This window comes from Columba livia, chromosome Z (assembly GCF_036013475.1).
Source record: "Columba livia isolate bColLiv1 breed racing homer chromosome Z, bColLiv1.pat.W.v2, whole genome shotgun sequence".
Taxonomy (NCBI): domain Eukaryota; kingdom Metazoa; phylum Chordata; class Aves; order Columbiformes; family Columbidae; genus Columba; species Columba livia.
This window is the reverse complement of record NC_088642.1, coordinates 47,276,270-47,540,596: the sequence shown is the minus strand read 5'-3', so window position 1 is coordinate 47,540,596 and position 264,327 is coordinate 47,276,270. Positions and strand designations below refer to the sequence as shown.

Sequence of the window (264,327 nt, the reverse complement as noted above, 5' to 3'; positions counted from 1 at the left end):
AGTAGGGTATCCAACAAGACTAACCTTAACAAACACAACAAGAATTGCCACAGATGAACCCACTTACAGCTACAAGAGTTTCAATTTACTGCAGCAGCTGCAGCAAATTGATTTCTGAGCTGGAAGTGGCCTTTTGGAGAATTTCCAAGACGAGCACAATCCACACAGAGGAAATCTCAGAGGGAAACAAACCCTCTTTGGTAAGGCTGGTTCATATGCTGGTTTGTCTGTGAAGTTAAATATGTGGGTGGAAAAAGTAAAGCACACCAACTCAGGATTTGCATGTCCTCCTGAAAATACAGCATGTCATACTGCCATGAATTAACTATTCCCCTCTCTCAATGTAACATAAAAACTGTCTGCCAGCCTTTTTCAGTAATGCTTTGAAAATATAAATGTATACAGGAATTTTGTTGCTGGCTTGCCTCCGTACAACATAATATATCAGAGGAGAGAGAGTCCAGAATTTATTTTTCACCACCAGATGATTTATATTAGGTTTGGTGAGGAAAAAGAATCCTTAACAATATGTTGTTCATCACTCAGTATTCTGACTCTCGAATTCAGTATGTTGTGTTCAGCATTAGAGCAGTATCAGGATCATTGCAAAGTGCCTCCAGCTGCAGGGATTCACAAAGCCAGCCTCCACAACTAAGAAATCCTGACAAGTGGCTCTGTCAGGAAGAGGCTTGCCTGTCAGGCTGCAACACCACCACTTGACCAGACTGTCTGCTCCCCGGGACAAGTCCACTGAGACACAGTTGCAAAAAGGAGAAGTCAGTGTCATGCCATCTGTGGGTTCTGGTCAAAAGCTCTTTACATAAACCCCATGTGCACTCACACTCCACCTCAGTTTGAATCTGAACTGCGCCTGTATTTCAGCAGAAATCTGCCTGGATTGTGTTTGTGACTGGAAATCATCCATCTAGGGGCAGTCCTGTGATGATTGTATGTGGACAGCTGAAACCCATTGCTCTTTGCACTTGGACATGACCAGAGAAGCTGCGCACCTGCAAACCTAGGCAAATGGCCATTTTCAAGGTGTAGCTTAGTAAGTTTATGGTTTGAGCCTAGCTCAATGGTGTAGGTCAGGTACCTGTCAGAAACAGAAATTCCAGTCCTAAGGAACTTAAATGAAAGATTGCAAACAAAATTCATTGGTGGGGAGGGGAGGGGAGGGGAGGGGAGGGGAGGGGAGGGGAGGGGAGGGGAGGGGAGGGGAGGGGAGGGGAGGGGAGGGGAGGGGAGGGGAGGGGAGGGGAGGAGAAGGGAGGGGAGGGGAGGGGGAAAAGGGAAAAGGGAAAAGGGAGGGGAGAGGGAGAGGGGAGGGGAGAGGAGAGGAGGGGAGAGGAAGAGGGGAGGGGAGAGGAAGAGGGGAGGGGAGAGGAGGGGAGAAAGGGGAGGGAAGGGGAGGGGAGGAGAAAAAGATGAAAAGGGTAAGAGAAAGCGAAAGGGATGCTCCCTAAACCCTGAATCTTAGAAGTTAAATCTTTTGCAGACAAGTATTTTCTTGAAGGTATTTATTTTTCTCTAAGCCACTTTTGTGTTGTTCCTCTTCCAGCCAACGGACTGGAAATGGGCACAGGCTGTCAAACTTCACTCACAATTCTGCATTTACAGTGTCAGCAGACTGCTGACTAACAAGTTGAACCATGGCACATCATGTTCCTACCCATGAATCCAGGTACCATGAGTCTGCATGTAGCAGTGTCTTGAGTCTGAACTGATCTTGTCCAAGATGGAGTTGGAACTGAGAAAGCCTTTCAATATAAACAGGAGCTCACAGACACAAGAGTCTCTCTTGCATTTATTAATGCATTCCTATGCAATTCTAATCATCAGGTTACAGGCTGTACAGCAGAACTGTAAATCCACAGAAGAGCTCTGGCTTTGTATCCGTCTTTATTCATGAGGTAAATATTTCTGGGAAATCCTAAAAATAAATAAATAAATATCTATATAATGTGGTGCAAAAAGTACTTTTTCTAAAGCAAAGCATATACAAGGGAAATGCAGTTGTTAAACCAAGAAGTGTAATGCATCTAAAACACTGGGCACTAAAAACTTGAAAAATTTATCTTGTGCAATTAAAAGAGATGGTACTTCTTATGACACACCTGTCACTTGTTAGAGCAGGTAACTGCTGCTCTAGCTTTTTAAATCTAGAAGCATCTTCTAACCAATAAAATCATGTAAGAATACTGTTGACAGGAACATCACATTTGTTGTGCTGGAAGGCTCTCTGATGCTCAGTTCATCGAACTAGTATCCCTGTAAATCTGTATTTCAGTTAATTATTCCATTTACAAGAGCATAACCATACAGATGAAGGTCCTTTAAGTGGATTCTGTAGTATGATATGTTTCAAAACATCTCTGATCTAACCAGTGGGACACTCTCCTTGGATAGGTGAACTTGTGGAGACCTTCCTGATTTTTCAGTGATAGATAGCAGAGTTGTTTAGCATCCACACAGGTTTTGCTGCTATGGTTCTTTATTGTTCAAATAAATATTAATTCAGCACTCACACACCAGAACATCATACCTGAAGAAGTAACTTCTTCCCTGGCCAGAGAAATTTATAACATATGACACCTCACAACTCAAATTGCATCTTCCTTTTTCAAATCCTGATGTGACCAAAGTAACTTCACCCATGACAAACTCAAAAATGTCTCTTTCCCTCTACTTTTCCTCCTTTAGCCCTTGTCTCGTTTAATGCATGCATTGCCAGAAGAAAAAAAAAAAAAAAGAAGCTGAAAACTGCAAATACATGCACCCTGACAAAGGAACAAGCCCTGTGAGACCCTTCCCACCAGACAGCTCTGTACTTCACTGGAGTGTCAGCTGTGATTTCCCCAGATAGTGCCTGTTGGAGCCCCAGAGCTAAACAGGAGCCCATGTTCAGCAACTTCACATGCCAAAAGCAAATGACATGACAACTCAGCTATGAATTTATGGATGCTTTTAGGAAGAACAGAATGTAGCAAAGGAAGAGGAGAAGGAGGGTTGGGAGTATCCTCATCAGAATTTTCCAAGGTGCTCTAGCAATTTGGGAGAGCAATTGTACTCAAAACCAATAAAAAACAAAGTTCAATCGCTTAAGGAGTTTTGAAAGCTAATCCTTATTTGCTGGAGAAAAGGAAGTCAGTTTTTCTAAAATCACTTGTGAAATACAGCAACTGCCAACACAATTATAGGTTGGCAGAATCTGCATGAACAAGTGCTCTTATTTGCTTCCAGGTTGCAGCTGTACAGTTTGTAAGAGCTAATTCCTGCTACATCTCACTGCAAATGCTGGTGTTCCCAGTCTAAGGTAGTATTCTATTGCAGTTATATTCTTGTTCTACATGTTGTCAGTAAATGATGGCAAGATATTGATGTGTCAACCTGGTGTTGTATGTTAGAGTTTTTACTGTTAAGTAGAAGACACTGCTGACATTTGAGCTGATTACAAATGGAATAAAAAATTTAAACCCATGCCAAGATTTGTCTCTGTTCAGATCGAAATTTGTCTACTTTCTTAGCTTTAAACACCTGCTTAAATCCTGTTGAAGTCAAACAAAGTGTATGCATGAGTGTTCTCTCAGGCCAGGATGAGACCAACGAATGTAAATCTCAGAGATTACTTACCATGGAAAAAATGCCGTATGTCCTGTTTTAATGTCATTACCTAGTGGAGTTGTTTTATTCATCCAGTTTTAAAAGCACTTTTGGAAGACACAAAATATTCTGTTCTCCAAACTCCAATGCTGATCCTACTTTATAAATGTTATCTGATGCTTCTTTTCTGCAGTCCCTGTAATTAATGAATTACAAAACCAAGCAACCAAAAAATTACACAGGAAAAGGGGCAACACAACGCAATATTGCCAACCAAAAATTAAAACTGTTCTTCTACAACAGGCATAACCTAATATTGCATCAAGTGGTTAGAGAAGGGGCATTTCCTTAATTATTTTTAGCTTAAGCACATCTTAGAAAGGATCCCAAGGTCCCACCACGCCCTCTTGAAGAGAGGTCTTTTGTCTCTCAATCTGTGGGGATTTTTCTTCCCGCTAAAAGTATTCAAATGTTGTTTTATTTTCTCAGACCCTAGAAAGCAGCTCACGTTTAGGCAGATAACGGGGTTACCCCCCGTGAACGGGCCTTTCCCTCCCTTCCCCGCCCCAGCGGTGCCCCGCAGCCACGGCCGGGTACACATGTGGCCAGCAGGGGGCGGGCTGCTGCCGCGGGGTTGGGAAGGGGGACAGCGGGCGGGGCGACGGAGCCTCAGGAGACGCTGGGTCTCTGCGCCCGCCCGCCCGCCGCGCTCCGCCACGAGATGTCAGCAAAGGAATCCGCATCGCAGCGCCGCGAGCGGAAAATAATTAAGAAAAAAAATCAGTCCGACCCTCCACCCATCCTCCCCCAAAAAAGAAAAAAGAAGTGGAAAAAAGTTACTCCACCTCCGCCCCTGAAACATCTTTTCTGAGAGCCTTTTCTGATTCTCCATTAGGTGACAGCAGCGAAACCAGACTGAAGCAGCCGGTAATGGCCTTGTGGAGAAAACTATTTATCCCTACCGCTAAACTCTCAAAGAGAAACGCAGTTAAGAAACTCTCGTTATTGGCTGTTTTCCTGGAAATTACAGAGCCCTTTGCTTTCAGGCTTCCCGCCTGCAGGCCTCAATAATTTACAAAAATACATTTCTGCATTGTATGCAATGCACTTAAAGCAAATGTACTTGGACTGGAAAAAAAACCAGTAAAGTATTGTTAGCTTGTTGTGAATAATTGCTTCATAATGTCAGCTATTAGTCTTGTAAAATGCTCACCAATTCTTACTTTTGTAAGCTGAATGGGCCTGATCTTTCAGACAAGAACACAGGTGGACACTGAAACTGCAGCAAGGCAGGAGACTGAGTTCACCTGTATATTTAAAGCAATGTTTGAACTCGTAATAGGGATGCTAATTTTATGCCAATGCATTGAAATATGTTACACATATGCTGCTGGCTGGTTACCAGGTTAAAGCGGTAAACTGTTTTAGCTCAGGTCTTTGAACCAGTTACACTACAAGCTAGACTAGGGTCCAAGTAGTTACAGCAAAAAGAAAATTCAAACATGGACCAGGTGAGGAAGGAGGGAAGGAATTAAACACACTAATCTTACTGTCACACTGTACTTGAAGATTAATTAATCCTGACCTGACCTGAAGGATTGCAAAGCTGCTGTAAGTAGGGCACATGCTAGAATTCAGAGGGAGTGATACACACCATCTACCTTGGTCCTATTCCTGACCTATTCCAAAGCGGGTTTTGTGTCGAAAGAGGTCGATCTGGTATAATGCCAGCTTTCCAGCTTTAGTGCATCTGTGAGATTCTCTTGTGTGAGTGAGGAAGATGCCCTCAATAGATTTCATAGCCTCTTGCCCTAGTGTAGAGTTATAAAGGGTCTGCAGCACTCAGTATTTTCCTTCTATCACTATTCATTCACTTTTTATTTTGTAATTTTGTCTCATATGTTCATTCTTCTGAATTATTCTGAGGTATATGAACTTCACTGTGTGTACAATCCTTTCATTTACAAAGATCGTTTTTCCCAGCATGAACATGTATCTTTAATCTATTTAAGGTATATTCTAATTCCAGTTTGTACTGTAGTACTTCACCAATTTTGCTCTAGTTTTGATGCACCAGATTAAAAAAATATTGGGACTCCATCTTTCGGGTTGTCAGAGGTGCTACATATTCAAAGAACGTGCCACAGGGATGAAGAAACCCTGTTTCAAGTCTCAGGGAATTATTCTGAGAGAAGCCCAGTGGTCTAATTTTTGTTTTTCTTCTCTGAAAAAGTATAAGAAAACATTTATGCACTTAGGCTAGTTTTTTACTAGCTGCAGAAATGCATTCAGTCACTAAGTAATTCTTACATTTTTTGGTTTAGAATTATTTTGGATATCTTGAATGCCACTTTATCACACTTTCCTATATTCCAGTAATAGTAATCATAAAAAGGTGAACAGGATGGTAGGTGTTTATTAGAATGAATAGTCAGTTGGTTGGTTGTGCACACTATGTGTACCACACCACACATGCTGACACAAATCACTAGTCCAAAGAAGAAGGCTCCAAGAAAAGTAGCATATTCATAGTTGTCTTATATTAATTGTACCTTTAAGGAGACATTTTGCCATGCTCGGAGTATTTGTCTCTTTTCAGGATCAATTCCTTATGCTGCACAGGAACATTGTAAAATAGTGATGTCAAACAAATTGTATTTGTGACAAGAAATTGGAATTCAAATAAAACAAGCCAGGCGAATAGCTTAATAAAAATATTTATTGAAAGAACTCCCATCAACATTATTTGGCTGTACTAAGTAAATAAAATGCTGAGCGTGACTATGGTAATCAGAAGGCAAACAGCTAATACCATGAGCAGCATTATTCGGCAACATTTGGAATGCTTTTTTTCTCTCTCTTTCTTTTTTAACAAGGTATCATACCCAGGAGTATAAATATCCCCCATCCAGAAATGCAGATCGTTAGGATTTTCCTAAAAGAAAAATCAGAAAATGAACTCAGTTCCTCTCTCTTGCACATAAAGTCATTAGAACATACCCAGAAGTATTTTGGCTATCATCAGATAATGATTAATGAATTTAAGGCATCACAACACAAATGCAAGAAACTTTCACTTGAATATAGGTTGTTCTACTTGCCAGATGTTGCAAATGTTCCACTGGGGAAAGTTAAAACCACTCTTTTCAGCCAGGAACCAAATGTAGGACAACAGCCACTGAAATGTGATTAAAAAACCCAGAAGAAACCATGTTGTCTTCTCAAAAAGAGACGTCAATTTATAAACACAGATCTGAGTCCCTTCCCAAATAAAGGGAACAGCAGAAAAAAGCTCACAAAAGTAACCCTAAAAGCAGTTTGTGTCAACTCACAGGCAGGCAGGATCCTGTATAGTGTGAATGAGGCTGAGAAAATGTATGTTATTTGACAACAGAATGATGTTATGAACAGTTATTAAAGTGGGCATATAGCATTTAAGTGCCTTGTTTATGGTTCTTCTCTATATAAACAGGGATGGTAAGCTGTGGGATGTTGCAGTTTAAGGCTTTCTCTAGTCACAGAGGTTGTGTTCTGCAGAACTGAAATTCCTGGGGTCTATCCAGATACATAGACTTCTTTTCCTGATAAGACTCCTGTCAGTGTCACTTCTGTACCAGAAAATACATCCATATTTACTTCTAGAATCCCACCAAGACAACCAAGTGAGTTATGCAGTGGTTCATGCACACACCACACAGCTCATAGCAATTTACTTTGCTCAAACATGGAGCAACAGTGAGTTACCTTTATGTGGCTGGCCAAGTTAGAGTGCAGAGAGTGTCTATCATAGTCTTGCACAGTCCATGAAGGAGTCTTTTTCTTCTCCTCCCAGTCTTCATCCAGCTGAATATCACTATACAAGGGGTTACTTTTGATTGTAGATTTCAGGGTGATGGGTGTAATGTGTTTCCCGAGGGCTTTGTCTATAATTTCTTGACTGGCTTTGTTTGAGTCTAAGCCCGGCAGCTCAGCAACATTTCTCTTCTCTCTCTGTAAGGCACAATTTGGATCAGAAGCTGGCTTTCATCTTCATTTGCTTAGGATACAGGTCCCCTTCCAGAGTCATCATTTGTAATACAATAGAATAATTTTTAAAATTATATGTGCAACAATTTTTCTCATTCTGGCAAACTTCTACAGTGCAGTAAGGGAGCATGGCTGTTCACTCTGGGCAGATTTCTTCTTTCTGGGGGAAGCACGTGAGTACAATCTGAATATTAAACTATTTTGCAAATGTGAACTGACATTATAATGCCTACTGAAAGAAAGCCTCTGCTTTAGTGAAACAGTGCTATGGAGCACTGCAGCAGCAGATGTAGTTCTCATGAAAGCCACAGGCGTATGATGCAGAAGCAAAGCTGTAAGGACAAAGCAGAATGAAGCACGGAGGTAGTGGCGTGTAAGTGACCGCCTTGACTGGCGCTGCACCTTTGAGAGCCGGGGCGTGATTCACAGTTCTGTTCATGCTGTTGAATGCTAGACCCGTGTCAGGATATCAAAGAGGCTCTTCATTCAACTGAGTGAGAGTTCTTAATTGAGGCACTGTCAGAACTCAAAGGTAATTACATATCAGAGGAGTGTCCTGGCAACAACAGTCATTAAATTGGACCTTTTAGAACAGGGACATGACAAAGGAGGAGGATGAACAACCATAGTGGGATCACATGTTTTAAGAACTCACAAGTTGCCACGTAGTGCAGCAATAAGAGCCTCTTTGGGAGCTGGTAAAATGGTAGTTACTGTATTTTTCAATCTATAATTGCATGGAGGAATGCAATCAGACTCTCCAGTTCAAGCTGTTCAACACTTTGGTTCACCACAAGCTTTTCTCTCTGAGATTCTGAATTAATTTGTCACTGATCTCTGGTTCTGGCTGTGCATCAGCTTCCTGAGAGACCTGCTTCTGGCAGAGCCCTTGCCTTATGCTTACACCTCTCCTGTGTATCAGGGCTGCTGCTATGGAACCATTAGAGTGCAAATTCAGCTTTCCTTGTTAGCAAGCACTGCTTCTTCATAAGCACCTTTGTCCTTAGTGTTGAGATAAGGGGAGCCTTGGCCTGACCCGGTAGCCCTGTGACAGGCATGCTGGGAGGAGAGCACACCCCAGAGCTCTCGCACCCTCAGAAATCACAAATGTGTGGGCAGCCTCCACTGCCAGACTACCATAAAGTAAATGCACATCATAAACAGCCAATGAAGAGGCTGGGACCCGAGAAACCACCTTGCATGAAAGTACACCTTTTCCAGGATGTTTCACTTATATTGAGATATTCAGCCATTAAGATATTGTGGGCTGGATGGACTTCAGCAGCTGGAGGACATGTCCTGCTTCACCTTCCACCATTCCCACAGAAATGCAGGGGATCCCACCTCCTCTCACACGCTGTCTCTGGGAGCTGCTTGGATCCCACATCAACCAGTGCAGGTCCCTAAGCTCATAGCAAACTGTTGGTTTCTTCTGATTGGATAATTTTCTGCCCCCTTTGTGGGCCAGTGAATCTACTTTCAGTAGAAGCCAGCTGCTAGATGTCATCACCTACTTTATGCCTCAGTGCCCGTGCACACGCACGTGTGAGAGTTAGTCTAGGGCAGATGGGTATAGAAGGAAGTGGGAGGACTGGTCTCCTTGAGAAAGGAAAGGTGGAGAAAACAATAGTTTTTGTCTAAGAAACCCTAGGAGGAAACATCATGCTGGCATTCTTATCACTAAATCGCTCACAAGTGACTAAGCGTATTTCCCATCAATAATCACCATTAGTAGGTGGGTGGATCCTTAGTGCTCTCCCATTCCCTCTCTTAGTTCATAATTTCCATATGTCATTGCTTAGTCTTGACATATCCCCTGATGACATTACTCTTTGCATTGCAGTTACAGCTGGCACTGAACCCCTCTGGGTTGTACTGGCCAGATTTCAGCTGAGCTGGTGTTTTTAACTGTCGTTTCTTTCTGACTGCATTTTATGTTATTTCATTTTATTTATTTATTTTATTTCTTATTTAAAATTTGTCACTGACATTAATGATGCTTCCCTCAGGCTTGTTAGATAATTGAACTTGGAGAACATTTTGTTGAAGAACGCGAACTGTCTCACCAGGAGATGCTTGGTCTCCTTAGGCTAAAATGTTGTGAAAGAATGTGACTTGACAGTGATTTCTAAAGCTGTTTTAAATAAAATGCTCCAAAATTTGGAACAGATGGCATGATGCAAAATTTGTGCATAAAGAAGTGCTCTGTGGCAAAACTTTTTGCCCCGTCCGTCTGGAGTACCTCCTTTTACACAGGCGTGAGAACAGGAGAATGTAGTAGACTAGAGCACAGGTAGAGAGGAAATAGGACGGGAAGGGCAGTGGTGTTTTACCATGAGAACTGGATGGGAATTTGGGTATGAAATGGTTTGCAGAAGTTTTAGAGAACAGACATGGAAGTGCAAAGCTAATCAGGAGAATACACTTGAGTGCAGTAAATGCTTGCTTGTGAAACTTCTGCAGAAGGTATGTCCTAGAGACTAGTTCGGGAAAAATGACAGAAAACTGAAGCACATACTAAAAAAAATTAAAGGTTTAGGTCCAAGAAATGATACAGGAAAATAAGAAAAGATTGCATGAAACATATGCATTTACAAAAGCAGAGCAGCAGGAGATTAGATAACAAAAATATTTGCTAATATCAATTCTAGCAAAAATTACACATTTTTTGTTTTAAGATTCAGAAGGTTTCCGAACAGTTTTTACAGACTTCTGTGTTTTGATTCTGATTCATGAAGCAAATGTTCAGAGAAAGATGAAAGTATTGTAAACTTACGTATCCATATGCATTATAGAATTTATATGATATACACTGTGTCTCAGAAGACAGTGTGAATGAGGGTGGAACAGATCAAATCAGAGTTAACAGGAGGCAATTTATGTTACTGTTCACTGAAGTGGAGGAGGGAACAGCAAATGCTCAAAGCAGAAGTAGTTACGAAGAACTCTGAGAAACTATAGTTGAAATGTGTTGATGAAATACTCATTTAACAAGTTGAAAAATGCTCAACTATGCAAACACATAACTGTGTTTGATCTACATACAACTCATGAGCAGGAAAGACGTTATGGTTTATAGCTCATGTTTCACTGAGAACAGTTTGTCCCTTTTTGACAACCCAGAGAGCTGACATGTACAAAAAGAGGATTCTGTAAAAAGCCCAGACATCTACAGAGAGCCAATGCTACTTGCATCCCTGGGTCAAAATGTGCTTACTCCACAGGTTTTTCTTGGTGATTATTTCATAACACAAGTTATACATATAGGTACTTTACAATATATAGAATTGAAATTATAAATTAATCTATATTGCTAGGAAACATTCTGATCTCATTTTTATCTTCCCTTCATCCTTTTGTTCCCACCATTGTTTTTAGCACTGAAACAACCTGAGTCTAACTGGTCTTTCCTCAGTCTGTGGTATGAAACAACAAGCTAATCACCCACCAAAAGCAGAACATCAACAGTTACAGCTAGACCTTGGTCTTAAGCTCATCTACCTGCAATAAGAGATCAGAGACACCTTAACTTTTGTTAAGGAAATTTACTTCCTGCAAGTCAAATTTTTCTTTATGCCCCCACAAAGACAGGTAGTTCCTGTTGTCCCATGGCAACTCATGCTCTCCAGCTGCTGCTGGAGAAGAAATAAGTAATGAAAGTGACAAACACTGTCAGTGGGTGGCTGTGCCTAAAAGGGAATCTTCAAGAAACTTAGAGCCACCAGATACTGCAAGATTTGTTTTGTAACAACTTCCTCAATCCTAATGAAAGTGGATAGTGGGACAATTATTGTATTTGCATGTAATGTGTTTAAAACTATAACCCTCTCTTGTGCAAAAGCCCTGTAATGTACCCTGAAGGACCCTCCCAGGACTTGGAAGGGCAAACAAACAAACAAACAAAACCGGCTAGTTTTTCTGTATAGATAATTATTATCTCTTTAGAATTTCTTGAACAAATTTGATCTCATAGGGGATGCTGTGGAAAACCAAACAGGAAGGCAAGGAGTAACCAAGGGTAGGTAAGTGGATCTTAAAAACAGTATGGCAAACAGTTCACATTAAGGATTCCTGAGAATGCAAGTTTTCTTATCAGAGGAACTGCAGAGGATCAGAATTGTTTGTCAGAGACATAAGACAGCACCAGGTACTACAAAGCTATCTGGGAAGCCACCTGACATGGATAGGAAGGAAGTGACAGGAATACTTAGAGAAAAGTAGGCTTTCTTACGGACTATTTTAATTGTGCAGCATTGAGAGTACTTCTATCTTCCTAATGAATAGTTTACTTTAAGAAAGCTGTTTTATCTGTTGTGGCAACAGAGTTCTCAAAGGTTGTGAGTGCATAATAAAAAAACTTTTGTACATTGTCCTGTCAGTCTGGCAGTTGGCTCTGATTGTGGCCTGTTACACAGGTATAGGGAAGAATACGGGCAAGAGTGGAAGTATGTAGCACATGTCTGAGCCAGGGGACAAACAAGTGACTGTAAGACAGCACCTAACTCATAGGTAAAAAAAAACTCTTGTCCTGGTCCACTGAAAAACAAGAAAAGGCAGGACACATGCGTTAAGACACCCAAGGAAGGGTGAGGAGTACCCTAAGTATGATAACTGTAATACCTGCCAGTCAACTTTTGTTCAGAGTTGTGAATTCCAAAGCAAAAGCAACATGACAAGAAGTAGCATGGTGATCGAAGAGCAAATGCTCTCTGCTCTCTTCCCAAAACAAGGTAAAAAGGGAAAAACCAGCAGGAAAGAGAAGTTCAAGGATTGCAGAAAATAACCAGATGGACTACAGGGGAGAATGCATCCCAGCTATCAGAAGCAGCTATAGGGCATTTAGCATCTGGTGTATGTTGATCACTAAAACATGTTGTTAAGGCAGAGTGTCCAGTGGGACTGGAAATTTTCAGGGCAATCAGAAAGCGGTCAGTAGCTAGCCATTTGCAGGAGAAACAGTCTGTGCTTTTTATGCCGCTTTTCACAAGGAAGGGCCAAGATTCCTGGACTGATTTATAGTTTGTTTTATTCAAAGTAGATGATGAAAATATATGCTAAGGAGGGAATCTGTTCAGGTTGCCTGGTAGAGAAGAAGAAAGTAAGGAGAAAGAGCAGCAGCTTTTTGGTCAGCAATAGGAATTGTCATTATGTCAAGCTGCTTTTTTATAATAGAAATAAATTTAAAAACTTAGAGGTGAAGAAAACACATAGTGCTTAAGTGCACTTGAATTTAAGTCATCTCGTAATAAAGGTCTGGAAGAGGCCTCAAATGTACCACTGAGGAGGCACTTTACATGGAGAGCCCTGAGTAGCAATAGTTTCTTAAAAAAATATTAATTTCTGAGAGGGAATTTAGGATACTCTCAAAGTTTAATGACTTTGGGAGTCTGTAGGTCATGCACATATGTTCTGAAATGAATTCTTCTGTCGTCTCCCCCCTCTCCATTTCCGTTTCTGAATTAACTAACCCTTAACCCCATTAGATCTCTTCATCTTAAAGCAAAACATGTTATTCCTGCGCCATAAGTTCTTCACCGTGCCATCGTGTTTATTCTAACGTCTGGAACTCATCAGTTCTTTTCCCCTAATTTGATTGTCAGCAAAAGGGAAAAAAAGGCAAGCTCATAAGGGAGAGAGAATAAGCCACAATGAATTTTATCTGGACAGCTTGAATTCACTAATGAATACACTTAAAAGTATAGGTTGTGTCCCAGGTTTAACATTTATAAAACACACTACATTGTAAACTGCATTTCTGGAGATGTGAGCACACACATTTCCTTTGAAATGGCTATCCCAGGGATGGGAATAGAGTTCCAGGAAAACCCTCTTGCTGGTGGTGAAGAGCAGAGCACAAGTCGAAAAAGCACAGGGCTCCCCACACATTTTTAATCCTCCGGCAGCTCTGCAGCCCTGGCTCGGTGACAGCGTGTCCTGTTAAACGACAATAGGGAGAAGGATGCCTGCTGCGGAGGAGGCTCTGTGTGTGGCTGCCTCCCTCCTGCACAAAAGAGGGGCTTAGGTGGGGTGGGGAGTGAGGCCAGCATTGCACCATACCCCATTGTTTGGGATCCCGCAGGCTCCTTCCCTTGGTTTAGGGCTCTTTGCATGGGAGATGACGGGCGACCATGCGTCCCCCTCCTCCCAGCTCTCCTTGGGGAATTGCCAGTAAAGATTATACAATATGAGCAGAAGCAGCTGGAGGCATTTGGGGTAGGCAGAGAGAGGGAAGGGTGCTGGGGTGGGGAAGAGGCTAAGGAAGGTAAGGGGGGAGTCATGGAAGAGGGTGTCAGGAGGGGAAGGACATTTGCATGTGGATGAGGACTGGAAGGGGCTCTGGGAAGAAGTGAAGGGGTTGGTTTGGGGAGCTAATGGGGAGAAAAGTCCAAGAGGGGAGAAGTGCAACTCCAGTTACCTGTGGGAGACTTTAAGGATCTTTCTCTTTGCCTCCTCTCCCCTCCTCTTCCCTGTCCTCAGCTGACATTTTTTTTTAGCTCTCACTCCTCATTCCCGTAGGGAACTGGACCCCCAAAATAAGTATCCTCAGAACATAGATCTTTCTCCACCCGTCCCTTCCCCTCCCCCCTTCCCAACTGCTTGTGTGCGTCTCCATCCCTTGACAAGAACCAGACCTTGGAGCTTTTGCTCATGCTAGGGGTGGGGAAGGCAAGGGGCTCCCCGGGCAGCAGGAAAGGAGTTCTGTGGAGCAGCAAGTGGGGCCCAGAGGGGTGTGAGCTGATGCAGCTGTACTGCTGCTGATCCAGACATGAACTTCTCCTCCGCTGGCCCCAGGGCCTCTACTAGGCAGCACACATTTACATTTTTACTGAGAAACTGCTGCTACCTCTGTATAATAACTTGGATTAATACAGTTACTGTGTTTAACACTTTTGACAGCTGTCTGTCAGGACAACAAAAGGTCAAAGTAGAATAAAGAAAACAAGGCAAAATAAAGAGGAAGCCACAGTGAACTGTGTAAATATATGTAAGCTTACAAGACACTAGCAAGAATCTCTGATGTTCTCTCTAATGTGCCTTTTCTTTGAGTTTGGGGGATATGGCCTGGCTTCCAGATTTTTTTTTTCCTATCTTTTTCTTATTTTGCCTCTTTAGTGCAATTAATGTGTGTTTTACATCAATAGACTTTTTGGGAAATGCTATGAAAATTTTACAATGAGCCATAGAAAGCCTGAAGTACATAAATAAAGTCAGTGGACCGCCCTGAAGAGTGACTGTTCTCTTGGAGCCTGATCCTCACTGAAGTCAATGGGAAAATTTACGGGGATATTAGTGATTCAGATTCAGAGATGCAGGAAGCTGAATCCACAGCTGAAGTCTCCACCTCATGTCATTTATCTCAAGGTCCCCAAAACAAGGTAGAAAAAATCAGGAAAAACATCAGCCTATTTTAGACCTTACCTGTAAATAGACCCTGTTGTGCCACCGCTGCACTCCAGGTAAAGCTGCTTCTGGGAATTTTGCCAGGCTGGTTTGTAGGAAGGTAGAGTTTTTCACTAAAGACTTCACCTCCAGTTGCAGGAATTTATCAGGATGGTTGTTGTTTGGCAAAACAGAGAAGTCCATCTTTCTGTCCGGTAGAATAATAATGAAAACAGCCCCTGCTTCTGCTTCCTGGCTATGCATGCTCCTTCTATTATTAATGATGTGAAGAAGGATACGACAGTTTCCTGAAACTGTATCTGACCTCTGTTTGGTGTCAGGCTCACTTATATCATCTACCAATGATAAAAGATTGTTTAGAAGCGGCAGAGCAGACAGGACATGTTTCTGTAAGTGCCTAGCTTAAGTTTTCAAGTTCAAGTTCTATTTTGATAGATACATACGTGCTCATTAAAGCTAACAGAGTACCAGTGAGTAGATGCATGAGACACTTAAATGAATACCAGCACTTCCTCAAGTGACCTGCCAAAAATGTCAAGCTTACAATACTTCAAAGCAAGTTTTTTTTCCCCCCACAAAATTAGAAGCAGCTCCCAGTGCAAAGCAAGTCGTCCTTTTCTGTGGCAGTACTAAGAGGCTTCATTGTGCTGTGTGGCTCGGTACCGTTTACCATGACAGCTATGACATGCACTTCTTTAGGTTCAGGGATTTCTTTCACAGTAAATTCTTCTTGACTCTGGGAGATATTAGATTATTTAAAGTAATTGATAACAGAAGTTTTCAGGGAATTGAATCTGCTCCTGTTCAACTGAAGGGAAAAAAACTTTTACTAACCTAAATAGTCCCTCAGCTTTCATTATTCAATTTAGAGATTTGATATTTTCATCATCCTTCTGTGAGTCTGTAATTCTTTTGACTTCCAGCTAGTTAAATTCCCCTTCTTACAACCAGCAAAAGTAGCTTCCTCACTTTTATTTTAAACCTTTTTTTCCAAACCTTTCAATTTTTCTAAGCTATGTTTCATTTTTGATGACACTTTGAAATCCATAAAAATCTATTTTGGATCAAATCAGTGCTGATAAATAGAGCATCACAAAAATTTTAGCCTTATACTTAGACCAGACAGTCATACCCATCTGTCTTCCTTACAGTAGATTGCCGAAATTTAAAAAGAAAATAAAACCAGTAAAACATTTTAAAAATATTACTGATGTGAGATCCTAAGTTAACAAATGAACACTGTGATATACATACGAGTTAAAACCCTTATCTACTTAGAAAGGTCATGATTTTTCCTTGCATGTATTTACTGACAACTATTTTACAGCATATCTATGAAAAATAATTAATCTGTTGCCTTACAAGTCAATACTCAGAGTATTTTTGGCCAGCCACAAAAGCGACAGTAGTGGCTGTGTTTCTGAGTGGATGCGCATGCTTCTGAGGCAAACTGCAGCTACATTGTGAACTGTATCTCCTCACTGTAGTGAAGCCCTCAAACACTAACACACCATTAGCATGAAGCTGCTGTTTGAGACTTGCTATGACATGTAGTGGCTCTTTTTTCCTGGGCAGAACTAAGATGGTAACAATTAGTGTTCCAAAATAGCTGAGTATATACAGCCATGCCTTCTTTCTTAAACATATATACCTTTTCCAGCATCTCTCTGAACACAGGATCCTTTTGTGCTTTTGTAGCATACAATGTGATGTGTGTCTGTGTGAATTCACTTATTGACATTGTCTTGTTTCATTAGACACGATTTAAAAACATTTAAAAAAATCCCACTAAGTCAGACCTCCCAACCCCAGCATCTGTCACTGTGTTTGAAAAAGGCAAGAAGAGATGCTGTTTAGGGAGGCTATGTACACCTGGCTACTTTCTGCAATTTGTTCTCCTTTTACTCCTTAATAAGATACACATTTTTTTGTCCTGGAATGTCTCTTCCCAGGCCTTTTATTGTCTATTTATGGACTTGTTATCCATTAATTTTTCTAATTGCTTTCCAGTTCTTCTGATACTACCGCTCTAGAAGCAAGCTTCAGAACATCATCACCATCTTACTTTTATGTGCTTTAAACTGATTTCCACACTAGGTTTATCAAGGATGCCCTTTTTGTTCTACTGCAGTATTTTTAGAGCAAGAGCTCTGCATGCAGCTTATCCATCACCTTTGAGATAGTTTAAACATTAAGCATGCTCATCTCAGCCTCTTCCTCTCCAATCTGAAGCATCTTTTTTCTTCAGTCTCACCATGTCTATCTCCTTGCTCCTTTATTTGACTTTTAAAGTATGTTACAGTGTAATTCCACTACATTACTCATGAGAACACGGCAACCATAAATTAATGCAATGCTCAAGATGTGGGTACACCACAGTTACAAAAATGGTGAAAATTATGTCCTCTCTTCTGACACATCCATCCATTTTTGGCTTTTATTTCTGTGCTATTGTCACAGAAATAATAACTTCAGACTACAGTAGCCAATGACACTATTATTTTTCTCCACCTCTATGACCGCCAGTTCAAAGTTTATTATCTTGTAGGAATAGCTTAGGTTATTTTCTATAGCTATATGATCTTACATTTGCCCACATCAAAGTTTGTTGCCTCATCAACTCAGTTTTGTGAGTTGCTTACCAAGTGAGGCAACAGTTGTTTGACTAGAAGAGCCTGATGTCACCTACAGAGCTGGAGAATTCAATTTTTGCTCTCTTCCTCATGCCATTGATGAAAGTATTGTAAAAAGTAAACCCAGTATCATTCCTTGGGGAACTCTGCTGACTCCTCTCTATCCTGAAAGATGACCGTTTGGCTTACAATCCTTCAATCAGCTTTCGAGCCATAAAGATTGCTCCTGTAGTCCTGTGTGAATAACCTGTACTGTGGAACCCTGTTGGAGACTTCTGTGTCCACCAGATCCTCTCTGCTCAGGACACAGCTGAAGCCATGCTGACTTTCTCCCAGCAGCTTGTGTTTATCCAGGTGCTCAGGGATCTTGTTATTTTTTTATGGACTATGGACCAGAAAGGAACTCCAGACTCCCTAGTTTGCAGTTCAAAGGATCCTCTGAAGATCCCCCTTTCCACAGGCAGGAATTACGCTGCGATCTGCCAGTCCTTTGGCAGAGTGGCTGTTTGAAACAACAGCTTATGCACATGGCAAGAAGTTCTGTAATTTCTCAATTGTGTTCTTCCAGGAATCTCACATGACTGCCACCCTAGATATCTGTTAGCATTTAACATACCTATTTGGTCTCACATTCTTGTATATTTCCTTTAACTTAATCCAAATTCTCTGACATCCCTGCTGTAAGGAACATGGAAGGTACAAGAAGCCCTGCAACGCTTCAGCTGGAAAGGCCAGCACAAATAATTTACTGACCTCCCTTTCATAGCTCTATCGTCCCAAGTGTCCCTTTTACACTTGTGTTATGAGATGGTCCCACTGACTCCCTAGCTCATTTCCTGTTTTTGATGTATTGCAAGTCCCTTTTACTATTTGTTTATGCATCTTTTCTACAGAGCTCTTCAAGTTCTTTCTGAGAGCTCTTCACTTCACAATTGATGTGCTAGATTTTAGGGCCTCATGCAGGCAGGCTTTCAATTTTCAATATGTTTTAAGAAGAAGCAAATGGCTGCTTCTCTGTCACTGAAGACGACAACGAAAACTGAATGAAAAAACCCTCAAACAACCCGGAACCTGAACCACATCCTCCAGAACAAAGCAGCAAATTCCCTCCAGAATAAATGACAACATGATTAAAATGCAGGCATTCCTTTTCTTTAGGGAAGGTATGAGAAGTTGTAAATTTTGGTCACTGCTATAGCTAGTCAGCATGTATGTGGGAAGAAGTCCGCCCCGCACTAGCCTAGCACAAGCCCTGTGCACCACTTAAATCCCACTTAATCCAACAAAATAGACTCCAAGTGGGATTTAATTAGCAGAGAGGCCTACTCTACCCCTTGTGAGCTGAAGTGGGTTTCACCCTTTACTTGTCAGCTGAACTTGACTGATTTGACATTCGTTAGCTGAAATTTTACATATTCAGCAGGGTGGAAGGAAAGTGTATTAATGCAGAGGGGTTGCTGCTGAAAAAGAAAGACCAAATCCAAAAAACAAGTAAACTTGTGTGGGAATGTCTATGAGTGCAGAAGGCTATTACTTCCCTGAACACATCTGGAAAGGTCTACCAGCTGACACCGTGGGATGTGGCTCTGCAGGGCAGGCAGATGTATGCACATCCCCCAGTTGTGCTGGGACTCAGGCCAAAGGCTGGGCGCACTCTCCAAACATTCTTATTATTTTCTGACAAAACAGGTATTTTGGTCTGTGCTACTATGAATGATGAAAGAAGGTATAGAAGCAGTAAAATTAACTTGCCTTCAAATCCATGCAGAGGAGGAAGAAGCATTTTTGTGATGTAGACATAAAACTGCTTTGTAATGATTCAGACACATCCAACTAATATTTTTGTATTACCAATGCTGAAGGAATCAGAGCCAGAGCTATCAGTATTATAACATCCTGATTTCACTTATTTACACTTGAGAAGAAGATAATTTTACTGTGCAGCTTTCCACCACTGGTTTCCATCCAAAAGAATTTACTTTTACGATGTTGTACAAAGGTGATGGGAGGATGATTTCAGCACAAGTCACTCATGTATTTTCAATGGATACAGGCAGAGTTAAAATGTACTTTTCCATTTTGAGATAAAACCTACATTCTTGTTAGTGGAATATTCAGAAACAGCAGAGCATAAACTTTCAAAATTGTGCAGATTATATCACTGGCTGATAAAAGACTATCCTCTGGCCCCTAGTCTGCAGACAGCTTTCCTTTCAATTGATTTTAGGTGTGAATCAAGAGAGTGCAGGTGTATAAGCAGGACCAGGTACTAAGTAAGTATGAAGATATTTAAAAAAAAATGATTGTTTTTTTTTGCCATCCAACAACAGTTCTATTAGACTTTCAAATATGTCTGGGACATTGAGGAGTATTGTCCAAGAACATCTGAACTTTCTGTGCATTTAAACTTTTTAGTTATATTAAATATAATTTCACCTTCCAGGGTGTCAGAGTTATTTTCCTGCTTTACTTTTTAAAACAAGAAGATACTTAATTTACAGTCATACAGTAGCACATAATTAAAGTTGCAGTTTTTCAATGCACAACAGTAAGATGCCAAACCAAAGATTTTGACAGTACAGCTGTTTGAAAACATGTATATTGATTTCAATTGCAGCTAAGGCTGTGACTAAGTATCCTTCCTGGACAGAATCACAGTACTGACTGAGGGCCTCAGTATATTAAATTCTGTGTGGATTACCTCATCACCTCTATATAGTAGACTGTGCAGAGAATTAAAAGGAACAAACACTCAAATAAGACACATTCCTTTTTTGCTTTGAGTAGAAAATATGGTGCTTTTCAGACTAATTTCTCCACCTCTTTTGCCTTCAGGGTTTGCTCTCCTACATATTTTCAGAGCATGCCTAATGGCTTGCATCACACAATGGAGGCAGAGGACCTACTCATCTCCTCTTGCAAAATTCAGTGCTTACAGAAATCACCTGAGATAAATAAGTCATCCTCCACTGAATATTACTCTTTCATACCCAACTTCCCATATATCAAAGCTCACAGAGTGGCATGCCTGGAGCTGCAGAAAAGTGTCTAAGTCAAGACGCAGGAGGCATTTGTTGTAGGAACTACTGTAGCTGCACTTGCTGAGATGCTTAGTGTGATGGATTTGGCTACCAGATATGGATGCCCAAAACAGAAAAAAATGCAAATAACAAAAGAAGCTTTACTTTTTATTGAAAATGTAAAAATCATGTGAATCATGTACAATATTTTCTCATAAGGAAAATTTTAGCTGTTTCATAACGTTTCACAAAACTGTAAAACAATTTATTTTTATAAAGACTTTTTCATAAAACAAAGATCAAACTAAAGTAGTATTACAAAGCTATGTTCTAAATTGTCAACAGAGAACCGAAATTGTTTAACAGATTAATTCATAAAAGTGGCAGGAGGAAAGCCTCTTCAATTTGTAAATCTGCAAGAGGACACACAAAGGTATAGAGGGGCATGGGGTTTTTGTTTCAAAATGTTAAAAATCAAGTGACAGTAAAATAGTACAGACGTGGATTCATAGGATGGTACAAGTTCTAGGACTGCATTTCTCTACACTAGCTCAAACAGTGCAACAGTGATTCAGTGTAAATCTCTACAGTGTTTCATTGATTCAATACTTGTGTTCAAGTATGAGTCCATAAGAATGATCTAAATCACTACTTAGCTATTTTAATTTTCCTGTTTACAATATAAGTTACAGCAGAATATCCCCTTTAGTGTTTCTAAATCGAACTGAATTCACAATACATTCTGTAATAAACTGTTCAATAATGTTATCTTACCTCAACATCTGTTGCAAAATACACAAGATCATTCTGACTCTGAATGCCAAAAATATAATAAAATTAAGAAGGGCTTTATTTCCATATACAACAAAACTATTTAGCTAAATTAAAATAAATTCAAGCTAACATGTTTTTTTTTTTTGGCAATAGAGAGATGACCCTATTGAAAATAAACATTTAAAATACTAGTTACTATTTTTTTTAAAATTCTGATAAATGTATCCAAAGCCATACATATAAAAATTAATTATGAAAACGTCTGAAGATAAAACAAATTGGCTGTCTAACCAAAACAATTAAGGATGTCTGGCAGGCAAAAATAAATTAATCTGATTAAATTATATGTAATCTGATAATATTTGGTCTGAAGAAGCATGTGTGTGTGTGTGTGTGTGTGTGTGTGTGTGTACACGTGTATGTGTTTATAAATAATAAGATTGCAAAGAGCTGAGAGCCAGCCAGCCTGACAGAGGTCAACTCTTTTGTTGCATTTTTTGCGCATAAAAGTCCCTGCATGTCTCACAGCACCGCTGATACCACCTCATGTCTTGACAGAGGTTCTTCTCTCTTATCACTCTGCAGTACACAGGCCACTGGTCTCCCAGGCACTTGAATGTTAAAGCAGCTGTGAAACAACAACAACATATAAAATTCAAATATACATTACTGTTACGTTTGTTAGTGAAGAATCAGGTAGTGAAGGTGACAATGACAGCAGAAGTGTATGTGGGGAAGGGACAGGAAATTCAGGCTGAACATGAGGAAGAAATTTTTTACACTGAGGGTGGTGAAACACAGGAACAGGTTGCCCAGACAGATGGTAGATGCCCCATCCCTGGAGACATTCAAGGTCAGGCTGGACAGGGCTCTGAGCAACCTGATCTAGTTGAAGATTTTCCTGCTCATTGCAGGGGGTTTGGACTAGATGATCTTTGAAGGACCCTTCCAACCCAAAGCATCCTGTGATTCAGATTCTGTGATATTCAGCTAAAGAAAGAAAAAAAACATCCTCCTCTTAAAGCCAGCTTAATTTGTAAATTGGATTAAGTTGTATTGAAATTAATTTGTTTAATGTCATGCAGCTGTCTCCTCATGAGAGACTGAAGTCCATCTTTCTGCCCTATACAGAGGCAGGCTAAGGCTGGGGCGAGGATGAGATGTGGGCTGCAGAGCCAGGTTCAGCAGAGCCAGGTCTGGCAGACTCTCATGAAACAGCAGCTCCAGCTGAAATTGCCTTCAGTCTGAGACAGTAGCTGCCACTGGAAAAACAGGAAGCTTCAGCTTGAATAATACTAGAATGGAGTTCTCAATGACACCTGTAAGTAGATTTTTTAAATTCAGAAGCAGGTAGGGAAATGTAGGGATTAAAGCATGGAGACTGCTGGTGGTTTTCCATTTCAGCTTTCGATTAAGAAATCATGACTTTGTGCCATGTAGTCAATGAATGGAAGTTGAACAAAACTACATGATATCTTACATCATCTTTCTTTGTAGGTGAAATGATCTACTAGTCCTTTGATTTTGTGAGGCTTCTTTGTTCAAAGGAACAGAAATACATGGTCTTGCTAGCTTGAAAGCTACAGATGCCATGCTATGAGGCACTATTATAAGATCTGAAGACAGCAAGTCTCATGGTACATTTCACAGTGCAGATCCATCCTATCTAGAAAAATTAAACTTGTGGTCAATGACTGTTGAAATATTGGCAAATATACTTGTCCAGGCCCAATTATCGTATTTTGTGCTTCTCAAATGCACAAATACTGTGCATTTCTTACCTTTTTGACCTTTTTATCCTCTCTAAGTACACTCAAAATGTGCGGCTTTATGTATATGTATATTTTATTTTTTTAATTGTCTTCCAATACACTGGTTTGACTGCATTACCTTATTTTTCATCACCCCAATAGGTCTTCTCTGCTCCATGTCAAAGTCAGGCTATTAATCCCTATCTTCCTGTCTTTCAGTTCTTATCTTCACCCATTTATTCATGTTGGTCTATTAGTAGTCTGTTGCTACTTTCTAACTGTGAGAATCCCTAACTACTACAAAATGTATTTTGGAGATACTAGTTTTTCTATCAGACTGGATTCTGACTCCTGCTGGATGGGGTCAACCCCTAGATTACTAACATCAGTGCTACATAATTCCTTCTATGAGGACAACATAGCCCAATCTTTTTTTGTGCACTTCAAATTAAGTGAAATTTTAATGAATCTGAGGCCGTATTTTTTTTTTGTGAAGCTTTGTGATTCATTTTACTCTGTGACACAAAGCTGTTTTTACCTCACCAGACAGAGAGTGTCAGTGATGGTGCGATGGCCTCTAGCTTCCGAGAGATCAGTTGAACAAAGAAAGATAAAGTACGAAGGGCAACCTTACAACAGTGAAATAGCAGAGAAGAAGGCCATAAGCAACAGCTGCCATGTTATCCAGCAAAAGTGAAACAATTACTACTACACAAATGTTTAAGGGTTATAAACTTCAAAAAGAAATATCCTTCACTGACTCAAAGGAGGGATTACATACAGCCTGAAATGTTAGACTTGCTTTCCATGCAGGAGTAATCTATTTGACAGTGGAGTTTATCTTAACAAGGGCTCTGGAAAATCATCTAGAAAGGGTATGCTGTCTTAATGCAAGCGTTCGAATATTCCCTAGTCATACTCATGAAGCAGATGCAAGTCTTAGGGAGCTAATGGTAAGGCCAGCATCAACAATTCACTAGGAAATAATAATTAACAGAACTAGCAGTTCTGTAGCTGTGCAGTAATATAATTTGTTGAAGAGCAACAGAGGCCCGAGTTCCTCCAGGAACAGCAAATCTCTTTATGTTAGTATTTTTCCTTCACACATCCTATTCCATCAGGCATAGACTGTAGACATCTGAACTAAAGACAAGTGGAAAGAGCTATTTGTATCTGAGGAACAAATAAGGAACTCCTTGATCTCAACAAATATAATGAGAATGTAGTTTGCAGACCTTTCAAAGAGAAAACAAGATACTTTGTCACTTTAGAAATGCTTGATAAAATTGAGTGAACAAATTACATAGAAACTAAGTTCTTAGCTCTAATATAAACTTATTTTCACCTAGGACATTTTGTGTCCATAATACCACCCAGTACCATAATATAGTCCTTCCTTGGATAGCAAAACCCTTCACCATTTCTGAGGTACAGTCTCTGATGTACATACTGGAAAACTGAGGCAGAGAGATGAGTCTCTTCATAGAATCTACATCTCCTGAGCCCTTGCCCTCTATTTTTAAACTGGGATTGTCATTAGTCTATGGAGAAAAAGAACTAAGAATATATTTCCAGCAGAAATGTGTTATTTTGACTGCTTACCTAACCTGGGTGATGTTATTGTGTTAACATTAATTTTCTCATTGCAGGCATGGAGATGACAGGGTCTGTAGGCTGCAGGCTTTTCTGAGGAAAAGCATTCATTGCCATGCCTTCCTGTGATCTTGTGCATGCACTGGATGACTCGGGACTGCATCCCTTTGCCACAGGTGACGGAGCACTGGAACACATAGAAGACAGATATTCATTGGAAAGTTATTTTTACCGGTAAACATGAAGACAAGATGCCAGTTCAGGTGAAGTTGGTGGCTGTTTCTTCAGTTGTCAGCATTCCAAGATTTCTGCCTTCCATTCTGTTAGCTAAATGAAAATCAATTTAAAAAGCACAAATACATTGGCAATATTTATTGAAGGACTGATTCCAGCATTCTGTTGCTCTGAAGCTCCATTTTGCAGAGCCTGAGATTAAACTGAAATGCACCAATGTGCCTGAAGGACACAAGGGCTCTTCTCCTGTATCTGTATCCTAATTTACTCTTGTTAGAAGTGAGAGTGATGGAACATAAGAAAATGCTCACAGTCACTGACAGAGAAGCATTTTTAATTAAGCCATTACTTCTGCCAGTGCAATAGTGCTCTTTCTACTGCGCAGAGTATATGCCTCTTGTCTTTGTATCACAGCTTCACATTTTCACATGTGTCCCACAAATTAAATGCACATAACTGAGGCATGTTGCCTGGCCTTTAATCAACCTTCTCATCTTGTTGCCACAGAGAATGAAGTGAGAAAATAAACAGCTGAACACTGTGATGATGGTAATGTTTTATCACAATAATGTAACACATTCAGGCATTGCTGTACAGACGCATACAAAACTTATTCTAAACCAACAAAATACATTGTTTCCCCTTCACTGATTTTCTGAACAAAATTTCACAGGGCAGTAATTATTTTTGTGTCCACTGTCATATGTTCTATTGCTTTAAATACAAATTCATTAAAAAATAATATAGCAATGTGCTCCTAGCTGCTAATGATTTTGACTCAAGTTCCCATACATTTCCTGAAGTTTTGGAGAAATTTACTATAGAGGACTGTACTATAGAGGATCAGTTTCTCTTTTAGTGAATTTTCCTTTCAGCTAAATTCTTCTAAGTGCTTTCTTAGTAACTGCACTTTTCTAAATTTTTGCCTGCATGTTTTGGGAACACTGTGCTCTAAAGACTGATGAGATGACCAACGGAATGCTGAAGAAGCTCATGTTTAGATTTATTGCTATGACAGCCAAGAAGATTTATAAGATTCCACACATCCCATAACTGAGAGGGGGATGTTTACAGGAGGGGCGGACAGGACAGGTGACTAAAACTGACCAACTGAGTATTTCATCTCTTCCATGTCACACATCATATAAAGGTGGGAGATCACGAGGGTCTCGCTCTCTTCGACCATGGTCGGCATCTAGAGAGGACCCTGCTTGTTTGCCTGTGATCTCAGGCCTGAGGGCCCTGCATCCCTGAATGCAGCTTCTGGTTTGCTGTGAAGTCCTGCCAATGACTTCTGGGTGCCTACCCTGCAGCAGCTGGAACCACACTTGCTCTGCTCACCCAGCTCCATCACTGCTGGAGCCACACCAGTTCTGCCCACCACAGGAGGGGCTGAACGCTGCTCTACCCCGGAACATTCAAGACTGGGTTTTGTTTATTTTGTATATATATTCTCTATTTGTTAGTAGCATTAGTAAAGCCTTTCCAACCTGAAGTCTCTCTTCCTTTTTCCTTCTTACCACTTTTTCTTATCTAAGAAAAAAGGTGGGGAGATGCTACGGTTTATTGTTGCCTTGCTTTAAATGCTGACAGATTTAATTGGTGGCCTGTACAGGGAAAGAGAATTGGTATGGGGAAAGATAAGAGAAACTGTGACATTTTCAAATACAAATCGATTTATTGCAATTAATGATATCAGTACTGGCTGAAAATTTATGCCACTACTACCCACATAATCCTGCAAATATTTTTGTTCTAAAAAATTGGAATTACATAGTCAGAACACATTTCCTTGGGAGGCTTCAATAAGGAGCAGAAAAACATTGAAATGCAAAAGACAAGGGAGAGGGTGTTATAACAAAAAAGGTTTCCCAAACATCTTGTCTCAGGACAGAGATGAAAAAGTATAGTTTTCTGCAAAAAAAAAGAATAGATTTTGAGTGTAGGATACAGTAAAGGGGTTTTTACCCTTTAGTTTTGTTATCTATGTGCTTTTGAGTGACATTTTAAACACTGTTACTTGGAGAAAAGATTTACACATGCTAAATGGTAAACAGATGGCTTGCACATAAATATGTATATCAAGAGAGGTAAGACGGCTTGCACATAAATATGTATATCAAGAGAGGTAAGACTCAAGTCTTTTAGACTCATGAGACTTCAAGAGAGGTACAAGACACTAGGATACACACATAAAGGGTATTTTCACAAGGGACTGAACAAGGTCCGAAGCACACTTCAGCTTGTAACCACATTAAATAAAATGCTGGCCTTCTATAGAGGCAGCAAGTGGACTTGATTTTGCTTTTGTAGATCAGGAGTAACTCTATAAAGTCAATAAAGAACTACAATTTCTTGCAAAGTTAATCAGGTACAGCCTGCATGAGCCAAGGCATACAAAGACATTAAATTATGAATACATAATTTTCTACTGAATAGCAACTACAGCTTTACATATGAAAAAAAATATGCTGTGTTTCCAAAGTAAAGGAGGAATGCAGCTACCACTGAAGTATTTTCAAAGTAGAAGTCTGTAATCAACTTAGAATTTGGTAAACTGCTTTCAAATTGCATGAGAAAAAGCCTCTCAATAGAATTCCTTTTCCCGAATTCTCTGCCTTTTCCCTGTGCAGTTAAAAATAATCTCATTTTCTATAATGGCCAACATGATGCACATGGTAAACATGTGTAATCACACATACCCAAATTTAATCACCAACAGCAGCCAAAATATTGATCTTAATTTTGCCAAAATTCCAGCCACTTCTTGGATTCCTCTCTTCATAATTTCAGAGAGGTTTACCTTTGGAATATTCTAATGGAACAACAAGTGAGACAATGGAATAGCAAAATTCATTTAAAAAATCTAGACCACTCAAAAAAGCCTTAAACCTGAGGATGAAGGAATGATGAAGGTAGTATGACGATGACAACTTGATGAAGATAGTGAGATGAAGATAATATTTAAAAATTATCACAATTATATTAATGTAGAGTAATTATGCATACACTATTGTATTTTCCCCCCTTCAGTAAAACATTTCCATGTTTATTAATGAAAGCAAGAGAATATGTGAGCTTGCAGTATGTACATATCTTCTTTTATCAGCTACAGAGGAGGAGGAAAAGACAGTCAGGTGGATCTGGTACATAAGAGCTAAAAATAATTTATCTGCCCTTAACCTTTGTTTATCTTGAAATGAGTAGGTGCAACCTAGCTATCTGGAGTACTGGAGGGAGAATGGGATTTGAAGACACTAGACTTCTGCTGACAAAATGGGCTCTAATGTTTTATCTGCTAATTGATAATGCATAACAATTAATGTATGCAGCTGCCTTTGTCAGAGCACTCAGGTGGCAGCCACATCTCTATATCAAATGAGCTGTGGCCCAAAAGCTTCTTGTGAATGCAACTGAGAACTACATGCAACAAGCAGACAGATCTCTCTCTTGGCTAATCAGTGTTTAGGCCTTGAGTTTCTATGCAGAATTTGGCAAGACTTTGGCATTAAAATCTTAATAGTTGAATTAACATCCCTTTAATGATGGAGAAGCTACTAGCCTTTGTGAGATATTTTAAAGAGTGTTATGAAGCATTACAAATGTAGTTTTCTATCCAATGATGTATACATCTTACACATGAGCCATTTTGTCTTGCATGAGCTACTTATTAGCATCCCAGAGGAAGAAACTGACACTAAATGATGATAAAATTAAATGTCTCAGTTCATATAGGAAATATGTGGCAAAGCAGGAAATAAAATAATGCCTTCTGATTTATCTTCTTTTCACAGAAATGTAATGATTTTTAACTTTGTATTTATTCTTATTTTATAAAACCCATTACAAAGTCTTGAGACATGATTGATAGAAAATATGAAGAGGCAAGGCTTACTGCACTGATTCACAATCCAAAACTTTCAAAGACAGCCTGACCAGTTTACAAGTATGGAGAGGTTTTTCCAAACCACCAGCGTTTTAAAATCAACCAGACATCTGAAAGTCAAGCTGTGCTCTTCCCTGTTCACACACCAGCAGCACCAGTTTTGTCTGACTTCAAAATTAAGAATTCTACTGATTGGAAGCCAAAGTAATAATAAAAAATCTTTTTACTGCATCTATGTTATCTCCCATTCAAAGTAATATAGAACAGTATGAAACAGGGAAAGCACACTTCAGATATAGCATTTAGCAGTGCATTTGCAAGCTACACAGACAAACACTAAGACTCCTCTTTGTCTTTATGAAGTGGTTTTAAACCTAAATTTGTGTTGCATACACACCAGCCAACTGCTGGTATAACTAAGAACAGACCCTGAATATTAGAGGATAAAAGGTACCCACAATATTTTTCTTTTTCACCCTGTAAAGGTATGGACTTAATCAAATTTCACTAGGAGACACCTCAGCTGCTGCAAAACAGCTAGATACAACCCAGAGCAACAGCTCTGATCATCATTTTTATAGTCATTTTACTGCGTATGCATGTATACATTCTAGCTGTAGCAGACTCTTCAAAAACTGTCTCCTAAGCTTGTCTCACTTTTTGATTTCTCTCACTGAAAATAGTCAGCCTGAGGCAAATACCTCTCAGTGGATGTGCAGTTGCCACATTTTAGGTAGCACTTGTGGTATGTAGCTAAAGTGGCATAGCTTCTATTTACTTCTGGACTTTCCATGTTTGAAACTAACAAAACTTCCACTTTACAAGAAACAAAAAATACTTTCACTTTTACATATCAAGCAGTGAATTTAGTCCGACAATTATCTGTCAAAACTGCTTGTTTTCCATGATTTTATATACGTATGGCTTAATATAAAACTTATGTATATAAAATTTACAGAAAACACCCACTCCAAACCAATCCATAGTAACTTGCATCAATTCAGCAGATCCCAGATTAATTTCAATCCACAGTTTTTATTACTAGTCAATGCAGAATACTTTTCTATAGCTCTTCTTCCCATGCCCTCCACCTCCCAAATATCACTCTTACACATGCTATACTGTCTTTTTGTGGTGGTTAATTACATTTTACTTCTGAGTGTTCAGATGATCTACAATTTAAGGCCATGTAGCTGATTATTGAAAAATCCTGTAGGACAACTGTGTTTGTAGGTTTAGACTAAATGTTCTAATACTCAGCCAGAGGTTTTTTTATGTGGCTGTTAATCTGTGCATTTTGGACACAGTCCTAAAGGTACTGTAGAACCGTTCAAGCAGCACGACATGTAAAACATTCCTGTTAAAAATTACAAAAAATTCCTGGATAAATATAGTTAACAGCTTCCTTTTTTCTTTCTTTCTTTCTTTCTTTCTTTCTTTTTTTTTATTTTTCTTTTCAAATAAAATCTAGCCATCCTGTTTGAATTTTGTCCTACTTTTGAACTTCTTTTAGACATAATTTCAAGGACAGAAACTTAGGTGTTAAATATAACAATCCTTACGCTTGGCATGCACACCCGTTACCCAAGATTCCTTCTTTCTGTTCCCTGCCAAATATATATATTCTGGAGAGAATACATATTCCCAAGGCCAACAGCTGAGGAAGGTGCTGTAATGCCTTAGCTGCTTCCAGCTGGCCTTCATAAGAAGTAGGAATTCCTAAATTAAGGGAAAAATTGTCACTGGCAGACAGTAACGGTCAAAATGCATCTTTCTGCCAAGACAACAGGCAATCACTGCAAAGTTTGATACAATCCATAATGAAAAACCCAATATGAGACAATATTAACAAAACTCACTTGTACAATTTATTTTCAAGAATAAATGGATTGTTCAATAAAAGGTTTTTACAAGTCTAAGTAGCATTCAAAGTGGAGAGGCATGTGCTCATAAAGAAACTCAGTGATGAGTTCTACTGGAAATTATTAGCAGAGCATTCCTAATCATTTATGTATAGGTTCATCAGTTCCAGCATTTAAGCTGTTTCAACCTTTTCATAAAGTGAGTGTGAAACAAGGATAGCAAGCAAACTTTAGCAACAGGATTCATATTCACTGACATGCTTGCCATCTTTTCATGTACCTTGTGTTTTTATGAAGTTTGCTTTTGAAGGCAGGTAGTAGATGAAGTGGTGAATTTGTTTCAACAAAGACTTTATATTGAGTTTAGCAATATTCTTAAAGGTTACTAAATAAAGCAAATAATCTGCAGTTTCAGCTTTTTTTTTTTTACTTCTTTTTGTGGTTTTTGTTTGTTTGTTTGTTTGTTTGTTATGTTGCTTTTTATTATTATTAAAGGCATTTGTGTATGAAGAAACTAATACGAAAAGAGCAACTAATGTATCCAAACATAAAATGGAGTCTGAGTTCTCCCATGCTTCATTTCCAGGAAGGTCTTTCTGTCTCTCATTTCTGACACACCCAACACCTCAGTATATGAATGCCAAATTTAAAATTCAGAACTTGTGCTAAGTTCAGCTGAGAAAATTCTGTTGTTGTCTCTCCTAAGTTTAGCAAGTTTAGTTGTTCTTTTCTTTCTTTTCTTTTCTTTTCTTTTCTTTTCTTTTCTTTTCTTTTCTTTTCTTTTCTTTTCTTTTCTTTTCTTTTCTTTTCTTTTCTTTTCTTTTCTTTTCTTTTCTTTCCTTTCCTTTCCTTTCCTTTCCTTTCCTTTCCTTTCCTTTCCTTTCCTTTCCTTTCCTTTCCTTTCCTTTCCTTTCCTTTCCTTTCCTTTCCTTTCCTTTCCTTTCCTTTCCTTTCCTTTCCTTTCCTTTCCTTTCCTTTCCTTTCCTTTCCTTTCCTTTCCTTTCCTTTCCTTTCCTTTCCTCTTTTATTTTCTTTCTCCTCTCCTCTCCTCTCCTCTCCTCTCCTCTCCTCTCCTCTCCTCTCCTCTCCTCTCCTCTCCTCTCCTCTCCTCTCCTCTCCTCTCCTCTCCTCTCCTCTCCTCTCCTCTCCTCTCCTCTCCTCTCCTCTCCTCTCCTCTCCTCTCCTCTCCTCTCCCTCTCTTCCCTTTCCTTTTCCCTTTCCCTTTCCCTTTCCCTTTCCCTTTCCCTTTCCCTTTCCCTTTCCCTTTCCCTTTCCCTTTCCCTTTCCCTTTCCCTTTCCCTTTCCCTTTCCCTTCCCCTTCCCCTTCCCCTTCCCCTTTCCCTTTCCCTTTCCCTTCCCCTTCCCCTTCCCCTTCCCCTTTCCCTTCCCCTTTCCCTTCCCCTTCCCCTTCCCCTTCCCCTTCCCCTTCCCCTTCCCCTTTCCCTTTCCCTTTTTTCCTTTTCCTTTTCCTTTCCCTTTTCTTCTTCTTTTTCTTTTTCTTTTTCTTTTTCTTTTTCTTTTTCTTTTTCTTTTTCTTTTTCTTTTTCTTTTGCTTTTGCTTTTGCTTTTGCTTTTGCTTTTGCTTTTGCTTTTGCTTTTGCTTTCTCTTTCTCTTTCTCTTTCTCTTTTTTCTTTTCAAATTTGTTTTCCCTCACCTTTTTTTTTTCTAGCTTTTCTTTCTGGAGTAAGGATTAGTAATGGATAAGATGGGGACAGACTTTTTAGCAGAGTCTGTTACAATACAATAGGAGGCAATGGTTTTAAACTGAAGGAGGGGAGATTCAGGCTAGACATGAGGAAGAAATCTTTTACAATGAGGGTGGTGAAACATTGGAACCAGTTACCCAGAGAGGTGGTGAACAGTTCAGTTGTTTGGTGCATGACATAAAATTGCCTTTGGTAACAGGACAAGACACAACTGAAAGTTTACCAGTAAAATTTGGTTGAGGAAAACCATGTGCAATTTGGTGTAATATGATTATTAATGGAACAACACAAAAGAAATAATTTTTCTAGGACAGTATATAAAAATCTATACTCAAGAATATAATTACTCATTTACTCTGAATGAATAGTGGGGTTTGATAGGTTTCAGTCTTAACAGACTGGCTGGACTAAGCCTGGAAGTCATAAATTAATATTTGAAACTCAGGTTCAGTTCCCCAATACCTTTCTTGGATGAACTAGTGTAGCAGAGTCACCACTTTAAGATTTAAAAAGCTTGATTTTCCCAATGAAACTAGTTTATTTTTTTAGGACACTTGAACTTATTAGTTCGTTTAGGAAGCCTGCTTAGAGAAGTACTGGTGGAACATGAATTTCCTCAGGCTCAAGGAAGGCTTATGCCACAATATACTTCTCACTGAACTTTGCGAGGAACAGGTAGAAGACCCTCAAATTCCGAAGTGAAAATTTCTGGCAAGACTAAGAGTTTTCTGATGTGGCACATACGATAGAGTTGGATCCCTCAGGAACCAGAAGAAGAGCAAAAGGGAAGGGAATTTTTTTCTGGTGGATTATTCCACCAGCTTTAAACAGACATAAAAGCCTTTATCATGAAGTTTTTCATTTCCTCCACATGAAGAAAACTGATTTTGATTGTATTACTAAAAAACCAAACCAAACCAAAACAAACAACCTAAGATGAAAGTTCCTGAAAACTTCAAGGTGAAGACTAACCTTCAGTATTAAGCTGCAAAAATTCTATGTATGACAATCTGGAGTCCTGATCCATAAAAACAATAGATTATATTACAGCTTCTCATTCTTAACCCCACCACCCCACATCAAGCAAGGTATCAGCATTTTTCTCTCATCATTAATGACCTGTGTTCAAGCATGGACAAAAATTGCAACACCATAATAGATACAGGAAGCCATGTTTCTCTATATGCTCCAGATGTACTTTACTTTCACAGCCTTTTCCATTTTGTATTTATACTTTCTAATAGATCCATATTTAATATTATGTTTCCATGCTTCCCGGTGATGTGAAGCCTTAGCTTTTATTTTGCTGGTTCTGTAAATTGTATTTCTCCTTCATGGTTTTTAAAGGCAATACAGACACAAAGCTGAAACCAAATATTCAATTTGATTTTTTCGATAAAACAGATCTGTGATGGTTGTGATATTCTGAGATGAGGGAAGTGAAAGGAAACTGTCTAAGAACCATTTCTTTAGGATCTGTACCTGCCAGACTAGGAAACAAACAATTCCAGTCAATAGCACTTTTACAGAACTATGGCTTGTTTTCAATGTCTTTATGGATATTTTATCCATTCTAAAGATGCAAAAGGTTTGCCTAAGGCTGTATTTTTAAAGTATGTCAGCAAAGAAACCAGAAGGAGATCACTATTTGTTAGAATCAAGTCATAAAACTGGTTGTATAGATGCAACGCATAACTCTTTAAGAGGATTCACACTTAGTGGATTGGACTTCGTATTATACTGCCAACACTTCACAAAAGGTCCTTTATATGGCATACTCTTACTGCCATTGGTTCTTAGTGATGAAAAAGACAATATTACATCTCACACTTTCATATCTGAGATATCACTGCATTGTAACTATCAAACATGCAAACAAGAATCTGGAAGCTATTAGATTTGATGACCTCGTAATTACCTGTATCTTTCTGATGAAATAGTTGGAGTATGTAATTCTGGACTGATGAAAATAAACTCTTAGAAAGAATTTGAAATATTAGCCTTTGAGTATATAGTTTAATGTCAGCATATCTCACAATGCTGACCTGCTGTTCTGTAGAAATAGCTCATCAGCACCAAAATTAAGGAATTATGGCATTTCTAATGAAAAGAAGATATAAAGAATGCATTAAGGACATAAAGAAAATGTCATAGGAGGAAAAAAGACCTCCAACAAACCCTTTTCTCTTCAAAATTTCTAATATTTTATCTATTTACTTTTCAGAAATTAAAAAAAATGTCAAAAAGCTGTTTTGTATCTCATAAAATTAAGCATTTGCCTTTAAGTAGCACTCTCAACTTTTTCCAGTAGTATTATAAGTAAAAGAGCAAGCTCATCCCTAACAAGGACTGTACGTCCATTCACTATATCTACCAAATTTTAAAACATGAAGATCTGAAGTGATAGCCTGTAACTCAGCTAAATGGATACGAAATATATATAAAAACCCCGACAACAAATTTAGAGTTTATGAGGAAACTGAACCTAAGGATTTTTTTAAGCTGAAATACCATGATCCCACATATGAGTCATTACTTTTGAAATAAAAACCTTAAAAAAGAAACAGAGAAAATGAAGTAAAAAATAACTTAAAACTATCAAAAACACTTCCACTGGTTAATTTTCTCTTCAGAATATCTAAACACATTTTCAATTGTCAGAAAATGGATTTGAAAATTATTCTAAATTCTTTAATAGTAGGAAAACCATACTAAAGTGTAACGTTTCTATTATGTATGATGTGGTCACCCAAAAGCATAAGTGTCCTGAGGGAGCTGCCAGAGAGCCAGCAGACAGACAATGTTGACTTGAGTTGTTGTCCTGTGATAAACTTACCAAAGAATGAGCATTACTTTTGAGTGAACTCTGTTTTATATTAGCTTTATTGGAAGTATTTGTGGCAAGATTAGATGAGGGAACTCTGGAGATTAAACATAAAGCTATGAGCAACAGCCTAAAACAGCATACATAAAGCAGAAAAGTATGTATTTCTTAAAGTATTTTAAAATATGTAGTATTACCTGTAATTCTTTAAAACTGGTAAATGAATAATGTTAAGTAGCTATTCTGATTCTGTTTTGCCAGTCAGAAATCACAGGGTTTAATTTGGTACAATTATTTCAAAAGAAATTTTCAAGAATTAGTTATAAATTGTATTTTAAAAGTATTTTCAGCTAGCAACTAGCTACAAGCTATTAGAAAACAGTAAAAAATAATAATCACACAGATTAAAACAAAATAACAAAAAACCAAGAATAAGTACTTTTGTGACAAAATGAGGACTTCATAGAAGATCAAGTTTATCACAAGAAAAAGCAGTATTAGCTACATCAACTCTATGAAAGATAGTATAAAAAATGCATGAAAGAAAAAGATTTCCAACACACAAAAATCAATTAGATCCCACAAGAGCAGAAGGATTACATAAATTCTACAGAACCCAAGTGAACTGGCTAAACATATTATGCGTTGGCAGATGATACGGTCAGAGATGTTGAGGAAAACATCCGTAAAGACAGAGCAACGATCTTAGAGATGGAGATACACCAGGCAAGAGAACACCTACTAGACTGAGTCTCAGCACTGCACAGAATAATGGAATTCTACTGCACACATTGACAACTTTGGAACAACTTGTCAGCTATCAGAGAAAATATCATGAACAGACCAATGGAATGATTTTCCCAATGTGTATCACTAAGGAAAAACAAGAAAGAACATTAAGGCAGAAATTACAGTAATGAACATGCAGCAAAAGCCTACACTGAAAAGATTAAAAAAGTGTGCAGTTCAAAAAGTCAGGGGACGGGAGTTCTCCTCCAAACTGTGGGACCAGATATGAAAAGTCAGATAAACTGCAGTGTCTTCCAGTTTATATACTGATATAGTGTTACAATGTAGACTCAGGTACATAATCAGTTATTGCAAAGAGACTCAAGATCCTTTTGTAAAATGGGCTGTACATACATACTCATACAATAGTCATTTCAGTTAAGTGAAATTCTGAGAAGATAAAACAGAAGTTGCTGCTCCTGTTTGTCTTGTCCTCCCTTTGGCATCAAATGTTACTTCTAATTCCCCTAGCTCCATTCTTACTTATTCACTTGTCATGTTATGTGATGGTAATTTTTGCATGTAAATTCAGCATAGCTCCTTGGGACACAGAAATTCTGATGGTTAGTGTTGGGCCTATCTAATATAATTTTGCTGAGAATCATCTTTTCAGATTAAAGTTCTGCATTGTAACGGCTGTATAGCAGTGCATTAAGAGTAAAGATTTCACTGGTAAAGCACCACTTATCTACCTGCTGAATTATACATCAGCCTTCCACAACATTCATTGTTCGAAGAACCCAACAGCCCTCAAAAAAAAATTAGTAAGCATTTCTGAGAAAGCACATAGCGAAGTCTTGGATATAGGACATTGCTTCTATTCAGCAATTCCCAAGAATGTTTTTCTTTATTTAAATATATGTTTATATGTATATCTGCACATATGTAACTCCTTTGCAGCAGTAATGTCTGGCCTGGCACTATATGGCTCACAACCAGAAAAGTTTGGAAATCGGTATTTTGCCTCATCTAGGCTGTACTAGAATGGCTTGGAAGACAGTGGCAGTGGAAAAGAAGGTAATGGGAAGATGCTGCTGCTGTGCTCTGTGACTTCTGCCTTTGTAGCTGCATGGCACATCTCCTGCTAGGTGTGAACTTGTCTCCTTTGACTGGCCTTGTTTGTTCCAAGAGATCACAATGTCCAAATTTTGAAAGACAGCGCCGAGCAAGCTTCAATATCCTACTTGTGCTTTTAGCTCTAATAATTATTGTTAACGTGGGTTCGTTTGTTTTCTTAATTGTAGCTTTCTAGTTTGTCTTATCTTTTATTTTTTTTTTAATCTTGAAGGTAATCCCCATCTCCATTTAAATTAAGATCCAGTATCAAAGTTTAATGCTGTAATACAAATGTACATTAATGATTTTCTCTTTCTGAAGATGTTAAGTAAATGCCATGATGCAGAACAGTTTCACCAAATTTTCTCCCCGAAACCATACCTTTGTATTACTCTGCAAAATTCCAAGGAACTTTCCACCTAGTTGGTCCAAAAAAACCTATGACAAGAACTTACCCAGTTGACAGTATCTTGTTTGACCAATCCACTTCTCACAAAAACATTTCAGCCTAATTTGGGGAAGCTAAAGCAATTAATTTTTAATTTTAAAGAATGTTTGAAAAATATTCTCATCATTCTAGACATTCATTTTTTTTTACCTCATTGTGTAGAGTCAAAGATGATTTTTAAAATGTCAAAAAAAATATTATAAATTAGCATTTTGGAAATCTTATGTATGCAGGTTTTAGACTCCTGATTACTGACTCTGTTTACCACATTTGAAGAGGGCCATTAATGTTAACAGACAGTATCAGTACTTTTCAGACTGCCCACACTGTCACTTCTCAGTAAGGCTGTAGGTAGAATAATTTGTTCAAACACAGTCATTTGTATGGAAAGAAATGTGTCAGATCACAAAGTTCAGTCTACACCCTGGATCTCTGAATCCAGTTGTCTGGTTTCAGCTGGAATAGAGTTAATCTCCTCCCTAGAAGCTGGTATAGTGCTGTGTTTTGGATTTAGAATGAAAATAACTTTGATAATACACTGATATTTTAGTTATTGCTAAGTAGTAGTCTATTATTTTTCAGCTTCTCGTGCTATGCCAGGTTCACAAGAAGCTGAGAGGAGGCACAGCTGGGATAGCTGATCCAGGCAGGCCAAAGGGATAGTCCACGCCATATAACATCATGCTCAGAATATAAAACTGGGGGAAGAAGAAGGAAGGGGGGATTTCAGAGTGACGGCTATTGTCTTCCCCAGTAACTGTTATGCATGATGGAGCCCAGCTTCCCTGGAGATGGCTGAACACCTGCCTGCTCATGGGAAGTATTGAATGAATTCCTTGTTTTCCTTTGCTTGCATATGAAGCTTTTGCTTTACTTATTAAACTATCCTCATCTCAACCCACATGTGTTCTCACTTTTATTCTTCTGATTCTTTCTCTCCCTGACCCCACCAGGGGCAGGGAGAGAGCAAGCAGCTGTGTGGCGCTTAGTTGCTGGCTAGGGTTAAACCCCATCACCAGTATACCACTAAAATATCTATCACAGCTACCTATCCTTTTGGGCAATCTGGCAATTCAATAAAAAGCTAGACAAACTACCTACCAGCAAAGAAGGTAATTACAGAAACTAAAGGGACAGATAGCTGTCAACAACAGAAAACAGCAAAATGGAGGTTATGTATGAATGAATACCTACAGTCTATTCAACTTAAGATAAAATGGGCTACATTGTACAGTGAAGAGTCTTTTAAAATACATACCAACTGACTCAGCAACTTCTCTTCACTAGAAATAAAAGTCTGCTTTGATAATACAGATACAGATACGTGTCTCTCACACTAGTAAGACAGAATCCAATCAATCATACCTGTCCACTTTTAGTACTGCCAAACAGTGGTAAGGCAAATAGCAGCCACACTGCTTCACTTGTAGCTATGGTTTCAAGCTAGAGGTAGAACCATAGAGATATGGAGTGCCAAGGAAATGCGACAACCTTTCCCCAAGGCTTAAAAGTCTATGACTGCATACTAATACTAACAATAGTTAGTTCTGAAATATTGCTAATCATATGTGTAAGAAAATGTCATTTATTTATGAAGTTCTTATTTACATATTTTAGCAGCATTTTTATCATTTTACTTCCTCTACCAGGGAGTAAGAAAAACCCAGTTTGTTCAGGTATATTTTGGATCTCCTATTTTTTTGTGATTTCCTAGACTTCCTCTAATTGGTAACATTTATGAAAGTGACTCAGAAGCCAACCTTTTCACTATTACTTTGTGTTGCTAGCATGCATCTCAGCATGTCTCCCTGTAAACCAATCTTTAACATCAGTGGAGTCCAAAGCAATCTCATACAATTGCTGAACTCATCTATGTTATACTTTTCTTCCTCAGGCAACAACAGTAGCTATGTAGGTGAATCACCTCTTTCCACATGGCACTCTTTCAGATGGCATCCTGCAGCATACTGAAGATTGTGCAGTGAGACTGTGGCTGTACAGACTTACTTAAGCATGTTGTTGTATTTGCCTCTGCTATATGCTGCCATCTTCCAGGCATCTTCTTCTAGCTTGCTTCTTTTTCATCTGTTCCCTTTCTTTTTTTGCATTATACCATCTCTTGTACTCCATGAAAAGGTCATTATGGGCACCCATTTGTTTAGTTCTTGAAGGGAATGTTCAAAGCAAATATAAAAAGGCTGTACCTTCTGCGTGAGACCCTCTCCTAAGACACACAGGTGTAAAAAGAGTAGCTGTTATCAGATGGATTTAAAATGTTTTTTCTTTCTTGTTCTTTTCATTATCTATTTGATTGTATATTTCTCCCCCTACCATGTCACTTGTCAGGTAAGACTACAAGCATCTTCCAGCAGGAACTGTAAGCTTCTTCTGTTGTGATTTGTTCTTGCTTTGTTTTCCTATGGGCCCCAGCAAGGCTCAGTCCTGATGCATACCATTGATATACCACAACTTAATTTTTTTCTAATACAACCCCACTTCAAGATAATGCCATTCAAGACAGAACATAACATCCACCATAATTACCTTTTGAGTCCAGTTTGGCTTTCTGAAAAACTTTGCTTACCTAAAGACACTTGTAGCAGAAAATCAGAAAAGATGTCCCAGTATATCTAAAAGTGCTACAGATACCAGAATTTCCCATTTATGTGTGATCTAATGTGTGTGCAAAATGGGTAATGTCTACTTCTAAAATCCTTTCCAGTCTTATCAGTGATTTTGCCTATTATGAAGGCTTGTTTTGTTCTGTTTTTCTGGAAACTCACATGACATAACATTTCTTCCAGGCAAAACACTACAGTACATTGATCTATTAAAAAAAACCCCTTTATCTGAAACAAAAAATTCAAGGCCAGGCTGGACAGGGCTCTGAGCAACCTGGTCAAGTTGAAGATGTCCCTGCTCATTGCAGGGGTGTTAGGCTAGATGACCTTTGAAGATCTTTTCCAACCCAAACTAATCTATTATTCTGTGTTGACATTACATGGTTGGTTAGAAATGTACAAAAAACTCCCCATTCTCATTTCATATTATTGACTTCTTCCATATGATTTGGTCATACTTCATTTCTGAAACAAAGACATAGCTCATTTGCTGGAAACTAATTGTATAGTTAAGTCAATATAAAAGTTATTAATGTGATGTCAGTATTATTTTGACTTCTATTATTTCACAAAAGTCACATCATTTCTTTATCCATAAATCTATTAATAGTGTCATATTTTTGGCCAGCAGCGTTCCATTCCTGGAATCTAAAAGAGCTAACAATTTTGGATGTGGATCCAAAGAATAAAACCAAGGCTAATCACCTTGTCACTAAAACTGTAACATTAATATTATCCTAATTCTACTTTTTAACTGAAGGAGATTAAATCAGTTGAGTCTATTTGCTATGGAAATTTAGGGGTTGTTTAAATATTTAAGCCCACAGTTTAAAGGTTGAATGCCCCATGGTGTTGAATAGTGACAAAAAAAAAATTTGTTTTTGTTTTGTTTTGGTTTTTTGTTTGTTTGGATTTTTTGTTTGTTTGGTTTGGTTTGGTTTGGTTTTTTGTTTCTCCATTTTCACATGTTCTTTGCTTGGGAAAGAAGTAATCATCACTGACAGCTGCTTTCTTGTATCACTCATCACTCCCTGTGACCTGTTGCATTCACCTTGTCTTCCCCCAACACACTCACACACTTTCTATAGGGCATTGCATGTACTGTCTTAAAACAATAATTTGGAATAGCGCGTGAATTCTGGGACTTATTTGTGTAAAAAACAAGCAGTTGCTTCAGGTGTCCTTTCAGGCTCACTTAACCTTTGTTCCCCATTTTTGCTTCTTCAGGCTCTAGACAAAGAAAACCCCATCCCAGTCATTAAGACCATCATCTCAGATGTCACATTTGACTCCTCTACATCTCTGTTCTAACACATAGATACTATTTAGAAATTCTGCTGCTGCTGTTTCTTTAGTTTCTAATGAATGCGTCCTCTTTGCGGCTCCCATAGCAAAATGTCTTTTTAGAACCCATACCATGTTATCTTCTCTGGTCTCGTATAGACACATACTTTATATTTCTTCAAATCTTACAAATGGCTGTTCCTAAATTCTACTTAATTTCCCACTATTTTGATCCTAATATCCCCTGCTGAATCTCTCCAAATGTGTCCGGTATAATATCATATCAAACTTAAGCTTTTAATTATTATTTTCAAAACCCACTCTACAAATTATTCTCCCTTCCAAAATTCACCCTGCCTCTCGTGCTTCATTTATTCCACCAATGTTCTGAACATTCTGGATAACAGCCAAAAAAAAAAACCCCAAAACTACACAGCTTCCTACATAAAGTGAAGTGCCCAACACTTGCCCTTCAAGTACCCTGTGCTGTTGACGTTTAAGACATTTTTGGAGAATGACTTCTACAGTGATGTGAACATCTCTAGTAAGCCAGGCAGATGTGTCAGCATGTAGTTCATATGAATTTCATTTCATGTCTCCCCTACCTACTTGTTTATCCTTGGATGACGAATCTCTCTGAACATGACTCTGTCCTTGCATAGCCTCGAAATGGGTTGCAACAGACAGTTTGGTAAAGCACACTGCTGCTAACAAGACTGAGCTACATCTCACCCTAGCTGGCACTACAGTAGCTATGAACTATGAGCTTTCCTCATCCAAATGTAACTTTGATGTTATTAAGTATGATATTCCAAGGACAGCATTCACTGGGAAACGACAATGTAACTGGAGATGTTGCTAGGTTCTGGCTCCAAAGCCTCAGTTTGAGCCTTTATTCTTTACTTTCTCATCACAATCCTTTTCCTCACGAGGGCAGGCACAAAGCCCAACTGATGGTAAGAATAGCAATGTTTAGCATATTGAGCCACCTTGGTGACTTAAGAGTTATTATGGAGTTTAATACTGCATACAGTCCAGCCTATACAGCATAGTTGTAAATTAAGTCATAGTTTTAGAAGGATGGGTGTGTTTATTGACCTATTGGAGCTTGAAATCCTGGTCAAATTGTCTTTGATCTTGGTATTATTGTTAAAACATCAAGCAGAAGAATTATTTCATCTCTATTTGACTGTACCTCTAAAACAAGTTATCTCCATTACAGCACTACTATGATTATTAATAATGTTATCTTTTCCGTAATAGTGCAATTTAAACTTCATTTAAAATTATGTCTTTGGAATTCAAGGGGATCAGCAAAGCCAATAAGGATCACATTAAGCCTCCTGTTTCAATGTGTGAGAAGTGTCACTTAAATTTTTCATGCCAAGTCTTGGCATTAGCTTGGGGGACCTTGGCTCTGCTCAAAGAAACAGCCTTCTGTCAATGTCAAGAGCAATCCTAAACAGTGAAAATAGTGAGCACAGAAAGCTGCACTGAACCTCTCAGTTAGAAACAAACAGTGAGCAAAGATTAACATTTCTCTGAGCTTTCCACTTGTTTCCCCCATTGCAGACATATTAACATGTATGCCATGACTTCACGTTGCTATGTACTCTAGCAATGGAACAGAATAGTAACAAGTTTAAAAAAAAAAATAAATCCAAGTTTATTCTAAATTGAACTCATGTCCCTGTAAAGAAATTTAAGTATCTATTTTTTGGTATAAATCTTGGAAAATCTCATCTGCACAAGTGCCAGTCAGGCTGTATGTTAACTGTTCAAAAGGTTTTCTCAGTTCCATATAAAATAATTCCTCATCTTGTAATTTTGAAGTTTAAAGTACAATATACTTGACAGTGTTACACCCTTGACTGTAGGAGGAAAGCATACAAGATCTCAGTAAATTTTAACCAGGAAGAAGTAAATTCTTGTACATTCATCTCTGACATGGATGTTTGTGAATAGTACTAAATTAGTTAATACAGCTCTTATTTTCTCCAGAGGGCACTGGGAACACCGTGCAACTGTTTTAACATCTCCGTATAGCCTCAGAAATCCTGATTTGAGTGACTGCTTCAACTAAGAAAGCAGATGATCACTTCTCTATAGTCTACCCCCTTCTAGTGCTAATGGTAAATGACAGAGATTTTTACTGCAGTTCTGTGGTATGAAAATGCAAATACTAAACTTTAATGCCAAACACATCTTCTTGTAAAAGTCACCCTGCTGCTGAAGTGTTGTTGCTTCAGTTGTTTGAAAAATTAATGGTTACACTACTTCGTGCTTTTGAAGTAAATAGGGTAGGGGGGCTATCTTCCAGTTTTTATGAGACTGCTCCAAAATATTTCCAAACATTTTAAATGATTTCCACTATACAAAAAGATAAATGTTTGACATATCCTATATCCTTTAAATGTGAAAAAAGAAAACAGAATAAATAGTAATGTGATAGTAACAATTTGTACACCATTGTCATAAAAAGGGAGCTCCCAAGCAGAATTCTATGAAACACTAGTTGCCCACAGAGTACTTGCAGCTAATTCTCGGAAGGCTGGCTAGTCATACACTGCTGGCTTTAGTTCTTGTTTCCAGCTGTTACATCACAAGAAAGACAACTAAAAATACATTAAATACTTCTCCATACAAGCAAGTTAATAGCTGCTTCAATAATGTTAGGCACTAAAAGTAGAAGTGTTCTGTGCAAAGTTATAAAGAGAAGAAAGGAAAAAAAAAATTACGATCTCTGCTAAAGTGTGGTCCGTGATATGGCATGAGAAAACTGTGATTTTGAGGTTCAATCGAAGTATTTCTGCATGTTTTGGATATGCGAAACTGTACCAGATATTCAAGGTCCCAGTCCAATAACACATACAATCATAGATCTAACCAATAATTTCTGTTAAAGCCTATGCTTATGTACCTCACCAAAATCAAAACCCATATGCCAAGGAAATAATGTACTGACAGCTACGTCAAATGTTCAGGATAGACAGTAATAGATGCTTCCTAAATATTAAATGGTCTATGTGGAAATTTAATAGGCTAAAAATGATTCCTTATAAGGCTGGAGTGTGTAACTTATTGGAAACACAAATAAATTGTGCAAATGCAAATTAATGAAATGTTCAAACCGTGAAGTTGGAGTGAGCTGCAATTTCTGGAGATATCTGCCTATGTATTGACAACAGTAAATTTATACCAGATTTGCATGATATTAAAGACTGATCTCTAGCTTTCTTTATATTTCTGATATTTCTGATTGTGATTTATACTGTGGTCTCAGTGTGACTACATGTTTTGGTATGCATGCGGTGGGTTTTTTTTTGTTTGTTTGTTTGTTTGTTTGTTTGTTTTGTTTTGTTTTGTTTTGTTTTGTTTTGTTTTGTTTTTTAATCTTATCGTTCCCTCAACCAGGAGACTCCTACACTTCTGATAAAAGCAATTCTTACAAAGAACTCAGCTTGCAAAATGTATTATGCTGTGGGGCACTAGTATCAAGGATGCCTCACCTTAGACCAGTCTCCCATTCTCCAGATGTAGCATTTGGAATAGTCCTCACAGTCCTCCGCTTCTTTAGGTCTTGTGGACAAAACACATTTCTTGCGTGGATTGGTGCATCTCACAGTCCGATGCCGTACTCCCTTACCACACTTTACAGAGCACTGTTGGAAAAAGGTGTTTTTCAGGTTTCTGCAAAAGTCATAGTTCCCTCATTTTATCCCCCTCTAATGACCCCTACCAGGATAACATAAATATTTCAAGACTTCAATGACTTCCTGACTTAGAGTCTTCGATTGCATAGACATTTTATTTCTTAAAAACTAACAAGGGAACAAAGGTTATTCATGGGGCAGATGACAGTTGTTGCATTTTCAGCTAAACATATATAAGATTACATCAACAATTATTTGCTTAAGCAAAATATGGGATTTTGGAAGAAAACACCTGAAAAACTATGATGAAGCAAATGCAAAACATTACACTGAAAATATTAGGCAATCTTTGTCCTATGAATGAAATAAAATATAATGAAAGAAAATGTAATTAATGTTCATAAGAACAAGATATGAAGCAACTTCAAAAAAACTGTACTAATGTCTAATAGACCTTTTTTTGGGAGGAAAAAAATGTTAAAATGGAAAAGTAAATATTCTAAAACTAAGCAGGAATCTATAATGAATATGAAAATTCAAAGTCACAGCATATACAGCATGTGAAAACTCTTCAAGTTGCACAGAAGGTCTTAATCTATGAGGTTTTTTCTACCATTCCCACTTACACTGCCAAAAATTATGCCATTTCCTTCTCAAAACATTATAACTGCTTTTGATCATCTCACTGCTTGCAGATCAAAACTCTCCTTTGCCAAGCTGATTATAACGGCAGGAAGCAGTAATGGCTAGCTTCCAATACAACGGTGATAGTAGGAATGGCTATGGGAAACACCTCACTCTTCAAAACATACTTATTGCTTCCAACAAAAACACGCTTACTTACTTCTCATCTCTCAAGTAAAATAAACCGGCTAAACAATCTGTGTTTCTTTCTCACACCTCTGTAAGTGAATACCATTCTTCTCACAGCCAGCCCTTGCATTATGAACCTCTGTGTTCAGGAACCAGGAACTGCTGCTGTTTTCTTGTCTTATCTCTATCTCAGCATCTGGTTTTCATATTTGAAACCATTGGCTCTCTCTTAGCTCTTTCTTCCTTGGGGAGCAAGGGGTGCTGCTGAGCAGAGGAGACCAAAGAAGGAACTGCACCCACATTCAGAAGCTGCTATTTTTATTTTGAATCCAGAAGGACTCATAGCACAGCTTCAAGTATGGGAGGCAATCAGAATTGCCTTTACTCTTCCAATGGAGGGAGAAGCTCTAACTAACCCCTTCAGCTTGTTCAGATGGCAGTGATAACAACACCCTGTTTCCTCCACAAGGAAACTACTTTTAGAAGTAGTATAGCTTTTTAGAAGAAGAAAGCCAAATGGACCTGCAGATTAAAGGATTGGAAATTAATAAAGCTTTTTGAATAATAACTGCATTCTATAGCGAAGTTTCAGGAAACAATGTATGTGAAATTGTGTTATTTACAAGTCCTTTTGCCCACTGCTTGTGCTGTTCTTGGAAAAGGAGAAGAGAGAGGAAGGGAAGGAAATCACCTCTTGGCATGCAGCTCCCTTTACAGCCTCTCTGAAGCAGAATGGCAGCTACCATTTGCTGATCAACACCCAATGGTAGAAATGTATGTCAGAGGTGTTACCACTCTGAACTCAAGGTCTGGTAGCTGATAAGTGATGGCCTTAATTCCATTTACTCCTAGATACCCATTGCTACAGTGAGGACAAACTTGATTATACGTGCTTGAAAACTGGCCAAAAGAAACTGTTCCAGGACATTAACTAGGTAAAATGTAGTAGTTCTACACGGCTGGTTTTCTTAGTCCCTGATCCCTTTGCCAAATCATTGCATGAGGACCGCAAAAATCATTAGACTGAGCTGTGCAACTTGCCGCTGAAAAAAAATCATATTCCCAGAAAACAGTAAGGCTTAAATAATCACTGTGGACTATTTGTATGAATAAATGCAGCACCTCGGACCAGACTCCTGCCTCCCACACAGTCATGCAGTCCTGGCCTTCACAGCGTTGTGCAGAAGCAGGCTTTGGCCCAAGGCAATCCCTCTCCCTAGCTCTGATCAGGGTCCCATTTCTCAGCTGCCATGTGCAGGCTACTTGTCTGTTCTGCGTCCCTTTTCCACATGTCCTTGAACACGGAGTCCATTCTGTCATCATCCATCTACAAAGAAAGAGAGGCAGCGCAGTAACAAGAAATCAGGAGAGGAAAAGAACCACCACATCATTTTCCTCCCTTGCTTACCAGTACACACACACCCAAGACATACTTGCATATTTTCTGCTTCCTTTTAACTTCACTTTGCAAACAGACAACTCATTAATATAACATATTTTACATTACATAAGGTGTTAATATCCATATCATTTAATTCCCCAACCCATTGTCCCTGTGTTTTCAGAGTAATCTCCTCTCATAATTCCAACTGGAAAAGCTCCAAAGTACACATACATTTTAAAGATGACAGATCACTGATCAGCCTATTTGCTATTCTCTATCTATATGACTACCTATATGTCAAGTGCATGCCATGCATGTAAAATCCAGCATTCTTTGAAAATACTCAGTTGCAGGACAGAATCACTCCTGTGTGAAAGGGTTGCTGCTTTGGAGGAAGTATAGAAGCTCAGACTTCTTCAGGGTCAAGCCTAACTCAGGTTGCATGGTTTAAATCCCAGCAGCAAGGAAGGCTGATGTAGCTTGGCTACACATACCTGGGGAGCAATCATTCTAGAACATAATTTTCCCCAAATGATCTGCAGCTCCAGACTATGGCCATATGCCCTTAAAAATAAAACAGCTCTGCCACTGATGCAGTGCACAAGTGTATCCCAGGAGATTTAGACTGCAAGGGAGACTTTTTAGGAAACTGAGATTTAACAAATCTATTCCAACTTTCTGTCATGCATTTGTTATAAGAAAATATAACATTTAACTAACTATTTTTTCGATTATCAATCCAGAGACTTGGTTTACAAATCACAGCCTGCCAAAGTAATGCAATTGTTTAAGCTACTTCTTCAAGTTCCAATAACAAGCAACTAGTTATGCAAGCATATGCTTTAGTTACATTTCTGTTGAAAGCTAACAATATTTTTTTTCTAATAATCATTAACACTGTATATATAACCTGGATATATAAGTTAAGGATCGTGGTATCTTTCTATACTTCTCAGCACAATATCTGCAAGTAGCAATGCGTAACATTTAAAATGTTTCATTTAATAAGTTGGAAAAAGTACACTGCAAATTTACAGTTAACAATGCCTCAGAAAAAGATCAGATTATTCAATTTCTATTCAGTGATGTAAATAAAATAAAATTAAATAAAAAGATCTGCTCAAGTATGTATATAATGAGACAGAAATAATCCCTATAAAGTGTAGTGCTCTAGTCTGGGGAGGTCCAAATCTCGGTGGTTTGGTCTTACTTAAAATGAATAATAACTTTCTTTTTATTAATTTCAGTATTACATCCTTTCCAAGAAGGCTACGTCTTCTGGTTCATTTTACATACTTTCTTCAACAATATTTGCGTTTTATTTGCTTCTCATTGTTTTCTTTAAAAATAACATCCACCTCTCCCCCAGATAACTGTGGTAGACCTATCCCAGTTCTTACTCCTGGGGATGCTGGTTGACTACTCCTAGCAGCTCTCCCCTCCCTTTAACCAAGTCAACACAATACTTGGGGACATCCTTGGTCAGAATTCTTAGCTGCCTTATGGAAACAGGATGGCGAACTCTGAAATTGGTCATTGTGCCAGCCTCGACAGCCTGTACAGGGAGCAGGCTGTATGGGCTTTGTAGGACACAGACTGCATGCTGCAGCTGCCTCCTGGGGTGAATTTCAGAGTGAAGCCCTGATTGAACAAAACACTGAAACATACCATTAATGAAAAGCCTGGGATTAAATCCACCTTTACATAAACCACATTTAAATTTTGATTTCATAGTACAATTCAGTCTGTGAGAACGCTCTCTGCGGAAAGTAATGAGCTGCTTTATTGAATAAGAATTGATTTAGGCATGTGCTTAAGGGCTCTCTTTCATTAAAACTTGGGAGAAATAAGAGCAAGTGTTTCTGTTTTCCCTACACTTTGCATTATAACCTTTTGGATGTATGTAGTTACTGCACATTCATTGCCAGAGGCAGTAATTTCTCTTAGCTCCTAATATTTTTACATCTAGGTATTACATTTTAATGTAACCAACGTACTATTACCTGGTCTGGCATGGCTGCTCATTGCACTTGCGGATCTGTGGTTCAGGTTTTGTTAAATATTTGCACTTCTTGCTGTCCACAAGACTGATATTCTTGTTCATAATCTTTGTGCAAGAGACTGTTGTCTTTCTTTCACCTAGTTAAAATATAAAGCAGGTATGTGCGAAAAACGGGAATACACAACTTTCTTAAAAAAGGAACGACAAGCGTATCTTTATCCGATACAGCTATTTCATGTATAGTTTGGCTAAAAGAACTGTGAAACCCGTAAAAATGTAAAAACTCAAAAGAAAATCAAAGCTAGGAGGGAGCCCAAGACAGATATTAAAGTTTGTAAAGAGCTATGTGGTTTTCTAATCCAATGTTTGAACACCACTGTCAAGAGAGTTTTGCTGGATTATTCCTGTAACTAGTCACAGGCTAAAACCTTAGTCTTTTGGGAATAATTGTTTCTTTCTCAACCACTGAGACCCCAGCGCTGAGCAAATTTTGAAGAAATATTACATAGAAAAGTGTGGTTGTTCACTAGTATATGAAATAACTAAAGGAACGACAGGTCCTGCTTCTTTGACTTGCTCAAGCTTAGTAGTTCTGCCTGGTATAGAAGTACAATGGCAGGTCTGGCCAGCACACAGCCAAAGGGAATCAGTACATGCAACCTTTAGTACGGAGCCTGCACTATTCCCCATGAACTAAAGAGGCCACACAACTGACCTGATTTGTAGGATAATAATTTTAGAAGTTGGTTACTGCCTGCAGCAACCTAGTGCATGTTCTGTACAGAAACCTTGCCCTGATGGGTGGGTTGGAGCCTGGTGTCTCCTGAAGTTGGAAGCATTAGAAATCAGAATTCAGCAGAATACCTACAGCAAGCAGTAACTTGTAATTAGACTGGAGTCTAGTTTTTAGAAACTAGCAATCCTTAAATTAAAGACTTCAATTGGTAGAAAATAGGTTGATAACCATTTGTTCCTATGGTTATGTTTTAACACTCCGTTTCTTTCTGGAAGTTTACTGACAAACAGGGTGCATGCCAGTGCGGGGCAGACTTAAGCATCCAGTGTTCACCAGCAGTCAAAAGTGTGCCTGTGGGCCGAGCAGGTAAATTATAAACAAGCATAAACATCTTTGTGACCACAGCTGACATTTTACACAGTGCTTGTGTACGTGAGAGCACATGCAACTCATCTGTCATATACAGCATTTGAAATGTTTGACAATTCTTTCTGTATTTACATATACATATATGTGTTCATATTCTCTCCCACACAAAGAAAGCATTCTTGCAACACAGGAGGTCGCAGACCAGTTACTTATATAAACATGCACAAAACCACATGGCTTCATCAATAGTTTCAACCTGACATACACTTTAAACATTTAAGCAAAACTACTGATAATTGTTACATTCTTTAATCGGATTCATAAAAATATTGATGTTAAAAATTGAAACACAAATATCTACATGGGGTACAAGCTATAGCAGTGCAATTTCATTATTGCTTCATATTTAAGCCAAGAACTAAAAGACCAGTTTAAATGGTTTTGTCTACAGTAAGAAAAATCTTTCACTTGTATTTCACAAAATACAACTTTGTATTAACTCAGCTATTTTAGACAATAAGTTAAAGTGAAGGCCAGTTGCAACTGAAAATATGATAAATAAACATTACTGTATAACACTTAAATATTTATTTAGGTGTTGATGTAGAATAAATTAGCAACATAATGCATTTGGAGAGTTTTCCATATGATAGGTAATTTTAGAAATATTTGGGACGATAATAAGATGTGGTAGCATTAAAGTTATTCTAAAAATACTTCAGGAAGCTGTAAAAAGTATGAAGACTCCAAGTGAATGCACTGCTAAGAAATAGAAGATGCTACTAGCACCATGTACAAAATACCTTCAGGGAAGAAGCTCTCTTACCAAACCACAAAAAGCATGTTTAAGGAAACTACAGTAATCTGTCATGACATCAGGATTGTTCACAGAGTCAAAAAAGCTAGAACACTGTGTTCCTTATTCTGCTGTTATGAGAAGGTAAAGCGTTTCCAGGCCTTCTTATTCAACCACAAGGTGTACAGCAGTTTTCAGAACTGCTCATCAGAGCAACCATGACTGTCAAGGTCATAAGCAGAAAAGACAGGTATCAAAAATCAATATAGTATTCACAGTGTAAGTCTAGCTAATTGCACAAGTTATGAGCAGATCTCTACAGGATGTATTCATTAGAAAAACTCTGAAGTGTTTTTTCAGTGTAATTACCTATTTGAACAACTATCTTTTAAACAGCAGTTATAAAGGATTTTGTTACAGTAATACTGTTGGTGTTCCAATATTTGTTTTCATAATCGTGTTTTGTTCTTCCAAATTCCCATTTTTTACGATTTATAAACACAAACATAAGAAAAATATCACATCAGCATACTAATATCTGCTGTTGCAATATTTGTTCCATACGTTTCTGGATCATCCTCAACTCATGTTACTAAGTGTACATATTTGATCTGAGGTGGGAGTTCAGCTTTTCTGTAGTTTGAAATGTCCTTTACAGATCATTTATCTTCAATAGTTCCAAAACTAGAGGGGAATGCATACGAAATTTCTATTCTTGTCCTAGTTCTTGCACTTGTATTTCTTCTTGGAAACTGTGTCTAGAATTTGCTTTGCTAATGTAGGTTTTGTTCCTTCACTACCATCTTTTTCTACATACTTTATCTGGTTTGAATCTTTCCCTAGAGTTATCACTACTCTTTTAATATAATCAGAATGCATGAGACTGATGTATGTCCATCATTGCATGGAATCTTACAAGCCACAATAAGATATTACTATTAAATATACAACACTGACTATCCGAATCTTAAATATGAATGTACTTTGTGTTTAAATTGACAGAGAGAGAGATATACACACAGTGTATATACATAAATATGCATGCATATTGTATACACGCATATGTGTATTGTGTATATACATGCATATTGTATATGCGTATATATTTTTAAGATGTGTGTGTGTTTCTTTTATTTTACCTCCTCCACATACAGCATCACAGTCCTCCCAGCCAGAATGAGTCCACATGAAAAGAGGCTCTGGTACTTTAGAGCTCTGATTCTCAGGGAGAGGATCCAGTGGGATTGTGTACTCATAGTGCAGACCATAGCTCTGGTCATGGAAGAGCAGCACCTGCAAGATATAGAGAAGGAAAACCAACCTATGTACACAGACACTGTGTAAGACAAACTTCGAACTGTGAGGAGATAATGTTAAAAACCACAACAGAACGACTTAATGCCCTAACTACTCCTACATTTATATAGTCCTAAAATTATATTCACCCCTTTGAAGGCAACCATGAGGCTGATGTTGCCCCAGGTGAAAATTAGTTTGACACCCCCGCTCTATAGCCTTTCAACACTCCTAATGGATTCTGTAGAAAAAATCCATGAGATTATTTAAATCAAGACAATGGGAAAAATTATTTTACTTAACATAGAGGTCAAAAAGCTCTCCATAGTAAGCAAAGTTCACCAGAAATCTGGAGGACAATTATGCCTGGTGATTTCAGTGTTCTTTATCAGAGGAGATCTTTCCTAGATGCATCAGATTTAAAACTATTTTAGATATACAAGAAAATTTCTTGCTTTTGAAGGATTTTTGAATTGTGAGTACTTCCTCGTCATCTCTTCCTTTCCTTCTGGTGGCTATCAGCTTTTCCTCCCCAACACTCGAATGCATCAAAACTCTCCTTTTTCATGGAGAACTTGGTGATTGCAATCCTGAAATAGCGATGCTGTGCTCTAGTCAGCCAGGATAAAAACCATCTGACATTAATTTGAATCTCCTTCAGTGTCACATCAGCTTTTCATGACATTTGCAGGAACACTGCAACCTTCCATCCTGCCTCAACAAAAGATTATTCTCTGATTTAAATGCATTTTTTCAGAAGTGGGCTGACAGAGATATATATGTAAGCAATATGTGTATAGATATATAAAAGCAGGTATATGTATCTAGGACCCTGGAAAAAAATATTAGTTACCATGCTACATGATAAAAATTAGATAAAAAAACCCCAATCCATATTATCATACCAGTAAATGCAAAGGTGATGTTGTGGGACCTTTGGCTGATATTTTCTCCCAGAGACCCCTCCGAACATAATGGACAGTGGTCCCAGCAATATTGAATGTTCCTGAATGCTCTATCTTCCAGTCACTATTGATTGACTGTTTTCCAGCATCTCGAAGAGCTGCAAGATATGTGAAAAAAAGACCAATATAAATTGTGTCTGTTGAGTAGTGATCTGGGCCTCCTTTCACTTTCTGTTTATATAATTTAACAAGCAGGGAAAATCACTGAACTCTGCATACTATTACATATAAGCTACAATAGGAACATGCTTCAGAAACATTTTCTGGAAGAAACGTGTGGCAAAACCACATGTGTTTAATGTTATCTGAAGTTAACACCAGTGTTTACTTTTTAAAGAGACTGACAGGCTCCAGCATAATTCATAATTTGATGACTAAATTAGTTTAAGGCAAAGGCAACCACTCTGTATTTCCGGGGTGGTTGTTTCTATAATCCATAAAGGCATGGGAGACAAAATTTTCACAAGACGCTCTTCAAGATATGTAGAATTAGGCTAGAACTTCAAAAAACTTCTAGTTCAGAATTCTTTCCCCTTTCATAACTACATTTGTCTTTTATTCCACCTTAGAATGTGACAATACTACTCTCATCCTACATAAACTCTTATTTTATCCATATTCACCACATAATAAGATGATTCTTCTACAAATAAGAAAAGCTTGTTCTTTTTGGCTGAATCATTCCTCTTGTTGGCCTGCTTTATATTCAAAAGCATCTTCAAGTCAGGTAAGATATATTTTATATACTGAGAACACACGATTTTATATTAATTTTCAATAGTAAACTGAGTAGATTCTTCTGTGAGTGATTTGCAATTTATTTTATTTTATTTTATTTTATTTTATTTTATTTTATTTTATTTTATTTTATTTTATTTTATCAGGTCTGAATAATCAAGTGAAGTGGGATATACTTGAAGTCACCTTCTGGACAAGAAGTTTCACACATTCTTCTTCATTGAAATTGCATGTTTGGCAGCAGACTGTTGCAAGAGAGCCTCAACAGTTTAAGCCTTGTCCAAAATTTAGTTTTCTAAGTTGAAAGTTAATGTGAGTCACTCCTGTAATCATCTTCTCTCCTATCCATATTTATACTGTTATGTTTTGTTTCCATGGAAAACAATGGCAACAGGTCTATGGACTGGCAGAAATACAGTTGGGTAAGACACCACTGATTCGTACTACTGAAGCACTATGCAACAAATGTTAAGACTATAAAACCCTTTAGCACTGTAGAACAGCCTGGTAGTAAAAATAACCAATGATTTTACGAGATTTAAAAATTTGTGTTTTACTTTTAAACATACTACTATCAATGGCAATTAAGTTCTATTTAGTGTGTATACTGTAGGGGCCACTCCTCTTTCCAGAGAAGAAACAAAACAAATGTACTTGAAAGCGCCAAGGTCCAGTTGGGTCATGCTGCTCAGATGGAGCAGTATCCTCTCCCCGGAGAGCAGCAGACCTTGCATCGTTTTGTCTTGTCTTTAAAATGAACGTGTGTGCCACAGCATGCAGACATGTGCAGGGGACTGGAATCCCAGCCCCAGAAGAAAGAAATACGCCAGATCTTTAATTTTCTGCCATCAGATTCCTCACTTGAGCCACTGAGGTTGGATGAAGTAGGAGATGTTATCTGCAAGCCTAAACTTCAGGATTGGACTCAGGCAGCCCAGCTTCTGATCTTGACTCTGTCACACCCGATACTGTAAGCAAGTTCACTGAGTTTTATTCCACACCACACACATACTCCCACTCCACTTAGCTCTCGAGAGAAGAGGATTTCCTGTATAAGTAATGCAATACAGGAAGAAAATTCAGCACACAAGTGTATCCTCTCTCAGGCTATAAAATAAACATCTACAAAGAAAGCTCAGACTGGGAAAACCTACTGGAACTGTAACCAAGATCGAAACATCAGTGCTAAAACAAAGAGAATTACAAGTGTATCTCTGCAGAGTAAAAAATAGCAATTATTATGATGACAGTTAAGTTATGGTGATGAGTGCAATGTATTCTTTAATTATTGTAACTGGGATATACACTCTTCCAATTTCAATGAGGTACAAGAAGCTACACAGCCACAGAGATGCAACATTTCACAGTTCAGCTATTGCATCTCCCAGTGCCCAGTGGGGACAACAGAGCCCTGGTCCTGCTCCTCCACTTGGTAAATGTGTTGCCTACTATCATTTTATTGTTTTCTATGGGAAACTGTAAAATACTATACCACTGTATTAACTTTGAAATTTTTGCTTAAGTTGAAATTGCCACACTTTACAGAGACATTAAGCAAATAGGGATTTGTAGGAAATAAGAGGGAAGTTGACATCTTTGTGAATTGTGAAGTTCTCCTCTTGCTCTGTGCAAAATTTAGTCACAGTCTCCAGAGAAGTGCCAAAACAATGTCATTTTGAATGGCCCTTAGTTTTCTCATGAAAACTGACAAATACAAAAAAATCTGAAATTCAATTCTAAATGTGAATACTTTCACTGGTATCTTTTGTCAAGGAAGTCATTGTTGCACTTCCACTCAAGTTATCATGATCACTGCAGCCTTGGCTGCCACCAGTCTTGACCTCACTAAATAGTTCATCTGTGTTGGTATGCAACCAACAAGGTCTAGTGATACTGTTTCTCTGGTTGGACTATCAAATGGATTAACAAATTATCCTTGATACACTCTAAGAGTCTCCTGGACTGCCTACAGCTTGTGCTGATTTTCCAGAAGATGTGGGGTTATTGAAGTCCCAGGATCAGAGCCTGCAAGATGCTTTCTGCAGTTGAAATAAGAACACTTCATCAACAGGCTCCTCTTGGTCAGGCAGCCTGTAGTATACACCAATCAGAAAATTTCCTTTCTTAGCTCAGCTGCCAATTTTTACCCATAAGCTCTCTAGTCATTGCTGTTTTTCAAAGACAGCTCTGTGAAGTCAACACTTTTATTTTTTTTAATAGACGTTATTTGTTCCATCTTGATATAAAACGGTTTCAAAAGTTGTTACTTATTAACCGTCTTCTGTGGCCCTCTGTATATGAAAGGAAAACAAATCTAGTCTCAGTGGACTCTGCTCTCTACTATGGGTCCTTCAACTGCCTTCCCTTGAAATTAGAAATTACATAGTCTAAGAATTTGATCCAAGGCCTTTTAAAACCGCTAGTATTATCAGACATGAGGGATTCAAAATTTTGCATTATTTGTCATACCCCAACTGCTTTCCCACACCCTCCACCTCAAAAATGTGTTTCAACATGTTTTTATTTTACTAGGAAACATATTTCATAAAGGAAGTCAGACAAGAACAGAGCACACCTATGGACTTGATATCTATAAGAGAATTGGCAATTACAATGTCAGGCAGTGTTAAATCGCAGGTCCAAATGATCTATATACTTGAAGCAGCTTGATCATATATTTGAGAATAATGATACAGCTAATCTACATCTTTAGTTACTTTGAAAAGAAATAATTTCTTTCACTTCCAATTAGCACAAAAAAAAAATTTCAGGTGTTAGACTGTAAGTGACTTGTAAAGTTGTATACCATTAACCAATCTCACTAATTCATTAAGGGGCCCGGACCTGTCTATACCATTGTACAAACATGAATGCAATATAAATAAAATGCCAAATATAAAAGAAAATTTAGCAACAAAAAATGCATTATCTTAGTTCACAGTAATCTAGATAACACTTGAAACAACTTTTCGTAGCTGTTCTTACAATATTTTTTAAAAGTAACTGACAATGAACCAAGTCTCATGTCAACAGGGTTCAAAGGAGACAGAATTATCACTGCTAGTTTATTCTTTAAAAATAAATCTCAAAATTCTTTCTTAAAACAATGAATTCTAATTAAAAAAATTAACCAGTATATGCTTTAGGAAATAGTCTCAAATTAAATAAACACTCCCCCCTCCCCACCCACTACAAATAATTCCTATTCCTGAATACTTTACTGAGGAAAGAAGAATCACAATGTCTCATGCATTTTCTGACATGTAGAGAGCAATACCTATTGTTTGGCAATATCACTGCTCCTACCTTCCCACAGGGGAGAAGAGACAGGACAGACCTTGACAGATCAATTGATTCAGTAAATACAGTTGCAAGTTATACCTCCTCTTTCTCCTAGGGTGCCAGAGCTCCTGTTACTGTGCTGTATGTTGGTATACCTCAGATAAATAGGATACGTGAGGTGTTCAGGAAGAACTCCTTTGAGGATTTGCTTCAATAGCTAAATCACTCAATGATTCTCCTGATGTGGACTGTAGCTTTACCAATCACTTTAGCAATATCATCGCAGATTCCAGATCGTATTGACTCTGCCTCCTAACCAAAATGTAAATCCAGAGAAGGGCATTTTTACTCCCTCTGTATTTGATCTGTGTTGATCAAATCTTCCCGCAGTTTAAATTAGCTTCTACTTTGTTAGCCACAGTTCTTAGCGTACACTGGATTAAATTGCATTTACAACTATATCTCTAATTATATGATTATTAACTATATAATGAGCTATATTATATAAAAAAACCTTAATCCTAAAATGTGTTTATGACAATTCGCAAAATAGAAATAGTTTTGGCCTATATTAACTAATTTCAAGCAAAGAAATACAAAGTACTATATAACATAAAATTAGCATACAGAACTGTAAGATAGAAAACAAATCAGAAACACGAGACAATTTGAACTGTATTATACTTCAAATTTTTAATCAAATATTTTGAATAATATTGTTTCTAAGATGAAAGGTTTATGCCTTCTCCTCAAAACTTTCATTATGTTACTTGTATTCAAAAATGTTCCTGTCCAAAAGTTTACTCCTTCTCAATTCAGACTTTTATGCTTTCAGAATAAATCTTCTATAAGTGTAGAAAGTTTAAGTGATTTCCACTAGTAGAAAAGAAAAAAAGTGCAACAACATAGATTTTAATTCAGAATGCTGTAACAGACCTGTTCCTGTTTCTCTATAAAGGCTTAACAAAAAATATTACAGTGAAATACTGTCTGATTTTCATTCAGATTGACATTAGTGAAATCAAAAGTAAAATTAAAGTGACAAGACATTACAAACTGATTATGTGCTAATTAGCACCTTTCAAAAGTAAGCAGCATGACTGACATTATTTTATGAGCGTAAAAAGCATTATATTCTTTTTGCCTTTTCCAAGGTAAGGGATGAATCAGTTGGCTACTCATGAAAAACGAATTACTTTCCCTAAATATATTTATTTATTATTTCATCATTTAAAAAATAAATTTCTCTTGCCCAACTGTGTTAACACAATAGGCACAGAGTGAAAAAAAAAAATTTGGAAAATTCAGAAAGTATGTCAAGGAAAATTCAGTTACCAATTTGATATTCTTAAATATCCATAACTATGGTCCATTGGGAAACAATGAAATAATGCAGATTTCTAAATCTCCTGTGATATCTTAATAGGGCAGGTGCAGACCTCATGATAAACCAAGAGGCACTTAAGCTGTCATAAATAAGATTCACAATCTTCAACTTTCTCTTAACTGAGGTACTGAGAACACTCAGGTAAAAAGTTTCTTAAAATGCAGATATGACTTATGAGCAGAACTAAGAGCAGTGATCAAAGTGGGGAATTCTAAATTTCATTGCCCTATTTCTCATACTAAGTCTTTCTCAATTTATACTTTATCAAGGCACAGAATTATGATATTTCATATATTCACTTAAACTCCATAACAATAACAGCAACAAGTTATACTCTCTGACACAACAGCTTTAGAACTCATTAAAAGAGAATTCATTTTTTAATGAAAGATGATTTTATATAAATGAAAAAAATAATAATACAAAAAATAATTGTGATTAAACTTTCCATTGGAACATTCAGACAATTTAAAATAATGCCAAGAAATACTTTTCTCTTTTTTTAGTCTAATTTTAGAACTTTTGTTTGACTTTGTTGGTGATTTTTTATACGTTGGTCAGTGTGGCTTTTTTGTTGTCTGAGCAGAAACTATTTCATGCTTCAGCATAAAACTCTTTTCACTAGTTTTAATGTGAAGTATTTTCTTTAGCACTTTCCATATGAAAAATTGAAAATGTTGAAGATAAAGTATGCATAATTTTTCTTAAATCACCTAAATACATTCTTGAAACCTTTCGTAAGCAAAATGAGATGAGAAAAAAGTTCAAAATAAAACCTATATAAAGAATGGTGCTATAGCCATTCTTTTATTTTCTTATTTCTACAAAATTTCTTTAGATGTATATTTCACAGATTTTTTTCCCCTCAGAGTTTTGTTTAATCACAAGAGCATGTTTAGCCAGCATTCTTTAGTGCTGAACAAAACAGGACATGAGCATTAAAACTTAGGACATTTACCTAAATAACTGTGAGCTGGCTTTTCTTCCACTACTTTGATTCTCCTTGCTCCTGCGGGTATCACCAAAGCTTCCACATAACCTAGAAATAACACCAGATGTCCCGAGTTATACAAAATACAAAAGTATAGAAAAGTACATCTTACATGTTTTTTAATTTCTCCTCCCCATTTCACTTTCTAAATGTAACAGGTTAGAATTTATATAGCAATGGCTTAAGGGTTCTTGCAATGTGCTGAAACAAGCTATGAAACTGTGCATTATGTGGAATAGATATACCATGTTACACAATTAAAGGAATATAACAAGTAAATAGTAACAAGAACTAGTGAGGCTGGGCAAGTTGGGGCTGGAGCAGATGAAGTTGTGTCTGACCAAACAGCTTAGTGTCATCGTTGCTACCAGATGAACACAAAAGAATTCGAACTTCACTCAGCATGTGAAGACAAATGATATAGCACTAAAACTCAAACTTCCTTCCACTGTTGTTTTTTTTTGTTTTGTTTTGTTTGTTTGTTTGTTTTGTTTGTTTGTTTGGTTTGGGTTGGGTTTTTTTTTTGTTTTTTTAATATTTTGTGGTCAATCTCCCTCTTTTTTCTTTAACACATTAAAACCCTATTAAAAACACCTCTAGTTTTGAAGTCTACTTATTAGTTATTTGCTTTACATTACAATTGCTTCCTTGGAGTATGGGACTAAGACATGTTGATCAATTTGTTTTAAGTAAAAAGGGGTGAAAAGGCAATGAAGGTATAAAACACTGTGCAAGCAGGAATGTTATAAACAAATAGGAAAATGTTTTAGATTTTTGTGTGAACTTCAAAAAATGGACAATAAACCAAGATTTTACACTACGTAGCTATTTAATGTTCTATAACAAACTACTGAGCATTTACAACACCTTTTCAATAATCCTGAAACATGAAAGCTAAATTGCTGCATTATTTATCTTCATTTTGCTTAAGAGCTAATAACACTAGAAAGTGTGTTGCTGACAGTCCAGTTTCTTGAGAAGGAAAATAGCTTACAGAGTAGTTTAGAGGGCAATAGCACAATATTGTGGGTTGACAGAGAACACTGAATAAAATGGAAAGTGTATGGATATCCACATTACTTATAAAAGAGAGCTAACACACTGTTCTTTCTATTAGCAGCTACCTTCTCTGTAGTTTTTAAGTCTTCCACACTCATCTGTGGTTTGGAATGCCTGCTCTACATGACCTTCAGCTTAAGAGATAGGCCAGCTTAAGAGATAAGGCCAGACATAAACATCTGAAGACTATGCCTAACTTTTTTTTTTTTTCTAAAGTACTATACTGCAGTCTATAATGCATTGAAGCCCTCGATTTTTCAAAGTTATACTGTTCACTTCTAATTACAATATTTTCTGATGTGTTTTACTCACTGTCTTGAAATTCTGCACATATTCTACTCAAGAAACCAAGAGTGTAATGGAAAACAAATGGTGAAAGCAGCTGGCCAAACTGTTGCAAAGAGAAGACTTTTCTTGGAGAGAAGGTACACAGGGTGCATGGCTCACATTAGGATTTCAACTCTCTGTCAACACTATTTTGCTGAGCAGGTCAATTATTCTCATTCAAAGAGCAGATCACAGCAGTGTTTGAAAACCTCATGTTCATTTTGCATCAGAAAATCTGTTCACTTTTAATTATGTTATTAATATAAAACAATGATTAATGAAAAAATATAAGAGTTCTTCACATAGTCTTCTTTAGGTTCTCCTCTGCCTGGCTTGGTTTAATGACATTACTCTAGGTAACATATCATAATTTGGATATTTATTTTGATGAACACTGAATGAATCTCAAGACTATAAGTATTTACAGATTATTAATTTACTAAAAATATACATTTTATTTCACAGATTTTTTTTTAATCAGGCTTTTCTGTGAAATACTGTGTGTCTTAATGGAAGATAGTTTAGATAATTCCTTAATTTTGTATTGATACAACTTGCAATAATTTTGCAACAATTAAATTTAAAAATACTCACGCATTCTTTTCTTAAATGCCTTCTTACCTTAAAAAAAAGACAAGTAGTTCTGAAGTTCTTGGAGGGAACTGCATAATTTTAAGCAGTATAGCTTTTCAAAGCTCCCAGTGCCCAAAATAATTAAACAGCTACTGGTTTCCTGAGTATTTGATATAAACAGACTTACCAGCTCCTCTGGTATGGTTAAAATCACCTTTAATAACTTTGCATGACTTTCCATTACCATTGCATACACCACAATGATCTTCACGAGCCAGAGATCCTAATATGCCATCACAGCCAAATTTCTGTGGGAGAAGAAAGTAAAGCTGTTGAGCGACAGGTGACGTTTTTTATAAAGCTGCGTTTAGGAGTGGGCATCTCACACTTTTGCAAGACACCCTAAGCAATGTGATCTAGTCCTGCTCAGAATAAGGCTTGCACTAGGTCATGTGCAGAGATCCCTTCCATAGTCATTGTTTTTACATTTTTATGTAGATTGTTGCATTCAGTCTTCCCATGTGGTTGGCTAACTCTACCAGCTACTCACCGAGGGGAACACAACCATGTTCCCACCTCCCTCCAGCAGCTCTGTACTTCTGAGCCACTGTGCAACACATCCCCGCAGCCTCTGCTGTTCAGCAAGTGCAATGTGTATAACTCCTTGCAGAGGAGAAAAAGGTTATAAGGACTAGTCAGCATGGGTTCACCAAGGAAAAATCACGTTTGACCAACATGATAGCCTTCTATGATGGTATGACTGGCTGGGTAGACAAAGGAAGAGCAGTGGACATTGTCTACCTTGACTTCATCAAGGCTTTTGACATCATCTTTCACAACACCCTCATAGGCAAGCTCAGGAAGTGTGGGCTGGATGAATGTATGGTGAGATGGATCACGAACTGGCTGGATGGCAGAGATCAGAGTGTTGTGCTCAATGGTGCAGAGTCTGGTTGGGGGTCTGTAGTTAGTGGGGTTCCCCAGAGGTCAGTACTATGTCCAGTCCTGTTCAACCTGTTCATCAATGACCTGGATGAAGAGACTGAGCGCACTCTCACCAAGTTTGCTGATGATACCGAACTGGGAGGAAGGGCTGACACACTAGAAGGCTGTGCTGCCCTTCAGCAAGACATGGACAGGCTGGAGGACTGGGCAGAGAAGAATCTGATGAAGTTCAACAAGGGTAAGTGTAGGTCCTGCACCTGGGGAGGAACAACCCCAGGTACCAGTACAGGTTAGGGGTGGACCTGCTGGACAGAAGGACTGCAGAGAAGGACCTGGGAGTTCTCGTCGACAAGTTGACCATGAGTCAGCAATGTGCCCTTGTGGCCAAGAAGACCAAGAGCATACTGGGGTGCATTAAGAAGAGTGGGACCAGAGGTTATCCTCCCCCTCTACTCTGCTCTGGTGAAGCTGCACCTGGAGTACTGTTTCCAGTGCTGGGCTCCCCAGTCCTTAGACAAGGACAAGGACTTAGACAAGGACAAGGAATTACTGGAGGGAGCCCAGTGGTGGGCTACAAAGATGATTAGGGGCCCAGAGCACCTTTCTTATGAGGAGAGACCGAGAGAGCTTTGTCTGTTCAGCCTGGAGAAGAGAAGGCTCAGAGAGGATCTCATCAGTGTTTATAAATATCACAAGGGTAGATGTCGAGAGGGTGGGACCAGACTCCCTTCAGTGGTGCCCAACAATAGCATGAGGAGCTACAGGCACAGACTGAGGCATAGAATGTTCCATCTGAATATGAGGAGAAACTTCTTTACTTTGAATGTGCCAGTGTACAGGAACAGGCTGCCCAGAGAGGTTGTGGAGTCTCCTTCTCTGGAGACATTCAACACCTGCCGGAACACATTCCTGTGCGATCTGCTCTGGGTGAACCTGCTTTAGCAGGTGAGTTGGACTAGATGATCTCCAGAGGTCCCTTCCAACCCTAACCATTCTCTGATTCTGTGATTCTATTGCTTTCTACTCAAAATATGGGAAGTTCTTTGTCACACTCACTATGGTAAAGCGATGTCTAATGTCAACCTCAGGTCTTATTCTGAAGAGGATGTGAACATGTCTGGAATATGCAAATAAAAATCGTATTTCTCTTTTGCTAAAAAGCATTAAGTTTACTCAAGCACCTCCACTTTACTATGTAGGACACATTTCTATCAATAAATATCAGTGGTAGCTTGACAATAGGAATACAGTTAATATCATACGCTGGCCTGATATGAAATAAAAGCCTTTCAAAGTCTAGAGAAGTCATCCCAGGGTAATCTTATGCACTATATAAATGCATCTGATAAAACCAATTAAACTTCAAGACTGATAAATAATGAAGACAAAAGTTAGGTTAAAGAAAAAATGAAGGATTCCTTTAAGAATAGAAACCATGGTCAACCAAGGTGTCATTCATTTCCAAACACATTAAGATTGTTACTTCACTTTATGCACCTAATTTTTATTATGTTTTTTCTACCTAAAAAAGTAATACAGCAATACAAATTTTGACTTAGTCCTTATAGCATAAGCCTTCAAAGATCTGTGTATCTAAAATGGCACAACTATAAGATACAAATACCTAACTCCACACCCATAGTCCCAAGCATTCTTCCTAATGGGTTATCTAAGAAGACAGGGTAAAATGGGGAAGACTACAAACTAGACTTTCAAACCTGACCCTTGATATGCCAATAAGACAACTCAGTCTTAGTCAGGTGGGTTTGGTTTAAAGGTTTTTTTCATCTTTATTAGTCAGTTGTGAAAAGTGAATGATAAAACAAATGATATTTGTTCAGGAAAAGCTGTATATATATATGTATATATATATATATATATATATATATATAAAATCTTTGTGATTAAACCTGTAATAGCTACATACTGAGAAAGAGCTCCATTTTAGCAAAGTATTTCAGAGTATACTTGTTGCAAGCACTCATTCCTCCAAGAAAGGCTTACTCTGCATACATATCTGCATATGTACGCCTATATGCATGCATGCCTCTGTGAGTTAACTTGTTGAAGTTATACTACCTAGCAATGTTGTTTCTGTATTAAAGTTTGTTTTTTCCACTGAGTTCATTGTGTATAATGAGAAGTGAACAAAGAAAAAGACCAGCCCTGTGGGGTTTTTACATAGAAGAGTTTCCATGTGAGACACTACAAAAGCAACAAAAGAACTTCTATGAACCAAATAAATTCTGAGGATCACAAATACCACTCAGCTTTAATTATCTGTTATTCTGCTTCTTCAGGCTCGGTTTATTTAGATGTGAAATTTTGTACTGTTGAAAAAGGCAGAACTAGACCTACATACATACACACATCCCATGGCAAAATTTCCTAACCTGTTGGAGGCTGAGGCTTCCCTTAGAAGGTGAAATCTGCTATCCTAATTTTCTGCTCTGCATCAGTTTGCTGTAAGCATGCTTTTAAGTCTTATGATGAGGGAACTGGGGCTGTTTAGCCTGGAGAAAAGGAGGCTGAGGGGAAACCTTATTGCTGTCTACAACTACCTGACAGGAGGTTGTAGCATGGAGGGTGTTGGTCTCTTCTGCCAAGTAGCAAGTGATAGGAAGAAACAAAGCAGCCTCAAATTGTCCCAGGAGAGGTTTAGATTGGACATGAGGAAAAATGTCTTCATGGAAAGAGTTGTCAGGTATTGGAACAGGCTGCCCAGGGAATTGGTTGAGTCACTATCCCTGGGGGTGTGTTGAAAAGACATGTGTATGAGGCTCTAAGGGACATGCTTTAGTGTCAGTGTTAATGGTTGGAGGACTCGATGATCTTCAGGGTCTCTTCCAACCAAAATGATTCTATGCTCATCATCAAAGGTACACATTCCCCAAGAAAACCCATCAGCTGCTTCATATACTAAGTGAAAGCAGCTTAAAATAATCTAATATGAAACAAAAAGAGCCATTCAGTCTTGGACATGCACATTGCAACATGCTTTCAGAGAAATAACCCATGTGTAGCAAATGTGTGCCTGCAGGTTCAAAACAAGTAAATCATACCTGGCATCTACCAGCTGCACAGACATCTGATCCATGCTGGCCACAAGAAGTCCCATCCATTACCTTTTCTGTTAGGAGAATTGGTTGATCCTTTCCAGCTGGTGAACAGAATAAGGCACATGGCTTTTCTGTAGTAGCAGTTGATGGAAAAAAAACCCATCAAATTGGTAAAAAGTCACTTAACAAATACAGAATTATTATCACTATTATTTTTAAAATTGATACTTGCTTATCTGTGTGGCATGAATCTACATTAGCATGACAAGTTATCTTAGATATAGTGAAAATGAGAAGATTTTGATCCTGTCTGAAAAGATTTTCTTTTCCATGCTAGAGCACAGTGGTGCTATAAACTTGGCCTATGTAGTACTTGTGTCATGTTCATTGTTGTAAGTACGAAGATGCAAATTACAGCTGTTGGAATATTTTGGTTGTAATCTGTAACTTCATTCTACTATATTTTGGGCAGATTACAAATACTGATGAAAAAAGAAACATAAAATTTTCCAGATTTTCCAGCTATGCAGGTCAAAAAGAAAAAGCCTAAGTAGTTGAGACACCCTGGTAAGAAAAACATATGGATTTACAAAGTTCACATTTAAAAAAAAAAAGTCAAAAAACTGAGCACATTCTTTCTCACATCTTTACCAAGGTCAGGCAATTTTTTACTACATTTCTAAAACATTCTGCAAATCATTTCCAGTTTGAAGGAGAATAAAATGTAGTAATATCGTATGTATCTATGTATTCCTAGTGGTCACAATTTATAAATGATAAAGTTTGCTTCACCACTGCCAAAGTGATACTAAACAAAATAAAATATGTCTCCTCTCAGTGGTCAACTGAGTACAAAATGACTTTTTTTTTTCATATCTTTATTTACAAGTGTACTGACTCAGAACTTCTTCCTAAATCTGTTGCAGATTTTTGAAAGGATACTGTCAAACCTGAACTTGAAACCAATTTCACTTGGACACAGTCTATGCCACTCTGACTTCACACTGACTTCTAGATTCCTGGAGTGTGTTTTTATTAGTAAATTAAACAGTTCCAGGAAACGTTCATGGGCACTGGAATTCTACTGCCTATACAGCTGAGCTGTAAAACAGTCTATGTCACATTTTTTGAGTGTGCTAACTAGCGCTAGCTTGGTCTAGACTGGAAATTGCCACCGGCAAAGGACCACTTCCAAAAACCAGTTTGGATGTCAGCAACCTTTTTAGAGTGCAAAAGGGTTGAAAAGTACAGACACAGGACTTCTGTGCCAGCCGACACTTCGGAGAGTGGTCTGGGCACATTTACTTTGCTAAAATTGACACAGCTTCTGGGTATCTCTAGGGAACTGGTGCAAACACGTGATATCTTTTGCAAATATGGGAAGCCAGTCAGACACAAGCCATCTCCAGCTAAGAAGCGAGAGTCTCTGCCTGAATTTCTGTTTTCAGCATTCCTGTTATACTCCTTCAGTAGTAATCCCAAAGTTCCCTGCGAGCTTTAAGCATGTATCAGCATTTTTCAAACAAGTACAAGATTAACAACCTAAACGTTATTTTAAGGACATGGAATGCAAACAGGCAGTAATCCAACAGTACTGGAAACAAAATATAGGAGACCTCATTCAAATACAGCAATAATTTGGATATGGTGCACAATTAATGTTTACTAAAGGCTAAGAGTGCAAATAATTAAGGATTTGAGAACAATGTTATTTCTGGAATATTGGAAAGGTTTAGATATTGGTGTCTACTTTCATGTCTCCCGAGGGACATCTCGAGACAACAGGATGCCTCAGAAAACAGTTAGATGAAAGCAACCTCCATACTCAGCCTGGGAGAGAAGAGTGTCCAGATTTTTCATCAGATGACTGAATTATCCAAAGACAAGCTGAAAATTTTTGGTCCCTCAGCATACAAATCATGTGTTCCTCTGTTAAAGTGAAATTTAGTAAAGCAAACCAAAACTAATTCACCAGATCAGCACCTACAAAATAGCTGGAGAGTGTTCTTCCTATGAAATGAGCTAACATGTGAGCCTAATGAAAATAGTCTCATGCGTTTTTATTAGTAAATTGGCACCTTGAGAAAAAGCTTAGAAGAAAAAAAAATAACAAACCCTTTTTAGCTAGGCATATAGTTATTGAAAATAAATTCACTTTTTGGGGATTCAAAAATACGTTTCTCTTAAAATCTATGCTTTGTAATTGTTTCAAGAGCTATAAATAAATGGGAATAATTAACTACTTAAAATGTGGTAACACATTCTTACAGTACTCCTACGACATTCTAGGCTCTTCTTTATCACCAGTTGCTATGCTTTTATTAATTTCTCAAGTTAACTGTTTTCATTAATGAAATATTTCCATTGTTTTACCAGATTTCTAGAAAGAACCTGTGTGGAATATTTTGTCTTATAGTTGCTAGTATTTTACATCAATACTATCTTTGCAGTTATTGAAAGTTTGACATTACTGTACTTCTACTTGAACACGCTCCTCATGATATGGTATCTAAGCATGTTTGTTACACTGAAACATACATGCAGTATGCAGTATATATGCAGTAGCTGCTAGGATTTATAGAAATAAAGTTTGCAATTTGCATTAGACATGGATTTTTGCCAAAATCAAACATTGGTATTTGAAATACTCAACTGTTAAGCCAAAAGTGCTCTCTCCTTCCTCAAAAATAGAAGCTCGCAATATCTGTATTGTCTTCTTGGCTTTGTAGGTAGAAGTATAACAGCTATACACAGTTTTAATGTTCATCTAGAAAGCTGTATTTCTGAGTAATTTCATACTACATTTGTGAGTAAATAGGACCAAACTAATATTGAATTTCAGTTCAGATGTAGCCATCACATATCAAGAAGAACAAATTAAACAGGAATATTAGACAAGAGGTTCCAGAGCATATGAAAATACTACCAGCTCTCGTCTATTAAGTAAAAATGACCAAAAATCTTGGGCTTGGGGTTTGTTCATTTGTTTTCTTTATTTTTTCCTGTATCTTTCTTAATCAACAATAGCAACAAGCTATAAGCCATATGAGCAGCTGATAAGAACGTAGGAGGTGGTTTATACTACCGTCATCGATAACAGCTTGCCACTGGTGCACATGCTTCTGATTTGAAGATCTGACACTGAAAGCCTGGCACTGCCAGTCCCTGAATGCAGGCACACCAGCAGGACAAGAAGGGTTTTCACATACTCTGTATTGCATCGTGGGACCATGACACTCTCCTTCAAGGCCTGAACTAGAAAAGACAGCATAAATGTCATGCTTTATTGTTGGTAATATTTTGTCAAACTTACAGCACAGTTCATTTATGCTACAGACAAATTCAATTGAAATAAGATTTTTTTTAATTGACACATAACATTAAGAAATCACCCAAAAAAAATCAAAGTCACAGACCAAAACATATTTGCCTTCTGTGTGTAATGGTTATATTACAAGTCAAGAGTAATAGGTGCTAAATTATAATTTACACTTGGCCTCAAAGCAGCATTAAGACTAGTGGAAGCATCAGTAAGGAGAACCTCAACTGCAGTTTTGGTATAGTTTAGGTGACTTTTCTGTAGCTGGGCTGAGCCAAAGGTGCCACTGACAGTAACACCTGCAGATTTACCATCTCTCCTTTTTTACAAGTGCGGTGTTGTGAAGTTCAGGCAATATGCTTTGTTTCTTTTCAGTAGCTCCAACTGTATCTTAATGGCTTTCTGTACTCAGATTAAAATTCCATTCAGAAATTCTGATCAACAGCAATGGAAACATGAAATTATTTTTACCCAGGGCATTTGCGTTGTCGACTGCTGATTCCAGTGTCACAAGTACGGCTACAAGTGCTCCATGCACTCCACTCCCCCTCCATATGCTCCACAAAAGAAGTCCGATTGATACACTCTCCAGCCTTACACCACTAGGTAAAAATTCAGCTCTTAGGTAAATAAACCAAGGCATATGCAAAACAATTCACTGTTCCACAAGCACACAGGAAGCACAACATAAAACATTTTGTTCAATAAACAGTTTTCATATGAGTCAGATATATTCTTTCCTGTTGTTCCCCATATTTCTTTTTCTATCCCAGTAAATAAAACATCCAGAGTCCTTTCTCTGGCCCAGAGGCCAGGGAGCAGATACAATTCTTGTCCACAAACTCAAGCCTAAGTTCATTCTCAACAAAGGATGTCTCCTGGAATAGGCTGCTGGTAAGGGTCCCCAGATCATCCTGTTCCCTTCATTTGAGCCTAGACACTGCCTAGGAAAGCACCTTTGGGTCCAGCCAAAACCCACTGCAGGAATCATTCTCCAGCTGAACTGTACGGATGATCACAGCACAATGTTCAGGGCTGTTCTCAGGACCTTTCTGGTTCACTACTACAGTTCCCACATAGCTAGCAGGAAATGCATTGTCAGTGATTATCCAGTGACAATTTCAATAGAAGGATATATTACAAGTAATACAGAAAATAAGATTTTATTCACTTGTATTCAAAAAGAGAACAGAAGCCTCACTAAGCTAGTGTTGAGGAAGAGAGATTTTCTGGCATTCATTTGAATAATAATAATAACCTCCATAATCTTGTATGCATACATTGTTTCCCAGGACAACTGCAATTTCATACTCAAAAACTACACAGTCATTATAGTTACGTTCCTATGTCCATATCTGGTATAAGCCATCACAACTCTGTAGTAACTAGTACTGTATAAACTTATACCAGATAAATATCTGTCCTATGTATTATGAAATTTCAGCAATTGCAAAGCAATAAGGTGTCTAGTGATCTTAAACTTCACCTGCAGTTTCAAGCTGGTCTTCACTGATCAGTCAATCTTAATTTCTCTCTTAAATCATAGGATTACAATGGCAAGGTAATTATGCCACCTTTAAAATGTCTTCCTATAGGATGGCTCCATCATTATACTGGATTTGCAATCAGAAACTATTCATTTTTTAATGCTCTTGGATGCTTCTGACCAAAAATTCTCATATTTATTTAAAGATATTCCTTCAGATATGACAGGCAAAATGTATTTTTCTCTAGAGATAGCATCTGCCTTATGTAGTGTCTCAGAGATGCTTACAAATCCTTGACTTTAAAAAAAACTAAGTTGGACAGGCTATGCAAATGACATTTCCATTACTTTCTAAGATCCTAAGAGGAGCACAAGACAACAATACTCCATCTCTGCAATATAACTAAAACAAAACATAGCAATTTGTGTGATCTGAAGCTAATCTTGGACAGATAATGAAGTAATAAGACAAATAATCCCTTCTAATCCTCTGAGACATTTGAGTGATGTCTGCTTAGGTTTTTACTGCTAGATATAAATAAGTTATGTCTGTAGCCTGGCACAAGGCTCAATGAACTGTTCAAACTAGAATCAGTACTTTGTCCTACGCTTGCTGATTATTTATTCCCTACTAGCTCAGGTCTGCAATAGAGAGGCGAGTGTTGCCTTCCTCCTTGGACTTTCCCAGGAAAGGGACCCATGTCACTACCATATCATAATGCTCCCACAAGTATAAAGTTAGAATGAGTCCTCTGCAGTGAGTTGCTGTTATTGTTACCTTTTGCAAGTTATACATTAATATGCAATATGAATACTAATTTTGAGTGTCCAGTTTACAATGGCGATGGTTTCACAATGAGACATTCTGGGTAGTCTTAACAAGAGGTGGTGCTTTCTTGTTCCATACCACAGGCACGCCAGTCTCAACGTACAGAATGTGATATTGAACAAAAGTCATGTTCCTGACTTTCCAGGTGTTGACTTAAAACAGAATATGAACTACATACATTCATCAGAAACAAAATATTTCAGTAATCTAATTGTTTTAAAGATACAAAAATGAATAAAGCCTGTTTATCTCAATTGATTGATTTGTTTACTTTTTTAGGCTGATGATGTAATATGATCCAAGAGCAAATCACTCCTGTGGGAGACTGCTGTAAGCACAATATGACGAAAACTGCAAGATACATGCATATGCATGCTCTTTCTCCGATATCTGTTTGAGGTTATTTATTTTCATTTACAGTTATATATACAGACAACAGAGGTCATTCAAACAGGAAAGCTCCTGAATGACATTTAAGGTAAGTCTAAATTCAGGTGACCATTTAATTTGTCTTCAGTGGCATACTTTTAATGACATTTATCACTCATTTACATACACTGACACTATCAATATACAAAGCTTATCCTGAAGTTTTATCACAAATCTGTACCAATTCCCTCAATAAGCCTATTTCTAAATCTTATATCATAGCTGGAAAATTTGTATCTTTGAAAGCTTATATTTCTATTTACAGTAAGCAGTGCAACAATGGAATTCCATTCATTAAAAGGACACAAAAAGAGAACAAATTTGAAATAAAACAGTGTAAGCATTAAAACATCTGTGGCTTTGGTTAACTATTTTTTTTTTAAATTCATTGTTTGTAGGGAAACATATTTTTTCTCATATCTATATTATATAATAAATAACCTATAATACAATCAACTACATATTAATATGTATGATTTTTATGATAATTGAGGTAAGCAGGAACATTAAACAAGTGCAAAGACCTATTCAGCTTGTTAGGTGTTCAATATAATTTATATTGCTTTTCCACCAGAAATATACCTTTCCAGTACCACAGTCTGTTCCATCCATTGGTGGATCCAGTTTGGTTTTGCATTCCTTCTCACTTTCCACCTTACACCACAACGCAGTGCAAATGACATGCTGAAAACCAAATACACGGGTAAGCACAAAATCTATCTTATGCAAAATTACTTTCTGCATACAATTCACTAATATTGTCATAAAGTTACCAATTTGATGCTACTGCAGTATGTTTAAAGACAAGTTAAAAATGTAGAAAACATGAAGGGCACAGATTCTGCTTACTCTTTTACTAATCACAACCACATGAAATAATTCAAGCTAGTGTGTCCATAGAGCGGGGGGAAGAACCCTCTAAGTCCAACCCTAGAGGTCACTGTCTTTTCACGTGGCAGACCTGACAAAGCATATAGGGACAACTTTGCCGCATGATGTGAAGTGGCCACTGCACAGATGCACTACCCCAGAGACTGGAAGAGGTGTGAGCCTTCTGGAGATTATTTTAAAAATTAAATCATATTTTTACTGCTTTTATTTCATGCTCATTCTTATATGTGAAAAGGAGAAAAACAGCACTGTCACTAGCAACAAAAACCAAGGTTTTAAAATCAGCTCTTTTCTATATACAAAGATTAATGAGTCTTTGTGAAGCTATACAGAACTACGTTCACAGGAGTTTTGTAAAAATATGTTTGTAAGAAACTTTGAGGCTTCCCTAGGACTTCCAAATCCCCTTGTTCATATCATCCCAATGATTACTGCTATCTTATGCTCTTCCAATTATCCATAATTTCTCATTAATTCCTCTAGAAATATCTTGAAAAGCAATCAAACCTGACATCCAGAAATAAGACACAAAGTAAACTGACAGATCAGGATGAAATATTTTTGCTGGGAAGCATAAGAGAAGTGAGATGACAGAGACGCTAGTCAGTAGTGAGTTTTAGAGATGGAAATAAAAGCTGCTAAGCTGCTTATTCTGTCCCTCTTAAGCATAAGAACAAGACAGTATTACCTTCTTCAAAATAAAGTATACCATTGAAGTATGCTAGCTCACTTTTCCCCAAATCTCCTTGGCAGATTTCCTTATTTTACTCTAAAAAGTCTTCTTCCTCCCATGTTTATCAGATGTGACTTCATTCTCCTTGCTGTCTTGTTCCTCCCTTACCGGTAAACTGGCTGGAAGTGAACAGAGGGCATGTGGATCTCAGCTGTGGCCTAAATGTTATTGCATCTAAGACTGGCTTCCCTCAAATATGTATGGTATCCCCAAAGAGGGGAAAGAAGGATGAGGAGAGGGGAACGGACTGCAGGGAGGATAAAAGATAAGGATCAGCTGCTTTTTTTGAAACCAGGGCTGCCAGAAGACATGCTTTTCTGACTGAAAAGACTTGTTATATTGGTACACAAGTCTGTGGCTTTTACACTATGCATGAAAAATGTATGATAAACCTTATGCTACCTTGAAAAAAGTCTTACAGCACAGGAAACATAATTGAACAAAAGATTGTGTCAGAAACAAGGAATGGGAGAGTTCCAGTGGGAGTCTTGGGTGTAAAAATGTCTGTAACGTCAGCTTTCAAAAAAAGTCAAGGATTGTAGAGGTCTGAAGCATTGCACAGAAACGAGATAGGATGGCATCAATCAGACTCACCCCTGCTTCATCGTGCAACAGTTTTTTTGCTGAAGATGAACAAACAAGACAACTTACCAACTACAAAATGTCAGACTACACTGCTGGAACAACTCCACAAAAATATATCCTCATTTAATGTTCCTAATTGAAATATTTTTTCCCTATCCCTAAGTCTTAATTTGTCAATTACCACATTTGAGGAAAAGCCACCCAGGTGTGCAAAAAATAAAGTCGAATTTTCCTTTATGTCACCACATTTTGAAGTATGTTATCCTTTTATTTTCTCTGAACACTTTAATCTTGTGCTCAATTTCACTTAAATATGACTGTGAAATGGCTCACAACAAACCTACAGTTCTTTACCAATGCAGAAACAATGCTAAACTTAAGAACACATGAAGTCAGATTGACAAGGATTTGGGTGCCTGCACACACAGATGCACTAAAGCCATGTAAAGTACATCAGGTAACCAAATTAAGATGCTTGACTTGCTAATGTGCTTTGTATACATCTGCATGTTTCTGTAAATAGTTGCATACCACCTCCTTATGAACCATGGGCGTGACTCGACCAGCTAGAAACATCTTTGAGCCTTAAGTGAACTGTATTCTAAGAACACTCACTACTTTTCAGCAATTTTTTAAAATAAACTTTCAATTTTACTATAACACTTCATCCTAAATTTTGAGATTCCCAACACTCAAAAAATGGAGATACGGAATTACTAAAATTGAAGGATGACTTGTAAGTTTTTTCTGGGCTTTCCATTTTAGTCAAATCACAAATAGAGTCTTTAGTTACTCTTCAGATTGCACTTCTGCTGCAGAAGCAAGAGAAATGGAGATTACTGTTACCATGCAACTTTTGACATTTGGGGATTTCTGCATGTGGTTGGGAAAAAGCCATGATGTGCAACTGTTTTTTTCCCTGGCAACCTGAAATGCTGCAGACCAGGACTGCTTTGAAAACTAACAGAAATCTGGAGGTCAATGTCACTATTACTGTCTCTACAAAATCAGAGCACAAGCTTCTGAACCAAAAGTTTACTCCTCTGGGGAGAAAGTTTCATTCAGTCAAAATCAGGACAGCTGTTAACATTCACAGAGGTTTACTAGTTATCTACCATAAACACAATACAAAGGCCATTACAGTTTCTGAGACCAGCTAAGGGAACTAAATGCCATTGGAGATTATAAACTAATACTTGTGATAGTAGACTATTCACCATCTGCAAAATAGTTTGTTGTGTGTATGCAGGACAACAAAACATTGCCAAGAACGCACAAAGGATTTTTCTTTTTTTTCTGAAAGAATGTGTTAATCATGAGTTTTTAACAGCAAAAGCTAGTAAAATACAACATGAAAGTCACAATGTATGACAGAAATGGCAGAGGTCATTCCAGCTTTTTGGGTATTTTTTGAATGAAAAGAGTGAGGCAGGTCTGTGTACTTCATAGGGATGCTTTTGTAATCATATAAACATCTGAAAGGAATGTCCAGTTGAGAGGAAAGAACAGGGACAAAAAAGCGCACTTCAGAACTGTATTCAGGCAACATCAAGATTGTTGAAAGTGTGGTTGGAGAGATGAGGACAGATATTTCACCAAGGCTATAATATTTCCATGGCTTTTTATTGTGATCTTTCCCTGAAGTGCCTTAAAAATCACCATGAAATATAACCAGTCTCCTACTTCTCTGCAGAGATCACAGCTGTGTTATGACAAGAATTGTTTTAGTGGAGCTGACTAGATAGCATTCGCATCCTGGACTTTAATCTTAAAAGCCAACATTTAATAGTTCAACAATTATATGGTATTTTCAAGTTCTACAATTGCATTTTATCATCAAGAACTACTTCTGGGCCATGATCTCACTATATGTTATGCAAAACAATGTTAGGATCCAACTGATTCTTGTGTGAGACATCATGGGCATAAAAGCGAACTTGGCTCTCTTACAGGATTAGCATGGTGACATGATATAAATCTTGTACTCGGAGATCCACTCACACTTTTCTCAGGCTTTATAAATTTTGCTTAGGGTATGAAAAAAGGGCTTTGAAATAAAGATGAAAAGGAAAAAATAAAGTCTGGACACCATTCGTGAAAGACGAGTGGGAGGGGCTCACTTAGCAAAATACGGGAGTAGGCCCTCAATGGTCCCTTCAGTCCTTTGTTTTAGCCATTAAATCATAAAGAGGAATTCCTGGTAGCAAAGGAAAATCATTGGCATTTGCAGTGTTTCTCTGAGGTTGCCATGTAATGTGCCTGTAAGTTATCCTAAAGTGCTGCTCACTAATAGCATTTGTAGAAAATTACATCTCAGCAGAAATCCATTATTGATTGTACCACTGATATTTGTAGATTATTTTTAGATCATTAAGAAAATGACTTTCCATCTTTACTCAATTGTGTTCTTAGTTGAAAAGCTTTTATATATGAAACATACTTGCTTAATGTAGAAGACTGCATGGAAGTCTGGTCATCAAATTATCTTCCAGTCACAAAAAAATGTAAGATTCTGACATAGTTCATAATTAATTTTTTACATAGTTACAGTTAGGATCTGTTCAGCAAGTAGAATGTATCCAAGAAATCCTGGGCTATAAATTGTTTGGTTTACTGAAGTTCAAATGAACCTTCAAGGAGTGTGTTTCTTTCTCATTTCCTGGCTTGCGAACAACAACTGTAACAAAAGTAAACTGACAGGTATTGGCAGAGTAGAAGAGAGCATACAGAGATAAGAGAAAGTAGTTTGGATTTCATGGAAAATTCAGTGGTTGCAATGTATAATAAAATTATTATTTTAATAAATTAATTCTACAACTTATGAAATACTATATTCAATTTTGAAAAGTCTTCTAAATGTTGACTTCTCCAATGGCAGCCACAATAACCTGCACAATCAATACAGTGAACTTTGAGTCACTTTCATAATATGTAAAATGCAACTATTTGGTAGGTTAAAGTAAAAATATTTGTCATTTCTGTCTAACATCCTGATATTTCAGAGGGAGATAATAAAATTACCTATGGACTAACACCACTTTGCAGTAAGACAACATCAATGTTGAACAGTCCATATAATAGAACTCATGAAGGATTTTCAGATAGTTTATATAGCTTGGCTCTAGCTCAACTTAAAATGCAACTTCTTTTTTTTTTTTTGTCTTCACACATAGGACAAACATATGTAAGTGTAGGACGGCTTTCTTATCCATTGGACTGTACTCTATCTATTGCTCTGAGTTTCCTCTCCATTGTATAAATCTTATCTAACTGGAGTAGAATGCTTTAAACTTCCCTAACAAAAAAGCTATATTTAAGATCCACAGCAGGGAACAAAAGGAGATCTAAATAGTGCCTAAGCTTGCTGTAAGTAACTCTTCAGGCCTACAGTCTAAAGATCAAATTTCTTGGATTTTCTTTGTTGTGGGGAAGGTGGAAGAGTCAATATTGCTTCCAGACAAAAGAATGCAGAGGAAAACCAACAAAGTGACTTTACAGAGGTTGGTAGGGGAGTTTTGGAGACCTTCTGCTCCAGCGCCCTCACCAGATTTTCTCAATTCTGTCCTTAGTATCTTTTATTCTATTTAATGTAACTTCCAATATGTCCAAAGCTCTTAAAAATGAATTACAGTATTTTTATGATTCAGTATTTGCTTATATGATTTCCAGTTCAGGGTTACCGGTTTTGCAGAGGATTTTGGTGAAACTGCAGAAGGTTCTTCCCCTTGCTCTTTTCTCAGAAAATGTTATCAAGTTCTCTTTTTCTTACTATTGAGACCATAAGGTTATCAAGCAACAGACTTGATTTATAAAGAAAACTGAAAATTAAATTGCAATTTGTCAGAAAAAAAAAAAAAGTTGTAAAGACCACTAGCCTTTTGTATTGTCTTACGTTATTATCAGGTTCTTTCTTCAAAGCAAGCCTGCATGTCTTTGGATTTAAGTTACAATGCTATCTTAATACTAATATTTAATAGAAATTTTCCTAAATTAACCATTTAAAGATAAAGTAATGATCCAGTAAGTGGGGAAAAAAAGGGGTGATGATAGATGATTTAACTGAAATGTGTCCTCTCACCTAGAAAATGCCAGAAGAGAAGAAATTTATTGAAGATGATTAGAAATAGACAATCAGGTACCAGCACCCAGAGCCTAAGTACTCTCTGTGCAAACAACTGAATACTACCAGAGTAGCCTTAATCAAATTTAAGTTCCTAACATTTCTAAAATAATGATGAAAACCAAAGAAACCTTGGAGTTGGGACCCCAACAGAAAAATATTCATTGCATCTGTGAATGAAACAAAACAGCCATGGGACCACTCAGCTACTTGCATTTAAATGCCTGAATGAGAACTAAACACAAGGGTATTAAAGAAAGGCAAGTGCCCAGAGAAGTGAAAAGCATATAAAGGTATTACGCAACAGCAAGTCTCCAGGTTTGATCATCTCTTCAATTACCTTTGAAATGATTTGACCTCATAAAGAAGACCTAGAAGTAATAATGGGCTAACGCTGTAGCATTTTCATGTTTGAAATAGGTTTCTGGAGAATGAGAAACCAGAATCACGTATTTTAATTGAAAACGAAGTACTAAAAATGAAGAAACTGATTGCAATTCACGAAAAAAACACTTGGAATAACAAAGAACATTTATAGAACCATTCAATTGAGTTCTGCTGCTCATCTCTCAGAGTGAAAATGTTTTCAATATAACAGTTAAAATAATAACAGTAATCTACAGTTCCTTTTTCTTTTTTTTTCCAGCTCAGCCACTCTCAGCATGTGGTAGTCATACATGCATTGCAATGTTTCCTTCAAGAATCTTTAGGAGAAAAATTAGTCTCACTGAAACTCGCTGAAGAAAGAGTACTACTCCAAGCCGAAAAGATTAAGAGAACCAAAGAATTAAAGGAGTAGGGAATTATGCTTTCATATAAAATACTCCTGACCTTTCCAGGATATCTGTCCACTCTAACTCTGATGAAATTTTATTTGGCAGTTCCTTCTAGTTCCCCCTGTATAAACCCATATTCCACACCCTTTACATATTTGCAATATCATCTACCCATCTTGTCTTGGTTACCTTCTCAAGGGCATTAGACATGTTTAGTATATATATGTCCTGTTGATGTTAAAGAAGGGCTATTTTTCTCTTTTAGAATCATTCTTCAAATGCTTCTTCAATCAGATGTCTACTAGTATTAGGCCATAAAATTATGAAGAGTTCTTCAGTTTTGCTAATTTGCCTTTTCGAGGTTAATATACAGTGGTACTGTTTCATGCAATGGAGTGGCATATCAGTAAACTCACTTAAGCACGGAACTCCTGTTTCCAAGGCATTGCATAGCTTTGCAAGGGCTCACAGGAGCCCTGCTGGGAGGCAGGGTATATTCAGTGATACAGAGAGCTCAGCCAACACCACTTTTCTGCCTTGGGGCTAGCACAGGCAATGCATATGCTACTGAAATTCGGATACCGAGGTTCAATGCCCACAACATAATGAAATGGAACCTACACATGAAATCTGGTCCCAGTGGAATAAACTGCAAATATTCCATTTGCTGCAATGAGGTGACTTCACACTATGACATTTTCTGTTTCTAAGGTATAAGGAATGTATCGGTGGCCTGCTATGATGCAACATGATTCAGAATGTTTGGAGGTCCAAAGTAAGCCTTAGAAGACAAACAAATGAAAATGTTCATATCAACTTCAGAAAGCAAATTATAAACTTCTCGCTTCAGTGGTGCGGTGTTCTTTTTCTCTCAAACATACAAAAAAAATCTCTTACTGAAAAATTATGTGGTAAGTGCATTCTCTGAAACATATACTCCTTCCTACCTGCATGTCTTGGCAAAAGGAAGCAGTTGGTCCAAAAAGAATCTGACACTGTTCATCTGCAGTGTATGACATTCCTGGGAGCTTGGAGGGAATAATCACAGAATTGAGGCTCTGAGGATTCGTTTGTAGCAGACAGTTACTGGCCTTTGACCTGGCAATATGCAGAGATTCATATGCTGATCAATCCTAAAGAGTCTGATTGTCATGCTGACTTAAACATGCATTTGACATTAGAAAAATAGGGACTCTCTAAAGTTTTTTATTCATCAACATTGGGCTGTCATTCAGGGAAATGACTCCATATAAATTAATAGGGCTTACTCGATACGAGTTAATGGTGTGTTCTAATGATCCACATTTTCAGAAAAACAATATAATTTATCAGGTATAGTAGGAATTTAAGGAAGTGCTGGAGGACAACATTTTAGTATAAAATTTTCTTAACTGAGGTTTGGGTAGAGACTTAAATAATCATAAAAGGTATATAATCTATAATTTAATAAGCTAAGGTAGTCTACTGTCTAAAATTAGACATGGACAGTTGTGTAGCTTAATTTTCACATCTAGCAGGACCTCAAAATAATAACTTCTGACTAAATATATATACACACATTCCAAAATACATACATTTCTGAGCTGGTAGCCAGAAATTTAAATTTTCTCAAAAACTGCAGAAAAATTATTTAAAAATACTTACACCTGTTAAAGCACCAAGTGATGGTTTTAATTTCTGTCTAGATTCAGTAGAAATCTGTTAGACTGACAAATCTAACTTATACTAACCTTTCCAGTGTCATAAAGCAGACCTTTTGAGGACTGCTTAACAGTTGCAAGTAAGTTCTCGACAGATATATTTATAAACTTAATAAAGGAACAAAGCTTTAGGGTACAGATCACATTTAAGAGATACAGGTGAAAAAAAAAAAATCCGTTTATGTTAAGTATTACTCTATTAAGTCATCATAGTAAATTTCTATTTAAAAATTCACATAAGATAATTATACTGCATGGTTAGATATTGAATGGCACAATACAGATCAGAGAATCTACATAATGATCATAGGTCATTCACTGTCCAACATTCTTCAATACATAGCATTTATTATATTTTAAACATATTTACATATATTAAAAATGTACTTATTTGTATAATTTACAGCAAAACATGAAAATATGAAAGCACAAATAATTGCTGAAAACACCTATATTTTGATCAATCTGTCAAACTTTAAATAGTTCACAATAATTTTAGTTATTCTGATGGATTATGCAAATAAAAATCTCCCATAGAAGCAGTATTGTTATTTCAGGATATTTATTGCAACTATTTGTAAATTACATACAGTAAGAATTCTTTTTCTGCATGACATACCTGAGAAATCTCTCTAGATCTTCCCTGCTGCACCGAGACCATGAAACATCCCCAAGATTCTGTCCTTTAATCCACTCTCCAGACATGATATGGAGACCATCTGCACAGGATGGGTGGTCATTGTCGTGGTTTATCCCCATGCTGAATTTTGAAGTTATTAAAAATAAACCAAAGCACAACAAAAGAACAAGTTGATTTCAAAATGTTTATAAGTTAAAACTCTTGCAAGGGACTATGAAAAACCCAAGTATATTACATGTAGGAAATCTCTTCTGATTTTTTTTCCATGATATCTTTTGCAGAAGTACATGGTACCATGTGTGAAAGACAACGCTATATGGAAAGGTGAGAGTGAAGCCTCATACATTTTATGAGAAATATTACATTCTAATCAGCTGTTCAATGTATACTTTGGCCAGCTCTTTAAATGTTCAGAACTGTACAACTGCTGCAAGTTTAACAAACTTTACTTCCCTCACTAATGGGCAAAAAAAATACTGTGAATCTACTTTCTGAGATCAGTGAATTGTTCTATGTCTTGGCAGTAATTCTACCTTAATTCCATATGGAAATGATTTGTTGAAATTTTATAGAACGCTAAAATGCTTTCTAGTTAAATACATAGTTATTGTATCTAAAGAAAAATCACCTAAATATGTTTTCAGCGTCTACTGTTAGAAATAACACTGAGGAAGCAATTAAATGGATTTTGGTCCACATGCATCCCAGTGAGTCCTCACATACTGCACTGCAGTTAAGAATTCTACTAAAAATCTGATTGAAGCTGTTACTTTAACTGAAGACTCACTGTCATCTCATTCACATCGGTAAGCAGAGAGGAAGAAGATAGACTTAAATAAGAAATAAAGTTTTCAACGTTAGCTAAGTGGACACATGCTTGACTGGCATTAAGAGAAATAAATGAAATACTCTCAGCTGTTTTTGAAGATTTGTAAAGGAGCATGAGACTACTCTGCAGAGCATTGGATTCAAAGCAGTGCTGGAATTTTGCAGTCCTAGTCTGCCCTGCAGAAAAGCAAATATTTATAGTGAATAACGCTTTATACCTAGTATTGATTCCTTCAGGCAAATAGCAGTCAAAGCACTTAGAGACTGGAAAGATGCAAAAAGTTTGCTGCATCTGTAGAAAAACTACAGTACATCATGCTTCAGCATATTTCATCATACTGCAGTACCAAAGGAGAAAAAAGGCCTGTTACCCACCACTGAGAACATCAGCTCACTTGTTTTCTCTGTGCCAAAACACCTTCACGACTAGATCAAATTTTACATTGTTTTGCAAGCTGCAGTACCTTGTGTTTACTAATTAAATGAATTTAAATGCCGTACATGGCTTTATCTTGCCTGTCAGAGTGCTCAGTGTCTTCTAGTGATAAGTAAACCTCACAATCTGAAGCATTGGAAGAACTGGATAATTTTGTTAGTTGTAAACAGTGTAACTGAGGTGAACAAATCTGTTTGACTCTCAGCTTCTCTCTTTTCCTGAACTGCCCGAATGGGACTAAACAACTACAGAAAAGTGCCTTCATACATTCCTTACATTCTTCCTGCAAGCTTCACATGCAGAATTTGAGATGTCCTGTCTCCAGAGTTACATCCGTAAGAAAAAGACACAGAAAATCTAATTGCACTTTGCTTTGCTGACTGCACAAAAAATCAATTTCAGCTACAGCTCTTCAAGTTATAGTCTTCCTCATCACAAACATACTCATTTATCAGTATTATACACATACTAGGTTTTGAAACAAAATGTTTACAACATACAAGTACACAAAATCTTGTTGATATAACTTACCATAGAATTGATGGCTCCCACTTATGTAGTGGAAATTAACACAGTTATGTTATTTAAAACATTTTTTAAAATTAAAAATAGTTTTTAAAAAAATCTGATTGCTATTATTTCCCATCCACTCTGAAGAGTAATTCTTGAAGTCAGTCTATGTCCCAAACTAGTCTGTAAAACCACCCACAACAAGGTATGCTGACCTTAACCAAGGTTTCACTGTTTCAAAAAACAATTCCACTAGCCACTGCTACATCCAAACATCAGTGTGATCCTTTTTTTCTAAATTACTACCGCAGAAACACTCTGTACGTGAAATCTGAGGACAACATTGTCTTTTAAGGTAAGAAGTGGTAAAAACTGTTGTGCCTATAAGAACTGTGTATATCAGCAACATTAAGCACTAATAAAAAAATCTACTTCCAACCCTCTTCAATACTTCAGCTGCTACATGTTTGTAGCACTTTTCCTGTTCTGCTTTGACATTCAAAAGTAGTTCAAAGTATCTGTACTAGTCCAGTAAGATTCATTCTTCCACACACTTCCACCTTCAAATTAAGCACATGTAACAAAATACCCAGCTAGTAGTAAAGACCAGTGTCAAAGCTTTTGACTACCAGAACGAATAGCTACTTCAAAAGGGAAGTACAGGTCATTATGTTAACATCGACTAATTAAATCACAAGACAATATGTGAGGATTATGGTAAAGTAGCAACAGAACCTGCTCTCAAACATTCTCAGAAACCTTTTCCTCAACACATACTGTTGATCTCTTTTATAGCACAGTAATGACTGCATACTTTTATCTGACTCAATATCAGTTACAAGATCACATAAAAGTTGATATGCAGTAGTATTGACTTCAGATTTCTTTCACCATACCACATCATGTGCGTGGTGAAAGAAGCTGAAGAGACATTGCCACCTTCTTATCCAACAAGAGAGTAAGTAATTCAATCATGCTTATCTACTTCTCCATTAACAATCAAGGATATAAAAATACTCAATGTGCACACTGGTGGTCGTGGTATTTTCTAGCCTTCCTTGTTGTACTGTCTACACGAAAGAGACTACTACATCCTTTCACTAAAACAAAGGCACTGCAGAAGCTGTGTGTGCTGTTCTGTGCTATTCCTATAGAATTGATTATGCCAGCATTGGGCGCATTTCCCTCTCTTCCCACAAGCTCCTCTCTCCCACTCTGTCCATAAGCTTCTCTCTCCCACAGCTGTGATCGTTCAACCTCATGCAAGAGTAAAGCAGCACCATGCGTATGTGGGAGGAAGACAAGGGAGTTTGGAGTAAGAGGATAACTTTATAACAGTCTAAAAAAACACCATTAATAAAGAAGACAGTGCCATACTTTAACAAGTAGTAGATAATATCTGTATGGAAATAAATAATATTCTATCTTAAAAAGAAGCATTATCTTTTTCACTGATGTATAAAAATGCTACACTGATTCTGGTTAAAGACTATATATGTCAGACATAACATTAAAGTAGGAAGCATTTGACAGAATGCATTCCCTAACTGAAATATTAGCAATATTTCAACTCACACTATGCAACTAAACTATATTTTAATAATCTCAGTTTAAAGGTATTTTGACAAAGAGCCTTGGTCAAATAAACTCCACTAACATTATACATGGTTGTCAAGTCAACTGAAAAAATATTTTTATCTCATAAAACCTCTAAAACTTGTTTAAAAAACACTGCCAGAGTTTTCTGTGATATCATGCAGAAAGTTGGAACAGTCTCTGCTTTATTTTGAAGATGATCACTGTTGATGTTTAACGTGCAGTAGGAATAGTACGAAGAAAAAATCCTTAATTTCTCTGTACTTGAAACTGAGAATTAACAACTCAGGCCACTAAAAGTAAGAGACAAGTACTAGTTCTATTTTTCAGTTAAAAAGTAATTTTTATACAATTCACTAGTGCTGCAATTATATGCACACAGTTGGATCCAAGATAGACAACAGCATCTTTCCTACCATTAGGGGATTAGGTCATTTTCTTGCAGGCACAAAATGCATTCCAGTGTCAACCCACATACTGAAAAAGTACAAACCACACTTTGATTTGATTTGATTATTGTTGTACATTAAGAAATAAAAGCTCTTTTAAGTCTCAATAAAGGGTACTCAGTCATTATGATATATTTAAATAAATTAAATAAGGCTATGTATACATGTTCTGGAAAGAATTAGGTTTCTTCTCACTACAAGAGTCCAAAATTCTCCTGCGTGTGCTACATTCATGGCATCATGAATTTGCTCAGTGACTGCACGCTCTTCTAGGTGGAAAGCTTTTTATTATTTATTCATTATTTTCATTGTGTTTTGTAAATAGCGGGTGATGACCTGGTTACCACCACCACATTGCACTTAAATGCATGCTAGTGCAGCTGAACAAGAATGATGCTATTAAACTAGAAACAGACAATGCAGGCATAAAGACTGAGTAGCATCAAATACTTAATATAAGAGCAATTAATTGGGAGAGTTCAGATAGATGTGGAGAAATACTTTAGGTCTATCTGTAAATAAATAAGTAAATAAGATTAAAGAGAACTACTACTGTTCAGAGTTTTACAGTCACTAACAATGACACAGGTTAGGAAATAAGAGATGGATTAGGAAAACCACAAGAGCCAGTACCCAATGAACCAAGGATAGGTTGTTGAACGGTCAGTACAATAAATATATTCCCAAATCGTAAAAGAGAACAGTTCAGCCCAAGACATATAAGCAGCAGAGGAACAATATATGTAAACTGAAGACCCAGGATCATAGTACTAAAACTCATGACACAATAAAAATTATCGAAAAACCTTCCCTTGTGAAAGAGAGAGTAAACCTATGAATGCTGCTACCAGTTTATACCTGTGATGTGTGATGGGATCAGGGTACCATCTGTTTTCTTTCACAATTCATATTTTTATAAATGATATAAATGTTTAAGTTAGACATTAGGAAAAGGTTCTTCTCCCAGAGGGTGGTGGAGCACTGGAACAGGGAGGTGTCACGGCCCCAAGCCTGACAGTGTTCAAGAAGAGACTGGACAACACCCTCAGACACATGGTGTGAACTGTGGGGTTGTCCTGTGCAGGGACAGGAGTTGGACTCCATGATCCTTGTGTGTTACTTCCAAGTCAGAACATTCTTGATTCTGTGTTTCTATGATTCTATTATAACATTTGTAAGTCATAGCATTTGTAAATTTACTGAAGTTATTTTCCTATAAATCACAAACATATAATGGATTGTGTTACTTTTAAAAATAAAAATAAGAATTAATTACTTACAAGGTGTTATCCTGCCATTATTGTTTCCATAGTTTTTGTTGTTGTTGTTGTCACCATCATTACATATAATATTGTGTTAGAATGATTAAAATTTCTTCAACAACAAGGTTTAGAAGCTTATATGGCATTTAATAGCACAATGATTGTCCCAACAGCTTGCCTAATCTGAAATTTTGTATATCACAGTAACATACGGATGCATTTGATAAGTGAAAATAATGCCACTTATTTGACTGTCAAAGACAGGGAAACAGAATCTGCAGTACTTTGACAGTAGCTGTATCACAACTTTTCAACAAAAAATTTTATCACACTTCTATTTTTATGGATAAAATTATATAAACAAGCAGACTAATAGCAGGTTTCTATAAGCTATTTTATAGAATTTATGCAAAAAATACGTATTACTAGATATTTTTTTTTAATCCCAGATAGTGAATTAGTAATTCTTGTATTATTTTCGTAAGTGTTTTAAAACATAAGACTGTTTCACAGATCATTGCACAAATGGGATAAGACACATAGTTCTACTAGTAAATGAATTATTTAGTCTGAAGTGAATTGAAAGGCAAGTAACCCAGCTACAGAAAAATAACAATGCTAAAAGGTAGAAGATCATTTCTTTTGGAAAAATTTTATCTTCAAAGAAAGAATCTACTGAACAAGGAATCTCAATCTTGTTAATAATTCAATGATAAAAAGAAAAAAATCAAAATATGTTTAGGCAATTAATATTTATCTTTTGTGAATCATTGCTTGTTCTTCAGGATGTTCACAACTTAGATTACATTTTCAATCTTAAAAAAATTGGGTAAAAAAATGCAGCATGTACATCCATATACAGATATGAACATATGCAGCATGCTACTGTCCAGAAGACTTGGTAACTTTTGCTAAACAGCTGCTTTCTTCTGTAGCAACCTAACACTTCTACCACCATGTATCAAGAAGCTTCATCTAGGCACAGCAGAGTGTTATGGTCCTTTGACTTACATACATAAATAACTTCAAGCTTTGATGTGACACGTGTTTAGCATTATAACATGAGGATACATGAGGTCCCTTGCTGAAGTTTTTTACAGAGAGTATATAATATAGGAAAAGTATTCACCTCTGTCAAGCATGATACTCAAGCTACACCCTGCAAAACACAGTATTTCAAGATAAATAACTATGTCTACTGTTTATGAATTTAATCTTATGCCAAGTAAAAACATTGACATGTAACATTTCTTCAAAGAAAATTTGTAATCAGGAAAAAGATGGAGCTATCAGGTATTCAGCGAATAGACAAAAAAAAAGTCTTGTTATTAACAAAAATAGAAAATTATTTTTCTCCTTGTAAAACACAAATTCAATGGTAAAATTCTACTTTAACCTTAAAAATGTCAAGATAGCTCTTTTTTTAGTTACTTTGATAAGATTCCCTACTCCACATGAGTTACTCGTTCACAAAGATTGGTATACAGTCTCTTTCATATCCCTTGTTGTTTTTATTGTGTTCTGTCATCATATTTTGGACTGTGATAACAAAAACACATGGAATAACTGATGCTCCATCAGCATTACCTTATCTACCATTTAAAACTCTCTTCAATTTCCACTGGATTTCTTAGAGTTGTTTAGTATAATCAGAAAAAAATATATATGTTATTTGCTTGTGAATTATTAAGTAGGTGATTGAAAAATTGCATAGACTTCCTGTTTAGAACTACAAAATACCTCATAGAATATCTCACATTTAAAAAAAAATAAAAGTACATTTCATATCTCACAAAAAACTTACCAGAAAAAAAAAAATGCTGATGTGTATGAAACTGATTCAAAGAAATTCCAGCAGTATTTCTTTCAACTATTTAAAACAGTATTTGAAGTACACTTAGAGCACAGAAATGTTACTTAATGTATTCTGAGATACTGCAGTTTACAGTTGGTCTTTATTTCTCTGTACTTAAGAAGGAGTCATATCCTACAGGCAGCAATCATGTAAATAAAATGAAGACATATGTGTTACTTGAGAACTGAAATAATAGTATTCTCTCTCTTCTTCTCTCAGTTCTCCAAATGGAGACAATGTCCTTTAATTTATTGTTGTTAGTTTTATTCTGTAAAACTAAATTCTACATCATACAATTACCTTGTTGCTTTAAATTCAGTTTAATAAAAAGGATTTGTTTATTAAAACCAAATCCGCCAATGTGTTATGGTTTTTAATGTCTGATTACACAGACTGGCTCCCAACATTTCAAGACAGAGCTTACAAAATTGATAGTTAACTTGCAGTGTTATTTCTCCATGTTATTAGAAGATCATCTGCTTTCAAATATACATGTCTAGAACAAAGACACTTCATATTGGAAAGTAAGGTTTAGTTAGCCACTGTATTTAATTGAGAATATTTGTTTTAATTGAAAAAACTAAAAAAACCCTACACATTACTTAATAAACATCCACGTATCAGAAGTATTCAATATAATTAACCATAATTCTTCAACTGTGTTCCTATGCAAACAAACTAAGATTTCAGAAAAGGGCTATAGCCCATCCCCTGCAAAGACTCCTAAATCCATAATTATTCAATTCATGACAGTGACCTTAGAGGTCTGCCAAATTGTTCTGATTGTGCAAGTGATCATGAGATTTTACTAGAGACAAATGAATTTCAAACATACAGATAACAGCATGGAGGCTGGTGCATAAAAAACAAGCTCCCTGAAAGCAAAATATTATCTTTTTAAAAGCTACCTTTATACTCATTAAAACAATGGCAGTTCTCAATGTATTTGTTCATTTCTGTTCTCAGGCTGATCAATAAAAATGAACAGTCTATACTGCATCCGTTTTGAGCCTATTTGCATTATAATTTATGGGTAAGCATATCACCTGTTGTACAGAAGACAAAATTCAGGGTTGTTTCTTTGTACGTTGGGAGGCAAAGTATTTGAGAAAGTCTTTGCTTCTCCTGTACACCTGAACAGGACTCTCTACACAACAACAAGAACAACTAGAATGGTTAAAGATATTAGGCAAAAAAGAATGTAATAGTTAAGTAACTTCAAGATTCAGAAAGATTTTGTGAAAATTTTCTAGAAAACACGATGAGGAAAAAATTTATGACTGATCTAGATGGTGATCATTTAATCTCTGTTTCTGAGACAGTTAAGAATGAGCAAGACAAATCTCTAATATCTGTGAGAAATATTCCAGTTACATTTGAATTTCTTTAAGTCCTTTTAGGTGGGACCCTCATTCAAATGTTTTTCTTCCAATATTTTTATATTGTCTCTCCACAAAGTGTCAGCTACTTCTAGAGTGGTCTTTGCAATCAGACAGAGACAGTCATGAAGAGTAAAGAAATGTCGCTGGAATATAACCTTACTCTCTTTGGTGCAAGAATATTTCAGACTGTAGCGGTTAAGGAATCTGGGTCCACAATGAAGCAGGGATCAGGCTTTATTCCTACATATGTTTTGCACTTGAAACTGCCCCTTGTTTTTTAGTATTTGTGGCAGCTGCTCATCTCTGGCTACCTATTCTTTCACTTATGTGGTAAGGTTGAACTTCTTGAAGAAATGTGTGGTTCAAATAATGTCCTCTCCTTTACTAGGAAACCAGATTTGGTTTGTACTTTATTTCCATTGTTTGCAAATGTCTATTATAGTACCTGCAGAAAAATGTGAGAATGTCTCAAAGGACATCCAAATGACCTTACTACTGCGAGAATACGATGGCTTGGATATCACCATGATTTGTTTTTCCGAATTTATTTGAATTAATTTGGAGGGATTTGAAAGTTCTGAAATTTCATAGTGCAGCTTTTAACATTTTTTCCCAGGATTCATATATGAACAAGTATGGTTTTATGTTCCTGTAGGAAGATTATGCTAAATACCTCCTTAGTCCCAGAGCAATGCAAAGCCATGAAAATATTTCAAGCTGAGGATGAAGTGCAACAAGCGTTATAGATCCTAGCCTATGCAGCAGTCTTGGAAGAACTACTAGTCAGCACCAATGAGCTTCCCTGTCTAACTTGTTCTGGATACTGTTTGGCATCCACCAGCCCTTAGAATGTCAAAGATAGGTCTGATATGTCTGTTGCAAGACAAAGCCTTCTTCACATGATCAGTGTCAGACATTCTCCAACTTGCTAGTGCAGAACCAACACATCTCCCAGAACTGCAAAAATGTTATACCTACCTCCCATTTTCCTAATCTAGGAATTGGTAAATCACCATTTCTCAGGATGCTTAAGGTGTCACATTTCTTGTTGATCAAGATGCCTCTTTTTTCAAATTCAGTAATTTTGCTGCCAAGCTTCTTATTCTCTAAACACATTTTTATCGTGCAAGGCATAAAGCAGGACTGATACTTCTCTAAATTGTCCAGTATTTTCATAACTGCCTTAAGTAATTTTCTAGTTTACTCCATGAGTGAACTTCTCTTCAGATCTTATTTAGTTGTTTCTTTCCCCTTATCGTTGGTTTACTATAGTAAGAGCAAGTATATGAAAAAGGAGTCTTCCTCTATCCATCCCCCTTCTAATGTTAGCAAACAATACAGTGAAAAAAGAAAAACGACAGCATGTGGCTACAAAATACAAACAATTTTTTCTTTGGAAGTCTTTCCTTTATCATAACTACCACTCAAACAATCTGGCTTATATTAACCTGGAGCTGCTTCCTACAGTTATGAAAACTCAAAAAAGACAAAATAGAAAATATTAATTTCATGCAGCATCTCATATTCACATCACTATTTTCCTTGAAGTCATGTAATTGCTCTGAATTTGCTTATTTTGCACCCAGGAAAAATCTTCAATAGAAATATTTTAAGTTCCAATTCTTTCTTGTAATCAACTGCATGTTTCAACATCAGATGCTATGGCCTCCATTCCCAGACAGCTTTGACCAAACTTAAACCAAATGACTTTTAATTCAAAGTGTTTGTTCTAAGATATCTAACCTCACCAAAACATATCTCTCTCTTGTCACCCTGAAGCTGCTGTTCTAAAAGTATATACACAGATACCTGGAGCAGACCAGGCATTGCAGGTAAAATGACAGGTCAATACACAGGTCCATTTAACTTATTTTTTTTTTTAAAGGACTCTCCTTTTTATTTTTCTGTAACAAATAATGAAGCTAAGAATCCAACACAACTTTCACTAACAAATATGATTACTGCAACACAAGAATATGTCACTTTTGCTTCAAAGTATCCTTCATGGAATGAGTAAAAACATCCAATCCAAATGTGAAGGGTAGTTACTTTCACCTTCACTTTGTCATGTTTTTCTGTTAGGGAGAGGAAAAAGTATTCATGTTGGGATGACCAATGACCCTTATACACTTTAATGGTATCTATCCTGAGAAAGCCAAATTAAATAAGGGCTCTTCCAAGTCATGATCTCATTAAAATGTTTGCTGGCAACAACAGTCAGAGCTGGAACTGATACACAATATCACAGTCCCAAAAGAAAAAACATCTTGGGGCACCTGCTTTTCCTCCTTCCAGCTAACCTAAATTCTTGTATTGTCCAGGTTGTAAATATTTTCTTAATTTACATACTACATATCAATATACATCACTACTGTTATTATTAAAATTATTTTCCATATTTTTAATCAAATTTTAAAACCTTCCTAAACAAAACAGGAAATTTGACGTACACAATCAAATTAATCAAATCATATTAATATTAGATGTCAAGAAATACTAGAGTATACTTACTTGTCACCTTTACTAGTGTATACTTACTTGTGACCCATTTCATGGGCAATGGTAAAGGCAAGATTCAGACCGTTGTCCTCTGCAATTATACATTTTCGTTTTTCACTGCACATTCCACTCAGATATGCTATTCCTAGGAAACACAACCACCACATTTAATTATTTTTATTATACTGACTACATGTATTATGGCATTCTTGACCCCAAACAGATATGAAACCTTACTGCAGTCAGAACCATCCAAATATATAAATAGACGTCTGACAGAAATTCACTTATAAGCCAGAACAACTGAGTTTAGCAGAAAATGGGATAAAAGATTGCAAAGAAATCACAAGCAGTGGTAATATTACCTGACAGTGATGTTACCTGATTACATAGACTGCAACGTGCAGAAAATGTGTTATTTAAAAGCATTGGTATGCACCTTAATAAGATGTCATAAAACATATATATGAATATTGATACTATTGTAAATGAAAATAGATGTCTACAATAGGACAAAAATCTGAACGGGTATTTCCTCTGATGGACTCAGAAGAACAGAATGCAAAGCACAGAGCTGTGCCCCTACATTATCACTGTTCAATATTGATAATTAGCATTCTATATTAACAAGATAAAAGTCATTCTTCTTACAATCCAAGTATGCATCAATCTGTGAGCACATCATCTCATCCACAACATGAAATTCATGTTCTAACTCCCTCACTAATCTGGCAGTGCTGCTCTCAACAGAGTTGGCTGAATGTTTTTGGACATAGAATTCATGTGACAAAAAATGTTGTTCAGGACCCCACAAAACTATCACAAGTTAGATCTGAGTAAGGCAAAATATTTCAACTTTCACTATTTTTTTCCAGAGACAGGAGAAAAAAAATGGAGCAGGGGTACAAGTAATTTGGGAAACAAAAAAAAGGCAAAACATGTTCAAAGCAAAAAATGGAAATCCTTCAAATGACACCTCAAGCTAAATGTTAAATATAATTTATTCTAACTTTATGAAAATAAGAGAAGTAAGAAGCATGCCAAAATGCAAGGTTTTATTTGAAATGTTATGCTCCAGTGGCTGAAATAATAAGAAAAATAATTCTAAAACTATTTTGTGACTTTAGTTCCACAATTACATGCATCATCTTTCAAGTTTTGATGGGCAAACTGAAAAATACAGAGCTGCTTTTAACACTGTAGCCCTAAATAGTAGAGCTGATAACACCAGAAGCAGCAGGCACCAGGGTTCTGACTTCAGCTAACACAAATGAATTTACAAAGTGTGAAAACTAAATGGAAAAATTACTCTTGCCACAGACAAAATCCAGTGCTGCATTTTGAAGTGTTGTGGGCATTCCTATTACTATAATGCAAAATATTCAGAAATATCTTCCTTACTATGCTGGTTTTGGATCAGATAGAGTTAATTTTCTTCATAGTAGCTAGTATGGAGGCTATGTTTTGTATTTATGCTGTAAGAAATAACACTGGGATGTTTTATTTATTGCCGAGCAGTGCTTACACGGAGTCAAGACCTTTTCTGCTTCTCACCCCACCCCACCAGTAGGCAGGCACAAGAAGCTGGGAGGGGACACAGCTGGGACAGCAGACCCCAGATGACCAGAGGGGTATTTCAGACCATATGATGTCATGCTCAGCAATAAACCTAGGGGAAGGGTTGGCAGGGGTCTACTGCTTCAGGACTGGCTGGGTCGGCTGGTGGTGAGCAATTGCTTTCATTTGCATCACTTGTCTTTCTTATTTCTCTCTGTTATTTTTTATTTTCATTACATTATTAATTATTATTATTATTATCAATTAGTATACAGTTCTCATCTCAGCTTATGAGTTTTCTCACTTTTACCATTCTGATTCTCTCCTCTAATTCCACTGAGCTGAAAGAATGAGCGACTGTGATGTGCTTAATTTCCAGCTGGGGTTAAACCATGACACTTACTGATGATGGCTATCCTCAGTTGGATAAAACTTATTTACTGGGATCTACTGGAAGAGAATTCCCAAACTTCCATCTGCCTGTTGATGCTGAATAATAACTGAAAACTGTCCAATGCTCTATAGTTTTTATAGGGAAAAGAAGTCCTCTAACCGTCTTTTGGCCTCTAAAATAGCAGTTTCAAGCACATTAGCAATACCTTTCCACACAACAACATGAGTCCTATCAGTTGCTGTCTACTGTCCTGCCTGCCCAGCAATTTATTCCCAAAGAACTATGCACATCGCAAGCTTCATACCTTGTCTGCAGAAGAAGCAGTCAGCAGTAGCAGGCATTTTTAACAATACTCAATATATACCACCAATAATGTTTTTATACATGGCACTCCTTGAAGGGAACCATTTATGTTTCCCCTTTTCAAGTGTGACAGATGAAACAGAAGACTTGCATTTCATTTAGATTAAATTAGACTCCTGATTCTAGAAATGTCCAAAAGCATCAAATGGCATTAACGTTTTCCGACTTTCCCCCTTTTAAATGAAGTCAACCTCATATGTGAAAGCCACATCCAACAACAGCTACTGGAGGTAAATCAGCTAACTACTAGCCGTGAACTAGTTTCATGTCTTATCCTTGGTTATTAATTTCACATGTAGAGAAAAATAAACTGTCTTCAGTAAGCTGTTGCAATTGCTTAGTTGTCTCTGCATTAGGTAAGAGAAGGAATTTCTTCTTTCAATACATCTATGTTCACTGCAGATTCCTGGGGCTTATTAACACAGCTGGAACTGCTCCAAGGTTAAATCCACAAGAAAGAAAATAAAAGGTTGAACAATTTTTCCCTTGTTATGATTAAGGTATTCCTAGTGAATTCCATTGTCTCAACACACAGCTTCAAATTAAAACCCTTAGTATCTGAAAAGTGTTGGCTAGAAAACAGTAACATCATCTCACTGACAAATTTAAGGAAGGATCCTGTTCTTTATCTATAAGGAAAGCTGAGTTTTGAAACAAACAAACAAAACCACTGAATGAATACATGCCAAATATAAAATATTCAAATTACCTCACTCTGTAGATCACTGTTTCTCAAGTTAATTCACAAGAAAGTACATGCAATATCAATCAAGGGAGTAAAGCTTTACCTTGTGCCCTAGGAGAACTGCTTAAGGGACTACATTTTCTTATAAAAAATGTAAATATCCAAATGAAATATGTGCTGCTTCAGAAAAGTAGAATTTTTGCTTAAATCATAGCAGTATTTTTGTTACTACTACCACCATTACTGCTACCCACAGAGATGGGTATTTCCTTCCACATAATATGATAAATTTTCTTTAACATTTTCTGGTTTCTTGATGAACATCTTCATCACATTATCACACTATTGGTTCTTCCGAAGAGGGCAGACATTAACAACTTCTCTGTTGAAAAGCCATGGTTCAGCCCACAAGGATATTACTCCCACCCCCCAAATTATAACGCACTAATTACAACAACAACAAAAAAGAGAACAAAGTTCCTGTAACATAACATGTTTGGAGAACAGGAGAGGTGCTTGAGGACTGGAAGAAAGCCAATGTCACTCCAAGGAAGAACAACCCAGAAAACTACAGGCCAGTCAGCCACACCTCCATCCCTAGAAAGGTGATAGAACAGCTCATTCTGGATGTCACCTGCAAGCATTGGGAGGAAAAGAAAGTCATCAAGAATAGTCAGCAGGGATTCACCAAGGGTAAATCATGCTTGACCAGCCTGACAGCCTTCTATGACTGGCTGGGTAGATGAGGGAAGAGCAGTGGACATTGTCTACCTTGACTTCAGCAAGGCTTTTAATGTGGTTCTCCCACAATATCATCATAGGCAAGCTCAGGAAGTGTGGGCTGGATGAGTGCATAGTGAGATGGATTGAGAACCGGCTGGATGGCAGAGCTCAGAGGGTTGTGATCAACAGTCCAGAGTCCAGTTAGCCTGTAGTTAGTGGTATTCCCCAGGGGTCAATACTGGGTCCAGCCTTGTTTAACCTATTCACCAATGACCTGGATGAAGAGACTGAGCACACCCTCACCAAGTTTGTTGATGATACCAAACTAGGAAGAAGGGCTGACATACCAGAAGACTGTGCTGCCATTCAGTGACACCTGGACAGGCTGGAGGACTGGGCAGGTAAGAACCTAAGGAAGTTCAACAAGGGCAAGTGTAGAATCACTAGACCTAGGGAGCAACAACCCCAGGCACCAGTACAGATTAGGGGCAGACCTGCTGGAAAGAAGCACTGCAGAGAAGGACTTGGGAGTTCTGGTCGACAACAGGTTGGCCATGAGTCAGCAATGTGCCCTTGTGACCAAGAAGACCAACAGTATCCTTGGGTGCATTACAAAGAGTGTAAACAGCAGGTTGAGGGAAGTTATCTTCCCCCTCTACTCTGCCCTGGTAAGGCCACATCTGGAGTACAGTGTCCACTTCTGGGCTCCCCAGTTTAAGAAGGTCAAGGAATTACTGGAGGGAGTCCAGCGGTGGGCTATGAAGATGATTACGGGCTTAGAGTACCTTCCTTACGAGGAAAGAGTGAGAGCACTGTTTATAAATATCTCCATGTTTATAAATATCTCTATAAATATCTCAAGGGTGGATGTCAAGAGGATGGGACCAACAGTGGTGCCCAACAATAGGATGAGGGGCAGTGGGCACAAACTGAAGCACAGGAGGTTCCATCTCAATATGAGGAGAAACTTCTTTACTTTGAGGGTGACAGAGCACTGGAACAGGCTGCCAAGAGAGGTTGTGGAGTCTCCTTCTCTGGAGACATTCAAGACCCGCCTGGACACATTCCTGTGTGGTGTACTTCAGGTGAACCTGCTTTAGCAGGTGGGTTGGACCAGGTGATCTCCAGAGGTCCCTTCCAACCCCAACCATGCTGTGATCCTGTGATCCTTTAATGAAAAGGGATAGGAGATCACCCAGATATCCCCTCTACTACTGATCAAGAGCAGCGTATACCTGAATTTTCAGTCCATCTGAAATCAAAGTGTTTCCAACACTTAAAAACACAAGATGAAAGAACTGAAAAGAGCACATGTCCATATAGCACAGTTAAAGAAAAACACCTAGTGTTTCAATTTTAAAGCATTTTTAATGGAGTATATTATATTCTCAGGAATCTAGGAATAGTATGTTTCAAGAGCACTGAAACTCTTAATGAACTTCATAAACAATGAATTTCTATATTGCTTAAACACATACTATGAATAAAAGTAATATTTATGTATGGAATTTTCTTCTGAAGTTTCTACACCAACCTTGATAAGTAATAGTATAAAAAACTGAATAAATATAGGTAAGATTGAAATGGATAGCAAACATGCAAAAAATGTCATGGTGATTTGAATCACAAGCTTTCCCAATAAAATCTTTAGCCTTCAGAAAGTGCCCGCCAAGCAATACAGTCCTGATAGCATCACCTTAGTTTGAATTATTAATGGTGTAGAAAACTAGTAAGACACTGCAATGCAAACATAATGTGATGCCCAAGTACATCTGGCTTTTGATTCAAACATAGGTATTTTAAATTTCAACTGGCAATCCAATGGACCTGTGAGCATTAATGATAGTACTTAAATGGACTTGGTTATTAATCTAACAAAGATTTTTTCTAGCAGCCCAGATGCTTTTCTTAAGAAGGCAGCAAAAAAAGCTTTCCACAGAGCTGACACTTAAAAGTCTAATTAGCACAAGCTGCTCTGAAGAGAGTTCCAGACACTGATGATTTCCATGAAAAAAAGAAGTCTTGTCAGTCACCAGTGAATCAGCAGCCCTTAAACATGGTGGCAATCCAAACAGTGCAGTTAACAAACAGCAATCTCAAATGCAAACAGAAAAGCCTAGACACTTTTTTTTTCTTTTTAAAGTGAAAGATATTGACAGTGATAACTATATCTTTATGTGTGTGTATAGATATACAAATGTACATAAATACTGATGTAAGACATCAGAAAAACAAACAAACAAACAAGGATAAAAACCAAATCAGCCTCAGCTGCACTTTATGCAAAGCAGAAACCTAACTCAAATTTTATTAACCTGTTGTGTTAATTTATGATATATGTACTTCTTAGAAAAACTAAGAGTTTCAGAAAAATACTTTATCAATATATGATAAATATGATTTTATCTTTCAGAATAGACTATTAAGCTTACTCTTCTCCCTTTAAACAATCTGCATCTTATACTGCTCTGTATATATTATCTTCTCTTAGAATCATAGAAGAGTTTGGGTTGGAAGGGATCTTCTCTTGTTCTAGTACAGTCTTTCTGACAAAAGTGGTTATAGTCAAAAGGTCAGTTTGATCCATTACTATAACTTCCTCATGGCAGGACTTGCATAAACTATTTTTCCAGATGTTTGTTTTACATGGCACAGAAAATTGTTTATAATCTTGATCTACATTTACAAGTCTAACTTTTGGACAGAAGTAGAAAAGTAAATTTTTAGGACTTACACAATAAAGACTTTGAGTCCTTAAATTACATGGGTAAATTATAAGAGTGCCTTATGAAAGCTTCAAGGAACTCTGCTATATACAATCAAATAAGATGTGACTTTGAAAAGGAGACACCTCATTTCTTTGGCAACAAAACCGAATGGGGCTTTCCAAAGTAAAGCAGAAGCTTGTTACTTAAAATGCCAGAAACAGGTTTCAAGCGGAGCACTAGCCATTTCAAAACAGCGCTCATCAAACACACATATAAACAAATTCATCTTGAGGATGTACTTTTCACCGATGCATTGGACAGACATGACAGATACACAGTTTACTTTGAATGAGTATCACATGCCTCAGGTTAAGAGTAAGTGCCCATTTCCTACCATAAAACTCTGTTTCTGTAGGTTGACAAAGAGAAAAATTATTCTTCAGATGCGCTTAAAAATAAATGTTTCATTGTAAAAGCATTTTTTGAGAAATAAAACACTTGATATATCAGAAAAAAAATCTTAGATGATTAAGCAATCTGTCTGGTTTTTGTCCATTTGAAAATCTGTAAGGACTAGAAGCATAGATTTACTGTGACAAGTATTTAAAAATAATTATCTTTCACAGAAAGAGAGGAATAGTAATATCAGAGTAGTACAAGAAATTACAATTTGAATACTTGCTAGCATAAAGAAAAACAAACTGACCTCATTTTATGAAGATATTTTCTAATAATTTGTTACAGCTTTGCTATTGTATGTCCTCTTGCCATTTCCAGCTGCTTAAATTACTTTTTTTTTTTTTTTTGGTAAGTGTAAGCACTATTTTAAACATACTTTTCTACAAACAACATACAGAAAGACTCAGTTGATTTAAAAATACTTTAAATGTCTGGAACACATTAAAAAATCCCAAATTTTTATTTTAAAGTATATTAAAAAAAAGCCTCAACATTTAAGGTCCAAGGAAACAGGAAGCACCATGCAGAGAACAGCTGATATAAAGGTAGGCTTTAGACTTCCAGGGAAGCTACATTCAGTATAGGTACTTTAAAAGTTCCCCTAGTTTTCAAGATCGGTTTTGAGGTAATCTCTATTTTCTAAATGGAAATTTCAAATAACTTCTATAACTTTTAAAAAAATTGTGCTGACCTTAAAACTTGAGATCATTTGTAATTTCAAGATGAATGTTTTTTTCTAATGTTAAAAAAAAGCAGAAAATACTTATTACACTCCGACTTTAATGCAAATGCTGTATTTTTTAAACTGCCTCTTGTCTCATATTATGCTTCTGAGAAAATCTGACTCTCCCCATAAAAAATGGGATGAATAGATGTTATCCTGCAACATAAAATGGTCCAACTAGTTGTCAAAACTACTTACACTGCTTTGAAGTACTTCACTTTAAGATGTTTTAAAATACTATAATCCCACAAGTCTGAACACTTCAGTCAAAATATGTTAGCATCACAGAGTAAAACATATACTTGAGGTAATTCTGAATTATGTCACTACATCCAAATAGTGAAAATATTCACCCAGGTGCTTGTCTCTTTTCTTGGTATCTGGGTTTCAACTCTCACATTCATAAAATGTGCAGCTGCTGAAGTGGCCCCCATTTTCTGTACATCTATGGATATTGTTATCCCTTTGAATTCACTTCTTGTCTCAACTGATTTGATCTACTCATAATATATCACTGATGCTTTTCCTGGTCTTACAAGGCTCCCAGCCTTGATACCTTATTAAGCTGATTTTCCTGTAACAGAATTTCTTTCTAGTGCCTTCTTCCTCTTGCCATGGTACCATACTCTGTGCAACAAACTGATGCAAAATCACTCATGAGACCACATCATTGCCACCCTACCCACCTTCTTTAGGCCTATTATTTATTTCCACAACAAAATATGAGGAAAACAAGACTGTCCTTCTTTCTTTTGTAATTTATTTTGTTATAACCATGCTATGGAAATGACGTTGTGTGGTAGAAACATAAAATTGTTCCTTGACAAACAGTGCTTAAGCACAGTAATACATTTCCTCACTTTCTGCAATCTGGGTGATTTCTGTAAAATATTTCTCATATTATCATGAGATAGTCCAGCAAAAAGTGATATAAAAGTGATTATTTTACTGTTGTTGAGACCTTACTTAAAGATAATCTTTAGGAATTTTTTCTCTTTTTTTAAAACATGGCGGGATCTGCATTCTCTTTTGTGTGAGACAAGGGGCAGCTAAGGAGATTGATAGAGGTATTAGTCTGCTCTTTCTTTGTTTTTTAGAATAATCTGTTACTCTATGGCCAAAATTTTGAAGTTTGTGACCTTTAAGTTTTTCATGTGAATAAATTATACTTTGTCTCAATGCGACAGAGAGGAAAATGACTGATCTTGGGACCTCTCATAACAGACACTAGTAGCACACCTTCTAGGAAAAGTGAATTAAATAGCTATCTGTTCTTTCACATAGGAAACACTTTCTAGGTGTGGATGGCTAGCTTAACTACTATCTTTCTGATAAACAAGAACAAAGGCAGAGCTATTTTGAGAAGAGTCTTCTATCACACCTCTTTTCAGATAAAATATTTTGATTTAAAATTACTACTGTTATCTCCACATATCCATCCTGTATTCCATCTTTATTAGTGTAACTAAGCATATACTGATTCATACTCTATTAGCACATGTGATAAAAGTAATTATGGGACCTAAGTAAGAGTCAGCACTAACAGATCAGTGGCCCAGCCTCTATCTGCACATTATAGTTTCTTCAAGACCGTATCTCAATGGTCTTACAAACTGTTTCCAACTCCAAAATTCTTTTCGTTTGCTGGGATCATCCTCAAGAAGTTTGAACTCTATGAAAGCAGGCTGAAAAAGCTGAGAGTATCTTCCAGAGAATCCATTCTCCGAACTACCATTGCAAAGTCTACAAGGTTCAAGGTAACCAAGAAGTAGAGGAGCTTCCTGTATCTCACATGTGCAGTGCTCTATTCTGACTAGGCCCTGCTTGAGCAAGTTGAGTAAAGGATGACCTACTTGATGAGAAACTCATGTTTTAGTCAGGGTAGGGAAACATCATCCTGAGAACAACAAACCTTCAGTATAGACACAAAAGAGAAATACAAAAGAACTTTTTGCCATTTAAGTGTCTCAAAAGGGAGCTGTGAGATATATTCAAACAGAAAAATCTGCCCAAACACATTTAAATGAAGAGAGAGCCTTGGCCCTGTCCCTCTGTTCCTTTCTGCTTGTAATTGTGCAGCACTGTTACTTGTATTTTGACAACAGTTAGGTGAAATTGTATGGATCATCCACATTTCTTTCTACAAAGGTGGAGCTCCTTTTGTTCCCTCTTCAATCAAAGGACCCATGTATCTGCCTACCCATCCCATTCTTCAAAATCCAGAGAAAAACATGCATTCATTACATGGTCTATTTAATTCCATTATGTTGATGATTTTTTTTCCGTTATTTAGCTACAGGACACAGAAACTGATGCATTAGTCACAAGGAACTACCTGGTCTCTCTGATTTTTGAAAACTTCCCAATAAAAAACAGTGACATTTTTAGTGCAAAATACTATACAAGGTTGACTAATCTATTCAAATACAATTTTGCATATGTTTCGTTTGAATAGATCAAAATACTATACACAGAATAATTTATAAATAAATGCAAGACTAATATTAGCTAAATGTCTGGCTAGGTAGAGAACAAGTATAACTTACTCTACAGCCACATATTTTGCATGTCTTTAATTTGTCATATTTGACAGCAAATTTTATTTTTCATTGTTAAAATTTAATTGTATGCATAATACATGAAACAAGCAATTCTTTATACAAAGTTATACAGAGTATATATCAGTATCATAGCATAGATAGTAATTGATTATCAATGCATGACTATTTACAGTTGCCAACACACACAATTTTATTATGAATGTACACAAGATTTTATCTATATGTTTTTCATGTAAATATATGCTATAAAAGAGAAAAACTGAAGTTGTAAAATCAAGGATACAATGAAAGATATTTTAAGAGCTCACGGATGCTTGGGCCTGCCTGATTCAGTTTTTCAACACTTCAGATGAATATAATGACACAGGACATAGTTCACTGTTCAGTGCAGTGAAAGGGTCACTACATCACTTATTCATTTATCTCTTGCAGTCTGATTAGTTAAAACTGTTAATTTTCTCTTGGTGAAAGAATTTTTGCCAGCAGAGAACCGAGTTTAGTTAAGCCATGTCCGCTCTGTCCACTGGTTTGTGTCTCACCACCCTTTCACAGCCTTGACATAAGCATCTCTTGCATAGCATGGCAGTACTGCTCCGATGTTTCACTGCTTTTTCACTTTTGAATCTGGTATGCATAGCTGAAGGACTCATACATGAGGTTAGAACATACCCACTATTCACAAGACAAGCACAAATTATTGTGATAATTAGCTTGCAATTTCCTGTTGTTTCTTTGACACAAAATATGCATTATATAATATTACTGATTCTTTTCTCCTTACTTAGGTATCCCTTTTTTACTGATGGACACAGAAGTTTTGGTTGTGAAAGAAATTAAAGTTCTGGCTCCAAGCACCAATATTCTAAATGTTACTCAGTGCAATGTTAAAATGATTTACATATAGCTAGTCTCCCTATATGTTAAACCTCTTTAAGACACGATTTTAAATAGTGCGGGTAAATTGAGCCTAAATACTAAATAAATAAATAAATAGATAAATACATACATACATACCTAGATATGAAGTAGTGCAATCTGTTGAAAATGACAAAATTATATTACATTTTCACAGAAAGGGTATGGTTGCACGTGAAATTACAAAGAACTACAGTATTGTGGCATATTACAGGACCACTTACTGAGGTCAAGAACCAAATTCAGTAATTGAGCATGTAGATGACTCTTCTGGGATTTAATCATATGTTAAGAATAATCACAGCTTGTTGCCTGAAGGAGAAAGAGCATAACTGAATGTATCTGAACTGGAATGTGCAACAAGAAATAGACATGGGTCTGAATTGATGTAATATTTACTACTGTAATGTAAGAAAAAATAATTGCTAACCTCAGAGACAAACATAATATCCAAAAAAGTTTATTTCTTTAGTAACTGAGGGAAGATTGCAACTTCAAGATTATCTTAATTATCCTGTGTTTATTTTAAATTTACAACTATTATACAAATACTGTTGAACAGGACGACCATAAATACAAACACTATCAACAAACATACAAGATCATCCTGCACATCAAATTAGTAACATGTTAGAGTGTTTCATTCTCAAAAATTATTATCTCTTGAAACAGAACATCCACAGGCTAATGGAAGTTCAACACAAATGTCATAGACTTCCTCAGCATTATCTCAAATATATTTACAGATTTCATTGTAAACTTCTGAAATTGGATGTAAACATGAAAATTAACCTTACAGTCTTCCTAAGGACATTCAAAGGATCAACTGTTTCCTAAGACAGACTATTAGCACATACTTAGTAAGAAAGCAGTGACTTCTGTACCATAATCTAAAAAACAAAACAGAAAAGGTTGTTGTGTTTTGTTTTGTTTCCCTCCACCTTCAGCTCTCTAAAACAATTGGCTAACTACTTCAAAGTAAAATAAAAGAAAATAAAGAAACCGAAGGAATTGCCTGAAGCACTAAGTTCTTGATCAATTGCTTAAAGAAGAAGAGATTTCAGTTTTACATATGGTAAGTAGTTAGTAATTAAAAGTAAGCTCAGCGATTATGAAATTGCCATCAGGAGTCCATTCAGAGAGATGCATTCGGCGTATACTCTACTACCGTTGAGATTAATTAAGCTTTAAATACTTCAAATAAAACACTGGAAAATAAAACAATACAGTGTGTTATAACCTAGTTATTTTGTGTCTGACTCACAACACAACTCGAAAACAAAAGTTCAGCTGTCTTAGCATGAAAACCTAGCTCTTTGGTCTCACTGGAGTGTTGCCATTTAGTCCAACTCAGTAAAACGAGAGGCAAGGTGAGACTGCATCTTAACAGTTTTGCTAGAATCAAGAATCTTAATAATTTTAAAAACTGAATTAATATATCTATAAGAGGAATGAAGTTGAGGCTTGCAATACCAGATGTCTGGATTTGATGACCAAGCACTTATATTGTAGTCCTACATTCTTATGCTTTTCCTGAGAAACTTCATTGAGGATGCATAATTCATTTGACATTTTGGACACATGAGGTAGACTAAAACATATTTATTTATTTTTGTGGGGTTTTTAGTTTGTTTGGTTGGTTGTTTTTTTTTGTTTGTTTGGGTTCTTTTTTTTTACATTTATTGGAATTCACATCTACTTAGGTGCTGCTTTGCTGTACTTTGCAACTCAAGAAAAAGAAACAAGTTTTGTTCTGTATAGTGTAGAAGTCAAAATTTCCCTGAAGCTTAAAAAAAAATCTTGTGTATTAAAGGTATTTGCATGCCAGACATACTGTGCTATCATATGGATACCACTTCCCAGGGCACTTTTGCATTTCTACGCTTCTACATAGTTCAAATTACACTAAATAAAACATCCTAGCAGTGCCACAGGAGAAATCAACGTTCAAAAGCCACATGTAGACACTCGTTACTCAGGCAGTTGCAGCTTCTGGATACACATTTGAGCTACAGTACTTTTAACAAAAGGAAAAATTCATGAAGTAAAATTAAGTGAGATCTTAAGTGAGATCTCTATGGCTAGCTGTTCCACAAATGCACTTAAAAGATGCTCTTGCTCTCACTGTATGATATGAGAAGTTGACGAGGCCTTCTACAGTCAGCTGAGAGCAGTCTCACAGTCACAGGCCCTGGTTGTGGTGGGGGATTTTAACTTCCCTGATGTTTGCTGGGAGGACTACTCGACCAGCCACAGTCCAGGAGGTTCCTCCAGTGCCTTGACGATAACTTTCTGATGCAAAGGGTGGAGGAGCCGACTACGAGAGGTGCATTGCTGGACCTCATCCTCACTAACAAGGAGGGTCTGGTTGAAGTGGTAAAGGTTGAGGGCTGCCTTGGTTGCAGTGACCATGAAATGGTGGAGTTCAGGATCTCCTGTGGCAGGGAAAGAATTGCTAGCAGAATCGCAACCCTGGACTTCAGCAGGGCAAACTTTGTCCTTCTCAAGCAATTGCTTGGGGAAATCCCATGGGCAAGGCTGCTTGAAGGTAAAGGGGCCCAAGATGGTTGGTTAGTGTTCAGGGACTGCTTCTACCAGGCACAAGACCAGAGCATCCCGACACATAGGAAGTCAAGGAAGGGAGGCAGAAGACCTGTGTGGTTAAACAGGGAACTGCTGGCTAAGCTTAAGTGGAAGAGGAGAGTTTACAGATTATGGAAGGAGGGGCTGGCCACTTGGAAAGAATATAAGGCTGTTGTCAGTGGGAAGGCAACTAGGAAAGCTATAAGGCCTCCTTAGAATTAAACCTGGCAAGAGGGGTCAAGGACAACAGAAAGAGCTTTTTCAAATACATGGCAGATACAACTAACACCAGAGGCAATGTAGGCCCACTGATGAACAAGATGGGTGACCTGGTGACAGAAGATACAGAGAAGGCAGAATTACTGAATGCCTTCTTTGTCTCTGTATACTCTGCCAGAAGCTGTCCTGAGGAGCCCTGTACCCCTGAGGCCCCAGAGGAAGTCAGGAAAATGGAGGAGTTTGCCTCAGTTGATGAGGACTGGGTTAGGGAGCAATTAGGCAATCTAGACATCCATAAATCTATGGGTCCAGATGGGATGTACCCACAGGTGCTGAGGGAGCTGGCTGAAATCATTGCTGGACCACTATTCATCATCTTTGCCAAGTCTTGGGAAATCGGAGAGGTGCCTGAGGATTGGAGGAAAGCAAATGTCACTCCAGTCTTCAAAAAGGACAAGGAGGACCCAGGTAACTACAGAGCGGTCAGCCTCACCTCCATCCCTGGGAAACTGATGGAACAACTTATCCTTGGTGCCATCTCAAGGCATATCAAAGATAAGGGGGTCATTAGGGTCAGTCAACATGGCTTCACCAACGGGAAGTCATGCTTGACCAATCTCACTGACTTTTATGAGGACATAATCAGGTGGATAGATGATGGCAGGGCGGCCTTGACTTGAGTAAGGCATTTCACACAGTCTCCCACAGCATCCTCACAGCTCAATTGAGGGAGTGTGGTCTGGATGATTGGGTAGTGAGGTGGAACGTGGCTAAAGGGAAGAAGCCAGAGAGTTGTGGTCAATGGGGTGGAGTCTAGTTGGAGGCCTGTATCTAGTGGAGTGCCTCAAGGCTCAGTACTGGGGCCGGTCTTATTCAATATATTCATAAATGATTTGGACAAGGGAATAGAGTGCACTATCAGCAAGTTTGCTGATGACACCAAGCTGGGAGGAGTGGCTGACATGCCAGAAGGCTGTGCTGCCATCCAAAGAGACCTGGACAGGCTGGAGAGTTGGGCGGGGAAAAAATGTAATGAAATATAACAAGGACAAGTGTAGAGTATTGCATCTGGGTAGGAAAAACCCCAGCTTCCATTATAAATTGGGGAATGACGTATTAGAGTGGGGAGTAGGGGAAAGGGACCTGGGGGTCCTGGTGGACAACACGATGACCATGAGCCAGCACTGTGCCTTTGTGGCCAGGAAGGTCAATGGCATCCTGGGGTGTATTAGAAGGGGGTGGTTAGTAGGTCCAGAGAGGTTCTCCTTCCCCTCTGCTCTGCCCTGGTGAGACCACACCTGGAATATCGTGTCCAGTTCTGGGACCCTCAGTCCAAGAAGGACAGGGAACTGCTGGAGAGAGTCCAGCACAGAGCCACAAAGATGATGAAGGGAGCGGAGCAGCTCCCTTATGAGGAAAGGCTGAGGGAGCTGGGTCTCTTTAGCTTGGAGAAGAGGAGACTGAGGGGTGACCTTATTAATATTTACAAATATATAAAGAGTGAGTGTTATGAGGATGGAGCCACGCTCTTCTCAGTGACAACCAACGGTAGGACAAGGGGTAATGGGTTCAAATTGGAACACAAGAGGTTCCACTTAAATTTGAGAAGAAACTTCTTCACATTGAGGGTATCAGAACACTAGAACAGGCTGCCCAGAGGGATTTGTGTTGTCTCCTACTCTGGAGACATTCAAGACCCGCCTGGACACATTTCTGTGTAGCCTCATCTAAGTGTTCCTGCTCCGGCAGGGGGATTGGACTAGATGATCTCTTGAGGTCCCTTCCAATCCCTAACATTCTGTGATTCTGTGTTCCCTTACATACATGTCAGTGGACATATTATCATGAATCACAGTAAAAGAGAACATTGTACGAATGCAAAATTGCGTGTATTGTAAAAGCTATATGAATGGCTTAGATTATGTTACATATTGGAAATTTCCATAGGAAGTATTTTGCAGAGTAAATGGTCAACACAGTAATCTGAGTGTTAGCAATCTTACTGACAAAAATTATCTTTCCTTCACACAGAATATGTTTAGAGCATGTTCTGTTAAAGTCAGGTTTTGTATTTTGGTATGAACAAACTCACTGGGCAAAAACTCAAAGCTTAAAATGCTCTTGCCATTTTTGCAAGTTTTATGTAGCAACAAGCTCAGAGATATGTCAGAGAACATGGTCTACAAAGTTTAACAGACTGCAGCCATGCCTTCAGTGGGAGAAACTTGCTGCGGTTCCTTCTCCTTATCCAGTATGTCTGTCCAACTGATCATGATACACTCAGAATCCCCCATAGCACCCTGGACAGTAACATTCAGAACAAAGAAGCAAATTTAACTGCAATAGTGATGAATATCAGAAAAAAATTCTGGTCACAGTGGTCAGCTGGAGGGCTAGATGTACATCTCCAGCTATAGGTGACTTCAGTCAACAGGATTTTAAAACGGCCAACTCAGACAGTATTTCTTTACTTATAACACTTTTTTACTAATATAAAATGTGTGTGCAATGCTAAACTGCTCCAAAAAACAGATGTATGCACACCCATTACGAAACTCATCTTTATAACCACCATTGATTTCATTTTCTAAGCAGGTTTCGTACATCTTCCTCTCCAAGACTGACAGGACTACCAGCTCCCCATCCCCAACCCTTCTGCTAAATAAAGGGGAGGACCTATATATAGGTTCTATACACCATCCTTTGTAGAAGTAGTTCTGGCCCACTGTCTACTTTCAGCCTTATCTGTCTTGTGGAGAAACCTGTTCCCAAAATGCATGTTATTGTTAAGAAATACCGTAGATCACAGACCCCAGGGTTTATGGATTCCTGTTTGCATTGACTGATCAGAAATCTCCCTTGATACCTGCAAGTGTCAGCAACTGAACAACCTACAGTATTGATTTGTAACTGCTTTAAGTGTTTTTCTTCCACAATTGTGCCTCAACAAAAGAGAAGAAACCAACATAGAAAACCTTTCTAGTGAATATAGACAACATAAGGCCTTTGTTCATACCTTCTAGAAAAACAGACATATGCTGCAGGATCCAGTTCTGACAGTGGGGAGCGCCTGGAAGAGGGGGGACAGACTCCCCTTGCTTCTTTATCCCAGTTAAACCAAATATGCCCATTGCAAACACATGGCAGCAGCTCTTGCCTCCTTTCCCTGCCTCTGGAGAAACACCATGCAGGGTCCAGTAAACCAGACCTGTCTAGCCACAAACCAGAACCCAAACACATGAGCTGTCAGAGGGGCAGAAAGGCTAACCCTGCATACAGGGCTCACATCCCAAGGGCTCCTGTTCTGCAGCACACAGGTACTTGAACTATATTTAAATTAGCAACATCAAGTGCCCGCAGCATAAGGCTCAGCATGACAGAGTTCACCCCACTTCTCAGCAAACTGTTGCCACTCCTCCAGCCAGTGAGGCTAAGGGCAGATACACAAGACTGTAACAGAGGCATTTTCTGGATAAGGGGAGGGATAACAGACGGGTACAGATGAGAAACCACAGGGAATGAGAATTCTCAGGTTTACTTCTGCAGTGCCGCTGCCTGTGTTCTGTGCAAATGCTTTGGCTGCTTGTTCATCGGTAACAGGCCCTACGCATTCAGCTTCAGTACTTTCAGCATTAACCTCCATAGCCCGCTCAGTTCCCTATTTCTGTTGTACCTCTTAACGCATAGAGCTGGACTAAAAATTTGGCCCTGGGGACAGACAAGTTTAGGAGGAAAAGACCAAGTGATTTGTATTGAAGATCTATAGCTTTCACATTAGAAAAGTAAATAAATGTATTTTTGGCATTTTGCTAAGTTGGATGGAACATGTGTTCTTTCACTTCATTTTGGTTTGTGGTCTTTGTTTTGTAGATGTTTGCCTGAGTCTTTGACGGTCATTATTTGTATCCACACTATTTAGATCCCTTCCAACAGAATGAAGACCTGATGGCACCTCAGTTTTCCACTATTGTTTTTATCTCTGCAACACTAGCTGTTACCCAAGTTAGAAATTTATAATATAAAATAATCAAGACAAGAGCTTTTAAGGGAGTCCTGTTCAGAGATTGCAATGTCAGCATTGCACTAGAAAATGCTTTTTAGTAAACAGTTTAGATGGAAACATGTTTTTGGGAAACAATGTTCTTGTAGTTGATTAGTTGATGTTTTAACTGACAACAGTATCTGAAAATACAGTATTGGGTTTTGAAGGTAGGGGTTTTTTGTTTGTTTGTGGTGTTTGTTTGTTTTGTTTTTTTAGAGGAAAACCTGTTCTTTCTGAGATCAATGAAATGCTGGGAACCCTGTCTTTCATAACTCATCAGAAAAGCTCCACTTGCTATTCCTGAAACATCCTATTACTTGGGAATTTCAACCAGGACTAAAATTATAAGGAAATGGTGTCAGCTTTAAAGGAAATGTGTTTGTGCAGAACAATACAAGTGTCTCATCTGGATAAGTATTTAAAGCAAAGAAGCCTCTCACTGCCTCAATAAGAAGATAGTATTGAAACAATCAGCTGAGGTCACTGTATTTATGGAAAACACTATCTTCAAAATGTCTCATAATTCTGACATAGTAGGTCACATGGAACTCAACTGATACATGCTAAGAAAAATCCTGACCTTCCTTTGGCAAACATATATTTTTTTTAAGTGAGCACTGTAAAAAGCTTACAGTAACTCAGCATCAAAATACTACTGGTTTGTTTTCCATTTTGTTGCAATCAGTGTTACTAGGACATTTCACTAGCTATCATAAATCTTTCTAAACATTAAATATGGTCACAATATTTTACATCACACATGTATTGTACACCCATGGACTTTTGACAAGGGATGAGAGAAGATATTACCTAAAGAATCAGATAGTGTAAGAGAAGGGATAATAGAAGGATTCAAGTGCTTAGCATCTGATATCTGGAATGGTCTATCTTCAATAAAGTCTTTTAGAAAAACAAAACAAAACAAAACAAAACAAAAACTAACAGCAGAAACTGCAATTTACATTCACTATAGGATAGTATTACTAAATCAACACCTTTCAAATAGTAGAAGACTTTGGTCTACAAATTATTTTCAAATTCTACATGCTTTATGGATAAATTTATTCAGAGCTTTATAACTCACAATGATACGACAGCATACAAAAATTTTTCATTTTCTCAAAAGCCATGTCATAGGCACCAGAAATGCAGACAATATAACAGGCTGAATGAAGAGAAAGAACATGTTGGATTTCCTTCCTGATTTTCTAACTTGCTAACTCACTGATCTGTGGGGGTCATTCAGCCTGCCAGTATCTCCAGCTTGAGTAACTATGCTCATTTCTATGCTTTTTGAAATGACTATGCATCCCCGAATACATCCAGGGCATCAGAATCTCTCAAGAACACTGCTAGAAACTTTCTATCAGTCAAAACCTACAACTTTGATGCAAATAGTGAGCTTCATGGCAGCTGTAAACAAAATTTTACAGCTAGCTAACTAGACAGTTACAATTTCCCCTAAACACAACTGCATGTTTGTGCTAAGGATTACTGAGTCACTTCACTGGCACCAGGAAAGACTGGAAAAGGAGGCAGAGCGATGCTAAACCAAGACAGCAAGCAGCTTCCAAGCAGGGCAGTGCCAGAAAGGACATAGCTGGCCTTAGAAACAGTCATCCCTTCAGTTCCTGCAGATTAAAGAGGCTCCAAACTGATGCCAGCACAAGAGGAGCATCATTTTACAATCTGCCTGTGCCTGTAACATTTCACACAAAGTCTCTATTGTAGTCTTTCCACAGAAAACTTAGCTAGCAGCAAACAACAAATTTAATCTAACAGAAGTATGTCTCAGAGACTCAAAATCTTAATTGTGGCAGTGGAAATGTAGACAAAGGAAGGGAAATTCAAATGTCCATACACTTGCTTCAAGAAATAGTCTTCCCGTCTTTATTTGTTAGCCTAATCCTTGAAGGGAGTGAAAAAATATTTGTTGATATCCATCTGCTGGTACTAAGGTTTTGGCAATAACCCACTAACAAGTTGCCCTATGAATAATTGCTCCTTTCTGTTATTTAAATATAATACCAAAAGATATATGCACAAAAACAGTAAAGCATGTACTAGCCCCCAGTTCACGTTTCATACTGAATCTTAGTACAGACTTAATTTTCTGCAAGTGGACAACTGAACTATTTCTTAGATTTTTTCAGAAATTCATTAAGACATTTGCACTCATTTTACCTGTCTACAGCACAAGAATAAGAACAACATTCAAAACCACCATGAATTTAAAAGATAGTTCCCTTTGACTAAGGTAACAAAACCTGTTTGGAGGACAGAAATGGCATGATTCCAAAAAAGAGTTGTCTTCTGGGTGAAAAAAATCTTGGACAATTACACAAAGAAGCCTATTTTTTTTTTTTTAATTGGTTAAAGGAAACTTAATTTGTGTATAAACAACCTCATATTCTTCTACACCCAGACAAGCCCTCTGTTTGTTTGAATCATAGTAGTCTCTAATGATCATTGAGTAAATAAAGTCTGAAACCTCCCTCTCTTTAATCTACAGAAGAGCTATGAGAATCAGTGGTGATGCAACAGGATCTCACTTTTGTATAGCAACAGGGGACAGGGGGCACACACACCAGCAGTACAGCAGGGGAAAAAAAAATAAATAAGAGTGCTGCAGCCAACCAACCAAAAGAAGCTCAAGAACACACTTGGGTACAGTCAATTTTGACCCTAAAACAATTGTCTTGTGGTTTTCCACCCAGAAGGAATTTGACAAGATCTGTGACAATTCATAACACTGAAATTAGAATAGCTTAGCTGAAATTATTTGACCTGGGCTGACTGATACCAATGAGAGTCTAGCTTATTGTTTTAGCAAAACATGAGATTAGTCAAGGAAGGCATCCATTTGAGTTACTCTGGATTTACAATGTGAAAGTAACCCCACAACTCCTCTAGCTAGAGCAGAGCTTTCCAAACACTTATAGTAATAGTATACTACTTAATATAGCTCTGAAAAGCATAAAATAAAGACATTCTACTTTCTAAACTCCAACACACTTTGGGAAATAGGATAAAATTGCAGCACTAATTCTTCTATTTCTGCCTTCTTTTCAAAACTGTCAAATATGAAGTGTTAATACATTTTGTGCATGATCACCAAGATAGCCAGAACTTTGTTTCCCTGATTAAGAATGTAAAAATCAGACAACCATTCTGAAACATGGTTTTTGTCCTTATGGAAAAAAAAAAATCTTGTATTTGTCCACCTTAAATGATTTTGCAAAGCAATATTTGGAAGATTAGCATCATGTATTTTATTTCAAAATCAAGAATGAAACAATATATTTCTAGGGATTTTTGACACATGTTTTTGATTTTGAGTAGATTTTTTTTCTGGTTATCAGAGTTCTTAGTTAATGTTACCTTTAAACCATTAAATCTTCATATAAATCATGCTGTTATTTTAAGAGACAATTAAAAAGTACTAATTAAAGAGTGCATAAGATCTGTACTTGGAGGAGAACAAGACTGGAAGCACAGATAAATGTATTGTTTGCCACCAAAATACATCAATACTTTGTTTATAAAACAGAATACTCACACTTATGCAATCTGGCTTAAGTTGGTACTCACGTGCAGTGTGGAAACTGTGAGTTTTGGAATTTCATGAATAAACAATAAATCCAGTATTTGCCTGTTTAGTATCCATCACTGGGAAGAACAATGATCCAACATGACAACCCTTGCCAATAATGAGGTCCATCCTGTAAATGTTCCTGTCTCATTATTTTCATTTCTGGATTGTGTAATGTGTCACAAAGATCACCTTGACTGTCTCACGTACACGTACAGTTATGTTAACATTTCACAGAGAATTGCATTATTCCATTCTTTATGGCAGACAAAAGTTTGTATTGTGGTGTATTCTTTTGGGGGTTTTTCAGAGGAAGGAGTGGCAAGCCCTGGACAGTTGGGAATTGTAGAGTTGATGCTACATTAGCATTTGTCCTCTCCTTTCTTTGCCAAATTCTATAATTTACAGCATTTAAATATCCCTGGAATGTGCTGTCTCCTTTTGGCTATAAATATGTTGCGTGAAGATCTGTAGTAAGATCAAACTGCATTTCCTTACCTTTCAATGAACTCTTACTCATCATCTAAACTAAGACTAAAAATCACCATCGGTTTTCCTAGGGAAATCAAAAGTAAAATATGTCAAATTGAAATCACCATCTATGTAACATTTCAGCAATTTTGTGTATAAACTTGCAGTCCTAAAAGTATTGACATAATATATCCATGCCAGTAAGACAATTGAAAAATTCTCGTCAAGAGAAATGCACAAAGTTCTCCCTAGTTTTTGAACACTCTTCCTTAGATCAGCTCACAGATGATGGTTGACAAGAGGTTCAGAAAAAAACATTATCTTCTTAAGAGTGAGCATGGGCCCATAGCACTATGTGGAAAAAGTGGAAGAAATAATACCCTGAATTTATGGAAAGGTGCTGTATTTATCTGGAAAACTAATGATTAAATTCTTATAATAACTGATGAAAATAACGACCTTAGCTTTTGATGCACAACTGTAGCTATATGGAAGAGTTACACATATGAACAATGTTTCAATTCCTGAGGAAAAGTCTAAACAACAATACTCAGAGTGGAAAAGTTTACAACAGCCATTCCACAAAATGCCAAATCAGACTCCCTGCTTCATTTTGCTTATCACTATATTAAGACTGCAACCTCTTTACTTCCTCTGTGCAATTATCATTAATGCACTGCCTCATTTTCAAGTTTCATCCAAGCTTCTTCATCAAAGAAATGTGAATGACTGATACTTGATTCAGTTCAATCTTATGTCATTTAAAATTCCATGGACAAATTCAGAGCAAAATAGTCACTCTATTACCTCCAAGGTTCAACCAAAGAAGAAATATTTTTCATGGAAAATCCTTTAATACATTGACTTCATCTGTGAAATCCAGACAGCAGCTTATCCTGACTTAGATACACTGGAACTACTCCAGATTGGATATTCAGTTTAGATCAGCACGAGATGCTGAAATCTTCTCACATCATTTCTTCTTTCAGCGAGAAGGAAACATTTTTCCACTTACAAGACAAAAATAAGTATCTCTGAGCACCAAACACTCATACAAAATTCACTTAAGACCAAGATACTGATTAGTTGAAGAACACTATGAATTCTTAACCACTAACTGCTGTGAGAAACATTCCAGTCTTCATTTAGAAGGATTCTTTCTTGATATCCACCCCACAGACATGCTCACATAGACCTGGGATGATACAGTAATAACAGAAAAAAGTCTAGCAAGAAATGAGGCAATACAGTTCACATAAGAATTTTCTCCAAACCTTTGTCACTGAAATTAAACAGGGAAAAGAAAAATTATCTACTTCTATATTGAATAGGGAGCACGATCGTGACAATAATTAGTAGTCCATTACTATCATCCTAATCTTACTGAAATTATTTAGGTTTTGAGTATTCTTATTTATATATAGAACTGCTAAAGACTTCCATTAGTCAAAGAGAAATTTTAGGCTAAAAACATGCCATGACATCCTTCATTTAGTGTCATGGCATCTTTTACCCAGAAGTATGACCGTACAGAACAATTGCTACCTTGTGCTATGTTTCCCACCAGACCTATACACTGAAAAACTGTTTTCCCAAAAGGGCGTGAACTAAATTAATGACTGTTGATAGAAAAAATCAGTGCAGCTAGCACTCACTTTAATTGAAGATGTCAGAAGATGCCTTGCATGATAGTTTACATCCTGTATTCTTCTGAAGTTACATTGCTCATAAACACTGTATCATTCTACTATATTTACATTATATTCTTACAGAAACGTTTTTTAAACATCAGACATATTGTAAGCAAAGACAAATTCACTGCCTAAAAAAAAAAAAAACAAACATAAACACATTTGTTTAGCTTAATATTTTGAATTAAGAATATTAAAACAATTTGGTACTAAACTGATGGTGAAAGATTTAAAAGTTTTCAAAGTTTGCTCTATGAATGAGATAGAGATATTGTACTTAAACATATTATTTCGCTAGATGCATACACAAATGCAACAAAGTATTATTGGCAATTTAGATGTATTTTGCATTTTAGCTAGTTACAGCTGTCCATCACAGATGCTATTGTCATCTTATAGCTTCACATCTCTATTTATTTAACACTTTATGATGTGGTTTATACGCAGAGTCTCTTATGTTTATTTACTTACCAACAGTATCACATGGTTCGTCTTTATGTACACAGAAATCCTTCCTAGAATTGGGGGGAAAAGAAAAGTGTTAAGCAAGCCAAGCTGTCAGACTGGTAATGACTGTGTGACCTATTTACAAATATTTTGTATGGCTCAATGAATAAATAGAGAACATCATTATCTCAACAAAGAGAGTGGGGAAGCAGAGGTCAGAATTACCCAGAACACTTAAACTTCAGTTTATTCTCAGAACAGATTTAGGAGAAGTCAAGTAGCAAATCATGTACCATATATTTAAATTGCATTGTACCTAATTTATGGGTTTTTTTACTAATGTAAGTATATCGAAATGTAACAAGTGTAAAGTTAATTTTTCTTTAATTTGAAATGAAAAAATCTTCATTGTTTAATATCAGGTCCAAAAGCAGCATTGTAATCCAGGATTTAAATCAGAGAGACAGGCAGAGTTTTTGTGCTAAAAAGTTGTCCTGATTTTGGCTGGAATAGAGTTATTTCTTTTCATAATATCTACTATGAGGCTGTGTTTTGGATTTGTGCTGGAAACAGTGTTAATAATTCAGGGATGGTTTTGTTCTTGCTGAGCAGTGCTTACATAGCCTTGAGGCCTTTCTGCTTCTCACACCACACACCAGCAATCAGACTGGCAGGGTACAAGAAACTGGTGGGGGACACAGGCAGGACAGCTGACCTCAACTGACCAAAATGATATTCCATACCATATGATGTCAAGCTCAGCATATAAAGCTTGAGGAAGAAGAAGGAAGCGGAGCACATTCAGAGTGATGGCTGTTGTCTTCCCAAGTAATGATTACTCCTGATGGAGCCCAGCTTTCCGGGGATTGGCTGAATACCTGCCTGCCCATGGGAAGTAGTGAATTAACTCCTTGTTGTACTTTGCTTGCATGTACAACTTTTGCTTTACTTATTAAACAGTCTTTATCTCAACCCATAAGTTTCCTCACTTTTACTCTTTTGATTCACTAGCCCCTGGTGGGATGGGGAAGAGAGTGAGCGCCTGTGTGGTGCTTAATTTCTGGCTGGGGTTAAGACAGAACAATACAAAGTTAAAGTGACTAATAGGAATCCATTCTGAAGAAGCATTTCTGCTAAGGCATCCCATTCTAGCAGTGGAAAACTTACAAATTAACTCAGTGGGAGAAGACTATCCTATCTCCAACACAGATTTCAGTCCAGCCATAGCTATATAAATAAAACTGCTGAACTGTATGAAGTGGAACAAATATTTCTTCTCTGTGTTAAACAATATCTGCTTGGGATTAACTTTAATTTACATCTATTTTATCTGTTCTCAGAGACACAGAACAAAGGTATCAAGAGAGTAAAGGAAAAGCTTTGTTTCACTGCGATGTTTATAACTTACATTAATTTTTTATTTTAAGTAAAAATTGGGATGCTGAGGTATGCATGAACTGGACAGGGAGGCAGAGAACCAACAGGGAACAAAGAGCAACAAAATAAACACGTATAGCATCTAAGCAAAATACAATATAGTTACCTGAACTTCCTTCTAACATGTATAAAGAAGTTTCTGTTCTTTAGCTGTACCACAGAGTAATGGTCTCTGTTTTTAAAGAGGGAGCATATGCATCAGAAAGATTTAATTTTGATATTCTGGCTATGAAGGTACACAGATATACACATGAACTGATAAAGATACAGACAATATAAACACTCATTTTCCAGGAACAAAATGCAGAAATTGTTTGGTGCTTCAGATAAGAAAGTAGACTAGTGATACCTATGATTTTTACAAATGCAACTGCTCCAAGAGCTTTTTGTTTGTTTGTTTGTTTCCCACAGACTATTTCCACAGTTATTTAGACCCAAAAGAAATCTCAAGTGGCAAATTTCTGGCAAATTTCTAACACTTGTTAAAGTCTACACATCCAGAGACACATGATAATATAGCTTTTGATTCTCTGTTAACCACTGACAGCTAACTACAGAGTAGAAAAGCAAAACAACAGTGCTAGAAACAAATCTCGCAAATAAATTGATAAACAAACTCGCGGAATCCACTTAGGAGAGCCCTGGAAATTGAGCCAATTATTGTGAACACGAAACTATAATCAGATCAGAAGGAAGTTTTTTAATATTTTTCAAACCTGCAAAGAATTGCATTAATGCACTAGGTTCTAACGCAATTCTTTGTTTTGTGCCATGTGACACAAGGGACTTACTGTCTTGCTAAATAATGTGACAGAATGATTAGAAATATAGGACTTACAGTGAAGCAAGAAAACATGTGTAAAGACAGTCTAAGGACATAGACTGTTTTTCGCACACACTCATCTCATACAAGTACCATAAATATTAACCAACGTAACAAGTGAAAAAAAAAAAAAAAAGAAAGCATACATTCAAATGTACAAGAATACCATATGACATTCTAAAACTGACAATATCCAAGAGGTTTCTGCTTATTTAATAGTTTTGTTCTCATACACTTACAGTGCTGTTTTTGTTTTGCTTTACCTTCTTGGCTGACTCTGACTATGGTTATGTTATACATCCAGAGTTTCATTATGGGACTTGGGGGAAATGGTAATGCTATGATTTGGCAAGAGGGAAGTACAATAAACCATTCTTAGTTCCTGATTTACATTGAAAGAATGTGAAAGCTCCTTTAATGTTCAAGAATATGAATACATTACATACATTTGAGACTAGGCTCCTTAGTAAAGATGTATAGCTCTAGCTAGACCTACCAATGACTCTCATTGAAATCATTCTCTAATTCCCACAGAGTAACTTAAATATTCCATCACATTATATGATGTTCCTGTGTGTATATAACATACATACACACATACATACATATATATATATATATGCCTCGACACATTATATGTGGAATTGGCATACTAAAACTACACAAAGCAAAAGAGATTATATGGACTCTTCAGAGGAAGAGAAGGTATAAAATAGAGCAATAAAGCACACTAAAAGGCCTTTGTTTTTTTCTCCATTCTCTTAGCAAAATAGGGCAAAGATATTAGCATTACTATTAATGTATATAGAAGCTCTTGTGGTGCAAGTTATTAACCAAGTTAAACTGAAAAACAAGAAATGGGTTAGAGCACACCAGATTTCCCTTCTAACCAGTATCCAACACACAACTTGCATTACTCTAAATGGTTACTTTGAATGCACATGGAAAGGAAAACAGGTCCTTGTTCAAGTACAAGAAAAGAAGAGCTTTCATGAGATTTAGGACTGACTTCTGAGCTTGAACAAGTTAGCTAATCCTAGAAAATAATTCTTAGCAAGAATGAGTAACAACCAATCCATTATTTGTGAAAATTACATTTAGTTAGTGTGCTTTTAATCGACTACATAAAGCACTACGATGGGCCTTCACAGAAGGCTCAAAGTCACAAAGACTAACTATCCTATTTACAGATATAAACTATAAACTCACTACATTATCTTTGTTGTATGGTTCCCACATGTAAACTAGGCACATACATATTAACTAATAAATGCGCTTTAAAAAGTCAATTTTAGAGTTAACGAACCACAAATTAAATTATACACTTATTATCCAGTTGGGAACCTAAACAAATTGACAATGTTACTATCACAAATGCTATTTTGGAAACTATTCAGCATTTTGAGCGTAAACATTAAATGCACTGGTATGCACTGGGCAGTGTATTTTCACAAGTCAGGAAATACTTTATTGAAATAATTTAAATAATTCACAGATCACTCAGGGCCTGTAAAGTTGAACTGAGATTAAAAAGGACAATATAAATAGGTTCTTCTAAAGTTCATGTTTCAGGCACACTAAAAAATAACAGTTCAGAAATGTGATAAGTGAACTAATAATTGAACCGAATGTGTAGCTAACATATGAACACAGATATAGAAAAACCAGGAAGCCAAGGAAGGTGTTTTTGAGTGGAGCCAAACAGAACCTAGACTCAGTGATAGCATTAAACCATGATCTCAAAAAGAATCATAGAAACATAAAATGTTCTGAGTTGGAAGGGACCCACAAAGATCATCGAGTCCAACTCCTGTCCCTGCATGTGACAACCCCACAGTTCACACCATGTGTCTGAGGGTGTTGTCCAGTCTCTTCTTGAACACTGTCAGGCTTGGGGCCGTGACACCTCCCTGGGGAGCCTGTTCCAGTGCTCCACCACCCTCTGCATGAAGAAGGTTTTCCTAATATTCAACTTAAACCTCCCCTGGCACACCTTCCTGACATTCCCTTGAGTTCTATCATTGCTCACTACAGAGAAGAGTTTGGCACCTGCCCCTCCTCCTCCCTTTGTGAGGAAGCTGTAGCCGTCATGAGGTCTCCCCTCAGTCTCCTCCAGGCTGCTCCTCCTATGGCTTTCCCTCCAAACCCTTCACCAACTTTGTAGCCCTCTTCTGGACACTCTTCAGTAGCACCCAGTATCCTGTGGCACTCAGAACTGCACACAGTGCTCCAGGTGAGGCCGCACCAGTGCTGAGCAGAGCGGGACAATCACCTCCCTTGCCCAGCTGGCAATGCTGTGCTGGATGCACCCCAGGACAAGGGTGGCCCAGAGAGCACTGCTGGTAAAGTTTGAAAATTAAATGAGTTCTGGTGAAATAAAAATAGGAATGAACACAAATCAATCTTTAAAGATGGCTCATTTGGGTAACTTCTGTTTTAATGGACCCCCAAACTTGATATGATACGGCAACAGCATGACGACAACAACAAGAAAATCAGCATTTGAAAACAGACCGTAGGACTGAACAGCATCCTTGTATAAAGATGCAGTAAAATATCAGACGTGGCACCTCTACAACCATTTACATACAACTGTGTCCAATTTTGGCATTTATGCTTCAAGAACAATTTGAAAAATAGGAAAAGATCTGGAAAGAGCCGAGAGAATGATTAAATGTCTGGGAAACAGACTTAAAACCTCTCTAAATTAATCTAAGAGAAAGATAAGTTGTGACTTGAGAACAGCCTACAAGTATTTATATAGGGAGGAACTTTATAACAGCTCTTCAGCAGCAAATGGTACAAAGAGATCTACAGCTGAAAACTGAAGTAACAAAATTAGAAATAAGACACATTCTGAAAGTAAACAACTGTGGCAATGTTCTACTTTAGAAAACAGTTAATCTTCCTTTATTTTAAATCTTTGTCTCAAGACTATCTAGCTTTCTTTTTCACCAAGAAAACAAATGTTAAAATAACTGACCCAATTTAATATTAGGGCCTTGCACTAAATAATCAGAGTTTTAAAATGAAGTTTAGGCTCATATAATGCTATGCAATAGATTTGCAGGAGTGAACAGAACATATGTAGCCCGAGTACTAAAATTCTAAGAAATAAGCTGACATAAACAGGCAAAATCATGTAGATTTTTCTCACATGTATTATCAAAAGCATTACCATGTCACAGACTCAAACACCTTGAATTTAGGGAAGAAAAAAACCACTATCAAAACAAACAGATTGGGATGACTTAAAATTAGAGGGATTTTTAAAATACACAAGATAAAAATACGTGTCTTAAAATTAATGTGCCAAATACAGAAGATTGTGCTTTTTTAAAAAAAGACACCTTTGATTGTAAAGTGTGCTCTTTTCACATTTCTGTGTTTCCTTCTGCATCTACAATCCTATTAGTAAATAATTAATGGTAATGACATCTGAGATTCTCATGAACTTCCTTGATGTCTGCTGTTGATGTCAAAAGAAAAACAGTAAACACAGCAAAACTTTGAAAAAATAACAACAGCTGGCAGTATTGAAATTATAGTGATGAAAAAATATCATTATGAAGACAAAAATAAGAATAATTTCATCTCTCACCATGCACTTGCAAGAAATCATTTTTCCAGATCTGAGTTTCACTAGAAGTTTAAGGACACCAGTAGCAGCTTAATAACTCAATCTCTATTGCTCTACATTTCAATAGTTTCATACTCTCAAACACCGCAATCTTTTTGGGTAATTTTAGTTTCCATGCAAGTGCACAGTGTCCCACCTGTGGCTTCCTTGTGGTGTCATTTTTGGTACAAACCATTTTCATCAGAAAAGCGGTAAAGAAAAAAGTCAGGAAAATAATTGTACTTAATGTATGAATTGGATGGTAATAGCAATGCTTAATAAATTCTTGTCCAAGCTTTGGGGAGAGTTCTGTAAGGTTGGCATGATTGGAAATGAAACAATATTTACGAAGTCTAAGTGCTTTCTATGCCACTGTCTACTTTTACAGAATGAGGAACTTCCTTACAGTGAGGATGACTTGCAGTACTGCTTCAATTATGTATGACCTAGAGGAAAGAGATTTCAGATACTGCATATCAGCATGTATAAATAGCTGATATAAACTGTGAACATGGAATATCACTGTCTATGTGATGAATATTAGGAGAATCAGAAATCTACTTTCTATGAGAAGCACATGTGAAAATGATAATTCTGAGAAGGAGAATACAGAACTTGATTTTTTAAAATTATTATTATGACTTTCGTATTTACATATTTTTTTCTAAAAAACACGGTGACAGAGATTATCTATGCACTGGAAAAGCAGCATGATGCATAATTTTTAAGTGAAGGCAGATTCTGCCTCATTCTTCTACACTATTTTTTTTTTTTTTTTTGTAGATACACTCTGCAGCTTTCATTACCTTGTTTGCAATAGGGGCAACATAAGAACTTAAGTGTCATCATAGAACAACTGTGGACACCATGGACCTCTTCCTGCCATATTTTCAGTTACCTAATTCAGGTAAGACAACCTATGCAGATAACAACTGGTAATATAATCTCAGTGGCCACTGGCATTGGGGCTTATCTCTGTGCACTCACACGCTGTAACTTAAACGACATGGATGCTGATGTGCTATGGTATATTTTTTCTTCTAAGTACTTCTTGATATGTGTATCTCTAAAGTAATAGGGCTAATTTATAACTGTAAATCAAGTAGTTTTATCAAGAGAATCAAAACAATTTCTGTCTTAACTCTTATACCTAACCTCCCTGGAGATCATTTCTAAATAGACTACTTAAACTTTTTCTTTCTGTCTTCTTTTTACTTTATGGCACCATATTTTGAACATGATATTACTTCATCTGGATAAGTCAATTTTGAGGGAAACTTAACAAAAAGTCACAGGCTGAAATAGGACTATAGTAAAGTGAACTAAACAAATCAATAGCAGATTCATATGCATCATTGCAGCCTGTTTGGACAGCAGAGAAAGTTGTGAGGAGAAGCCTGTTTTGCTTTCTGCTTTATGTAACAAATGCAAAAATAAGTTTTAAAAAGTACCTTTTTCAGGAAAAGGCTATGATGGCTCTTTGACTATTGAATAAGTCTTCTATCACACACACACACATTATGTTCTTTGTAGCTAAGCAATAAAATTAACTCTGCAGAATGCTCACTACTTCATTTCTAACTATGTTAGTTACTAGACACAACTGGCATATGAAAGCACAGGAAAGCTTTTTCAAAGCACTCTTACTGTTCTATTATCACACAAGACAAAAAAGGAGGTGTTCTAGGAGGTCTGTCAAAGAATGTGTTAGATAACCAAAACTACATTTTTACTTGAAAAACACCAAACAGTTGGTGCTCATTATTTCTCTCAATAAAGCAGGTCTGCTGGTCCAAGCCTCTTTGGAAGTTGTGACAAAGGAGCTTTTTCTGTGTTTCCAAAACAGAATTAGACTGAATTAACAAAATAGACAAGTGAAGCCACACATGCGGTTAGCTATACCATAAACCTGATGGTGTGCAGAGGGAGTCTGAATTAGCAAAACATTCCCACAGTCAGCAAACTGCACTGGTATGATTTATTAGCAGTTAAAGCAGCCCTGAGATGGGAGGCAGTATAGTCTAGAGAATACCACTGAAAAACTAAAAATGTCAGAACAGGTCTTTAATTTCTGGCTCCAGCACTGACTTTCTATCTAGTATCCAAGCACTAATTTCCCTGCTCTCTTCAATTTCCTTAACACTGATCAGGGATTTACTCCAAAAAAACATATTAAAACTGACAGGTAAAAAATTGTAGGCAGCACAGATCAGAATATCATTATTACACTGCATATCAGAATAGCACATGATTAGGCTTTTCAAAAGTTTTTTTACCATTTAGAAATGCTGCATGAAATTCAAAAAGCTCTCTGGTTAAACACACTGACTGCTAAAGACATCTCCAGACCACTACCTCTCAACTGCTTAACTAACGCATCACTCAGAACTCTTCTGCCTCTTCCCATAAAAGCTGGTTAAGGTGAAGATGGAAAACTGATTTGTCCTGGTTTTGTTAAAAAAAAGACCAGTTCTCTTTTAGTGATTTTTGTTTAGCTAAGTTCTTCTAGGTGGCTGTACTTTTCTGAGTTTTAGCCTGCATATTTTTTTTCGTAGGATGCTGTACTCGGTGTTGCTAAGAAGAACAACGGAATGCTGAAGAAGCTCATGTTTAGATTTATTACTATTGTAGCCAAGAAAGACTGATAAGTTTTCCCACTTTCTGTTGTGAGAGGGGCGTGTTTGAGGAGGGGTGGATGGAACACGTGCCTAGAACTGACCAACTGAGGGTCAATTTGGTATTCCAACCCATAACCGTCATACCCCCTATATAAGAGGGTGATCATGAGGGTCACACTCTCTTTGACCATGGCCGGCATCTAGAGAGGACCTTGTCTGTCTGCCTGTGATCTACAGGCCTCAGGCCCTGCATCCCTGCAACCAGTTTCTGGTTTGCTGTGCAGTCCTGCCCATGATTTCCAGGACCCTGAGCTGCAGCTGCCGGAGCCGCCAGCTCCGCACGCCCAGCTCCTGCTGCTAGAGTGACGCCAGCTCCACATCGAGCATTCAAGATTGGTTTTGTATATTTTGTATATATATTATCTATTTATTAGTAGCATTAGTAAAACCCTTTAAAGTTCCTCAAATTGAAGCCTAAGTCTCTCTTTCTTTCCTCTTATCTTTCCTATCATCTTTCCAATCCAAAGGAAAGCGATGGTGGGAAATGAGGGGATAACAGGGAGCATCGGCCATGGTTTATTGCCGCCTTGCCTTAAACCTTGACATGAGTGGAAAGAGGTTTTAAATGCTTTATTTCATGGTATCTTACTACTCATGGGATACATCTCACAAGCTGAAGAATGCAGCCCTAGTTTAAAGATTACACATGGTTTTAGGTTACCATGTCACCAACTAGCATGGGACAGCACCATAGTATTCTAATATAGCAAATCACAGGAATTTTCTTTGGACGGGAACTTTGAAGGTCATCAAGTACAAGGTCCACCTCAAAAATGGGACTAAGGCCAACTCTAGACCAGTTGGACTATCATTCTGGCCTTTTCTTTTGATAATGGCTATGTGTTGTTTGAACATCAAGACACATCCCTCTGTGCACGACTTACAGACTAAACCATGACAGCACCTACTGGGCAGAAAAGAGGTGATTTGGAGGCATATTTCCTCCTGAATGTGTGAAAGGCTTGACCTTAAAGAGTTAAAAGGAACTGCAGATCTGTGGTGACACCCCTGTGGCTGCAGAGCACATACCATGCACACGATGTACCTTCAGCACACAATCAAACATACAAGTTCTGGGTCCATTAGAGGTAAGCATCACTCAGTAGTGTGCCTTGTGCCATGCTGATTCAGATCTGAATGGTCTAAAAACGCTTTGGTGTTTTGAATGAAAGCGTCTACAGGTCTGTGTGTGCTGCCTCTTTTAAATGAAGGCACCCACGGCCTTAGCTATATAGCCAAGGAAGAAACATGAGTGACTCATCTGTCATTTCACATGTTTACCACCTGGGAGCTATTGCTTTCTGAACCATCCTTACCAAGACCTTTGAGTTCTGGTAAGAAGCCTCAAGTTGCACTGTTCCTCATTGCAGAACTGAATTCTAACTGTGTTGGTTCATCTGTCAGTTCCTTTGATCTATGTTCATATTAGACCACTGCCTATTTTTTAATGTTCATCTTTCAGTACTTCACCTTGTGATCAGTATGGCTGCATCAACTGAAGACATGTCTTCTCCCCAGCTTGTTGACATTTCCAAGTGTATATCATTCTTCTTGCCAAATTCCTCATGTTGCCATTTACAAAAGCTTTCCAGCATTTTTTCCCCATGATGTCCAATATACATATCTGCCTGGAAATAAAAGAAAAAATATTAAAATTATGATTCTCTAAATAGAATTAAGAACATTTTGACTGAGTCAGGAAAAATATTCTCCTTTTTATGGCATACTATATTCATGGCAGAATGACTTGAACTTCAGGAATGGAGACCGTCTTTTTCCCATGTTAAGAACACAGGTGGAGACAGTGTACTGAGAGGTGTTCAGTGGATCTGTTCACCTGAATGCTTCTCTCATTCATTTACTGATTTTTCACTATCCACAGGGAAGAAAAGATTAATGATGCGAAGATGCAGAATTTGAACATGAAATGAGACATCTCCACCTGCTGAGAGGACACTGAAGAAAGAAATACTTTCTTATTCACTGGAAAAATACAATATTTTAAAATTAGAAATGAGGATAAGGGAATCCCATTTTCTTAGGAACTGACTAAAATATGAAAGGTTTTCCATAATATTTAGTAGAAACAACAAGAAATCAAAGTTGACATTATCCTGAAATACGATATACTAACCATAGGTTAATAGGAAGTATCAATCAAGATATCAGCTGACTGCCTTTCTTCAGAAAGAAAGAAGAAAAGGATTTGAGATAATGCTTGAAAAGTGCAATAAAAGAATAGTGCTATATCATGGCACTTTTTGTTCATCCAGAAATTAATTGATGAAAAACATCCATTCTCCTTCTACTTTCCAACGAGTTTAAAGGAGGTGATTTTTGTATTGAGCTATACAAACGCACAAAAAGCAGAGCACAAGCAGATTTTCTTAAGAACTAACTGATTTCCACGCAGCAACTTTGATTGACTTCCAACTGCAAGCACAGAAAAATCTCAATATGTGCAGCACATGAAGTAGGAGAAGCACAGTAGTGTAAATAACTAAATAATGCACAAAAGCTAAATGAGAAAATTTGTCAGCCATTAAAGTTAGTGAATATTGCAAGCCTTTGTAGAGCAAGAAGCTAAGTAGCATTATCCTCTATAGGCTAAAACAAAGATAATATATACTTACTGGAGTCTCATGAAGGAGGACAAGCTTAGTCACCCGAAGATTTACTTGTAGTCCAAGGCTCTTGTGCTGGAAAAGGTTAAAAACCTAAGATAAAAAACAGTAAATAAAAATATCTGCTTGTATTGCACACAACACACTGTAGACTAAAAATATCATAACCTCAAAGAACTTAAAAAATTTCTCATATTCTACTGTGACTGCTTTATTTTGCCATATTTTGAACAGAATATTAAACTAAAGTATTGTGTTGGTCTTCTGAAGGGAAAACAGAGCTTAGGCAATATTCATTCTGGGAGCACAAAAACACCTTTTCCCCTCTATGGCCATGACCACTTTATAAACTAAAGGCTGTTTCTCCAAATACTTACACATTAATTTAATACTATTCATATGAAAATTTCTATTAAGTTAAACCCAGGATCACGGCCCAAGTGGCCTGAGCGATAACATGGTCATAAGTCTTACAGTCATTCAAAACAGTTGAAGTTTTTATTTGCTCTTCAGTTTGTGCTCCTTCTTCAGCATAGACTTTCTTTGCACATTACAGATGCTAGTTTTCACTGCATTATACACCAAATGAGCACGCTGCAGCTCCAGATAGAGCTGGAGAGGGATGTAATTTTCTGAGTGCACTATCTTTTCTTTTTTCAGCCACTAATGATCACACAATCCTTCTTAACAACGTAGCCTCTTCATAAGAAGCACAGATCATGAGAAATCATCCAATACTCCAGCCTTCTCAACAACACCAGGGGCTTCTAACCAAAAAATCATCTTGTTCATCTCTTTCTTACTGGCTTCCATGAAGATGTAAGACAGTACAGACAAGTCTGTAACATCATGGATTTATGCTGCAGAGCATATGGAGTTAAATCTTGACAGCCTGCTGATAGTTATGTACTGTCCCTCACAGGTGCTCCATCAGAATAATTAAAAGCAGCAATGATCATCCCGGTGTGCATGCATTGTTGGCAAAATGCCAAAATTAATTTTAAATTTCCTACCATGTTTAGGATGGTTAGAATAAATCTTCTGGCAGCATCTGTTCCATGATATGAAACCATAGCTGGATCTGCCACCACAACAGTTTCTATATTGTATTCCTGAGGTAACTTGTAAGAGTATCGTTTTCCTCTTCCACTCTCTGATACTTTCCGATTCTTGGATTTTCTTTTATCTGTAACATAAAGCATTATTTGACAAACTCATCCTTCAAACTACTCCTACAGTACTTTCAGGATTTCCTACCTGTCATTATGGTATAATTTTGATTATGTGGAATGTATTAGCTGTGAACTCTAACATTAATACATGCTTATGTGGCACCGACAATGCTAAGGCGCAGACTGAAGGCCTGTACTACACGTAAGTGTTAGTTCACACCAAGAAAAGAGGAATCTTATCCAGCTGCTTAAATAACGTCCCTCAAATTCTTTTCATCCTTTCTCCTAACATATTTACATGAGAGTATGTACCTCCTAGTTCAGTTGGTGGGAGAAAACTAAATTCATGTTAAGTTTGACAGAAAAATAATCTCACTGAGATTGCGGAATTCCTATCTTACCATCTTCACAAATCACAAAGAAAACATCTTGATGTAATTGTATCTTAGCATAAAAGACGACAAATACAGATTTGTCACATATTCAATATTAAGACAAGACATGGAACATTTCAGTGACTTGCAAAGATGAAAAAATATTTCAGATGAATGACAGAGAATGATATGTAAAATATAGGTTTGTTGGAAACAAAAAAGTGAAGTTTTACTAACGTGACTTGAAAGTCAGTTTTGCTATCATCATAAGCAGCTAATGTAAAACAACAAAACCAAAGCCTGGAAACAGGCTTCCAAACCCACAGAAAGCTCCAAATCAAAAAAAATGTTACTTTTGTGGCAAGCTAGATGTTACTGTTCTTGTTAATTTTAAGTTTCCCATCCAAAACCATGATAAAATCTTCATTACTACTAAAGTACATATGGAAAAAGAAAAACTAAATACACACAAACAAACCAGAAGGTGGCCAGATATGCATACAGTAGTTAGCAGTTATATTTAAAATAATGTAATTTAAAACAAAATATTAAATGCAACTCCCTGTTGTAATAGTCAAATTCTGTTAGAGCCCCACAAAGACTTAAAACTTCTGGTACTGATCTCACTGAAGTCACTGAAATATAGTGAAATATTTTCCAGCTTCCACAATGGAATATTGGGCTCTCCGTTTACAATAAAAGTGATGTTCGAGATTACAATTATAAACACATGTTCTTGAAAAAAACAAATATTTAGAAATTTTGAGGAAATGTTTTGCAGTTAATCAGTCTCATCTCTAATAGGAAAGTTCCTGCAGTTCATTTTATAACACACAACTACTCTCCAAAAAGAAGTCACTCTTCAGGAAAGTGCTAAAAATATGCCTTACAAGACACTGAACTCACAAATTAACTTTAAAATATAAGATACTAGTGGAAAAAAAACGTGATTTAATACATGTATTTGTAATGTAGATTTAATGTAAACATAGTGTTGATACTTCTCAATGTCAAAAGTATAAAGTATCCATTCTTAAAAAAGGTTGTCTATCTTCTTCTGTAGTCATTTTTTAAAGATTATATATGAGAGTGCTTTAGTCCATCCCACTGTATTTTAGAAGAGCTTACTGACTCCTGTAAAATTGATGACAATGTAAGACTTACTACCACTGATAAACATACAAATTTACCACAAGAAAAAAAGTATGTATTCTCCAGAAATAAATATTTGGTCTTTGATTTCCTAGAAGTAGAAACAACTTATAAATGCATAAGCTATCTAAAATTAATTTTAACCTCTCTCATTTTGATACTTCAGACACTTAGCCTTAGATATACAGCTAGTCTCCAGCTTTATTTGTGTTTGCTAACTGTGGATCTACAGCCTAGTTTATAAAACATTATATGTGTTTCCATCACTCTTCTGAGAATATTTTTTAATGAAACTTCAGTATCAGGATTTGTGACAATAAAAACACACCCTATAAGCTATACAACTATGACCTACCATACAACCATCTAACGCTGCAAGAGTAGGCTGTAGATCGAAGTTTACATAGTAAACTCATTTGGGTTAACAAAGATCTCTCATGAGCCATTTGGTCAATTTGCCTTCCTCCTAGGAGCAGTGATTGTTTCCTGTGCAGTTTCCAACAACACAGTTTATTCATTGTTCGCTTCTTTGTGAAAAACAGAAGCTAGTGGTTGAAAACTTTAAATCTAGTATTTAATATGGCTGTTCAGAGAAGTCTGCTAACACACCTCTCTTAAAGTTTTAGCTAGTGGTGCATTTTTATCCAGAATTGAAAGTAAAAAGCCCACAATAAAATACAGCATTGTCCTTAATACAGAGGTCACCTCAGTTCCACGAACTGTTGAAACCTCTTGTCTTTCAGGATTGTAGTGACTGGGAAAATTGCATAGCTCCATAGACAAGCTGGCTGGAAGCGGGGGTGCCTGCCATTTGCCTCAGATATCTGCCATGTTAGCAAATCAAGGAACAGTCTGGTTTTGGTCAGCCAACCTTTTCCAAATTGCTGGCAGAATTTATCATCATATGAGATGTCATTTATCCGAAAATTTTAGCTGTTCCATAAGACTTTTACATAAACATAATTAGTAATTTTGGTACCAGTGGTATTCAAACAACTGACATGTTTATTGTCGAGACAGGCTCTAGGCAAAAACATGTATTTCTTTACATACTCATAAATAAGTAAAAATTGCAAAATTGCTCATTATTGAAGGCACAGTATGTAAGAGATAATAACTCCTGAAAAAACCCATACCCACGTCAATAATGCATCTGCTAACAAGATAAAAGTCAGATTAACTGAAGAAACTGCTTCTTGGAATTGAAGATGCATAGATTAATCTTAGAAATGTAATTACTTTGGCAAAATAAATAATAAACGCTGCAGAAGGGCTTTGTGCAGTAAGACTTCTATTTTTGTGCAACAACAGAAGATATGAACATGCACTATCAGTTTGTTACTTAAACACACCTTGACTGAAAGGAAAACTAGAAGTACTCCGGTAGTCTAGCAAGGGAGCTAGAAATACTTCAGCAAGTACATTTGACATTCAGTAGGCAATTAAGAGAAAATAACAAGAAGTGTTAACAAAACAATAACACCCCCCCCAAAACAAACAAACAAAACCACAAACAACAACAACAACAAAAACCTTAAAGAGCTGAAAATCCAGCTACTATAACCACAGTTTGCATAAAGCATCTGAGACAACTTTAAGAGTATGCTATGACTACAGGACTCCTGTACACTTACAAGTCCTCAGGCACAAGAACATTCCCTGAGTAGATCCATAAGGCTTAGATTACAGAGCAATCACCATCACTCCCTGTGCTTTCTTTTCTCAAGCTAAAGAAAACGGATACCCCAGCCATATGGAAATTGCAGTATTCTGGCTAGACATGGCATATTCAGGAATTTAGGAAGTCACGAGCTAGAGCTCCAATATAGTTGGGATGGGGATTTAAACGTCTTAATGCAGAATGACAAGTAGCACCAGTCACCATCTCATGGAATCTCATAGATCTAGACCAAGATAGCTTATGTATTTCATTTCATGATTATCCCATGGAAACAGGCTGCAGAGTAAAAACCAAGACAGCTCTCCCAGCTGGGTGCCCATAGTCAAACTTCTGCTTTTGATTCAGTGAAACTAGCAGGCTTTTCCCTAAAAACTGGTATCACTCTAGGAAGAGAAGAACAGCCTGCTCATAACTCAGAACAGTGTTTGTTTATCAACAGAACTGAGAAGTAAAAGACGAAGTTTCCAGTCTCCCAAATACAGACGGGATCCAAAATTCAGATCTATAGTACCCTGCCTATGTAAGTGCTCCCACTCACTAGTTTGTGTGAAAAGGAATGACCACTTGAGAAGACTTTTTTGTTGGTTTGTTTTTTTTTTTTTAATTTCCCCCAAAGTGTCCCATGAGTTAGGTTCACTGTACAAATGACTTCAGCCCGGAATAAGTGCTTCAGATTGTCTAAAAGGAGAAGAACTTAGTTTTCTGTCACTGTTTGAAGCTCAGCTGGCAATCAAATGGATGACAGATGATCTCTATCAACCCTTTCCCTCCCCAGAAGGGAAACAGAATGGAGAAAAGGGAGATAGACTTACAGGTTAGAAAATTAAAACAGCTTTAATAAAACAACAATAAAGAAAAAGGGTGTGGCAGATGCACTCACTTGACCCACTATTCCCAAAAGCACCAGAAACTGCTGGACCAATTCACCATTATGGTCATGCACACACCCCTTGGTCAGCAGAAAGAAACCTTGAAGAATGAGACACCTTGGTTGAGAGAAGTTTCTACACCTCTATTATAAATGACCACAGCTCAGAGTCAGCTAGGGTAAAAATGGAGCCTGGTGAAGACCCACGTTGAGGTGGTTTTCCTTGGAACAGTGAGTCTGTAGTGGAAGACTCTCCTCCTGAGACTGGCCATCTAAGGAAATTTCCTCAAGGACTGAAACGCTTCGCCTCATTGGCAAGTGATCTTCTGTGTACCCTTCAGAATTCCCACTTTGTTTAGGTGGGAAGATGTGCATTTTGAATCATCACTCTAGAGTTCTGGGATTCCTTGAGTTTGAATCAGCTTGTGCAGTAATTTAACTCCTAACCAGTATCCAAATCTATTTTATAGTGTTGTCAGAGTGCTGGATAATTTTTGATAATTTTTGTTTTTAGTTGGTTTTCTGCTAAATAGTTCTGGTTAGAATAAAGTCTGTTTGGAGCTTATCATCTGTGTAAATTGATTTCTGGGATGCCTCCATGACAAAGAGAATATTAATATCAATATTAATATTAATGAAAAATATACAAACCAAATATTAACTTCCCCAATGATGATCACGGAATTGTGCTCCATGGTGGTGAGCACCGCTGATGGTGCTGGGAAATCTCGGACAGGGAGTCAACAGCAGGTGGAACCAGATCCAGGAATGCATGGACTGGAATCAGCAGCAGCTGAACAGCGTCCTTTGAGGATGCTGGCCATGAAAGAAGAAAGTGCAATCCCATAATTCCTCAGCTTTAAACTGAGTGTGACATGTATGGGATGGAATACTTTGTTGGTCAATTTTTCATCACCTGTTCTATCCCGTCCTCTCCTCAGGTGTGACTCTTTTATGCCCTTTTACTTACAGAACATAAGAGATTTAACAGTGACCTCTATAGGAATAAATATAAGCATGGGCCTTTCTCCATAAAATTCCTACCATTACCTTAGAATAACTGTAAACATCAAGCATTATCAATTCTAGGAGCAGATATTTACTAAAAATTGTAGTTAGATTTAGAAAGTGCAGTTACTTATAATAAACTTAACTGAAAGGAAATATTACTGAAAGGTGGATTGGTCCTGTCCTAGATGAAACCAGGACACTTTCTGATGTGGCACTTTGTTTTAATAGCAACTGCTTCTCTCACATTTTCTCTGTAACACACTTGTGAACTGGTTGCTCTGAAAGGTTTCATGGACCATGCGCTAAAGAAAAGTGTGGAGAGTGAGGTCTGTGTATGCACAACTGGTTCACATATGTCAATAAAACACACACGCAGTCAACAAAAGGATATACATGCACACTTTCACAAATCCAGAAAGCATCTGCTTCAGTTGGTAAGATTCTCTCCCTTCCCTAATTAATAAGAAAAATTCACCCCATTCAGAAAAACAAGTTCTTTGTTCTCTCCAAACAAGTTTGGCTGTGTAGCTTCTTTCAGTTCAGCCCACAACAGTAACAGACAACAAACAATACCTTCTTTGATTGCCTCTTCTAGTTCTGCATGAAAAGCTATTATTTCCAATAGTGATCCTTCAACACCTCCAGCACAGACATTCATTCTTTCTAATAATTACAATTCATCACTGGCAATACACATTTGCTTGATAGCTAGCCAGTCTTTTGAGATCAGTTTGGCTTAAAACCAGCAGTCTGTCCCAGAGCACCTACTCTGACACATGAGTACTGTAGAACCAAGAGATCTTGTTGTAAGATAGGTCCATATTGCTGAGAAATTGCCATGTTGCCAAGATAATAGTTTCTCTGTGTGACACAGCTACAACTCTACCAAAGGCAGCTGTGCATAACCTGAGAGTATCAGAGAGCCCCATATACTCATCTGTTGTATCTTGGTTTCATTAATCTACTTAGTTAAGGATTTGACTTAAAATTCTCCAATATTGCTATAAAGGCTTACCTTTGTTGTATCAACCCACCTTTAAGGCTGTGCCTGTACCATGAATGTTTTTGGTTATATTAGTTAAAGGCATGTCACACCAGCAAATTGCTCTAAGCAGACAGAGCTGTTATATATGTCACTTACTACAGCTCTGCTTAGTAAAATAACCTGTTACAGCAGAGTGAGGGACTTGTCTTGCCAGTACAACAGGTTCAGTTAAAAGCTGCAGATATTTATACCCCCCTAGCAATAAGGTTACACCAGCAGATGCTAATCAGTTATGCACAACTTGAGTTATTTTGAAATTTCAGGCTGGAAGCAGAGATAATGAAACTTATTTCAAGCAAATATTTGAATGTCTGTTGACAGACTATTTGCACCAATTCAGAGCCTTGGGCATAAGATTACTAGAACAGAATAAGCTGATTTTCCCATTTTAGAGCATAAGACAAAACAAAAGGATGACTGGTAATGAACATGACAGAAAAAAAATGTCCTTACAGAAGAGTTTGTATGTTTACCCATTTTCATACATCATGGTTTGCTATTTATCAGATGCCCCTTTCCCCTTTCACAGTGCACACATCATGCATACTTATCATTTTCTCTCTTTTTCTGTCTCCCAAACACATGCAGACACATGTACTCTAACTCACTTATCACTAATAAGGGAGAATAAACAGCTTTCCTTTATGGCAACAACTTTTGCTAACATAGAAATTTTCACTTCTAGATAAGCAGTGGCAACATAATACAATGCCTAGAAGAGAAATATAAAGGAAGCTACATGTCATTTACTTAGCATCTTTTAATAATAACAAAAAGAGCCTTGTCTTGCTAATTCATCTTTGATTTAAACCTGTGGATGGATGCCTAATTACAAATACTTCCAAAATGTCAAAAAAAAACGGTCACATCTATTCCATAACCATATAAAAGGCCAGAGCAGCATAAATGTTCAGAAAGAACTACACAGCCACAGAAAAGTTTAGGCTGGAAGGGTTGTCCAGAGGTCAGCAAGGCCAACCTCCCACTCAAGTCAGGGCAAGCGTCAAAGTGAGATCAGGTCTCATAGAGATAACTTCCATCTGTGTTTTGGAAATGTCTGAGGAAGTGGACTCCACAGCCTCTCTGGACAACCTTTTTCAGTGCTAAGCATTCTTGCTGAGATTATTTTCCTTATGCCCAATCAAAATTTCCTTGAATGCAAGTTACAACTGTTTCCTTTCATACTGTTATAACACACCTCTAAGGAAAGTGTGGCTTCATCTTCTCTCTGCCAACCCTTAGGCACTGGAAGACTGCAGCTGCATCTTCCTTTACCTTTCTTTACCTATTTGAAATAACGCAGTTCCTTCTGTCTCACCCCTAATGTCATCTAATCCAGGTCCCTAGCCATGTCAGCGCACCTCTGCTATTTCTGAACAACAGAATGCTATCTTTCACAAAAGTCATTTCTCCCCTCTCCATTGAAAGCTATTAAGTCATCACTACAAGCCAAATGTTTGTTGAAACCTTCTACTTCAACGGCTTTTCTACCACCATTAAGGCAGATGTATTAGGATTGTTTCATACAGTTATTCTAAGTGTCGATCATAGAACAACAACTCTGTTATAAACATAATTTCAATCCAGTATCAGACCCATTTGGAAGTTCAAGACTTATAAGTAGGCAAAACTGGGATGAAAAGTTTTAAGACAGAAAATTAACTACAAGCACTGCCCGTAGTAAGGAATTAAGCAACTACAAGGACAGAGATGGACAAGAAATAGGTTGCAAATAAGGAAGAGAGAAGTAAAACAAATGACATGAAGATTTCTACTTTGAAATATAATTGCTCATTAAGAAGCAGCGTCTGTTCCTCAGTGGACAATACCCTCTTCTGACAAGTAAAATGGCAGCCTCAGCATTCCACCTCAAAGTCCACCATAAGTTACTGCTACAAGAATAATCAGATATGCTTTTGTTGGGGATTGTTTTTAACTACTATCTACATATCTTAAAAATATGTCTGCTACATTAGATCTTTTTAGTGAGATTTGTATATTACCTGTAACAACACCACAGTACTGATTCTGGGAAGCTGGCTTTTCAGTAATTTTCTCCTCTATGGACCTTTTTCGTCTGTACACCCTGTGTGCATGACCTGTCACAGCCAAAGTGCGATTGAGTGGCTCAATAAATATGAAGTCCTCATTAATCTGTATAAAGCCCATCTGCAAAGGAAAACAAAAGGAACACATAAGATATGAATTTAAGAAAGTATGAAACTGTGCACAGTCCTGCAGAAGAAAGAAACCCACAAAAGTCTATTTAAGAAAACCCTTTGTTTAAGCAACCTTACCAGCAAGGTGCCTACCTTTAGGTTTTACAAGCATTTCTACTTAAGTGAAATAAAATAAATTTCATTTATTTCAGCTAGATCTGTGTGGGTGGGTGGCAACATGCCAGTAGCAGATGCATAGTAAAAGATCTGGAATGTTAAAAGTTTGCTATGGGAGACTCACGGGGTCATTTAAATATGTACAGCATGTATAGAAAAGTCTTTACACTAGTTTTATTACTCAGTGTATTGTCACATTTTTAGATAATTATATTTAATGAAATCACAGGATTACTTTAGGGCATAAGAATACATCCTGAACAACTATGAAGCTGGAAATTACATCTTGCAACTCTGATTTTACACTTTTTCAAATTAAAAAAAAAAAAAAAAAAGAAAAAAAGAAAAAAAAATCCAAACTAGCAGCAATCCTTCCTTGATTACCAGCAAGTAAAACAGAAAAACATTCTGATAGAGCCATTTAGTTGGTTAGCTTCCCTCCAGCCACAACATATTTATACACACATACATAAAAAACTTACAAGACTGTAGCCAGAGTTAAAAAAAAAAAAGTTAAAAAAATACTATAAAACGTATTTATATAAATACCATACAAATGTAACTCAGTTTAAATTGTCAAGCTGCCAACACACACAAGTTTCTGTCAAAAGTAAAGTTGGAGACAGCAAGGCTTTGTGATTTTTTTTCCTCCTAGACAATATCATCAGCAAGACTGACAGTTAACTTTCTCATCTTTAAAGTTAAAAATCTATTAAATAGTTTTGCTACAGAAAGAAAACAATGCGGTACATCTGGCTGAGAGAAGTAAAGATCTCATCTGTATGTTTTCAAGTAGCATGAATGGACAGAAATAGGAAACAATTTTGTTTCTTCAGGAATTATGTAGATGCCATTATCACATTGGATATCCTCCCTGACATATTGATAAATAATAAAAAAGAAATTTCAAGCAGAAAAATGAAATTTTATAGGTGGTACAAAACACAATTTCCTTAAAACATAAGCAGGCACTATTAAAAACAAACAAAAAAACCAAAACCAAACAAACAAAAACCCACAAAAAAAACCAAACCAAACAAACAAACACAAAACCAAACCCAAAACAAAACAAAACCAAAAAAAAACAAAACCAACCCTCTCTGCACAATCACATTAAATAAATGTGAATAGATGTACTTAATTTTTCAATCACCTACACTAACTGCAGAATGCTGAACAGCTGTTGAAAGGTCACCATTAACATTGTACAGATACATAAGAGTAGCTGTTTTGTTTGGCTGTTCCTTTTCCTTTTTGCATGTGCTTTTTAGGTGAGTTTATCTTCACCATGACCTTGAATGTTACACATTCAGAAGATTAACTACAGGTGTATTGCTAGGTACTTTCTGTATGCCTAGCAGATACCACTTCTATATGTCTTGAATAATGTTACCTTTACATAACAATTAACTTTTCTAATAGAAACTATGGATGATGTTAAATGAAATTTTATTTAAAAGCATAGTTGCCAATTACAGTAAAATGCATAGACTATTTTTAGTTTGATTTTCATGGCTAATGCTGAATTTCACTCAGGTGTAGATTATTTTTTTAATCATTATTTAGCCTGTGAGAGATGCTGATAAACTCTGGATATAGAACAGGAATAGCAGCCCATCAGGTGGCTATCTAAATCTGAAAAGAACAAGACCTTAGGCCACCTTGAACAAAAACTCAATGCACATTTGCTTACTTCTTCTGTCTTCACTGTCTTTGCTGCAAAATGAAACCAGGGCTTTAAGATGCTATCCTTCAGACTGCCAGCCAGACGTAGTGAGAAGCTATGCTTCAACCACAGACACTTTGTGTTCTTTCACCTCCTTGTATAAACTGAAGGTTAATCCATTGGTAGAGAACTCTGAAAATTTTTGCCAGTCTCGTGAGTCAGAACACTGATGTAAAGTTTACTGAATAAAATTAACCTCATTTATATGTATTCAAACGAGTAATTTTCAGACAAATCTGGATAAACAAATAATCTCCATGATCATTTCAAATGCTTTTGAAAAAAAAAAAATGTCTATTTCTCTATCTCTTGGACCGTTTCACAGGTTGAAAAGGGACAATGAAGCCATATCCTTACCAACCACACCCTTATTTTTTCATAAACATTAGAAGTGGAGTTAAGGAGATTTTCTAGCATAAAACAAAGCACAGAAAGCAGATAAAATCAAAGCCATGCATTGCACAACCACAGTTTCAATGTGTTTTCAAATATTGGATGCCAGGGACAAATACAGGTGTCAGACCGCTCCAATGACAAAACCTCCATGTCATGAAAATTCATAGCAAAACAAAGATTTTTAAAAATGTGTTTAAAAAAAAAAAAAAAGAAAAAGGATCTGGGTTAGAACTGCGAAATTAAAAAAAAAAAAAAAAAGTAGCACACATACATCTCAGCATCTCAGAGGAGTTCAAGCCCAGTACAACCTCATTTGGAAAAAAAATTCCTCAGACCTCCTAAGTAAGGATGAAGTGGGTACTTGCTCTGCATGTAAAGCATTACGTGAGATTAAGTATGGACACTCTGAAATGGATTCACATCCACAACATGCATTTTAAAGTGGGCACTTGCCCTCACAAATGAAGGCTTTCCACAACATTCATTCACATCATATCAAGACTTTCTCTCACACTACCCTGAATCTTTAGGAGAATCATTCTCTGTAGGACGCTGCTCTCATGATGTTTAAGATGATGGCTATTTTTATCAAAACAAGCTGATGTTGCACATGCAAAAGGATTTCTACATTTTTGTTAGATACAAATAAAGTAAAATAATGAAACATGAAAAATTGAGATGAGTTTGCATATTCTGACAAATTTCAACAGGTGCTATTATTCACATAACCATACTTAACTGAGCAAGAATCTCTCAAGCTGACAGTGGAGACTGAGTGTAAGGTGATCACAGAAACTACGCAAATCCCAAGGAATCTGATTTGTTGAAAAGAAAATTCAGTAAGGGAGACCAGTGAACAAAGAAACTATAGACACCCGGTCCGCCCGGAGGGTCTGTGGCTGTTACCCCTCAAACTTCCATTTGCCCATTAATTCACTGCTGGTCAAGCCTTACAATGTTTGGCATTTCCTCCAGATTCCAAATTTCATGTTTCCTAGACAGAAATAAGCTATTTCCTTTTTGAGACCAAGTCTGCCTCTATAAACACATTATTAGAAGTTACTGCTGTATTTGGTACACGTGCTGCTGAAATTGCCAATATTCTCTTATTTGCTATGATCTTTAAACTGCCTTTACAGTGCAGGACGATATCAAAACTAAGTACAGTCTACTTAAGAAGTGACCACAAACAATCATTGACTATCTCCACAATAAAAATATTTGAATAAGGCTGTGTGTGCAATAAATTATTTTGTAACCAGATTGGGATCTATCACAAGATGTCACCAGTTATTTCTAATGTTAGCTTTACTGAATGCAAGTACATAAAACAGATTTTAACATTTGTGCCTTTACTGCATCATTTTTTCAGAATCTCACCTTCTCAAATCTTGACAGCTGTTTCTCAAGGAAATTTTCCATCTAGCAAAGTTGTCCTCACCCTGTTTTACCAGGATGACTGATCACCTGTACCACTGATAAAATTGCCAGCTGACGATACTAAGAACACAAACACATCTATGTTAAGTACGTAGGAACAACTGGACTGAGTCAGAACAAAGGTCCACCCTGTACAGTTATCCTCTCTCTGACAGTGCATAACAGGTGACAAGAAAGGACATAAGAACATAGCAAACATAGTTTCCATGCTCATAGACTACAGAAAACTCCAGTAGGGAGCTGGTACCAGTAGCTTCAGAGTATGCATAAACTTTATGGTACGCACAAACATAAACTGCAGGAGAAATAAACAGAACAATTCCTCCTCCTCCTCACATTTGCTCATTTACAAGATTAGAAGTCAAAAAACACTATTAAAAAGTTACTTGCCATGCAGGAAGGATTCATACAAAAGTAAAACTGGTTAGCTTTCTTTTTCCAACCATGGTGAATGAGATTTCATAAATATTTAGTCAATTAACAAAACTCATTATAAGAAAAATATGGAAAAAGATCTATGAAGATCTTAGCGTATGGAAGGGTGTTAGTTAGTTAACTTTCCATGACCTATAGACTCCACTTTCTTTAACATTTAATTTAAAAAGCATCCTTTTTGGTTGCTGTTTTGGTTAAGTTTGGGTTTTGTTTGTTTTTGTTTTGTTGGCTAGGTGTGGGGAGGGTGTTTTGTTTTGTTGTGGTTATTTTTGTTTTGTTTTGTTTTTCACTTTATAATGAGTAACATACAAGCATTGCTCTTGTGATCCTTGCACTGCAAGTGCTTTCAGACATTGTTGTTTAAGTCCAATGCTGTCCTTCCACAGTCTAGAACTCAAAGAAGACAATGGATTCATAGCTTCGGAATTTATTCCATGTTGTCAAATATTTATTAGTAACCTCACAGTCCATAAAAGGTTGTCAGGCTCCTAAATATCACTACAGAGTTGTGACAAATTTAACATACCTTGGAAGCAAGGTAACTGAGACAACATGACATATGGTCACAACTGTGAAACTGATAGAATTGTGAAATATCTATTGACTTTTATTCAAGTTTGCAGGCATTCACTAGGACCTCAAGAAAGGCTGCTTTGACACAGCTGCATTTTTTCTCATTAAAATGAACATTAAAGAGTATTTTGCAGTCTGAAGTCCCTTTCCCTATATTGGTTCTTCCATCCTGCTCCACAAATGCCTGTCTTATCAACTTGCATCACAACCAGACCTACTCAAAATAAGACCTCCACCCCTAAAACCTCCTACACTCTTAACCAGCAATAGTTCTTCTTGCCCGCCTCCACTTCCAAAGTGTGCCTGTGTCATTATGGCCAGCTGGACTGCCCGTATTTCTTGCAGGTGATAATAAATCATTTATTTGTATAGTGGTAAGTATCCCTGCCTGTCATGCAGTAGACTGGTTTGACTTCCTAACAGAGAGTCAAATGATGATGGTGATTATGATAAATAACAATAACAGTAATAGAATAGATAAACCAAGTGATGTACAATGCAATTGCTCACCACCCATCAACTGATACTCAGCCAGTTCCTGAACAGGCATTCCCCCAGACAGCTTCCCCCAAAATATATACTGAGCATGACATCACATGGTGTGGAATATCCCTTTGGTCAGTTTGGGTCACCTGTCCTGGCTGTGGCCCCTCCCAGCTTCTTGCGCACCTTGCACAGCACGAGCAGCTGAAAAGGCCTTGACTACTCAGCAACAACTAAAACAGCGTATTATCAACATTATTCTCACTGTAAATCTAAACCACAGCACTGTATCAGCTACTAGGAAAAAAATTAACTATCCCAGCTGAAATGAGGACAATAAGGCATAGCCATTCAGCTACTTGTTGGCATCTTACCTCTCTGCAAGGCAGAATTTCCTAATGCTTTAACTGCTGTTATAAGACAACAGATTCAAGGTACATTTTAGTCTGAAGGATGTAAATTACATCAGCTGCAATTTTATCAGATAGTCTCTAAAATGATACCAGGTTAGTAATTTAGTAGCCACTTCTGCAACTTTTTCTTTTAAACCTTAAGAATATTTATTAATGATTCCATACATGAAACATTTCATATTTATGAAACTCAACCGGAAACACAGGAACAATCACTTAATTTTAAAATCAATTCAGTATAGCTATACACTCTGATGATTACTGGGCAACATTCAATAATACCTTTTTGAGACATATCGCTTCCTATAGGATGAATTGCAACAAGATACAGATACCATAAATTCCTTCTGAATTATGCTTATAAATTAAAAGTTCCAACTCAAAGTTAAATCAGGTCTATTAGAAACCATGTATATGTTACTATATATGCAGTTAAGTCATAACATTAAAAAAAAAAAAAAATCCAGGATAGCAAATACTGCAAAATAAAGTTCCAACATCAATATTAACTTCTGCTCAAACTGACATTTTATTTTTTAGTGCTGTAATATGAATGTTACACTAACATTAAAAAAAAAAATTACTGAGATAGTTATTCAAGTAAAAACAAAAGCATCTTATTCTGGAGAAAGCCCTTCCTGCCAGATCTAGAAAAGAAAACTTTTTATCAGGCCTGTACAGGGTTCTATACCTTTCCATTTCCTTCTTACTGAAGAGCAGTGAAAAAGCAGCAAATTTACTTGGTGATAAGAATATCTCACCAGCAACATACTGTTTTATAGCCATGCTCTAAATTCACTGCCTACAAGATTCCCATGATAGTTTCAGGTTCTGAATTTTAGTTATTCAGTTCTCAGTGACGTGCAACCTATCTTGTTGAAAGACTTGGGTTCTTCCAATGGCATTTTGCTGAAATACAGCTAAACTAAGAAAAGGTATTTGAGTTTCAACTGAGAAGTTGGTGACAGGCTCTATTCTCCGCAAGAATCCCACAGCTCTGCAAAAATCTGCTCACCCAAATGGTCCCAAATTGTGCCAATCTGTTAATGAGGAACTCACATTTATTTTCCCTAGATAAAATTCTGAGTTTAGAAGGTAAATCTCTCAGATTAGAATGTATATCTCTTAACTGCAGTCCGTACTTTTAAGATATAAAAGACACAAAAAAATCTACATAGGCTTGTTTACATATTGGCCATTTACAGAGTATAAATACCCTAAGTTACATGGCTAGCTTTTCACATTTAAGTTTTATTTTAATTTATGAGAAAGACATCTGCAGAAATCTCTCAGTTCTGTTTAATATGTTCTTTGTGATAGACTTAGGTTTTACTGGAAGTCAGACAAAAACGCTTCAGTATAATTTGTAGTATTAGGCTATGAAGTCCACAGCTTACAATGATTAGTTCTCACACCTCAAAGATAAAGAATCAAAAGTCAGAATTTTTGCAGGACACTTTATGAAATCATCATGTCACATCTGAGATAATTAACCCTCAAGCTGTAACTTGTCTGCATAACTGCAATACAGTGCCTTTAAAGGTAGAGGATGCATTTTGCATACCTATCATGAGTTGATAAAACAGCAAAACCAGATATTATAAAATTAATGTAAGCACAGATAGTACAAACTGTGATTTTCCAAGCATTCAAAAAAAGCTTTTCAAGGCTTACAGGTAAATATCTCATTAATAACACTAAGCTTTAAAGTGCTTCAATTAATTTCAACCTTAAAGAAAGGAAGTAAAAAGCTGTAAAGGCACAGTCTATGCTGAAAACTTATCTGTATCACTACAACATTATTAACTCCTTATCCACATTTCACATCTGTTTTTTGTTTCAGAACTGGCACTTTTATAATAGGTCCCATGGTATCTCAGTTTACCATAAAAGTTCTCATCTCTTCTGCTTTCTGCTGTCTCATGGAGTTTTCTAAATCCACAAAAATCCATGCTAAAGGTGAAAGGCTGAAATGTTCCTCATGATAAAATATGTGATCACCATAATAAATGTGTAATGTCCTTATAATATTTATATTTCATTGACATTATACCAAATGGACTTTAGCCTACAACACACACGGTTAAGATTATTTTTAATCAAGATATTACCTAAAAGGTCATGTTATGAATTGGTACACAATCCACAAGGGTACAGACTCCTTTTTTGCTACAGACTAACACAAATTTCAGAGCAAATACAAATTCCTTAGTTTCCAGCACAATATATCCATCTTTCATGATTACATCTTAGAGAGGTACTATTTAAAAATCCATTAGTTTTGAAGAATATCATTAAAATGCTGAAGTAGTTACTACCCTTGTTTCTCTTGTCTCTTGTTCTTCTCTTTATAGTTTTACAATGACTAGACAGACACAGAAATACAGACTCCTCACTCTGAAAAATTCACATAGATACAAGAAAATAATTATGCTATTAATCAGCAGCATAAACTATGCTACTTGCTAATGAACAGGCATTCACTACACAAAATGAAATTAAAAATAAAATACAGAAAATTTATCAATTCTAGGATTTTTTATTTCTTTCAAGGACTTTTATTTAGATAAAAGCACAAAATGTGCTGCCTAAACTCATCGTGGTGTTCTAAAATCAGATGTTCAGTCACTGCCATTAGCAGTGAAACTCATGAATCTGACACAAGTCACTCCAAGTGCCATTGTTTTCTGTGCAATGTAACAGGCTGGTCATCAGGTTCAAATTACCATCTCTTCACATGTCAACCGGTCTCTTCTTCTTAGAAACATCAACTGGCTATAGACTCTTGAACAATAATGTCACATCGCTCATGAAGTCCACTTGTTCCGCTTGTACCATTGTTTCCACAAAAGTCTGTGCATTTCCAACTACTGTACACTTGCCCTTTGATCTCCAGAAGAATTCAATAAAATTGATAAACCAATTGTCAAATGTTAAAATTATATGTTCAAACCCCCTTTCTTTTCCACCAGGTCTTGCCCAGGTTCTGGCTGATTAAGCTGTGGCTTAAAGGATCAAAAAATAAACCCTAAATTTAAGAAGCACCTGTGACAAAGGAAAGCACACCTCAATAAACAAAAAAAGTTATGTACTCTGTGAAAGAGAAAACCACAGCAGGATAAGGACAGTTGCAACTAAGTGAATCATCTGGAATTCTCCAGTGCCGATTGAAGCACTTGGTATAAACACAGACCATACATATGTTAGGTTTAACTATAAATTTCACTTGAATATTAAAAGCAGACTCAGGTAAAATCAACTTGCTAAATCAAATCCAATTTTCACTTTATGTCATGTGCAGCATGCATTATTTCTTTATTCTCATTTTACTAACTTAACTTTCACTGCTTAAGTCCTGCAGCATCGAAAAATTAATAAAGGATAGTCAACAGTCCAGAACAGAGAATGCAAGTTACTTTGTATTTTAGATGTATGCGATCCATAGATCAATTCCAGCCTCCTATGCATTCAAGACTTCATAAAATAGAGGCTTTTTGACACCCTTGTAACACAGATCCTTTATTAACCTAGACTTCTTTTTCATGTATTTCATTGCTGTTAATTAAAGTAGTTTGAATAGAACTGCTGCTCTATTATTTTGCCATTCCTATTTGAAATTTGTTCGAGATTTTTCTCTTCTAATAGTTGGAAATTTTCCCAATTCTCTAAGCTTAATTTGTTCATGGACGTTATTTTAGACCCATCTGACACTGAGTCAGTATTGTTTTCCTCCTTAGCCAGCTTTCCAGGCTTTTTGATATTCACTCCAGTGGTTTTATAAAAGGTAATCATACTGTACCACTATTTCTGCTGTGTGATGATAAGCACACCAGCCTTTGACTGCTGGTTGATGAAACAGACTTCACTACTATAAGTATCCTATAAGAATTCCTCTCCTTGAACATCAGCAAACAACTGCAAGACATATTTCAGCTACTGTAACTTTGAAATGAGAATAAAGTTTGTGTATCCCCACTAAATGTCCTTCACCAGTTAGATGCATCTTTCACACCCACATCACACCTGATGGCTCCTAATGATCCTGTGATCAGAAATACACCATCTTTTCCACATTCTGTCACTGACAGCTACCATCAGTCTGTAAAACAAACCTATAAATGTAGTATAAAAGTAGTAAGTCATGCTAGAAGCCACTTACACCAGCCTTTGCTCTGTTTAATCCTCCTGTGCCTCCCAGCTCTGAATTTACCACTAAAGAAAAATCAACTCCCCAGGTGTTGCCACCAAACTTACCTCTTGTTCATACAAAGCCTCCTAGCTAGGTCCTTCATGACTAGAACTGGACAGGAGCTTTCCAGCAAAAGAGGCTTTTTTTCCCTTGAAAATACTGAATCATTAAAAATAATATGTTCTTTACCATCTAAACTACTGCCTTCTTTCCATATTAACATCAACAAAAGTCAGACTGAAAAGCAGGCAAGATTTACAGGAACCTGTTCCTCACTCTGCCAGCTAAACTTGTGAGAGTGGGACTTCAGAACAATCATACCAAGTTACACCAAAGGTATGTCTTCCACTGAAAGGCAGCCAGCTTCACATGGAGAATTAAGTCTTTAAGAAGTGGGAAAGCACAGAACAACAGTCAAGTAAATAATAGGATCATGAGGGACAACAGAATTCTTACCACTTGCTATTTCCAATTTGTTCCTTTCAGACATAGTTACATCTGACATTCTGTTTTTACAAAAATACCTTGTTTCATCTCACTTTGCTAGATCAAACTAGTTTTATCTGATAGTCTTTGATGCTACTTACTTTTCCTGTATTGTAAGGCACATAACATGTTATTGGCTAGATATGGTGGTGAAAATAATGTGCCAGCAAGTTCATTACAGCATCATATATAAGCTTTCATAGATTTTCCTTTAAAAAAAAATAAAAACCCAAAGCTACAACTTTAAGTTTACTGAAATTAAACATATGTTATTCTTTTCACAGATTTATTGCTTCAACAGCACGTTGTAAATGGACTCCAGTGTACACTCTTTTTGGCAGCAGTTACCCAGAACAATAGTTTAATCGTCATTGCTTTAGTCAAATTAGTTGTGTCAAAATACTGGAAGAGGCTCAATGCTTTAAAACACAGAATGCATCCCAAATCCTTTTAGGTCTTGTACTGAGAAGGTACAGTATAATTTAAACATACATAAAAAATACAAAATCACTAGTACAACATAACTCAAGTTTCAAAATACTGAATGTTAAAAGGATGTAAATAGGACACCCGTCTTGAGCAAAACCCTATGGTTCTAAGATGACTCTGGAACAACTACAGAAACCTTTATAAACAACCACTACTCTACACACACTGTCCCATGAACTAGATGTGTGTATGCTGTTCTTTCTCTCCAGACAGACAAGTCTGAACTTCTTCCAGCTTGAGGTAACTGGTGTATCTTTAATAATAATTCATTGAAAACTACTACCATAAGGCAATTCTAAGTGCTATTTTCAAACACTTCAAACATAATTGTAACAAAGTCCTTCAGCTAAATGTACCATTCCTGTTGTATAGTCTTTTTCTAAAAAAATATAGATGGCAATCAAACTGTGTTTAACTGCAAATCATTTATTCCCAAGGTGACACATGAAAGTAACTCTCTTACTGCACTATAGATGCCAGTAACCCTCAGATAATTTAAAGCTTTGGGGGTTGAAGAGGTATGACTGGACAAAGAATGCCATCTATGAGGCAGACAAAAATATAAAGAATGGGGATAGCCAACAAGAGCCTCAGAATTTTTACTGAAGCCACACTATGACAGAAATGTGAGTCTCATGGAGATGCAAATCATTAAAATGCCTCATTTTACTACCATATAACCTATACACATAAAATATATTTATAAATATATATTTATGAATAGTTATCAGCAGGAACCTTATGAAATCCAGCAGGGTTGAATGCCAAATCCAGCCTCTGGGACAGTTTTGCCCCTGCACTGATACAGACTTCCCATTGGGTGGAGGGATGGATGAATGGACGGATGGACAGATGAGTAGATGGCAAGAAGATCTGATAAAATGGACCTGGTGGTCCTCGTGGGCAGTAGGGTGAGCACGGAATATAACAAAGGGACACCTCCAACTAAAGAGAAAACGCATAATGAAAAAAGTTACCTAATCCTGCGAAGTGTAACAAATATCCAGAAAGAAAAAAAAAAAAAAATTACTCAAATGTCTTTGTCCAAGGTATTAAAAAAAATCAACAGTGCTGCAATCCTGCATGAACAATTCTGTGTATACAATTTCTAAAAGATATAGCAGCTCGTTCAGTAGTTCCTCAGTTTAGCCTGAATAATCCTTAAAACTTTGTTTTGCTGGAATTTGTTTTTTTTCTGGTAATAGCAGATGATCTATGCCACTGCTTAAGTCAACATCATCAGCTCTCACAGAAAGGACATGTACTTGGCTGTGATGTTCCACTAAGATGATGCTGTCCTGATCTCTAAATTCTAATCCAATTCAATTATTTACTTTTCCTCTGCCTTTGTTTTATTAGGCTGGTGCAAAAGTAATTGTCATTTTGGATCATGAATTTTAAATCACTACAACTAGGGTCAAACCCAACTTTATTAAACAATATAGGAACCACCACAGTCAACACATTTTTGCCAAAGAGAAACAAGTTTTTTTATTCCTACAGCACAAAAACCCATGCTTTGGGGTTTGAGGAACTGTTGGAAAGCATTTTCAGCATCCTACTGCTGCAGAAGCATTTTCCCTGCAAAAAGTTGTCGAGAAGAAGTGGTAGCCTATTAGCAAGAGGTCAGGTGAATATGGCAGATGAGTCAAAACTTTGTAGCCCAATTTGTTCAACTTTTGAAGTGTTGGTTGTGCGACATGTGGTCAGGCATTGTCATGGAGAAGAATCGGGCCTCTTCTGTTGACCAATGCTGGCTGCAGGCATTGCAGCTTTTGGTGCATCCCATCAGTTTGCTGAGCATACTTCTCAGATGCAATGGTTTTGCTGGGATTTTTCTGAGGCACCCACTTAAGGAGCATTTTCACCTTTCCAATTTGCTCTAAATGCCATATGACCATGGAATGGTCGACATTGAGTTCTCCAGCAACTCCTTGTGTAGTTGTAAGAGGATCAGCTTCAATGATAGCTCTGAATTGGTCATTGTCAACTTCTGCTGGCTGCCACTACGCTCCTCATCTTCAAGGCTCTCGTCCCCTTTGCAAAACTCCTTGAGCCACCACTGCAGTTAGTGTTAGCAGTTCATGGGCCAAATGCATCGTTGATGTTGCAAGTTGTCTCCACTGCTTTATAACTCATTTTGAATTGAAATAAGAAAATTGCTCAAATTTGCTTTTTGTCTATCATCATTTCCATAGTCTAAAATAAATACAAAATAAACAGCAAGTAATGAGTCGGAAGTAAATAAAGTGAGCAAAGCACATTAAAATTATGCACAACATATCCACATTTATTTAAGTATGTATTCCAGTATCAAATGGCAAGTTTCAACAATGCAAAAATCACAATTCCTTTTGCACCAGCCCAATAAGTTTTGAATTCTATTCTTGTTCTGTCACTGACTTGCAATATAAATTGGGTCAAAATATTTATGCTCGTGTATTCTTAATTAGCATTCAGTTTGAGGAGTGTGTGTGTATATGCTGAATACTAATAACATAACACATTCAAAACTAGTGTCTATGTTTTAAAATTTTGACATAAACAAATTTTAAAGCCTAGCTTTCAACTGCAACATCTACAAAACAACCAATTGCAGTTGCTTGTAAACATACATACATGAAAAACGTTTGACAGAAGCATAAATATTCTAAAAGCCTCTTTTTCCTGTTACCATGTTACACAGCTGAAATTACTGTGTAAATAAACATATTTGTTTACTAAATTGCAGCTCTCCAGATGCTAAGTACACACTTTCCACAGCTATGCATCTATGGATCTATCAAATGTTTAGACTCTACAACCTTTAAACAAAGGGGGAAAAAAGGAGAGGGCCAGGAGAAGCTATACAATATGCACATGAGCTCAAGATTTAGAGTTTGTAGTACATGAAACTCCACTTTTTTCACACACACACAGGTTCATGTTCACTCAACAAAAGGATTCCAAAGATATACCTTTAAAATCATAAATTGAAAATTATTAGCACCTCAAGGTTTATACTTAGGAACTATAAAGTAAGTAATGCAGCAAGTCCTTATTATTTTCCTTATCACAGAATTATACAATGGTTTGGGTTGGAAGGTACTTTAAACATCTAGTTCCAACCCCGCTGCCATGGGCAGGGACACCTTCCAGTAGACCAGGTTGCTCAAAGCCCCATCCAACCTGGCCTTGAACACTTGAAGGGATGGGGCATTCTTGACTTCTCTGGTCAGCCTGTTCCAGTGCCTCTCCACCCTCATGGTGAAGAATTTCTTCCTTATGTGTAATCTAAATCTGCCCTCTCTCAGTTTAAAGCCACTACCCCTTGTCCTATCACTACATGCCCTTGTAACAAGTCCCTGTCTAGCCCTCCTGTAGGTTCCCTTGCGCAGCATTCTGGAAGTTTATGAGGTACAGAAAGCCTACTACTCTTAGCAAATCAAAATCAAATTCGCATTTCTGATCCAAGTGCTACAAGACATTGCTGAAATGGAAAGTCAATTTTTACATTATGTATGTTACAGTCAATAAAAAAAATCTGTTTTCAGGACACCCTGGGTTAAAGACATGTTGGAAAGCCTTGATTTTAAACTAAATTTTATTTTAAAAGTGTATTGTATGCATGTGCTCCAGGTAACTTTGCAAGGATTGACTCGTATCACTAAGAATAAAGACAGCTATTGGCAAGTCAGACTTCATCAGCGGTGCCGATACTAAATGTGAAGAACATCTATAACTGAACACCAGGAACAGTCCACAAACCTTAAGAAAGCAAATATGGTGGTTTTAACCTTAGAACCTAAAAAATACAGATTTTATGGTAACCTTGACTATGTCACAGAACAAAACATTCCCTGTCCTCCCAGCCCACCAAATAATAAATTATTGGTCACTGTCTGACCATCTCTCCTTTCACTCTGTAGCTCCTCATCTTTATCTCACAAGGTTGAACTGATTCATAAAAATAGTTAGATTCTGGAATTACTCTTATCTCTCAAGTAGCTTTGCTTCTATTACAGAAGAAACAGGAGCTCTGAGGAAGGGCTAGAAAACCTTAAAGGATGTTTATTTATGCCAATGACATAAGCTGAATTAAAAAAAATAAGTATTTTTTTCTCAGAAACCTTGCCTAACATTAAGTGTTTATTACTTTCTAAGAATAATAGCACTAAAGACTATACTATCTCTCTTTCAAAACCAATGTGTTTATGTCAACTATAACCAAGCCCTGATATTATGGTAAGAGGATAACCAGATTACAGTTGAGATCAGAGATTTTCTCTATTTTAGACTGTTAGAAGGGCAGACAAATGAGGTCGTTGTTGTGGAAAAATCATTTCATGGATGCAACCCTCAAAACTCTCAATCTGCTCTTGTCAATATATGCTCAGTAAAGCAGGATAGAATATTCCACCCTCTCTGGCTAAACTCTAAGAAGATCCAGACCTGATTTCATATCAATTTAGATCAATGCTAGTGCTGCGATAGTAAGTATAAAGTTATGTTATATGATCAAGATTCTGATTTTATGGTGTGTAGAAAAATTCATTCCTATACCTTTATGTTACAAAAGCAATTTATTTTTAAAATAAATGGAGCTAGAGCTAGTAAAGAGATGGAAACTAGAAGGCAACGTGTGCAAAAGTTGGCCACCCAGCTTATTCCTCTTCACTTGCATGAAAAAATACTGTTAATCAGAAACCAATTTAATTAAAATGGAATGTATTATTATACTAAGAGAACACATAAACTTTTTGTACGCACAGCTCTAAATTGTCAATTACAATCAGCACCTTTTTAAAAAAAAATAAAAATAGATTATTCAGTGATGTCCCAGCTTTTTGGTCTGCAGGTTCCATATTTTTATCTGTGTTTTTGTGGGCTAGAGAATTACTTTTTTACGAATTCCAATTTTCATGTAGGCCTGTGTTTCAACAAGCAAGAAAACACAGTAATAGTACAGCAACTCACAAGTGCCATATCTTCAGTTTAGTTCATCAAAAAAACAATAATCAGAGCTGACCATGACTCAAGCAGAGTTTCCAAATGAATTAAAGGAAGCAACAGCCATTACAAAAGGAAACATTAGCCATCTACCAAGACTGCTTAACCTAAAGGAAAAATTCAAATATAACAAACACTTGAGTCCTATGGACGAAGATCTTAATTTTGTCCCCTACACAATCATACATTAAATGTCGTTGTGTGACTTCAAGTCCATTGTCGGTGCATGCACCAACTAACAGATGAATAAAGATCCTTCTTGTCTGTTGCCTGAAATGTATTGGAAAGCCTTATTTTGTTTCACTTCAAAAAGTATGCTGAAACAATATGCTCAACAAACCGCAGAAGACTAACACAGACCAATAAAATAAACTAGAATCCAACTGAAAACCAAGATATAATTACACTTGAACAAGCATGGCACAGCCCCTTACTTGCACAATTCAAAGTGGAACTGGCATAAAACCCCATTTTTAAAACAGCCACATAACCTGTAAATTATATCTATCATGTCATCATTAGCGTGATGCTAATAATCACCTGATTTTGTTCATCAAGGATATTCTGTATTAAATGGAACACGACCCGTGATGTACTATTAAAAGAAAAAAATAAGAAATTCACAACCCCAGCCTTATCCCTTTTCCAAAATAAATACAACAGCTTCTCTAAAGAAAGACAGGATTTAAGAAACTTTGTTCTACAAACTTGAGTTCAAAATTGTTTAAAATGAATTGGTTTAGTGATATTCCAAATCATTTACTATATAACATTTCAGTAATTATTAATATTGTACAAGAAAGTCCCTTTTCGTATCTAAACATGACTAGAAAAATAATTTCCTAGAAAAATCAACACCTATGGAAACATATAATCTATGGAAAAAAATTCTTGTAATTAATGACTCGGTGCTTGTAAGGATATGTTTTTCTTCTGAGCATTTTTGTGTAATATGAGTAACTTCAGCACTTCTTGTGTTAAGACCAAACCCCACTCTTTTGGAGTATGAATTAAACTGCTGTACCTTTAGCTAATGAAACTGCATTAACTCAATTTCTTTAGTGCAAGCCTGGATTTAAACCCATCAGAATCTGAAACGCTATTTTATGCAGGCAAAAATGTAATAGTACACAAAGGATGAGCATAAAGCATTCTATACTGAGTCCCATGCAGGAGATTTAAACAGAAATTATCACCGTGTATGTAACCTATGTTAGATAAAATGCTTAAACTAGTACCAAAAAGACCAGTACAAGGGATCCAAGTTTAAATTGCTTCATCTGTGTAAAACAATTAAATAGTGCATACCAATGAGCTACCATTGTTCAAGCTCATGTTCTTTCATTGTAGCTGCAGAGGGAGGTGGCCCAGCTCCAGAACACACCCATGGCTGCCCATAGAGAAATTTAATCTCTGCTAATCCTCATTGAAATATCTATCCACAACTCCATTATTTTAGTTTTCTTCTGGGAGAGGGGCTAAACTGCATTCAAAGTCTATCTAATTCAAGGCAACACTCCATGAAACTCAGTTTCGTTCAAATCTACAATTGCCAAAACTACTAACCATGGAAAACACTAATTCAAGAAAGGAAAATAAATTATATTTATGGCCATAGAACTATAATTCAACAAATCAAATTAGTCCATCTATAAAATAAAGTTATGCTTAGGCTTTTTATATCTCCATCTAGAATTACAGGAATCCAGACCTGATGGCTTTATGCAAAACAACTAAGTCTCTCACAATTCATTATCATTTTAGATGGACAGTGCTTAAAAATGTTAAAGATATATAGAAGTCATATGCTTTTATGACTCCTAACTGAAATTCATAGATAGTTTTTTGCTTTTAACTTCTAAGCTTAGATCACCTCTTGCTTTTTAGGTAAAAAACAAAAAAAAAAAACAAACAAAACAAAACAAAACAAAACAAAAACACAAACAAACAAAAGCAAACAAAAACACAAACAAAAACAAACAAACAAACAAAGCCCCCACTTTTGTTGCACATAGAAACTAAAGTTCTGCTATGCTCATGAAAGAAGGAACAGTATGTAATTATTTTTCAAGAACTATTATTTTAATGAAAAGGAAGAAAATAGATTTTGAAACAAGGCTTTTTCTTTTTTCTTCTTCTTTTCTTTTCTTCTTCTCTTTCTTCTTTTCTTTCTTTTCCTTTCTTTTCTTTTCTTTTCTTTTCTTTTCTTTTCTTTTCTTTTCTTTTCTTTTCTTTTCTTTTCTTTTCTTTTCTTTTCTTTTCTTTTCTTTTCCTTTCCTTTCCTTTCCTTTCCTTTCCTTTCCTTTCCTTTCCTTTCCTTTCCTTTCCTTTCCTTTCCTTTCCTTTCCTTTCCTTTCCTTTCCTTTCCTTTCCTTTCCTTTCCTTTCCTTTCCTTTCCTTTCCTTTCCTTTCCTTTTTTTTCTTTCCTTTTCCTTTTCCTTTTCTTTTTACTAGAGAGCTTGATTTGATGTGCATAAGAATAGAAATGGTGAGCAGAATGGAATTTTTATATTAGCAGCCTGGACCAAGTAGCATCAGTCTGACTAGTCACTTTTAAGCAAATTGTTTCTATGAAACAAGAAAAATTTATCACCCAAAATGAAATGAGAAGGAAGGAATGATTTCCTTCCATTATTTCCAATGCAAATAATTTAGTATTAGAGGGAAAAAGAGCTCAAAAGCAGATAGAATAAATTTTTGTTATTGTGCTTCCTTAAATAAGTTACTACAAGAAACTGGTAATCAGACAGAAAAAGTGAAAAATGCTAGGACTGTCAGCCACAAATTGGAAAACAAAGTGCTTAATATTCACAATTGTATCCATTTTAATCTATAAATTCTCTTCTACTTTTAACTCCCTCACTCCCCTCATATATTACTTAATAAATATTTGGGTGAGGTCCATTTATGTCATGAAGGGACAAAACAGATTGCATCAATCTGGGCATAAAATCACCTAAGTGACTTCCCATACCCTAACTTCTCAGAAGGTTTTAAAAATTGCCTAAATGAGAAGATTTTCATACAGTGGTTATGACAGAAGCATAGATCCAGATAGCTTTATACTTAGCAAGTATATTTAAAAAGCAAATTAAGCAAAACCACAATTAATATTTAGTCCTGAGAGTACATGTACAAACCTAGCTTTATGTTACCTGCATATATCAAGAATAAGACCTCATCCTTCACCCACTGCTGTATCCCAGAATAACAGTCACTCAGCTTTTTTTTTTTTGTCCCCTATCATGCCCCCCCCCCCATTTTCTTTTCCCCCTATCGCACATCTTCATGAGAAAATCAAAACATTTCATGCAAGAAGCCTTGAAGCCAAGTTACACCTGAGTTTTCAAGGTTATAATCTGATCACTAGGCTAATCAGTGTTTCCACTGACAAAGTAGCACTGAGAAGTTTAAGCATACCTGAAGCACAGTTTAACTCTTTATATAAAAGATGGCATTACTATAATGGCTGTAGAAATTACTTGGGCACCTCTCCCAGCCATCATCTCCTTAAGCCCAGAGGCACATAACAGGACACTTACTCTGTACTGAATCATAAGCAGTTGTCCCCAGCTGAATTAACATCGTGTGCAGAAATACCTATATTTTCCTGAACATACTGCAACCTAAGTAAGCTTGACCTGATTTGACCCAGTTAAATTTCTGACATATAATGAGAACTTAAGGTAGCACAGCTGAGAACATAAAATAAGCATCTGCAATTGTTGAAAGATAATCACACAGAAAGTAAATCACTTCACAAGTCAGTTTTGGGCACATTTCTACATTTTTGGATGCAAAACTCATTCAGAAAATAATTCTGACTGAAGTATTGGAAGACCCAAGAAAAACATTTGCAGTACGGGCATGTATTATTAGCAACTAATGTTACAAATATCTTATTCTACTACATTGCTCTGCAATTAACAACAGAAACGTTACTAATTCTTTCCCTTCTAAATAATACTCCTTTGCTTATTTATGTCATTACTAGAGGCAATAGAAATAACCAAGAAGAGCAGATTGTTCAGGCAATGACAGGTTAACAGCAAAAGGTTAACTGAACTGCTAATGAATAGCAGATGCACACCTGATTTTAAATCTAATATAGGTATTTTGGGCTATTGGTTTATAACAATTTGACAAACTACCATCTGGATATGCAATATAACACACACATGCACGTGCTTGAGCTATTTCACAGTGTTTCTCTTACATTGCTGCTTCTGCTAAACAAGGAGCAATGAACCATGCTATGCTATGCTTATGCTATGTCCCTAAGTCATCAGTGAGAGACCTGAGCAAAACAAGGAAAGGCACATGTTCTACAGAAGAATTTCTGCAAACACCTAATTCTCCCCCAAATCCATATGGCTTCAACTCATCCCTTTCTACCCTGGTAGTTCTCTTTAACCAATAGCAAATATATATGTGCATCACTCACGTGCTATCTCTACATGACCATCAGTTTTCACAGACTCGTCCTTGAATATCCTCAGCTACCATCAACCTCACAATGACACTCACACCTGAAGATTTCTATTTTTTCCTCCCTATTTCCCAGCTCCTCTATTTTTATGGTATTACATCTTGGTAATCATGAATGTTCCTGTTTTTCCCTGTCACAATCTGTCGCTAACTGCCAAAAAGAATCTCCATTCTTGCAGGTCCAAGAAATCTTTTAAAAAAAGAAAGACAAAGAACAGTGCTTTTCAAATAAAATAACAAGGGTTGTAAGATGGAGAACATTTGTTTATTTTAAAAATTCTGGGTCATTTGCTATAGAAGAAACAATTGGCACATAACACGAGATATGAATAAAATTCAGGGATACAAGTCTTGGAGAAAATGCTAATTTCACTAACTTTAACAGCTGTAACTGGGAGAGGTTCAGTGCTCTTCCTTTTGGGAGCAATTACCTTCAAATTAGAGGGTCAAAAATGTACTGATCTGATTAATGCAAAACCTTTACTCATTAATGGACTTATCCGTTTTTTCTGATTTACTATCTCACTTCCATATCTTGCAAAACAAGCTTGATAAATTTATACTTATTGATTACATTGGGAAGAGCTCTCAAGTGATTCACAACAGTCTCAATTTCTTTAAATAAAGCTACTCTGGAGATAGCATATTTCTCATTTCTAATTATAGCTTCGAAATTCATCACAAAGGAAGTATTTGTACTGAAACCAAGCACTTTACAAGAACAGCAGACTATTATAAGCAGAATTGGAACCACAAATCAAATCTGTCTCAGGATGGAGTGATTACGTGATTATAGGAGAGCTCTTAGAAGGAGAAAGGAATCATTACCACATGGTCTGCGGCATCTTGGCCCAATATCTCACACACCATGCCACAGTGTTGAATATTAAAGGAAACAGAGCTCATTATAGTTCAAACGTAGTCTCAGCCTAAACCTTTCAGATTTACATTAACACTGCTGTTCTTATGTTTAAAAGACTTGTCCTTCTTATCGATAAGCAGGAGTTCTCAGATACACAAAACACAAATCCAACCAAATACTCTTTCATCCAGAAAGGCAAAGATGAATAGCAGCAGACTGCAGCATCAGAGCTCTCAAAGGAAAATAGCAACAGTCTTTAGTCCTTCATCTTTACCTAGATCTTCATTGGTTTACAGTTCTTAATGACCCTAATCAAATATTTACAGGGATACCACCTCCAGTGCTCCTCTATGAAGAACTAAAGACTGTTGCTATTTTCCCTTGAGAGCTCTAAGATGAACCACATTTAGTAGTTTTGTTTGTAATTAACTTGCTGTTCAGGTAGGATAAAACAATGTTTGTTAATAGTGCTTTGCTTGTACATATATGCTGGTTATTCCACATGGCCATAGTCACTTTATTAATTTTAATTTTATCTGGCTTCTTTCATGTGTTTTCAGTTGTGCTTCTTTAGATGTTCAAGGTGAGATTATAATGAAGAGATTTTTGTGTCTCTATGCCTGGCAAGATCAGGGAGACGATCCTGCTGGAATCTACACTAAAGCACATGGAAAATAAGGAGGTGATTGGTGGCTTCACTAAGGGAAATCATGCCTAGTAAATCTGGTGGCCCTCTACAATGGGGCTACTGAGTTGGTGGGTAAGAGAAGAGGAACTGCTGTCATCTGCCTGGATTTGTGCAAAGAATTTGACACTATCCCACATTACATCCTTGTCTCTAAATTAGAGAGACATGGATTTGACAGATAGACCACTCAGTGGATTAGGAATTGGCTGGATGGTCACACTCAGAGTTGCGATCAATGGCTTGATGTCCAAGTGGAGACCAGGGATGAGTGACATTCCTCAGGGTTTGGTATTGAGACTGGTCCTGTTTAGCATTTTTGTCAGCAACAGGGACATTGGATCAAGTAAACCCTCAACAAGTTTGCCTATGACACCAAGCTGTGTCATGTGGTCAACATGCTGGAGGGAAGGAATGTCATTCAGAGTGGCCTTGACAGGCTTGAGAGGTGGACCCAAGAGAACCTCATGAAGTTCAACAAGGCCAAGTGCAAGGTCCTGCACATGCATCAGGGCAATGCCAAGCACAAATACCAGCTGGGAGGAGAATGGATTGAGAGCAGCCCTCAGAAGGATTTGGAGGTGATGGTTGATGAGAAGCTCAACATGACCTGGCAAAGTGTGCTCACAGCCTAGAAATCCAACTGTATCTTGTGCTGCACCAAAAGAAGCGTGGCCAGCAGGTTGAGGGAGATGATGCTGCCCCTCTACTCCACTCTGGTGAGATCCCCCAACCTTTAGTACTGTTTTCAGCTCTGGCGCCCCCAACATAAGAAGCACACGGACCTATTGCAGCAAATCCAAAGGAGGGCCACCAAGATGATCAGATGGCTGGAGCATCCCTTCTATGAAAACAGGCTGACAGAGTTGGGGCTGTTCAGCCTGGAGAAGAGAAGGCTCTGGGGAGACCTTATACTCTGTTTCCCCAAAATCAAGACCTACCCCGAAAATTAGCCCTAGCATGATCTTTCAGGACTTTTGAGGATGCTTGAAATATAAGCCCTACTCCAAAAATAAGATGTAGTTACAGTTCATTAAAAAAAGCCAATGCAAGTGGTGTCCAGGCAGCTATACATGTAAAAAAGTAATAAGTTTTGGAGCAAAAATTAATATAAGACACAGTCTTATTTTCAGGGAAACAGGGTAGCAGCCTTTAGTACCTAAATTAGTACCTAAATGGGACCTACAAGAAAGCTGGAGAGGGACTTGTTACAAGGGCATGTAGTGATAGGACAAGGGGTAATGGCTTTAAACTGAAAGAAGGCAGATTTAGATTAGATGCAAGGCAGAAATTCTTCACCATGAGGGTAGTGAGGCCCTGGAACAGGTTGCCCAAGTAATTTGTGGATGCCCCATCCCTTCAAGTGTTCAAGGCCAGGTTGGATGAGGCTTTGAGCAACTTGGTCTAGGAAAATGTGTCCCTGCCCATGGCAGGGGGGCTGGAATTAGATGACCTTTAAGGTCCCCTCCAGCCCAAACTGTCCTAGGATGTTTCTATGATTAATGTAACAGAGAGATTAACAAAGACAGCTGATAAGCCTATGCTAGAGGAAGATGTGTCTGCACCTAAGCATGCCAAAGCAACCTAATGTAAACAACTTGTTTTATTTAACTGGAGATAAGACTACCTAGAGGCCTGGCTGCCCTCCTCTGTCCCATGTTTCACTGCTACATAAATCCAGGAGGAACAACCCGGCTTAGAATCAACACTTAAAGTGGAAGTATGGGTATTCTCCCAGGAGCATCACCACATTTCATTGGTTCTTCTACCTCATGCAGATGTGGGAAGTCCAAATTTTATTCCAACACTTTATTTTCCCAGTGGTGCTTCTGTTTCTTCTGCAAAGAAACCCGTTTTCATAACAGAGCAAAGCAGCTTTCTGTTCAGAGTTGACATTTCCACTCATGCCCTGCTTCACCCGCCTATTTCTATTGATGACAAATTTCATATCCCCCATTTAAAGATGTTTAAAACAAAAATAAAGTGTACATTCAAGTCAACCAAGAAAAAGTTAGTGAACCAGTAATCTCTCAGTAAGGGATACTCATGAAGTACCATCATTCACATATTTATTTCTGTCCCTTTCAGCAAAGTTTTTTTCTCTAACAAACTCACCACAATAGGCAAACTGTGCACTAAGAAATAAAGAGGTTAGCATTCTAAATAGGCAACTGAAAAAGCTTCAAAAAAACCACACCTGTGATTTCCCACATCTTTCTGTCTTGAGTTAGTCCTAGTTTTTAAAAAGAAGGGATCTAAACACATATTTTACTGCTTTTACTTGTCCTCTCTGTCATTTTACTATCCCAGAAAGCTGAGTATATAGAAGTAGGGAGTGTTTACTTCATTTCATCCTGGCAGCCTTTAAGGATAATCCTATTTAATTGTATAATGCTCCTTCTGCAATGTTGAACTTCAGCCTATCTGTATCAAATGGACCATGAATATTACTAACAATATTTTTTCTTTCCACTTTTCTTAAAAATTATTAGTGATCTTTGTTTTCTAATACTTACCCTTAGTACAAAAGAAACTGTCTCTAATTTGTTTTGAAAAAGTATCTGCTGTGGAAGATACTCAATACCAATGTGTAACTGCAACATCACTTAAGTGGGAAGGCAGGGGAACCATTTTTGGTTGACAAGAAGCTTGGTATTTAATCCATTTCAGGCTTATATATTGGTACTATATGGTCCAGGATGTGTAAAGCGGTAGTCACTCTCCAGCTTGATCAAAGCAGTAAGTCTATTATAAGGCTTAGAGCCTTATACCAGAAGTTCACAACCTGTAATAGCACAGCTTCCCAGGGCAAATTATGAAGTCCATTATTTGCTCCTGACCATCTGCTCAAAAAGCCCCACAAAAGCAGGGATGCTCACAAAAGCAAGAATTTCCCTTGCATATGTACTGCACAGCAAATGTCAGCCTCAACACTCAGACCCAATGCAAACAAACTATGCATTCCCAATCAGTCTGACCCTATGTCAGTTGCAGCAGGTTTAAGTATTGCAGCAGGTTTAAGTATTGTACTGCCACTGAAAGAAGCTGTACAACCAAAAGGCAGGAGTTCAGTACAGCTCTCCAAAACTTTCCAAGCTGTCCAAAAATTCAAGTATGCTTGCCATGTCAGACACTACTCCCATTGCAAAAATCGCTAACTGTAGCTAAGAACTATATTAATTGGGAGTTTTCCCATATAAAACTGTCGAAATACTGTGGTGTTTCCTGTTCTAGGAGCAAAGATGTCAAAACAGGCCTTCAGCCTTTTCTTGGGCTGAATCCTATCCTCAAAAGTGACTGTGTGCAGAATTTTAGGAATACAGAAAATATTTTTATTGTATTACTATTGTTCTATTACAATTTCATTCTGCTCATTCTGAGACAACCTGTAAAGTCAGACTATCCTCAATGGATAGGAACAAAATAAAAAATTCCTATTTTGTAAAAGCTCTGTTTTATGTCCTGAATTTAAAAGTCATGTGAATTTAGAATATCCTAAAAAATCTAAAATATTTTTAATCATTCCCTTACTATTAGTTAATAGCACTAATCTTCAAAACACAGTTTGTGTCAGAGATTTAAAAATTATGCATTTCCTGTAAAAGTGCTTCTGTTTAGGCAGATCTCGACACTTACTGTGTTAGACAAACTGGTAAGTGTTGCGATGAACAGCATAGCTGTATGGACCTGCATTCTCCTGTCCATCCTCTGTGAGTACATTTGCTCCTGTTTGCACTTCCGAACAATCTAAACATATCCCACTGCTTTAGGTACAAGAAGACATAAAAATCCTTTCTCTTCCTAGCTGTTCTCTATTTATTGCAGACTGCTTCCGTTAGGAAGAAAAAGAAACAGGAACACTGGCAAATCCCATGCCTTTCACCACATACCATAGACTAGTACCTAAGCAATTCACTGCTGAGAGAAAACACCAAATGCCTCTCTTTATGAAATGAAAGGAGTAGGGGATAAAGCACACATTTGCCATGTTTACACCTCTCTTTGGTGAAATGCAGGGAGACTACTTCAACTTTCATGCAGCAGAACAGATTGTTGGTAAAGAACCAGTAAGCCAGAATTCTTAATTCTAAGTCCACAGTAAGTTTCTCCTAGAGCGTGCTCTAAAAGAATGGTCAGTTGTAGGTTATAAATATTACCAGACTTTTTCTTATTTCAAATATTATGGCAAAACAAGAGCAAGCAGTAGCAAAAAAAAAAAAGAAATCAAATAATTAATGGTCCAGCTCTACAATTCATCAGTTTCAGAAGAGCAGTCTCACTGGCATCAGCAGGACTGCTTACATCCTGTTATTTGGCTAACAATGAACGAGTAGGCAGTCAGCATACAGATGGAGAGTTCTTGGAAACCTCTCCTTTTTAATCTTCCTTCAGCACCAGTTGGATAGGGTTGTCATTACTGATCATGTGAGCTCCAAGATTACACCAAGGTCACAGTGATGTTGTTTCTAGACTGTCCATGCATATCTCAAGTCTTTAGTTTGATTAGAAAATATCCACTGAGTTATGTTTCCGTCAGTTGTCAAGACAGGTTGCCAAATGAAACCAATGTTGGCAGTCAGAATTTGGCTAGTAATTAGCTGGGAGTGCAGCTCTCATTTTTCACTAGTATGTTCACATGTTTAATGTGGTATGCTAAGAACACCATTATTATCACTGGCTTTTGATGATCAGCTCAAGAAAAAACACACTACTGAAGCTCTCAAGAACTGTGAAATAAGAAATATGGGGAAACTTTAATGCTGTGCTGTACGTTACATGCTTTACCCAGCTGCAACCAATGAACTATTCAAAAGCATACAAATCCCACTTCAAGGGGTGAAGGTGCCTAACATCTTCAACAATATTCTTCTTTCTGCCTACAGAAGCAGTTAAGACTTCTAATCATCATTTTTTTCAATTTTGTAAGTGCCACTGTCATGTCAGGTCTTTCTGTCCCTTGAGAAGGTGGAACCAACACTAACATCTTAACTTGTATGTCACAGCAATTTCATGCAAGGCCTTTTTTCATTTTATTGGAGATCCGGTATCTTTTTACAAAACTAGCCCTACAGCATCAGCCACACATCTGTACTGCCAAGTATGACCCTCCCTTGCACATGATGGCCACATCTTTTTTTATTGACTTCTTCAATCTTCTTCCTGTGTGGCAAAACTCACTGTTGTCTGTCAGACTATAGTTACCTTCCTTGGCGAGCAAAGAGATTCCTGAAAAGTCTTCTATCTAAAGAAGAGAATGGTGTAAGTTTTGTTGTTAGACTAGAAAGAAAAATTGTCAAGTGTAATCTAAGCTTCATGTTAAGGGACTTACAGCCCACTTCTTTGGCTTTCCAAAATGTAGGCAGCCTAGTAATCCTAACCCAAGTCTGCAAGGCTTTGAAATGAAGGTGTACCTCAGACATTTATACCATATTTTCTCTGAAATTTCTCTATATTTAAAAATAAAACATAGTTTGTAATTGAGGTAACTACAAAAAAATATTTGTAGGTTCAAGCTTCAATGCATTTTTACATCTTAAAAGAGAAAATGTAGTTTGAAATATTGCTTGGCTCTTTTTGCATGGCAAGGCCTAGAGGAAACAGGATAGAATATGCAATGTAGGTATGATGTTTTTTCAAGACTCTTGGAAACAGAGCAACTTACATATGTAACAGAGCCCAAGCAATGACAGAATAGAGAATGACAAATAACTTAAGATTTGTTATGACAACTTTGACATAATAGCACTGTGAATTTTTTTTTAACTCTATGTCCGATGCAGCAGCACTCTCAGGAAGAACAGCTGCTTAACTATTTCACTGCAAACAAGACTATGCAGTTGAGGATCATGACACCAGTCAACATCAACAACAGTTTCCAATTTTATTTGAGAGACATAGAATAGTTTACATTTCAGCTGCAGCTTTCTGAATGGGGAACATATCTGGACAGCCAGTAGGCTGGGAATAAGCTGGTACTCTTAGAAAAAGTCTGACTGGATCAAAAATTTCTAGTGGGGCTCCTAGAGAGCAGACTCTACTTAAATAGTAGAGTCTTAAAAATTTAAGACTTAAAAATTCCAATGTATAAATCAAGCCAAAGGAATTACAGATACACAATGACATACTTCACTTTTCAGCAGACATTTGTAATAATTATCTCTATTAATTTCTTCACAAAGATTTTCTCTAACCTAATTTTACCCACATGCAATGTAGAAGGACATAAAATTCTAACAAGAAAAAGAAGTTCAGAAGTCAAATGATTTTCCAGAACATAAAAATCCTTTACCTGATTGCTTTCACACCACCTTCCGTTGACTTTCAATATTTTTCTCTGCAATTAATTCTGCTATTACGCTTTGGAAAATCTGACAAAATGTCAATAATTAGATGCCAACCACTTAGTGTTGTGTGAAACTTGGCGGTTTTGCTTTGCAGGAGTGCAGGCAAATATTTTATTTGGTGTCAATCCACATATGTTCCCTCTCCACCACTTTCAGTTTGGTTTTGACTTTTGAGTAAGTCCAAACAGGCAAATGAATAAGCAGTCAAAATTTCCACATTTTACCTGGTTTCACTTCATGACCATGCAAATAAAAACCAGGCAGGCAAATCTTCGTGAATCAACAATGGAACAAGTTAGATGTTCAAATTCGGAAAGAAATATAAAAAAACATCCCGTCATGTGATTGTGGTGATTTACACCCATCTAGACACCTAAAAAACCCAGGATCATCATGATGTTAACTCTTCCTAGTGCCATTACTGTTTGTATTCTATAGTCTGTAAAGTGCTGCAGGCATGTGCATTTATAATACTACATAAAGACCCCAAATGAGAATAATAGTAATAATAATTGGTTTTGTTTAAAATCCTGGCAGCATTTTCCATCGTTCCAGCTGCTTTCTACTCTTCCCATCCACCCCCAAGCATCCTGAGATTGCAGCTCACTGGATCACCACTACTGCTGTCAGTATGCCCAATTCTGGTCTTTACCTGGTAAAAACCACAGCTGATCCAACAGAAATTATAGAAGGTGAAATTTGTTTTAAATGAGAGAAGTAATACCTATTCAAAATGTCAGTCTGTATTAACATTTCTTCTGAGAACATATGCATTGTTTATGCCTACAAAGGAATTTAAAGAAAAGAAGGGTATAGAGTCCCAAATCCAAGTAACTACAGGTACCACATGTGGGAAGTTGTGAGGTAGAGAAAAGAGGCCAATGGGATAAGCAGAAGAAAAAAAGGAATGAAGATAAGAAAGCAGGCATAAAATATGGGTACAAGTAGAAAAGACAGAACAGTCTGAAAACTGAGATGTAGAAGATTAAGAAGATAACACAAATAAGAAAAATAACTTTATAATATAGGATGGGAATGAAGAACAAATGGATTACAGATAGACTGAAGGAGAGATGATAATACAGGGAAAAGAAAGGAGAATGAGCATGGATGTAACCGATTACAGGCACACAATGAACACACAGTAAAATTAGGGATGTAGATGAGAAAAGTTGAAGAAAGAATGGCATAAGAATAAAAAGGAGATCTGAAACAGAAAGGTACAGAACTGAGAGAAAAAAGTATATCTGGAAGAGGGACACAGAACAGGAAAATTTTACAGGATAAAGGCAGAAGTAGGATTTGAGAAAAATTATGACTGGAATAATAAAAGTTTGAATGGCGAGATGGTTAAAAATAAGGATAAGTACAGAGGTAGGACCCAAGAGAATATGGAAGAAAGAAGACCTCAGGAAAGGGATGGAAGTGAAAAGCAGCAGATGAAGCTAACACTTGTACGGAGACCTTGGTGCTACCCCTGCATGCAAGGTCATCTTACCAGTCCACCACAGGTACTGAAGGAAGCGAAGGAGCCTGGGTAGCGGAGGACAGCACCACTGTAGTAACAAGCTCTCTCAGGTTGTGACTGTGCAGCACTGGGTGGGCTTTTGCCCTCGCCCCTGAGCCGCTCCTCCACAGCAAAGCCAGGAGCCAGGAAGCGGCTGTCCCTCTTGAGCAGCAGGTAGAGCTCCCGAGCAAAAGCCGGAATCCTCAGCAGCACCTCATCTCCATCCTCTGCTGGAGGTGGTGGCGGAGGGGATGGTGGTGGTGGCAATTGGTCAGAAGCACCAGACCCCTGGGGCAGAGGGGACCAGTGGTAAAACTCCTGAGACTCATACTCATCCTCAGTGTCCTCTTCCTCTGCTGCCTCCCCCACAGCCTGTGCCTGCCCCTCCACCAAGGAGGAGACTGAACGCACCTCCCGAGAGCTGCCAGCCACCGGGTTAGGTGTGACAGGGGTACTGAGGGTGCTGTTCCGGTTCCCACAGCTGGGGTCGGCGCTGCAGCCGCCCCCACCACCACTGCCACCCACTGGTTCCTGCTGGCCCCTGCTCCACAGCGCGGGGAAGACGATCTCCCACTCCTCCATTTCTTCTGAAGCATGGAGACCTGTGGGAAGGCCAGCAAATGCTTTAAATGAGTGGAGCACCCAGCTGGACAGAGTTGCCTGCCAGCAACCTACTCTCTGCCCCACCACAATGCACTCTTCCTAGCTCCCAGCAGACCAAGCATGCCACCCAAAATTCAGTAGGCTCCATTTGGCCCTTTCATCCTGTCTTTTCACATGGCAGGTACGCCAGCCGCTATGTGTCCCTGTGCTTGTTGAGGGGTCTGGGACACACCATGGTCCCAGGAGTTCAAGCTGGGCAGAAGGTGTGTTTCTACCATCAGCTGGGGATGTTCTTCTTCTTGACCACCACCTCCATGCAAAGAGAGCTGCACAAACTTTTCATCACTTAGACAAACTGGCAACTTTTTCATACAGCTAAAAAAAATGTTTTTTTAGCAGGGAAAACTTGAACAAGAAAACTGAAAATTTGAAGCTTGTTTTCAGCATGTTTTGCCAGACTCACTATGATTTCAAAAGTGCATCCAAATGCACACACACCTCATAGCTGTACATTTGCAAGTGCACATACAAGTGGCAGATGCATGCATATGCTGTATCATCATTATCATTATAGTCAAACTGAATTACAATCACTAATTAGTGATGTCTGCGTATTACATACACTATATCACAATTTAACCAAAATTCCCAGTATGCCAGCATTACATTTATAAAGATATGAGTACACACAATCTGCACCAGCTTGAGACAGGAGACAATTTACACATTCATCCTACACAGGACAGTAATAGCACTGCCGAGATGACAAGCCTGAGTATGAAAATTTGGACCTCGTACAGTGCAGACGAGCGCATTGCAATGCACCCTCACAGCGGAGGCATGCTTTATCTGATCACCCATCTGTTACAGAGGATGAGCACTGCAGCTGCGGCGTTTAACAATGGACATGTACCGGCTACCGGCAGCCGGCGGGGCACAGAGGCCGCCCGAGACTCGGCCCCGTCCCGCGAAAGGCGCGCACTTACCTGCCGAAAGCCCGCTTGACAGTACGCACAGCTGGTAGAAAATGCAGCAGACGCGGCTCAGGCGCATCCTCCCGCCCATTCCCATCGGCTCCGCGCCCGCAGGACGCCGGCGGGCAGGACAGGGAGGGCCGTGCCGTGCCGAGCCGAGCCGGGCCGGGAGCGCAGCCACCTGGGCGCCCGCGGAGAAACTGCAGGCGAACGCGAAGCTCACGTCCCGGCTGGGCGGGCGGGCAGCACCGGCAGCGCTGGATGTGCAGCGCACGACGGGGGGGCGGGCAGGGGGAGGCCGTTGCGAGGGCGCAGGCAGGCGGGAGCGCGGCCCGTACGCGCGCACAGCGCCCGGCGGCGGGCGGGCAGCTGCGCCCCGGCGGCGGCGACCACGCTGCCCCCGCCTGCCGCTCGCCCCCACGGGGCGGGACGCGCTGGGGCCCGTCCCGTCCGGCCCCGCCCCGCCCCGCCCGGGCGGGCACCCGGCGCGGCCCCCCTTCCCTCCCCGCCAGTCCCGCCGCCGCGCCGTGAGCTGGCGCCCGGGCTGCTCCGTGGGCAGCTGAGTCCGGGCTGCGTGCCGCGGGCACCTTGCGCGGGCGCGGCCCTCTGGACACCGGGCTTCGCACCCGCCGGCCGCCGCCGTCCGTGCAGGAGCTGGCACCGGTACCGCGTGCGTCCCGACAGCGGGACAAGCTCCCCTCATCCCGCCACCGGGAACGTGCTCTGCACAGCCTGTGCCTCAAATTCAGGGAACAGCAGAGATTAGCCATTTCTGCCTGGTTTTGTGCAATTCGATTCTAAACTCCTTTCCCCCCCGCTGCACAGTTCTCCATAGAAACCCATCACTTCCCACCGCAACCCTTGTCAGCAAATGAATTATTAAGTGAGGAGTCGAGCAAAAGCTTTAAATGCACATCTAACATCATTATAAAATGTAGAAGCAACAGGTAAACACTTCCCTCTAAAAGCCTGATTTCTTATCATAACTTCTGCTTTATCTACTGTTGGTGGTGTCAAAGGTGACTACTCTGCCCTAGGGGAAAGGAAGGCAATCTACTGTGAAGAGGAAAGCCAGCTGTGCTTTTAAGAGTAAGCTACAAAGTTGCAACAATTCTTCCTGAAAGTTAGTTGTATAAAATGAAAAGCAAAACAAACAATCACATTGGGGCTCCAAATAAAAAACACGTTGGACTCCACAGAAGGCAAATGCAGCTGGGGTTTGCTCTCTGCCTTGTTCAGTAGCTGTTTGAAACCTATGTGGCATGGGTATGCTCAACTAACTCCAAACAGTATTTTGAATTAGTTATTTGGTTTTATAGGAAAAAAATCTCACCATACGGTGGTCTTTTTCTTTTTCTTTCCTTTCCTTTCTTCTTTTCTTTTCTTTTCTTTTCTTTTCTTTTCTTTTCTTTTCTTTTCTTTTCTTTTCTTTTCTTTTTTCTTTTCTCTTCTTCTTTTTCTTTTTGCGTCTGAGCCAACTTACACTAAACAAAATCAGACAAACTTAGTAAAAATAAGATGACAGATTTACATCTAGCAGTTTAGAGAGAGGGGAGTTCTCCAGAGTCTGCAAACTAGTATTTGCCTGATAATTAGGTTGCCTTAAAAATGCATTTAAAGTGAAGCTTTGTTTCCCAAGTAACTAACAGCACACACACGGTGAAATCAGTTAATAGGCCCAATATGGCAGCCTTTCCACAGCCAAAACTCTCCTTACAACAGATTAGAAAATGCTGTAAGATGTGTTTTATAAGCTCCTGTGCAAATATTAGATACAAGCTCTGATTGTATTTTTTTTAAAAAACAAATCTGAATATATGAACAAGATGCAAAAATTGCATACAGTTACATCCCAAAAGATACAAGTGGATAACCAATGGAAATAAGGGAAGACCTGGGATGTGCATTTGCTTAGTTTAAAACTGTGAATTGCTGCAACTATTTTCAATCTGCTGAAGTTAAGTTAGTCCTTTGGATCAAATTCTGCTCCTCTTAGTCACATGTATAATCTCACTAAACAGACAAAATAACTGCTTTTGCCGGTAAGGTAGGCAGAATTTGGCCTTTTCAACACAAGCTGCAGGTGGTAAAGAGACTGTAAGAAGCCAATTGAGAAAGACTTTAATATGTTTTACTTTTATCACCAGCCAAAAAAAGGAGGACCATTTCAAATAAGTCTCCACATACAAATACAAGGTAAGCTAAAGCAAACGTGGAGCTGCAGCAAATTTCTTTAGCTCATTTTATGTTTTCATTTTATTGTTTCAATAGTTAAAGTAAAAATACAGGGGGAAGTTCTCTATGTTTAACTCTGGGGAAAGTGTACTATAAAATAGAGCCCCTACTGGTGTTCATTAGTTTTAACAAAGAGTCTGGTCATAGGTTAATACTGGTAGACGGTATTGTAGCCCACCACATGCTAACTGTCGTCACTGTGAAACTAGTGCAAAGAAGTCCATGTCTAAAAGAATAAGAATTAAAATAAAAACGCTTTCAGACTGAAATTGTTTTTCAGAGAGAATAGTATTGTATCCACATGTACGGTACAAAAGACTTTGCTTTCTTAACCACAAAGTCACCAAAATTCTTTGCATAATAGTTTTTATTTTACAGAACATATTGTATGCTGGCTAGTATTAACTGTGCCTTCCTAAAATTGGAATAAATAGTATCTTCAGAATCACTATAGAGCAAAATTAAAAGAAACAGTTTGCAACAGAAGATTCTTTAAACTGTGCAGTAATATATATCGATGATCCAGTCTATCTCAATGACATGAGAAAAAAAATCCAGAAAATGAGGTAAAGAATGTGTCATCATCAGTCCTTCCTGATCGAGATAAATCAGCCTAGTTTTCTTGAAATCAATAGAGATTAGGCAATTCCTTTCTTTTGGTCATCCCTGATGTTAAATTTACAGAACTGTGCCATCAATCCCTTTGGGGCTGGAAGGGCAACACCTCTTTCAGGCCCCACCACAGCCTGACTTCACACTTCTTTAGTGGCTCAAGCTAATTCACTATAGTGAGCCAGTCGCTGGTGACATACCATAGGCACCTTTTGTGCACATGGACATTGTTCTTCAACCCCCACACCGGTCACCACTATGATCTTATTTAAATCTGTGCTGCAGTTACTCCCTTAGTTTACCCTAGCAAGGGCAGAATTTTCCCCTCCATCTCAGTGAATCTGTTTCAGTGATTTAATTCTGAGGTTTAAGATAAGTATGGACAAATCATACTGTTGCAATCCAAATGTCAGTTTCTAGCAAGACAGACACCACTTTCCCTGGTTTATTTTTTCTCTTAACTATCTAACTGTAAAAACTATGATGTTTATATATACAAAAGTGACTTCAAACTACTTCACATTTACAACATATAGAAGATTGCCTTGAGTGATTGTTACTAAAAAATCCCAAACCTTTACTTCTCTTCACAGGGAAATAGCTGTTAATTATTTGTACATATACGTATACGTATACATATACATATACATATACATATACATATACATATACATATACATATACATATACATATACATATACATATACATAAACATAAACATAAACATAGTGTGATTATATAATGTATTTTTTAAAAATTGGAGTACATTTGTTTCAAATTTTTACAACTTAACAAAATATGTTAGATGATTGGAAATAATCTATTCTGTTTTGAATGGTGCTTACTACCTTAAGGCTATGTATCGTATGACTGTTGAGATTAGAAACAGAAACTCACATCTTCCTGTTTCTTGGGTGCTTTGCAAATGTTATCTCAGTATAAATAAACTTGTTTAAAACCAGATTGAACTAAATTTTTTTTAGCTTCAGGATATGTGTGAACCGATGTACATTTTCTCTGCTTAAGCATGAATGAAATTAGATTTTTTCCATTTCAGAAAATGTTATATTTCCCAATTTCCACTTCCTGTTAGCTCATGGACTCTGAATGTTTAGTCTGTAATTCTATACTGTGATTTACATGTTCGAAATGAAGGGTTTGTTTAAAATGTATATATTTAAGACCGCTTCAAAAACATTCTCTTTAGCAGATCTTACTTCAGAGCAAATCTCACATTTTCATCTAAACTCAGTAGTACAATCAGATGGCCTGTGGAGCAAGATGTGTGCAGAACTATTGTGAGCTTAATACCTCTACTGGTTCATAGTGAAAATATTTACAAGTGCAAAGCTAAGCTCATAGCAGCTCAATACTATTATGCTACATCACCAATTCTTATTATCATAATGAGTTTAGTTAATTCAGTGAACTTTACTTCCAAGTCACCATTGTTACCTTCTGTGTTACTTCATGAAGTCATGTTGTGAAATTGATCGAGATCCTTGTGAATGGTACATATAGATAAAAAGACACTTTAAACACACTAGTATATAGAATGTTTGGCAGAGTCACTATTTAATAGAATAGATTTTCACAATTCTATTATTATATATTTTCATTTGATTTATTTTTTTCTCAGAAAAAAATGGTATTTGGCAATTGTTGACGGTTTCACAGAAAGCCCAATCTGTACAATGGAAGGTACCAGAGCACTTAGAAGACAGCATGACTCTTTCTGTGAACCCGAGTCCCACACAACTTGCCAAGCTAAAATCTCCCACAAAGAGGAATTTCCTCAAATTTCTAAACTAGAAATAATCTATCAAGCAAATATTCTACTTGATCAATTATGTGGAAAAGCCTGATTCAGAATGATCAACAAATAGTTTCCATTTTTGGAATACCTTAAAAGAACAAGACTTCGAATTTGAAACCTGTTGGAGAAAAAAAAAGCTAATTTGCAAGAAAGCTTCTCTGAGGCAGAAATTGGATCTCTCACTCTCGAACATAAAAAGAAATTTAAACCAACACAAGAAACAACGTAATACATCTTAAAAACAAAACCAAACAAACAACAACAAATCAAAACACGAAATAAAACAAAAAATACCAACCAACCAAAAAACAAAACAAAACACGCAAACCTGAACACAGATTCACTGTCCCAGCTTTAAGATCTGCCTGTGAGTAGTGACCCATCTAGTAAGGTTTCTTTTGTACATCACAGATTTCAAAGCTCTTCTTGATTTCTTCCAATATAAAAGCAAATCCATCAAAATTCTGAGCTTCTCTTCAAATTCGAACAACTTACAAAGAAAGTGTATTTGCTGAATTTTCAAGAGCATGAAAAGAACATTCTTGTGAGTTTCTTCCTAATTAAGAAGATGGCATAGGACAGCTTAATTTGCATTTCAAAAGATAGCTGAGAATTGTGAACACAAACATTCAAATAAATGCAGGCTTCTATCTCAAAACTTTTATCTCTAACCAGAGAAAAGGCAAAAATAACAATTCATGACCTTGTGTGGCATTGGGAATCTCTGATAACAATTATTTCCATTGACAATAAAAATGTACTTGCCTTGATTCCAAAATAAATGTCTTGATTTAAAGTGGAAGAATTATAGAAAAATGCATAATAAAAATATTTTGAAACAGTAACAGTTTAATTAGTCTATCCTTTTAGACTTTTGTCCTCTGTCATTACAAAACTTTATTATTCCAAAGGCAAAGCAGATGAAGACGCTAGGTTTTAATAATTTTGGAGTTTGCCTTTTGAACATGACTTTCAGTAAAAATTAAGATTTCTACATTTCCATGGTTGACATGCATTCCTGAGTTAAGAAGGCTAATCCTTTTGGGGTCAATGTGTATAATCTTACAGTCGTTGTTTTATAGGTGTTATTGAAATCTTATTTAAACTTTTGTAAAACTCTACCTACACTCAATAGCAGGTACAATTTATCATTGAAACCAGTGTAACACTAGTGCTATCATAGGATGTAGAAGAGATGCTATAGCACAGATTACTTAGGGAGAATACATTCACATCATTGATTAACACTGCATGGTTCTTCTTGTAAATTACATTTTAAAATAATACAGTAAGCATGTCTTAAAATAATCATGTCTTCAAAATAAAAATACTGCTTACAATTGTATTACAATTTGTAAATGTATATGAGAACATGCAAACATAAAGTACTGTAAAAAAAAAAAAAAAGGCAATGACAGAAAATATCCTTAAAATGACCTGATAGATATAAATTCTTAGAGTAGAGGGAAGTGTCTCTCTGAAATAACAAAAATGAAACCAACTCCTTTGCCACAGTTTAAGAGCAGGCTAGAAGATCAAACAAATTTTGCATAATCAAAAATGGTGGAAAAATAGAGCATTTGTATTTTGAAAAGTACTAACCTCTTCTAATTTATATCAGAAATCAAGTTCAGAGAACTTGACTGGGCTACTTTATCCTCTCTCTGTCCACATGTGTCCGCTTTAAAAGGCGGTGGGGACAGCAAGAAGGAATACAAGCTGTACAACAAAAGAACATGTCTGGTGGGAACTACAAACATTTGGGACTGGGTACAAAACTCCTTGGCATTTCTGGTCAATCCAGAATAATTGACAGCTACATTAGATTATTACTGAATGCTAGGTAGATGTCTGCTATGGCTCACCTATATAGTAAGTTTAAAAGATTCTATAAGCCAAAGTTATCCCAACCCTACAAGACAACCAGTCTGTTTCAGAATTTATTCTAATTTTATGCAGAGAAATTGAGTGATCATGTTAAGAATCATATAGTGAGTTAAATATACCTCTCCATTACTTAGAAACACAGTTTAAATGGCTGAGTGATATTAACATCATGATGTATTTACACCATTTATGTTCAGAATAAAAGACAAAAAACCTATTTTTTTTGTCAATGAATATTTGAAACAGCAACAATTTAGTTAGTCTATCCTTTAGACTTTTGTCCTTTGTCATTTCAAAAGGGTAAAGCAGATAAAATGCTAGGTTTTAATAATTTCATAACTTGAAAGCATATAAACTTGAAGATAAAAATGAAGAATACAGGAATGGGAATGATAATATATAAGTGAGAAATATTAAAGGCAATGCAGGCAAATCTTGTATAACATGAAATATGGCTCCAAGAAAGGTTTAAAACTGAATGAGTTTTAGAGATTCTAGCAATCGAATTGCTGTCAGTTTACCAGTATAGATGCATTACTTTTTTTTTATTATATGAAAACATATATCTATTACACTATTAAGTCACACAGAGTCGGGAGAATGGATCCAGGATAAGAAGAAGCCAGTTGAGAGCTGATGAAAAGACAATCAAGATAACAAAGTAAAGGAAAACAAAACAGGATAGAGAGAAGATAGTGAGATACCACTTCAAAAGCTGTAAGTAAATCAGAAAAAGTGGTCCATGCATCAAGGTACTTTTCCTTGTTGTTTTGTAAGGTGAGGCATATAAATAGCCTTGCTTACTGAAACACATCTTCCTGTATAGATTTAAAGAAAGCATGCAACAGCGTAGCTGAACAAATAGAATAACTGATTTCTAGACCATCCTTCTTCAACATGTCAACTAGCTGCAAGCACTGAAGATATCATGAAGCCTTATTGAAATGATATTAACTAGTCTCTAAGTCATTATTCATCTAAATGACGTTGCTGATATCCTATTTGCGCTTTCCCCTGCTTCAAGAGAGAAAGACTTCATTATATCTACCAGATAAAAAACAAACATTGCAGAAATGATTTATTTTTTCCTATCTGAAGAATTTATTCATAAGAACTGCTGTGTGGTAACCTGCAGAACAGGATGCCTTGCTCTTTTAGCCTCTGTAACTGGGAAACCCATTAAGACCACATGAGTTGTCAAAGCATACAGTATGTTAAATACCATGTGAGTGCTGTCCACAGGCACTCACTTTGAAGGCAGGCCAATGGCAAACAGTGGCACCAGGAGACCAGCTAAAATATAGAGAAATCAAGGTGACAGCACATAAAACACAGGTTGTGCAAGACCTCTGTTAAACAGGCAAAAAGCCAAGGATACATGGCTAAAGGGTTTCCAGGCTACTCTCTAGTAGTCTCTTGCTTGAGCAGAGGTGGAAAAAAGAACTGTCGTATGAGATGTTCTCAGTTTTGCTCCTCAATTCTTAATCTCTACCTCCCTCTCCCTCCCATTATGCTGAGACAGATAAGAATAAAGTGCAAAAGTTGGTGTATTTAAGTGAGGTCAGGTGGTAGAAATAATCAAATTGGCAATCCACTTGACAGTGTTCATGTTCCTGGCCAAAGTCAACAGAGAGCTCAAAGATCTCTGCTGTAGAGGAGACATTAGTTCTTGCTTGCATAGCACCCTGGAGATTAAAATGCTGTATGTCACTATTATGCAAAAAGCTCTGTTAGCCAGTAAAATGTGAACTATGATGTATTGTCAGAAAACACTGGGATTACTTATAAACACTTTTTCTAAACCAGCTGACATAAATCTGGTTTCCATGATTGCTCCTGCTTTTCCTGCCAGTGTAAGAGCTTGTAGACCAAGGATTTTACCTCCATCTCTAGATAGCAGGATAAGCTTGTTCCATGGCCAATACGAAGGAAACAGATTTTTATGTATTCAAAGTAAGTACAACACCATATGACACCTGGGGAAGGTAGTACAAACATATCACTGAAAGACCAGAAGTAATGGCTATCCTGCAAAGAAAAGGCTAGCAAGTGTTCTGATAATATGAAAAACATGGAGGACTTTTTCTTTCAACAGAAATATTTCCCATAGGACATCAAAGTAATGGCTTATTACAAATCCAGTTTTGTGGTTCCCAACCCTAGCTTTCAAAGGTCATACTATCATAGCCTTTCACAGTTTTCAGCGCTTTTAATCTACTCACATGCCTGAAAGACAGGAAACAACCTAGACACAACCAAATGATCTGTTGAAGTCTACACAAGGTAGTAAAAGCCAAGTTTAAAGTCACATCTATGATTCTATGATCTCTCACTTCCCAAGAAGGTGTCCTATATACCAGACACTGTTATTTTGATATTTGTGTTATGTAAAGAAGATAATGTTAATTTGAGTTTTTATACATTCAGTCATTTCCTAAACAAGTAAGATTACCTGCAATATAGCCTCCCATATTCTACCTTAATTTTGATGTGAAGAAAAGGATATGCTCTAGAAGCTTATCAGTAGGGGTGGCTGACCTGACAAGACCAGTGTCAGTATGACAATTTTTCAGAGATAATGTCTAACCACATAAGGTACTCTTATAAGTTTCTGGTGTTCATTTTACTGCCCCCCACCTTCATCACTACTGTTTTAGGCTTTGATTTAGATTCTCAGTTGCATATCACCAACAACTTTTTAAGTTATCCAGCCACACCTTTTTTCCAGTGAAATATTATAATCCCAAAATTTGGAGTCCCACTTTCCCTTCATGAGGGGTATCTCTCCATTAAGATATCCAGCCTTTCCTCCATGGAAGAATTTTTGTGAAGGTTGCATCCATGAGGTGGAAATTAGCTCATACATATAGCAGTCATAATTTTCACTCACAGAGTCCTCACTCTGTTTTCTTTCCATAAGTCTTCCTGCCATCCAGTGCACTTGCTCTGGATGATAGGAAGAATGAAGCCTTGCAACCAATACAGTCAGTTCTGACTACTAGCTTATTGACCAGTAGCTCACACATTCAAGGAAGTGAAAAAACAGGTGGGAAGATGCTCAAAGAAAGGTTTAGATGTGATTCCCTTTTTCTTTCCTAAGGAAGGTGACATTAAGTAAACCTAATTACATAGCTATTCATCATGATGGTAAGAAGACATAGGGTAAGCGTACCAGAGAGCTTCCCTTTCCCTAACCTCTCCACATCACATAATTCTGAGAAATATGGTTGGGCAGGCCTTTTATCCACCTTCCTGCCCAAGAAACAGTTGTAATACCAGTATCCTGTCTGAGAGTTGTATATCATGTCAATCAGATTTTAAATCTCAGTGATGAAAAATCCATGCTCTCCAGTTGATATAAATTCCACAGTTAAACTATCATAACTGCTAGAAAGCCTATATTTGCTTAGGTCCAAGCTAATATTTTTGTTCCACTTTCAAGCTATTGCTTTGCCGGCTTTAGATAGGAGGAAAATTCATTTCCCTTTCTCTTTTCAACAGCAGCCTACTAAACATTTATCATTGCTCTTTGGGGTCTTTGTGCTCTAGACCCAACACATTTTTTCAGTGTTTTCCCACTGGTCATGTTTTCAGGTTCATGTTTTCCAGGCCTTTGATGGGCATTGTTGGTCTCTCCTGGACTCTCAAAGTTACCCATATCTTTCTGGAAATGCAATTACCCAAAACAGGTTCTTGATGAAGCCTTACCACTTCTCAGTAAGTAAAAGCAAATATTAACCCTCAAGGTTCTGAAGGTCTCAGTCCAATCTGTAATGCCTCTAGGGATGTTTTGGACTTTCCTTTGTGTTTGAAATCAGAATAAGGGTTTTCTTTTTATAGAGTAAGAACTAGTAAAGTCTTGGGATTACAGATAATAATACAGTGGGGTTTAAGCGTCCCAGTTAGACTTTTCAAGCTCATTGCACCAAAACAATGGTGTGGTAGGACATAAGCTCAATTAGATCTCTTATCCTTAGAACCAGAGACATCTAGTAATAAAAATGGACACAATTCCAGCTTCTGAGCAGAGAACACAGGACCTTCGTGCAAGTATGAATTAGGTGTGACTTGAAAGTGGCTTAACCTGTTGTACAAACAAAGTTGTTCATAAATGTACCCAGAAGACGGCTTTAAGAGAGAACATTGTATTTTAAATACAAGTATTATGCCTATCTGGCCTGTCCTCTTTTTTAATAGTTGGAATATACTTTCACACTTACACAATATACATTTTGCACTTACCTAGGTAAGGTAAGTATTTTCAGAATACAGATCAGAGAATGTCAGGGCTTTTTTGCCTTAGGGAACATGTTTGGTATCTGCACATCGGTGTCAATGCAGCACCTCTAGTTTCCTCCATAACAAAGCAAAATTTCTTTGTACATTACTTATCCTTTCATTCATCAGCCTACAGATACTAGGAGAAAGACTTCCTTTGATCTTTTGAAATAAAGACATCTCTTCTTGAAAAGTTTCTCAAATGTTAAAATGAGACAAAGAACTAGTTTTTGCAAAACAATGAAGAAATCTGTGTGGAGGTGGGGAAATGGAGGCTTTATAGTACAACCTGCAAGTTAATAAATCCAAGTTATTACAGATTAAAGAGAAGAAGGATGTGCCTTACCTTGTTACATAGTCCTTCTTTGTAGTCAGGTGTTTCAGCACAACAGGCCTCTTATGGAGGTTGTTAAGGCAATAGCTTACACAGGTAGGACCCTTACCATTTAATCAAAATCTTAAATTCAGCTTTAAACCACTGGTTGCTCAGAAGAAACCTGAGTCCAGCAACCTGCATTCAGGCTTAACTTAGTGCTGTCAAGGAAGGTAAATATGGTTGTTTATGATATGTATGCACCATGGCAGCTATCACTAATATTTCAGAGTCTGTATAAAAGCATAATTGATATTATCTGTTTTCCACTTGGTATTTATATAAAGGTAGATAAATTTTGTTTCTTTTTTGACCTGAGGCCATGAATGTTAAGAGTTCTTTAAGAAACATATGTGTTTTTACATTCTAGGAAGACCATATAGTTTATATTTTCCTTTAGTTTGATTTCTAGAGAAAAAAGAGATGAAAGTACAGCAAAAGCAAACAGGGATACGGTTTAATTGCAGGAAATTATGTGGAAATTGACCAAATAAGCAAGCTCTTCCTCTAACTGTCCCTCCTGACCTATGAAATGACCATCTCAGTAGTGGAAAGGCACCGACTCTTCTCCCTTTTGACTTATGAAAAGTCTAGTGAGAAGGACCACTGCCTCATTCAAAACAACTTACTTGGAGGGCAGAGTCTTCCTCCTCTTTTAAGAACTGCAAAACCTATGGTAGCAAACTGTTCAGTCCTTAATACACTGGAGATCAGCTTCATTTGTTGAACCAGCAAGAACGTACAGTTCAAACCTGGCTGGCAGTGGAGTGCCATCTTGCCCATATTAACACATCATATTTTTCCCCTGCTTGCTTTTCTTCCTTTCTTAAATACTTGTCAGTACACAAAATCAAGTGTCTCTTGTGTTAAGAAGTGTTATTCATAAATGGAAGCAAAACTGATGAATGAGGAAGGAGACAACTAAGAAAGGAGGGGGGGGTTTGGAAGGAAAAAAAAAAAAAAAAAAAAATTAAAAAAGGAAGAAGAGAAATAACATCCTTTCCCCTTTAAAGTTTATGAATATTTCAAGGTTCCTATGGTGACTCTCTGACATATCAGCTGTCAGTTTGAAGCCTGCTGAAGTTTTGCTCCTGCTTTAGCAGCCTACAGAGCTGTGCAAAAGGCATACAATTTCTAGGTATCTAAGGGACTACATCAAACTTTGACACATTCTTTTCTAAAGGGTTTCTATTAAAAGTGAAGCATGCATCCAGGCAAAATTAATACCATTTCTGTCTTTCAAATGGTTAATTTAAAATCCCTAACATCTATCAGTAGATTACAGCATTTGTTTTCCTAATGTCCATCAGTAGTTTATATAATTTAAGAAAAACAAACACTGTCATTGTTTTTAGACAAATGAATATACCAGTTATAGTAGATCAGCAGTAGATATTAAAGTTCCAAAGCTCTCGGGGCTTGAAAAAATTGAAATCTTGAAAAAATCTTTCTGTTTTACTGAGTATTCAAATATGAATTGTGTGTTTTAATAGTCCATTGGAGACAGTCATATATTAATGAGACTGCTCACTTTTTGTTCCTCAAAGCTTCAGGGTGACGTTGACCAAAAGTGGTCATGATACCTTTTATTACCTTGCTGTGTTTTGCTTGATTTTTTCCCTATACCTTCAACAGAAGATTTTGTTAAAATGTATTTTATTTATTTAATTAAGAAAAATAAAAGTATTTCTGTAGTACATATGGTAAAGCAACACACAAATAGTGATTGTAAGAAAATCTGCTGCTTCATATAAAATCTATTTTAAACAATACAAATCATAAAAGCAATAAGTATAATTAAGATAACTAAAAAAACATTTAATAAGAAAGCAAATGCTATTAGTTAAAGAGTTTCATAGTAAAGATTCATGGTGAGATTAATGCATTTTCAACTTAGTACAAAATGGAAGTTCAATTAAATTACTTTCTATAAAAAGATCTTTCATCGAAAGACTGAACTCGCCTTTCTTTAGTTAGTGTACCTTCCTAATTTAACAATTACAAACTTCTTAAGAAACATTCCCAATGTTGCACACGGTGAAAAAGAATGATCCTTCTTTTTTGGTGGTAATGTTGTTGTCATTTTCTTTTTTAAGCATGTTTGACATGTTCACAAGAGCATATAGATGACTGCAAATTTCAAAGCTCATTTCAGGTATCTTTTCACATATTTTCAAGGTAAAAGTGTTTTTTCTTCTCTCAAAATACTCAAAATGTGATCAAAATACTATTCCTCCATCATATAGACCTCTTTCAAAATAAACTTTATTCCCAGAATATCTAGCCTTAAGTTCTGAAAAAGCATCTATGTGAAGAAATTTATTTTAAGAAAACAGAGAAGCATTTGTAGAAGCACTTCAGAGGACACACGGGATAAAATGACTGAGAATAACTAAACTCTGCTAGAGGGAGCTCTGCAGCTACATATTAACCCAAAAAAGTGAACTTTACAAGAATTTGTGATCTACCTAAACAGAATAAATAAATTAACATGAACTTGAGTGGCATACATATATTATGTGTTATCTGAAGCACAACATCAAGGTTACCGATGATCTGTAAAACAATAGTTTTTGTTTTGAACATCAGTTTTGTTATCAGAGTCTGCTTTTAACAGCATTACCTTTAAATGGTCGTTCTGTTATGTATGCCAGAGCATGAATAATGTTATGTAATAAGGAATAAACTTCCTTTCCTATTTTCAAACCTAAATGCAGACAAAGAACATGCTGTTGTACAAGAAATGCAGTGAAAAGCCTGATCCTGTGTTAGGCAAAACATCCATCGGTTTTAAGGTACAATTAGATGAAACATAGGAGCTCTGCAAAAGTTACCATTTCTACTCATGTGTTTTAAGCTGATCAAGATTTCAACTTCTTTTGTCAATTAGACCTATAAATTATACTTCATCTCCTCATTCCTCAGTAGGTGAGTCTGCCTTCTTACTCACTGTTCAATTTGCTACCTCCATACAGCTGTGCCGCTATGACCTCTCAGCATCTGCTTTGCATTAGTGGGTCCTGGCATTGCTAGTAGTTAAGGCAGCATGGAATTCCCTTGTGTGAAATGGCCCCAGTGCAAAACCTGTGTGGAGCAAGAAAATCTTCTGTCATTTTACCTGTACTGAATGTTCTAGCTGCTATAACTGTGTTGCTAGTTAAGGCCTATTTCAGGGGACTCTACACTGCAGTGTTGTGTATGGGGACGGCCCCTAAATGAAGGAAAAGACAAAGTTAAGAACCATGTGTTGAACCTCATTACTGACTTCTGGCTATATCTCCCTTCTGTATACGTCCTACTGAGCAGTAGAGTTCAGTGTTAAAAAACAAGCAAGAAAAGCCTGTATTACATGATATTAGTGACATTTAACTCTTTATGCTATGCTTACAAGAAAGCTTTAGTGTAAGACTTAATTAAATGCAAAGTAGCAAATGGTTTCAGGAGGAGCTTATTGCCATGAATAAAAGAGCATATAAGCACTTCTAAAGTAAATAAAACTACCGTGTGATTGATTTCCCCCTCACCCCTTAAAATGGGAAACTACAGGCATACTAATTTAGAAATTATTTAAATAGGGTATTTTTGCAGATAATTTGTTGTTAAAAATATCACAGAAACAATCAGAATAACCAGCTAAAACAATGCCTTCTTGAGACGAAGCGTGTTAACAGATGGTTTCTATTTAACTTGTATTACTTCTTCAAGAATTGCTTTAATGTCTACTATTGTATTATTATTATTATTGTTGTTGTTGTTATTTTGAGAACATACCTACAGTATTTTAGACATATAAGGGCAAAACTATGCCAAATATCTAACAGAAGTATTTCTAATGGGTTTAAGTTCTACTTTTTTCAGCTGCTGATTCAGGTCACGTTTTCATTTACTTTCTGCTACTGTTGGACTTGATGAACAATACTGTTCAACAGGAGGCTCCTTCACCACAGTTCAGTTTCTTTTCGGTTTCTTCATGCTTTTCTTCATCAACTGCACATTTGAAGAAAAAGTGGTTAAAAATATTTTGTTTCCTTGGCTTTGAAAAAGCACAACTATTTAGGACTTACAAAGAAGGCATCCAGCAACACTTATGGAAACTTGTTGACATAGAGTTTGGTTCTGATCCCAGACAAGAAAACTCTAATGACTTTTAATCTTTTGTAAGCATAAGAACTAACTATGTAACATACTTATCTTGTGTTATTTCATAGGAAATGCATTCCAAATGACTGAGTGATGTAAGTCAGTATTGGTACATTGTATTCCAGGACAGTATACCATTTCTTCTTCTAGAATAAATATTATACAAAAAACAAAGACACATACAGTAGATTTTGCTATATTCTAAGGACCAGTAATAACAGTGGGGATGGTGAAAGGAAAGAAAAGAACACTCTTTGATTTCACTTATTTTGCTGATAGGGTGAAATTAAGAATGATAACAAGGGATTCCAAGTGTCTCTGAGATATACTCCAGGTATCAGGCGGAATAAACTGGTGCAATTGATAGGGTGTTGTCTGCCTTGCTATGATTTCTTGTATATTTCAGATTCAAAATTTAGAAACATTATGATGATTTGTTATTCACCTTAGAACATTCTGTAGTCATAAGCCGAAGAGTTATGCTTATCCACACAGGCATTTTATTAACCCATGACAGCTGTAAGACCTGGTTCTTACAAATGGACTTCAATTTCAATTGCTCACAAAAGTGGTAAGTGCAATCTTTTAAATAAATATCTCTCTCAATTTAATAGTCAACAAACATAATATGAGACTGTAGACTGCAATTTTTAAATAAACAATCAGAGAGTGGTAGTTCCATGGAGAGCACAAAACGTACTACCAAAAAAAAAAATATCACCTGTTTCTATAATGATCTCACATAATCTAATCTAACTGAAAGCAAATATAATGATCTCACCAAATGTCTGCCTCTAAAACCACCCTAGTTACTACTAGCATTAGCTTTTTGGAAATACAGCATGATGCTTATATGAAAGGAGCCCAAACTGAATTTAATTTGCAACTATTATTCTAATTTGCCTAACCTCAGGCTTATGCAATCAAGAACAGAGAACAGATGTGCTAACAGAGTCCAAGCCTGTTCTCATAAGCCACCCTCTGGAGTGAAGGGAGACATTTGCTGGAGAGGTCAGGGTTTCAAGCTCTGTAAGGGTAGTTCTAAACCTTATCCAGTTCATAAACCTATTGTTTTCATATGCATTTACATTTTCCTCTGTGTTCTCCTAATCTTCTGTCTTTCTTTCGCTCTTGCTACAAGGTGGGTTCTCAACCATGGCTTAGAAATGCTGCTGAGTTGTTTCATTATTTTTCCTTTGTACTCCCCCAAAACCAGTCAAAATAACCTTCCCGCTCTCCAAAGCAGTGTCAAGCAATAAAGTGATTAAAGTAAGCATTTAATATGGAATCTGATAATGCTATCCTTTAAGCTGTTTGGTAGCCTTTATCATGGGCAGAGGTACACTTTCTGCCAACGACACACATCGATACAATGTAGGCAAGTATTCAATAGCAAACAAATTGTGTATAACTGATACAAGGAAAAAAAATGTTGTAGCATGTGGCAGTCAGAGAGGATTTACTTTTTTGGTGTTAGAGATGAGCCTGAATTAGTTCAATAAGATGGGGCCAGATGGAATAGAACCAAGGGTACTGGGAGAGCTGGTGGATGTGATCACTAGGGCACTTTCCGTTATCTATCAGCAATCATGGCTAACTGGGGAGGTCCCAGTTGGCTGCAAGTTGGCTAACATGATGTCCATCTACAAGAAGGGCCAGAAGAAGGATCAGGGAAACTATAGACCTGTCAGTCTAACCTCACACTGGGGAAGGTCATGGAGCAAATCATCTTGAGCAACACCACACGGCAAATACAAGAGAACCATATGATCACGCCCAGTCAACATGGGTTATGAAAGGCAGGTCCTGCTTGACCAACCTGATCTCCTTTTATGACAAGGTGATCCACCTGGTAGATGAGGGAAAGGCTGTGGATGTTGTGTGCTTAAACTTCCCTAAAGCCTTTGACACTGTATCCCACACCATTCTCTTGGAGAAGCTGACAGCTCATGGCCTGGCTGATGTACTCTTTGATGGATAAAGAACTGGCTTGAGGCCTGGGGCTGAGTGTTTTTCCCCAGGGCTCAGTATTGGGGCCAGTTGTGTTTAATCTCTTTATCAATTATCTGGATGAAGGGACTGAGTACACCTTCAGGAAGTTCGCAGACGACACCAAATTGGGTGGGAGTGTTGATCTGCTGGAGGGTAGGAAGGCTCTACAGAGGGATCTGGACCAGCTAGATCATTGGGCTGAGGCCAATAGTGTGAGGTTTAACAAGGCCAAGTGCTGAGTCTTGCATTTGGGTCAAAACAATCCCAGGCAGCACTACAGGCTTGGGGAAGAGTGGCTGGAAAACTGCCTGGCAGAGAGGGATCTGGGCATGCTGATCAACAGCTGGCTGAACATGAGCCAGCAGTGTGCCCAGGTGGCCAAAAAGGCTGACAGCATCCTGGCTTGTATCAGGAATAGTGTGGCCAACAGGACTAGAGAAGTGATTATGCCACTGCACTCGGCACTGGTGAGGTCCCACCTTGAATCCTGTGTTCAGTTTTGGGCAACTCATCATAAGAAGGACATTGAGGTACTAGTGAGAGTGCAGAGGTGGGCAATGAAGCTAGTGAGGGGTCTGGAGCAGAAGTCCTATGAGCAGCGGCTGATGGATCTGGGGCTGTTTAGCCTGGAAAAAAGGAGCCTGAGAGGAGACCTTATCATTGTCTACAGCTACCTGAAAGGAGGTTGTAGCATGGAGAGTGTTGGTTTCTTATCCCAAGTAGCAAGTGATAGGATAAGAAGAAATGGCTTCAAGTTGCACCAGATGAGGTTCAGATTGGATATTAGGAAAAAAAATTCTTCCCAGAAAGGGTTGTCAGGTATTGGAACAGGCTGCCCAGGGAAGTGGTGGAGTCACCAACCCTGGAGGTGTTTAAAAGGTGTTTAGATAAGGTTCTTAGGGGCATGGTTTAGTGCTGGAGTTAGGTTATGGTTGGACTTGATGATCCTGAGGGTCTTTTCCAACCTAAGTAACTCTATGATTCTATGATTGTATTCTAAGGTCATGGCATTGGAGGATAACACAGCAAGATTACAGTTATGGTCTTTTACTCTCCGCAGTACAGAAAAGCACAACTGTCTGCAAAACAAAGCAAAAAGCACTTGTGCTATGGGTAGGGTATTTAAAAGACAGATCTAAAAGCCTCACCATATGGCATTAAAGAGTCAGTAATTAGAATCACTCAGCTCAAGATGGGAGCTTCTTAAAAATATCAGAGGAGGAATGCATCATCTTAAGAATGAAAACAAAATAGCCAAAAGTTATCTTAAAAAAAAATTGAAATTCGACCCTATCAAGAAAACACAGTAGAATATATCTTAGCTCTGGGACAATGCAAGACTGAATTTATGGAAGCTATCAAGTGTAAAGGAATTTTAAAAGATTATTTGAAGCTAGAAAAATAACTAACGTAAGAGTCAGGAAGCCAGAAAGCTAAAATAGAAATTTAGATTGGTAGTAATAGCTAGAAATAAAGTAGCAGGTAGAATGAACACTATGGAAAACTGTTGCTAGCCCTCTAGCAGTAAAGATTTTTCTACCTCTATATAGCCATGGAAATGGTAAACTTTTCATTAGCTTCAACAGCTGGGGGACAAAGCACTGATTTTCACTGTGCACTAGGCCCTAGGCAATCCATGGGTCAAAAATCAAGTAATACCGAAGGGAAGAGGAAAAAATGGCTTTACTAAACAGAATAAACAAAAAAAATGTGGCTGAGATCAAGGCTAAGAACATGATTATTTTTATGCTCACATCACAGTTCTGTAATTCTACATCCTTGGACATCTAGTAAGGATATCCGATGGCCTCTCAGCTACTTATCTATCTGTCTATCTATCAGTTAATTTACAGTGGGTCAACTGAAGTCAAATAGATCACCTATTTTATCTCAGTGACAAATTAATTACATTTCTGTTCTGCAAGATCTTTATTCCTTCTCACAGGTGTATCATTCTTTTCATTCACTGCTATCACCTGGGAACTAATATTGAATTATATTTCATCACAGTTGTCTCAAACTAAAATCTCAGCTTCACATAAGCAAGTGAACAAGATGGGTTGTAATATGCTCCTAGATTTGTGACTTAATTTTTTTTTTTTGACACATTATTTGTTTCAGCTGAGTTCTTAAATCAAAAATGAAGATATTTTACCTTGGAGATTTATAAGCTCAGTTTCCCATACTAAAATTGGTTTACCTTATGTAATGGTTTTGCTGTTTGTTTGGTGACAATGAATGCTGACATCTTTCAACATCAAGTGATGTGAACTGGTTAGAAAGATTCAGTTTTAATTTAGTCAACAGCAATCTAGAATCAGCAGCGAACATAATGTGCTTGTTCACAGTCTGAGGAGAGGCATATCAAGAAGTTTGTATTTTTCTAAGTACCAACTTAGGGTTCCAGCAGTGGGGTGCCAGGAACAATCTAGACGTATGGCTTCATTGCACAGAAAGATATTTGCGTGAATTGCCATTTTTCTTCTCCAATCATAACAAGATTTTGAATTTGCGCCATGAAGTTAAGAATGAACTCAATGTCCAGTTTTGTTATGTACATATATTTGAAGCTTGCCTTAGATCATGTTCAACAAAAACAAGGATATGAGGAACAATTTAAAATCCACTGCGATCCTTAATATTTCCCTCCAGGCACACCCCCAAATGCCATGCTTTCAGTTTTAGTAAGTGATTATGAAAGGCATCTGGACCAAACACACACACACACACACACACACAAGTAAAATAGCATCCTGCTATGCAGTCAAGAGGAATGAATGGGTTCTTTACCTTTGAGTGTGTAGGGAAATTTGTAATAGGTTGAGAAGATACATGCATTAATAAACTGATAGGCAGGGACACCAATGGCAACCTAGGTCATAGACTTGGAATACAACTCCTCGGAGGTTACCAAGAGCAGAGTCCTGTTCTATGTTCCTCTGGTTCACCCAGGAGTTTGGGATCACTGCCCAAGCATATGGACAAACCCACAGCCCGGTAAGTAAAAGAGGTGTCCACACTGTGTGTGGATACACCTGCACATAAACACAGTGTCTGGGTTCCCCTTATCAACTGATGAATGTGTTGGATAATTAAAATTAATGAGGATGACTCAAGGTGCTCTGGGAGAAAAAAAACAGAGGAACATTGGGCAAGAAATTGAAACAGAAGGCCGTAAGAAGAAGGGTCAAGTGAAGATTTATCTTCTTTGGCAAGAGGACTCCCTGGACAGTATGAGGAATGAATAAAGGAATAGGGCAAAAAAAACCCAAAACAACACAACCAAATCATCAAACAACCTAACCAAACCAAACCAAACCAAACCAAACCAAACCAAAACCTCAACAACAACAACAAAGAAAAACAAAAAAACCCAACCAAACACAACAACAACAACAAAAATCACAATAAACAAACAAACACAAAGAAAACCAAACAAAAAGAAACGGTTATTATAGTAAAAAAAAAAAGAGAAAAATTGTAATAATGATTGAGGCAAGTAGACATAATACTAGAGGATGTCAATAAATGAAAGTGGAGTAAAATGCACCAAAACAGCAGGATTTGCTCCAAAAAGGGATACATACAACAACAAAGACAGATGCTGGGAAGTATGTTTAGTGGCAAACCTGCTCATGCATCAGTAGACTTGCATGCAGGCAGCCCTGTCTAATCCCATATGGAGAGGACAGGAGAGTCCATTACTATTATACCTGAAAATTTATATCAAAGAACTCGGCCCTTTGGTCTCACCGTAGGCACAGAAAAGACAGAACATGGATCATTTGTAAGCCCCACAAGAGGCACATCAAGCATCAGAGGACAAGAAATAAATCAGTAGTCATTGTCAGTTCTTCCAGCATTATCCTAATAATGATTACAATTTAGCATTGTTGAATCGGAGTTCTTTTGTGAAAAACAAATTTGTTAAAGATTTCACATATAGTGATTTGGATCTTCACAAAAGGCTATAATAACCCCATCTGGGAGTTTTAACTATGAAAACCCCTTCATTCAAAAGAACTTTGCTTCCAATTTCTTGTGAATAAATGAGTCTTCACTACTCTTCACTACTGAAGATATTCTCATCTGCCATGGTAGCCTTCTTCTCAGAGTAGCTGTCTTTGAGTTACACAGGAACCAACGAAGTTAAGGAGATAGAATTTTCAAACTAAAACCAAAATACAAATCCAGACTTTGTGTTATATTGGAAAATTAAGTGAAAGCTGAATACTGAAGAAGTTTGCTTTCCAAGAAAATCTTGCTAACAACCAAGCCAATCCTCTCATACGAAAGCTCTGGGACAGAGTCCCAAGTACAATGCTCGCAATAGAAGGTAGCACAATGCCATTAGCTCTTCTGCAAAGTTTTCACAAGGGCAGTTCTGCTGATTTTCATTCCGCATGAATTTACCTGCGCACATATCCTGAAAGAAAGAGACAAGATGACTACTGATATTGTACCTAGTACAATATCGGTATTACAATTACAATTTAAATATGAGCAACAGGTAGAAACACTACTATTTTATCACCATCACAAATTGTCTTGAAAATAGGAGAAGATGACCCAGGAGATTGTTCTTAGCCTATGAATAAATTCAATAATTAAATAAAGAAATAAAAATTTTCTCCAAGTTGTATTTATCTCTCACATTGCACAATGCTTATAACCCATTTTGTTCAATTAGCATCAATAGCTAGAGTTTACTGTCTTTATTCTCAGTTGTGAAGTGGCAAACAAGCATTAATGATCAGCACAGTATTGTGCCACACAACATAAAACATGAGAAAAACAATTTATTTTTTTGCTCTGGCTACATGTGTTGCCATAGAAGGAATGTTTGATAACAAATTGGTAGTCAGATAATTTGTCAGTGAACAAAGAAATGAGAACTAAAGAAAGTTTTAACCAATTTTAATTACCAACTAAGTGGTATCTTTCCTTCTTCCAGCAATTTCACTGATCAAAACAAACTTGTGTGTTTGGCTTATTTATCAGTTTGAAACTCCCTCAGTGCATCTAGAGTCTCACCAAGAGATACTGTTGGTCAAAACTCAAGCCAAAAAATTATTTGTCCTTTCTGAAGCCAGCCTTTTTCTTTGCAATCCAAAAGTCAAGTCTGAGTGAGTTTATCCAAGTATAACAAAAAATCCTCATCATGAAACACTCAACCAACCCCAAGAGTAGACAATTACTTGGAACTAGTCACTGAATGAGATGTTACAGATGTCATGGAAAAGAAAGCTCATGTATCTTTTTCATGAACACTCATGGCAAAAAACACAGCCTTTACCAGTGTCTTTGTCACTGACACTCTAATTATCTCCTGTGGTACTTTAGGACACTACTATGCTAAGCCTTGAAAAGGATTATTAGGCAGCATTGCACCTACAGGTGTGAGCAATTGGTTTAGCAATGACTTAATAGGCAGCAGAACAGATCTTCTTCAGAGCTTCTTATAGCCAGTCTGGGTTAGCAAATAGTCCGGACTATGACAAGGAAATCCTTAATCATAATGAATTAGTGTGATTTCACAGAATCATAGAACGTTAGGGATTGGAAGAGAACTCGAAAGATCATCTAGTCCAATCCGCCCGATGGAGCAGGAACACCTAGATCAGGTTACACAGGAAGGTGTTCAAGCGGGTTTTGAATGTCTCCAGAGAAGAAGACTCCACAACCCCCCTGGGCAGCCTGTTCCAGTGTTCTGTCCCCCTCCCTGTGAAGAAGTTTCTTCTCATATTTAAGTGGAACCTCCTGCGTTCCAGTTTGTACCCATTGCCGCTTGTCCTATCATTGGTTGTCACCGAGAAGAACCTGGCTTCGTCCTTGTGACACTCACCCTTTACATATTTATAAACATGAATGAGGTCAGCCCTCAGTCTCCTCTTCTTCAGGCTAAAGACACCCAGCTCCCTCAGCCTTTCCTCATAAGGGAGGTGCTCCACTCCTTTAATCATCTTTGTGGCTCTGTGCTGGACTCTCTCCAGCAGTTCCCTGTCCTTCTTGAACTGAGGAGCCCAGAACTGGACACAATATTCCAGGTGTGGTCTCACCAGGGCAGAGTAGAGGAGGAGGAGAACCTCTCTCGACCTACTGACCACCTCCCTTCTAATACACCCCGGTTGCCATTGGCCTTCCTGGATACAAGGGCACAGGGCTGGCTCATGGTCATCCTGCTGTCCACCAGGACTCCCAGGTCCCTTTTCCCTACATTGCTCTCTAATAGGTCATTCCCCAACTTATACTGGAACCTGGGTTTGTGCCTGCCCAGATGCAGGACTCTACACTTGCCCTTGTTATTTCATTAAATTTTTCCCTGCCCAACTCTCCAGCCTGTCCGGGTCTCGCTGGATGGCAGCACAGCCTTCTGGCATGTCAGCCACTCCTCCCAGTTTGCTGTCATCAGCAAACTTGCTGACAGTGCACTCTATTGCCTCATGCAAGTCGTTGGTTATTGAATAGTACTGGTCCCAGTAACAACCCTTGAGGCACTCCACTAGATACAGGCCTCCAACTAGATTCTGCCCAATTGACCACAACTCTTCCCTTCAGCCAGTTCACAGTCTACCTCACTACCTGATCATCCAGGCCACACTTCCTCAGTTTAGAAAAGCAAGGATGCTGTGGGTGACCATGTCAAATGCTTTATTGAAATCAAGATAGACCACATCTTTGTCATCATCTGTCCACCTGGTTATGTCCTCATAAAAGGCTATGAGGTTGGTTAAGCCATTTCTAATTGGATTCTATATAGAATATGAACTCTGTATACTGCACTTTTGCTACCTCCAGTCTTGTATCAAAAGCAAGATCCAGAGAAAGGCACACTAAATACACAGGGTCTGTAATGACAATACTTATTTTTTTCATTACAACTTACAGAAACTATAAAATTTTGAAGTTGTCCTCAGGATTTGGTGTTCATATGGGTACTACATTTGCTCAGGGCAGTAAGTTTCATAACATTTGATCAGTTCAAGTATGTTACTCAGCTAAATGAAATTATTTAAACATTTAATTTAAAATAAAATATTGGTGTTTATTTAAGCAGGAAATTGAAAAACTTTAAAAAAATACCTTCAGTAACTCACTGGAGCAAGGGAAGTACATCAGTCATTTCAATCGGCCAGGATTTCACCCATGGTATATGCCATGCAACCAGAGGTGTGACTAGTTCTAAAAATGACACCATAAATTAACAGCAAATGCTATGGATATTTGATGGCAATTCAGAAGGGCTGAGGATACCTCATAGTTCAATTATATTTTTAATGCTGGTAAAGTATACAATCAGCATAGTGAAATTAGTGTAGATATAATATGTCACTGGTTTACAAGTGGTGTTTATATCTAACATTAAAGTTAATGTTAAGGTTCAAAAACTGTACCTGAAATTATTGTATATTAAACCACTGGCTCACTACTTCCAATGAACCCAATACCCTAATATTAGATAAGCTACAGTGTGTGCAGAGAGCAACCAGAATTAATAGACTTTGTTGGGCTTCGCAGTTTGGGTTTTGCATCGGAATCGTGAGAGAAGCACAGCAGAAAAAGAAGCAGCAGTTCAAAAGGTGAAAGCGTGCAACCTGTATTTGCTGAATCTTGATGTGGTCAACTCAATAAGAGGAGAAAGTGATCCGGTTGAACATTAATGTGTTCAATTTTTTTTTTTTCTTTTTTTTTCTTTTTTTGGTAGGAGTACAACTGAGGGAAAAAAAAAAAAAAAGTCACAGTGCAATAACTACAGAACCTGAAGAATCTACAACCTTCTGTTAAGCCATATTGTCAAGTTTACATAAACTCAATGAAAACAATATGACTTGAGTAATGAATTCTTCATTTCACAAAGAAGGTGAGAATTTCTTATCATACTATAAAAATAATTAGGTTTATGTATAAGCAATTCACACAGGAATTATAGAAGTACTTCAAACTTCAAAAGGAGTTGCCTATGTGGTCTAGGTGCAGGGTTGGAGTCTCAGAATGTGACAGCAACTTGATGAGGCATCTGCTACTTCTATCGTGCTGTCTCTCTTTTTTTTTTTTTTTTTTAAGATGGAAAGCATCCCAAACTGGGTTTCCATGCCCAAAAGGACAGCACCTGTCTTTGCTTACACTTTGACCGCTATGGCTTTAAAGGAAAATATTTTTATGCAATGTCAATGCCTTTTCACTTGATCACACTGCCCTGCCAAAAAGTGGGCTAGTGGTGTACAGGAATTTTTGGGTGGACACAGCTGGGACAACTGACCCCAGCTGACCAAAGGGATGTCCCATAATCCTGCTGGGGTTAAAACATGACATAGGCCCAGGAAAGATGCAAGTACCTTGACATATCCTTGAATACACAATTTTTAGTGATAAGCTAGTACAAGTCCCCTGATTAAGACTGCTGTACCTCCAAAACCAGTATCTTTCATGTTTTGTCCTTCTTTAATACACACTTGTGAAAGACTCAGCCAATTATAGGTGTTGCCCCACATCCCTGGAAGTCTACCTGTCAGTCTTCTATCAGATACTAGGCTAATGTTAACTCAGCAAGATTCTAGTTCCTCACTCCACCTTCCTGATTTTTCTCTTCCAAATTCTGTATTTTTACAGACTTTAAGACTTGAAATTATTTCTTTATTTTTTTGAAGTATCTTATACTACGAGGAAGAAACTTTACAACATTATTTCCAAGGAGGAAATAACAATTCACTGACTGCACTGTAACAGGCAAGAACAGGTCTCTGCACTCTGAAAAACACAGGACTAGGAGGGCCCTAATGCAGCAATGAATCCTATTATCTGCTCAGCAAGCCAAGTAATCTCATCCAAAAATGTATTAAGAACCATCACTAATTTCAGTAGTCTATTTTCCCACCACTATTCCTTTTGGAAAGTTGTTCTGGTGGTTTTGGCATTGATGGTTAGAAATATTTAGCTTATAGATACTGATGTTTTATATCTATTTGCTCTTGTATCATTACCATTATGTTATTTAATAGCTGATGTATTAATAGGGCCTTCTCATTTGGAAGAATTCTGACAAAACAATAAAGGCCATTTATTATTCTCTTGTGAAACTCTTCCTATTCAATTGGGCAAAAAATCCCTTCTCATCAGTCATTTCACTTTGAAACTATCTTTCTTAGAGGTGGGTTCTTGCTTTGCATAGTAGAAAAGCAACCGTATTTCTTGATCTCTGCTGGAAACAATTTTACTTAATAAAGCTTAAGATAGGATCTCCTGCAATTGCAACAGTGTCCCATAATCTTCCCATGATGAATAATCCAATTAATTTTACACCTTTGCAAAATTTTTTTCCTGCTTCAAAGAGGTTGGCCTCTGGTTTTGAAAGGAAAACTTGCTTTTAATTCACAAACACATAGCACATGAATCACAAGCACACAGAAAATCAGGTTAGATTTTCACTCTGTATAAAAGACCTTCCTCTGAGCCCTGCTATACCACAGTGAAGACCTTTATAGGATTCTGCAGTGAAGATCGTGAAGTTCCCCTGACTTGGCGGCAGTAAATTAGTGAAATTCTGTTTCCTTCTTTAACGTAATAATTTCTAGTTCCATACTCTCATGCTGTTTAACCATCCTGCTTTGGCACCCAAATTCAAGTTCAGCATTCTTCTGGAAAAGTAAAATACTCATTTAATTTTAGCTTATGCCTCTATTGTCCTCCCTTTCAATTCTGTCTTCACTGCATAATGTCACCACCTTTATGGTCTTTTTTTTTACGTGACTAAAGAAATGTATCATTGGATTCAAATTTATGTGCAAGGTCTTCTGATTCTGTTTTTGGGTCTGTAAGAAGAAGTAAATTCTGGGACTATGGTACAAATGAAATCACTGTATTTGTTCAGAAGCACATAGCCTTCATATGAGGGCTTGTGTATAAATATTAATTTATTATTATATTTCTTTTGTTTTATTAAAATGTTTAAAATGTTGTAGAGTTACTTTATTTGAATAGAGGGACATGTTGGAAAATGCTGAATATTATTCTGAGGGGTAAACATTTTCTTCAACATAGGTGGTAGTTGAGAGACAAGGTTGCTTGGTCTACAGACCATATCCTTGACTTTTACTATTCACTGTGCAAATACAGAAAAGAGCCAAGGTTTCTGCTTCATTACGACCGTGAATTGACAGTCAGCTGGGTCACTAAATCTGAACACAATCCTGTCACTATCCCGAAAGGGACAGGAAAAAATATCAGTACTGCTGAAGAAAATGTGTTTCAAACCTGGTAGGCAAATTCTCCCTGTGTTTTTTCTGTACAATTGGTGAAAGTTATCTTGGTTCTTTCCTGCTCACTACTGAGATCCTCTTAACAACAGGCAACGGCAGTACATTAACAAAGGAACAGCTGCTGACATATTATCAGCTACAGGTTATCTTCACAGTGAGGATGAGATGATTAAAAAAAATATTAAAACATCCAATGCTTGTGCTAGAAGAAGGGCTGGGTACGAAATGCAAACAAACTCGTGAATCATACTTTAAGTGAAAGAAAGACACTGTTCATGATCTTCAGAAATAGAAATTTTAATTTCAACAGTTATTTTTAAGCACAAAGTCAAATATGTTGGAGTGCTATGCAGCCACAAGACCGACAACACAGAGACAGTAGTGATACAAATCTGAATCCTGAGGTTATTGTGGCTTTGGACCACTAATAGCCATGCTACCTATGGGCATTTCACATTTCAATAAAACCTGAAGTTATGTTCACTGACCTATTCTACCAACAGAGAAAAAAAATATTCTTCAAGACCTTAGAACTCATTATGAATGTTTTGGTACTATTTCCCTAGATGAAATAAGTAATTTGTAGGTATAACTGTGAACAATTAAGGTATTGTAATTACTGTTTAGCCTAGACTATGAAAGTTGAATTTGGATTCAAATACATTGTCAGTCACCCTAATGGCTTTTAAAATCCATTTAAAAATGTGATTTCCTAGATTTAGCAGCACAATTTAATTTATTTATTAAATTTTATAAAATTTATTCAAGGATCCATTTTTATAAGTCTGGAAATTTTAATTAATTTTCCAATATTTTCAAGATCATATACATACATTTTGTATGAAAATCATTCTATTTAAGTTTAACTACTTGATTCTTTCTGCATAAGATTCTTCATCATAAAACTATTACTTTAAGAGGCATGGAACCACAGGCTTCTTCCAGTTTGTAAAATTATTTTTATTCTGAAGTACAATATGATTAAAAGCGGCTCTTTAGAATTCCCTCTAGAGATTCAGTCTGGAGACAAGACCACCAGCACGATGTGACTGCCTTCTGGGAAAAGAGAAACAGTAGACATCCTGTTATTTTCTTGAAAAATTCTCCTTTCAACAATGACAACAATGTAGATCAAGTAAGAATCACAATATTTGACCCAATATATCTTAGTACTTTTCTTTTTTTCTTTTCTTATAATGGAAACAGAGAGTGAGATAGGTAGCTGGGAATTTACACCCCCTGCATAAACTGCAATTCTGAATGGGGATATGATTTTCAGGGAATAATGATGTTTGCCTTACACTGTCCAAGAAAGATATTCCCTTGGGTAATCTTGAGGAAAAGGTAAGTACTCAAATAGCAGGGAAAAGATGGCAATAGGAATGATCTAATAGAGGAGCTCTTTGTGGGAGCTCAGGCAGTTGTTTTCTAAACCAACACCCTTTTTCAGTTCAGACACAAGCAGTAATGGATTTCTTATAAGTTAACTGTGAGCATCTAAAGCTGTGTGGGCTAAAGTACAGCTCACAAGGTTTGTCAAAGCCAAGGTCAGCAGAAGTTCCAAAAATAAGAAATTAAATTTTATTTTTGGGTCCCAATAGATTTACAGGGTTAGAAAGGGTTTTGTATCGTTTTTTTGGGTTTTTTTGTGTGGGTTTGTTTGTTTGTTTGTTTGTTTTTCATTTTGTTTTGTTTTGTTTTCTTAAAAGATAATGAGCTCTTCAAAGACAAAAATCTGTTTATTCCCATTGGCAACTAATAACTCCAATGAAATAGATATGTGTTTTCCATTGGGATTTATACCATTTGCTGTAGCATTTATATTACTGGCTTGTACAAAGGAAAGAAATAGTAGCTTGAGCTCATAATATGTTGGGCAAAATATCAAGAAGATTAGGCCACATGGTAGAGCAAAGTCTGATGGAAAACATACATTTACTGCAGAGAAACAGCTATGCCAGAATCTGAGAAATTGTACTGCAAAACAGTGTCTGCCTTGTATTGCAGTCTCATACTCCCTCTCCCTCTGTAAGATTTTCTTTGCGGGAAACTGGGCCTTAGAAAAAAGGATCTGAATCGCAGATTACTTCATAAAAGATTAAGAGAGTTAGTAAAGGAATAGAGAAGGAGGAAGATGGAAACAGAGAAAATCTGGACCAGTTTTCATTATCTAAAATGTGTATTTTTTTCTGTTCCATAAAATGAGGGCTGTCACAAATACTATGCAAACTACAGACGTTGAAGGAGACCATCAAATGTACTTGACAGTGTTTATGATATTTATTATTATGACCTCATTTGAGATTCAGACTAACAGTAATTATGCTTTGCAGCTGCTAGTCCACTGATGGCCTCCTTTACATCCATAGGGAATAAGGAAAATGCTCCCACTACATTACATTCATCACAAACAAGCTGCATGCTAGACAAACTGTTCCTCCACACATTGCAAGACTGATGACTTCCACAGCAAATAGTCATAACCAAAAATGCAGCTGCTGTCTAAAAGGCTGAGCAGCCCAACATCTACTCCTTTCACCCTATTCAGTACTGCATTGATGGCAACCTTTTTTATTCAGCTGTTACCCCAGGGAGCATGCTGCAGGGGAGGCTGAGCTCATGGTAAGCATGGCTGTGCAGGACACAGCCTTTACTTTCAACATTTGCTAAACTGGCTTCAGCACTTGCAGAAGGCAGAGTTCACCCTCACAAGCACTGCTTAACCCCATACACCATCTTACTCTGAAATACATATTGGCACACTAGGTAATATCCTATTTCTCACTGACACAGAAACACACTGGGGACAGTTAAGCCCATCCTAAAGCCTTAATGATTTGAACTTTTGCTTCGGATCTTATTTTTCAAAGTTCACAGCTCTGATAGTAGCAGATAATTATGGTTCTTCCACTATTTTGCCTTCAATTTTTCTTGACCCAAGATATAGACAGAAGTGTATTTTTCTGCCCTATAACTAAGGAAGGTCCCTAGTCATTCTGCCTTTTATCCCTTGCACTGGGGTGTAGCTCTAAAAGTAGGGCTGCCTCTCCATTGCAGACTTTACCTCCTGAATTCATTCTCCAGTTGGAGCAAAGTCACACTTTTTAAGTGGAATTATTTGCCGCACAGTTCAGTGCAATATTTACTATCTTTGAAGATGCTGCCACAAGTACTGTCTCTATTGTAACATCTTCATCTTTTTTCTTCATCTTCAGGTTCTTCTGACCACAGTGTCAGCAAAACACAAGCATCTCCTGGACTGGTTAAAATGCAGCCAACTACTGAAATTTTAACCTTTTTTAGCACTGCCTAAACAGATGCCAATACTCTCGTGCTGGCTCCAGAGTTCTTCCAACTTCCTTCTGGCTCTCACCATCACAGCAGCCTTTCCCTTCCTCTCCATCATTACCCTACAGGACAGGTTTATCTCCCATGGCTTCTTTTAACCAATAAATAATTTCCTCTCAGCCATTTGTCCTACCCAGTACAAGTTCTGTCCCTGGTCATGTCCTCACCCCTCTGTCTTCTTCATCAACCATTTCTTAATATTCATACTCAGCTGTAAGGGGGTTGGAATGGGAAGGAAAACTCTTGTATGTATGGCACTGGACAAATGAGGCTGTGGTGAAGAGATAGCATGAAAAGTAAAAACACTTGACACATATATATAGAAAAGATCCTTATATGTACAGATATTTGCATGAAATTGTTGAACATGGTTGTGCTGCTTTCATATTTGCCAAAAACCAGAGACTTGATATTCTTAGCAGCCAAGCAGACCATAAGAGTATGAAGAGATCTTAAAAAAACCCCAAAACAACAACAACAGCAACAACAAAATACAAACAAAACAAACAAACAAAAAACACCAAACAAAAACAAACAAGCCCTTCTGCAGGGCAACTTACTATTTTTTTCTCCATTTGGAAATGAAAATATCGCATAAAACATGCTGCTATAAACTAAAAACAATATATGCAATTTCAATTTCAAGCATATATAAACTTTTTAGAAGATGTGTGTTAAAGTGGAAATGATTAATGACAGTCATTGCACAACTTTGTTGTTAAGTAAGATTTACCAGACAAGCTAATCTAATTTTTCTAACTTGAACAAAATAAACACCAGCATACCATAATACATCCATTTGAGCATTTACTATATGCTAAACATTTTATTTCTACTTTATTAAAAATGAAATCTAATTATCATTTACAATGCTAGCACCATGCTAAATCACAAACAATTTCCCTTCATAGTAAATCTGCAGTTTTTGCTTATGCTTCTCTTAGAGAATATGTAGGATAAATTCCAGTCTACCAGCTGAATCCCACCATGTAATAAGAACAGCAAGAGAATATGTAGGATAAATTCCAGTCTATCAGCTGAATCCCACCATGTGATAAGTAAGAACAGCAGTTGGTCTATACTTGGGGTAAAGAAACTGTAAACTCTTGAATTGTTTAGAGCTGCAACACAACACAGAGCACTATGGGGAAATGTAAAGAATATGGAGCTCTGTAATAAGCCCTAAGACTTTCAAGCCCATGTAAGCAAACAGGTATCTGTTTTTCTAAAATTCTAAAATTCTAAAAGGGTTAGCTTGCAACAACAGCAAGTGGGTTTGTTTACAGGACCAGTCTCAAGTCCAGTGAAGGTAACAGGGATCTTTTAGTTTACTTGTGCTCTGTTTTAATGATAATTTTATTGCTTGGTACCTTTTCAATTATACAACTATTGGCTTCACCTTATCTGCAGGAGGTGCATTCCTCCATGGACATCTCTTTTTCAGAAGCATCAGGTGGAAGCTGTTCACACTTAGATTGCATTTGGGTTGTCATGTCCTAGAGTGCCCCCAAAGATCCCAAAGCTCCCAGTCCAGCCTCCTTGCAGTTCCATTTCCCTTGCAAGCAGAATGAACCCAAACCAAGATCAAGCTACTAAAAATGCTTATGAAAGGTGACTTCAGGGACCTTTCCAGAAGAACGGCAAGGCTCAGCTATCTGTTATACAGTGCCACCAAAAGAAGGAAATGGATTATGCTGAGCCCCATCCCTGTGCTGGGGTTAAGTGAGAAGCCTGACACATGGCCTTCACATGCCCTCCTCCATCTTTGTGCCGCTCTCATCATCTTCTGTTTTCTTTCTGTGCATCAGCTTGCCTGTCAGTTCTGCATCATGCTCAAATTATATGCTCCTTTGTCAGCTTTTCAGAGACATACAAAAATCATTACACATATCATAGCCACTCTCAGCTGTTAAGAAGAATTCTTACCTTCTTCATGCGTTAGGTAAAAAAACAGATCTGGAGCTATCTGTGGTATGTATAGCTTTAAAAACAAATTAGTGATACTGTGCTTATGGTTCTTTATTTCAGCTCGATGTAAGGAATGGTCTGGTGTCTAGCAGCATGAAGATGCATGAGGAGGCTGTTACAAACAGCCCTCAGTGAATGTTCAGGGAACACAAACGTTAAACAGACTGCAGCACGATCCTGCCATGGTGGAAACAACACATGTAACTCTTCAGCATCAATAGCTATGGGTTGGACAGACATTTATGGATCAGTAAATTCAAAACATTTGGTGTATTTTAAATGGCCTCGGATACTCATTCAGGAAAGAGGGAGACTTCCCACAATCCCTGGCAGGAAAGCAATCAAATAAACCAGATAAAGAGGTGGCCATATTGTTTTTGAGCTGAACAGTATATACATATGTTTCCCTTTTGTGCGAGTCTGCCTAGAGAAATTATCTTCAAATTGAATTATATGTGACAGTAGCTGTATTTTATCTTTAGATATGATGCTTTATGTAAAGCCTGCACAATCCTGAACAAAAACAATCTAATCATGATTATTTATTCCTTCTGTTTAAAACTCTTGAATTTTATTTTCCTAAGAAATTCACCCCCCTTGATAGGTCTTCAAATTTTTCTTCCCAAACTGCAGGATGGATGTTCACCCAACTGCAGAGCAGCAACAAGGTCAAGTGACATAGGAAAAGCAAGAACACTCAAAAGTTAAAGCTCTTTTTCTCAACTATTCAGTTACTCTTGAGGAAATCAGGTATAACTGTTTCACAGACTTAAACATTATCTAAAAAAGTGGCAGTGTGGTCATTAAATTGCAGATATCTTTGTGTAAATAGATATTTTAAGCATCTTATATAGAAATACTTCTATTTACTGTGTTATGCCTGAAAAAGCCTACTTGTTCTTTAATAGTGATATATTTGTTCCCTAAGGGGTTTGGAAGGTTGTTTTGATTTTGGGGTTCTTTTTGGGTGTGTGTGGGTTTTCTTTTGTTGTTTTTGTTTTTGGTAAAAGTTTCCACAGTATTGTCAAGGACAACATACAGCACAGATACTTATCATGATTGCAACAAGTGAAATGTCATTACTGCAATATTTATAAGCTGGTTGCATTTCATAAAAGAGCCACACAGAGTGGAAACAACTGAGAAGAAAATTTGTAACTGGGAAGCAAGACAAGATTTCTTAATAAAGAAGCTCTCACTCTGGGAATAGCCACATCTCATGAGGAAAAGACATGAGCACATACTGTGGTTCCCCAGCTGACAGGGAAGATGAGTTCAGGAGCAGAAAAAAACAATTCAGTCTGAGACAGAACAATACCAAAATACAGTAATAGCACAATTAAAATTTTTAAGTCAGATTTTTATGAGGCACAATATTGCTGATAGTTTCGGGAAAGCTACTCTGAGAAGGAGCTTTTACCAGCCGTTCATGAGGACTATTAGACACAGCACAATAGGTGATGTTGTGCTAATGTAGTAGACTTTCAGACTTTGCTAAACACAGTGATATGGCATATCACATGTAGTTAAGGCAAAGTGTTTGAATGCAGAGCACCATATAAAGCATATCAGATACATTTGATGTATCTGTGATGTGTCTAGTGGCTTGGACCTGTGGATTACTCTTCAGGCACAGACACTACTTTTGCTACAGATCTTTATGCAGTCTCTTTGCTCTGGTAGAGGCATTAGTCCTAACATGCTATCATTGTCATTTAAGACATTCTTCTACAGATTGTCAGGTTCCTATTGCCCCTTCTCTTCACCTTTGTGGGATGTTGGGATGACAGAACAGATAGAAGTTTCTGTCTGCCAAGTTTTGGGGACCCTTCTACAAGCTATTACTGTTGTTTTCCCTCGTAAGACGTATAATATCTTTTCCTGTATGGGAAAGACCTTCAGATACTGTACCATATTGATTATTCTGTTTGGCCTTTTTGTTTCTTTGTACTTCAGCAATTCCTCATTTCCTCTGGTGTCAGTTTTAAATCTTTCAGGCTCACTGCATCCGGTTTTCTATTAAATATGACAGCTGTACTTAGGAGACGCCAAAAAATAATTCAAGAGTGTAAAGTATGAATGACTCAAAATAATTTTTCTAAAGCTACTTTGCAACTCTAAGACAGCTTTCCTGTTGGACTGGGATGAGCAATTTTATACATAAAGCCAAATTTCAGTACCTGAAGCCACACTCATGGGTCTGTACGTTATACATTGTGTTAGATACACCATGTCTTGAAAAATAAAGTGCAAAATCATCTCTGTTTTCTAGCAAAAAATTGGAAAATGAGATTTATGGGCTTTTGGAGAAGCCCTGGGGACTATAAGTTTATACTGGGCATGGACTGTGGATTTGCTTTGAGTATGGCTACCACCTACCCCTGGTCAATGTACCAGTCTGCTTAGTTTTGAGACTTGTCAGTTTTTGCTCAGACTGGAAAAACACTATTTTGTTTGATTTTCCCTTCTTTTATGGCATGTGCAGGAAACTGCGACAGTATCTTCTGAATATTTTGCCAAATACTATTTATGGATGTCCTAGAAATCTCTCTGTGTTCCTGGTTTTGACCAGTCTATCTTGGCCTTACAGTGGCCCAGGACAGGTTGAAATGACAGCCTGTATTGAATTGCAGATGAAGAATCAGACTATTCCATAATTTTACTTGTCTTCCATATTTTTACACACATGACCTTCCTTTTCTATAGAAGGCAGTGTTAGCACATCATGCAAATACGTATTTATATCTTCTTGGTGCACTGCAGAACTAGTAAACACAATAGATGTTTTAGTACAAAACAGTTTAGAAAATAAAGCCATTGCCTGAAAATATTAGTTCATATTGGTACTCATTTATTGGTAAGTCCAGAAGGAGGTACTTCTCAGAAATCTGATTTTGCAGTGGCCTTACATCTGCATACGAGACACCTTCACGGCAAGTAATATTAGCCTCTGAAGTAAAGAGTTTTTAAAAAAATTATAGCAATGTCTGTGAATACCGAGAGTATTTTCTAAAAATATATATATTCATTATTTGCAAATCAATCTTTATTTTAAACATGTAATTCAGGCAAAATGGCATTTGTGGTACCTCAGAGGAAGTCTCAATTATTTCAAAGGGGTAAGAAATATGAGATAAACTTTTTTGTGATCTCACTTCCCCCCAATTTCCAACATCACATCTAATGATAGTTAAAAAGCAATAGCATTTGGTAGCCTACCATAAAAAAAAAGAAAAAAAAATAGTTTAATTGAAAGTCACTAGGTAGCAGATATCATGCCTTCTGTATGGAAACAAGGCACTTACTCATTTTTAGATAGGTCTCTGGCTATACTTGTAGAAAATACTCATTTTAGAGATACTCAGCTAAGCTGCCTAAGGAACTTAAACTCTTTGGTATAATTATGACTGTGTTTACATAGGTTTTAGCTAGCAAATAATCTTGTTCTTTTGCACACTCTACCAATACAAGCCATGCCACATCAGCATGGCATCACTCCTAAAATAATCCACAGTGCTTCACAGCAGAGCTTATTAGCTTGGGTTCTGTGATATTCTAACAGCAGCTAAATGGCTCTTGTTGGCTTAGGCTCTGGGAAGAGCTCATTCACATCTCTTGTAGCGTACCATTCAGTAATACATCATGTGGTAAACATTAATTAATGTAACTCACTGCATGGGTGGTCTTTTTATTATTTTATTTTTGAGATGAGCAACAGAGTAGAGTGAAAGGTAGCAGAGTGTTTTGCCTGTTCTTTAGCCTGAATTCTGAGTAACCCGGACTTTTAATGTTTGTTTAAAATAACTGCAGATCCTGACCTTTTTATGTTTAAACTAATATTTATGTCTTTTGGTGATGTCTGCAGAATATTTCTTTTCTGTTTCAAAATCCCCACTCTAACTGTTGTGTGCATCTTTGGAAATGAACTTGTTGTCCCTGGATATCCTCACTGTTGCTGCTTCTCAGATTGACTTCCTTGGGGTGCAAGCTGAAATTATCCAAGGAAACCAATCTTTTCAACTCTGCAATGAAGAAGTACTCATACAACTGATTATTTCATAGTAGGTGGAAAGCCTATAGACAAAACTCAGCAACTGTCTGAGCAATAGGCAATAAACCTAATTAAACTAATGATTCTTGAGCCTTCCTCTGAGTTGTGCTATCACCATGTTCACAGGTCTCAAGCTATTTTTTAGATATGTCAGAAAATCTTACCTTTTTTGTCCATTAATTTTCTAATTTCTTTTTTCTCTGTGTTCGTTGTTAAAAGTCTCCCTTTGTTTCCATGGTTGTGTATGTTTTGTCACACCACATGATCTTATCTAGAAATCGTGGCAGTTTTATACTGAGAGAAGGAAAAAGTAGTACGTTTAAAATCAGGTTGTTTTATGGAAAAGACTGGCATATTTCCATGTTGGTAGTTATAAAATGGCAAAATGGTAATTACATATTAAATTCACCTGCATTCACAGAACCTTATTTAAATCCTTTCTAAATCTGATAAAGGATGTGCTCAAATGGTGCAAAATGGGATCACCCACGCCTCTGCACTGTCATTTAATTTAAATGTATACAACGCAACTTCCAGAGAAATCAGAAAATTTTTGATTTGTAATATTTTTTTCCTTTTGTTGAGATACTTTGTGTCCAATTTTCTGCCTCCTAGTTAGGAGAGGCTGAATTACAAATGAAGTGGTGAACGGCCAGCTGCTCTCAGTGTGCCTTACTGTGATGTAAACATGAGAAGTTTTGGTGACCTTGACATTGTACGGAAAGAATACACCAAGTTATTTAACCTGTCAGCCTAGCTGTAGTTGACAAGTGTCCATGAGATACTCAGGACTCATAGTCTAATTATAAAATAAGTTTCCAGGAATCTATTCCTTCAAGCCTCTATCACCCTCATCTGTCATTTGCTAAGTCTCTGAAATATTCCAGGCTTGACCTTGTCCCTGTTTTCTGTTTCTGTTTCTCTCTATTACTTTTCTACTGGCAGCTTTCACATGCCACATGACATTTTGTACCTCATTGAAAAGTCAGGGTGTTTCATATATACAGTTTCCTGGATTGTAGTATCCTTATTACTTTAAAACAGACCTTACAGAGCAGCTCTTCAAGTTAAATCATACAGTAATTCATAACCCATAATTAAAAAAAAAAAAAAAAATCCTTCAATTAGCCTGGTAAAAGGAAGGACTTTTCTGTAAAACTATGTATAACCAAGGCAGTAAAACTATGGGAAGTGCCTGCAGTAGTGTGATTACTTCCTACTTCTGTTTGTAAGTCAACATTTTATAAAATGAAAGAAAACAGAGCTCACACATTATGAATTAGCCTCGTGACACAGATGAGAATTTATCAAACAAAATATCTATACTTGAATTTTTGTATTTTTTATACAGTATTCAAAATGTTGCCAGTAGAAAGAATGAAGTAAAATTCTTCAAAGGATGATTTAAAGCAGGGATATTACTTCCCATTTATTAGAAAGTGATCTTCCCAATGTAAGCTTGCCTTTAAGTGTATGCTGGAATAAATTCAAGGCTTACAATCAGTATGAGGTGGGTTTGACAGTTGTAAGTCTGTTCTTTCAGGCTGCAGTAAAATGTCACATTCTCCTAGCCTTGTGAAGTTTTGTTGCTTTTATGAAAAGAGAAGTGGCCATTTATTCAGATTGGAGAGGAATCAGTCACTAAACGCTCTGTATTAGAAAAACCAAATGCAGATTTTAGCACTGGGATTAAGAATTATTATTTATTTTTTTGTTTCTCCTTCCATAAAGCATTTCTCACAACTTATATCAAGCTTCATACCTGAGTATTTTCATCACATTTTGTTCATATTTTGAGCTAGAGATTTTTAAACATTGTTGCCATTTTTTTTTTTTTAATATTGCTTGCTTAAACTTCCTTTTTTTTTTTTGGTATCTGATTCAGAAGATAAACGCATTAAATGCATTTAAACTACATCACTTTATAAAATTGAAAAACTTCATATTCATCATGCAGCTATAGATTTTATATTCTTATATAAATATTTCTGATATACACTCCCTTTTCAATTTTCAAGATTAAAAATAACAAATACTATGGACCATTTTTGGGGATACTCGTATAAACAAAAACTATGCTGAAATCATGTGTGTCAGCTGAAGTCATCCAGTATTAAATGAATGAAACTACTTAATTACACAGGATTATCTTCTAGTTTTATTCTGCAGTCTCATATTGCCATATTCTGAAATACAATTGTGTATAAAATAGTATCATATAAGGCTTTGCAAAAAAAAACAAGCAATCTATGCTAAAAAAGTAATGCAAGACTTCAAATTACTTGGTCACAGAGACATTGCAAAGATGGAAAATCTCATTTGGTTTGAATGAAACCTCAGTAGTCACATCAAATTATGTAGCAAAAGCAGAGAAGGTATCAAGGTGGAAGAGCAAAGTTAGGTGTAGTTGGACAACAAGTTAATATAGTGAATCTGAATAATTTATGAAGGATTTGAAAAACAACATTTTGAGGTTGATTAGAAGGTCACTCTAAGTAGAAAGCTAGGGAATGGTCTGGAAGATGAAGCTGACGTAATGATATTTACTGGACAAACAGAACTGTCTGGATATGACACTTCAGTCCCTCTGAAGTTGAAATAACATGTATTTATAAAGACTTTCAAGAGGGAATAGCAATAATCCACATAAGAAGTGATTAATATGTGAATGAGGATTTCAGCAAATGAAAGGTCATTGTAAGACTAAATTCAGGCAGCATTACATAGGTGGAAGACCTACAGGAAAAAAAAAAAAAGATAAAATATTTCTTGAAAGACCAAGATTATTCACAGGGCTTTCTTTTATCTAAATATGAAAACTAAGAAGAATGAAGAGAGCTATGTATTTTAGGACTATGTTGTTTAAGCAAGATACCCTGAAAGAAAATAATTATGGAAAATCATTATTTATTGTATGACAGAACTATTTTTCTCTGCTTTTATTTGCCTCATATTAAATGCTTAGTAAGTTTTCCTTAAAGAATACTACCATGTCTGATCGTCCATGATCGAAGACCAACAAGTGAGAAAATAATTGTTTCTATACAACCATTATTCTCTTGATGAGTTTTTGCTCATGGGACAGAATATATAGCATACAATCTCAAATTGTGATTGGCAAGTTTTTATGGTTTGCAGAAACTCTGGCCTTCAAAACTCTCACTCAGAAATTTAAAGTTTGGCTGCTTTAACAGCTAAATAACATTTAATTTTAGATTTTCTTTACAGAATGCAAGAAAATATTCTGCCAGTGTCATACATACCTGTGTAACAGAGTATTTAAGAAGAAATAACATTATTTAGGCCAAACTCTCTTTGTAGAACTACAGTGGACTTCTCTGAAATTGTACTAAAATGACAAAAAAATATTTTAAAATGCTGAAATGTTATACTTTTCCAATTCTGAAAAACAAAATTTATACAGGCCCAGTCCATCCAGCATAACAGCCCATACAGCATAACAAAAAACCACCAAAAAATAACATAATCAAAATGGTGTAATCTTCACAGTTTGAAATAACAAGGTGAAGATGAATAGTCAACTACTGACTACCCATGAGGTTAATCCTTCTTTTTGAAAAAAATATAGGGAGAAGTGTCCAGTGGCAGGGAAGCAACATTATAAAAAAATGTAGATATCACATAATGAAATCTAAATTCTGAAAGTTAACAAACCACAGAAACCAGGTGAATTAGAAAAAATAAACAAACAAGCAAACAAATAAAAACGACAAAAAAACCCCACATTATATAGATAGTTGAAATAAGTAGTTGTAGGACTGCTTGAAAATAATGGCTTTATTAGACAGAATTTTACTTGGTTATTTCAGCTGACAGTATAATTCAGCCATTGTGTTCAATGAGATAACCAAGAAACCTCAGTTCAAGGCATGATACCCTACCATACTGCACTGAAAGACACAGTGACTGCAGTATCCAGTAGCTTTTATGTAATGATTATGCCAATGGTAGGAACAAATCAGATGCAAATATCCTTATCATCATATGTAAGTCAGGCAGGCCTCATAGCAAATGTTCCCTTGCCCCTTGCCTCAGCATTCATCTCCAGAACGACTCTCATGTGCTACAGCAAGAGGTGTTTTCAGCATCCTTGGCAGTGTCCATCCAGTTACAGAGCCAGTACCCCTGACTTCGGCTACACATTGAAGAAGATACTACATGGTCCATGACTGATACCAATATGACTTCACCTCCTAGTAAATTCAGTGAAGCTATTAAGTACACAGGTCCTTTCAGAATATGGCCCTGCATCTGTTTAAAACAACATGGTTTCAATCAAAACACTTGATGACAACCGCCCAAAGAATTTTTTCTTCAATAGGCTGACTACTTGAAGCAGAAGTTGCCAGTACAAAATGTACTACAATTTAGTTAATGAACAAACATTAGCAGGAACTGCCAATTAAAAGGAAAAGTCCTTGTGAAGCTCCCTCTCCCTTTTCTTCTCCTTGCCATCCTCTCAGTGTCACTGTTGTAAGTCCAGTTTGCCCAGCTGTTTTATACACCATGTGACAACCATGATAACAAGTTCAAGCTTTACCCAGTCCTTCCTGGCTCAGGATCATAGAAAACCTCAGTGAAGGAGGGAAAAAATTACTTCCAAAGATTAGTATTACCATTTTACAGACATTCTGAGCAAAACCATGAACCAGGACCCACAAGCCACTGAAAGGCATTGCAAAGTGAAAATTTCGATGATTGCCTTCTACATTATTTCAAGTAAAACATTCATTTCCTCTGACATAGTCACCGAGGTGCAATTTTGTTTACATAGCATTCTTTGAAGTGCTCCCTGCTACTCTCTCTATTTTTTTAATCGTAGTTCAGTTTCAGCTTTGTTCATTAAAAAACCATCAGTGAACTATTGTGTTTGAATTCTGACTTAAACAGGCCACTTGGGGGTACTGTGCTGTAAAGCCAACAGAGCAAGCAACATAAAAAAGGCAGACATAATCTCATTTGCAGCCTAAATTTGCAGAAGGACACCTGGAATATAAATGTGTCTCGATAGGACCGGGTTTTTTGTGATTAATTGCCAGCTGTTGTCTGTAGGAGATAGGACTATGGCTTGAAACCAGGAGAGCGTTCCTTGGGGCCTCCACTGCTCTCCCTCAGATGTACTGGGGTGGGAAGGAGTACAGTTAAATCCACAAGTATAAATAGATCTTTCCAGAGGAAAAATGAGGCCAGTATTGATGAACTACTTGTTTGCTCCCTCATCATAGCTATTCTCTGTTAAGAGTTTATGCAAGATTTTTCTACAACTTCCTTTTAGAAAACACACGTTGCCATCCAGAAATTCAATTAAGAGTCACCAGCTGTGCTATTTAGGCATATAAATGTGGTAAATGTCTGCTGAGCTGCAACTTATCAAGTATCAGCAAAAATAATAATTTGCTTAAACTTTCAATTAAAAAATAGCCTAAAAAATAACAGATAGTAACTGGTAAAATTAAAGCAGTAACAAAAGTTGATACGTTGTTTGTATAAATCAAATAGTCACAGAAATAGTAAAATTGCTTAATATTTTACAGATCTATAGTGTTTCCCATTCAAAGGTACACACTTTATATTGTGGCAGGGTAGATAACTGTGAGATTTCAGAATTATCCAATTTCTCAGATGTATGAAAAGAGGCTGATACATCACATCAAGTCATACGCTGAATCATAAAATCCAGAAAGTAAATCCTAGAAATACTTCAAGAACAGATCAATCAGTTTCTGTTGAGCTTTTAATTTTTTATTTTTTCTTTTTTTTACAAAAGAATAGTTCTCCAACCATACATTTACAAGAACTACTAAGTACAGATTTCAAAGCAATTTTCAACAAATACATGATTTCAAGAAACAAATCCTACTTCTAGTAGTGACTTACTTATCTAAGAATGTGAGATGTAAATTCCTAAATAGTAATTTCTTGAAAACGGGCATTTCATTTTGATTCTTTTCAATATTTTAGACAGTAGTTCCCACTGTGTAATGTACTGAGTACTATTTCTTTTCAAATTAGACTCTGACTCTTTTGAGGTTAAATATTTAACACTTTTTCATGTGCAAAGGTTCAGCAACTGCAACACAAAAATGAAGCACCCCACTAACTTGCAGTTTGCTCAAATGTGATATAAGAGCGTAAAACTGGAAAGATCCTCTTGGAACGTTAAGTCTAGTCCCTTTTTACTGCAAATAACCTTCTCATGTCCTCTATTCCACAAACATGTAAACTTCCACTTAATATGAACTTGTCCCTCTCTATCCCTCTAGGAAAGTTCCTCCAAAATCTTATTCCCTGAATTCTCAGAAATGTAATTTCCAGTCTGTGTTTACTCATAAATAGTTTACACTCATTTGGTTTTCCTGCATATATCCTTTCCCCTCACCAGTCTTCCTGATACATTGATAGAGGTCAACAGCTGTCTTTTTTAAGTCACATTGGATGTGTCAAAGATGTTTTAGAAACATATTTAGAATGAGGTTAAACTTTACAAGGGTGTTAAAAGGTCACAGTGCGGATACTGAAGCTCTGAAACCTAATTTAGTTTCAGCTTTATGAACCTCGCCTAATTAGAATCAACATTAGTTTACGAGTACAGTCAAAAAAAGATGAGATTTATCTGCTGAATCACTGAGTAGGTCATTCTGATTAACCCTTTTAATCTAAAAAATTCAAAGGGGCAAGTTCTTCAAAGGTTTTCAATGAATTGTCGTTTCTGATTATTTTATCAGTTATTGCCAAATTCTGTGATTCAGAGCAAATTTGTCTTAACCAATTTACTTCTTCATTAACTTGTTGTCTACATATATGTGTGTTTTCTGGATTCTGCTCTTTTTTTCTGTACATACATCCAGAATTATTCCCACATCTCCTTTACCGTTTTCATTTAATTACGAAAATCAGTCTGTCCTCTGAGACTATGAAAATATTAGAATCTTGCTTTTCTCTTTTTTTTCAAACCCAGAGTTTTATCCTATACCACCTTAAAAATACAATTTTGTGTTTGGTTGGCTGAATGAACGGCTTCCAATGAGTCTCTAGGGAAAAATCCCAGGTCTATGGAAAATCTCAGAATGGATTGCCTTTCTTGTTTTCTAAATCATGAGGGCACACAGGTAGAGTTTGTGAGGTTTGGGGGTGTTTTGTTCGTTTGTTTGTGTTTGGTCTTTTGTTTTGTTTTGTTTTATTTCTCTTTTTCATATGGAAGTTTTTTGGTTGATTGGTTAATTTTCCCACAAAAAATGTACCCATCATTCTGTCAGTAGTGGGATACAGCCATGTAATTTCAATTCTATAACCCTCTCTATTTGAACTAGAAGTGCTTCAAGAATCATCACAATCATTTGTCTATCACTCAGTCTCACATAGACTGGGGAAAAAGAAACAGACCAAGCGGTTCAGAGCAAATTTGTATCTTCATCACAGAACTTTTAAAAATTATTCACAAAAGAAGCAAAAAAACCCACTTAATGATTTCATTGATTGTCATTGATATCGTCAGATAGTAGATGTTGAAAAAAATGTAACAAAAATACTACATGTTCAGGCCATGAATATGAATGAAAACATGATTTAGAAATTAATTAAGGCACTTTTAAAGGAAGAACAAACAATTAGCTGTCCTCTTCTCCATCTACAAAAGCTTAAAACTGGCACAGCTTTTTCCAGTATTTGTTTAACCAAAACACTTTGTATGAAGGAAACTAACAATTTAGACACGTGGAGCATCAGATAATATATATGATAGGGATTTTATAAGCACTTTACAGTGACTGCTGAAGAAAGGGGACATTTCAGCAGAAAGTGGACTTTTGACTGAAGGTATGGCAAAGCTGGTAAACCAGATAACAGCAGGCTTGATACATCGGCAGTTTTGCAAATAATGGTACTCAGCAGTTTATCTTATGATAACGTGCAGATATTTTAGGCCTTTTTTCAAGCAGAAATAAGCCTGGGAGCTATGCTCCAATCCTCTGTTCTTCTGAAGCTACAGACAACACAATGGCCTTGTGTTAGACACGTGTAATAGCAATAAAAGTATTAGACATAAGTACAGTGTGTTAGGGGAAGCTTGTTCATGGCTTGTCTTGTCTCTACGGTCAACACAACTGTCTTTAACAGGAAAACAGAAATGGATCTTGAAAGCACTGAGGTCTGGTCTTGGTGATAGTGTCCCATTAAAACAGGGTGACGTGGAAAGGCAAAAAAATCTGAGAAATCACATTGCCTTGGAATGCAGGGGAGTAGAGGAAAGACTTAAAATTAGGAAAGACTGAATTGTGTAAAACTTGTTGGGCAATTTTTAGTAGGAAAGACTGAGATACTAAAGAGATCAAAATTTAGAAATGGGTAAAATATAGGTCAGAAACAGACAAGAGCCAGGCATAATTTTACTGTTATTTTATACATATAATATGTTAATAAGTTTTCAGAAAACTGTATTGTTATATATATATGCTAAATGTAGATGGCTTAAACAGGGGAAAGGAAAATACTTGTGATTATTTGACATACACTTTCTAAATGAGCAAATCTAACATGCAGGGTGAAAACTCTACAATAAAGTTTCCATTTCTAGCTACACATAATTATTTGCTCTTAAATGACACCAAACACTGCCCGCTACTGAACAAAGCCGAATGCTTGCAGTGTTGCGCTTAACTGGTATTACAAATGGCAGGCTCCTTTTGTGGTTCATGAAATTTCTTTTACAACCAAAATGCCAGCTCTCCCTAGGGCTGAAAGGGTAATTAGGAGAATAAGTCTATTGCTGTCTCCTGGCAGGCTGTGTCACGGCAGACTAGGCGAACCAAGTTACTTCCAGCAAGACAACAGGAATTAGCGAAAAGCCTTACAGGGAAGTCCTAATACCTACCCATAGGCTGTAAACTACAGGAATTTCATTACTCTGGCTACTGAGCTGATGGGATGGAGGAGATCTGCAGTTAGTCCCTTTTTTGCTCGGTTTGCTTTAGACCTGTCGTAACTGTAATAGTAAACTTGTGTCCTGCTGACTGAAGTGGTCAGCATCACTTCAGAGATGGCAGTTTATCATCTGTTTAAGATAAAGGCTACATAAAGCATTGCTTTGGTTTGATTACTCTGCATTTGATATAGAATGGGTGTACCTTTCATCAAAAAATGCCCAACACCGGCAAGTTCTAGGCAGAATTCCTAGTCCATTTACGGTAAGGTAGCCGCATCTGAGTCACTAGGATGTTACACTCTTTTTACTCCAAAATGGACCAGAATGCAAAGGCTTTCAGAGCTTGCTGGTAGGTTGAATTTCCCACTGAAAACATCAGAGATTACAGTTCTCAGGATGTGCCCTAGTTCTGCTCTGCATCTGGATGGAGCTGAAGTCACGGAGCACACAGAGCCCAACTCTGCCTTGGGCTGCCTTGCAACCCAGCTCATACTGCCACAGCTGCAATCATGTAGTGGGTGCTTCACTTTTCTGAGCCAAGCACAATGTAATGCAGTTTGTTAAGTCTCGAAAACTTGTCTTTTAAGACACAGGCAGTCAAGGTAAGTGAGTAGACTGTGCTACATGGCTTTATTATTTTACAAGTTGTGTTTATAGTTGTCTAGATAGGAAACAACGTATGGACAGTTTCAAGTATTCTGTATAGAATACAATGCTAACTTGATGTCACTGGGTACATGCTTGTCAGAGTTAACATGAGTTCTGAGTAATAAATGTGCTCTTTCAATACTGTTAAAGTAATAAATGTATGCGCTTGCACAATTGGTTGTGTCATCTTGCTGAAAAGGCAGCTCCCTAGGGACAATGTCTCTGAATATTTTGTGGTACTTTTTCTACTGTATTACATAGTGACCAAGAGTACAAATCACGCTCTGAAAAATGCTGAGCAGCAGCAGCAGCAATTATATTTGTTTCTTTGCTGCGTACTTTAGATATGTCTCTGTAGCTAACACCACAAGTCCTGGGTTGAACCCCAGCACAATTGAAGCATTCTTAGCTCTGATCGAGAGATGTGTTAACTCATCTTTTGTTTCTCAGTTTATAACACTCTTTTCTCCTTTAGTTTTTTGATCAGTTCACAGGCACTTTGAAGATTTCCATTTCTATTCTTTTGCTGTTCTTAAGCACCATGTATAGTGTTTGATTCAAAGCAAAGAAGCATGTCCAGCTTCAACATCACAGAACCACCAAAAACAGATTCTCCAGAGTATTTGCAGTCATATCCAGACTTCTACGATTCTGAAGCCAGCCACAGTTTAACTGGCCATTTAAGGTAATTGTCTTAATTTAGATTCTTAATAAATTTTCAAAAGTTTGCTGAAAATTGATTTAAACATGGAGACTAAGAAATGGAAAATGCACTACTTAAGCATAATTCATTCCCCCTGTGCAAGCAATGTTGCGTCTTATACCCTCATCCCCCCCCCCCCCCATCCCTGACAAGATCTGATGATCTCTGGTATCAGCTGTTTCCACGGCTTAATCACTGGGTAATATAAACCAGACCTGGAATAGGTGTATTTTAATTAATTAGCTGGAGCATATAACTAGATATTCATGTAGTAATTTACCAATTACAAAATTGTAACCTATAGCCCTAATGGCTTTTGTTTGTTCTCTTTTTGCATGGTGGTGGTGGAGTCTCCCCATACATATCTGTGAAGAACAGTCTATCACCATCAGTATGGTTAGCCTCATAACTCGATGATTTGGATTAGTTCCCTGTGGCTATCTGAGGAACTGACTTTGTTTTCAAGGTCAGACACTGCTGTCAGTAACAACTTAAATAAAATGATTAATTTCTATACCCAGATGGGGGACAGAGGACAGTGCCACAAATCATAGAGTTTGGGGAAAATGTCAGACTGACAAAACTTGTTTCCATGGACATCAGTGTTTACCCCCTACCTTGGTGAGGAAGCTAGCCAACAGGAAATTTCTGCTAGGTAAAGAAAAGCCAGGGTTCTTTGAAAACAGCCAGCCACAGACATGTATTGTGCTGTTCCTAGTTACTTTGGTGTAAGTCAGAATGTCAGTATGATTTACGGGGCAACATATGCCATTCAATTGGCACTTCTGACATGCTGTGGATGGTGCACCCACAGAAGGTCACAACAAGCTTTATTGACATGGGTTTCCTTACCCATGTCAGAACAATCAATTGGATGTATAGGATGCATACTTTTGTTCTCTTATCTGGCCACTCCTGTTTCTGTGAATGCAGGAAAAAGTACTTCTCCATTGCATTTTAGAACGAGTCACTGTATCACACTGAGTGCTTTTCCACCATCTCTGCATGTTGGATTGTCACTGGATACACCACCTAAGTAGAAAGCTTTCCCAAGTAAAAAAAAAGATCAAGAGCCAGAATATCCCTGATGCTGCGTCCCCCCCCACCAATATAACTTACTTGCTAATGGAATCATAGAATCATTTCAGTTGGAAGGGACTCTCAGGATCATTGAGTCCAACCATAACCTAACATAACTCTAGTAATAAACCATGTCCCTAAGAACCTCATCTAAACACCTTTTAAACACCTCCAGGGATGGTGACTCTGCCACTTCCCTGGGCAGCCTGTTCCAATGCCTGACAACCCTTTCCAGGAAGAATTTTTTTCCTAATATCCAACCTAAACCTCCCCTGGTGCAAGTTGAGGCCATTTCCTCTTGTCCTATCACTTGCTACTTGAGAGAAGAGATCAACACCCTCCACACTACAACCTCCTTTCAGGTAATTGTAGACAGTGATAACATCTCCCCTCAGCCTCCTTTTCTCCAGGCTAAACAGCCCCAGATCCATCAGCTGCTCCTCATTAGACTTGGGCTCCAGGTTCCTCAACAGCTTCATCGCCCTCCTCTGCACTCTCTCTAGTACCTTGATGTCCTTCTTATGATGAGTGGCCCAAAACTGAACACAGGATTCAAGATGGGGCCTTACCAGTTCAGAGTACACTGGCATGATCACTTCTCCAGTACTGCTGGCCACACTATTCCTGATACAAGCCAGGAGATGCTGTTGGCCTTTTTGGCCACCTGGGCACACTGCTGGCTCATGTTCAGCTGGCTATTGATCAACACCCCCAGATCCTTCTCTGCCAGGCAGCTTTCCAGCCACTTTTCCCCGAGCCTGAAGCGCTGCCTGGGGTTGTTGTGACCTAAATGCAGGACTCAGCACTTGGCCTTGCTAAACCTCACACTACTGGCCTCAGCCCAATGATCCAGCTGGTCCAGATCCCTCTGTACAGCCTTCCTACCCTCCAGCAGATCAACACTTCCACCCAATTTGGTGTCATCTTAAAAAATACTGACGGTGCACTTAATCCCATAATCCAGATAAAGAGATTAAATATAACTGGCCCCAGTACTGAGCCCTGGATAACACCACTTGTGACTGGCCACCGACTGGATTTGGCTCCATTCACAACTCTTTGGTCCCATCCTTCCAGTCAGGTCTTTATCCACTGAAGAGTACACCCATCCAGGCCATGAGCAACCAGTTTCTCCAGGAGAATGCTGTGGGATACAGTGTCAAAGGCTTTAGTGAAGTCTAAGTACACAACATCCATAGCCTTTCCCTCATCTACTAGGTGGGTCACCTTGTTGTAGAAGGAGATCAGGCTGGTCAAACAGGACCTGTCTTTCATAACCCATGTTGGCTGGGCTTGATCATACGGGTCTCTTGTATGTGCTGTGTGATATTACTCACGATGATTTACTCCATGACCTTCCCTCGCACCAAGGTTAGACTGACAGGTCTGTAGTTTCTCTGATTCTCCTTCTGGCCCTTTTTGGGATGAGTCTTTCAAGTTTATCTATTGCACTTTAAACACAGATAATTTCATTGGCATTATTTCCAGCACTAACCCACAAAGAATTACAGAGGAACAACCAAGGACTTGGTATGCTAGAGCACAGAAATAAAAGCACCATTTGGAGGTTAGGGGAGTAGAAGGGTGCATCTTCATTCAGCTTTGCTCCCTGACAAAAGTAGTCATGGATTTATGTGCCAAATGCTTCAACAAATTGTGAAAAATCATTTCTGTCAAAAAAGCTGACTCTCCATTTAAATAGTGAAGTCTGAGCCTAACAAACATAATGATCTGGATTGCATCTTGTAAAACATTGTGTAAATTAAATTACTAATCTCAAAGAGAAAAGTTTAGTCTGAATATCATATTAATGCAGCTACTCTACAATCAAGTCTGCAGTGTAGTGGAAAATATTCACTTAATTCATATTGATAATGAAATATTAGGGAAAAGTATTTTTACTAAAGAATGCATATGTTAAGATAATTAACCACATAAATTCTTCATTAGAAGTAATCTGTCCAGCTCTTTTTAAAATTTCATTTAAAATTTCATTTTAAAAAGAGAAATTATCTTGAAAATGATTGTAGTTATAGTAACAACAATAAGAGGTTTCTCCCTTTTTTGATCTTTTCTGTTTATGATTAAGGCAGTGTATACCCTCTGTTTTGTTTTCTTTACAGTTGAAATTACATAATTGAGTCTCCATCGACTTGATGTTTATACAGACTTTTACAATTTTAAAATCTTTGTAACACACATATTATTTGGTTTTAGGCACAGTATTTTAGCAAAGATTATATAAAGGCTATGCTGAATGGGGACGAAGATCCTAGGAAAGTGGGAAATCTATTAGAGATAATTCTAAATGTCAAACAGTAGGATTTAACTAGGTGACAAATAAGACATTAAACAGGCCAGTCTTTGCAGAGATCATGACATTACTTTGTAATGGAAGGAGGATTGCAGACGTGAACTGAGTTCAAAGGCTTCTAATGGAAGCAGGGTGGGGGAGCCTTCTTGGTCAATACAAGTCTGTCCAGTATCTGATTTAACCCTTGAAAGGCAAAAGATCTGCACAAGCTCAATAGAATAGTATAGAATAGCATAGAATAGAACAGAATAAAATAGAACAAAATAAAATAAAACCAAATAAAATATTAAACACCCCCCCAAACAATAACAAAATACAAAACCAAGGAAACAACAACAACTAGAACCTATCCATCCCTCTCCTACAAATACATATATGAAACCGGCTATTTGGCTCCTTTTTTAAGATAACTTATCCACCCCCATTGCCCATGATATTTATATCTTTCCAGAATGCAATGCGTTTAATAAGCTGAGTACATGCAAACACAAAATTCCTCAGCTTGAGACAATGATCTTTAAAAGAGACACCTGCATGTCATTTGGACACGAACAAGAAAAAACAAATTTCTGGAACAGTATACCCACTACCTACTGCAATTGATTGTGAAGTCCAATTTAATTTAACATAAAATTTCTGTATTGAATTTGTAAACCCCTTGTAGTTAAATTACTATGAAAGCAACTCCACCGCCCTCAAAATTCAGTAATAATTAAAAAAACGGAATGACTTTCAGTATGTTTTTCATCCAGAAAAAGCACAACTATAAAATCTCATGTCTCAGGAACTTTTAGCATTGGCTTTTCAGTACTGATGGTTCAAGGATAAAAAAGAGTAATCATTTTTTGTCCCCTATTTCTAGATTGACATGCATATAAGTACAACTTCTAGTAGCTCAAGGGCAAATATTGCTTGCTATGAACCGCAACACAGCGAATTCTCCTACTGATTTCTGTGTGTGAAGGCATGCCATGCAGAGGAGATATTAAAGTTACAACTACTAAAATTATCATTTTACTGAAAGGAAATAAAATTACATTAAAAAAGAAAAAAGCCCCAGAGGAAAGCAAAACAAAACCAAACCAAAACAAAACGAAGCAGAAAGCATTTTAACTTCTTTGGGAGCACAACAATTTCCAAGTTGTTTTCATTTGGAGTTAGAATTTTAAAAAATGGAAAAAGCTAACATTAAACAAATTCTGATTTCTTTTCTTTTGCAAGCATCTTAAATGACGTTAACTAGCTGTTGGAAAATGAATGTGGAAGGAATGGCATCCAAGTATACTAACAATTCTCTTGGTTTTGTAGATTATCACAGATATTATTGCTGAGAATCACAGAGTGGTTGAGGCTGGAAGGGATCTGAGGAGATGAACCAGTCCAACCCTCCTGCTCTAAGTAAGGGCAACTGGATCAGGTTGCTGAGGGCTGTGTCCAGTCAGGCTTTGGATACCTCCAAGGGTGGAAGTATTACTAAACACAACAACAGATGCGCATTTATATAACAGATCTCCCTTTGAGGCATACAAGCAGTAAGTAGTTACTCTCTCATTTACCTCACCTGATTCAAGAGTCTGTTAGGGCTGACCTTTTTCACCTTCACCTTTTTATGCATGGCAAGCAACACAGGCATTCCTGTTATTGAATAACTGATTTCTACCTGAGCATACAGCTGCCACACTTTGGCATCCGTAACAGTTTTGTTAATCTTCAGTAAAGAAAACTCAGGTCTTATGAATGTAGTATAAAACAGTTCTAATTTTGACTGAAGAGTCACTTGCAAACTCCAGACAGAGTTCTGAATATAACACCTAGGGACGGCAAGAATCATGCATACCTTTGAGGGTAGGAAGGTGTTTCCTATAAATGGCAATAAGCTTCCAAAATAAACAGTGATTCCAAAGAAAACCTACTACATTGCAAACATACAGAGAGCTTATAGAGGCTTGTCTTGCCATGGAGTGCAGTGGACAAACAATTATAGCTAAATTATCTGTAAAGTTCCACTTGACAGCTTCAAGGATGAAATAATCGAAAGAGACAGTGAAGCGTCAGAGGGAGTTCCTTGTGTCTCTTGTGAGACCTTTGCTAAAAGATTGCAGAGCAACCTACCCCTGCAGATGCACTTAAATAATCTGTACCAGAGATAATGTATCCACAGGACACTGAGTAACACTTCAGAGGAAATTTTCTCCCTTTGTAGAAGACAGTACCAGGTGTGAAATATTTTCTCATAGTATCTACAGTGAATATACCACAGGAAACCCAATAAAACCTGTAACTGTTGCACTTCAGCCTGACTACTTCTTCAATGCTTGGAGTCAAAAGGTTTGTGACAATTGTACAACTATTGTCTCCTGGGCTACAAGGGCAAAATGGAAATGTCACATCCTTTTGAACGAAGTACATATCGCCCATGCAAGTAATTGCTCTTCTGACTCATACGGAGAAAAAAGCAAAAACAAACACCCAAAACAAAACAACAAACAAACACAAAAAAAATAAACAAACCAACCAAAATGAAACAAACCCCACCACAAACAAAAACAAGGTTATGAACTTTACACTCCTCTGTTTCTCCTGCATGTTTTGTGTAGGTTGGTACACTGTTGTTAAAAATCTCTCCAAGAAGTGAAATGATTATGATTTCTCCCATCTTCTTCCCTGACTACTTCCTGGTTAAAATCTGAACTCATACTATTACATTTAGGCAAGAATAGGAAAAGAAAAACAAAAATCTAGAAAGACAAGATTTCTCCCACACAAATGAGAAGTGACAGTAGGGGCTCAACATGTTAGCTTTTTGCAGAAAAAAGGCAATTTTAGTAAAAACACTTCATCATCTTTCTTATTTTTAGACCTGGATACCTTGTAGTAGTAAAAACAATCTTTTACTTGACACTTCAAAACCAATTATTTGGGAGTCATTAGTTGGTATTTGTTTTCTTTTTATGTTTTCCTTTTTGTTGTTATTGTTGTGTCGAGGGTTAAGATTGCGGGGTGACAATAAAACCCTGGCAGATGTATTGTTAACCCCCTCTCCCCCCCACACACTTCCCCCTCCCTCTCCCCCCTTTTCACTAAGGAGAGGCGACTGGGAGGAAAAGAAGCACAGAGTGAAGAGAGTTGGAAAAAATTAAAGATGTTTTACTAATGCTACTAATAAGAATAGAGAAAATAATACAAAATATACAAAACCAATCTTGAAAGTCTCAGCAACTGCAGAGCCAGCACCTGAAGTCCTGGATTAGACTCTGCAGCCAATCGGAGTTGGATTCAGTCTCTCACTAGGCCTCAGTTCACAGGGACGACTAGCAAGGTCCTCTTCTAATGTCGGCCATAAGCAGAAGGGAAAAGGGAAAAGCACACGAGATCCTCGTGATCTCCCACTTTTATATGAAGTATTCACGTGAATGGAATGTTATACACAGTTGGTCAGTTTCTTGCTCACTTGCTTCTCGTCGCCCCTCTCGTGTGATGTCCATCCGTGCTTATCAATAAGTTTGCATTCCATTGCTATGTTTACCAAAACATGTGTCTGGTTCTCCAGGAAAATGCAGTTAATATGAAGGCTTTAGCTGACAGGCAAATTCACTGAAAGAGAAACTTGTTTTTTAACAAAACCAGGACATGTTGTTACTGAAGCTTATTTCATAACAACTTATGGAAAAGTACAGGAAAAAAGTCTGGAAAAATTAAAATTTCAAATTAATTTTGAGTGGCACATTATTGCATGGGAAATTATAGACCATCCTTCTATCTGGATGCTGGATGCATAAAAGTTTTTGTCTTACAAGTCATGGGGGATGCAGTTGATTCTAAATATCTGAAATAAAGACTGTTGCAACTCTTGGTCTTAATTATTTAGGTGAACAAAATTGCACCAGCAATTTCCAAGAGAAAGCTTTACTAGTGATGCTTCTGAATTGAGAGCCATCTGGCCTCTCCATGAATACCTGTAAGTTACATGCATACTCTAAAATGGTCAGAGTAAACTGAGGTTAGTAATCTTTCCCACTCTTCACTCAAAGAACCACTCAGTAATGTATTCATGTACCAAAGGAGTTGTCAGATTATTTTTGAAGTGTTAATGCAGTAGATATACAATTCCTACTTTGCTGTTAAGGAATTCTTATCCTATTCTTTACTTAAGTGTGGATGGGCAAGTCGAATATCTGGTCATCCATACTGGATCTGTTTCTTAGCTGAAAGAAGTTGTAGCTGTCATCATTTCCTAATCTGCCTGAAGGTTTCAAACCAGGAACAGAGTCTCTACAACCTACGTAAAAAAGCTGTACCTTGTATCTTTAAACCTCATTATTTTCCATGGGATTTTGCACATCTCTTTGCAAAACAAAGAACTATCATGGGACAAGTCAAGGTATGCCAGATGGCACAAAGAAGAGGATCTAGGCAGACCTCAACTATAAATGTCCCTGTTAAAATAAAAAAAGTCACATCATTTCATGCTGAGAAATCATATAATAAGAAAAGAATAACCGCCCCCATTCTCAGAGCTCTAAGATGACACTAGAGTCAAAGCAAAAACATCAGATTACAGATCATACTTCCTCAATTCTTTTCAGTCTTATTTTAATTACTTGGAAACACTGAAACACCATGTCCCAAGAAAGTTAATTTTCTCTTTTTTGTGTGGGTTTTATCTAAGGGCTTCAAAATTAAACCCTGCTAATAGCTCTTAAATTTCTATACTTTCACAGTATCACACACAGTATCACAGTATGTTTGGGATTGGAAGGGACCTCAAAAGATCATCTAGTCCAATCCCCCTGCTGGAGCAGGAACGCCTAGGTGAGGTCGCACAGGAACATGTCCAGGCGGGTTTTGAATGTCTCCAGAGAAGGAGACTCCACAACCTCCCTGGGCAGCCTGTTCCAGTGCTCTGTTACCCTCACTGAGAAGAAGTTTTTTCTCAAATTTAAGCGGAACCTCTTGTGTTCCAGCTTGATCCCATTACCCCTTGTCCTATCATTGTTGGCCACCGAGAAAAGCCTGGCTCCATCCTCATGGCACTCACCCTTTATATATTTATAAACATTAATGAGGTCCCCCCTTAGTCTCCTCTTCTCCAAACTAAAGAGACCCAGCTCCCTCAGCCTTTCTTCATAAGGGAGGTGCTCCACTCCCTTAATCATCTTGGTTGCCCTACGCTGGACCCTCTCCAGCAGTTCCCTGTCCTTCTTGAACTGAGGGGCCCAGAACTGGACACAATATTCCAGATGTGGTCTCACCAGGGCGGAGTAGAGGGGAAGGAGAACCTCTCTCGATCTACTAGCCACTCCCCTTCTAATACACCCCAGGATGCCATTGGCCTTCCTGGCCACAAGGGCACAGTGCTGGCTCATGGTCATCCTGTTGTCCACCAGGACCCCCAGGTCCCTTTCCCCTACACTGCTCTCTAATATGTCATTTCCCAAACTATACTGGAACCTGGGAGTGTTCCTGCCCAGATGCAGGACTCTACACTTTCCCTTGTTAAATTTCATCAGGTTATTCCCCGCCCAACTCTCCAGCCTGTCCAGGTCCCGCTGGATGGCAGCACAGCCTTCTGGTGTGTCAGCCACACCTCCCAGCTTAGTGTCATCAGCAAACTTGCTGATAGTACACTCTATTCCCTCGTCTAAATTGTTAATGAATATATTGAATAATATTGGCCCCAGCACTGACCCCTGAGGCACTCCACTAGATACTGGCCTCCAACTAGACTCCGCACCATTGACTACCACTCTCTGGCTTCTCTCCTTAAGCCAGTTTGCAACCCACCTCACTAGTCTATTGTCTAGACCACACTTCTTCAACTTAGCTGTGAGGATGCTGTGGGAGACTGTGTCAAAGGCTTTACTGAAGTCAAGGTAGACCACATCCACCGCTCTGCCATCATCCATCCACCTTGTTACATTCTCATAAAAGGCTATGAGGTTGGTCAAGCATGACTTACCCTTGGTAAAGCCATGCTGACTGCCCCTAATAACCCTCTTATCCTTGATATGCCTTGAGATGGCACCAAGGATTAGCTGTTCCATTACTTTCCCAGGGACAGAGGTGAGGCTGACCGGTCTATAATTACCCGGGTCCTCCTTCTTGCCCTTTTTGAAGACTGGAGTGACATTTGCTTTCCTCCAATCCTCGGGCACCTCCCCCGTTTCCCAAGACTTGGCAAAGATGATGGAGAGCGGTCCAGCAATGACTTCAGCCAGCTCCCTCAGCACCCGCGGATGCATCCCATCTGGACCCATGGATTTATGGATGTCAATTTCATTCTAACTCTGGAGCTGACTCTCTCGTACTATACAGGAAGTGGCAGAATACAAGGTTTTAGTTACTAAATATTAAAATTATTAAATTTTGTTCTCAGTATTTATTAAGCAGCATCATATTTCTTATTTGATGCTGTATTTAATACATGTTAGAGTTTAGATTTGCTGTCCTAAACACATATTAATGATAATTTGAGTGGTCTTATTGATTTTGATAGTTATTGTCATAATTGTGAGGTGCTAATTTTATTTACCTTAGCAAAATATATAGCCACAGATGAAAAGACAATTCTTTGTTTTGGCAAACAATACTGCTTCTAAAATTTTGGGACAGGTGAATGTTACAACAAGCAGACTGTGTAACAGCAGAACAGCATATCTGACAAAGCAAAAAGTGTCTGAAACACACAATATTTCAGAGGTAAAAGTTAATCTTAGCAAAACTTTAGATAAGGTAGAGATAGAGATAGAGGCAGAGACAGAGACAGAGACAGAGACAGAGACAGAGATAGAGACAGAGATAGAGATAGAGATAGAGATAGATAGATAGATAATCTCATAAAATTGACCTAGATGTGTCATGCCAAAAAGAAAAATAATCAAAATAGAACCCCTGATTAAAAAATCCATCAAATTAGACCAGAATATTTCAAATATTCAGTGGATTGATGTACTATAATAAAGAAGTTCCACACGACTCAGAATGCATAATGATGCCCTGCTACTAATAATATTTTTCAACATTTACTAAATTCCCCCACCTTCACCAAACTGTCAGGCAGCCCCTGCTTATCTCAGGGTAGGTGCCTGGTGGTGAAATAAACGCATACAAGATCCCAAGCACTGAAATTTAGAGAAAAGGAGTTAAGAGAAAAAAAAATCATTTTCATGGTAGAATATCTTCAAATTATACAAATGTGTTACTGATGTTTAATACCTAGGTAGCTGGCTTACATACAAATGTCCAGTTTATCCATATCTGAAACTGAACAGAAAAATCTCCTCCACCTCCATCCTTACCATTTTGCTAAGAGTAGAAGTCTGTCAAACCTGAATTTTGTTATCCTACTCACATGTCAACCTGGAACCTGGGTTCAGTCTGTCTGGCAAATCTAGGACTATTCATGTACTGTCATTACTGAGAAAGATTATGCTCAAGTCATGAAGGTTTGATTAAAATGTGTGGACTGAAAACATTTATACTTGTAGACCAGATTTTTATTATACCTGTTACAAAACATTTAGGAAATCAACCATAAGTATGCATGTAATTACAAGGAACATGCAGGGAGCTAAGAGTTTGCTGATTTTGACTAAAGAATCAGGCCCTCAGAAGTCCACTGGGTTTACACTTCTAGTTAAACAAATCCTGAAGCAAACATGTCTGTCTACAAAGTAGAAAGAATTGGGAGGAAAGATAGTAGAAAGAACGAACGTAAATGCAAAAGCTAAACAATGAGAGACAGTCAAATACACAGATTTTTTCCTCTTAAGACCACAAGATCTAGATACAGTTAAAATATTTATTTGAAAATCAAATTTGTCTTGAACATACATACAAATGACCCAAATTGCTTTTGCATGGTAAAACACCTATTACAGAAATTAACATTAGTGCTGTTGGCCTGCTGTTTTGTGTACCAGTGTTTATAAAAGATCCATCTTCCATGGATAGAATCCCTGAAAACAATGATTTACCATGGAAATATTGACACGATGCAAAACACAATAGAACCAGTTCTGCTTTTAGACATAAATGATTCATACTGCAATGAGTCACTGTTCTACATAGGGGACTTGATTTCCTGGCTCCATCACTGTGCATTTTATATCCAAAAACATTATACTTGAATGTTTGCCATAATATTAACTTGCATAACTATAATTATTAGTAATGACTATCGAATTATCTACAGACCTACATAATTTGTTCTCCTGTGTCACAGATGTAGATAGCAATGCCATGCTTCGTCAAAAGCCTCTCATTCTTGTACTTTTGAAGATTAGGTCACTCTGCCATATGGTTAACCTCAAGTTCCCTCAAAGAAAACACTTCTTTAAAGTCAATATATCTAAAAAGATGTAATTACTTGGCCTTAATTCTTTGGGGTTATTTCAGTTGTACTCCCTTGGTCTTATTTGTTATTTTTTATAGTCTATTGAGAGCTGGTTGTTTGCCTGATGGTGTGCAGACATAAAGAAACAGATTGAATAATGCACTTCTTTATTTTTAATGTTCCTTTTTTTGTGCAATAGAGTTTTGTCATTTTGAGGTTTCACATAGACACTTGTAACTCAAACTGAACTGGGAAATTACGTACAATTTTCCAGGGTGACTGCATGCAGGCAGATATACAAAAGACATTTATTTTAAGTAGAAAAATAGCTAGTACTTTCGTGAAATGAGCAACATATAACCAAAATACAAAGCATTTAAATTCCACAATCCCATGTTGTCTTGCTATCACAAAGAAAGACAACTTGTAACAAAACCTGACTTCCAAGTTAGAGACGTGAAAATTTAGATTCACATTTTGAGCTTACAGTCCACTATTAGCCAGAGTTATCCAAGTCCTTCCTGATTTCAAGCCAAAAGTAAATGGAATTAAATGAAGGAGGGATCTGGCCAAATGATTTGTGATATAAAATGATTTCTACTATCTTATAAAAACATTTTGGGCCAACTTGATGCTAACCAGCTAGTGCTTTATATGGTCAGAACAAGGAGCTACTTGCTTGCTGTTGTACTACTAGCTTTGCTTCAGAGTTTTCTAGACGCAGTAGCAAGAGTTAGCATTTCTTCAAGCTGATAACTGTGCATCTTGCTGGATAAGGAAAACCACAGTGCAGACACATGATGGAAATACAGCCATGCCTCTCTAAATAGTAGGAAGCATGGCAGTCATAGCTGTTCAGTTGTTCCTGCTCAGCATTACAACTGTAGGAAAAAGCTGATGAGGAGAAATGTTGCCACGTGGTGGATTATCTGTTCCTTGAAATCCTGAAATAAATGAATTATACTTTTCTTAGCATTTAGACCTTTCCTTAAGAAAAAAAAAAAAAAAAAAGAAAAAGAAAAAAAAAAAAAAAGAAGTGTCAGACACAGCCAAATGCGTCAGGCAGATGTGGCTGGAGAACCTACCTAAGGTGCCAGCTGGATTTGTACTAGCATTCTTGGAGAGACCGAAGACACAAATGGCTGCTTTGAATTTAATATATGTTATTTCCTGCCTGCTGGCGTTACTTACGGGACATTTGCTGTCCACTCTGCTGTACACTCTGAATACTTTTTTTTTTCTCCTTACCTCCAGTTTTTTCTTTGTTTTTAATATGGACATTTCATGAAATGAAACAAAAATATTAAAATGTTGCCTTAAACATTTGGCTCAAATCTCTAGTTTTTAACCAAAGACAGACAGCAGTTCACGGTAAAGAGTAAAGGCAAATGGTTAACACATTTTAAGATAGATTTTTGGCAATGAAAGAAATTTGTGAAATAGTTTCTAACTTTTTTTTCAGAAACAAAGCTGTTTACTAGAACTAGTAGATTGTTTCTGTGACACCATTGCCCTTGTGAAGCTTATTAGCAGCCTCACTGGTGAAAACATATTTTATCTAAAAATGTTATTTATACAAATGAAACCATTAAGCTTTACGGTACAATCAGTGGACTTGACCCTAATCTTAGTGAGAAAATCTCTACTCTTTCTACTCCATCATCTAGGAGTGAGTTAACAAATTAGTGTCCTCTTGCCAAAATGCACTGAAAATAACAAAAGCACAGAATTTGGGGGGGTTTAATATGGACAATGTACATCAGAGTGTAATGGTTGGAGGATTAGTGTATTCTTATGCAACTATGCACATGTATCTACACACCCACACATGCTCACAGGTGTTTTGGATGTGTGTAACTTGTTCCTGTAGTTTTTAGATAGTGTTTGCTTCCTAACAGACATATTTGTGCATGCAGTTTTGAGAACTGTTATTTGGATGCTAGCAAATGAGTGCTGAACCCTGTGGTTTTTTTCATCATTTAAGTAGTTCTGTGATGAGACAAATAAAGCTACAGAGGTTTTGTTCTTAATTTTTTAATATTTATTTTATAGAATAGTTGAATCACAGTGCCCTGCAGTTCTACACAGCCATATCCTGCAGGAGCCTATTCACAGCCCATTAGATCCCTTTCTATCTTTTCTTGGCCTTGCAACCTGGCAAGAAGCAACATGCACTGTGGCTTGCTGAAAATCACAGCTTTGCCTACTGACCAGCAGCTCTCTGTGTGATGTCTGCCTGGCTGGTTGCTGTTTCTTGGCTGCTGAGTGAGCCTAAACAGAACAACTCAACTTCAATGGATCAAGCAAACACCTTTGGAGCTTGAATGAGGCCCATGGGCAATATTTTGCACAGGCCAGTTGAAAGAGCTTAATACCTTTGAAAACTGATGTCTTTGTCAAATTTTGTTGAAACTGTCTGAGGGACTCCTAGGTACTAGTGAGAGAGACACAGACACACAGACAGCATGACTCTCTAACCCTTGTTTCCTCAAGAAACCAGGCTAAAAATGTGCCTAGAGACATTTTTAACATCCTGAACTGTTAAGTAGTCCTCAAGATGAGGAAAATAAATACCTACACTGCATATAGTTTGGAGGAAGATTTCAATGCACAAACTGAGAAAAAAATGAAAAAAATCTATTCAGTGCTGTCTAAACCAATGATTTTGAATTGAAAAGGAATGGCAATGTGTTCCACAACTTGCACTTGAATGAAATCAGCACCAATAGTTACAACAATTATAACTGGCTGTTAATTATGAATGCTTATAAACCAGTTCAAGGCAACAGCATGTATCTTGTTGAAGATACCATCCCTTCATAATTCTCTGTTACATGTGATGTTTTCATTTTCTTCCAGAAATATTTATAGATGTCTCCTTTTTCTATAAAACTATGAATACAGTATTCACTCTATACTTTGTCTGATATTTTATGTTTGTTTTTTTTGTTTTGATTTTGGTTTGGTTTGGTTTTCTCATGACTTCCAGATCACGTGCTATGTTCTTAATTGAAGAGAAGGCTAATATGTCTTGAATATGAAAAAAAAAGTAATAGCAAGCATGGAGGAAAGAATATTCCTTTTCATATGAGAGTGCCACACTGTATCAAGAAGTGTTAATGTTAATATGCACCTGTTATCAAAATATGACTGAAAACTGACAAATGATGGGAAGGAGCTAGAGCGTAAGCGTATACTGAAGATACTGCCTTAGATCTTCATAACTTTAAACATGTGAACAGTCCCATCGATGTTAATGAAATAATTTATAAATTTGAAGTCACAGACCTACTAAAGGAATAGAATTGAGGCTTATTTGGTCAGCCTAACCTGAGAATCCATTCCTACCATGAAATAGTAACTAGATCACTTTGGTGTTGAGATACAAAGTGTAGAAATAAGTCAATCTGCTTTGCCACTGGAAAAGAATTTATTCTCTTCCATTATACATTTTCATTTCAGTAGCCACAAATTACTTTTCTTTCTTCTTTTGACTGAGGCCAGCTTGTGCTTTCCCAAGCATAATTTGTGGGATAGCAAACTCCAGGAGCTATTCTGATTTGTATGACTCCAGTATGACTGTCCTGTTTCAGATGATCTAGCTGTGGGCAGGAAAAAGGAAGTCCAGATGCGTGGGCTCAACCCAGACTTTCCCATACTTGGCTATGGAACAAGAATATGGACCCGGGTTTATTCTATTCAGTAACATAGACAAAGCCTCAGGGTACTTGAGTACCTAATAGTGCATGATAGTGCTCAAGCCTGCTGTGGACAAGCTGTCACTAAAAAAAAAAAAAAAAAAAAAAAAAAAGTAGTTTTTCTTCAAATAGAGACAATCTCAAATATAAAGGCAATAAGGACATGTAGACATATAATCACATAGCTCAGAAGAATTTGTAGGAGCAGATAAGAGCTTGCAGAAAAACCCAGCAGTTCCCCTGGACTTTGTACATGTCCTGTCCTCGTCCCCAGGCTCCATAGATAGACCACAAGAGCAAGTGTGCTACAGGCACTGAATTTGTAGATTCACCCTGCAAAGTAAAAACCAGCCACATTATTTTGGAGTTAGTAGCTGTGCCTTTGGCTATTTCACAACTCTGCTTGAGCAAAACAGACAGGAGTCCACTCAAATTTCTGGTGAATACCATATTACATTGTATTACAAGGAAAGATGGTAGAAGCCTTTTGAAATTGTGTCCCATCCAAGTAGCCTGTAAATAAACTAATGGAAATTTTTCTTTCCTTTATGATGTTACAGTATTTACATTTGATGAGAAGATTCACTTTCATGAGTAATTTCATTTTACTTTGAAATGCATTTACTTTGATATAAATTCTTTTATATAAATTCTCCTGCATATGCAGGAGAATGCATAAGTAACGAGGTGAAAAATACCTTAAATTATTTAGTTAGGTGGGCTGTTACAATACAAAATCATGGATTTCTCTGAGACTCCATTGTGCCTTTTGTGGGTACAAATGAGGTACATTTCAACTTTCTCCTGTGTATTTTTTATCTATTACTTTACATTAGATCTCCATAGTCTAATTCCCATGTGATTTTAACATACACCTTGCCTCTTGATTACTGGAAGACTAGATTCATAATGCACCATTTCAGCACATCCATTCTATATGCCAAAACAAAACATTTTGAATTTTTTTTTTTAATAAGTGTGCTGATTTTCACACAGCTGAAACCCCAGTCATTTAAAAATACATGTGTGCAGAAATATGTTATTAAAAGGAATTTAGAAAACGTTGGAAAGCAACACTTTCTTACCGAGCAACTGATTTATACTTTTAACTGCAGATTTTGAAAATCAGGAGTAAAACTGAAGAATAAGAAATAGTAAATAATTTTCAGACAGAAGTATTTATCAACTTCCTGCTGTGATATTACTGTGACAGATTGCTTCTATAAAGAACTGTTGAAAGTTTTTGTTGCATTTGGCAGCATAAATAGGCCACAAGCAGTGTTTAAATTAATAACTTTAAAATATGTTTAAACTATATTCTAATATTCAATGCCCAAGGTCCATATACCTTATTTGTTATTACACTCTGAATAACTGAAATTAAAAAAAAAAAAAATATGTAAATTTCTTAATGTACTCAGTAATTACACCTTCAGAGAATATGCTTGTGATTACCAGTTCTTTGAAACAGCAGTCTGCCTATCTGTCAAATCAAATGGTTTGCATAGTCAGTACTTCTGAAGTGGTAGTATTCAGAGCTTCCTTATATGCAAAAACAAGGGCAAATGCAAGCAGCTTTACAGCACTGTTTTTCAGTCACTTTTGTAACCTGAGAAAATGATCAATATTCTGTAGCGGGTCATTGGTATCTGCCACTTCTTGTTTGTTCTCTTCCCTTCTTGCTGTGGCCATCATCTCTTTCTTATCCTAATCCATTTATCCAGCGATATGGTGCAGCTGGTGTAGAGAGTACACCAATAAATTCAACTGGGCCCCTGTTCCTCTGGCCCAAGCACCTGGGCTTGTTTCCATACTGAGCTCTCCTGTTGGAAGAAATGTACAACAGGGACACTGGAACAGGTGGATGGGAGGGCACATTTGTTTAGAGTTCCTGACCCTGCACTAGTATTGCCAGGGACAGCTGCTACCTTACCTATCTAAAGTTTCATACAACTTGTATATGTATTAATAATACCATAATTTCCAATTCCCATCACAACAAAAGTGATATTTTTCTTTTAATCTAACTTACAATACTAGCAGTAGGAGCCATGTAACAAGCAAGCGCATTCACATTTAAAACTTTCAATTCATAGGAAATTGTTCGGTACCACATGCTAATTTCTTGGAGTTATAACACCAAAAATATTCTTAATAGTTACCTGTTGAGGACATTTTCCAAGATTGGTACTGAGAACTTATTGAATACCCTTTGCTGTATTTAAGTGATACTGGAAATTACTCAAGTTACAATGAACCTAGTTAAATGATCTAAAAACGGTTAGACATAAACCTGCAATACTGTATAACGTACTTCACTGCCTCAGAGACTGAAGCAGCAGTGTTCCTTTGAAATGCCCTCTTATTATGGGTACAGTGTCCTTGATAGTGACATTATTTTTTTAGCATCATCCTGTTAAATTCAAGGAAGACTGTATACATGTGACGAAGTTTTCGCCGATCTGTTAAAATACTGATTTTAAAATTACTGCCTACACTGATGAGTAGTTTGGGGTTGATTAGATACATCATGATAAAAACTGTGAGAATAGCTTATTGGCTTTTTCATCTGTCCAGTATATGTGAGCCTATCAATAAGCAAATAGAAAAATAAAGTAGGATCATTATTCAGCATTATATTTCATTATTAAAAAAAATTTAAAACATATACATACACTGTTATGTCACTAAGATGATTATGGATACAGAATGAAGCATGTACAGGACTCAAACTTCCCAGAGCAGACACAGACCTGACAGTGTAGTGGAAGACTGTAAAGGCAAAATATAATATATAAATACATACATAAAGTGAGATACCTCATTTCGGAATATAGTGATGTTTCACAAACAGTGGGATAAGATGTTAAGTCCCTTCTCCTTCAAAAAGAAGCCAGAAAAACAATCTCAAAACCTCTGCAGTCCATCAGAGTCTCAAGAAGAACTAACACTGAATAGTAGTTTAAAAAAAATCAGCAAAAGGGTGATAGAACTTGAGTGTATTTATTCTGGTTCATTGCTAATCTTTTGCTCATGAGTACGAAACAGCATGAGTGAGAAGTTTACAAGAACAAAAACTTCAAGACAGGGACATAAAAGAACTAGAATACCAAGGAATGCTATTAGCACACGACTGATAAACATGACTAATCTTCTATAGTTACACTGAAACTCTTATGTAAACTTGATTAATCATTGTCATGAATGTTAGTATGTACGTATTCTTAAAACGGCAAGTTAATTTGCTTTGCCCAGCAAAATATAGTATTTGTGTATTCTTTGAAGAACAGTTTTACTCTAAATGAATGTTCTTCAAGTATTTTTGAAGTCATCTGTTACAATGCACCCTAACACAATGTTAGAAAAATGTATACTAGGAATTCCAAATGAAATTGTGTTCAACAAAGAAACTGATTGTTCCCTTCATTGCCTTATTGAAGGAATACCAAATAATGAATGTAAAAATCTGAAAAATGTGGAGTATGGAAATATGAGATATGCGCATTGTTAAAAAGGATCTGTAAATTTTAATCCAAGTTATGTATTCCTATATGCTTCACATCATTGTAGTCATGGAATAAAAGTCAATCTGGAACAGAAGTTATGCCTGTCCTCGTACAAACTTTGTGTCTCAAGTAGATTATTTCTTTAAAAACAGTAACAATCAGAGAAAAAGATAAGCTAGTTTTCTCACACTGTAAAAGCTGGAAGACGAATGAAGTTTGAACTGTTTAACATTTTTGTAAATTTAATTAAATCTAACAAATAAATCAAATTAATTAAATCTAACAAAAATCAAACAACTCAAAATAGAATAGATGGAATATGCTGCAGAGTACTATAGTAAGTAAGAGTTTGGGCCCCGGTAGGCTGAAAGAACAAAGGTCAAGAAGACAGAGAGGATGATCTAGGATTACACAGGAGAAAGGCCTCTTGTTGCCTCTGCATTGCTTTAATTCTGTGAAAATGCAAACCAGTCTATACCAGAATTTGTTTTTAACAAGTCATACTGACTTACACATACTCAGTGCGAGATTTTTCAAAGAAGTGTAACCTTTATTCTCATGCAAACAACTGAACTCACCAGCTTCTGAGTCCTTTGGAAGAAAACAATCCTTACTTAATAACTAAATGGGAATTTTATTCTTTTCTCCACCGAAATCACAGGTCACACTCAAATGAGTACCTTCAGATTACATGTTTTCTTCTGTCTGGAAAAAAATAAAAATGTGTAACATCTCACTCACGTTCTTCCTCCCCCCAAGGCAAAATATGAAAGTAAAATCTTACTATAAACTGGCATTCCTAAACGTGAGGAGTAAATATATATATATATATATATATGTATATAACTACAGTAGTTCTATCTGCTGCCTAAACAAAACCCAGAGTCTCTCTTCTTTGCAAGTAACCTCTAAACACAATAATATTACTTGTCAAAGAAATCTGGAAAATAAAATCAATTGTTTCATTGTCATTTCCTCTTACAGCTAGATAAATCCTTCACCATATCATCATTTCTCCGGTTTTGAAAAGAACCTAGATCACACATAGCCATTCCACCAAACTAGATCTTTCCTGAAAGTAACAGAAACATTTAACTTTTTTGTGAGCTTCAGTCAGTTACAGTTCAAATATGTAAGGAAGAACCAAGTATGAAATACAAATGAAGTCGCTTAGCCGTATAAGCAATTGATCCTACTGCTTTACTATACTGTTCCAGTAAATGGTTAATATAAAGCCCAAACTCTAAAATGGTGTTTGACAGGAGAGACATATTGTTTAGAGTCTACAGAAAATCAGAACCAAATATGGATAAGAATCTCCATTTAGCATTATATGTGAACATTAATATATACATATGTATAAAACTCTTATGTGAAAACATATCTGAAATATACATCAGTACAGAATGGTTTGGTATTAGCAAATTGGACTATGTCCTGGAAGATGTCAAGCTCCTTTTCAGGACAGGAATAGAGCCTTTGAAATCACAAGGAAGACTTTTGTTGACCTCTGCAAAGCCCGTGGAGAGCAGATCTCCAGCTGCCACGTAACGAACAAAACAAAATCACAATGATAAACTGACATTAACATCTGCATAGTGTTTGCAAATGTTACTTGTTCCTTTCAGCCAAATTTTTGTGATTTTTATATGAAATTGTAATGTGTGTGAATAAACAACTCTTTAATAAAAAAAATCCCTTTATTGTTATAATAGACAGAACACATATTTCATGATGATATGACCTTGTGAAAAAAAAAGCTTTATCACCGTTCATTTCAGCCACATGTTCACATTCACAATATTGCTTACAGAACTGAAAAATATTTATCTTATGGATTAGAATGCTGGTTTATAGCATATTCCACTGTGTTACATGATGTTAATGGGGTGAACTCATAATACAAAACATCATAGCCTCTTTACTAAATCTTCACTGTACCCTAGAACTAAAATACTTTTGAAGTACTATTTACTTAAATTTTCTGATCACATTACTACGTTTCTCTAGAACATAGGATAGACAGGGAAGGGGAAGGGGAAGGGTAAGGGGAAGGGGAAGGGGAAGGGAAGGGAAGGGAAGGGAAGGGAAGGGAAGGGAAGGGAAGGGAAGGGAAGGGAAGGGAAGGGAAGGGAAGGGAAGGGAAGGGAAGGGAAGGGAAGGGAAGGGAAGGGAAGGGAAAAGCAGAAGAAAAGGGAATCAGGCATATTTTTTCTGTGTCCCATGGCTTTCCAGTGTTGTGATCTTCCCCAACCCCACGCTTAACAAATATTTTGGGAGATGGCAGAATTCTTTATTTTGCCATTTCCCAGATGTTCTGGAGCCTACCAGGTCATTTAAGAAGTGGTAGCCAAGTTCTATCCTTTTCTAGGTACTGACCCCACATTTTGCTGGGATTTTTAGGTTATTACTGGATTACACACTTGCCAGATGTGAGCTGAATGACTGAAAGGAAATAGTAGACCTCTTTGTTAGCTCCTTTGCAAGATTTTGGTTAGGCAAAGGAGTTCAGTGTTCACTTCTAAAACATTTTTGTTCTTACTTGCCAGGAGGAAAGTGAATTTGATCAAGGTGGACTCTGCCAAAAAAAAAACCAAAACCAAAACCAAAACCAAAACAAAAAAAAAAAAAAAAAAAAAAAAAAACACAAAAAAAAAACAACACCACACATTAAAAAAAAAAAAAAAAAAAAAAAAACCAAACACACACACACACAAAAGAAAAAACACCACCAAAACAAAAATCACCCAGAAAACTAACAAACCATATGACTGAAAATCTTTATTCTACTGTATAGCCAGTATACAGTTCTACTGTATTCCTGGATGTAGCAATGAAGTCCTGCAGTAATTTAGCTGTCAACAATTAAATTCAACAAATTTTTCTGAACATGGCAAAAGACCTTGCTTCCCTTCCGCATGCCCTCCCTTCCAAGAAAGGATACAGGAGCAAAACCAAGCCTTATGTTACCACTTTCAAGACATGCTCTGCAAAGACCAGGTTCATAGTCTGTAAATTATAGAGATCAAAGAGCTTCTCTGATCTGATAGAGAACAAAAAAGGAACTACACACACATTAAAAGAGAGTTTGAATAGAAAGAAAGAGAAGTCATGTCTAATAGAAATATATTCTTTTGAAATTTGCACAATCTAAGACCCATCTCAAGTCAACGTTATTTCTAAATTATCAAAGATTGAGTTGGTGCTCTATTTTGCACTAATGTCCTGTAGCAGAATGCAAACGCCCCTCTCTCCCCCTCCCTCCTTCTTCATGGAAGGAGTAGACACATCTCCCTCTCTCTCTGCTACTTGAGGCTAACAGCTTCTTTTGTTTGGCCGCAGAGCCCCTGGCCAGGGCCGTTAAGAGAAAGGCGAAGGGAGTGCCAACGAGCCATGGAGCCTCTGGGCGCCAGCAGCCAGTGTGGGGAATGTTTGGAGGCTTCAGGGGCACCCCACAGCCAGGGTGGGGGTGCAGAGAAGCTTCTGGAATGCCCACAGTCAGATCTGATCAGCCAATAAAAAACGGGACTCTCGTCGCACCCCCCTTGCGCTCGAGCTCTTGGAGTTAGGAGCTTAGCCACTGCCGTCAGGAGACACCACCTTCCCCCTTCCCTGGGGTGGAGACTCCGCTTGCCTTGCCCGCCACGTGTGTGAGTAAAATTAACCCTCGCAGGATTGCGAGTGTATCTACTTTCCGTGCTTAATACGAGCACGTGTATAAATTAATCCTCGCAGAATCGCAAGTGTATTTTCCTCCCGTGCTCCCACATAAGCACGTGTAATATTCTGTGCACATTTGCATGTGTATCTCTCCTCACAGGATTGCGAGTGTATTATAAATTTACCCTCGCAGGATTGCGAGTGTACGCTTTCCGTACTCAATACGAGTACGTGTATCCCTTTAAAATAATCACACACTGTGTACAGGCAAGTGTGTACTCTTCCCAGACTCAGGGACTGCTCCGGTATTGTTTATGGTGAAGCCATGTGCATGCACAGTGTGGAACTCCTGATGTATTAGTTGCTGCCCCTTAATAATTTTCCTCAACTGATATCCGAACCTGTATTCAAGTCACTTTTGGAGTGCTAAAACCCTGTTTCTCACTGGTTTAATGAAAGTTGTTTTGGACCCTGTTGTCCCTTAAACTAACCTCGGGGTGCCTCCGTGACAGGCCCCTACATTTTTTTTGCAAATTCACTGTCACTATACCCTTCGGAGTTCTGCATCTGCAGCTTCAATAGTGAAGAAATTAAGAGACTGATAGGGAAAAATTCTTCTAAAACCTGTGATTTTAGTTGAACTAGCTATGGAGTGAAACTCTGTATGGAGTGCAACAACTGTGCAACCTCTGAGGCTCAAGGAACTTCAGTTGTTTTACTAGTCTGTATCAAATCAATGCTTATGGCCATTTTAAAGCAATTTATTAAACTTACTAAATTAATTTGTGTAAACTTGCACATGTTAAAATTGACAGGTCTCTCATTTAATGGTAGAAGTAAAATTATAATGGATCATAGTTCGGCCACTATTTTACCAGTTTTAAAAAGCTGAACTAATAGTGCTGACATACACAATATCGTTTACACCCTCCACTGATTTTTGTGCTTTGTTCTTTAATGGCCTAACCGTCAAACAGATTAACCACAGATGTGCAATACAAACAAAATTTTTCAATGCTGTAATATATTCAAAATCTAAGACCACTCAGAAAGAAAACATTCGAGAGAAGAGTGTAGAGATACAACCTTCAATATAGTTAATATTTTACTATCAGGTAATACATGGATTTGTAAAAGTGCTTTTAGATTATTTTTACTTACACCGTATAGGCTTTCATACCTAGGAATTAATTTTAGGAAATTGTGGAGAAGACATGGAGTGGTGGTGGCAAAATGAGGGTTAGAAATTTAAATTCTGAGTTAAAATTTTCTTTCAATCACAAGTATTCAGTAGTTAGGATTTTAGGAAAAACAAACAAACAAATGCTGAAACATTAAAAGTAAGAATCATGCCAACTGATAGCACTACTATGTGTATAAGGTTTATCTTTTAATCTGTTACAGATACAGGGATTTTACTGCATCTCCTTGAATCCTGACATTGCAGGCTGTGGTCACCAAAAGGTGTGGCAGTAGCAAGTATCAGCTCTGGCTGCTGTCACTGTGTCAAGGTATCTCCTTTGAGCCCTGCTCAGCAATAAGCCAGCTGAGAATGTGTGCACCAGTACTGAGGATAGAAGGACTGTTTAATTTATTTTTTTAAAGCAGACCAATGCAAAATGAATAAAGATCATTAATAAATTAAACACGCGCAAATCTCAGCAGTGAGATTAGCCCTGCCTTATGTTAGATTAAATTGCCATTCCTTATTAACAATAATTTTTGCAGTGAATTTTGAAAATCATCATGTACTTCTGCAGAGAACTATGTACTGCACCAGTTTAGTGATTTAATACTTATGACTATTTGCACATTTGCAGTGCCAGTAAATAGAGGATAGGATGAAGAGTATCTTCATCTATTTTTTGAAGAATCAGCTATTAGCTATATATTCAAGTGTCAATAAACCCTTAGCATAGTGCCATCATAGTGCATATGCACCACATGTGGCCATCCATTACACAGGAATTACCAACATAATGAAAAAGTTATAAAATATATCTTATATATTAAAAATTAAATCCATATTTACATCACATTTTCTTGCAATGACTGTATTAAACCTGAAGAATAAACAGGTTTTCAGCAATTACTTCATAGTTTATTTCAAATATGTCTATTTTAAAGACAGACAAGGAGGGATGGAAAGAAGGATGAAGACCGAAAGGAATTCTAACTGAATTCCGTAACTGCAAACTATCACCCCACAGAAGGCTGTGATATGCTAGAGAGCTTTATCCTGCAAAACAGGACTAGCTCTACTTCAATAAAACTGTCTGCATGAATTCTCACAGCTGGGTGATAAAAAGAGAAGGAAGAGAGGAGATGGAGAGGAGCTCAGCCTTTCTTGAGTTGTTTATGCACTTAATGCAACAACTGGGGGGACTGATCCAGTAAGTACCATATGGGTGCAGCATGTCAGACTGATGTCTGTGCAAAGAGCACTACACCCCAAGCAGCTGTTTTTGCTCTTGTGTTAATGTGCTTCATTGACGCCATTTCAGTGACTCTCTCTCACTAAGCTGAATTTCAGGGAGAGAAGATATGACCACAGCACTTTTGTGAGATAATAAATGGATGCCTGGTTATCAAACCACAGACCGCCTAACTAGTTCTAAAGTTTATAGTGAAAGGAGAGTGGATTTTTTTTTAAATTGCCTCATTATTTATATATTTTGGTAAATATTATTTTGTATTATTGTTGGAGGTTGATAACATCACTGCTGTTCCCCCACTGATGGCCTTGGAAGTCAGGGACATCACAGAAAAGAGCAGTATCTGTATTGATTGTTCTTCTAACACACACGCAAAATTTGAAAAAGCAATGAAACAGATGTTATTGATGGGTATTTTGTTTCCTTCATGCTTCACATGTCACGTTCTGATAGTCTTTCACAATATGACAGACATAAAAACTTCACTTCTCCAGATTTTTCCAGAAAACAAACAAACAAACAACAAATCAAAAAAGCACAAAACCAAACCAGAAAGAATGTGGATTAAGTAATTTTTGGAGGATCTTAGCAAGTACAGCATTAAACAGAATGAAACTAAATGCTTCACCTAAGAAAAATCCTTGCAAGCAATAAATATGTTTAAACAATATTCATTGCAGAACTTTTTCTTTACTAAATAGGAAACCTTGTTCATTGACTTAATACCAGAGAACTTCCTGAGAGCCTTAGGCCTCTCCTGATTTGTCCTCTGCCGGGAGGTACAGATGACCTCCGTGTGAAAACACTCAGTATGTCTCTTCACTAAGCACACAACATCTGTACACCTTTACAGACATATAGGTGTACCCTGTCTAGCAGATAGACAGAAAACAGGGTGCACTAAAGCAGTCACAAGATAAGGGCTTTGCCTTTTTTGGGCAGCCATGACAAAAACTGCATAAGGAATCAAAGAACAGTAAAACAGCCTCTTCTCATATGGAAGAGAGAAAACAGCATACCACTTACAGCATCAGAGAAATACAATCAGTTTGAAAGACTCTGTATGTATGTACAACTATGCATGTGGGAAACAGGAAGGTCCAACCTAGACACAGCAAGTCAAGAACCAAAACTTGCGGAATACTGTCTCCTGTGAAAGAAGTCTGAGTTTTTCAGGACTCCCAGTTGTATCTGTACAGGCCCAGGTGTCCATTTTCAGGCACTGGGAATAATTTTTAAAATCTAGCCACATCGATGCAGGAAATTATAGCCCCTGCTGCAGACTCCCTCTATCAGCACAACCCTTCGGATGTGGTGGTAGAGATATTAATCTGGTATGCCTTCTTCTTTTTTTTTTTTTTGGTTAAAATAAGTGGATTCAGGGCACATCCAGTTTACAGTCAGTTTACAATAGCACATCAGATTTCAAATTAAGCAGGCTAAGCAGCTGTTGTATGAGCAACGCAGCAGCTTTAAGCAAATGTTACTCTCTGGTATAAATGTAGTGATGAACATCCTTTCCTTTTTCACAATAAGAGAACATGAGAAGGTGGATGTGAACATAATGCTTAGTTATTCATTCAGGAATAACAGTGGATTAAAAGCATTAACAGTAAAAACTCTTTGAATGACAGCAGGACTAATTAAAAATAAATAAATCAAGAAACTACCATCTTCCCTGAGGTGTCTCCAGAATTTAAATGTGCAAAAGTTGCAAAACCAGGCTCTGTGATTCTACAGTGACATATAAGAAGTAAAAGCTGGAAAAAAAAAAAGTCTTAGTATAATCGTAAGCAGCTACAGAAACTATGTGTCCCAGCTGTGATCTCAGGAGAGCCATATTAACACAGGGGTGTTGCTAAATGTATAATATGTGTCCCAAATAGTTGAGACCCATGGAGACCAGCATTAGACAATGAGCAGAAGAAGGTTAGCAATTGCTGAATACAAGCAGAAGTAGCACAGCTCTCCATGTATATATCCCCATACCACCTATAAAACTTGAAGTGCATTGAACATAACATTTAACTTTGGCTGAACTTGATAAACAACTTGAACAGGGTAAGAAATGCTTGAGTAGCCTCTCCTGCTTTCTGTGTTAACCCACTAATAATTCGAACGTATTTAGGCAGTTTCAACTACAAGGCACCCTCAATATGTCCTTAACCATTCCAGTATGCATGCAAATCCCACTGGAGTCAGGGCTGTACACCTCTGGGTGTCTAGCTACCTAGGTATTTGTGCTGATTTTTAGGCCCAGATTTCTTTTGAGAACAGACTTTTGCACAAAAGAGAAACCATGTATAATACAGTGGTAAAATCAGAAATAAATCAATATAGTTTGCTTTTGGCTAACGGTACATTATATTTATATATATATATATTTAAAATATTAAAGGTTATTTCACCTTGGTTTTCAGCTCCTCTCTCATCCACATACCATTTTGCCTTTTCCTCTGCATTGTCATATCTTTCATTATCTCCTTAAAGAGGAAAGAGAGGAAGGCAGTAGCTGGGAGCATTCTGGTGAGCTAGGAGAGCATGGAAGACAGCAGAACCCTGTGCAGAACCATGTCTCAGAAATAAGAGGATACACATACTGTTGAAGTGCTTTTTCAGGAAATATTGCAACAGAGGTGTGCCCTCAAATTTTCAGTCCAGATTTGTTCATAAATTGCCCATTAATCCATTTTTAACTTGCTAACACATACCTAAGCACTTCCACAAAAGTACGATTGTTTCTAGGCTGAAACAAGGGACAGTAAATTATAAGAATGAGATGGTTGCTTCTAAACCAGTTTTACAAAACTCCTGAACTTTTAAAACTTCTGTTTCTTTCCAGTCAAGCAGATGAGGTTAAGCAGTTTTTAAATACTTTGTTTGGTTTTGTAGTAGGAAGAAGTGGACATAAGTGCAAACAGAAACTCGTTTCACCTGTGTGCCAGGTGACTCCTGACTAGCTCTAAGCAGGCAACCTGCAGCTGAAATCAATATCCAGACTCTATTTACTACAGCTGGTTAAAGTGTGTAACCTTCATTTTTCCCCCAAAGCACACAAACGAGGACTGCTAAGGCAGTCTCCTCTGTCTTTGCACTCGGTGAAGTAAGTGACAATTCTTTTTACCCTTACACTTGAAAGCTTTCAGTTAGGATGTGATAAAACACAGTCACTTTTAGGCACTTCAAAAGCATAATCTAGCAGAACTGTCTTGACCAGAGACCCAGGATACATTTTAGTAGACTGAAAATTACAATATTATTTTAATAAAACTAGTTACCTTAAAAATTTGATGAATTTTGGTCTCATAAAGTAAGGGTGTCTTCTCTCTCAGTTGCAGCAGTTCCTGGAATACGGGTCTACATAAATTCACTGAAGCAGTGGCTTAAATGTCTTGTGTCACTCATAGCTTTTTCTTTCGTGGTGTCACTGAGAAGAAGGGAAAACAGTTTAGAAAAAATAAGGAACCCATTTTACCTCCATGACCTGAACATTCATTCTTTTCTCTCATGTCAGACCAAACTTTCTTGCAGATTTGGATATGTTTGTATTCCTGCCATTATTTTTCATTGTTGCATACTTATGCACTTGTGTAAGGAGACCTTAGTGACAGATGAAGCAGAAACAACTGTGAAACTGCAATAAATATATTGTTTGTCAAAGTTTTCCAGGGAGAACAAAGGTGCCAACAGGCGAGGTAAGCTTTAGTGATGAGTAAAAACATCAGTTAATATACAGTGACTTTAAGACATTAAAAAGATATATTTTTAAAAACCATTCATTTACAAAAACAATGTTAAATAGCTTTGAAATATATCAAACATCCTCCTAGACACAGCAGAAGGTCTTATCTCATTAAGATCAGGAGAGATTTCTTCAGCATAAACTAAATTTAATAGTGTGATTTAGTATTGATCCAGCTAAAAAGAAATAACTGAATTCCTTAAGAGGAATAAATCAGTCATTATGTAATTATTTAGTACATCTTGTCTTCTGTTTTGTTTTATTTTCTCAGAGTTCCCTACAGAGGAACACAGTATTTTAATATTTTTTAATATCTAAAACTGTTTATCCATTTTTATCTACAAAAAAATGGGTGAAATGGTTCACTCAGAGTTAAAAATTTGAAAGTAAAATCATACACTTCCTGATATCAGTTATGTTTTTTTCCCAGTGAATTTGTTTTATCCTAGATGTGGAATTTTTCTGTTTTCTGATCCCAGTTGTCTGTAACTGAGTACACATTGCAGGATGCTGTGTATTATAGGTAAGTTATTTATGAAAAATATCCATCACTTACCTTTCTTACTCAGAATAAATTCATTCAAAGGAGGATCTTTTATGGAGTTTTATTGTCTTCTATTTTGTCATTTATCTTTAAAGTACCTACCTAGAAGCTTGGGCTCTGCTCATGCTGCTCCAGACTCAGAATCAGGACCACCAGTGCACTTTTTTTTTTTCTTACAATAGCAATGCTAATAAACAGGTAAATCATTTACTAGAATACAAGAACTGAGAAAATAACTGTTGATACAGTAACAGTGAAGACTAAAAGACTACACAAGGACACTATTAATAGCAAGACAAAAAAAATGGTGCTACTGATGAAAACAAGATAGTAGGGATGAACAGCTTCACCTCACATAGGAGGAGGGTGTCAAGTGCAGTGCTGTAGGATGAATGCAGAAGTACCAGTAACTTGGATGGAACAACACAAAAAAATGAAAACAGTTATTGTCATGCTCTGGATTATTGAGTAAACCCAAATTCCCCAGTGGCCATTCTCCAAACACAGACATTTTCCTGAAATTACAATAAGAGCTAAACTCTTTCGTCTTCCCTTTAAGTGAAATCTGGATTCAAGATGAAAAAAATGGCTTAACATGAAGTTCAATTTACTGTATAATGACGTGTGTATATATATATATATATATATATACACACACGCACACATGCATACAGCCCTGCATTATATACAGGCATAATTACTGTGTTTGTATCTTGTTCCAACATGCAGGCCATTTGCTGAAACAAATTGCCTAGGAGAATGATTGTAATTCATTTCACTGCTGAACTTTTTTATATTTTGGTGAGTTGGCAGCCACCTTCATATCCCAGGCTGAAGCCCACAAAGCAGACTGAAGAGATACTTAACTTCTTAAATCATGTGTCTTATTTTCCATTATCTTACTATTCTAAAATTTCTTGGCAAAAGTATCAGGAGATTGAAGAGAGAAGTTCTTGTTTGTAAATTACACTTGCATTTATGGCCAAAATCACAGCCTTTAAATGCAGGATCACAAATAGGATTCCCCATTTGTACATATCGGGTCTTGTTCAGTCAATCCCAAGCTCTTTCAACACATTGCATCATTTGTTCATTTCATACTTAAATCTCAGTGTTGTTCATTAAAATGCTGTGTCTTAAGGAATTATCAAGTTTAGAAGGCTTTATATTTGATTTAAAACTCAACTTTCCAGTTTCTCATTAAAAAGAGTATTGTAGCCAGTAGGATGCGGTGATACCAGAGCAAGATCTCCTTCAACCTAAGCATTAGAAGTAAAATGTTATGTTGCATTTACCCCCATTTTCATTTTCTGTTCTTTTTCTGGACGTGAACACTTCTTCCTAGGTTTAAATATGGATTCAGGTTATATTGTCAAGAGTTTGCATACATGTACAAGAAACAGCTCAAGAAGTAGAAATTCTGTCCCATTGAAAATGTGATCCTCAAAAGTACCGTAAAAGCAATAAAGCTGCCTTAAAGAACTTCCCTCAAATGTAGTTTGGAGAATATCTGGTATAAAAAGGGAAAAAAATCAGCATGGCAAAAATTGGAAGTATACAGCCACATTTTAATATACACAGACCTGAGACAATTCTCTCAAAGATATATTTCCCCTAAAAGCTGAATTTGCCAAAATTTTGACTTATACTTGGCTAGATTTAAGTCAATATCAGAAGATTCTGAAATAATATTAACTGTACTACTGATTTGAAACCTAATTTCTTTCTGCAGAGCTAACAATTTTAATAATTTTATAGTTAATAACTTTTAAGTTCACTCCCAAAATTCACCAGTCATTCTAATTATTTAGGATCTACCCAGTAGATGTTATTATGTACTTCGGAATTAATAGTGAAAGGAAATTTTCTTCGTCTTCAGAAACAGTAACTGTCGAAGTCAAAAATATTTTACTGCATTACAGAGAGATTCATTTATTCTTTCACAGTACACATAATAACTGTGAAGCCAAACAGCTGGAAGCCATGCTGTGTGTATATGTTACACTCCATATGTTATTATTACCATTCCTGTTAACAAAGTACATTCTTTAACTAAATCCTTTTTCTCTAAGTGATATTTCTTTAAGTCTTTGACACAATGGGATCAATGCTCTGCCACCAGAGTTTATAAATGAAAAACAAATGATGAGGGTTTGGGGGATGGTGGCTGGAGGGTAATTTTCTTTTTTTTAAACATTGATCCAAGTTACCTACATTTTAGTTGATCTTCCGTTATCATTTTATCTACATACTCAAAAAGCCTCACGGTTTCACTAATAATACAGTAACACACTATATATCTAAATTTGCCCTGCAATTTACAGGAGGAAATAAATTGTATACAGTGTTTCCCTTTAATTCTGTAATTACGTCATTGTAAAGGGGGTAAATACACACATTTTTTCAACTGTATAGTGAGGAACTACTACTATTTTAGGTGGAGGAAACAGTACAAAATTCCAATAAGAAGACTAGAGGTTTTGCATTGAATTTGGATGCCTACCTAAATACCAAAAGCTTGTCTAGAAATCCAGGAAGTATAGCATACCTCTAGAGACTTTAAGGACTTACTGCTCCTTACTGGGACACAAGTTCCTGGTCTGTTTTGGTGGGAACTTTAGATGGATCAAGTGTGTTGGGCAATGAAATCTCCAATATGACCTCCTGCCTCTAATCTTAAGTGCCTTGGAAACTTACTGTCAACATAAAGATAAAAAAGCTAAGGACAGAGTTTCTTTTTACTGAGTTATATTTTTGTATGGCTTTTTTTTCTATTTTCAATTTAGTCATAGAATGATAGAATTATAGAACTGCTCAAGTTGGAAGTGACTTCAAAAGGTCCAACCTTTTGTGGGAAAAGAAGCCTGAATGAGATTAAATAGCAGCCTTTCCAATTATGTCTTGAAAATCTCCAGTGATGGAGACTGCATCATGTCCCTGGAGAAGTTGTTGCAGTGCCTGATTGTTCTCACTGTACAAACGTTAGTTCTTCTATCAAGTTTATATAACAGTTTACTGTTTGTAATTCATTCTGTGAGGTCTTATCTGCCTAAAATCGAGATAAATACCATGCAAACTATTGCTTATGTAGCTGAAACATAGCCCAAATCTAGCCATTTATAGGGCTAACACCCAGGAGGCATTACCTGTGTCCTGAGTAGCAACCTTTTACCTTTAGTAGGAGTCAGCTCCTGTATCAGCAATTCAGAGAGAAGAGAAAACATCTTAGTGACCTCTGAGAGTAAAGAAGTGGGAGATTGTTCAGTTGTTTGCTTACACTGATCAAATAATTTCTTTAAAATGAAAACGGAGAAGCAGCATTTCTCATCAATTACATGTGAACTGTTCAGGATTAGATGAGTAATAAATACTTCAGTGGTCATATCATTCAGCTGGAAAGCTCCATCAGGATTTCAGAAGAATGGTGAGAGATGGCAAATGCTCTGAGATAATAACAACCTACTCACTCCTCCTCCACAACCTATTTTGCATGAGTTCTCTCATTTCTCTCTGCTATGTTCAAAAGACAGTGTTCCAGAGTGCCCCATGCAGGCAAAACTGCAGAGAATGACCATGCTGAGGGTAGACACCAGGCATCAAAGAATGAAATGAGAGAGAAGCTGCTTCAAAGACTGGAGGTGTTCAAAGGCCTAGAAGTGTACAACAAAAGAAGCTCTAACTTTATTTTTCAGGGAAATAGATATGTGAACCATTGGGAAAAAACATTGACATTGTAGACAGTCGGAAAAGTACATTTTGCATGTATGAATTTATGATTGCTTATTAATTTCTTTCTACTGACTCGTTTTCTTCCCTCAACACTTGACAGTGACCTCAGTAAAGCCCTTAAAAATATAGTAATCCACAGGAAGAGGCCTGGAGATGTTTCCAGTGCCTTGATCCTTTCATTTTATTTCAGCTTGCATTATTTTCTGATTTTACATATGTCTGTTTCAATGTATGCTGCTAAATTTTACAGCCTCGTTGGTCAGTGTCAACCTTTTTTCTCTAAATGAGCAGTTCCTGACCTACTGACCTAAATCTCAACCCACAACAAGTTTACTTGAAAACTGCTAGTCTGGTATGACCACAGGTCATTAAAAGACTATCATATTCATGGCTTCTTCCTCACTTCATCAGTAAGAGAATAACACAGCACAGTTCAATAAATAAATATGAAAAAAAAAAAAAGAGATCAAGTCCTTGCATCATGATCTAAGGCTTACACTATTTTATATGGTTTACATCCAGGTAAATTACAAGTTAAATTTTCAATACAGCAAATGCAAAAATAGCAGCTGTTTTCATGCTGTCTGCCTGCAGCTATCTAGCAGAGGAACACAAATAATGGCCATGGGGGAAATGTGAGTTAGACAATAAAAGTAATTGTAAATCCCAAATCTTGACCTCAAAGTAGAAGTCCACTTTGGAGAGCTGTCTTTACAGGACAGGGTTATATGATATTTTGTTATGATCTTTAAAACAACAACAACAAAAAAGATTAATAATTTTCAGTACATAAGTATGCTGCTAATATTATTTACAGATCCAGTAGCAAAGGTTTTTGTTTCTATTTTCTTCTTTAGTCTTGCTCTCCTTGCAATTCCATATCAACCATTATGTAAAAAGTTCATATTCTTTTGCTAGCTTCCACATTCTTACTTCAGTTTGGTTACAGCATTACCCTACGCATTTTCATCTCACTATACAATCAAGGACATTGCATGGAAGATCTGTGCATGGGATTGGAATGGTTATATTAAAAAATACTTAATTCAACACTGACAACTTCACCACATGAGGTCAAGAAGTGCTGACATAATATCCCCACAGGGCTTTTAGAAATAAAAAAGGTGAAGACAAGAGAATGGAAACAGTATGTCAGGCAGATAGACTGAACAAAAAGAACAAGAGACTGTTTTGTAGAATTGATTTCCAGGGTTCAAACAATTACTGCACATCTAACTAGAGTCCAATTGTTCTCATCCGTGATCTTTAAAGCATTTTTGCTTCTCACAAAAAGTTACCCAGAATATTTTTGTTTTCTGTTTTATAATCTTTGAAATCAGAAACACATGAATGAGGTTTATGCAATGACATATGGAAGTCATTAATGCTGCTTTAGTTCTCCAGTAAGTACCCAATCCTGTAGTCCTTAAGAAAAGTTCTTACTGAGGTCTCTGTGAGTTTTTCTTACATGAAAAAAAAAAAAAACAAAAAAACACCACAAACAACTGAGTGATAAATGTAATTATCTATAGCCTACTAAAATTTCCCAGTGATCCCCATGTCAGTCCTTTAAAATAATAGACACTCTTTTTTGAAAGATATAAATTCTCACTATACAGTGAGTGATTGTTTTCTGTTCAACCAGGGACCAATTTGGCTTCCACAAAGTCAGATGCAAAACTCTCACTGACCTCTGTAGGAAGCAGGATTAAGACTTTTACATAGTTCCTTTATAACAAATCTTCTGTCTCAACAGGCTGTCACCTTCTCAGTTAGCTGTAGATATGTGTGAGCTGTTTTGTCAGTGTCAGTCACATGTTTCTTGACAAAGAGAGTGCAGAAAAGCTTACCTGAACATTGCAACATGAAAACTGCAAAAATTAGACACTCAAACTCCTATATATTAAGGCCCCTATTAGCCTTTTAAGGAAATGAGCAAACAAAAAAACCGTCAGATACTTTTTTTTTCCCAGTTAACAAATGCTTCAAAGTAATATTCATCTCAAACTCAAGCTCATGGAAATGAATGGCAAAAGAAACCTCTCATGGCAGCAAATGGGAGTGGATTCAGAAGTATTTTTGCCTTTGTGAAGTAAAACATATAGAAAAACAAAAGTCATTATCATTTCTAAGTAAAGACAGAAATACTGTTACGTGAAATCCCAGGATTCAAATATTCCGCATCAAATTCTGCTCACATTCTCTGTTATTCTGACTTTTTATATTTGCATATTATACTTCCACAAATATGGGTCACCTTGATGATTTCTCCAGGCCATAAGATCTTTGACACTGGAAAGTAAAGATGGAAACTGAAATAATTTTCAGTAAAAAGGATTAAAGAGAAACATGAGATATCTTGAACTTCATGCATTCCCTGCTCAGCTGAACAACTGCATCTATGTATTTGTGCTATAACACTGTATGTATGTGCAAAAGACAAATTTATAGTCTTACATGGTCTCTATAGTCCATTAGAGTATTTAAACATGTTTATTTTAAAAGATAAAGTATGTTCTTAGAAACTGGAAAGGGGAATTTAGATAACACTGTGTTGCAGTACAATGATTACTTGTTCCAGTATTTTTCTTGGAACTGACTGACGATTCAAATCTCTGTGCACTCATTATCAGCCTTCTAGTACTTCAGAAATTCATTGTAAGATTTGATAGAAATGAAGAGAGAGAAAAGAAAGAGAGGCAAAAAAATGAAAGAGAAGAGGCAAATAGTCTTTTTGTTATTTGACTCACTGTGGGGAAAGATAGAGAAAAGGAAAAAGAAGAGAGGGGAGGGGAGGGGAGGGGAGGGGAGGGGAGGGGAGGGGAGGGGAGGGGAGGGGAGGGGAGGGGAGGGGAGGGGAGGGGAGGGGAGGGGAGGGGAGGGGAGGGGAGGGGAGGGGAGGGGAGGGGAGGGGAGGGGAGGGAGAGGGGAGGGAGAGGGGAGGGAGAGGGGAGGGAGAGGGGAGGGGAGGGAGAGGGGAAGGGGGAGAGGTAGAAAAGAGGGAGAGGAGAGGCAACTAATTGCTATCTAATTATCTTTTAAAATGTGTAACAGGAATTCTATCAGGTAACATACCGCATATCACTAGCACTGTAAGTATGGCCAAAAGCAAGCTAATAAAAAAAAGTCAGTTTTCAATAGAATTTAATATATAATCTGGCTGGCAGTAAAAGAAAACAGCTGGTGGAGGGGGAGCAAAACTATTATTCTAAGTAGAATGTAATGAATCATCACCAAGTTTGAAATAAACTCACTTGCTTCAACTTAATGAAAAGTGATTTTGTAGGTTACTTCATAGTATACTGATTATATTCTTAAGAAATTCAATGCTGAATGTCAGAATTTCATGGAGGATTAGATTTTCTGTATTCAATAGTAGAGCAGTATACCACAAACTACACCAATTCCAATGTGCATTTCGGTTGAAATTTTATTTTATGGAATTCCTCATAGTTTTTTGTTCTACAAATAATTCAATACATGGTCTTCTCCAATTTGTCCTGATTTGAGAGAATCAGGAGAATCAGAGAATCAGTCTTCTCTTTGCTCTCTTCAGATATCTCCCAAGTGTGAAAAGGCAAGGCTATCAAGCAGAAATCCTCAGAAATTCTTGTGTTTAGCCTTACTGAGCACAGTTCTTGACAGTGATATTTCTAGCTCAGGTTGTCTGGTCTAATCTCCAAGCTCACAGTTGTCCAGTCTAATCTCCAGGTTCTCAATTAAGTTATTGCCTACAGAAAATTTTTTGTCATACTGAGTTCAGTCATTCTTGTTACAATATTCTGATAGTAAAACAGGGAAAAATACCATTAGTTTTTTCCAGATCAAGTAATGGTGGCCAATAACAACCCTTCATAGAAGAAAAATAGTCTGGTTTATGATATTAACCTCCCAATATGTGTGAAGGCCACACATGAGCTACAAAGTCAATGATTAATCAAATGAAATTCTTTATATTTTTCTGAGCAGGAAAGGAAGAAGAAAGCCAATTTTGATTTTGTTTTCACTTTTACGTTTGTCCAGCTTTAACAAGCCAAGCTACATAATAACACACATTTCAAAACTGAAGTGCCAATTAGCATTACAACAAAAAATGTTTCTGGGCACTTTGACAAAACCACTAAATCTTTTAGTATTCTAGAATCAGACTTTAACATAATTTTATGCTGTTCTGATTGCATATTTGCTTAGATGTGGACTACACAGAAATCACTGGATAGGAAAAGGCCAACTCAAACAATTTTCCAGCAACCTTTCCAAGTTAAATCAAAGGAAGTGTTTAGGTGACAAAGAGCTCTTTACTTTAGTAACCAACGCTTAACTACCTTAGGGACTACTGACTAAGATTCCTGTTTCCTGGTAGGTTTCTTGTAGATTTTGGACAGATGTTTCTGAAAGGTCGGGAGAATGGTCATTATTTGCATGTGGCTTTTTCATAGATGAAATGTCTGTAAGTCCTACCCTATTCTCACTGTAATGAAAGGAAACAATTTTTTTTTTCTTTTTAGGAATACAACTAATTAGCAAATTAGTTATCAATTTAACTTATCGTTAATGGTCTGCCAGTGGCATCTAAGAGATAGCATTTTATCTGCATCCAAGAGTTACAGAAAACAAACCATATTTCTGACACCGTGAAAGTCAAAGAGCTAATATTTCCTCTATTTTAATTTTACTATGTGGTGAGAAACAGGAGGGGGTTTCCTACCCCAGCAGGTAGAATGGCAAACCTCAGCTGCTTGCAGTGGTGCTGGAAGTTTATCCAAGAAGTTCAATCAGAGGGGCAAGGATTGCTGGATGTGTAGACTCCTTGTAACATTTCATAAGAAAATGCTATTGGACAAAGTTTACTTTTACTTTATTTAAGGTTTGCTAATGCATTGAAACACTAACCTATGTTAAATGTGAATACAAGGTATAAAAAAAATGTTCTTTCCACACAGTTATTTTGTTTGACTTATACATATGAAACCATTTCATGGAAAGTGGGTAAGTATAAATACTGAAAGAGAAGGAGATCTCAGAATGGATGTCCTGTTGTAGCTTAGGAAAACAAATAAATTTACTGATTAAAACAGCACAAGATTTGTAACACCACAGTTCCCTTGTACCTCTTATAGATAAGCCTTATCACCACTTTGTGGAAATACAGTCCCATGATTGTTACCTAGATGTAACTGGCGAATCTTATCTGATGAAACTGGAGGTCAAAATATCTCCGGGGCAGCTGGCCCACTGTTCAAGTCTGTAGTTATCTTTAAATTTCTATACATATGAATAAAAACATATGTGTATGTGTGTATATATATTTATATACATATACATGCATATATGTGCATATGTGTGTGTGTGCATGCACCATGTAGCCCTAAGAAACTAAACTATTTTCAATAATTTATCTCTTTTTCTTGCATTTCCAGTATAAAGTCTTCAAAAACATAATTGTGTTGTTCTCTTTTACAGACTCAAGTACTGAGATTGTGTTTGCCACTGCCAGTTTAAGTAGAGGATTAAATTCAATACCCAGAAAGTGAGTAAAGATCATCATATCCCATGCATCACCTCTCTACTTCTACTTCTTAGATTATATCCAGTGTCTTTTCTCAGATTTCTTTTTCCTAAAACATAATAAAAGGCAGAATCATAGAGAACACTTTGTGACAGTAGCTTCTGCTACAAACACAAGAAGCATCGTATTTCTCATAGTTAAAACAGAGTTTTTAATGAGTTTTATTAGATTAAAAATTATAACGGGGAAGGCAGAGAGTATGTCCTATGTATTAGTAAAGAAACAAGGTGCAATTAGAGACAGTCGTATTTTATAGGACACATTCTCTAGAATTACCATGGACAAATATCATAGGAATAGATACATACGTATATTCTATATACAAAATAATTAAATATTTGTCATGGCTCTTGAAATACATGGCACACCCATAAAAGGATGGATTCAGCCATAAACAAACGGTTCCAGTTCTCATAAATTTAGTGCATGTGTTCAGCTCAGCTAGTGATGTGTCATCATGGTAGCTTATCACAAGAAAAATCAGTTCATGCCTACTCTCAGAATTACAAAAAAAGCTATTTAGCGACTGTAAAAAGAAATGTTCTAGCTGATAAGCTGTATATGATACACAGATGCCAAGAACTGACAGAAAATTTTAGAGATTTTCAGTAAATGCAAAAGTATTCTTAAACCCATTTTTAGCATCCTGGGCAAAAGCATCTGTGCTGTAGCAGTGAATGCACATAGATTATGGCAGACAGTCTACGGGACATATGTTTTAAATTGCTGTCAATACTTACTGTAAATGACTGGAATTACTCTGTATGGATTAAATCTAATGTAAGGCAGATGTTAGATGTGTTAAAATTAGTGGTTTAGGCACAACAGTTTTTGAACACATTCTGTCAATAAACCTAATTGTCACTGAAGATTTTCTACTGCTTGTCAAAAGAAACGCATCAAATGTAACACCAGTATCCAGCAACAGATAGTTTAATATGAAAATTTATGAAAAAAATAACCTGTAACTGGTCAAAATGTTACACCTAATTGAAGTCTTATTTGAAAAGACATACTGTTTACGCTTAAAGAATCTTCTTTATCAATGGAAGTAATATAAAATATTTTGTCTATCAGACTTGCTTTGCTTGTTGAACTTAACCAGTTCAGCATTTTCTTAGCAGTGTCGTGCACCATAAGACCTGTAATTCAAGGTACTACTCTTCTTTTCTGAGCCAAGATCCATTGAAGATTTGCTCTCCTGCAGTGCAGTGCATCTTTCCCTCCTATCAAGCCTTATCAAGAGTCTCATCTAGGAGGTATCATCTGCCAAGTACCTGCAGAATCAAGAAATGTTCCTCCATTAAATCTCTATAAAGGAGAAAATGTGGTTCAGCAAGCCAAACAAAAATATTTGTAGATGTTACACAGTTTTATTTAAATAGGAATTCCATCAAGTAATGTATAATGAACGGAAAGCTTCTGACACTTTTTCTAGCATTAGCATTCTGTGAGTTAAATTTTTCAACTTTGCTCTGCATGAGAACAAAACTATGGTACTTCAGAAGTGCCAGATGAAATAAAAAATTCAATTTTTATGCCAGTTCTAGGTTTGGGCAAGCCAGTAAGAGTAGGTACCTTACCAAGCCTCCCATATTAAGCATATCTAGTAAAAGATATTAAGCTTAAAGAAACTCACTTTTTCATATTATGTATAATATTTCAAGAGTTAAAAGCAAACTTTGGTCAATTGCCTTCACTAAACTTTTCACTCCAGAAAGGCAAATATCTCAAACCAAGTATCTCAGACCAACTTGATTACCACTCCTCTTAGTGCTGTCACATCACCCTGTTGTTAATTTAGGGTCTTTTTTTCTTCCTCATAAGAGTATTCTTTCAGAGTTTGCTTCCCTACCAAGTGATCCTATTAAAGAGAATCCCATTTATTGAATCTCCTTTCTGAACAACCATTTTATCCATTGCCCTCTCTGGCAGTGTCCTGGAAGTCTTGCCCTGCCTAGCAGGGCTTGCAGTGTAGATCAGAGCTTTCCACATGTGCTACTGCTGGAAATTTCTCCTAGGGAAAAACTGGGATTTGCTGTTCTTTCCTACAGTTATTGAGAGAGCCCGTCAGTAGGCAATGACAATTTTCCTGGACACAGGAGAAAGGAGTATTCTACTTTAATAGTTTTGCTTACATTTGCTTTTATTTTTGTGCTGTTAGGAGAAACAATTAAAACTTGAGGCATTTTAAATAAGCCTGACAACTAAAAAGTACAGGGATCAGTACTCCACTTTCTATTTCAAAAGTGATGGAGTTAGAGGAAAAGATCACCTGCTCTTAAGGCCATATCCTGTTAAAGGCTCAAATCCACTTAAATCTATGGATATGTTTTCACTAGTCGAAGGATATATCCCACAATGGATAAAATATAGACAAAAGAAACCATTAGCATTCCTATGAATTATTCTTTAAAAACATACACCCTTTCACTGTAGCAAACTAAACTTCTGAAATAATTGATGTCTCCTGCCAAACGCAGCCAGATGCCTCCCACCAAGTAGCAGGAAGTTTGTGCTTCTGATGATGAGAGCTTTTAGTGCGGAATAACAGCACCCTTGCCTGTGCTCGGTCTCTCCTCCGCAAGTTGGGATCTATGAGCTGTGAAACTGTTAGTTTCATGATTCATTGTGTTTCCCTCAATGCTGTTAAATATTAATGATACATTCAACAAAATTGACATGTTCTCCGTCTAAGACTCTGATCCTTGCAAATAAACCCATGCAGAACAGGTTGGTTTTATGCCTCTGTGAGTCCTGATGGTATCAGTGGGATCCTGAAGGGGTCCAACAGAGCAAATTCATGTACATGACTGAGAATCCTGCAGGCTCTCTCTAACAGAAGTCTTTACGTAATATCATGAGTTGTTCACGTGCTCAGAAAGCTGTCTGGCAGCAGTAATTCTGAGGCCAAAGGCTTTTTTTTTTTTTTTTTTGCCTTATACTTACCTTCCTTAGACTGAGACAAACATTTGGAAAGACTTCTTTGATTATTTTCCAAAACAAAGGGGTTTATGTATTATTGTAGTATGTTTTGATGTTTTTATGGCAGAAAGCAATAAATTAAGGTAGTTCCTGAATATTTTTATAGTCAAGGAATCTTATCTCTAGATGCCTAGAGGACTGTCTTGTGTCTTAGTTCTTTTGTGGTATCTACAGATAAAAAATAAAGAATCAAATGCAAAAAATAAAAATGGAAGTACTACACAGTCAGACTACAGCTTCAGAAGTATCATTATCCATTTACCTGAATTCTCTTGTATTTAATCTGCTGTTATCTGGGTATCTATTGTCAAGGCATTGCGAGACTCAATTTCAGTATAAAACATTCAGATATTCTGATAGGAGGTGGGAACATCACAGCGACTAGATAACAATGAAGAACACAGGACAATAATATTTCTTGTATCTATCCAACAGATTGGTGGAGTGACCTTTCATATCTGTCAAACCAAAAAACAATTCAATCAAGCACTTGAAATAATAAAATACTGTTATTCTCATAATTCAGTATACCAGGCCAAAGTACTTCCAGCAAAAACAAGGAAGCAAGAGGAGTGTTACAGAGATTTAACAGGTATTGCATAATGAGTAAAGGATAGTAGAAGTTGCCCAAAATATGCAGGACTAACTCTCTTGAAATCACTGAAGTGTGTTCATTTTGCACTGAGATTCAATGTAATCCCAGGTGCATTAGTATTATTTCACAGTCTGAAATGACACTATAGCTAGAATGAATCCTGCTTTGGTACAGGATATCATTATTAGAAAAAAATAGCTCTTTGTCATAGTTTAGCCCCAGTCCCACCCAGCCAGCAACTAAAACCACGTGCATCTCGCTCACCCATCCTCCACTCCCAGTGGGATGGAGAGAAGAATCAGAAAACAAAGGCAAAACTTGTGGGTTGGAATAAGAACAATTTAACAGAATAGAGAAGTTAAAAAAAAAAAAAAATGAACTAACAATAACAACAACAATGAAAGAACCTAAAAAAGCAATAGGCACACAACCTGATTCATGTGGCAGCACCCCCCCCGGCAGTGTAGAAATTAACCATATCTCCACCGGCCCAGCACATTCCACCCCTTATTCTACACCATTTATGTAGTGCTCAGATCTTACACTTACCAATACATTCCAACTAACTACTACCACCTTAAATATACATATAAACACAGATATTTTATCCCTTAGTTCACGGCATAATCTCATTCCTTTGAAATGTTCATTGAGTCCTCGACTTTGGACTTTATCAGGACAGTTTCCTGGGGCAGGAAAGATGGTGTGTCATGCTGGAGTGTTGTATTGCTGCATGCATCTGGAAGGCATAGCTGGTGCTCATGGTTTGCATGTCAAAGGCATTAACCTCAGGGAGATGGTTGGATGTCAGTTATTAGAGCCAGCTCTAGCTCCATCATTGTCACACTTGCTAAGCTTTTTGAAGTTCATTCTTCATTAATCTGAAAGACACTGATTGAATATATTGTTAGTCCGGTGTATAGTATGCAGCAATTACCATAATAAAATTCACATCATGGGAGTGTTCTCACCCAGAATCAAATCCCCCTGAGGTACACATCACACTCCTCCATCTATCAACATTGCCTACCAAGAGCACCCAGATCCATGAGCAAAAGTAATCCAATGGATGGGTTTGCCTTTGCAGAAGGGAGAAGTAACCCGGACTGTTTTCCCCAACACATTGTTCATGCACACCACAGGGACTTTATCCCCTTCTATAGTATGTGGAAGCTTCAACTGGGCAGGGCCAGCTCAATTGGTAGATCTCCTGGTGTTAAGTAACTAGGTGGACTTCGCTAAATTTAAATCCTGATTTCTAAAAGTTCCATCACCCTTTGCTCTTAGTGTAGTCTTTAACAGTCCATTGTACCATTCAATTTTTCCAAAGGCTGGTGCATGATAGAGGATGTGATATACCCACTCAATGCCACGCTCTTTGGCCCAAGTGTCTATGAGGTTGTTCCAGAAATTAGTCCCATTGTCTGGCTCAATTCTCATGCAGTGGCATGGGGCTTGGTATGTGTTGCCAGCCATCCAGTGTTTGCTTCCACCATGGTAAGCACAAAGCGCTTGCCATGTTGGGTTTATGGAAGTGTAATATGGTCAATTTGCCAGTCGTCCCCATAGTTATACTTCAGCCATCACCACCCAAACCACAGAGGCTTTAACTGCTTGACTTGCTTGACTGTAGTGCACGTTTCACAATCATGAATAAACTGTGCAAAAGTGTCCAAGGTCAAGATCACCCCTTGATCATGAGCCCATCCATATGTTGCATCCCTTCCTTGGTGACCTGAGGCATCATGGGCTCACTGAGCTGTAAATAATTCATCTTTGTGTTGCCAGTCCAAATCTACCTGAGACACTCTAATCTTGGCAGCTTAATCCTCCTGCTGGTTGTTCTGATGTTCTTCAGTGAAGTGACTTTCAGGCACATGGGCATCTATGTGGCATACTCTTACAGGTAGGTTCTCTAGTCAGGCAGCACTGTCTCACCATAATTCAGCAGCCCAGGTGGATTTGCCTCTGTGCTGCCAGTTGCTTCTCTTCCATTGCTATAACCACCCCCACAGGGCATTTGCCACTGTCCGTGGAGTCAGTATGGAGATGAAGCACCAGCCATTTGTCTTGTTCAGCAATGTCTAAAGCCAGCTGGATCACTCTCACCTCCACAAACTGACTCTATTCACCTAGTCCTTCAGTGGCTTCTGTAACTCATCATGTGGGACTCCACACAGCAGCTTTCCACTTCCGATGCTTTCCCACAGGATCCATCAGTGAACAGGACATATTCCTTCTCATTCTTGGATAGCTTATTATGCCATGGGGCCTCTTCAGCATGTGTCACCTCCTTTTCTGGCAATACCCCCAAATCCTTACCCTCTGGCCAGTCTGTGATCATTTAAAAGATGCCTGAGTGATCAAGGTTCCCCATTTAAGTCCACTGTGTGATCAATGCAACACACTTACTCCATGTGGCATCAGTTCCATGATGAGCAGAGGGAGACCTTCCCTTTGTACATCCAGCCCAACACCAGCAATCAAGGTACCAGGAGGAGCTGTGCCTCAGCACCAACCACTTCGGAAGCAACTTGAACCCCTTTGTATGTTGCCAATATCCCCTTTTCAGTTGGAGTGTAGCAGGCCTTGGATCTTTTGTATGCACATTTTTAACATCTTGTCCTGCCCAGAGTGTCCCAAGAGTTACAGCATGGACTCTCTCCAACTTAATTCGTTCAAAGGCTTGCTGTTGCTCAGGGCCCCACCCAGAATCACTTTTCTTCCGAGTCACTCGATAAAGAGGGCTCACGGTCTGACTGTAGCTTGGAATGTGAATTCTCCACAACCCCTAATAAAGTCTGTGTTTCCTTTTTCCTAGTTTATGCAGACATAGCTACCATTTTGTTGATCACATACATCAGAATCTGACGACATCCACCCTGCCATCTTACTCCTAAGAACTGGATCTCCTGTGCAGGTCCCTTGACTTTACTTTGTTTTATAGCAAACATGGCTTGCAGAAGAAATGGCAAATGGTGGAGCTGTGTTTCTTTCCACCACTGGGGCAGTCAACTCCAAGTGGATTGGACCCATCTCCAGAAGAAAGAAAACTGTTGTCTGCACTCTTCTGCAGAACAGAGAAAAATGCATTAGCAATGTCAATTGTTATGTACTGCTTGGCTGCCTTTGCCTCCAGTTCATATTGCAGCTCTAGCATGTCCAGCACAGCAGCACTTGATGGTGGTGTGACTTCATTCGGGCCGTGATAGTCTACTGTAAGTCTCCAGTCTCCACTGTGCTTCCGCACTGGCCATATGGAACTAGTAAAGGGTCAGTGAGTCTTGCTGATCACCCCTTGGCTTTCCAGTTGACAAATCACCTTATGGATGGGAATCAAAGATTCTCGGTTAGTGTGATATTGCCACCAACATACTGTCATGATAGCAACCAGAACTTGCTGGTCGTTGCCCTCAGCAATCCCACAACAGAAGGGTCCGCTGAGAGACTGGACAAGGTAGACAGCTGTTCAATATTCTCAGTGTCCACAGCTGCTATGACAAAAGCCCACTGGAACCCTTTTGTGTCCCTAAAATACCCTCCTCTGAGGCAGTCTATACCAAGGATGCATGGAGCATCTGGGCCAGTCACAATGGGGTGCTTTTCCCAGTTCTTTCCAGTCAGGCTCACTTCGGCATGTAAAACAGTCAACTGTTTGGATCCCCCCAGTCACTCCAGAAATGCTGATGGGTTCTGCCCCTTCATAATTTGATGGAATTAGAATACATTGGGCCCTGGTGTCCACTAGAGCCTTGTACTCCTGTGGCTCTGACATTCCAGGCCATTGAATCCACACAGTCCAATAAACCCAGTTATTCCTCTCTTCTACCCCACTGAAGGCAGGGTCCCTCTAGTCATGGTCATGGTACTCATTGCTTCTTTTTTGCAAGAATGAATCAGAAGTCACTTTAAGAGGGTCAGAAGCAAGATCAGCTCTTTTACTTCCTCTGGGAAACTGCCTGCTGGAAAGCAGAGCAGCATTTTTCCTGGCAGAATCCCCTCTTGTGGTTGTCTTTCCTTGCAACTCATGTACCCGCGTCTCAAGGACTGAGGTAGGTTTCTTACCCCACCTTCTCATATCTTCTCCATGGTCACGCAGGACAAACCACAGAGTGCCCTGTTTTTTATACCTTTTGTATTCTCTCTCTTGACTGGAGAGACACTCATTCCGAGTAGCTGAGACCCTAGGCCGTGCAGGTAGGGAGCAGAACTAGTCTTCAAAATGCTGGAATTCTTAGGATAATTTTTCAGCTAGCATGTCTGGCAGTTTCTCTACAGCCAAGATGCAGGCCTGCAAGGAGAAAGACAGACAACCTTCATATTGCCTGAGCTGGTCATCCACCATTCATTCCTCACCTTCTTTGCAGGCCATCACTGCCAATGAGCTGGCATAGGACAATGGTGCACTCTGCAGGAACTTCTGCCACATGGGTTATGTGCACTGGATTTCCTCAGGATCTGTGGGTAAATCCTCATCATTAGGGTCATTATAAATCAGCTCCAGGACAGCTAATTCCCTCAAGTACTGAATACCTTTCTCCATGGTGCTTCACTTGCCTGGGTGACATGTAACATCTTCCTTGGAGGGGCATCTTTCCTTCACACTTGACAGAAATCACCTCCAGAGGCTGAGGGTTTCTGTCTTTTGTCCAATCACCATGTCATTACCCCCTTCTCTAGACAGGGATCCTAGTTGCTTGGCTTCCCTAGCCTCTAATTCCAAACTACGGGCCTCATTATCCCAGCATCAGAGCAGCCAAGTAACAGTATGCTTGCCTTCCCCACGGCTGAAATCCTTCTGCGTATCCCACAGCTCACCTGGGGATAGAGATTGGGTGATTATCTCTGGTTCTGCCTTCTCCTGTTCTTGTGATGGAACTGGGTCATCATTTTCCCTTATGTATTTCTTTTTCTATACAGGGGAAACTGACAAAGACACAGTTTGGTTCTCTAATTCAGCTGCAGCACCTGGTGCCTGGGTCTGGGTGGCCACAGTGTCTGCCAGTGGGGTTTGAGCAACTGCAGTGTTTGGCACAAGGACGGAAGCAGTCATAGTGCCTGTTGGTTTCTTGTTCCTCTCTTTGCCATGAGTGTGCTGCATAGTGCTGAACAATGTTTGGTGGATACTGGCCAGAGACCACCACAGTGCAAGAAGTTGTGCTTCTTTGGAATAGCCAGAGTATTTTCCTTTTAAATATTCTGTCACCTCATCAGGGTCCCGCAGTTGTTCAGGAGTGAAACTCGAAGCCATTAGAGGTGAGAAATTATCTAGATACATGCCCATGTTTTTCCACATGCCATTCCACTCATGACTATCCAAACTCAGGGCAAATGTGTGGGTGATATTCTTAACACATCCTTTTGTAACCCTGTATATGACCTGATACAAATTCAGGAGGCATAGCAACAAGAGCATGCTAGCTTGGATATCCCCAGGGTGTTTGAAATCTTCAAAAGCTGTTGCACCTAAGCTGAAGGAGAAAAGGGAGGTGAAGAAAGGTGAAGAAATGGGTGAAAATTCACACCACATCAGTCTTCTCCATAGACTGGGTGTGATTATTAACCAGTTCTGAGAGATGGCGCCCGAGGTATAGAAATACCAATAATATGTTATAAAAATACCAATAAAGACATGTAAGAAATGAAATAATGATCTCATAGGTTGACATCACACAAGACAGAAACATGATAAACCTAGTTCTTTTCCCAGATGTAATAAACAGCACCACACAGAACACATAACACATATAGGAATTCAGATGGTACAGCCACGTGGATGAACAAAGAAACATCGTGAGAACTTAACTAACATAGTTTAACACACTCTGGTCAGCTTTGTCCTTAACCCAACCGTTTGTTTCTCCTGCCTGGCTTGCCAAAAAGGACTGTGGTAATTTAGCCTCAGCCCTCCCCAGCTGGTAGCTGTGACATTTGCTCTCCCTTCCCCCTCCCCCGGTGGGATGGGGAGAAGAACCAGAAAATAAAAACAAAACTCGTGGGTTAGGATGAAAACAATTTAATAGAACAGCAAAAAAAAAAAATAAAGACAAACAAACAAACAAAACACCAGAACGAACACACAGTAACAACAATAATAACAAAAGAATCTGCAAAAGCAATGGACACACAGCGCAAGTTGCTCCGCAGGGTGGTCCCACCATGCGGCAGCACTGCAGCTCCCGCCCCCACTGAGGTTTTGGGCGGGCTCCCCCCGCAGCTCGCACTGAAACTCTCCCATCGCCACAGCTCACACCGAAATCGCTCCACCCCTGCCCTGATTTGCCACTCCCGCAGGAATACAAAAGCACCAAACTGCGTGGTCAAGAAGCATCCTGCCCAGTTCACCCACAAACGCCACAGAGACTCCCTGCGCGCCACCCCTCCCTCCCGGTTCCTCCCCTACGTAAATGAGCATGACCTTATGTGAGACAGAATACCCCCCTTTGGTTACTTCTGGTTCAGCCATCCTGGCAGTGTAGAAATTAACCCTATCTCAGCCGGCCCAGCACATTCTTTCATATCCTTATTTAATTACAGCAAAACAAATAATTCATTTACGATTAACAAATTAGATATTGTGTTATATTTATCATTAAAATATATTTAGCTGTCATATGGAAGTAGTAAGTTAGTGCAAA

The 264,327-nt window shown here is 37.4% G+C and overlaps 2 protein-coding genes and 1 long non-coding RNA gene across 7 annotated transcripts; all 3 read right to left on the bottom strand.

The window, feature by feature from the left end:
- Positions 1-6,312: 6,312 nt before the first annotated feature.
- Positions 6,313-15,528, bottom strand: MINAR2 (membrane integral NOTCH2 associated receptor 2). The gene is made up of 3 exons (XM_005502800.4): positions 15,049-15,528; positions 7,348-7,593; positions 6,313-6,538 (listed from the first exon to the last, which is right to left on the bottom strand). The coding sequence occupies exons 1-3, from the start codon at positions 15,271-15,273 to the stop codon at positions 6,359-6,361; spliced, it is 651 nt and encodes a 216-aa protein (XP_005502857.4). The 5' UTR covers positions 15,274-15,528; the 3' UTR covers positions 6,313-6,358.
- A 5,310-nt stretch (positions 15,529-20,838) lies between these two features.
- On the bottom strand, positions 20,839-168,638 carry ADAMTS19 (ADAM metallopeptidase with thrombospondin type 1 motif 19). Of its 5 annotated transcripts, XM_065045719.1 has the most exons (25): positions 168,261-168,637; positions 167,083-167,273; positions 166,663-166,959; positions 136,834-136,999; positions 128,541-128,713; positions 127,537-127,620; positions 126,374-126,531; positions 116,371-116,414; positions 92,252-92,357; positions 81,375-81,515; positions 80,003-80,153; positions 72,533-72,634; positions 69,678-69,808; positions 68,973-69,142; positions 65,891-66,018; positions 62,071-62,191; positions 61,905-61,931; positions 59,892-59,972; positions 53,467-53,624; positions 52,405-52,558; positions 49,366-49,501; positions 47,101-47,305; positions 45,022-45,174; positions 24,811-24,988; positions 20,839-22,085 (listed from the first exon to the last, which is right to left on the bottom strand). In XM_065045719.1, exons 1-25 carry the CDS (start codon positions 168,343-168,345, stop codon positions 21,934-21,936), a joined length of 3,492 nt encoding a protein of 1,163 aa, XP_064901791.1. In that variant the 5' UTR covers positions 168,346-168,637; the 3' UTR covers positions 20,839-21,933. The 5 variants fall into 5 exon arrangements, with proteins under 5 accessions (XP_064901791.1, XP_064901789.1, XP_064901786.1 ...); XM_065045717.1 differs by having other exon boundaries at positions 65,891-65,988; positions 166,663-167,273; positions 168,261-168,638; XM_065045714.1 differs by having other exon boundaries at positions 166,663-167,273.
- A 57,096-nt stretch (positions 168,639-225,734) lies between these two features.
- Positions 225,735-245,328, bottom strand: LOC110359034 (uncharacterized). Its single transcript, XR_010468904.1, has 5 exons — positions 244,914-245,328; positions 243,804-243,952; positions 235,009-235,135; positions 233,600-233,696; positions 225,735-228,170 (listed from the first exon to the last, which is right to left on the bottom strand). It is a non-coding gene; the product is annotated as an uncharacterized LOC110359034 (long non-coding RNA).
- Between the last annotated feature and the right edge of the window lie 18,999 nt (positions 245,329-264,327).

What these genes read in the sequence shown, in the direction of transcription:
- MINAR2 (XM_005502800.4), bottom strand. Translation starts at nt 15,273, where the DNA reads ATGCATAGCCAGGAAGCAGAAGCAGGGGCTGTTTTCATTATTATTCTA. An exon ending in ACAACAGGGTCTATTTACAG is followed by an intron (nt 7,594 to 15,048) that starts GTAAGGTCTAAA and finishes TGTGCCTTACAG; the next exon opens with AGAGAGAAGAGAAATGTTGC. An exon ending in ACTTGGCCAGCCACATAAAG is followed by an intron (nt 6,539 to 7,347) that starts GTAACTCACTGT and finishes TTTTTCTTTTAG; the next exon opens with GAAAATCCTAACGATCTGCA.
- ADAMTS19 (XM_065045714.1), bottom strand. Translation starts at nt 168,345, where the DNA reads ATGGGAATGGGCGGGAGGATGCGCCTGAGCCGCGTCTGCTGCATTTTC. An exon ending in CGAACCATGTGATACTGTTG is followed by an intron (nt 92,358 to 116,370) that starts GTAAGTAAATAA and finishes TGTGTTTCCTAG; the next exon opens with GAATAGCATATCTGAGTGGA. An exon ending in GAGCAGCCATGCCAGACCAG is followed by an intron (nt 47,306 to 49,365) that starts GTAATAGTACGT and finishes CTTTCTTTGTAG; the next exon opens with ATGGATGATGACAGAATGGA.